The 288,358-nt window shown below is 40.7% G+C and overlaps 3 protein-coding genes across 6 annotated transcripts; 2 read left to right on the top strand and 1 right to left on the bottom strand.

The window, feature by feature from the left end:
• Positions 1-67,668: 67,668 nt before the first annotated feature.
• Positions 67,669-285,457, bottom strand: ptprua (protein tyrosine phosphatase receptor type Ua). The gene is given in 29 exon segments (XM_057354219.1): positions 67,669-68,936; positions 69,020-69,155; positions 69,730-69,887; positions 73,711-73,836; positions 75,818-76,132; positions 78,015-78,164; positions 80,290-80,425; positions 88,302-88,456; positions 88,606-88,722; positions 89,038-89,135; positions 97,550-97,586; positions 101,403-101,479; positions 101,800-101,872; positions 104,144-104,331; positions 109,493-109,653; positions 112,660-112,798; positions 116,415-116,451; positions 120,211-120,502; positions 120,738-120,840; positions 122,465-122,666; positions 125,183-125,292; positions 129,398-129,721; positions 132,630-132,923; positions 138,706-138,883; positions 146,109-146,224; positions 160,696-160,777; positions 173,320-173,591; positions 220,575-220,703; positions 285,311-285,457. Coding segments are annotated over 29 exon segments (4,338 nt in total). The 5' UTR covers positions 285,381-285,457; the 3' UTR covers positions 67,669-68,873.
• On the top strand, positions 93,046-94,964 carry LOC130566626 (zona pellucida sperm-binding protein 4-like). The gene is made up of 8 exons (XM_057354228.1): positions 93,046-93,430; positions 93,515-93,702; positions 93,770-93,867; positions 93,942-94,099; positions 94,204-94,396; positions 94,468-94,615; positions 94,696-94,768; positions 94,840-94,964. Exons 1-8 carry the CDS (start codon positions 93,124-93,126, stop codon positions 94,908-94,910), a joined length of 1,236 nt encoding a protein of 411 aa, XP_057210211.1. The 5' UTR covers positions 93,046-93,123; the 3' UTR covers positions 94,911-94,964.
• Positions 234,546-240,607, top strand: LOC130566627 (uncharacterized). 4 transcript variants are annotated; one of them, XM_057354230.1, is made up of 8 exons: positions 234,546-235,620; positions 235,913-236,622; positions 238,044-238,136; positions 238,325-238,485; positions 238,849-239,096; positions 239,287-239,455; positions 239,554-239,675; positions 240,036-240,606. In XM_057354230.1, the coding sequence occupies exons 4-8, from the start codon at positions 238,437-238,439 to the stop codon at positions 240,165-240,167; spliced, it is 720 nt and encodes a 239-aa protein (XP_057210213.1). In that variant the 5' UTR covers positions 234,546-235,620; positions 235,913-236,622; positions 238,044-238,136; positions 238,325-238,436; the 3' UTR covers positions 240,168-240,606. The 4 variants fall into 4 exon arrangements, with proteins under 4 accessions (XP_057210213.1, XP_057210214.1, XP_057210215.1 ...); XM_057354231.1 differs by having other exon boundaries at positions 234,546-236,490; positions 236,599-236,622; XM_057354232.1 differs by having other exon boundaries at positions 234,546-236,622; positions 238,969-239,096; positions 240,036-240,607.
• Positions 285,458-288,358: the final 2,901 nt, after the last annotated feature.

Below are 288,358 nucleotides of genomic sequence, written 5' to 3'. Positions count from 1 at the left end.
GGTAATCAGAAAGATTTCTTTAATCATAAATGAACACAGGGGATGCACAACACCAAAACATACAATACTGGACCCTGAAACAACCAAAGAAGAGAACTTATATAACACAGATGATGAGACATAAACAGGTGACGTGGATAAACTAATAATGTTCAAAATGATGGGGATCAGGTGAGATGGTGAAAAGGATTATGGGAAGTGTAGTCCAGTTGTAAGTGGGCAGACGGTGGATTGTGACAGAACGCCCCCTCCCGAAAAGGCGCGACCTCGCGCCGTAACAGATCCAACAGAGGATGGCGGGTGGGGGTTCAGGAGGAGGACGGAGCTTGGTGGAAGACAGGTGAGGACAGGCAGACAACCAGAAGAACCAAGGGGGTGTAGATGGGAGAAGAAGCAAGCGCGGAGACAGAAGGGGACCGGAGCAGGATGAACCAGCGGGAATCCAAACCACTACCGTGATGGTGACCGTCGAAGGAGCCGATGAGGACGGCGCCGTGGAGGAGGAGAGGCTGACGACGTCAAGGAGCCGACTGATAGAGGCGACCCAGGTGGAGGTGGAGTCTGAGGCGGAGACAGAGAGCCGATGAGCCAGGGTGACACCGAGGATCCAGCGGTACCAGGCGGAACCGAAGTCGCACTCGACCGAGGCGGATTCGGAGACCTGGGAGTCCGCGGCGAGACCGGAGCGACTGATGACCAAGGAGTAGTCGACGGGAGGGAGAAGGCCAACAGAGCTGATGGGACGGAGTGACGAGGCGTAGCAGGAGGAGCAGAGTCCTTAGGCGAAGGCGGCTCGCCGACCGACCCAGACGGATCCGGAGGGAGGAGGGAGCCAGGCCGAGCCAGTGGACGACCGGACGAAGATGCAGACGAGGGAGGATGAGGCTGAGGGGACGTCACGGGGTCGATGGGCCGAGGTGGAGTCTGGGGTTCAGAGGCTGAGGACGGAGACCGAGGATCTTTCTGCCATGCAGCTGATGCTGACTGGTAGACCCATGGTGATCCCTCACCACCGATGGATGGCTGAGGGTGAGACGAGGGGCTGCCAGGATGTAGCTGCTGCCGTGGTGCTGTTGGCTTGGGACAAGGAGGTTGGAGAGGGAGGGTGGGTGGGAGTTCCGATCTTCTTGGGGTTTCTAGGGACATGTGTGCGGCCCAGACACACCATAACGTGACATACAGAAGCGGAAGCGCCAGGGGTAGAGGAGCTACCTCCGTAGAGGTAGCAGGGCAAACAGGCAGTTCAGAGCCCCCATGCAGTAAGCAAGGTTCTTCCCAATCTACCCACAAGTCCAGTAGATTCTCCTCTTTAGCGGGCTCTGGCGGCTCTTGAAGGCTGGGCGGGACCGGCTCATGGATCTCTGGCAGGCCGGACAGGACCGGCTCGCGGATCTCTGGAAGACCGGACGGGGCTGGTTCGAGGATCTCTGGAAGTCCGGGCGGGACCGGCTCGCGGATCTCTGGCAGTCCCGACGGGTCCAGCTCGGAACGGGCTTGGAAGCTGAGCGGGAACGGCTCGGAACAGGCTTCGAAGTCTGGCTGGATCGGCTCGGAACTGGCTGGAGAGGCGTGGTGGCTTCCTTGCCGTTTTCTACGACGATGAGGTTTTGCGGCGGAGTGCGGAGCGGATTTCGAGCGAGTCGGAGCTGATCCCCCTCTCTCCACTGGTTCTGGATGACTACCGCTCAAGTCCTTCTCGGCATCCCCAACGCGGAAGTTTGAGCCCATCACTTGGAGGACCTGGTTAATGAAGTCCTCCAGCGAGGAATCTTCCGCGAAGGGGATCACGAGAAGGGCGAGCAGATCATCATCCAGACCAGTCAGAAATATATTATTCAAAAAAGGATCGCTCCAACTCACCCGATAGCTCAACTCCACAAATTCCTCTGCGTACCTTTCAAGAGGTCGTCCAGCCTGTTGCATCTCCCGTATTGCCATGTCTGCCTTGAGGACATCGGCTAGTCCTGGTGGAAGTGTTGGCATCTTGAATTTTTTAGGTCCAGTATTCTGTCACGGTCTGCGTAGGGAACAGACCAAACGAGCAGGTAATCAGAAAGATTTCTTTAATCAAAAACGAACACAGGGGAAGCACAACACCAAAACATACAATACTGGACCCTGAAACAACCAAAGAAGAGAACTTATATAACACAGATGATGAGACATAAACAGGTGACGTGGATAAACTAATAATGTTCAAAATGATGGGGATCAGGTGAGATGGTGAAAAGGATTATGGGAAGTGTAGTCCAGTTGTAAGTGAGGGCAGACGGTGGATTGTGACAGTGTCACGTGACATGCATGAAACAAAACATTTAAATAGCATGATACAACAACAATGCCTTTTCCTTTTATAATAACTTTATTAATACCATCAGTAAAGTTGCTTTTACTTGATTGGCTCTTCTCTCAGTCAGAGTCAGACATGACCAAATAACTGATATGACAAATGATTCATTCAGGCCAAGATATTGATCAGACATCCATACAGTCTCTATGTCTAGCACTCACATGCAGTTCTATTCTCATTATTTCCTCACAGGTCATTTATTTCCTGATGTGTGTCCACACCATAAACTTCCCTAACATGACTGAAGGGTCCGCACAAATACGATGGATTTTTTCTGTAGTGTTTGTTCTTTTTCATCATGCTCTCTGACCCTGTGTTCCAGTTAGGTGTTAAGGGGGCACTGAAATCCTGCACACCTGCCGTCAGAGGGGCTCAGCTGGGGGACAAACACTGAGATTATCCTGCCCTTGTAAGTGAAGAGGTTTGTCTTTAAGCATGAACAGCAGGTTTTTGTTTAGGGATTTTATTCTTGACCGAGTCTGTGTGCTGGAGAGGCCGTGTTTTCTACTTCAATGATAAATGGAGAGTGTTTATGTACATGATTTGAAGGGGAGTGTAAGAATTCTCAGGGGTCATAAACATTAAAAGGCCAACTGTCACAAAAAGCTGAATTCCATAATGTGAAGAGGCTATGAGGGTAGAAATGTTTTCTCCTCTCAAAGTGTGGATTATATATACACTGTGAGAGTTCATTTTACACTTTTAACACTGGCAATTTTGCTGTGTACATTTTGTTTTTTTAACTTGCTGGTACAATATTAGACCTTCATCTACGGTATAATCATATCCTTGAAGGTAGCACCCCAGTGACAAGCCCCTTAAACTATTAAAGGTCATCTTCCTATTTAGTAACATGCAAATTCAACAACTGAAACCATTTATTAAAATGGGAAAATATGTATATTTAAAAAAATGAAAGGTGAAAAACATTTCACAACTACTTACTTCTGGTGGCCTCAGGTAGTTTGATCAACCTTCGCAAAACTTGAGCGTTTGTAGACTGATTTTCCCAAAGACTGTATAAACCATGTCCTATCAAAATGTTGCTCTGTTTATTTGAGCATCCCCATCAGTGTGAATAGGAAACATTGGCTCAACCAATTACATTTTGCCTGTTGACTTTTGAGGAGGACTATCAATTTGCGTGACTGCGTCTAGAAAAGTGTTAAAATACATTCATCTCGTTTCTGATTCCATTTGGTGTTGGTAGGGAATTATGTCATTGATTTATTAGAGTAAATTATGTCAACAGATAATCCAATTTATGTCCTAATATGTTGGAAAAAGCAGCTATTGAAAAGCTATAAACTAAAGCGTCCAGCTCTTTGCAAAGAGAGTGTTAATGGCACTTGTCAGGATGCAATAGTTCTAGCACTTCATTCCACATGAGATCATGTGTTAATAGAGACGTAACAGCGGAGCTGCACGGCATCCAGATGAAGGTCTTTTATACGGTTTGTTTTTCGGCGCAGGTGACAAGGTCAGGTGTTAAGACGGCGGAGACTTTAAAGAACTCCCGATACCCGCGGCAGATCAATCACGGCAATTTGAGCACACGGAGGTGTGATAATGTTTGAAGAAACCATTATGAGTGATAGATTAAAGACGTTCCCTATGCACTGCTGTCTCCTGTCTCTAATGCTCCCCGGGATAAACACTCCCTCGAGACAGACCTCAGACACAGAACCATTACCTTACAGAGAAGAAAACAGCCGGGGTTTCAATGATAATAGCCAAGAGATGAATGTCACGACATAAATAAAGGGAAGGTTTAATGCCTGACAACAGAATCAGAGCGGTTCCATTAGAAACTGAAAATTGGATCTTTTATGTTATACCTTTAGAAGCCAATTTAGTGGTTATGCAAGTTAAAGGAATATATGGCTTTGTTAAAGAGTGTTAGAAGATCAGCCAAGATCAAGCCAGATGTATTCCCTCACTTCGGATGAAGCAAGCTTTCATTGTTTTATTCAGATGGCCGACGGTGTGTCTCGGACCTCACAGGTGGCTTATGTTTCAAATGCTTGTGCTATTCGCATACAAAATGTACAGATTGAAGGGGACGAGCAAGTTGTTCTTGAGTTGTGACTGCGAAATTCCTCTTCTGGCACCTAATCTGATGGTTCACATTCAAAACAACTTTCTAACATGTGCACACATTTACACTGATTTATGAACATATTATGCTGAAAGCATCTCATTTGCAAAACCTTGTAGCTGCTGTTGTTTTCTATGTCTCGTTGTCCCACAAATTTATTTATCTGCTGACGCACAGTGCACATTATTCATAATCCAACTGCACCATCAGATGGCTTTTGTCTTAATGAAATGGAAGAATTTATATTTTTGGTGTTAAAATCACCAGTGCGTGAAGTTGAAATAAATATCATCATGATCTTTAATCAAAACATTGTACATTTAATAACAGATTATATCATTTCGGCCATGCAAGTTATTGTAACCTTAACCAAAAGCCAAAAAGCTATTTGATCAATGAAGCCTTTCTAACATGTTACTAATATCAATATGTCATTGACGTTAATTCATTCATTTAATTTGCTTTGTTTTTGATAACATCTGACATACCAAATGTCAAATTACACTTTAAGTTTAACATCTTTAGCATTCTCTTACTTGTACTATTTTTGTAATAATTTAATGCCTGTTGACATTAACATAAAATGATTACAGCGATATAAAAAACAGCAATATAATTTCTGAATGTCTATTATTGGAACACACAGAGTTGCTCTTAAAATTGAACTTGACCTTCGGTGGACAAAGTCCATACAGAAATAGTATAGAGACATAAAGGCCTTTAGACTGACTGTATCCAGACCATTCATGATTACAAACCCAAGAAGAGTGGAAGCTAATATCACAGATAAAGGAGGGATAAAATGCCATGCTTCAAATTAAATAGTCAACAATGACAATGTCATGCATTTGAATCCCAGAGGAAGGGATTCAACATACAGTATGTGTTGTTAAACGTACTGTTGCTTCAGATAAGTCTTTTTCATTTATTTGCCAGATACTTTTACCCAAATCCACTTATGGTGCATTTGTGTATATTTTATCAGTCTGCACTTTAAAAAGAATAAGCGGATTTTCCACGTAAAAATTTTAAATAAACCTTTTTAATGTATTTTTTGAAATACAGTAACACACCGTAAAATTACAGAACAAGACAACAAAATTACAAGAAAAAACAGGGAAATGTAATTTTACAGGGAAAAAACATTATTTTACAGTTTCGTTCCCCAGCTTCGTTTTTTTAACAATATTTCTTTTTTACAGTTTATTTTTAAAATACGGTCAAAAACCGTCTCAGAAAAAGACAACAAATTTACATGAAAAATATGGAAAACAATTTAATATATATCCTTTTACACTATACGGTATATTTCTGTTTTTCCAGTTGACATAACAATTCCGGGTATTTTTACAGCATTTTTTTTACAGTGTGTGCGTTCCCTAGGAATCACAAAATTGCTAAAATAACTACAAGCTGAGCTGCAGGAACACTGCAAATGTTAACATTTTAACAAAGTATTAAATTATTCTCTCTTGAGTCAAGTAATCAAATAGTTTACTCGAGTAATCTTGATGGATGCTGATTTATTTAAAGTAAGATGTGTTTTTGACAGGGTGATTTTAATCAGCTGATGAGTTGATGGGTGTGAGGTGAGCTGCAGTAATAACGTATTCAACTAATCTGCAGCTCAAACGTGACTCAACCTGTCAGATTTATAATGCATTACTGTTTTATGTTTATTGCTTTTAACTCAAGTGTTACGATGTGAAGCATCTGTATTTGATTCATGAATAATCTACTAATTTGCTTTGTGTGCATCAAGTGTCAAGGAAAATGAGATGCTGTGCCTTTTATTTGTTATTAATATAATAAGCATTTATTTTATTATCAGACAATATTCAATTCATTGTTTCAAAACACTGCAACACAATTATCTTCTTATGTCCCTCATCTGGAAATTAAATTTAAAGCTTTAAGAAAATGATTCCATAATGTATTTTTATGTAAACACTAGTTAGGAGTGAGACTCGAAAAGGTGTGAAAAACAAATTTGGGGAATAATCCAGACTCGGCTGGAGGCCAGTTTTCTCCGTCTAAAACATCAACATAATGCCAATGCTACAGATTAAAGTCATATATTAATTTATTATGTATGATAGAATAATGCATAACGCTGAATATTTACATTTTACAGAACAATCTGTAACCTAATAATAAAACAAATTTATATCGGATGTCCATAATATTCTCATTAAGCAGTTGCAGTTGATGTAAAATTAAGAAAATTGTGGAAAGCATCCACAAACTCCATAAGGTGTTGGGAGAATCTACAGAGAAACATGTTTACCTCAACACACCTTTTCTCAACAGTCATTAATCTCCTTATTGACTATAAAATCTGAATAAAGCTTCAAAAAATCTCTGAAAAAAATCTGTTGGATTAAAATGACAAAATGAGGCACATTGGTGGCACATAATAAAGTTATGTTTACTCAGCATAATTTCATTATGTTCAAATTGCCACATTTATGGTTGTTAAACAAACATGATTTTTATGTTAACGTTTCACATTTTCATTTAACGATATGCCAACATGAAGGGATTAAATTACATAACTGAACATGAAAAAATCACGTTGTGACCAAATTTGACAAAAATTGTGTTGATTTAATTTATTTAAATTAATCAAATTGGACAAGCAGCAAAAATCTTTTTTTCAGAATATACATGCTCACCCCCGATTGTGTGTTTTTTTTGGGGGGGGTGAAATACTGTATATACAGTATGTCATGGTTATGTGTGGGTATGTCATGTCTTCTGTCTTCACAGTACAAAAAAAAAACATGACAGACCCACACATAACCATGACAATATACGAACCTTCATGTCCTACATGAATCTGCACCTAAACACATGTGCTGTTATTTTCTGTAGATAGTCACAAATGACAGATAATTATTACAGCTATGAGTCGGTCATGTGGTTTGGGAGCGTTCACAATGACACACACATATTGTACAAGTATACAGAAACAGCGTTTCGGAGAAACCCCCAACAGAGGGATGTGATCCGTAAGGTTTTCTGCACAGCAGTTTCACATTACATGACTCCCTCATGTTTGCCGAAGCGAAGTGAGTTTTTTATAAATTCCCAGAGGTGGGACCAAGTCATTGTATTGCAAGTCACAAGTAAGTCTCAAGTCTTTGCCCTCAAGTCCCGAGTCAAGTCCCAAGTCAAGACCGACAAGTCTCAAGTCAAGTCCCAAGTCCTACAGTTTGAGTTTCGAGTCCTTTCGAGTCCCTTTAAAGCGAACCCGGTGTATAGAGAGATGTATGGCTTAATGCGTTGTAATAGCCTTACACTACTAGCATTTGTCATTAGAAACACATCAAATATTTTCAGTTCTTAAAAAAAACCTAAATGTAATACTCATTTTAACCTAAGGAGGCCGCCATGTTCTTTTTCGATGACGTAAACTGGTTGCAAGCACAGCTAGGCAGCCAAACTAAACACCGACACACTAATCAGTTCTTCAGTAAATATAAGGTTCTGTAGGATAATATATATATATATATATATATATATGTGTGTAACAATGTTCACAGCAAGGACGAAGGAGGAGGGAACCGGCGAACATTGAACAACAAAACTTTAATAAAATAAACAAACAACAAAACGAAAGTAAAATGCCGGCAGTCGACCGTGAATAAAACATAATGTAAAGTCCAGGCCTGGTTCTCTCTCGTCATTTACTGTTGTCGCTCCTGCTTTTATATAATGCTAAAAAAAGAAAGAAAATAAAGACGCTATTTGGTGTATTTTCCTATATTTTAATATTGTTTGTCAGAAACAACACAAACATGCATATTAATAACCAAAATCATTTCGAATTTATCATATACACGATGTTTTAGCCATTATACAATGTATTTTATCCAGATTTTGACTTTTTGATGTTGATTTATCACCATCAGTAGCCTAACGTTATTGTCTTCTCTCCCTCGGTCATTAGCTGACGGGGGCTAATATTCACGTGTGCTCTAATACAGAATAAATAACCAAACCGCAAGCATTATTATTGTGTTTATCAGTATATTCTCATAATGTATAAAGTATACGATTACGGTGGATGCTGATGTCTTAAATAGTCTTAAATGTCTCAAAGGCGGTAGTTTTAAGCTATGATTTAATGCACGCTCACCTTGAACAGACGTCTAATACTGAACGCGTTCTTTTATGGCTGGCAGGCTGGCTTGTCAAGAGGACATAACGCCACCTACTGTCCCTGTGTGTTTGTATATCTGATTTTATGTTTTACGTGTCATATTTTACTGTTATATATGGAAAACGTGTGTGCTTCGCTGTTGCGAAAGAGAACAGGTTTAGGTCGCAACCATTTGACATCACGGATTCTGACGCAAAAAATAGCGGCCTCCTAGTAAAAATATTTTTTCAAAGTTTATGAATACTGTGACAGTTACACTGTTTTTTTTATTTCACAATTATAAAGTCAATGCCATTGTTCATATATTAAGCCATACATTGCTCTATACCCAGGGATCATTTTAACGTGTTTGCAATGTAACGTTAACAGTGAGTTTACAGTCTCATTGATTTAACTATGCAGCTAGCAAAGTTACTTAGCCGATAAGCTAGCGTCATTCAAAACTTACCGTTCTTTGTGCAACTTCAAATGTCGAACGAAGTTAGAAGTTGTTGCGTCTCCATCTGTAATCTTCGACCCGCATGTTTTGCATATTGCAGTTCGTTTTTTGTTGACCACCTCGTAGTTTTTATACCCGAACGAAACTATCTTTGGTATCATTTTTGCCAACTGGCGCGTTGTTTGACAGTTCTTCTTCATTGGTTGTCCTGCAATTTGATTGGATGGATGCTGTCGGATCAAAACAACGTGGATCTAAATTGATTGGATGTTGTGCCGACAGCACACACACACACAGATGCACATAAACACAGAGAGAGATAGAGCGGTCCACGTCAACATACTTTTGAATCTTTGGGTTTTGGGGAAAGTAGCAAGTCTTTTCAAGTCAAAAGGCTCAAGTCCAAGTGAAGTCACGAGTTACTGATGTTAAAGTCCAAGTCGAGTTGCAAGTCTCTTTACATTTTGTCAAGTCGAGTCAAAAGTCATCAAATTCATGACTCGAGTCTGACTCGAGTCCAAGTCATGTGACTCGAGTCCACACCTCTGTAAATTCCTACTGAGAGCTCTCGCTCCTGTACTGTCTGAGATGATGTGAAGACGCTGGTGGACGCAACACAGCAGAAAGCCTCCAGGGCTGCTGGTTTGCTCATCAAAACAGTGTGTACAGGGAGAAAAAAGGTAAATTGTCATCCGTAGAAAATAAACAGTAGATGTGGGTGTGAGGTGGCGAGGAACACTTCACCACAGGCTTATTCACATTGGTCACTGTGAGTGTTCACTTCCATTTAACAAAGTCTCTTGATGGCCTAGCCTCCATTCATTTCCTTGGAGGGGGCGGGGTTTATGATGACTTACTGCAGCCAGGGATTTCCAGGCACAACCATCTCTAGGGCTTTGTCTGTGAGATGCCCAGTTTTGTCATGTTCATTACATGACTCCTAAAGAATATAAACAACAAACATATTATTGCCAAACTTTCCAGGACATCTGTCCAGAAGACAGAGGTCTTTTCCGATCATCTCCTGATTTGAAACATTTGAATTATACTCCCCATTAGAAAGAAAAAGCAAATTTTTGTATTACCTCAATCATTTATTTGATCGCTAATACAAATAGATTGATGTGTAATATTTCATCTCATTGTCATTCATAGAAGAGTACATCATATTATCTAGATGAAGCATCCAGCATAGCAAATGCTTTCTTAATAACTCCAAAGAAATGAAAGTGGGAATTAAATGGGGAAATGCCTGCAGGGCTCAGATGTTAACATGTCTGTAGCGAGGAAGGCGGGACGAGAGCCGTGGGGCAGGAAGGCGGGGCCGGTGGCGTGAGTGATAATGAGTGTCAGCTGTACGCGCACCGGTCCCGCATGCCTCACGGGGAGCTAGGGAGCATAAGAGGACGAGTGACGGGACTGCCGAGGAGAGAGGACCGGGCCGGAAATGTTAAGTTTTATTTATGTTTGTGTGGCCGGCAGTCGACCGTGAGGTGGCTGCCGGCGTTTTACTTCCGTGTTATTGTTTGTTTATTTTTGATTAAAGTTTATTGTTTAAATGTTCGCCGGTTCCCGCCTCCTTCCTTCCCTACATTGAACTTTGTTACAATGTCTTTAATCAATGTGTTTCATCAGCTGAAAGTACATTCTTCATCACAGTACAGACTCTCCTGCCAATGCTGCTAACCAAACTGATCATTACAATGATATCCATCTAAACATCACAGCATTACTGTCATTTCATTACAAATGCTGCTGCATTCTGCAAGTCAGAACTGGCCAGGCAATTGTTATCGCAGAATAAACCCATGACTTGACACGAAGCGGAGTGGTAAACAATTAAACTGCAGAAAGGTCCAATACATTTCTTTCTAGCAAATGTCCAAAAAAATAATATTCTTTATTTTAGAATTTGCAAGCTGTCACACTGCCAGGGGGAAGAATACGATGCACACCACAGCTGACAACTCAAAGGGGTTTTTAATGCCAACAGGTAGGTAAACAGGTGATAATCCACTTTGTAAAGAGATACAGCTACGGCCGGAAGTGATGCAAAATCTCGCCATAAAATTACAATAAATTATATTAGCTAATGCCTACACCTACCCTAAACCTAACCTTACAATAATAAAAAAACATTACTAGTTACTAAAGTAATTTACTGTTGCCAGCATGACAAAAATTATAGCTGTGTCCCTTCTAGCCATAACCAACAAACAGGTAACATCCACAAATAAGCACTAAACAGGTAACATCCACACGTATATCCAAGTAAACAGGTAACATCCACGGGTGAGTATAACAATAACAGGTAACATCCACGAGTGAGTATAACAATAACAGGTAACATCCACGAGTGAGTATAACAATAACAGGTAACATCCACGAGTGAGTATAACAATAACAGGTAACATCCACGAGTGAGTATAACAATAACAGGTAACATCCACGAGTGAGTATAACAATAACAGGTAACATCCACGAGTGAGTATAACAATAACAGGTAACATCCACGAGTGAGTATAACAATAACAGGTAACATCCACGAGTGAGTATAACAATAACAGGTAACATCCACGAGTGAGTATAACAATAACAGGTAACATCCACGAGTGAGTATAACAATAACAGGTAACATCCACGAGTGAGTATAACAATAACAGGTAACATCCACGAGTGAGTATAACAATAACAGGTAACATCCACGAGTGAGTATAACAATAACAGGTAACATCCACGAGTGAGTATAACAATAACAGGTAACATCCACGAGTGAGTATAACAATAACAGGTAACATCCACGAGTGAGTATAACAATAACAGGTAACATCCACGAGTGAGTATAACAATAACAGGTAACATCCACGAGTGAGTATAACAATAACAGGTAACATCCACGAGTGAGTATAACAATAACAGGTAACATCCACGAGTGAGTATAACAATAACAGGTAACATCCACGAGTGAGTATAACAATAACAGGTAACATCCACGAGTGAGTATAACAATAACAGGTAACATCCACGAGTGAGTATAACAATAACAGGTAACATCCACGAGTGAGTATAACAATAACAGGTAACATCCACGAGTGAGTATAACAATAACAGGTAACATCCACGAGTGAGTATAACAATAACAGGTAACATCCACGAGTGAGTATAACAATAACAGGTAACATCCACGAGTGAGTATAACAATAACAGGTAACATCCACGAGTGAGTATAACAATAACAGGTAACATCCACGAGTGAGTATAACAATAACAGGTAACATCCACGAGTGAGTATAACAATAACAGGTAACATCCACGAGTGAGTATAACAATAACAGGTAACATCCACGAGTGAGTATAACAATAACAGGTAACATCCACGAGTGAGTATAACAATAACAGGTAACATCCACGAGTGAGTATAACAATAACAGGTAACATCCACGAGTGAGTATAACAATAACAGGTAACATCCACGAGTGAGTATAACAATAACAGGTAACATCCACGAGTGAGTATAACAATAACAGGTAACATCCACGAGTGAGTATAACAATAACAGGTAACATCCACGAGTGAGTATAACAATAACAGGTAACATCCACGGGTGAGTATAACAATAACAGGTAACATCCACGGGTGAGTATAACAATAACAGGTAACATCCACGGGTGAGTATAACAATAACAGGTAACATCCACGGGTGAGTATAACAATAACAGGTAACATCCACGGGTAGGTAACAAGGAATGGTTTGAACTAGTAACTGAAACAAACAACAACTAGACCTGACAAAGAACATCAAACAAAGGTGAGTATAAATAGAGTCAAGGGGTGATGAGCTACAGGTGGTAGTGTAATTACGGGAATGTCTGGTGAAAGGGATCATGGGGAGTGTAGTCCGGGGAATGAGAGCGGGAGTATCTGGGGGAGAGCGCTGATGCGGGGGGCGTGGCCGGCAGCGGTGCAGCGTTAGTTACACAAGCGTTACCAAGTGTATGCCTATGAAATTATATAACTTTCAGTAAGTTGTCATAATACTTTGTCAAAGAAATAATATGACTGAATAGTCAAAACAATTGAAGAACTACTGATTTGCCGATTGTACTATAGTACCACGAATAACTAATTAAATTCTATTTGACTGTATCTGTTTTGCACTTCCTTTAGCCTTAACATTTTGTGCTGTGAAGCGATCTTCAGTTTGTTTTAACTTTTCATATAAGGTAGCTTTTCGCTAATCTCGCCAAGCATCTTTGTTGTGACATCAAATGACGTTTCTCACTGAGGACAGGGTTGATCAATCTGCCCGGATTTCAGAGGTCACATGTTCGACTATGACCACCGTTCCAAACGTTGTTTTAGTAAGAGGTGGACATAATCTAGAATGTGAGTTGTCAGAAATGCAACATTCGCCCTTGTGTTTTGTGGTGAGCGGGTTTTCCTGTTGCTCCTTGATTCCACTTGGTTCATGTTTTCTTCTTGCTTAACATTAAAATACTGCAATTGGATCCTATCTTACCCCTTTTCCACCAAAATGAACCGGGTGCTCGTTCGGAGCTAGTGCTATTACTGGTTCAAAGCTGGTTCCACTGGTGAACCTGCTAAGAACCGGTTTGCTTTTCCGCGCGTTAGAGAGCCACAAAGGAGCAAGGTCATACGTCACTGACTACGTCTCATCTTTCCCAGCAACGTTAGCGCGGTAGCGCCAAACTTAAACTTAAACACCATCAACAATGGCGGACGTTGCATTGCTTGTGATGTTCATGGCTTTGCGAGCGTACATCTGCAGAGGACCAGAGTACAAGAAAACAGTTTGTTTCTTCCTCAGACCAGTGTTGCTTTTGTTTCGCGTCCATCGTGAATTGAATTGAATTTCAAAAATGGCGGTCAGTGTTCGTCAGTGGTCACGGTAACCCCGCCCCCAGCACCTGACGCAAGCAGTTCTTACTTCTAGCCCAGCAACGTTTCGGTGCTAGATAAGAACCACTTTTTCTGGTTTGGAGCTGGTGCTTTGCATGTGGAAAGACAAAGAACCGATTTGGAATTAGGCTCTGGCTCCGAACCAGCACCGAAACTGCCTTGGTGGAAAAGGGCTATCAGTCACTCGTCATTAGACTCATTGTGTGTGACAGCCTTGACCGTCCATCCTCACTTCAGTCTTTACTCACAGTTCCAGCTGTTCTCTAAAGACATGCAAGGCTTCATGCAGTACTCATTACTGTTGAAAATGTCTGTGTTTGCACATGACTCAACATCGGTGGGTCTACTAACAGATAACAACTCGACCAACAGAAAAGTGCTCATCTCTGTGCTAAGAACCTTGTGCTAAATGATTCTCAAACAGAAAACAAGTGATTTACTTTTGGTGTGGGTTGAATGCTCTTGTGACACTAACCATCGGTGACCAGGAAGTGGAAAGGGTTCATGAGTTCCTCTACACTACAATCCTCTCCCAAATGAGATGACAACTCAACTTACATCAACCAAAAATCTCACAAAGACTTTTTTTCCTGTGATCGAGTTTTGGTATTGAGGAGCGTAAGGCTTCTTTATGGCGGTGATGGAAACCTTGTTTGATCACACTGAGGTCTGACAGCTTCACAACTCAGCAGTGGAAGCTAATAGATAGCATTGTACCCCGTAACCTCCAAAATTACCGACTGTGATCTCAATTGTGATTTAAACACACAACACCCTCCCTCAGTCATATTAGATATTGCACATCAGCTAAACTTTATTAATGCCCTGTTGTACCTTGCAGCCTGATGTGAAGTATGTAAAATATATAATTGGAAACTATTTGAGTGCCACTCTGTGACACGGCAGCACTTCACACATTTCACTCCTGTAGTGCTGAAAATGTCCCACATCATAGCTGAAACTGAAAATACATTGTTGGTTAATTTTCTGCCCCGGCTGAAATGAAGTTTTGCACTTGTCAGTCTTGTTCATGGCAACAGGTCAGTGATCTGAGCCCTCAGAGAGAATATCAATGTATGTTTTACATAAAATTTACACAACTCACTGTAGAAGTTTGGAACACATGCCAGCTCGCCCCCACTAATACTTAGCATAGCATTCACATTATGTAACGTGTGTACAATACACGCAAAGCGCACAACAACAGAGTAGAGTTCCAAAAAAGGGTTTAATAAATCCACAGGAGTACAAACGAGAAAACAGTACAACACGAAACCATAAACCAAAGCAAACCCAGGTCTTAAATACAGGGGAGAACAGAATCAGGTTAGGGCTGTCACGATTATTAAATTTGGTTGACGATTAATTGTCTAATAAATCATCATGATTATGACAATGAATTGTCTGTTTAAGAGCTTTGATATTAAATTATCATACATTTTTATTCAGCTTTGAAACGACCATATTGTTCTTAATATAAGAACAATATATTTTCAATGGTAATACATCGGAAAAAATTGGCTCATCATATATTTAAGGTTTAGGCTTTTACCTGTCAATAATACAACCGCCAAATACTTGTAAATGAAGTAAATTTATCAGGAGTGAATTGAAGCCACCATTAAAACGCTATCAGTCTTAAGCCCATTGCACATTGAGTCCGAAATTTGCGTCTGAAATTTTCGCACGTTAAAAAATAAATACGACCTTACGTTGATTCAATCACATTTACAGACTGCCTCCGATATTTTCATCCGTCATAAATAAATTATGACCGGGTTCGATTTTCTGCATTTTTTGCATCCATCATGCATTTTGAGTGGCCTTTTATAACAATTCAGAGACACCGTACAAACAAGAGCCAAATACGAAAAACACATACGAAAATTTCGGACTGTATGTTCAAAGCCCTTTAGAGATGCTTCTAGTCTGTTTTTTTTTTCTCACTTGCAAGACTACAATAAAAGTTGACTTCTATGTTAAAGAGCAGGTTTAAAGGTTTTAGTAAGTGTCCTAATGTTGTATTAGAGTTCCCAACAACATGTTCAAATGCATCAAAGGTAAAAAAAACGGTGCTATTTTTTTAAAATAAGCATTTAGTATCTATCCATTTCTCAAAGATCCCTAAACGATTCCTCCGAAGCTGTTCAAATGTTCCGCTTCTCTAAGCTCCTCCCTACCGCGAGTCCAGTGTGCTCCGATTGGCCAACTGGCCCAATCAGTTGTGATTGGTCTTTCTTCATACACTGCGTGTCAGAAACGAAACGCCCATTACCACAGTTCTTATCTCAGGAAGGTTTTTGTAAATAAAGACGCTGTGTGTAAAAATGGCATCAGTATTACCATATCACAAGTACTCCATCTATCTTCATAAACCATTCAGACTATTGTTTCCTATTGATGATTAGCGAGAGCTTCCAAAGATAATGCACACACCTTTACATAATAAAATGATATAGTGCTGCAGTCCGTATTTAAAATAATGACAAGCAAAGCGTTTTGTTTGAAGGGGATCGTGACCACAGCTAAACTTTGCACACTTGCTGAAACCATAATGTGAGACACGTTAGCAAAGTGTTACCGTGACTAAACGATAAAGGGATACAGTTTGTACAATACTACGACATGTAGAACGACAACAGTTTACTATAACCGCCATATTATTAGGTAAGAGTTGGATTATTAAAACTGTAACACTGTTATACGTTGTTTACCTGGAAACCTACAGCTGTACTAAATATACAACATGGATTAGCACAATTAATTTAACGTATATTGTAAGCACTTAATTTAACATGTACATATAACGTATTTATCATACTTACAGCTTGTGGTTCTGAGACTCTTGTTTTTCCAAATAAAGTTGGTATTGACTTGTCTTTCAGGGTCAAGCGGCTGGCAAATCCCGCGTTGAACTCGTCAAAATTTGAGAAGCAGTCGTCGGTAAAATGATGAGCACATAACACTTGGTTGGAATTGTACTGCAGTGGTATCATGGAAAATTTTAAATTTAACCAGTGATCCTTCACATCGTCATCCTTTGGCAGCAAAAATAAAGTACATTTGCGTTCACAGCACAAAACACAGCGTCCCCTCGACATGTTGTATATGCAATACTATACTACCTGAAGCGCTTGTGGGCAGGTTAGTGTTCCTGTTTCGCGGGGATTATGCTGATGCGTTACATTGTGAAGTATCGATGTTACATTCAAAAGATTCGAAAGCCTAACGATTTGTTTGGGCTGTTCGGAGTCGACTCCTTACTTTGGAAGCCAATATCTTAATTTATCATGGACTTTTTGAATTAACAACTTTGCAGATCGTCAAAATTGAAGGAAAGCTATGTTACACACTGCAATGCCGGCAATTTTATGAGATTCATGAAACGTGCTGGGTAGACTGGTTTTCACACTGAGATTAGCTTAAATAATATTAAATTGTACTGCAGGTTATTTTTATGGTATATGCTTTAGTTATTTTTAAAGTGATTGTGTTGTGGTGGTACATTTTACAAGTATTACCATGCTTAAGTTACAATATATACTCTAAAATATGTAATATGCAGGCACTACAGCTCCCCATAGTGTCTTCTATAGAGATGTGCGATAATTGAGATGATCTGAAACCATCGTGATGTGCAGTAGCGTTGTTAACCACCACGCAAACCACGCAAATGCTTAGGGCCCTGCAAGCTTGGGGGTCCCTTTGTGGCTACAAGCGGTAAAATCATGTGACCCTTGTTTTAGACACTCAGATATACGCAATGAAGTGCACGTATCAAAGCCGTGCTCAAAAACGAAAGAAAGCAAAAGAAAAGAAATCTAATACTAATTTTACGAATATAGCAAAACAATGCTATGAAAAGAAGCATGAAAAGATTAATATTGCACCTTTTACTTTCTTATACTCTAGCTATAAGCATTCTGTATTATTCTGAATAAAAAAAGCACACTTTTTCATCCCAAAACCAAGAAGAACTAATGTGAATTGCAGGACACATTGATCATTGACACTTCGAACGCACATTGCGGCGCCTGTCTGAGGGTCGCTTTCCCATCGATCGGAGCCTCCGCCACGGGCCCCGAGCGCCTTCGTCCTCCCAAATGCAGACCGCCCCCGGCGACTGCCGTCTCCCCGCCCCGCGAGGGCGCGTCCGAGTCTCCCCGCATGATTTTACATTAGTTCTCTTAACAAACTGTAGAGAATTTTGTGCTGTTATGTGGTTTAACGTAAAATAAATCCAGTTTATATTTGTATGTATATATGTCTCATTAATTCTATGTACTCAATACTGCTTTGCAATTCAAACAAAAATGTTAGGCAATGTGTGGGGGGCCTCAGGTCTTCACTTTGCTTAGGGCCCCCAAAATGGTAAACACACCCGTTTTAATAACAAAGTTCGGGAGAAGCCGGTGCATATAATCAAACTCGGCTGGTTTGCTATCAGCCATAATGACATCTATCATCAGCTCAAGCGAGCCTTCTCATAAATAGACCAGAAATCTTACCTGCGCCATCTCTACAAGTAATTCAACATCCCTCCACCTCCCCGGCTCCTCTCCCCGAACTCGCTTTCTCCAGCAGGACCCCGGGGGGGTGAGCTCTGGGTTCGGGTTGTTTCTGAGCTCGGTGCACTTGCCCCCTATCGAGGGGAGAGTGTTCCGGGTTCAGAAGGAACCGGCGAGCTTGGAGCCCACTCCCCGGTGAGCACACCAAATACGCATACCTTACACACCCCTGCTATCATTATTATCTGCACAGGCGAACTCGTGAAATCAGGTATGGGGCAATTAATGACCAAGGAAATGAATGAATGAACACAGGCAAACTAGAACACAGAACAAAACCATAACACAACCGTGATACATTATTCATGTGCGCCTCTTTTTTAAAGGTAGACACAAGTTATATGCCCTGGTGAAAACGTCTCGGTTACGTTGTAACCTCGGTTCCCTGATGGAGGGAACGAGACGTTGTGTCGAACCGACAGATGGGGTTCGTCCTTGAGAACCAATCACTTCCGACTTCTTAGAAAAGGCCAATGAAAATTGGCAAATGAAATTTGCATGCCGGACTCCGCCCCGGACATCCGGGTATAAAAGGGAGACGGCGTGCATCATTCATTCACCTTAGTTCTGAGGAGCCTGAGACCTCTCACGACTGCTGCAGAGGACAGCACGTGTTGTGGCAAGAGGACACAACGTCTCGTTCCCTCCATCAGGGAACCGAGGTTACAAACGTAACCGAGACGTTCCCTTTCTGTCGGTCTCTCGACGTTGTGTCGAACCGACAGATGGGGTTCCAATGGAAAACGCCATAACACTGTGCCCTGTCACAATCTCAACGAAGCGACGGTGACTGGCCTGGGCGTGTCAGCCGTGAACGCTACCGCGAAATTGTAACCTACCAGTGGGTAGGTAGGGGGTCCCAGAGCTTTCTTGAAAGGTGGGAAGGCCCCTACCTTCGGCCTCACAGGCGGCGGCCTTGTTTCTCTAACAGCGAGAAGCCGCCCGGAACCGTAAGGCACTGGGTAAGCGCTACTTCCTCAAGTGGGGGATGCGCTACAGAGACCACTTCCTACCGCAGGGAGGAGAATAGTGGAGATACCAACATGGTCTCACCGATGGGGAAGAACTCATGGGAAGAAAGTGCGGCTGAAGAGAAAACCGCGAGGTGGAGGTCCACCTGGGGAGGTCATGGGTTACCAAGGTGGGAACCAGCATGAGGATACATCAGACGGAACCGCCCTACTGGGGGGTTGCAACGTCTGGTAGCACTAGGTCCGGTTAGAGCTATGTTGCGAATAACTCCGGAGATACCCGGCCTAAGGGGCAGGGCTGCTCTGCCCAGCCCGCCCCAGGGGGTGCTTGCTTAGTGATGGATGGAGTGCCTGTTCTTCGCCCAGTGGGGAAAGAATGGAGGCTAAATCGGTATACTGACCCACTCGAGAGAGGGGGAAAAGAACCGAACAGGCGTACACCCTACCAGTTGCCGGTCCTACATGTGGCCATGCAGGACGCGGGCTGACACCGGCTCTACGCGGAGGTTGTAAAACCTCGCGAAGGTGTTGGGTGTAGCCCAACCCGCAGCTCTGCAAATGTCTGCGAGAGAGGCCCCCCGTGCCAAGGCCCAAGAGGAGGCAACACCCCGGGTGGAGTGGGCCCTCACTCCTAGGGGGCACGGGCGATTTAGGGATTGGTAAGCTGTCTTGACAGCGTCCACAATCCAGTGGGCCAACCTCTGCTTGGAGACAGCTCTCCCCTGTTGCTGACCTCCGAAACAGACAAAGAGCTGATCCGAGCTCCTGAAACTCTGTGTGCGGTCTAAGTAGAGGCGCAGCGCGCGTACTGGACACAACACGGACGGGGTTGGGTCTTCCTCCCCAGTGGGGAGCGCCTGTAAGTTCACCACCTGGTCCCGAAAGGGAGCGGTGGGAACCTTGGGCACGTAGCCGGGCCGAGGTCTCAGGATAACGTGAGAATCCCTGGGTCCGAATTCTAGGCAGTCAGGGGACACGGAGAAAGCCTGTAGATCCCCTACCCTCTTGATGGAGGCGAGCGCCAAAAGGAGAACCGTCTTCATCGTAAGATGAGGAAGAGAGGCATCCCCTAGGGGCTCGAAGGGGGGCCTGGTGAGACCTGACAGGGCTACATCCAGGTCCCAAGAGGGTATGGAGTGCGGACGAGGCGGGTTACGCCTCCTCGCACCCCTTAGGAATCTAATGACCAGGTCGTGCTGCCCTAGAGACTTTCCAGCAACTGAGTTGTGATGAGCAGCAATGGCGGCTACATACACTTTCAGTGTGGAGGGGGAGAGGTTAGTCTCGAGTCTCTCTTGTAGGAAGGACAGCACGGACCCGATCGCACAACTCCGTGGGTCTTCTCCTCGAGAAGCACACCAGGTCGAGAAGAGGCGCCACTTGTAGGCGTACAGTCGCCTAGTGGCAGGTGCCCTAGCCTGAGAAATGGTAGCTACCACCGCCGGGGGCAGACCACTCAGGATCTCCTCGTCCCGTCCAGGGGCCAGACATGGAGGTTCCAGAGGTCTGGCCTGGGATGCCATAACGTGCCCTTCCCCTGGGAAAGCAGGTCCTTCGTCAGGGGAATCGGCCAGGGGGGAGCTGTCGTCAAGAGCATTAGCTCCGAGAACCAAGTCCGGTTGGGCCAGTGTGGCGCAACGAGTAACACTTGATGCTCCTCTTCCCTGACCTTGCACAGGGTCTGTGCAATGAGGCTCACTGGGGGGAAGGCGTACTTCCGCTTGTCCCGCGGCCAGCTGTGCGCTAGGGCATCCGTGCCGAGGGGTCCCTCGGTCAGAGAGTACCAAAGCGGGCAATGGGTGGTTTCGAGGGAGGCAAACAGGTCCACCTGGGCCTGCCCGAACTGCACCCAAATGAGCTGGACTGCGCGGGGGTGGAGTCGCCACTCTCCGCGAGGCGTAGACTGACGAGAGAGCGTGTCGGCTGTCTGGTTCAGGTCGCCTGGGATATACGTGGCACGCAGGGAGCGGATCACCTGCTGACTCCACCGGAGGAGGCGTCGGGCAAGTCGTGTTAACTGCAGTGAGCGAACGCCACCCTGACGATTGATATACGCTACTGCAGTAGTGCTGTCCGACCGGACCAGCACGTGCTTGCCCTGCACGAGAGGCTGCAGCCTCTTCAGTGCAAGTAGCACAGCCCACAACTCTAGGCAATTGATATGCCAGCGCAGGCGGGGGCCCGTCCAAAGCCCCGACACTGCGTGCCCGTTGCACACTGCACCCCAACCCTGCAGGGAGGCGTCTGTTGTCACCACGACATGCCTCGTAACCTGCCCTAGGGGTACCCCTGCCCGAAGGAAGGCCATGGAAGACCACGGGGTTAGGGTGCGTCGGCAGCGAGGCGTAATCACCATCTGCCTGCTGCCGGTGTGCCACGCTCCCCAAGGAACTCGACTCAGGAGCCAGTGTTGAAGCGGCCTCATGTGCATCAACCCGAGGGGTATCACCGCCGCCGAGGATGCCATGTGTCCCAGGAGCCTCTGAAATAGTTTCAGGGGAACCGCCGACTGCGTGAAATGATCCAGGCAGTTCAACACCGACTGGGCGCGTACTGCGGACAGTCGCGCTGTCATGGTGACAGAGTTGAGTTCCATACCAAGATAGAGGATGCTCTGCACAGGGGAGAGCATGCTCTTCTCTCGGTTGACCTGTAGTCCCAATCGATCTAGGTGCCGGAGCACCAGGTCCCTGTGTGCACACAACAGATCTCGCGAGTGAGCCAAGATAAGCCAGTCGTCGAGATAGTTGAGTACCCGCACACCTCTCCCCCTGAGGGGAGAGAGGGCGGCCTCCACGATCTTCGTAAAGACTCGTGGAGACAGAGACAGACCGAAGGGGAGGACTCTGTACTGATATGCCCGACCCTCGAAAGCGAACCGTAGGAACGGGCGATGACGAGGGAGAATCGAGACATGAAAGTAAGCGTCCTTCAGGTCGATTGCCATGAACCAATCCTGACATCTGACGGATGCCAGGATGCGCTTCTGCGTGAGCATCCTGAACGGCAGCTTGTGCAGGTGTCTGTTCAGGATACGCAGATCTAGGATGGGGCCTAGGATGGGGCCCCCCGCCTTTTTTGGGGACGATGAAGTAAGGGCTGTAAAACCCCTTGGACATCTCGGCTAAGGGGACGGGCTCGATCGCACCCTTTGCCAGAAGGGTGGCGACCTCGCTCCTTAGTACGGGAGCATCCCGGCCTCTGACCGAGGTGACGAGGATGCCCCGAAACTTGGGCGGGTTTCTGGCGAACTGGATCGCGTAGCCGAGACGGATCGTCCTTCTTAGCCACCGTGATGGTGTGGGAAGCTCGAGCCAAGCTCCCAGGGACCGTGACAGGGGGACTAAGGGAACGATCTGCTTCATCGACCCCCCGGGGCGTGGTTCGATGGCTGGCAGTGCGGGTCTCTCGCCGGGGGCGGGCCCCCGTGAAGAAGACTGGCTCTGCTGGCTTGCCTGCCTGGCGATGCAGACCCCAGCACCGTCGATTTGAGAGTACTGAGGACTGCAAAATACATTCGATGTTGCGCCTCGCCAAGACGCAACGTCGAGTGGCCGAACACCGTCTGACAGAGGGTGAGAGCGGCTGTGAAGAACACCCAGGGAGATAGGAAACTCTTTTCGTGAAAAAGTGGGCGCTAGGCCCCCGTTGGGACCTAGCTTATGTAGGAACGGGGCAGGACCGTCCCGGATCGACCGTCCAACGATGTCATGGCTGGATACGGGCCCGATGGTGTTAACCTCCCTGGGGTCTTCCCGTCAGGAACGCTTCTTTCTCGAAGGTTGTTGACGGGGTGGTGGTCTCCCCTTCGACGCCCTCTTCCTGGATGCCGCCTGGGTAGGGAGCGCTGGAACCGGAGCTGGCTTCGAAGGGGGCCGGGGCTGCTGGGAAGCAGAGGCCGCACGGGAACTCGAAGGCCTACGGGCGTCCGAGTCTCGGCGGGGAAGAATATGGCTAATCGCCTCCATCTGCTTCTTCACCGTCGAGAACTGCTGAGCGAAGTCCTCGACAGTGTCACCAAACAGCCCACCCTGCTCAATGGGCGCGTCGAGAAAGCGGACTTTCTCAGCGTCGCTCATTTGCGCAAGGTTGAGCCAGAGATGCCTCTCCTGGACCACCATGGTGGTCATCGCCCGACCCAGGGCCCGCGCGTTCACCTTGGTCACCCTTAGAGCGAGGTCGGTGGCGGTGCGGAGTTCCTGCATTAACCCAGGGTCGGTCTTACCCTCGTAGATCTCTTTCAACGCCTTGGCCTGATGGACCTGCAGGATGGCCATGGCGTGGAGAGAGGAGGCAGCTTGGCCCGCGGCAGTGTAGGCCTTAGACACCAGCGATGCCGAAGTCCTACATGCTTTGGACTGGAGTTTCGGTCGACCTCTCCAGGTGGACGCCGCCTGCGGGCACAGGTGCACCGCGACTGCACGTTCCACCTGGGGCACGTCGACGTAACCCCTAGCCGCCCCACCATCGAGGGAAGAGAGAGCGACGGAACCAGTTTGACGTGTACGCGCCGAAAAGGGGGCGTTCCACGTCTTCGCCAGTTCCTCATGCACTTCCGGGAAAAATGGAACCGGGGTTGGGCGCGGCTTGGAGTCGCGCTCAGAGCCCAAGAACCACGTATCCAACCGTGAGCGCTAGGGGAGAGGCACCGGAGTACACTCTAACCCAATGCACACGGCGGCCCGGGAAAGCATGGCCGACATCTCGACATCCGCCTCCTCCTGAGCTCGTCCCCCCTAGGGGGGAGCTGCAGAGAGTCGTCGGGATCGGATGCCAGCAATTTGCCCTCCGATGCTGCGATGGACATCTCATCCTCATCACGCATCGTGTCCGACTGCGTGAAGGAGGACGCTGACGGTGTGGCACCGCCAGCTAGGGAACAATGAGGCGAGCGAGACGGGGTGCGAGCGGTCCGCGAGCACTTGGCTGACGGATTTGCGCTCGCAGAAATCCCCATATCACCCTCGCCGCTCGCCTTGGCGGACGGAATGGCCTTAGCCATCCTAGTCACAGCCCGGGAAGCATGCGAGGTGGTGGCTAATTTTCCGGAGAAAACAGCCGCCCGTGACCGCAACGTCTCTATGTCCATCTGCCCGCAGTGCGGGCAAGATGAGTCCACGAAGGCTGCCTCAGCGTGTTGGACCCCCAAACACCTGACACAGACATCGTGTTTGTCCCCATCCTCGATGAGGACACTGCACCCAAGAGAACAGCGGGACATGCCACGCTGGAGAATTTAACTCTTTTTGTGAATGCAGACGGTAAGGCACCGTCTGCAGCTCGAACACCTCTGGAACCGCCGAGACGCCCAGGGGAAGTCGCTGCAGGAAGGGACAGTCCGCTGCACCACGTCGTAGAACCGGCAATGTAGAGAGTCTTTGCTAAGCAGCAAGAGAAGATCTTCATAACCGAAGGCTCCGAAGAACAAAAGGTGAATGAATGATGCACGAAATTAATACTATTTCTAATCTAAAACAGTAAGCAGCAAATGAGCAACAGAACCTCTTGTCACAAGCAGAAGCTCTGTACCAACAGTATAACCGACATGTCTGGATAGATATTGAGGGTCCACTGTTTGCAGTCACCCAACAAATGCCCATTTTAAGCTTTTAACAGTTACAGTAATGGGAAAATGAGAAAAGAATAAATTGATGTCCTTTTTATGGATATGAACATTGAGAGCTATAAATGTCAATTGTGACTAGAGATTGATATGAGAGAAGGGACCATTCTATAAATCTTAAAGATCAGTGAAATATGAAGAAATCCCAGGCCCACAAATGTCAACATCAGCTCTCCTCCTGTGGTTTATTTGGAGAGAGAACATTATGACACCAGTCATGAATAATCCATGCATGGATCCTCAACACCATCTTGCTAACACTATAGCAGCCCATTGTTTCTGACAATCCATACAGTGTCATCTTCTCACTCTTCACCACAAACAATTCAACTATCAGACTAAAAACGTTAAAAACACTCTCATTTGCATTTGGCATCTACTGTAATAGCCATCGGAGTCTTCCTCCTGTTGTTTCGATTGAACAACGTTTATCAGCTTTTCTCTTTTTTTTTCGAGACTTGATAACAAGATAAATTCATCCACATGCTGTTTTGAATGACGTTTTCTGCATTTCTTCTTTTGGAGTTTTATGGCGATTGGCGAACCAACTTCTGGTGCTTTTTCCACTTTACGAGACTGTTTGCGCACAACCCCTAGATGGCGGAAAGTTAGCAAAAAACAAAGAGCGCCTGTCTAGAAAGATGATATCATTGGTCAGTTTTACTGTCACTCAAAAGTAATCTTTCTCATTGATTTACTATTGTACTGTCAGCGGTAGCATCATCGAAGGCCCCCCGACGTAAGCACGTATTCGACTTCTTGCAGCATGCGCAGGCTGCGCAGACAGCGCATGACATCGCAGAACTGCGACTGCTCCGTGATCTTGAATTACTCTCGTGAAATCTCATGTGGATAGAGTCCGCATCGATCCGGGAAAACCGACTTTTATTGAAAATAATATTTTAAAGTTTTTAAGATATATTTTTTTACGATAGTTTAGGTCCTCACAGAGGGCCTAGAGGGCCATGAGGTTTCGCTACACATACAGTAGGTACAAGCTGCTTCCGAAGACATTTCAGTGAACAGTATACCTAAATGATTGAAAAGACATCAGGTACCATGGTCTTCTCGAGCTTAACTGCAGAGGAATACAAATAAACATGTAATCACGATTAACTTGGCTTGAGAAAGCCAAATGACTGAAAATGATCGATTCTTACACTTTGAGATGTCAAACTAGAACCACCAAACTCAGACCTTCTGACTTGGTGTGCTATACATTAATGAGACCTAAGCAAATTCCATTTGCTCCCCATTTAATCGCATTGATGAAAAAAGTTGAAGTATTATTATGAGGTATTATTGAGATCTCATCTGTGATTTTTCTTTGTCATGGGTGTGGTGTCTGGTATAAAAACATACTGTATGTGTCATATTTTTCCACAAACACTTACAGTTTCGACTATGATTTCAGGTGAGTGCTGGTCATTTTCTGTAGTTCTGATTGGTTACAGTTATGGTGTTATAACTCATTCTGTGCTGCAATGCTCCCTAGTCTCTTCTACATAAAAATCACATCTCATTACATTTCATGGCCTTTACATGCAATTGTCTTAGATCGTCTTTATCCGGAATACTATATTTGTTTAATAAAAATGTTCTTTGTGACTGATTGTGCTTTCTCTGCCTCACTGAACAAAGTCGACCCACATGCCTGTAATGTGGTGAAGAAAAGCTTTCTCAGTATTGTGTCCCTCCGGCATTTTCAGTGTTACAGTCTTCTGCTTTTATGTGCAAACTGAAGAGGACAAAAAGTGCTCTAAAATGGAGGCATGGAGAAACGGAGTAGCTCTTGAGATCTCACAGAATCACAGTCATAGAGAACAGAGATATACTTATATATATATTTAGAGTATAATATAGCATATTATAATTGAGAGCAGTAAGCAAATTGTGTGTCCACTTTTGTGTTCTTTTTAAGGCTTCACAGACTCACATGCAAGCTGTTATCATGCTCCCTTTACACACACACCAAGTGACAAAATGAACCTATATGGTGGACAAAGCGAGATACAGAAAGTGTTGAATTATAATTCTGAAAAGTATAAAAAGAAAGCTTTCTATAACATTTATGTTTCTAACCAAGACTGCTAAAATGTAATAATTGAAATATTTGCTCTAGTAGAACAGGCAAGTAAAAGTATAATGAATATACACTTCACAATACAGCACATTAAAGAGGGTCAAAACAACATAGTTTGAGTTTTGTGCAGTGGTGTAGTCTACGTGATACGCAGGGATACGCCGTATACCCCCTAGAAAAGATCAAGAATTTTACGTAAAGGATACGTAACAACATAATTTTGAGTCAGAAAAGTGCGACGCACTGACGTTTGGACCATTGGTGCACCCGGGAGTTATGAAACAAAAGATCATGAAAGGCAAGCATTTAAACTACACAAATGATCAGTGTTTATGTAAGCAATCCCCTTATGCTACTGGCGCTTCGTGTGATGCTGCAGCAGGTGTAACAGAAAATGAGCCCGACGAGGCTGATGCTACGCTGAAAGAGGCGCGGGGTCCCCCTCCATCGCGATTTGTTATCATTAACATAACTGTGAGGGGATTGGTGGCATATTAAATTGTATATAACTAGCCAACTTCACAAACATATGCCAAAGGGGGCTAAAGGGGCTAGAGGATAAATGTAACTCTTACCTGGCTGAGTTGGACAGTGATTAACAAAACCAGCAAGTCCCCCCAGCTGTCATTGGCTATTGTCTAAATCTTGCTTGAAATAAATCTTTCAGAATGCTCTTGATGACATATAGAGGCATACTCTATGCATTCATGGGTTGTGGATCTGGGACGGATGAGTAGGCTGGGGGGGAATTTTGTACTCACTACAAAAAACTAGACTACACCACTGGTTTTGTGATAGGATTGAAAAAAAATGGTAGATTTATTTTATCAAGTATAATTTAAACGATGAAAAATCACTCTCTTTTGTGTGATAATATGGATGATGTGAGAATTCAATCAACCGTTCACAACAAATACAGTAAAAAGCTGTCTCTTCACAAAATGAGAATAATACATCGAATTAAAACTGCACATAGACTTTTCTTTTGGTTTTGGACACACTCTTAGTTTAAGCCCCATCAATGTTTAATCTTCAGGTAAATACAGATACAAAAAAAGAAAAGGTTTGGTCTTTGCAGCAGATGCAGATAATGGCTTTGCTGCACACTTTTTCTACTGTACATCACAGGGTACAATACAAACTAAATGAGTTCATTTTCACTGTTCTGTGCTGGAGTTTAGATTGATTTCACTGTTTTAGCTTTTAATAAATAAACACAATTCAACATTTACACTGTTGCTCCCATGAGTCTAATTATTGAAGTATTTAAGACAGTGCTAATTTTGTCCCATTGGTATTTGAGTCATGTTCGATCTGTGAAGTACTTAAACAGGCTGATTTAAAATTAATAGACAATTCCAAACGCTTAAAATGAGATGATAAATGAAAGTCAACAACTATATCGTAACGCTTCTGAAGAAAATGTGACTGACTACTATATACGACTGTTGTGCTTGGCTTGTGCCAGTAGCCTACAGTATGTTGCTATATGATTGTTAGGATGTTGTGGATTGTGTCATACTGTAGGATTATTTCAATGCTGTGTATCATCTCTTTCTCCAGCTCGTTGGCTTTTATTTGACTGTTTCATGCTAATTGGCCTCATTGCTCGAGCAAGTACTTTTTAATGTTATCGCTGTATCTGAACACAGCCACTGGTGCTGATGGTCATAATGGTCTCCGGTTCCATTCGTAATGGTAACTAATGAGGAATAAAGTAAAGAAAGGTTTGCACATCTTGTTGTGTGTAGTTCTGACAGTAAGATGTATGTTTGGTACAGCAACACTACAATGGTGTATTAATGTAAAATGTTTACTTAGCCTGCAAGTTTTGTTTGGTTCCTATATGCTTTTTGTTCTGTTCTATATTTACATTTAGTAATTTGGAAATTGAATATTTAAAAAATGCAATTTTACAATAACACGAGAAAAGCATTGCTGAACAAACTATAAACAAAGTTGCACACAACTTTGCATAAATAAGCAAGCCACCAATAATCAAAATGAAAGTGTAGAGGGAAAGAAGCTCAAAAACATACCCAGGGATCTATTAATATTACCCTGGACAAGCCCCCATTAAATGTTATGACCCCAGGCATTATCTAGGGTTGGGGATTCTGGACAAAATAAAAGTCTGTTTACATAATGTATGTCTGTGTACTGTGCATATTAATTTAGTATTTATAAACACATACATTACATGTATATATTTAGAAAATGTTTACATGTATGTATTTATATTTGCCAATAATTTAAATGATATGTAAATGTTTATTAATATTTTATTTTTTCTTAAGTAAATGTGTATGTTTTTATAAATACAAAACGAAAATGCACAGTACACAGACATACATTATGTTAATTCAAACTTTTATTCTGGATGCGATTAATCGTGATTAATCGTTTGACAGCCCTACTTAAAAGATAATAAGTGTGTGTGTGTGTGCGTGTGTGTGCGTGCGTGCGTCACGAGTCTCGAGGGAAGAACCCAGATGCAGGCAGGCAGTGGTGAAGGGGTTAACAAGCAAGACTTTAATGTAAACACAAAGGGACAGAAACAAAACACCCACGAGGGGGTAAACGATAAGGTAACAAAATAATAATACAAACAACAGGACCAAGGCTAACTAAAGACTAAACTAGACAATACTTTGACAAAAACTAAACTAAACACTTACTAAGACAGGGGGAACAGGGAACACATGGAACGTAAAGCAGACATCAACCACGGGTAAGCTCGACAAACGTAATCCAAGAGCACAAGACAAAGAAACATGAGGGCATTAAATAGGGAAGACAAACGAGGGATAACGACACAGGGCAGGTGAGGGTAATCAAACACGGCCGGGAAACAATACAGGAAACGAGAGGGGCGGGGCCAATGACAAGACACTGGAGAGAATGCATACTATTGTCAAAAGGACAATAATATGTTTCTCTCCACACATAACCAAAGGCTTTGTCATGGCTCTGCCTCAGGACCAAGAAAAACATGACTAATAGAGGCAGAGCCACGACAGCTTGCTTGATTGTGTACATGTGTCACTGATCTATATAAATGACTGAATTGCGCCTAGAACACTAAACCAACGGTAGGAGGTGAAGCCACCGGAAGCAATCGTGCCGCCATCTTGGTATGCCCAACTGACAGAGAGCGCCATTGACTTACAGTCAAAAATGATGAGCTAAAATAACCTGTTTTTCAGCTTATTAGGTGTGCGATACGTTTTTAGTTCACATGTGTGTTTAAATTAATTGTTGTGATAGAGACCTGAAATCTGCTATGGTAACATTTCAGACTGACCCCTACCTGTGTGCCAAATTTCATAATAATTTAATAAGAATAATAATAATAATAATAACAAAACACAAACCAAGGAAATTGGTACCAAAGGAAGTAATAAAACAGAACACAACTAGTATTTTAACCCTAGTCTGTCTAATATAGAGAGAAAAATACACATTACATCTTGTATCATAATTGTGTGCTTTCCAAAAGGAAACAAGTTACATGTTAACATCAACACATAGCCTAACTGAAGAAAATGAATAAAAGAAAATAAGCATATGACGATACTAATGGATGATGACAAAACAAGCAGAACAAAGATGACACAAGTAAACACTTGATATCTAAAGGGTCTGGATTAAATGGCAAAGCTAAAGGCAATAGCCAACATAAGCGACACAAGATGGACACCTCAATGCCAATAACACAGTGGGATGGACCTAAGAAGTGTGACACTATGAATGGGGAGAAAGAACAAAAAAGAAAAACAGACACACCTGTAACAACATTTCCGACCAATCAAAGTTGTCAAGCAACATTTAAAATGCACCTCACCTTCAGTTGGCTGGTTAAAACTGAAAGCTTGAGTTCTATAGGCTAAAACTTTAAAAGTAGCTTCTTGAAACATCTATTGCAAAGCAAAATATTATTAGTATTTCCGCTTTGTGTTGTTATCCATTTGTCTCATTTTTGTTCTGTTGTTCTCGGCCATCAGACCATTAAGTCGTGTACAACAGCATGGCCATTATGTAGCCCTGAGTGGCCTGTGAGCAAAATAACACCCTGAAATACAACAAATGTATGAATCATATACAGCTTCCCCTACTAATGCCCCCCTCCAAATCTGCAAAATAACAGGCCTATGGCAATAATGACCCAAATCCTCCAAATAATGACAACTACTCGCTGGACAAATGTTCCTGTGGTTTGCTCCAGTGGATAACAAGCCAAAACAAGCAAACGGCATTATGTTTTGTTAACAATAAAATGTCCAACCGAGCATGTGCAGTGGACGCTGCCGTTTTGTGTTAAAACGGTTGTTTAACATGATTTGCATGATGCACTTCGTAGTGCTGACATCTTGGAAAAAATCAAATCTATTGATCTTTATTATATTATTCTCGCAGTTTATGTAACGTGCATTTGTGAATTGACTATTGGATTCTGTGAATGTGGTATACTGAAAGGTCTTTACAGGCCAATGCCTAAGGCAGCACTCATCTGTATGAACTCATCACCTGATCAGTGTTGAGCTCTATGACCTGAACCTGAAGGCATAGTCCACACCTCACGGGTATTTTTATAAACAGAGTTTTCCCTCCTTAAATCTCTGTCCACACAAGAATGCTAAAACATTCTATAACGCACTGTTGAGAGAATGCCAAACCAACAGATGGCAATCTGCAAAATATGTTAGCCAATCAATAGCCTGAAAAGCGACTAGGCTAACAACAAAGGAGATAAAGGCGAACACACGCCGATTTCACAACCAAAATCTCTGGTTTCATTGGCGAAACCACAACACTGCAACCGTAGTTTTTTTAAATCTTCACCTTTCACGTAAGTTCATTTTCAGTGCCCAAATACTGCGTTTGTACAATTGTACTATGGCCAAACGCCATAGAAAAAGCTGTGCTTTTTGTGGACGGGCCTAAAAGGGCAGTTTCAAAACACCTGAATTAAAGTACAGGTTGACAAAAAATATACATTTTGATGTTATTCTATACTCTCCCCTACATTGTTCGAACACTGTTTTGTTTCTTTTGAGAAACCCATGTTAAGCAGAGTGTCCAAGCAGAATGCCACAAGTATAGTGAATTGAGATCTTTATTTCCTACCGTAGCTCCTAAAAAGTAATAAATAGGTTGTCATAAATGTCTCTTCATCACATTTAATCTGAGCAGACTGAGCTGGAGAGACAGAGGCTGTGAAATCAGAATAAAACCTGAAAAAATAGAGAATTCATTAGAGCTGACAAAAACTTTGAGGTCCAATAAGTCAATATTGAATCAGTCAGAGAAACAGGAAAACGTGTACTGAATTTCCAAGAGTAAGAATACAATTCTGTCTCTGTCCTCAGCAGGTGTTTTAATGATAGACCAGTCCAGCTAGATTCTGTGGTTACACTTTATTTCTGTGGTCCACTTCAGGCATTCTTCTAACTGTACTACACGTGAACTAACGCTATTGAGAGTATTGGTACACTGTTAAATTAGGATTCTTTTGCAAAACTCAAAAGAAGATATTCTGAGAAATGTCTCAGTGGTTTTGTGCTCACAGTGGAAGTCAATGTAGTGCAATGTTCTTTGGTTACCAACATTCTTCGAAATGTCTTCTGTTGTGTTCTGCAGAAGAATGAAAGTCATTGAGGTTTAGAATGACCTCAGGGTGAATAAATGATGACAGAATATTTTTTGTGAACTATATCCTTTCAAGCCACACCTATCTACAATAAGTTTAGCATCCAAATAAATCCAACATCCATCATCAGTGATTGTATCTCATTGAATGTTCACGACGTTTGAAAGTAAACGAAAGTAAACTCACCAAAGGTCTGCACTGGTTAAAAATTTGTCAAAAAATATTTCCAATCAATATGTAATGTTCAATAACTTATAAGGTATGTAGCCTTGTTATAAGCAAGGTAATCTATTGTCGACCGGCTGCCTGTACATTATCCCATACTAATACAATGTTAAGACAGTTGGTTGGACACTGTGAATATGGTGACCATACGTGCCATTTTTCCCAGACACGTCTTGGCCAGGATTTCGGGTGCGTTGTCCGGAGGTCGCATTTGTCCACCTCATACGTCATCGAGGTTTATTATTACAGGTTTTATTTCAGAAAAGCAAGCGTTATACTTCAAGGTAAGAATGAAACTACAATGCTTACACGTCTTAAGAGAAATACATGTTAATTGTATAATGTTATTTTTTACTGAAATGTGAGAACCTCGATGACGTATGCGGTGGACAAATGCGACCTCTGGAGGACGCATCCGAAATCCTGGCCAGGACGTGTCCTGTAAAAATGGCACGTATTGTCACCCTAACTGTGAACATAAAGAATTTTGCACAGTTTGCATATTCTGAATATTCACACCTTTGATAAAAGCAATTTAACTTGCTCGGCATATCCAAGCCATTTGAGAGAATTACTTTGGGACTTTGTATTAACACTGCTGTATGAATTTCCTTGTCAGTTGGTGCGTAACTTAAAGCTCATAAAATGTTTAAAAAATGCAAGAGTTGTTGTTTCATTGATTTTATTGCAATTACAAACATGATTTTAACATCCTAAATGAATACAATTATCCAGGTACACTCTTAAAATAGATGTGTTCATTTTAACACAATGTTTGTGTTATCATACTTAACAAGTTGAAAGTAGCACAAAACATGTTTCCCAAGAAATAACACAGAGATGTGTTCGATTTAGGACAAAACAGAAATGCGTTGTCTTTAACTGAATACAAAATGTGTTGTTTTTGACACAACTGTTTTTAGTGTGTAGGTTGTCTTTGTGTTTGAGTTTGCATTGCATTTGCTTTGTACTTTAGTGCTGAAAAGGTTTGGAAAATCAGACTTTTGTCCGGCAGCAATGTAAGCACAATTCTATAAAACATTACTTTAAAAGGATCATTGACCCAGGAGAGAAGCATGACTCCATTGACAACTGATAAAAGTGCCCATGAAATGATTTTTTCTCCTTTTGGTAACAATATGTTATGTCAGTAAACTGGTATGCTCAAAAACACTGACAATATACACATTTATATCCAGTATATAACCTTTATTGGTAACACTTTACATTGTGGTTCCCTTCATAAAGCATTTGTAAATGTGTTCATTAATGATTAATAAGTCATTTACAAATGCATTATAAAGCAGTTATAACTGCTTAAATAAAAATGGGGTTTCTAACGAAATACCTGCCAAATAGCGAGCCATTTTTAACTCACATGTTATAAATGCTTAATAAATGTATTTATTCATTAATTATTTTACTAGAAAGCAGATTCATTATTATCTTGAGGTTGGTTACAAAATAGGCTGAGACTGTAGGGTGTTATGTTGGTTTTTCTTGTTGTGAATGATTACTTCGCAGGCATCCACTTTTCTTTAAAGTACACTTTCATGGGATGTCAGTACTTCTAAATATATGATTCACATCAGAGATGTAGCCTTGTGAGCAAGCATTCTGTTTCTACAATAAATAATAAATACATGTTTTCTGGTTTTGATTAACTATTGGAAGTAATTGAATCATTAATAAAACATCATAAACAAACAAGTTTACGACTGCCTTTGTGCATTTAGTGTTAGCTTAGCTTGAGTTCAGATCAAAAGCCAATACAAGAAGTAAGAGTCATGATCCTGTCCCAAAAGACCAGTTAAAATACGCTATGTATGCCAGCACCATGGTACTTTAAGAAAGCTTGAATAGAAGTATGGTAATATATGGCATTGAAACACAATCAAATACAGAATACAAAGCTTCTTGAGACCTCACAGACCTGAAACCCGCCACACAACCCTCAGGTTAACCAAACACAACTCTCTGCATTGCTCTGTGGCTGATTGGTTATCGATTTAACGTCAGTGCATTATATAGGTTAACTTCTGCCCTGCTCGCAACAAAACAGGAAGAGATAGGCGAGAAAATTGCCTCTCGTGTCATTATTTCTCTGAAGGCATTAAAAAGCCAAGGGCTGATTTCCAAAAAGCCGCCTCCATCAATTACATATATATCAGCCCAGTGATTCTGGAGCCGTGGGACACAACACGTCCCATAATTTCACCTGCCATTAGTTCTGAAAATAGCAACATTTCCACTTCAACAAACTAGTATAATCAGATGTGTTGACCAGAATGTTCCTACGAAAACATTCTTTATTTTGTCAAAACTAAGGCATTTTATTATCACTCACTACCACTAAAACGATCCCTTCACAGAGCATCATTTGGGGGAAACTATTTACAAAAGAAATTTGGAATCTTTCAAATAAACACTATTACATTCTCACAGAGGGGTGTCAGGATTTTAAAATGACACCATATTCCTTTGTGATAAGGTTTCATATCAACTCTGTCTGTTTCTGTCAGTTAAACACGCTTATCTCCAAAATCTTTCTCATAAACTATCTTTGACAAATGTTAAATCTTTACCTCTATAAAAGCTTCATTGGACAGCAACAGGCTCACCCGATCACCTAAATTACAGTGACTTAAAATGGAGTCGGTAGAAAAGCGTGGTTATTCCAAAAAACATCATGGGAAAACAACCCACATGGCAACTTCTCAGGAGTGAGGAGTGAGGGCTTCTAGTGGGCAGAGGTCAAAATTCTTCATTATTTCTACAGAGCCACATAGAGATGGGGTCACACGTGTTGTTTGGACCCGATTATCATAGAGGGGCGAGCAATCCCATGCCATTGTCGCTTTCCTTGATTAAAATGTGTGGCTTCACAGCTTGCAGATAGAGAACTGAACAGAGAGTGCTGCTTTCATTAGCATTCTGCCTGAGAGAGGCCACTATAAGTCCTTGGGAGTGCTGTTGGCTCTGATGTGAATGACAAACTACAATCCAAGAGCAGTTTGAAAAACGGTGAAGTCCTTACATCTAGCTAGCATCTGAAGAAAGGATAAGAATGTTCGCGAAAGTTTCTGTTATACTTCATTTAGGGTCAGGCTGGGGTACAGATATTGAAGGACCAAAATCATTCATCCTGTCTTGTCATTTTTCTCTGAAACACAAAAGGTGATTTTTGTTAAAGAATCCTAACGTATCGTTTTTATTATTATAGATCGACAGTTCTTACAGTATTGATCAAGCTCCAAACAAAAATCATATATGCAACATTTCATCGATTTTATGTGTCGACAAAGTCTGAAATGCCTCATAGCACTTTTTTAACCTGCACATAGTATTAAACAGAAACATAATAATAATAGAAACTTAGGACCAAATAGTTATGTATTTATTCATTCTGTTGCAACATTTTATGCAAAATATTACAAAAGAAAGGAAGTAAAAACCGTTTGCTAACTTGAGGTATCCCCAGTTGTGTAGTCCAGGGCATGCGTGGGTATACGGCATATTACCCTCGCTAATTTTTCCATGGTGTGTCATAAAAGTCGTGAATAGCAGGGCAAACTGAATGAACTGCTGCCAATATTGTAGAAAACGCCTATGACTGATTTCAGATCTGATCTACCTCAGGGTTCTAAAAGAAGGCGGAAGTTGCTTTGGACAGAATCCCAGCTCAAGGTCGTGACGTAAGTAGCTAAATGTTTAATGTTTGACAACTGTTTTATCATAGAAATGTTAGGGGCCGTTCACATAAAACGCTGGCTGTGTCGCTTTCTACCTCTCTCCACTGCTCTCGGGAGTTTGCGCGCCCGTGGTGCCTGTGGACACGTGTCAACATGGTAAATGACCGAATGTAATATCTAGTCATGTAAACACCGCAAGAATATAATTTACACGTTACATGTAATGTCAGTGTGAAGAGACAAAACATGACCAGACCTTCACTAGTTCATGCTTAAGCGCGTTAAAACAGCTATTGCAAATGTTTAAAATGCATCACTTTTAGACAAATTCTTGTTTTTTTATCCTGTTTCCATATTACTTTAATTTGAATAAAAAACCCAAGTATCTGCAACTTTTATAATTTGATGTCTATGGCTGTTTTCAAATAAAGTTATAAGAAATTCTGTTATCACTCATTTACCTTTATGTAATTTCAAACCCAAATGCTCTTTTATGAAACATAAATTGCATACTAATCTGATAATATTTGTATAAAAATATTGACCATGTGTTTACTTTTTTTTTTACTGATGCTGACAATGATGAAAAGACAGTTATGGTTGTAGCTATTGTTATCTAATTTGTCTTAAAAAGTCCTAAAATGCACATATGTCGATCAAGGAAGTCAACATTTTTGTTGTTTTTGGACCCCTGTACTTCTAAAATCTTGCGTACTGCCCTGGTTGTCTCTTCATATAGTCTGTAGGTCAGGTTTGATTGCAGAATCTGCACCTCTTCTGTGGCCATAACTCATTTCTGATGCAAAAAAACAGGGTGGTGGAAACCCGGCTACATTATAACACCAGGGCATCCATCCTTTTGGGTCGCTTTAAAAATGGGGCATAAATTAAGAGTATACCCACTTCTTCAGGCACCATTACACCACTGGGTATCATCAAGCGCGGAGTAAACAACGCTTGGTTTTACTGTATGTTTGCTTACAGAGCTTGCAAACAGACTATCTGGAAACCATTCATTTGTCGCTCTGATTCCACTCACAATGGGCAAAACAATGCAGGCTCAATCTTCCTCAAATCCAAGGTAAATTACTAACGCTATCATTTCTTAAATGTGTTTTAATGAAGTAAATGCATTGTAATCGGCTAAAGCGCATGCGCAGGGTTCGGTACCCTGGTGCGCACCTGAGTTTGCGTTAGTGGCTTTTCATGCAAACCGTGCTCCGTTCCGAACTAAACCGCAAGCGTGAAAGGCACCTGAAAGCCACCTAAGGGGGGCCTTACCCAAAGAGCAGCCTAGGGGCCCCTGATCACCTTAATCCACCCCTGGGTATCACCATAGCTTTCCTGCAATGCGATATATTCAATATTTCAAAACTCAAAACAGTATATAGACTGTTTCAAAGCAACAACATAAACAAATTGCCCTTAACTTCCGGTACACATTCACAAACAATAGCGTGCCTGTAGATAATTTCTGATGACAATCAAAAGAAACCGTGAAGAATTGTTACTGGCTAAACTTGCCTCTCCAATATGTTTAATTTATACTGCGATACCAAACTCAACTGCTAGATGTCAGTGTACCTTATGGTTTCTTTAAATGCGACAAAAATACAGGACCCTTTCAACAAATCGTCTTGGTTACGGATGTAACCTCTGTTCCCTGATGGAGGGAACGAGACGTTGTGTCGAACGCGAAAGATTGGGTTTGACTTGAGAACCTATCATCTTCTGACTATTTTGAAAAGGCCACTGAAATTGGCGAATGAAATTTGCATGCCGGACTCCCCCCCGGATTTCCGGGTCTAAAAGGAAGTCGGCGTGCTCATTCATTCACCTTTTGGGCTGAGGAGCCTGAGAGCATCCCTCGACCGCTGCGGTGGGTGGCTAGCGTTGTGGCATGAAGGACACAACGTCTCGTTCCCTCCATCAGGGAACTGAGGTTACATTCATAACCAAGATGTTCCCTTTCTGTCGGTCTTTCGACGTTGTGTCAAATTGACAGATGGGGTTCCTTTGGAAAACATCACGGCGCTGTGCCGCGTTACAATCTCTAGCAAAGCGACGCTGACTGGCCTAGGCGTGTCAGACGTGAGCACCAGTGTGAAATTGTAACCGTTCAGTGGAGAGGTAGGGGGTCCCAGAGCTTTAAAAAGGTGGGAAGCCCCTGCCACCGGCCGTCACGGGCGGAGGCCTTGTTTCTCTAACAGCGAGAAGCCGCCCGGCACCGTAAGGGCCACTGGGTAAGCACTATTTCCTTACTGAGGAAAACGCTCTACAGAGACCACTTCCAACCGTGGGGAGGAGTTTAGTGGACACCAGCATGGTCTCGCCGACAGGGGAGAACTCATGGGAGAAATGTGCGGACTGAAGGGAGTACCGCAAGGTGGAGGTCCACCTAGGGAAGGTCATGGGTTTCCGAGGTGGGAACCAATCATGAGGATACATCAGACAGAACCGCCCGGTGGGGGGGTTACCACATCTGGAGCACTAGGTCCGGTTAGAGCTATGTGGTAGATAACTCAGCTGGTACCCGGCCTAGGGGGGCAGGGCTTCTCTGCCCAGCCCGCCCCCAGGAAGGTGCTTAGTGATGGATGGAATGCCTATTCTTCACCCAGTGGGGGAAGAAGGGAGGTGGAAATAGCACACTGACCCCCCTAGAGTACCTGTTACCATGCAAGACACGGGCTGACACTGGTTCTACGCAGAGGCTGTAGAACCTCGCGAAGGTGTTGGACGTAGCCCAACCCTCAGCTCTGCAAATGTCTGCCAGAGAGGCGCCCTGAGCCAGTGCCCATGAGGAGGCTACACCCCTGGTGGAGTGTGCCCTCACTGCCAATGGTCACTGGCGATCTTGGGATCGGTACGCCGTAGCGACGGCATCCACGATCCAGTGCTCCAGTCTCTGTTTGGAGACAGCCCTCCCCTTCTGCTGACCTCCAAAACAGACAAAGAGCTGCTCAGAGCTTCTGAAGCTCTGCGTGCGGTCCAAGTAGAGGCACAGTGTGCGTACTGGACACAACACGAATGGGGTTGGGTCTTCCTCCCCAGTGGGGAGCGCCTGCTAGTTCACCACCTGGTCCCGAAAGGGAGTGGTGGGAACCTTGGGTACGTAGCCAGGCCGTGGTCTCAGGATCACGTGAGAATCTCCAGGCCCTAATTCTAGGCAATCCGTGGACACAGAGAATGCTTGTAGGTCCCCTACCCTCTTGATGGAGGCGAGCACCACCAGGAGGGCCGTCTTCATCGTAAGGTGAGGAAGCGCGGCCTCTCCCAAGGGCTCGAAGGGGGGCCTCTCAAGAGGGTACGAAGCGCGGACGAGGCAGATTCAGCCTTCTCGCGCCCCTTAGGAACCTAATGACCAGGTCGTGCTGTCCTAGAGACTTGCCAGCAACTGGTTTTTGATATGCGGCGATGGCGGCTTCATACACTTTCAGTGTGGAAGGGGAGAGATTTCTCTTAAGTCTCTCTTGTAGGAAGGACAGCACGTTCCCGATCGAGCATTTCTGCAGGTCTTTTCCTCGAGAAGAACACCAGGATGAGAAGAGGTGCCACTTAAAGGCGTACATCCGTCTAGTGGCAGGGGCACTAGCCTGGGTGATGGTCTCAACCACCGCTGGGGGTACTCAGCGTACCACTCAGGATCTCCTCATCCCATCCAGGAGTCAGACATGGAGTTTCCTGAGGTCTGGTCTCGGGTGCCACAACATGCCCTTCCCCTGCGAAAGAAGGTCCTTCATCAGGGGAATCGGCCAGGGGGGGAGCTGTCGTCAAGTGCATTAGCTCCGAGAACCAAGTTTGTTTGGGCCAGTAGGGCGCAACTAGTAACACTTGATGCACCTCTTGCACAAGGTCACAGGACCTGTGCAATGAGGCTCACTGGGGGGAAGGCGTACTTCCGCTTGTCCAGCATCCGTGCCGAGGGGGGCCTTATACAAGGAGTACCATAGCGGGCAATGGGTGGTGTCCAGAGAGGCAAACAGGTCTACCTGTGCCCACCCGAACTGCACCCAAATGAGCTGGACTGCGCGGGGTGAAGTCGCCACTCTCCACGAGGTGTCGACTGACAAGAGAGCGCGTAGGCTGTCTGGTTCAGGTCAGCCCGGGATGTATGTGGCTCGCAGGGACTGTTGTCATCTGCTGACTCCACAGGAGAAGGAGTCGGGCGAGTTGTGTTAACTGCTGTGAGCGAATGCCACCCTGGCGGTTGATATACGCTACGGAAGTTTTGCTGTCCGACCAGACCAGCACGTGCTTGTCCTGCACGAGAGGTTGTAGTCTCCTCAGTGCAAGTAGCACAGCCAACAACTCTAGGCAGTTGATATGCCAACGCAGGCGGGGGCCCGTCCACCGCCCCGACACTGCGTGCCCTTTGCACACGGCACCCCAACCCTGCAGGGAGGCGTCCGTCGTCACCACAACGTGCCTTGAAACCTGCTCGAGGGGGACCCCTGTCCGCAAGAAGTTCATTGAAGACCAGGGGGTTAGGTTGCATCGGCAGAGAGGCGTGATGACCACACGCCTGTTGCCCGTGTGCCACGCTCTCCAGGGAACCCGACTCTGTAGCCAGTGCTGGAGCGGTCGCATGTGCATCAACCCGAGAGGGACCACCCCCGCTGAGGACGCCATGTGCCCCAAGAGCCTCTGAAATAGTTTCAGGAGAGGTGAAGAGGTTCAGGCAGTTCAGCACTGACTGTGCGTGCTCGGTAGTTAGCCGTGCTGTCATGGAGACAGAGTCGAGTTCCATACCGAGAAAAAAGATGCTCTGCACAGGGGAGAGCTTGCTCTTTTCGCAGTTTACCTGTAGACCCAAACGATTTAGATGCCGGAGCACCAGGTCCCTGTGTGTACACAACAGATCTCGCTAGTGTGCAAGATGAGCCAGTCGTTGAGATAGTTTAGTACCCACACACCTCTCTCCCTGAGGGGAGCGAGGGTGGCTTCCACAACCTTCGTGAAGACTCGTGGAGACAGGGACAGACCGAAGGGGAGGACCCTGTACTGATATGCCCGCCCCTCGAAAGCGAACCGTAGGAACGGCCGATGACGAGGGAGGATCGAGACATGAAAGTACGCGTCCTTCAGGTCGATTGCCATGAACCAATCCTGACATCTGACAGACGTCAGGATGCGCCTCTGCGTGATCATCCTGAACGGCAGCTTGTGTAGGTGCCTGTTCAGGGTATGCAGATCTAGAAAGGGGCGCAACCCCCCGCCTTTCTTTGGGATGATGAAGTCCAGGCTGTAAAACCCGCTGAAGATCTCTGCTAGAGGGACGGGCTCGATCGCTTCCTTTGCCAGAAGGGTGGCGACCTCGGCCCGAATCAAGGGAGCATCCCTGCCTCTGACTAAGGTTGAGAGGATGCCCCAAAACTTGGGTGGGCGTCTGGCAAACTGGATCGCTTAGACGAGACGGATTGTATTTCTTAGCCATCGTGACGGCCTGGGAAGGTGTAGCCAAGCTCCCAGGGACCGCGACAGGGGGACTAAGGGTACGATCTGCTTCATCGTCCCCCCGGGGGGTGCTTCAATGGCTGGCAGTGCAGATCCCTCACCTAGGGGAGGCCCCCGGGGAGGAGATCCGCTCTGCTGACTTACCTGCCGGCGATGACGCAGCTCAACAGATGTTGAGACGGGGCAGGGACCGTCCCTATCCGACCGACCAGCGATGGAATGGCTGGGGTTGGGCCCGATGGTACACTCAATTTCCCTGGGGTCCTCCCGTGAGGGCCGCTTCTGCTTCTGTGGCGGCTGCTGATGGGGCAGTGGTCTCCTCCTCGACGTCTTCTTCTGGGAGGCCGCCTGACTGGGGGGCACTGGAGCCGGAGCCGGCGACGATGAGGGAAGGGGTTGCTGGGAAGCAGACGCCGCACGGGATTTCAAAGGCCGGAAGGCAGCCGAGTTGCGGCAGGGCAGGATGTGCTTAATGGCCTCCGTCTGCTTCTTCACCATCGAGAACTGCTGGGAGAAGTCCTCGACGATATCACCAAACAGCCCACCTTGCGAGATGGGTGCCTCGAGGAAGCAAACTTTCTCAGCGTCACGCATCTGCGCAAGGTTAAGCCAGAGGTGTTTCTCCTGGACCATCAAAGTGGACATCGTCCGACCCAGGGCCTGCGTGGTCACCTTGGTCGCCCATAGGGCGAGGTCGGTGGCTGTGCGGAGTTCCTGCATTAACCCTGGGTTGGTCTTACCCTCGTGGAGCTCCTTCAACGCCTTGGCCTGGTGGACCTGCAGGATGGCCATGGCGTGGAGGGAGGAGGCAGCCTGGCCCGCAGCAGCGTAAGCCTTCGACACCAGAGATGCCGAAAACGTACACGCCTTGGACAGGAGTCTAGGATGACCTCTCCAGGTGTCCGCTGTCTGCGGGCACAGGTGCACCGCGACGGCACGCTCCACCTGGGGTATGTCGACATAGCCCCTGGCTGCCCCACTATCGAGGGAAGTGAGGGCGACAGAGCTAGTTTGATGGAAACGAGCCGAGAAGGGGGAGTTCCACGTTTTACTAAGCTCCTCATGCACCTCCGGGAAAAACGGGACCGGGGCCAGGCACGGCTTGGAGTCGCGCTCGGACCTGAGGTACCACGTATCCAGCCATGAGCGTTGGGGGAGGGCGGCCAGGGAAAGCATGGTTGAAATCTCGATGTCCGCCTCTTCCTGGGCTCGACCCCCCTAGGGAGGGAGCTCCGAGGAATCGTCAGGATCGGATGCCAATAGGTCACCCTCCGATGCTGCAAGTGACATCTCATCATCGTCACGCACTTCCGAGTACATGGCAGAGGAACAAGACTGGGTAGGACCTTCTCCTGGGGGACAGTCATACGAGCGAGACGGGGCGCGAACGGTCCGCGAGCCTGTGGCTGACGGATTGACGTCACTGTAATCCCCATATCACCCCCACCATTCGCCGTAGCGGACGGCAGGGCCGTAGCCACTGCTGTCCAGGAACGGGAAGCTGAAGAGGTGGTGGCTGTGTCCATAAAGAACACAGTTACCCGTGACCGCAACATCTGGATCGCCATCCGCCCGCAGTGCGGGCAGGATGTATCCACAAAGGCTGCCTCAGCGTGCCAGAGACCCAAACACCTGAGGCAGACATCGTGTCCGTCCCCCTCCTCGATGAGTGTGTTGCACAGAACAGCGGGCCATGCCACGCTGGAGAAATTTGCTTTTTTAGAAGGAATGAAAAGCTTTTCTGGAACTGCCGAGACGCCCAGGGGAAGTCCCTGTCAAGAAGGGACAATCCGCTGCACCACGTCGTAAGATTACAGCAATTTTGTTGCTCAGAATAGATCGTCATGAAACGAAGGCTCTGAAGAACAAAAGGTGAATGAATGAGCATGCCGTCTTCCTTTCATACCCGGATATCCGGGGCGGAGTCCGGAATGCAAATTTCATTTGACAATTTCATTGGCCTTTTCAAAATAGTCAGTTTTATAGCTCGCCATGAGCGTATATTAGCATTTTTTGTTATTTGCCTAGCGTTTCAAAATCAAGTGCAGGTGGTAGATCCTTTTCCTATCTAGCGCCTAAACTTTGGAATAGTCTTCCCTGCACTGTCCGGGAGGCAGACACACTCTGTCAGTTTAAATCTAGACTAAAGACACATCTTTTTAATCTTGCATACACTACTCTTCCATAATATAAATCTTCAGAGGGTTTAGGCTGCATTAGTTAGATCAACCGGAACCAAAAACACAACTGATGTACTTGTTGCATCAAAGAGTACAGAACAGTACTCTACTCTCAGCCAGTCTTGTCTCATTGTTCCAAGGTTACCACAGCGAGCAGGATGCAGTTCATGGCCTGACCTGATGGTAGAGCGGAGAATGGGAAGTGGGGACCTGACAAGAGCTGAGATGATAGAGCTGGATAAAGAAGGACGCGGTCTCTTGACATGTCTTCACCACAAAACTTCAAATGCTATTAGATTATTAATGATAATCTTAAACTATAATTTATTTTATTATTAAGTTTATTTATTTTATTTAGCCTTGTTGTGCAAGTTCTCTGGAGCTTGTGCAGAGGCAGCAGCTTTTGCCAGAGGGGAACTGGAATCCCCTGGTTGGGCCTGGGTTCTCCTGAGGTTTTTTTTCTCGATTAGAGTTTTGGGTTCCTCGCCACCGTTTGCATACTGTTTTTGCACTATCTGCCTGACCGGGGGGGCTGCTTTAGAATTTTAAAGTTTTACTTAATTAATATTGCATATAGGAATTTATTATCTGTTATATTTGACCTGTGCTTCTCTCTCCTTTATCCTAAATGTGTGCTCTCACTGAGCGTGTGTGTGTGTGCGTACTTGTCTGTGTACGTACGTGTGTGTGTGTGTGTTGTGTGTGTGTGCGTGCGCATCCGTGTGTGTGTGTGTCTCTGTGTCTGTGTGTGTTGGTGCGTGTGCGTGTTGTGTGTGTGGAGTGTTTTGTGTGTGGGTGTGTCTGTCTTCTGTGTTTCAACCTTTTCTTGTTTTTGCAGGTACAACTTTGATTGTTTTGCTTGTAGTCAATGTGTCTCATGTGCAGCTGCTTTGTAACAATGAAAATTGTAAAAGCGCTATATAAATAAAGTTGAGTTGAGTTGAGTTTGGACCCGGAAACAGTATATGACCGTCCACATGTGGTGGTGCGTGACATCAGGCTTAACAAGCGGATAGGCAGGTGTGGGGTATGAAATTAAACACAGACAGGAAGCAAGGGGGCGGGGCTAAGACACATGACAGTAGAGTACATGGCACACCCAAACAAACAATGGCCATGTGTTTCTACACAAAATACATGGGACTGTCATGATCCTGACACAGGACTAGAAAAGCATGAATGACAGAGGCAGGATTGTGACAATTTGAAAGTATATCAAAGCATCTGACATTGTTTTTACAAGTGGTGTGTCAGAAATTGGTACTTTATAAATAATACACACCAGTGGTGTCGCTAGGCCCTTTTTGTGTGGGCTTTAGCTTTAGCCCCTACAGGTCTAGTTTAGCCCCCCCTAAAAAATTGTGAGTAATTATGTAATCTGTAGAGGAATTCGAGATCGCTTGAGTCCTCTTTAAAACTATATGGAGGCAGGCTGCGTTATTTAGCGCATTCTTTAGTTCACAAGGTGTGTGCATTATCAAGACATATGCATCTTTCCCATTCTTTTTTATAAATGCAGCTTACATAATATGATGCTGGAGCGATACAAGACCCTTTCCCAACCAATGTAAAAAGTTTTGTCTGCGTTCACCCCTTGTCACACTGTTAACTAGTGGTTTACTGTGGAGATGACGGCACGCACAGACGTAGCCGCTTTAAGCTCTCCCATTAGGTGCTTTTCGTTAGTGTTTTTGTTTGTTTGTTTAATTGTTCAAATCAGTCAGGCGAAATACAGTTACAGACGACAATAAATCTTAAACATTGTTTTTTGATGTAATCAAGCAGTTACAAGCAAATTTATGGTGCAACACAACATTCCGGAGGAGATATCCAGGACACTCTCCATGGATTGTTATCGGCTCTACGAAGGTGGAGGAGACACAGGAAGCAAAAGCGTGGATGCCGGTCGGGACTACTAGTTCGGCTAAAGAAACAACCACTTAAACCACCGCTTCCGAGTGTATTTCTCACTAACGCCAGATCACTTGCATGCCAAAAGGGACGTATTACAACTACTGGTCGCCACGAACTATATCATGAAGGACTGCTGCATTCTTGTTATAACAGAGACATGGCTGAACCCGCTCATACCTGATGCAGCTATGGAGCTAGCTGGGCGGACTGCGTTCCGCTTGGACAGAAATAAAGATTCTGGTAAGACCAAGGGTGGTGCGCTTTACATTTACATACATGAGGACTGGTGCACCAACGCAAAAATCATAGACAATCACTGTTCTCCTGACTTGGAATACTTAACTGTTAAATGCAGGCCCTTCTATCTGCCTCGGGAGTTTGCCGCTGTTTTAGTTATGGCTGTTTACATCCCACCTGACGCTAATGCAAATACAGCTCAAAGCTACTTGTTGTACGCTGTAATCTCCAATCAGACTATCCATCCTGACGCCATTCACATCGTAGCAGGGGATTTTAATCATGCAGACTTAAAAAGAGTTCTTCCCAAATTCCACCAGCACATCAAATGTGCAACAAGGGGGGAAAACAATTGGACAAGGTGTACTCAAATGTCAAGAAAGGTTACAGGTCAATTCCACTTCCTCATTTAGGGCAGTCAGACCACCTCTCTGTGTTTTTAATCCCTGCATATACCCCTTTAAGAAGGAAAATGTCCTTCACTACCAAGATTGTGAAAGAATGGCCAGAGGGAGCCTCCTCTCAGCTCCAAGACTGCTTCGAAAGAACAAACTGGGATGTCTTTGATAATCAGGATTTGGAGGAGTTCACATTGACAGTACTCTGCTATATTAAGAACTGTGTCGACAATGTCACTGTTGACAAACGCATCCGGATTTATTCTAACCAGAAGCCATGGATGACCAGAGAGGTCAAGACCCTTTTAAAAGAACGTAATGCTGCCTTCAGGACCAGAGATAAAACCCTCTAGTGCAGCCAGAGCCAACCTTAAGAAAGCCATCAAGGTTTAAAAAGCAGACTACAAAAGAAAGATTGAGGACCACTTCACTCACAACGACCCACAACTACTTTGGCGGGGGATTTCAACACCTTGCAAACTTCAAAACCATTAATCACAAAATCTCTGACGCTAATGTCTCGCTGGCAGAAGAACTCCAACTACTTCTATGCCCGCTTTGAAGTGAGGGCGACAGAAACGGTCACATCACTCACACCTGCCCCCAGTGGACACGCACTCCCATTCACAATACAAGAACACAGGGTAAGGAGTATGCTCAGGGCTGTCAATCCAAGGAAGGCGGCAGCCCAGATGGAGTGACTGGAAGGGTGCTCAAAGACTGCGCTGATCAGCACAGGTGCCCCACAAGGTTGCATGTTGAGTCCACTTCTCTACGTCCTTTATACTCATGACTGTACTCCAATCCATCCTACCAACACTATCATCAAATTCGCAGAGGACACGACCATAGTTGGACATAACTCAGGAGGAGATGAAACAGCTTACAGACATGAAATTCAGAGACTGACAGAATGGTGCACGGCAAATAACCTGGCTCTGAATGCTTCAAAAACTAAGGAGCTCATCATTGACTTCCAAAAGTGCAACACAAACCTTACACCATTGAACATCAGTGGGGTCTGCTTAGAGAGGGTTCTGGCTTTCAGATTCTTGGGCATAAACATCACTGAGGATCTTTCCTGGAACACAAACACTTCTGCAGCGGTCAAAAAAGCACAACAGCGACTCTATTTCTTGAGGACACTGAGGAAGAATCATCTGCAAGAGCAATTGCTAGTGTCCTTCTATCGCTGTGCCAAGAAAGCTCTCCAGCGGGTTATCAATTCAGCACAAAAAATTTTTGGTTGTCCCTTGCCTTCCCTAAAGGAACTTTACACTGAACGCAGCCTTGGAAGGGCATCAAATATTTTAAAGGATCCCTTCCATCCTGGACATCATTTGTTTGAATTGCTGCCCTCTGGTAAACACTTTAGGTCCATTAAATCAAGGACCAATAGATTGAAGAACAGCTTTTAACTGGTTGGTTCAAATCCTACCTCTCCGGCAAATCCTTCAGGGTGTTATGGAGGGGCTCGCTGTCCATTGCTCACCACATGATCAATGGGGTCCCTCAGGGATCGGTGCTTGGACCGCTGCTTTTTTCCATCTACACGACATCCTTGGGACCCATCATACGGGGCACATGGCTTCTACTTTCACTGCTGACGGCACCCAGATTTACATCTCATTTCACCCAGACGATACCACTGTAGCAGCTCGCATTACAGCCTGCCTAGAAGACATCTCAGCTTGGATGAAAGAGCATCACGTTCAGCTGAACGCTACCAAGACAGAACTACTCTATTTCCGGCACACCCCACAGTGCCACACAATCTCACCATCCAACTTGGCAATACCACAATCGCTCCTTCCAAAACAGCCAGGAACCTCAGAGTCATATTTGATGAACAGCTGTCCTTCAATGATCACATTGCAAAGACATTGCGGTCATGCCGATATGCCTTATTCAACATTAGAAAGGTTAGACCCTATCTCACTGAGCATGCGGCACAACTCCTTGTCCAGGCCCTGGTAATCTCAAGGTTGGACTACTGCAATGCTCTCCTTGCTGGTCTTCCTGCAAAGGCTATCAAACCGCTCCAGCTGGTTCAGAACGCAGCAGCACGCCTCGTCTTCCAACAGCCCAAAAGGGCTCATGTGACAGCTCTTTTCATCTCTCTCCACTGGCTACCGGTTGAAGCCCGTATCAGATTCAAGTCACTAATGCTTGCCTACAGGACTATCACTGGATCTGCACCGACATACTTTCACACCCTCCTACACTCCTACACCCCATCAAGATCCCTGCGCTCAGAAAACGAGGGGTGTCTTGTATTGCCTTCTCAAAAGGGCAGTAAATCGCGCTCCCGCTCGTTCTCATTCACAACTCCTTCCTGGTGGAACACTCTTCCTAACTCAGTCCGGTCAACCACATCTCTCACAACATTCAAAAAACTACTTAAAACCCATCTCTTCTGTGAATACTTGACAGACAAATGGAAAAAAAAAACTAACCCTCTCTCTTTCTCTCAACAGGTTTTGGTCTGGATTTTGTTGAAACTTGTAACTTTGTATTAGCACCTATTGTACTGTATTATTGCTCCTGTATGACTTAAGCTTATTGCTCCCTGAACTCTCTGTAAGTCGCTTTGGATAAAAGTGTCTGCTAAATGACTAAATGTAAATGTTTACCTCCAGCAAAATGAAAGCACTTCACACCAATGACGGCATACTTTAGAAAACGATCATGGTGATATTGTAGCGCACAGTAATGTTTCATTCATGATGAAGTGCTGTTTTATTTTTCTGCACGTATAGTTATAGAGAGCTGACGGTTTGAATTGACAGCCCTGGAAAGACGACGGGCAGATAGAGTTAGTTCAGATTGGTGTGGCTGTGTTATTCATGTTGTGAGTTCCGAGTAAACAAAAGTGTACCTAGAAGCTCTTTGTCGTTTTTCAGACGCTTCAGTATTTTTATTATTAATTTAAAACATGTTGTGGACACGATAGATGAACACGCTGATCAGAATGAATGGCAGGGCAACATCATATCAAGTTATTCCTTCTACTAAATAATGACTCAGCAGTTGATTGTGACATTTACTATATGGATTTGTGGCTGTTGTTGTCACTTTGAATTATATATGTTGCTGATCAATCGATTTATGTGATATTAATCTTAATAAAAATAACTTGTATTTATTCTGCATATTATTTCTTAATTATGTATTTTAGTAACCTCCTCATTGGAGGCTGAGCCCCCCATTATTTAAATATAAGTGGGAAATACTATTAAGTGAATCATATTTTTAAGCAATATTTTCTGTGCTGTTTGTCTCAAGCTAGTTTTTGTTCCTTTTGCTAAGATCAGCTACTCTTTCTGCCAGATCATGACCATTGGCCATTACAATGCTAATACTCCATTAAATAAGAGACTTGTGATAAAGGTTGTAAAGAGCTGCGGAAATGGTCAAGTTAGTGCTAATTGCTTTCTAAGAAACTCATTTCTGCGGGTAGTTACACCTGCCCACATCAGAGATCCGGATATTAGCAGTACAATAAGTCAGTCAGTAATCACAGGCTCTCATTCATTACTTTAGATGGGAATTAAGCAGAATGATATGTTATGGCCACATGAATGAATAGAAAGAGGATACAAGTGGGAATCTATCATAGATAAAATGATTGAAAGTGGCTAGGTTTAATCCACACAGAATAAACTAAACACCTTGTTCTATAGCAGTGATGGGGTGTCCAGTTATCCTTTCTGAAATAAATGAACGTTGTCTTTAATGTTTTGCTGTTTTTATTTTCATTCATCAAATGCTTTGAAAGATTCTGGGAATGCTATAATGTCTCATTGCCAGAGCTGATTTATCATGATTTCAACAATGGGTTGTCAGTATGCCTATGTTATTGTTAAAGAGGCTAGTAACAGCATGCTTCATTTTTAGTTGATAGTAGTAGATTGCTGTTGTTGACTGGGTTTGAGTCAGTATTGACTAAATGTCATTCCAGATGAATTCTTTAATTTTTGTGTATGAAGGAACCTTGTCAGAAAAGTCTGCCAGATCTATAACTACATGCCTACAACCATTTCATATGATCCCTGCCAGGGCCGTGCAAAGGGGGGGGTGCCCGGTGGCTAGAGCCACTGCCCCTCTGCCCTCATCCTCTGAGGTGCCCCTCTAAACCCCACCCCCACCGGGCAGGCATCCATTCAAGATCCCCGCTAAAATACGGCTGTTAACACTCCACCAAACATCCTCTGATTCCGCCTATCCGCTCCGTGTTTTACCGCTCGCTCCCCCCAGACTTACCTGTCCGCGCGCTGGAGTAAAGACGACAGTTTCAGAAGTTCATCCTATCACTGTAAGGACATTATACACATTACAGACAGTGCTTGATACGCAGAATTAATCATTTGATCGTTTGTTTTTTGTATTTTTGTTTGTAATGTTTTGCTCCTGGTTTTCTATTATTGGTGCTAACTGCTAACAAGTTGTACAAAATATCCATGTTCTCATAAGAAAATGAGAATTTTTGTCAAATCAAATTGTTGTATCGATCTGATATAAAGAACACCAAATTTGCTGTGATTGGCACACTTTGTAGAAAATGCCTTCACAAAGCTGACAGTTTGTCACACTGTAACTGCTGTGCAGTACATTCCCACTATCTATTTTCTTAGTTGAAACCAGTAATCTATAACATATATCATATAAATACATTTTATTAAGACCATATTAATAGCAGGAGAGCATGTGAAAACCATTGAATCATTTGTTAATGTGCATCAATATTTCCAGCTCAGTGGTTAGAGCATGGCACTATAGCAACGCATTATGGCACTATAGCAAAGGTCATGGCTTCGATCCAAGGGATTGCATTCTCAGAAACAAATGTATAGAATAATGCAATGTAAGTCACGTTGGATAAAAGCGTCTGCCAAACGCATAAATGTAAATATCACTTGAAAAGGAGAAAAGAGTTGTACCTTAACATAGGACAACACAAAATATAGATTTACATATTTACTGAGTGTGATAATTAGAAAGACATTTATAAGACAGCACATTTATATGTGCTGTCTTCTCCTGTCCCAACCCTTAGGTGCCCTTTTTATGTTGTTTCTGTTGTTTCGGCCACTGCCCATCATAATGTCTGTGCACGGCCTTGATCCCTGCCAATGTTTATTTAATACAATACATATCTACAGAGATATGTTTAAATAAAATAGAAAAAAATTACCATTTTGAAATGAATCGCTCATTTGAAGATTTTTTTAACGGAGTGTTTTACACTAAGTAAATCCAGTATCTCAGAGATGAGGTATTTTTGTAGGCTAACCCAGAAGTTAGCCCCTCACTGCTTCCCTCGACCGAAAGCCTATGTTTTTTTGCCATAGATTTTTGGAAGATCACAAAAAATAAGCTCTGTGATTAACAAAGGTTTATGATGTTTACATGTTTTGTCTATCAAGATAATCTTTACAAATTAACACAAAATTTGTTACTTTTGAAGTCGTAATACAATCGGCAGAAGTAAAAAGCTAACACCATGTTATAAACAGACTACACTTAAGGTTGTTCGATATCAACGTCACCACCACAAAGCTTCCGACAACTCCTTCAAACTTTATAAAAATTTGTTCCCTGGTAAGTAATTACTCCGTGAATGCATCCGCATCTACGTTTTAAAAGATCTGTGCCCATGTTGCATCATTTGTGAACTTGCACGATGACGTCTAAACCCCCGCCAAAGGAAGTAGTCACTTTTAGCAACCTGTTAGCAACCTCTGTTTTTAAGACACAATAAAGCTTCAAAAAATCACAAGCGGATTATAATTGGTGTGTTTTATGTCAAAGAATAAAACGTGAAAATATTTAGAAGTTTTGTTAACCACAGACCTTATTTCGGCTGATTTACAAAAAACCCATAGACTTTGGAGCGATGGAATCGGAAGTCCTAAAATGCTAAGTCGCTTCTGGGTTTTGCATACAAAAATACGTCATCTCCTCGGCTCCCTATAGCCCGCCTTGTTGGCAGAGACTATTTGCACAAGCTCCGCCCACCAATATGTGATTGAAATAGAGAAAGTGTAAGAACGACGCCAATTCAACAGAGACTCAATGGGCGTATATTTCGTCATCAGAAGGGTCCGCAGTCGTCCGGAAACCCCATCTGCGTGCAGCCCATTTTTTGAGACCGCGCGGACGTGCCGCGTACAACAGCGCATGCGCAAAAAAGTGCACTAGTCCACTAGGGGTCAATACAAACACAGAAATTGTGCAGTGTGCCGTTGTCGAAGAAGAACGACACAAAATCAACACGCTGAAACCAAGAACAGTAAGCTAAGAAGCATATCCTTATCCTTACTGTTTGGTTGTTGTTCTTGTTGTCTTGCTATTTGCTTGGATTGTTTGCAATGGCAAAACACTTCCTCAATCATTGATTTGCAGTGGGTCTGTGAATGATGCGACTCAGCGCTGCCCTCTTACGGTCTGGTAGAGCACATACTCATTTGTATTGCGCATGTGTTGCAACTTTAGCCTGCTAGCACTGAAATTATAATCCCACCCTCTATGCGATTCGCCATCCAAAACCACGCCTCCTCCAAACACATGAATGTATTTCGTAAATCAACTGGCAAAAGATTGATCTAAGGCACTTAGGTAAACTAGATATTCAAAGTTATTTCTGTAAAATAATCTTGAACTTGTTTACGTTTTAAATTGTCGCTAATTTCGTCTGTTTTCTCCTGTCAGAGACAGACGCTGTTGTGCAATTGTGGGATTTTCAGTATTTCAGTTTATAACGAATTACAAACTAAATCCATTAAATTCTTCTCAAAGCCTGCACATACTTGTTCAAAAGAAAGAGAGCAACCATGGTATCGTCTTTAGGACCCTTTGCCTGCCGGAGCTGTCTCCATCGGGTAAAAGATGAACCAATGTTAATTCGAGTTTTTCCCTCTTTCATGATCCAGACGCACAAACGCGTCCGCACAGCTTCTGGAGCATACTCAAGTGCGGATAAGCGCGGAAAGACGAGTTCGACACATGCGCATTACGTCACCGAGTGGACTGCTGATTGAACATTTTTTTGCGCATGCACTGTTGTACGCATCCCGTCTGCACGGGCTCAAAAAATAGGCTGCACGCGGACGACTGCGGACCCTCCTGATGAAGAAAATTACGTCTTGCGGGCGGCGCTTGGACGCGGACGGCCGGACTTTACTTTTGCCTTAAGGGCCGGGTATACTTGACTTTCCGCGTCCGTCTCGCGCACAAACGCGTCCGCACAGCTTCTGGAGCATACTCAAGTGCGGATAAGCGCGGACTCAAAAAAAGGGCAACACACGGACGACCGCCGACCCTCCTGACGACGAAAATTACGTCATGACTATACGGCTGGACTATAGCCTGCTTTTTAGTTGTCCTCTTGAAGTCGGGAAGTCAGGTTTACTTGTACAGCACTCTCCAACCCAGCATTTTCACACTTAACAATTTTGTTTTTGGGAAATGATTTAAAGTTGACAATGGCATGCTGTGAGATCTTGCCATTGTATCTTAACTTCTTAAAGTGTATCATTACGTGAAAACGGGTACGTGTGTCATTACGAGTATGCAGCAGTGCGGAGACAGCACTCACTCACTCACTCACTCACAACTCTTTCAATCGGAAGACGCCGCCAGCGTCCTGCATCCAGTGAAATTAATCCACCTTTTACACCACGGACAATAAGCAAATTTGTAAACTGTATAGACTGATTTATATACGTGTAATGCAGATACTCAGAAGAGTTTTAAACTGCTGATTATTCATTCAGAGCTTCATATTTTATTTTTAATATGAAAAAATACAGAGGTCCAGACCTCGGTGACCTCATAGCTGACTACAGCCATGAGAACATAATATGAATACATATGATGTCACAGTTTTCACAAATTTACACTTTTTTGGAGTTTACGCAACGGTCACTGCAGTTTGCATTTGCAGGCCCCAATAATGCTCCTGTAGTGAAAATGAACAGCCTAAAACATTATTTGAAAACTTTGTCGCATAAATTGAAATTAGTAAATATACACAGTACTGTGCAAAATTACTGTGCGTTTTTTTAAAAATATCTTCATACCTTTAGTTTTCAAACTCCTCGTTCATACAGAAATCTTTCTTGACTATTAAAGTTAATGGCAATAATGTTTGTACATATATTAATAACTCACTTAAACAAATTATGCTGTATAAATAAACTTGTTTGCAAAGCATCCAGTTGTTATTCATGTTGTGCGTGAAAGGTTTTGATATTGTTTTCACTCCTCAAGTCATTACATAGTTGGTTAAGAGCTATCCTGTGCTGAATAAGCTGGATTTATGGCTAGCTCCTTAAAAAGTGGTGTTTCCAACCGAAGCACATCAAGCACATACTTGTTTGAGAGAAATTGAAAATGTTAACTTTAAATAGCAATGTTTTTATTTCCTGCTTATTTGTACAGTGTGCATATAAGGTGCTGGTTCATCATTTTCATGAACACATCCTTTTTCTTTTTCACATGCTCACAGATCATTTAAATGTTACAGCAGGCAATTTCGCAGCATGTCAGACTGTCCTCACAGATCCTCCCTGATGGAGCTGTACAGAAAAACAACCTCATGTCAAAGCATATGAGAGATATCATCAAAAATCAGAAAAACACGGACAATATTCTATCATGAGTGAGACACAGTCAGCAGGAATGCACAGATTCAGTTTTAGGGCCTTGGTGTCAGTGATTGAGAAAGAATAAATGCATTTGTCTCAATTTACGCTGCATAAACTGAAAAAAATTGTTTTCTGGTTCAGAAAGTTCAGCAGAGCAAACTTCTTTACTCCACTGATTTCATGCAAGTTCAACCGTGAGCTTGAATATATTAAGCAAATGTAAATGTGTACGCAATTCAAGCCTGAAGAAATGAGAGATTTAGCTATATTAAAGTCAGGAGCGGATCCAGACATTTGGAGAACCAAGAGAAAATGTATGTTGGAGGCCCCCACTCTACATTTAAGAATAAATTAAAGCATTTTTTTCTACACAGTGAAAATACATTTGTACATTATGTTTCTCAATACATGATTAAACATTTTCAAGTTTGTGTATTATAATAAAATTAAAACCTCATGAAGCCAGACTGAATTTCACAAGTCAACGATTTTGTGACAGCTGACAAAATGTTAAACCTCTCCGTTTTATTAATGCTCAAAAATAACATATTTACCCCTTATGCATGTTATCACATCTGTCAAAAACGTAGGCGTGCTGTTGGAATATTAGAACTTAAAAACACCAACATTTCACACTCATGAATGAATATTTGCGAGCTAATAAATCAATTCTTATTACTTTTTAATCCATCTGTTGTCATATCTACCTCATTTTAAGCTTATGAAACTAATATCTGTCAATAAAATAACATGCATAAGCATTTCTGAGAAGTTGAGATGCAGGGAGTACACACTTCTCCTGGAAAACTCTCTTCATCTCGATACCTTCTCAGCTGTTCAAAAGATGAAGGTGAATATAAAAGTTTTACAAAATGTTGTTTCATTTGTTACATTTACTCAACCCTTAGCAGATTTGAATACATGTGCATATACAATGTCCTTTTTAGAACCCAGTGTGTCCTCTTTTCTTATGAAAGGAACGAACACATCTATATGAAATTTGTTTCTTTTCAAGCCGATGAACAAAAAACCTTAATTTGGGAAACAACAATAGACGTTATCTTGGCATTAGTGATGTTTTTTCATCATGCAAGCACTGCACAACCAATAAAAAAAGTCCTCTAGAGTACTGTGACACTCCTGTCGGTCCCTAGTCTTGTTTTCCCCGTTTTTGCCCAAGGCTGTCCTTTTCCCACGCTCCATCACGAGTCCCTCATTGACTTTTGCACCTGCACCCCATCATTTAGTTCATCCCCATCACCTGTTTAGCCCTTGTTATCTGTACTTTTTAAGTTCTCCCCTTAGTTCAGTTCTTGGTCAGTTATTATTTGTTACTTTGTTCATGTTTTGCTCATTTGGATTAGCCCTTGTTCCGTGGATGTTTTTGCTCTTCGTGTTTTCTTGTTCCGTGAATGTTTTGTTTATTGGATTACCCTGTTTTGTTCCTGTTCACACCTTTTATTATTAAACCTTTTTTACTCACCATCTGTTCCTTGTTACCATCATCCGTGGACACGTAACAGAATAACTGACCTTTACAATTATGGATTACTTGCGGCTCACCATCTCTTTAGAGGACAATCTCAGATACCATCTCAGCCAGGACGGCTGTCCTCTGGAGAGATATGTGGAGGACTTCGTCGAACTGAGTCATCAGGTGAGTTGGGACAATCGTTCTTTAATCGCATGTTTTTTAATGGGACTGTATGATGACTCCCATTGAAGTCTGGCACCTGAGTTCAGTGACAGACCATTGTTTGAGTTTATCGATCTTATCCGGTGGATAATGGGCTTCTGCCTCTGTGTGAGTGAGGCCGTCCCTGATAGGATCGATCATCATTCGGTCCCATCCACACACGTGTTGAGCGACCCAGCTCACCTCACCCCGAAGTCCTCCACCGGACCGGATGCCCGCAGTAATCCGGGTTTATCTGAGCCCGCTGCCCAGCCACCAGAGTCCGCTGCCCATCCGCCTGAGTCCGCAGCCCAGCTCTTCTTCAAGCCGGTCCCGTCTGGACTTCCAGTGTGTTTCGAGCCGGTCCCGTCTGGCCTTACAGTGTGTTCCCAGCCGGTCCCATCCGGCCTTCCAGAGTGTCCCGTGCCATCCCGTCCGGCTTGCTAGTCCCATCCGGTCTCCCAGTGTGTTTCGAGCCGGTCCCGTCCGGTCTTCTAGAGGTCTTCGAACTGGTCCCGGCTGGCCTTTCAGCGTTCCCCAGGGTTATCTATTTGGCCATCATGGCCGTGGCTCTGGCATGCGTTTGGGCGGTACAGACTAGTCCCCAAGTTTCCCCCATGCTCAGTCCCCAAGTTTCCCCCTTGCTCAGTCCCCAAGTTTCTCCCGTGCTCAGTCCCCAAGTTTCCCCCGTGCTCAGTCCCAAAGTTTCCCTAGTGCCCAGTCCCCAAGTTTCCCCAGTGCCCAGTCCTCAAGGTGCCCAGCCCCAAAGTTTCCCCAGTGCCCAGTCCCGAAGTTTCCCCAGTGCCCAGTCCCCAAGTTTCCCCGGTGCCCAGCCCCGAAGTTTCCCCAGTGCCCAGCCCCCAAGTTTCCCCACTGCCCAGTCCTCAACGTGCCCGGCCCCGAAGTTTCCCCAGTGCCCAGTCCCGAAGTTTCCCCAGTGCCCAGTCCCGAAGTTTTCCCAGTGCCCAACCCCGAAGTTTCCCAAGTGCCCATCCCCGAAGTTTCCCAAGTGCCCATCCCCGAAAGTTGCCCCAGTGCCCATCCCCGAAGTTTCCCCAGTGCCCATCCCCAAAGTTTCCCCAGTGCCCATCCCCGAAGTTTCCCGAGTGCCCAGCCCCGAAGTTTCCCCAGTCCCAAGCCCCGAAGTTTCCCCAGAATCCTGAAAACTGCCCAGAGCCCCGGCCTGGGATAACTGCCCAGAGCTCCTGGACTCACCCCAAATATTTTTTTTGGGGAGGGCGCAGTATAATTCAATTCAATTCAATTTTATTTATTTATATAGAGCTTTTCACAATGTGCATTGTTCCAAAGCAGCTTTACATGAGCAAATAAGAAAAACACAGAAAGGTAAAACACAGCACAGTGCATGGTGTTTATAGACCAAGCAAGATCATTATAATAAATAATATCTAATAAATAAATGAATAAATAAATAAATGCAGTCTCCCGGTGAGCAAGCCAACACTGCACTGCTGTGGCGAGGAACCCAAACTCCAATGATGAATAAATGGAGAAAAAAAAACCTCGGGAGAAACCAGGCTCAGCCGGGAGGGCCAGATCTCCTCTGACGTGTCATAGCTGCACTCAGTGACCCCGACCAAAGCCACCGAGCAACGTCCACGAAGAACAGGGAGAGCCCACGAGCCGCGACCCAGGAAGCCCCACCCGCCGAAACCGTGCAGGTCCAACCCGGTCCCATTCCGCGATCAACAACAGACAACAGAGGAACAACCAGGGAAAAGTAGTAATGGCATAATTAACTTTATTCCTCTGTTGTCCGACATCGACCACAAAACAAGACCAACCAGACCAGACCCACACAGTCCCAACAAATGAAACGCCCCAAACCACAACCAACAAGCCCCCCCCCACTCCCTACAAACACCCACCCAGCAACCTCCAATCAAAGTCACTGAGTGCAGCTATAACTTCAAACTGCTGTCATGTGATGTAAGTTTAGCATTAAATACCAAGTTTTGTAAATTTAGCATTAATGTGACAAGTAGTCCGTCTTTGCTCTTGGGTGGTGATGGAATTGTCTGAGCTGGGCCGGTCAGATGGTCGCTTTTCTCTTGGGTGGTGATGGAATTGCCTTGGATGGAGCTGGGATGGTCAGTCCGTGCGCAGGCTCTTGCAGGAGGATGGCACGGGATTTTCCGATGTAGCTGGAGCAATCTCTAGTTGGGGATGGGCATATGACATTCATCTGGGCCTGGCGGAATCTCTCCCTACCTCGGGATGGGCATCCCGAGGCGAGGGCAGAAAGAGAATAATTAGTGTAGCTGCTGTTCATTAACTATGTATTAAGTGAATGCTTGGCTGAAAAGATGTGTCTTTAATCTAGATTTAAATAGGGAGAGTACCGGGATGGCCGGCACGGACCATCTGGCTTCCGGTGCGGCCGGCGCCCTCCAGGCCTCCCGAGCGGCCGGTGCCCTCCAGGCCTCCCGAGCGGCCTGCGCCCTCCAGGCTTCCCAAGTGGTCGGCCCCCGTCAGGCCTTGCGAGCTACCGGCACCGCGGTGGATTCCCGGTGTCGGTGGCGATGTCCTGGAGACTTCCTGTCTTGTTCCCTGTGTCCTACACAAGTCTCCAGGACGATCACCCCCCCCTGGTCCTTAGTCTTGTTTTCCCCGTTTTTGCCCAAGGCTGTCCTTTTCCCACGCTCCCTCACAAGTCCCTCATTGACTTTTGCACCTGCACCCCATCATTTAGTTCACCCCCATCACCTGTTTAGCCCTTGTTATCTGTACTATTTAAGTGCTCCCTTTAGTTCAGTTCTTGGTCAGTTATTAATTGTTACTTGGTTCATGTTTTGCTCAATTAGATTACCCTTTGTAATGTTTTTGCTCGTCGTGTTTTCTTGTTCCGTGGATGTTTTGTTTATTGGATTACCCTGTTTTGTTCCTGTTCACACCTTTTATTAAACCTTTTTTACTGACCATCCATTCCTTGTCACCATCATCTGTGGACACGTAACAAGTATTTAACAGAAAACTCACAATTTAAACAAGATTAGGGATGAGCTTAGTTTATCGTGACCACTAAAGTAATGATACATTTATGTGGTTATTTGCATTTTTAATGAAAATAACGTCTTGGTTATGGATGTAACCTCAGTTCCCTGATGGAGGGAACGAGACGTTGTGTCGAGCTGACAGATGGGGTTTTACTTGAGAACCTATCATCTTCTGATTATTTAGATATGGCCAATGAAAATTGGCGAATGAAATTTGCGTGCCGGACTCCGCCCCGGATATCCGGGTATAAAAGGAAGACAGCGTGCTGCATTCATTCACCTTTTGGTCTGAGGAGCCTGAGAGCATCCCTCGACCGCTGTGGTGGGCGGCCAGCGTTGTGGCAAGGACACAACGTCTCGTTCCCTCCATCAGGGAACTGAGGTTACATCCGTAACCAAGACGTTCCCTTTCTGTCGGTCTCTCGACGTTGTGTCGAGCTGACAGATGGGGTTCCTATGGAAAATGCCACAGCGCTGTGCCGCTTCACAATCTCCAGCGGAGCGATGTTGACTGGCCTGGGCGAGTCAGACGTGAGCGCTAGTGCGGAATTGTAACCGTCCAGTGGAGAGGTAGGGGGTCCCAGAGCTTTTGAAGAAAAGGTGGGAAGCCCCTGCCACCGGCCGTGACGGGCGGAGGCCTTGATTCTCTTAACAGCGAGAAGCCGCCCGGCACCGTAAGGGCCACTGGGTAATCATTAATCCCCCCGGGGGAAAAACACTACAGAGAGGACTATCCTACCATAGGGAGGAATTAGTGCAGACACCACATGGTCTCACCATCAGGGGAGAACTCATGGGAAAAAGTGCGGGCTAAGGAGTTAACCGCAGGGTGGAGATCCACCTAGGGAGGTCATGGGTTGCCGAGTTGGGAACCAACATGAGGATACATCAGACAGAACTGCCCATGATAGGGGGGTTACACGTCTGGAGCACTAGGTCCGGTTAGAGCTATGTGGTAGATAACTCAACTGATCCCCGACCTAAGGGGGCGGGGCTGTTCTGCCCAGCCTGCCCCCAGGAGGTGCTTAGTGATGGATGGAATTCCTGTTCTTTACCCAGTGGGGAAAGAAGGGAGGCGTAAATAGCCGCTGATCCCCCTAGAGGAAGGGGGAAGGGCTTTCACCACCTGGTCCCGGAAGGGAGTCACTCTGGAGGCCCCCCAGGACCACTTCCAGGTCCCAAGAGGGTACGGAGCGCGGGTGAGGTGGATTCAACCTTCTCGCGCCCCTACGGAACCTAATGACCAGGTCGTGTTGTCCTAGAGACTTGCCAGCAACTGGTTCGTGATGTGCGGCTATCGCGGCAACATACACTTTCAGTGTGGAGGGGGAGAGGTTTCTCTCAAGTCTCTCCTTTAGGAAGGACAGCACGTACCTGATCGAGCATCTCTGTGGGTCTTCTCCGCGAGAAGAACACCAGGACGAGAAGAGTCGCCACTTAAAGGCGTACAGCCGCCTAGTGGCAGGGGCCCTAGCCTAGCTGATGGTCTCCACCACAGCCGGGGGTAGCCCACTCGGGGTCTCCTCGTCCCGTCCAGGGGCCAGACATGGAGGTTCCAGAGGTCTGGCCTGGGATGCCATAACGTGCCCTTCCCCTGCGAAAGAAGGTCCTCTGTCAGGGGAATTGGCCAGGGGGGAGTTGTTGTCAGAAGCACCAGCTCTGAGAACCAAGTCCGGTTGGGCTAGTAAGGTGCAACTAGTACCACTTGATGCTCCTCTTCCCTGACCTTGCACAGGGTCTGTGCAATGAGGCTCACTGGGGGGAAGACATACTTCCGCTTGTCCCGCGGCCAGCTGTGCGCAAGGGCATCTGTGCCGAGGGGTGTCTTGGTCAGGGAGTACCAAAGCGGACAATGGGTGGAGTCCGGGGAGGCAAACAGGTCAACCTGTTCCTGGCCGAACTGCTCCCAAATGAGCCGGACTGCGCGGGGATGGAGTCGCCACTCTCCGCGAGGCGTCGACTGACGAGAGAGCGCATCTGCTGTCTGGTTTAGGACGCCTGGGATGTGTGTGGCTCGTAGGGAGCTGATCACCTGCTGACTCCAGAGGAGGAGGCGCCGGGCGAGTCGTGTTAGCTGCCGTGAGCGAATGCCACCCTGACGATTGATATATACGCCACGGCTGCTGTGCTGTCCGACCGGACCAGCACGTGCTTGTCCTGCACGAGAGGTTGTAGCCTCCTCAGTGCAAGTAGCACAGCCAACAACTCTAGGCAGTTGATATGCCAACAGAGGCGGGGGCCCTTCCACCGCCCCGACACTGCATGCCCGTTGCACACGGCACCCCAACCCTGCAGGGAGGCATCCGTCGTCACCACCACGTGCCTTGACACCTGCCCTAGGAGGACCCCTGTCCGCAAGAAGGTCATGGAAGTCCAGGGGGTTAGGGTGCGTCGGCAGAAAGGCGTGATGACCATACACCTGCTGCCGGTGTGCCACGCTCTCCAAGGAACCTGGCTCTGTAGCCAGTGTTGGAGTGGTCGCATGTGCATCAAACCGAGGGGGCCACCCCCGCTGAGGATGCCATGTATCTTAGGAGCCTCTGAAATTGTTTCAGGGGGGCCGCTGATTGTCTGAAAAGCTTCAGGCAATTCAACACTGACTGGGCGCGCTCTGTAGTCAGTCGCGCTGTCATGGAGACAGAGTCGAGTTCCATACCGAGAAAGAGGATGCTCTGCACGGGGGAGAGCTTGCTCTTTTCCCAGTTGACCTGTAGCCCCAACCAATCTAGGTGCCGGAGCACCAGGTCCCTGTGTGTACAGAAAAGATCTCGCGAGTGTGTCAAGATTAGGCAGTCGTCGAGATAGTTCAGTACCCGCACATCTCTTTCCCTGAGGGGAAGGAGGGCGCCTTCCACGATCTTCGTGAAGACACAGGGACAGACCGAAGGGGAGGGCCCTGTACTGATATGCCCGCCCCTAGAAAGCGGGGCTTCCTGGGCTCGACCCCCCCGAGGGAGGGAGCTCTGAGGAATCGTCGGGGTCGGATGCTAATAGGTCGCCCTCCGATGCTGCAATCGACATCTCATCTTCGTCACACACTCCCGAGTACGTGGCCGAGGAACAAGACGGGGTTGGACCATCTCCTGGGGGACGGTCAGACGAGCGAAATGGGGCGCGAACGGTCCGTGAGCCTGCGGCTGACGGGTTAACGCTCACAGTGATCCCCATATCACCCCCGGTGCTAACCGTAGCGGATGGTCTAGGACGGATGGACGGGCCCGTAGCCCGTGCGGTCTCGGAATGGGTAGCAGACGAGGTGGCGGCTGTGTCCATGAAGAACACAGCTACCTGTGACCACAACGTCTGGATCGCCATCCGCCCGCAGTGCGGGCAGGATGTATCCACAAAGGCTGCCTCAGCGTGCCGGAGACCCAAACACCTGAGGCAGACAACGTGTCCGTCCCCTTCCTCGATGAGCACGTTGCACCCACAAGAACAGTGGGCCATGCCACGCTGGAGAAATTTGCTCTTTTAGAATAGGAAATCTGCTCGAACACTTCCAGAACTGCCGAGACGCCCAGGGGAGAGTAGCTGCAGGAAGGGCTGTCCGCTGCACCACGTCGTAGATTCCAGCAGGAAGTTAGATCGTGAAGATCGGAAGTAGATCAACGAAGATCGTAGGAAGAACATCAGATGCACAGGCTCTGAAGACAAAAAGGTGAATGAATGCAGCACGCCGTCTTCCTTTTATACCCGGATATCCGGGGCGGAGTCCGGCATGCAAATTTTATTTGCCAATTTTCATTGGCCTTTTCTAAATAATCAGAAGATGATAGGTTCTCAAGTCAAACCCCATCTGTCGGCTCGACACAACGTCGAGAGACCAACAGAAAGGGAACTCATTATTAATTAGCCATTTTAATTTAAATCAGCTATTACACCAATTTAGGGCATTATTAATCTGTCTTGTTCTATCATAGTGATGAAAAATTCCTTGCGATCAATGGTGAGTCAGGTTGTCTATGTGCTTTAGATAAGGCTTACTAATTGTTCAGTGTTATAAAGAATCGTTGCATTTAATACAGCATAATTGTATTGTTTAGGGGCAACAGACTCCCTGGTTTCCCGAGGACATCCCCTATTTTTGGTTGCCTGTGTTGAGGCTGGGGCTGGGGAACATTCGTGGAAATGTTCCCTTAGCTATTACCAACACAATGTCACAGGGATATTTAAGGATGTGTCTAATTCGTATGAATTCATATGATCTTATTAGTTGTGTTAATATGATTTGCTTTCACACCAGTGATGTTAGGTTTAGGGGTGGGGTTAGGGGAGGGGCTTCAGTATTGTGCGAATTCAAACAAATTAGACACCTTGTGAAATACGTACAAATTTCTGTGAGATCAGGTTGCTTTATGATTTCTGATTTGTCTCGCCGGTTTCCGGTTATATGTGTACAATGAATGTTCTAAAGATTTTAAAGTCCAGACATTTCTTATTATTTAAATAAATAAATAAATATTTCAACTCAAAAATAAGTTGAAATTGTTTTACAATTGTCTTAAATTAGAACCACTGACCAAAATGTAAAGTGGTAAATTGACTAAACAATGACGAGTAGAGCTAATTTGACTGAACTTAAAAAATGTAAGGCGGCAATAATCTCAATTGCATTACAACCACAAAACATCCACATAGCTCATGTTAAATACGATGGGTGACTTAAAACAATATTTCTGTCACGGTTCTGATAAAAAAAAATGCCCAATGAAGGAGTAGAATAATCCAAGATAGAGTTCTTTAATATAAATCCAAAGTGAAAACTCAAACACAAAACCAAGACATCCAAACAATAGCAGACAAGGAAAGGACTAAAACGGAGGTTTTAAATAGACAGAACATTAACAGAGTGAGAGCAGGTGAGAACCAATCAGGAACTACGGAAACAAATGAGTGGCGGGAAAGTAAGAACAAAGGAAACTTGGCCAATTTAAAAAAAGGAACTAAGAACTAAACCGAAGTGTGACAATTTCTGTTTTCACATTTTTTATTTGATTTAGATTTTCTTATTTGATTAGATATGAAAAATTTCTGTTTTGAGAGAGAATTACTTATTTTATGACTGCAATCATTGTAGTTTACACACTAAGGAGCGCATGTAGCCTGTGCTGGTTGAGTTTAGTTGATGTCAAAGGCAAAGTCACTGAGTGCAAACCTTGTAAAAAATACTGAACGAATGTTAACAAAGACTATGAAACACAATGAAGCAACGTTCATTTTAGTAGCTGCAGAAAGGGATGGAAATTTGGCCTTGTAGATGGAGGTATTGTTCGAGGTGTAATAGAGAACATCCAGGTGGTGTAATCGCTGTTGAACAGACAGTGCTCTGCCGTACTCTTCCAACACAATAGAGCACTGTGGGCTACCCATCATTCCTCTTCCACTTTCCTGAAGGTGATGGGAAATTGTGCTCCAGCTTCCAGGAACATGGATTTTCAAAGAGCTTAGAGGTCAATCTAAATTGGTTGAGTGAATAAAAACACTAGTTTTTGAAAATGGCAGTATGTTTAATTATTATGATTTAGTCTAAAGAGAGGGTGAGGGGCTGTTTAATTGTCATTGAAAATTCAAAATATAATGACTTCATAGTTTGCAGCATGACCTTGACACAATTTGAACGGGTTTTGTGAGAGTCTTCAAAATAGCACAGGATGTTACTGTGAAAACTGAAATTACAGACCAATCGTAAACCAGATCATGTAGAGTTAAGTAGTGTGTAACCCAATGCAGTGGCGGAAGAATAAAGAAAGATAAATGTAGGCCGTTACGTTGAGACAGAGAAAGCAGTCATTCATTTGACCTTATCAGACAATTGTAAACAAACTGCATTGTGGGAAATAAGAATGAGATCAATGGATCAGCAGGAGTCATCCATCGCCGTCGTTGAAAGCCAGTGGCCTGTTTAGGTATTTGATAAAAAGCCCATTAAAGCATGTTTAATTAAATGATAAGCACAAATGAAATCACAGTTTGGGAAGATTCACTTCTTGCTGCAGCCCGAGTAACAACCTCACGGCTGCTATGGGCCCGTATCACAAAGTATCACACACAAACACTAATGTGTCAGTATATAACCAATGCATGACTTATATTAATACTTCAATAAAATGTGCAAAAGTATTATGTTATTAAAGTTGTGTGTGTGTGTGTGTGTGCGTTTGTGCGTGCGTGCGCGCGCGTGCTGTGTGTGTCTATGTGTGTTAGTACGTGTGCATATTGTGTGTGTGGAGTGTTTTGTATGTGGGTATGTCTGTCTTCTGTGTTTTCACCTTTTTCTTGTTTTTACAGGTACAACTTTAATTGTTTTGCTTATAGTCAATATGTCTCATGTACAGCTGCTTTGTAACAATGAAAATTGCAAAAAGCGCTATATAAATAAAGTTGAGTTGAGTTAAAGTGTGTCCACTGAAGCAGGATTACTTTATCTCTGTATAGGACCATCTGATATATTACAAGTGTGAAAAATGTTTATACTGAAAAGCAAACCCACCATGACGATAAGCAATAATTGGTGTAATTTACTTTTCTGTTGTCGATAATAAACCACTTATAAGTGCTAGTAAAATAAATTCTTGCCTGGAGGTTGAAACAATTGAATCGTTATTTATATATTCACTATAGGAAGTTTGGTTCCAAAATGAGGTAACTTGAATATTTTCAAAATTCATGTTTTTCATTATATCATCATGTTTTTATTGTGTTAGATAGCTGTATTTTTTTTGTTATTGTGGCTTAAATCAAAACAAACCAACTGCAGTTTGATTGATATTAATTTGAATGCACAATAAAAAAAAACATGATTTTTGAAAAATGATCTAATTTTGGAACCAAACTCGTCATATATAAGTTTAGATTTTGGAAGATCTGGATGACATGTTATATGCCATATTAAACTTGAATCTTTATTGCACACTTCATTCTTCATTCAAAGATTCCACTTTTCCATTTTGTTAATTCCATTAACAATTTTTTAATGTGACTAAATTAGTGAACTTAAAGTACAAATCAAAACTATTTCACACCATTAATTAATTTGTGAATAAATGTTAATTGAAATGTTCATTTCATGCATTTACTAATACATTTAGTGAAATGTATAAATCTGTTAACATAATTCACTTTTAATGCACTTAGAAGCAACATGAGCGAACAATAAACACTAGGTTTGTTTGTATTTTAAGCTAACATTACCTTTTAAAGCAGTTAAGCATTATAAGCATAACAACACATTAGCTAACATGAACCAGCAATAGGCAAAAAGGAGATTTTTGTCAAATGCACCTGGTATTAGGCATTTGGGCGAGACAAAAGTTATTCGAAAATGATAATCAATAATGACAAAGAGAAAAAAGCAACATCAAAATGTTTTATTTTTTCATGTTACATCTTTATTTAGAAAATAAAACACAACAAATAAATACAAAGATAAAAAGCAATTTCTTGTTGAGTGCCTCACTTTATTCCCACAGTAGCTTTTTTTCTATTTCATTCATATATGTGTGTGTTTTTTAACTGTACACATTGACAGCGGGCACCTGGCATTAGAAACCCAAAGCAGACCGGGTCACAATGGATTGCAATGAAACGTGAAACAGGCATGCATATCCATGAGTGATCCTCCTCTCAAACACACACGCATACAAAAATGAGTTGGCACATAAAGACAACATCTAGAAACATTTTTGTAAAATATATATTAAATATACACACAAAACAAGAAATAAACCCTAAAGCCATCTTTGTATTTTTTCTTGTCACATGCTTGTCAAAATACTAACACCCTCAAGTTTATACATCTTGATTTAAAGGTGCGCGGTGTCATTTTTGTGCCGACTTGAACAAAAACAAGTGCAAAACTGGTTGGTTTGAAAACTATTTTTAATTGGTCAGAAAAACAGATAACGCCTTTGGAAACGTCATTGGTTGCTATGTTGAGCCACAATGTTCTTCCCTAACTCAACAATAGTTGTCTCTTCATATAAAGGTTGGGCTAGGAAGAAAATGGTTACTAAAAACAGGGGAGCGCAATGCTGAAATAAAAACGACACACCACCTTTAAGTCATTCAATGTACAGAAATGCTCCATCAAGAATCACCTCCTCACATTTAAGTAATCCTTTCAGTTAAAAGCAGTAGATTGCACCGTGTACAACAATACACATAATGTACGTACACAATATCACCCATTTTGTCGCTGTTGCACGGTTTTGTGGATTGCAGCGTGTTTTCCTTCTGCTTGGTATAGAAGTCGGGCCAGTAACACGGTCAAAGATGTACATACTAATCTCAAAGTCGGTAAAATCGCATCAATGCCATAAAGGGGTTGGCAGGAATATCTGGCAAAAGGAGCCGCAGAGGAGAAACATGGAAAACAAAAGTGCACAGAAGACAATACAGGTCGAAGGTTAAAGAAATGCTTCTAGTCTGGCATTCCCACTCTTGACATAGATGTGCATTCTCATAAGAGGACAGAAAGGCTCATTCATCGGGTCCGAATCGAGCGCAAAGAAATATATCGGAGGCAAGATGGAGAAGTTGGAACAAATCGTGCTCATGAGCTCTGGTGTTATCTGACCTCCAAACACTCCAGGTACTCCAGAGCCAGTTCATAGCAGAAACGGTACTGCTCCTGTAAACAAATCAAATGACACGTCAGATGCTTCTGCGACATCTGCAAGCGATACAAGCGCTTCAAATAAATCCAACACTAACCATAGACTCCACCATGTTGGGCTTGGAGTTCCGGAGAGTCTTCACCGAGTAGAACACGTCCACCATGTTGTGATGATGCACCATCTCCATTACCATGGTGCAAGCGCAGAAAGTGCCACTACGTCCGCCACCGTTTCTTCAAGAAAACGAGATTTATTAGCATCTTAGATAAAAAAGGGACTACTTGTGACACATTTAGGAGAGGGATCTCTGCAATACACTTTTAAAGCTGGAGGATTATTGTATTGGAGATGTCTTGAGGGGACGCCTATAAAAGAGGAATATTTGTGTCACTAAGGGCCGCGTGCAATACTTTTTGAGAAAGAAGTAATGGAAAGCACCGGCGCTCGGGGGGAAGTCATGCAATAAAAATGTCACATCCTACTGAGCGAAGATCATTTCCCTGGGGCTGCTGATAGAAGAAGGGCACCCTGGCGCATCGCATTAAATGCATCTGCAAGACGCTCTCATTAATACAGGCTCGACGTATTAAACTACACACTCGAGCAGGTGCCAGCTTTGTGTCCTAGGGGACAGAAGTCAAATACTGAGGACAATGAAGACATTAAAAAGCAGCCAGAGATGTAAAGCTTAAAGCAGGTTTTCACTGCTGAGTGTCTTCTGAAGCTGGGGTGACCTGGATCTTAAAATCAACTCAACGATGTGTAACTTCAATTAGCATTCTGGAAACGGAGCTGTTTGAAACTTACAGGCAGTGCACTACAGTGCGACCGTCGCCGCATTCCCTCTGCCACTTCTGCACTTGTGCCAGCAGGTTCAGGAAAGCCTTCTTGGAGTCTGGAATTTCACGATAAGCCGACCAGCGCAGGAACTGAAAGTGTCGCACGACCAGATGACCTTCTTGCAACTGTGTGATAAAGACAGAGGGAAGAAAGAAAAAGATTAAACCGATGCAAAAAAGCTAAACAGCAGCAGGTCTTGGTTTAGATTTGCTGTCCGCTGACCTGTATCTTTTTTTTTATTTCTGCCCAGATTTTCATTTTTGGAATACTCCACTCAAAAACGAAAATTCTGTCATGAATTACTCCCTCTCTAGTTCCAAATCTCTATAAATGTATTTGTCTGGTCGAACACAAATGAAAGATGTTTGGAGAGATGTTTCTGGGACATCATTGACTACCATAGCAGGACAAATTACAATGGTAGTCAAAGGTTCCCTAGAACTTTTCGTTTTCTTCAATTCTTCAAAATATCTCATTTTGTGTTCAACAGAACGCAAAAACAACAACATGCAATTAGTTTTCCTACTAGGGTAGTCGATGTTGTCTCAGAAATGTTGGTTGCTAACATTCTTCCAAATACACTGCAAAAAGTCACCACCTGGGCAACGCTATGATCTGGGGTTGCTGCAGTTGGTCAGGTCTAGGTTCAGCAACGTCGTGTGCCCGAAGACTGAGGTCAGCTGACTACCTGAATATACTGAATGACCAGGTTATTCCATCAATGGGTTTTTTCTTCCCTGATGGCACGGGCATATTCCAAGATGACAATGCCAGGATTCATCGGGCTCAAATTGTGAAAGAGTGGTGACGTTCACATGGTTTTTACATTCAAAAACATCAAAATCAATAAGTAACAGGCTATTTTCTACCCTGGTTTTGAGGCCGGCTCTACAAACGCTCAGTTTGAATGGGCGTTCTGCCATTGAAGACTTGAAGTAAACGCCCACTGCTATGATTGGATAGCAGTTTGCGTAGTAAACTTAGTTGGAGCCTTCTGTGAATTTGGTTAGACACGTAACGTTAGGTTACACATTATCACCATTTGCTTGGGATTAGCATTATCTGGGGACCTCGTGTGATTTTTAAATGACCTCCCCACATCAGTATTTCATGTGACGCATTCGCACGGGATGATTTTACTCAAATTTACTGACTTTTTTCCCGGATGTGATGGCAAGGCTTTGCGTATAGTTTGTATATGGTTACACATTCTCCCTATTCGCACAGGATAAGTATTATCTGGGGACCTCGTGTGATTTATAAATTACCTCCCCGCATCTGTATTTCAGGGCATATCAAGCGATCTCTAACAAAGCAATAGTGACGCATAGTACAAAAATGTTGTACTCACATAAGATTGAATTAGCACTGCTTTTTAATTTTAGTCTCTCCGCAAATCCATCGTTGACCTCTGCCTTGTTCACACGTGAGCTGGAAGGTACTTAAAAATAAACTATATTTTACTCATGTCCAGCAGTAACTGTATGATGTTGAGATTCCTCTTTTTACATTGAGGACTGTGACGAGGGAGGCATGGCGAGAGCCGTGGGAGGAGGAAGCGAGGCGACTGATAATGAGTGTCAGCTGGACGTCATACCGGCCTCTTATCTCTCACTGAGGAGATCAGACACATAAAAGGACGAACGACAGGAGGATACGGCGAGAGAGGACCGGGCCCGGACATACGTTAAATTTTGTTTATGTTTGTGTGCTTTTTACTGCTGGATTTTTGTTTGTTTATTTTTGATTAAAGTATTTGAATGTTCGCCGGTTCCCGCCTCCTTCCTTCTCTTTTATTGAGCTTATTACAAGGACAATCAAGAGACTCATACACAACTATTACAATAGATAGAAACATCCAGTGCTGCCCACAAAGTCAACACGATTCATTTAAAGTCAGGTGGGTGTAAACCTCTGAAAAAGGACGTGTATGAGTCTCTTGATTGTCAATAAACCTTAATTTTCAAAAATCCTCTTATTTTTCCAAAAGTTTCAGCTTTTTCCAGATTCTGCAAGGGTTGTGTAAACTTTTGAGCAGCACTGTACATATACAGTGTATATACATATCTATTTTTTCTATTTAATTTTGTAACATTTAAATATACAATATATATTTATTATTAATATATTTCAACCTATGTAACTTCTGTATGAGCATATGTGCATCACCCGAAGTTAACTTCCAGTCTGTTAAGTTACAATATAACAACTTATTTTACATGTAATTTACAATAATATTTAATTGTATATTAATTGTATTAAATGAAATCAAAACTGCTCAACAGTTGGAGATTCTTTGCAGAGGTCTACCGGAGGTTAAGTTTGGGCAAGTTGTTGTCGCTGAAACTGTCTCAAATCAGCAGCACGATTGTAAGTTGTAACAAATGGTACAAGCATGTTTGTCTTGGGGTTGCATTAACTAAGGGTGCCATGATTAAGGACTGATTTCAGTGTATGCCTTATAGTCTTGTACCTTCTTGGGGAAGTGAGAGTCATCATTCCAGCATGAGCGAGTCTCTCTGGGGTCCAGTGAAGAGGCGGTATGGGACGTTTTCTGACAATGACACGGAGAGTTTACTAGGCTTGCAGAGTCTGGATGAGACAGAGGGGATGCAGAGGCTGACAGGGGCTAGCTAAACTGACACGGGCGCGAATGGGAATGTGGCTAAAGGTTGACAGGCCGGCTGACAGAAGTGCTAAAGGGGGCTAGCAAAGATAGGTGCTACATTTGGGACAAGATTTCAAGACGGAACGTCTACAATGAAGCCATCATGGAGAACTGAGGTCAGCTAAAGGTGTGAGAAAGTGCCTCTTTGTTCAGACAAGTCAAGATCAAAAGTGCCGACAGCGCGCACACACACACACAATATGAGAAACTTTATCACTCACAAATCCGCACAGGGATAAACAAGACTCATTTCTACAATAAAGTGCCTGTGCTAATTTGTTAAATGGATATGACTTAAATATCCCTTGTAATAAATTAATTTCTATTTTGCTAAATAAAGTCTGTAAAAACGTTATTTCCTCTCGAGTTAATTAACCTTTGTGGAGTGACCCTGAACGAACACAAATTCAACTATTTTCTTAAAAAAGATGTAAGCTAGAAGACAGGTCATACATCTGATAAAGTCTGACTTCAATGAGGTGCTGAAATAGATGTCAACACTGGGTGGGAACTGTATATTGGGGGTCCAAGCCTGAAAGCAGTAGTGGAAATGTCTCTGTTTTGCATTTTTCAAACATTTCAAGCATGATATGATCATGAATAACCTAATGAAGTGAAACCAAAGTCCGATTACGGAAGTCGTGTCACTCGGCGGCCATGTTTGTAACGCCTCTGGGCAGCTATTTACGTCATAGCAAGTCCACAGTCCTATCTACTTGAATGGGGGAGGGCAGATATTTCTAAAATCCCTGGCAAAAGTCACAATTAATCAGCATATTTCCATTCAATAATGAAACATGACATGAATTGTATCATAACTTTGGTTTGCTAAGCTTAAATTATGCTAAAAATCACCTTTTTCTAGGTCGCCTCATCTACTGCACCTGCGCACAGGCTGGCAAGCATCTCACGAGAGCCCCGCCCCAGAGAATCCTCAGTATTTACTGATTGACGATATTTTCGTTTTACGAGGCGGGACTTCCTTCACTAGAGCGGCCATATTGAGCGTTGCATTCTTTGCCATTCATTGTAACGGCAGTGGTGCATCTTGTTAATATTAATATCTTTAATGAAACTTGATTACATAAATTAAAGAAATTTAATCAATTCGAAGTATTCATTGTGTAAGTTTTCATTACCATTCACGTGTGCCATGAAATGGCAAATTATTGATAAAATTTAAGATATCAATCAAATCAATCTGATTTTGAAATTACTCTTGATTTTCATTGCAATATCTCATTAACTGTATTTTCAGATTCTTCACCACACAAACTTACCCGTGTGATATTGTTCACCCTGAACAGACGAGTAACTACATTCTCATCGGTGGATCTGGAGAGCAGTTCTACAGTCATGGGTCCATACTGCTGCATACCTGTTTCAGGCCAGTACTGAAGACAAGGCTGTAAGAAAGAAAGAAGAAAACATGAACTGTGAGTTGCCTTATTTACATTTACATTTAGTCATTTAGCAGACGCTTTTGTCCGACTTACAAATGAGGGAAACAATGGAAGCAATTGGAACAACATAAGGACAACAAAAAGCATAAGTGCAATAAAACTGGTCTCACAAAGCCTACCACAGTATACAAAGCTAAGTTAGGGTAGTAGAAAAGTAGAAAAGAGATAGAAGTCAGAACTGATCGGTCAGGTGCTGACGGAAGAGATGTGTTTTCAGCCGATTCTTAAATGCGTTATAAACAAATTAATCAGACGATATCTGTGGTTTCAAAGTTTAGGGAAAGTAAATGACACATTTGCGATAGTAAATCTGATGTGATGGTCTGTGCTGAAAGCCAAGTTGACTGCGTGTCTTGAAGAAGCATCTCAGACGTTTAAATCCCGGCTTGTGGGCTTTTCCCCTTTCTCTCCCCCCATATGATTTCCTACATTTGGGTTGTTTTTCTGAAAGCAATAAGCCCCTCGAAGCAGTGGGTTACAGTGCATTATATAACAGCTAAGGGTGTTGTGGCACGACGCGAAGCGGAGTCCTTAAAACCCTCTTAGCTGTTATAAAATGCACTGTAACCCACTGCTTTGCAGGGCTTATTGCTTTTATAAAACGGTTATTCCATATGCGTAGCAAGGTTTCATAAAACAAAGTAAATAAAATTATGTTTTGGCTAGTAATGCGGTCAGCCGTTATAAATCGGGGTATTTTATAACAGCTTAGAACTCTGCTCATCCATTCGGAATCTAGGACCAGAACCGACTGTTTTATAATTAGATTTTCGGACTCTTTACTGACTGATTTCATTGGACTGTATGGAAAAGAGCAGAGTGAATTTTTCCGCAAGGTCATACAGGTTTAGAAAAACATGAAGTGATTGCACAATGTAAAAAATGTAAGCAGATGATCGAAGATGACACAAATGAGGATGAAGTTGAGGAAGCACCGGTGACAGGCCAGTCAGCTCTGTAAATCCAATCACAACCCATCAGGTTAAACAATCCCTGCTCATTGCTTCATATTAGCCACATTTTCTATTCCAACCTTCCTTCCAGCATCCCAAAAGACAACCATTTACTCAATGTGTCAATTCATTTTCTCTCATGCCAGTTTTCAGACGGATCTCATTCAGCACTGCTTTCTTAAACACCGTGAAACTCTGTATTTCTATGCTGAGATAAAGAGCACGAGATAGAATTTGATAAAGGCTCGTCACGGTGTATTAACATAAGTGACACGCTGCGTAAAAAGATAAACATTCATTCAAATACACTCCGACAGCTCAGAAACGGCTCGCTGCAGCAGAAGGAGAACACTGAGAGATGTTTCTAGAAAGTTAGCTGACTAACTGACTGTGATAATGGCTGGAAATACATTTTAGTTTAGTTTAGTTTAGTTTTTTTATTGGTAAATGCTGAAATTAACATGAACTAACATTAATAAATGCTGTATTAGTATTGGTTATTGTTAGTTAGCACAAATAGCACAAATCACACTGAATCTGGACCTCAATTATTTATTTAAAGACAATTAACTTAACTTAACTAACCTTTTATTTTATTTCATTTTTCATTTTTGTATTATCTTATATCTATCTTAACTTAACTTAACTTAACTTAACTTAGTTTTTTAATTGGCAGATGCTGAAATTAACATGAACTAACATTAATAAATGCTGTATTAGTATTGGTTATTGTTAGTTTATTTTAGCTAATGCATTAACCTCATTGTAAATTGTTACCGATATAGCCTTGTTGTGGATCATAAAATATGGTAATAAAACAGAAAAAATAACTTTGCTCATGTATTGTGTGACTTTTTTTGCCAAAACATGCCATTTTTAAGCTTCAGTTTACACTCAAAATACAACTACAGTATACAACAAGCCTACAAAAGATTGCTCATTTATAGTCAGTGTGAATATTGGGGTCTTACCCAGGCCGAGTTAGACTGGTTGAGTTGGTTGAGCATGATGATGGAGGTACAGCCGTAGTCAAACACAAGTCTCCAGAAGTCTGTGGTGGTGGTGGGCAGAGGGTGGGGGGTCACCACAAACGCAGCCGGCTGCAGAAAACTGTCCATCAGAGCCGCGTTGATGTAGTTACTGCCGTCTACCTCGGTGGAGACCAGAAAGGCGAGCGCGCGGTCGGGCGGCAGCACGTCCATACTGCGGTTCTTCTCACGGTTACGCGGCAGCAGAGACACGCTGCACTCCTCCACGTCCAGGTGAGGGGTGACCGAGTTTAGAGTCTGAAAACATCAGAGACACACAGACTGATCACAGGTGTCTGAATAGAGACATGAAGATGACACAATACAAGTAATAGACAGATAAAATGACATTTGCGAGTCGGAAATCGTACAAATGTCTCAATTATAGTCTCAGAAACGATGTCAACAAAGTGTTCAGATTTGTCAAGTCTGCAATCAAAAGTCAATATTATTGAAGATCTCAATATGAACTCAAACATTTCTCATCAAATTACTCAAATCCAGATTATTTGACCTCTATAATCTACTTTCATTTTACACCTCCAGACTCTTGATGCGTTTCAACAGTTACACTCTCATTTGTTTTATGTTTTTATTTCTCCGATTAAATTATTGGAGAAACGTTTGAGACTACTGTACATTGATATGAAACACAAATGGGAACTCCAACAAATCTCCTCAGGGTGGATGCAGAGAAAAGCCCATTTTGCTGTATAGCAGCTTAATGGCTGCAAACAAATGGAGTCTGGTCTCATACAAACAGTTGTGTTGTGTGTCTTGGGCAGAATAAACTCAAGAATTAACTTGATGCTTTTCATTCCTGATGGGCTCTTACAGCACAAATGGGACATTATAATTATGATGATGAAGATTAGATTCGGATCTGTTATCAGGTGGACATGAGCAGGTTTTCACTCGGGGTTCATTAGGTATGAAGCCATTAATAGTTGATTGTTAAAACACACGTGCAGAACTGAGAGGTGAGAGAACGCCTCATCAAATTCACACCAAACGAACAAAAATAGACGGCACAGCTGGTTGACTTCATCTCCGTCTTGGACTGCGAGTTAGTATGCGGCGCTCATAACCTGCCGGAAATATTGGAGGGGTACGCGGCATGACTGCAGAGCATTTGTTATTTAGATCACAGATTTAGTGACTGTTCAGAAGACTGCAGTTGCTGACTCTGACGTCTTTTCTCACTTTTCAAAGGAAGAAAGTAAGGAACGCCTTGCAGTAAACTTAAGGGTTTGAATTAAATGGTTTTCTTGGTATCCACTAAAATGTGTGCATAATGACGCATGGAGGAGAATAAAGCAGCAGCGTTGTTCAAGATCCCATGAGATTTGTCTTGGAAAATCACAAAATAACATTAAAAGCAACAAACTATAAGAACATGTGCACAGTTAAAGTTGCTTTAAAGGTGCTGTGTGCAATTCGTTGGAGGATCTATTGAGAGAAATGCAATATAATAAACATGTCTTCAGAGGTGTACTGTAGAAAGATCTTACATAATGAAGCGTTATGTTGTTGTAACCTTAGAATGAGCTCTTTCTATCTATATACACCGCGGGTCTCCTTACATGGAATTCGTCATGTTGTTTCTACAGTAGCCCTAAACAGACAAACTGCTCTACAGAACGTGTTTCGTAAATACGTTATCTCCTTCAGGAAAAATAAGAAAACATGATGACATCTTAGTTCTTTGTTAGCCACCGTAGTGCTTCGAAAGGGAGGGGGGGTGTGGAGCGAGCCATTGATTCCAATTCTCAACTTCACCACTAGATGCTGCTAAATATCTTACACTTGTGTGAATATTGCTTGGTACAATTAATACTGAAAAACAGTGATGTAGCGTTTCGGTACTTTAACTTTGTTTCTGAGAGATAAAGCTGCTGTCGCTCATTGGAAAAAAGTAAACCTATTTTGGTTAAAAGGAGAACTGGAGCTTAAGCCGAGACATTTCTCAAAATATCTTCTTTTGTGTTCCACAGAAAAAAAAGAAAGTCACACAGGTTATTAAACATGAGGCTAAATCGAAGATGACAGAGTGGTGACAGAATTTTGATTATTGGGTAATCTCTCCCACCACTTGTAGCCATTGTGGATGATGAACTGTAGATAAGATAAGATAACTCACCTGAAACTCTTCTCTGAGCTGAGACGTGTTGGTCTGAGAGTCCACACTCACCATGTCCTTATACGTGAGAGCGAACTCACTGATGGGGATTGAAGTCTCTCCGCACAGACACGCTTCCAGTATGGCATCATGTATGAACACATACTGCTCCTGAAAACCACAAGAGCCAACGGGTCACATCAGATCAAGCTTGAAAATCAAGTCATGCTTAAGACCATGTCAAAAAATGTTGAATGCAGCATTGAAAGACGTTTATCATTCCCACATTACGATAGACAACACTTTTGAACCAAGTACAGTATACAAAAATAAAATATAACTAATAGATACTACGCTACTGTATTATTGACACATGCAGGATAAACATCTCACAATTCCACCAGCCATTAGCTTTGAAAATAGCAACATGTTCACTTTCAAATGATCATCAGAATGTTCTTAACACAACATTGCTTCTCTCTTCATTTGATCAAAATCATGAGATTATATAATCCATTAAATGGTTTCCATTAAAATAACATTATGAACCATTATCTTTTCCATTAAAACCATTAGAAAATTCCTTTTTGAAGTGTGTTTTGGGCATTATTCCAGTAAAATGAAACATGCCACCAATAGATTCCATCACACACCAGTAGAACCATTATAGTTTCCATTAAAACCAATACAAATCCTTTTAAAACCATTAAAACCATCATAACTTCTTTAATGGTTTCTATTAACGGGCAGTCGTGGCCTAATGGTTAGAGAGTCGGACTCGTGACCAGAAGGTTGCCGGCGGGTAACGACTGAGGTGCCCTTGAGCAAGGCACCTTACCCCTACTTGCTCCCCGGGCGCTGCAGTGATAGCTGCCCACTGCTCCGGGTGTACGTGTGTTCACCACTTGCTGTGCGTGTGTTCACTACTCTCTGGATGGGTTAAAAGCAGAGGTCACATTTTGGGTATGGGTCACCATATCTGACTAATAGGTCACTTTCACTATTTCACTATTCCCTGCTGAAAAAATCAATAGAAACCATTAAAGAAGTTATAATGGTTTTATTGGTTTTAAAGGGATTTGTATTGGTTTAAATGGAAACTGTAATGGTTCTACTGGTATGTGATGGATTCTATTGGTGGGATGTTAAATCCTACTGGAATAATGCCCAAAACACACTACAAAAAGGCATTTTGTAATGGTTTTAATGGAAAAAGCTAATGGTTCATAATGGTATTTTATTGTAAACCATTAGAATTTCTGTAATGGTTTCTGTTGGGGTTCTATTGTTTTTATCAGCAGGGATACCAGTAGGCACCATTACAGTTTCCATTAAAACCAGAACAAATCCCTTTAAAGAAGTGGTAATGGTTATAATGGTTTTAAAGGGATTTGTTCTGGTTTTAATGGAAACTGTAATGGTGTCTACTGGTATCCCTGCTGAAAAAAACCCAATAGAAACTATTAAAGAAATTGTAATGGCGTTAATGGTGAACAAGGTTTTTATTTTGCATAATTTGAAGACATCACATGTTAATCACTTCAATGAGATGTTGTTCTAATGATGTTTTCTTAGAAAAGATGACGCTGATGTGTCTCATTGGCTTTGTTGAGTAAGTCTATTGGACTGACCTTCAGCTTTTTTTTATTTCTTATGAGCATCAACATACAGACACACAAGATATGTCTTGCATTACATTATTCATTTTATAGCAGTCTAGACAGGACACGTTTCATGGCCTTGCGCTAAACGCTCTTTTGATATGAAGTGAACAGTGATTATACATTAATTGATCGTTTCCTCTTTGTTGTCCAGCGCTGGACCCCTGAGAGGTTACTTGAATAGAAACACATTCACAGCCGCTTTGATCCAGCTCTGCGCGCTGACATTATGAGTTATGTAAGTGAAGAAAGTGTTCATTGAAAAGGCGTTTTAAATGTTTCTGAATATCTTTTTACTAAGCAACATCAAGGTGCTTTGTGCTTTGATTCCTGTTTTTTTAATAGAACACATAGATGGTAAAAGCTGGGCACAAAAACAATAATGAGTTAAAATATGAATTATTGAGAATGACGGCCGTTGGTTTAACACATGAATGAATGACAGCTGCATTTGGTCTGGATGAAAACCAACGGCATGATGTTGACTTCTGCAGGCCTTTCTAATATGCCAACTCCAAAAAAAAAACAGGTCTCTTTGTTTCTCTAAATCACTGCTGAACAGCGTGAGCAGCTTTTCATTTTACTTTAGAAACACATTATAACGTGGGCATAAAGTGAATTGAAAAAGTTCTCACCTCAGTCTGGATCATGTTGATCCGTCGTGAGCAGAGCGTCTTCACGCAGTTGTAGATGTCCACCACACCTTCACACTCCGCCATGTCCAACATCACGTCCAGCACTATGTAACAGCCCGTACGGCCTGCACCCATACTACACACACACATGAAGAAGACGAGACATGAAACCTGCCATTTGAAATGGTTTTATATGCAAGGGGTAATGCACAAGGCATTATTGGCTACATCGGAGTCCTGATGTCAATTATCCTTATTATTACACGAGAAAACGTGTTTTATTATGCAAGAAAATATACAAACATATTTGACCACAGACTCTCAAAATTGACCAATTAGTCAATTATTCAGATTAAAAACCAGCGCTTCGCATCGGGTGGTTCTTGGCCTCCACGTCGTGCGTTAAAACCCTTCAACGCACGGCTAGCTGTGGATTATCCCACTTTTATACCACGGGGCTGTTGAATGCTTCATTCTGATTGGCTGACGAACGTTCGACGGGTGTGCATTATTTTTCAGTTAAACGCACACCTATGAAGTAGTTCCAGATTTGTCGACCGAATTACAGTTCCATATCACTGCGCCCAGTTTAACTTAAATGTAGCCTACTGTCCACCAGTGAATACGTATCTAACAACAGACAAAGTGACAGGCAAATTCCATTGTCTGAGAAGAAATACAGTAACTATTAATATTTATGGACAGCATGAACATTTGAACAACAATGGCGAGAGCACTGTACAGGACTGTTCAGACGAAAAACTAAAGCATATATCAAAGGTAACGGCAAACTACATGACACAATCATCGGGTTAAAGATAAAACACGAAGCACAAACATAACAAAAACAACATGTTAAATTCGTCTGTGGAATGGGTAAACGGGACTTAAAAAACACAGCAGGAAGCTTTCTATGCCACTGCGTGCGAGAACCGCAGCTGGCGCAGAAACCTCCGTGTCACTTTTTTTCTCTTAATACTTTTCTTATACGACAGGGGTGTTAAATACGACGAAAACAAATCAAATATAGATATTTGTCTTTTCACTCTCAGTGAAGCAAACGCGTATGCACGTGCACTGTCTGTCTTCCTCTCGCTCTCGGAAAACTGCATATGCAGGCTCAAGCAACGCCTTCAGATGAGATGCGTAAGAAATTAGTTCTACCAGCAAGAGCATTCCGGGACAAATACCATACAAATGTCTTGACATAAAACATCGTAACAACGTCTTGTGGTATCGGAACAACGTCTTGTGGTGTTGTGACCGTGGTATAAGCGGAATAATTGACTCCGGTCCTTTCAATTATCGAAAGTTAATGCACACCCCGAGGTGGTAATGCGGCCATGACGCGAAGCGGAGTGGCCGTTACACCTCGGGTGTGCATTAACTTTCGATAATTGAACGGCCCGTCGTCAATTATTCCTTACATACCATGGTCATTTGCCAAGTTAAAGCTGCTATTGATGTTTACAGTCTAATTTTAGATCAAACAGGTGAAAACGACAGTTATTTTCGTCAGTTAATTTTAAATGTAATCAAGCTGACTGGAGCTACCCGTGCGTTAAAGGGTTTTAATGCACACCTTCCAGCCAATCAGAATTGAGTATTCAAATAGACCATGGTATAAATAAATAAATACATTACAGGTTTTTGTCTTTAACGATCAGGACAGGAGAGAGAAGATAAATGCAAAAAATGGCTAAACCTGGACGTTATTTGGCCAGCACTGGTAATACAGATACATTTTCAAATTCACAAGAGCAGAAGACAAGAGGAAATATAATGTGGGTGGGATTTGCCTTCAGTGACGCATAGGGCCAACAAATAAAGGAGCTTTTCAATACACAAACTTTACAGCAACGTTATGTAAGAGCCATAGTGTACCTTGAAGGACATGTGACATCAAAACAAATGGATCTGTTCAATGTACGGCCAAACTTATGCGAACCATTTAACAATGTCTGAGGTTTTTTTGTCCTGCTGAGCAAGTTGCTTTATATGACAGTCAATCAGTTTGTTTGAACAAGTGCTGTAAGGGGCACAGATGCATCCTTGGACCGGTGAACCACATGTGCGATGTTTCACCCTTTATAATTGACAGCGATTGCACACAAATCATTAAATAGTTGTGTTTCTTCTAAAGGAGAAAACATTCTTTCAAATCTTTCTTAGCTAAGGTCTAAGACACTTACTGCCTTTCAAAGATAGATTTCAAAGAAAGAGACACTAACACTGACAAAGCACTGCTTCAGAGATTCTTCTTATCTAACAGTGTGGACAGTTTTTTCTTGTTAAATAAAAATGTGGCTAAAGAATAGTAGTGTTTTAACTGCACATTATATGTTACATAACTGTTTCTAAAGTGTAAATATTACAATGTCCTTAAAATTACATTTCACTCACAAAAAATATTGCAGAGTGTAATGTTGCTGTGTGTGAATGTAAGCAGTCTGTTGAGTTGTAAAGCCGAAAGTGAACGAATAACAAAGTTATTGGCTTGGGAAAAAAGGTGTCGACTCTGAATCACGCGAACAAGATGGCGGCTAGCTCTTCGCAGGCTTATGTGAACCATAAACAAACTTTAAACGATTTTTACAAGACGTAATATGTATGAACATGAACGTTAATATATACAGAAACTTTTTATGAACAAATGCCTACGTTTCAATAGCTACCATATAACGTTCTCTCGGCGTCTCATAGTGACATCACGTGGTAAACATGCAAATGTGATGCGTGGTTGACTCGGAAGTCGGATTTTTTACGTCATATCTGAACGCAGCATTAAACATTCAACATGGCGGATCGGAGAAAGATTTCTGCTTTGACAGACATGCTTTATTCGTTTTTCCACAACAGCTTCATTGCCTTGTCTTGTCGTTGAACTAGTACATATTTACACACATGAAGAATTATTTGAAGCATTTTGTATGTTTTTAAACACAGCGAAAATAGCTTGTATTTCACCAAAATTTCAGAATAGTCAACAAGCTGACTAGAATACACCAGAAGCTCATACGCAAATATTAAACACACTATTGATATTTCTCGACTTTTAAATACAACTACAGAAAAAAATCTGTGCAGCTCCTGACGATATACAAGTACATGTCAAAAAATTAGAATATTGTGAAGTAGGTCAATATTTTTTGTCACTCATTTCAGAAAGTGAAACCCATATATTATACAGATTCATTACACATAGAGTGAAATTACTGATACAGTAATTCATGCAAAATGATGCAAAAGGAGGCCCAACCAAGTATTGAGTGCATAGAAATGAACATACTTTTCAGAAGCCTGACATTTCTGTTTAAAATATCCTTTTTTTATTGATCTTATGTAATATTCTAATTTTCTGAGACACTGCATTTTGGGTTTTCATTATCTGTAAGCCATAATCATCAAAATTTCAAGAAATAAAGGCTTGAAATATTTCACTCTATGTGTAATGAATCTATATAATATATGGGTTTCACTTTCTGAAATGAGTGACAAAAAATATTGACCTTTTTCATGATATTCTCCTTTTTTGAGATGTACCTGTATTTATGTATTTTAAAGCGAATCGATCGGTCTGTGCAATAATTTTTTAATATTAATAATCGACAGCTTCTGCGTTTGAAACTTCGGACGAATATCAATCGCACCCAAGTGCCCTACTCACTTAGAAGGGCACAGCTCTTGAAGTGGGAATTCTGAATGGAGGTTGGCAATTGATTTATCACATAGCCATTTGGATCACACTTGGCAAACTGAGCAATGAAACAACGCCATTTTCTCTTTATCCGAGATGTCACTTTGCGTTGCGTCTCCTTCAGAAGTGCTTTTCAAGGGCACAAACATGACTTTGAGACCGCGCTCTTCCTGACGCATCCGCGGACCGATTGCCTGACGCTATGATGACGCCTGTTTCTGTGTTTTGATTTTTCTAATTATGGCACCTGAAATCACCCTCACACAGAAAAAAACTCTTCGGATCTTCAACAATCACAAGAATGGCATATTTAGATTCAAAATGGCGAATTTCGCCAAAAAGCGACTAGTTTATAGCACACAGAGAGGAATTTGATGTGCTTGTATGTCTAAAATCTTCTAAAATACCACAGGGCTTGGATGAAGCCTCACTGTCTTCATGAGACAACATTGAAATTTCACATAGTAGTCTTAAATCATTTTTCTTGAGTAACAATTAGATTGCTACAAAAGAAATACAACACATTTAATACATGTAATTTTATTAAAGGTGTCATGAACTGGGCTTGTTTATTGTTTAATACTGTTGTATGAGGTCTACTTATGACGTGCGCGTGTTTTTTTTACATTCGAAAACATATTTTCTTTTTTTCTTTTTCTTTTGCGGCGTCTCGTCAAACGATGAGTTTTAATGGGCGTGCCGCATTGAAGACTTGGAAGTAAACGCCCACTGCTATGATTGGATAGCAGGTTGCGTTGTAAAATTAGTTGGAGCCTTCTGTGAATTTGGTTAGACACGTAACGTTAGGTTACACATTATCAGGACATATCAAGCGATCTCTAATAAAGCAATAGTGACGCATAGTACAAATATGTTTTACTCACATAAGATTGCTGCGCCATTCCTGTCGGATCCAATATTGACTGCACAGCACTGCTTTTTTATTTTAGTCTCTCCGCAAATCCAGCTCCTTGTTCACAAAGGAATCCATGGTGAAACGATGCGAACAAATGCTCAATGTTTCACCCACGTGAGCAGGAACGTACTTAAAAATAAACTTCAACCACGCATTCCTAATATCAGTATCCGAAGGAAGCGACTGTGTTCTTCCACAACCAGGCGCTGCACGATGTTGCATGTTTGTTGCTTGGTCGCTCTAAATAAAAATAACAGTGAAGGATGTCCTCACTTTTGCACATATGACACGGGGCTAGCCGCTCTCGAGAGCCCTTCGCTAAAGTGACAGGGTTGCCAGATCTTTACAGAAAAAATATGCAAATAAAGACAAGACAAAAAATTAATCTTTAAATTTTAATTTTTTTTTTTTTTTTTTATTTCTAAAAATTCTTAAAATCTGCAACAGACCATTTACTACGATCAAAAAGCCTTAGCACTTAGGTCTAAGACCAAACAACAAGCATTAAAGCGCCTATTAATAACAAACATGGCAACACGCAAAAGAGCGCTGTGTAGAGATGGGACGTTTGACATAAGGCTTCGAAGCCTGTTTTACTCTATTGAAGCAGACTGGTTCGAAACTGTGTCCAGGCTTGTATCAAATTTATGTGATCACGTGACCGATGACGTTTGAGGCTTCATACGTCACAATTAAACACCTGAAGCGATGTGACTGATTCAAATCTTTGCCGTGCCTTCATTCATTATAAGGAGACGCAAAATGCTCTTAATGCAAATCAGAAAATCTAAATCCAGGGATGTCCTTATAATCAGTTCCACCATAAGAGGTATCCACTGAATTGCATATTGCAACATATTTTAAACATTTTACTAGTAAAGTGACATTTCAAAACGTTGTAACGCTTTCACGTGTGGACAATGATTCTCAGACTGAAGATACAGCTGGTATTGCTTTTGTGTTAACTGGAATCAACAATATGTGAATCGTCAGAAAGTGGCTTCTATTATTGCAGCTGATCACTAGATGTCACTGGTAGGGTCTGTCTTTGAGGCTTTGAATCATTTTTGGTACAATCAAGAAAGCCTCAAAAGCTTCACAAGGCTTCATCTGCCCATCTCTAGCGCTGTGTGATGGAGCCTTCCGAGCATAAACACAACACAGCGCATATCAGCAGTTTAGTTTAAACTGACGGACAAAGCGAATCTTTAGCCGAAAATTATCTCCCTATGGTTACCAGTTTGTCGATCATCACAAATGCGGGAGTGTGTACTATGTGTGGCTAAAGTCATTTGCGAACCATTGGGCGGGACTCTATAATATGGAGCGAAAATTGTGCCTAAACTTAACAAACAAATCCAGCATTTTGCAAACAAACGCAACCTTTTTTGCAAAAGAAACTAAACTCTGAAACAAACAGAAAGCGTTTTACAAATACATAATTCGAGAGAAAATGCAAAGATGTAACATATAAATGTACTGTGTATAAGTGTCACCTTTTTATGAGATTCTCTCAGCTTGATTTTCTCACAAATGTGACCGTGCAGATTTTCTCACAAATGCATGTGCAACTTCCTCTTACAAAACAGCAGGTGGTGTTATTGGGAATTTGACACTAGTTTCTATAGGAAGAAGCCATGAATACTACCTTGCGTGCCACCCTTGCCAGTGCCAGAAGCTGAATTAATTTCATTCATCAAGTTTCATTCAGTTAGTCTCATGAAATTTATTGAAACTGTTAATAATAATCAGTTGCTGTTCTTAATAATAAATAATGAATTTTGCATTGGTTTTAATATACAAATAACGTACAACAAACTGGATGCATTTGCAATGTTGTCACCCCTTCCACCCCATCTCATTCTCTCGTTCTTGTTTCCCAACTGTTTACGTTTACTGTCACACTACTTTTACAAGGATACTTTCTTATAAGGGAATTTTGACATCATTTTGTGTTTATATCAGGGCCAGCTCTAGGCATGGGTGTGCTGAACCCACTTAAACCTCTGTCTTGCCCACCCAATGAGAATAAAAAAATAACACCAAAAATTGTTGTATTTTCTATTGGCTGAAAGCAACGTCACTCTTCACTTCACTGCTCTGGCTTTAGTTTGAAGCATGCTACATGCTACAGGTGGAAGCAAAATATTGGAAGCAAAAGGAATTTTAGACACACTGCACATATGTAAAATTAATTGTGCAGTAAAATCAGATTAATTTATCCGTTTTTGCGGTCTTATTTTGTGCTGTTAACAAACAGCTATTATTTGCTTGCAATATATAGGCTAGATTTTAACCTATTGACTTTCAGTAATGACTGAAAGCTCCCGCTTCTGAAATAAATCTGTGTCTCTCCGTCTCAAACACCCCAATTCACACTGCAGGTGGTAGCGAAACAATGTGCAAAATAGTTTAGTTTAGGCGCGATGCGCGCTCACGATACCACATAAAAAACAGCAGACACGATGTAAAGTTCATTGTGCAGTGTAATAAGATTAATTCATCTAATTCATTAAACGAAATTAAACAGAAATCAGTGATCGTTCAGTGATGTGGAATGTTCTTAGCCCGCTTTCTTTTGTAGGCTTCTATTTATGTCCAGTTTACATAACCGCTTTATTTAAGGTGTAAAACATCAACGAAATTACTATATAATTTATACACAATTACTACACATTTGTGAGAAAAAACTGCACGGTCACATTTGTGAGAAAATCAAGTTGAGAGAATCTCATAAAAAGGTGAGACTTAAACACAGTACATTTATATGTTACATCTTTGCATTTTCTCTCGAATTGCATTATGTATTTGTAAAACGCTTTCTGTTTGTTTCAGAGTTTAGTTTCTTTTGCAAAAAAGGTTGCATTTGTTTGCAAAACGCTAGATTTGTTTGTTAAGTTTAGGCACAATTTTCACTCCATAAAGAGAAGTAGTCATTGATATTCTTCTGTGGAGGCGGTGTTCAACCTATCTATGACATAGGTAGGTGCATTACAGGACCTGGCGTCAATAACAGTTGTAATCTCAGTAACAAGGATGTTTTCAGTTCTGACACTTACAGGATGTTCGCTTGAATACGATTCCCTCTTATATAACAAAATCTCGGGTTAAAATTGTGGTATTAATTTATGGCTCCTTTAAATTAAGTGACTTAATTGCTTTACCTTTAAAAAATAAGAAAAAAAAACATAAACATCTGGCAAGGATTTTGAAAAAAAAAACATATAAGCTTTCTGTAAAACCTTGTCAATACATTCTAGTACTGTTTTGCTTTTTTGTTGTTGGGAATCGTATAAGTCTCCGTGACAGTATTCGACTCTTCAAACAGCAAAAAACTTGTCAGGCAGCATCCAAGTCTATGTCATGTGTAAATGCATATGGTAGTTGAGGTGTCATTACCTGCAGTGAACCACCACCGGCCCGGCGTCAGGGGGTGTGGAGGCTTTGACCCGTCGCAGGAAGGCCAGCAGTCCTGTGGCGTGATATGGGACGCCGTGCTCCGGCCACGATGTGAAGTGAAACTGGCAGACCTCATGCTTGGCTGGATAACCCCGCTGATGTGGTACAACCATATTTACTGAAGGTTCATTTCATAGGAAATGTTCTTCATTGCTTTTGTCATTTTGTTTCTATTATATCACAACGAAATAGCTCTGTTTTTTTATATTTGATGACAAAATGTATCTTTTTTGAGGGCTCTTACCCGCTCCATGGCGAAGGTGCGCACGGTATATTCTGCCAGTGTTTCTGTTTTCAATAAAGTGATTTTTATGTCTCCGTATAGCTCGCTGTCATCGGGCCAGTATTTACAGCATTTCATCTAAAGAACACACGCACACAATTAATACACAACAACTCAAAATATAATGTCAATAATATTTTGCGACAATATGATTTTGCAGAAACAAATATATCAATAGTCTAGTGTTAGCACAGTCATGGTTTCTGTAAAAGAAAATGCCAGCACAAGATACATTGATCAGAAGTAATGTGCTGTGGTTTAAGGTTTGTCCTGGTCAAGTTTATCTTCAGTAATGGTCAGCTCTGAAGCACACTGATCAGTGATCAGTAACGGATAGTGTCTATTAGTGGGCGGACGGGCGACCTCAGGCAAAAGTAGAGTTATTTTACTCACTCTCCCCACCTCCACCAGTTTGGTGATCATCACGATGCTGTAGCAGTTCTCCTGCCAAACCATCCGCCAGAAGTCATAGATCATGTCCTGTTTGGGCCCTGCGGGGAGACACAGAGAATGATGCTGCGTGTGGGGCGGTGAGTGATCTGAGCGCAGGATAAAGAGAGGAGAGAGGTGCTTATATTGAAATAGAGGGTCGTGACAGAAGAGAGTATTACATAAGAAAAGAAAAAACACAGATGGAAGGATGTTCGTGTTATCGGATTTGAAGAAAAACAACAAGAACAAATGGTAGGCTTTAAGAAAGCTGTGAGTAACAGAAAAAGTTTCCATCCCAGCGCTGGAGTGTTGTGGGTGCTTTCCAGCATGTTACGAAACACTGTCTTACTGTAGCTATTCTTACATATCTTACACAAGGAGTGTGTTGATTTGAGGGTTTTTTTGCGAGTAATGTGGTTAATCGGGTGTGTCTGTTGGTGTATCTTTAAACAATTGACACATTTCTCTTTGTTTTCCGGTGTTATTTTGGGCTGGGCTATTAATTACTGAGCTCATCCCCAAGTTTCTACGATATTCTGATCTCTACATCAGTGGTTCTCAAACTTTTTCGTTGTAAGGCCCCCTTTGTGTAGAGTGCATTGCTTTGTGCCCCCCCAAATAAAGACTCTTAATCTTAAACTTAGAATTGTTATTAAACCAAAAACATATTCAGTTATGCAATGCTGGAACATCAATTCTTTTGGTTGGTGGTTCTTATTTTTCTTATGTTGGATAGCATAAAACATTTTTATATTTCATAAAATAAAATAAGATCTGTGGCCCCCCCTGGATCCATCTTGGGGCCCCCAGTTTGAGAACCACTGCTGTAGATAGAGATCTATGACATTCAACACAGACAAACACAAACAGTGTGAGATATGTTATGGGTTTCTCATAGTTTGTTGAACATACAGAGCAATTGTGTCATGAACGGTGAGGGAACAAGGACAGAGGACCCAGGCACAGACAACGGGTAAGAGGTTAACAAGACATTTATTTAACCAATAAACCAAAACCCACAAGGGGGTAACATAACAGAGATATAAACAAGAACACGGACTCACTAAACTAGACAAGACTAAAGTTAACACTTGACATAATTACAAATGACTAGACTAGACTAGACTAGACTAGACTAGACTACAGCAATACAAAACAAGTCAGGTGACAAGGACCAAACAATTCAAAATAATCCAGCACAAGACAGAAGACACAAGGGCATTAAATAGGGAGCTAAATCAAGAGGGGAACAGGTGTAGGGCATGAAATCATAACGAGCACTAACGAGGAAACAAGAGGGCAGGAACAAAGACGAGACCGGAGAGAGCATGGAAGGCCAACAGGGCCAGAATGCCTCTCTCCACATAAAACAAGAGGTTCTGTCATGATCCCGCCACTAGACCAAGAGAAACAGGACATGATGTGGCAGAATTATGACAAATTGTACCAAAGTGAATATAGTTTTCAATAGACCTGGACCCCCATTCATTTACAATTACATTTACAAGTAGTCAAAGGTTCACGCTCTATATATAACAGCGACGCTTTCTTTCCAAACACCACAAAATGTGTTCTGAGAACCCAGCAGCAGTTCTATTATTGACAAGTGAGAAACATGTGTCCTGATGATATTACAACAAACATTCAGCTCTATTATAAATGACACTACATAACTTTTCTGTTGTACTGTTTATCATGAATGACCTCGGTTTCATCCTGGAAAATCTCACTGGAAAGCACAACGCATGAATTTTAGAGGATGTAGCCACAGGCGAATGCGGAAGAAGCTGAGCACCTGTTGTGTGGATCTGTTGTCTGTGATTGTTTTAACAGGTGGATGTAATAACAGCTTCACAGCCTGAGGTCACTTCACAGAGACATACCTTTAAAGACTGAAAATAAAGCAAAAACAGGAAAGATCTCGTGATGCTGGAGTAGACTCCATCACACTGGTGCTTCAACCCATGTCAATGTACTAAAAGACATCTTATACACTGCATTTACATGTTTATACAGTACATCATAAAAGCTGTCCAATCACGTTGCGACTTTATACTTGTGTTTCAGAGAACCTGGACTAAATGTATTTTTCATTTTTTTTGCTATACCAAAATAACCAAGAGAACCGGACTTCAAATACAGTTAGAACACACGATTAAACATACGTGTTACGGACATTTCACAATACCATCGAGATTTGAGAATGTTTTTCATCCAGTACCCTAGCAACCCCCCGAAGTTCTTAAACACCTTAGCAACCCCCTACTGTAGAACTTCCTTCGTGACTACACAGAACATAATAGGGTGTTTTCACATATAGTTCATTTTAAAAGAAACAAACCCAGTTCACTTAAAGTGAACCAGAAAGGGAACTAGCCGAAAAATGACCTCAGTCCTCTTGGTGTTCACAGTAGAAAGAGAACCCAGTTCTTATTTTGGTCCTCTTACGTGAACTAACAATGTGCAATATTGCAGTTAGTACAGTCATGCTTGTGCATTCATTTTTGAAGATACACTTGATTTCAAAAGTTTGTTGGTAAATGTTGACGTTAACATGAAGAAATGAATGGTGAAGAAATGTTGAAGAAATATTATTCTTTTGACTCATTTCACTGCATTATGGTATTAAACAAAACTTTACATTCATATACAATGTGATAAAAAAAATGCCAGCCTAGTTTCATAAAGTTTATCAAATTTATTATACTGTACTTGTGCATAGCTGTTAAAGGTGTCATGAATTAAGAAATCAATTTTAACCCGAGCTTTTGTTATATAAAAGCTCATCGTATTCGAACGAACATCCTTTTAGTATCATAACCGAAGATGTCCTTGTTACTGAAATGACAACTTTTATTGACACCAGGCCCAGCGAACGCCAGGTCCTGGAATGTAATGACGTCATTGATAGGTTGAACACTGCCTCCACAGAAGAATATCAATGACTACTTCTCTAGCCCCGCCCACTGGTTCGTGAATGACTTAAGCTATGTACACATAGTACACACTCCCGCATCTGTGATGATTGACAAACTGGTAACCATAGGGACATATTTTTCGGCTAAAGATTTGTTTTGTCTGTCAGTTTAAACTAAACCGCTGATAAGCGCTGTGTTGTGTTCACACAGCGCTCATTTGCTGTGTTGTCATGTTCGTTATTAATAAGCGCTTTTATGCTTGTTGTTTGGTCTTAGATCAAAAAGCTTTGGCACTTAGGTCTTAATCAATGGTGTGTTGCATTTAGCAGATTTTGAGATTTTTTGGTCTTATAAAATATACAAACAATTTGCATTTTAAGGTTTATTTTCATCTTGTCTTTATTTGCTTATTTTTTCTGTGAAAAATTGGCAACCCTGTCACTTTAGCGAAGGGCTCTCGAAAGCGTCTAGCCCCGTGTCATATGTGCAAAAGTGAGAACTTCTTTCACTGCTAACCATGTTTACAGAAGGCTCCAACTAAGCATGTACTGTAGCTTGTCAAACAGACACACAGAAATGTCAGGGCACATTGCTGTCTTTTGGAACTGTTATCCAATCATAGCAGTGGGCGTTTACTTCGAAGTCTTCAATGCAGCCCGCCCATAAAAACAGAGCGTTTCTTGAGCCGGCCTCAAAACCAGGGTAGAAAATAGCCTATAACTTATCGATTTTGATGTTTTTGAATGTAAAAACCACGTGAACGTCATAAGGAGACCTCAGACAACAGTATTAAATAATAAAAAAGGCCAGTTCATGACACCTTTAAAAAGTGCATGTTGTAGTTTTAATGTCTAGCTGCTGTGTGAAGTGCTTAAATGAACAGCAAACAGATGCTGACAACTTTCCATTTTTGAAAATATGCTTTACTTTCGTTGGCTTTGTAGAGATTGGTTAAAACATGATCGTATAAAATCTTGAGAGTAAACAGAAATCACCCTGATTGTAGCTTCCAGAAGGTCTGGAGAACAATCATGTTAATTGATCAAGGAGGAGCTACAATTGCTGACTGACGATTTACAGAGTATATAAGACTAAACACACATCTCTTAGTCTGTATGCTTGTGGCAAGATGGCTGGAACTACAGGAATGTTTTGTCTTGTGGCTTTTTGTGCATGGTTCTGTGCGTTGTGTTGTGCCGGTCCACAGTTTAGTAATTTTCCCCAGGAGCCTCAATCTTCATTCTTCCAGCAAACTGAACAACAGTTTTCTCAGAAGTTTCCACTTCAGAAGCCAGTGGTGCAGTCAGAAGCTCTTGACAAGTGTGCTGTAGCTGATTATGAGCAGATCCAGTGTGGACAACCTGGTATCAGTGGTGCCGAGTGTGAATCTATAAACTGCTGCTTTAATGGACAGCAGTGTTATTATGGGATGTCAGGTAAGGGTGTTAGACCAGTGAAATGTTATTTTTTTTTTTTTGCCAAGCTAATTCTCTGATAACTACCTTGGCCTCTCATTACAGTGACTGTCCAGTGTATGAGAGATGGTCAGTTTGTGTTGGTGGTGGCTAGAGATGTTACTCTGCCTCATCTGAGTCTGGACACTGTCCGTCTGCTGGGTGGAAATGAAGCACCTTGTGGTCCTGTTGGGTCCACGCCTTTCTTTGCTATATTCCAGTTTCCAGTCACTGCCTGTGGCACCAGCATGATGGTGAGTTTGCTGTTGATGATTTCGATGTCTAGAACAGATTTGATGTCAATCGTGTTCTTGCTTGCAGGAGGAAAATGGTTATGTGGTGTATGATAACAGAATGTCTTCATCCTATGAAGTGGGCATTGGACCTCTTGGCTCCATCACAAGGGACAGTCAATTTGAGTAGGTCATCTGTGTTTTCTCTCCGGACTGTGAATCCTTGAACTGATGTAAGAAGCTCACTGTTTGTTGTCTAGACTTCTCTTCCAGTGTAGATATTCTGCCACTGCTGTGGAAGCTCTGGTTGTGGAGGTCAACACTGTTCCACCACCTCCACCTGTAGTGGCTCCTGGACCCCTCAGGGTGGAGCTTAGACTGGCAAACGGCCAATGTGTCACTAAAGGCTGTGCAGAAGGTAACGATGTGCTAGTCTTCAAAAAATGCCTCTCAAGAGGAGTGGTACTTGTAGCACTGTTCTCAAACTCTAGATGGGACAGTTACAAGACTGTTCATCCTCAGGAGATGAGGCGTACACGTCCTACTTCGGTGAGGACGAGTATCCAGTCACAAAAGTCCTGCGTGAGCCTGTGTATGTCGAGGTGCGCATTTTGGAGAGGACTGACCCCAATCTTGTCCTGATGTTGGGACGCTGTTGGGCTACATCAACCCCTAGTCCTCTCAGTCTACCCCAGTGGGATCTTCTAGTTGATGGGTGAGTAGAATCCCAAGCATTTGTCCCGATAGTGTGCTGTGAACGAGTCCTGACTGTCAATTCTGTTTTAGATGTCCTTACCAGGATGATCGTTACCTGACCGCACTGGTTCCTGTAGTTGGCTCGTCTGGTGTTCAGTTCCCAACCCACTACAGGCGCTTTGTTGTGAAGATGTTCACGTTTGTGGATCCATCATCACTGGCCCCTCTGCAGGAGACTGTATGATTTCCTTACAGCCTTCCGTATCATCTAAATTGCCTTTTGTATTTGCTGCTAAAGCTGATCTCTTTGTTTGTCAGATCTATATTCACTGTAGTACCGCGGTGTGCCACCCTGCTTCTGGTTCCTGTGAGCAAAACTGTGCCAGGAAAAGTAGGTGGTTCATTTTGGTTTGTGTACATCAAAAGAGAGTCAGAAGATGAAACCGATGTCTTGTGTTCCAGGGAGAGGTGTTGCTGGAAAAAGTAGTGCAGAAACTGTGGTTTCCAGTGGAGGTGTTTTCTTTACAATGTAAATTTCATTGCGGATTTTAATAAAGTTATTTGACTCTACCTGTTGTCAGCATTTGTTTACACTGGCATTTTCAGGATAATGACTATTGAAGTGTCTTGAGACATAGAGCTGGTTTTCAAGGAAATGCCAGAAGGTTGACAATTTAGAGATGTGCTCTTAAACCGCTTGATATCTGGTGGTTTTTGGCTATACAAAGCAAAGCTGTGGCGTAACACAAGCATTCATTAACTGTCTTGATTCCCTGTGACTCTTAAAACTGTTGATGGCTTTGTGGCAAATGTTGGTTTCTACCTTGGTACTCAAAATGTAGGATTTTTTTTTTTTTTTTAAGGGGATGTCTAAACATGGAGTAATTGAACTTGTGCTTGGAACTAGTTTAAGATGTTTGGGTTTCTGTAAAACGAGGCCATAGACTATTTTGTTTTTTTGTCGTGGGGAATACTTGAGTGATGGTTCACCTAAAAGTTCTGTCATTTAGTCACCCTCTAGCCATTACAAACCTTTATGACTTTCTACCACCGAACACGGACTTTTTGAGGAAAGTTGGTAACAGAACAGCGCTGACCCCCCATTCACTTCTATTGTACGGTCACAACCAATGCAAATGAATGGGGGCCAGTTAACAACATTCTAAATCTCTTGTGTTCTGCAAAAGAAAGTCATCAGGTTCAAAATGACAAGCGGGGGAGTAAATGTTTTTGGTGACTCAAGTCTAAACATGAATTTGGATGTCAATGTTCGTATAGCTGTAAGTTCTAATATGGTCTTGTTAATGTTTGCTTAATAGACTACATTCTTTTGGTGTTGAGATGCTGAATGGTAAAATGACTACAATAAAGTCTCGATTATTGTTTAAAGTATCATGAATTGACAGCATTTATATATATATATATATATATATATTGATAATTACTGAAAAACTTGTTCATATTACACAAGCTAATTTTACAATATAATAAAAGAATGGGTTAGTAAATGTTGATACTAATCAAGATTGTGTTAATGTGATGTTCAGGTCATATTGATGAATGTAGCAAACTAATGATAAAAATTAAACTAGTGGGTGATCTTCCCAAAAAAGTACTTGCAACTCAGATAGACTAACAAAAATATATATTTTAACATCACCATTCTTGAAATTAACAGAAAATATAATATACAGAAATAGACTTGATGTGTGATAAAGATGGATTAAAAATAATGTAAAACTAAATATCAAACATCAGTTCATTTTATTTAGAATATAAACCACCATTTGCTTTTATCTTTCAATCTCTTTCCAACTGCTCTAATGATTCTGTTAGTGATAACTCTTCATGTTTTGGCACTTAGTTGGTTAGTTGGTCAGTGCACTGTTTATCTGAGCCTGCAGTGTCCGGTTTTATTTACGGACGGACGGACGAGCCGACTTGAGCCTGAACATGCTTGATTTTCTAATCAAGAACATGCGGAAGAATAAAAACATCACAATTATATGCTGAATATGTATGTTTGGTGCGTTAATAAATGTAGTCTGTTTTTACTTTTGTTTTGCGTGCATTAAGCCGTTTTCACCCTTGACTTCGTTTTTAAAGCTGCTAGCGTCTGTTTTACATTATAATCATAATATAAAACCGTTTTTTTTTTTCTTCAGAAAAACCTTTTCTGAAACAAAACGCCCTTCGTCAAGCACTTTTTTCACAGCTAACCAATGACAGAGACCTTTCGTTTCCATAACAGCATGCGAGGAACGCGATTGGTCGAGAAGGATCAAGCTCGAAAAAGTAAAATGTCGGCCGAAACACCCGTTGGAGCATAGTTTTGTATAATTCACTTTCAATAACTTCTGATTGCATTTCTAGCGAGAAATTAGTATTGTAGTTTTTAAATATGTGGTTGGTTATTGCAAAGACGCTCTCTCTTTATAATTCAAATAGACTTCCGTTACGCTGCCTATGAAGCCTGTCTGCCTTCGTGCACAAATGCTATCTTTGAACATCGCCATACAACCATACAGAACAATTAATTGCTCCAAGCAACTGCATAGCAACACCCTGGTAACCACCCACAGCATCATAATAAAGACATAGCAACATGTTGAAAAGCACCTTAGCAACAGGAACACTTTAAGAGGTTTGGGATGGGATTGCAGCTACAGCTCATTGAGTCCGGAGCACATCTATATGCAGAGCACATCTCATACCCTAAAGCCAGTTTAAACCTCCGGAAACATCACCAACCCAGCAAACCAAATACACACGCGCGCTTGTGTGTGTACACCTGCTCAAACAGAGCACAGCAGCGGCCGGAGGGAGTTTATGTTCAACAGTACCACTATCACGAGGGAGAGAGAGAATGAAATGAGATGAGATGCGTGTGCTGTACAGACAAACAGAGAAAATGAAGACAGCAAACAAACAAATGAATTTCGGTGTATGGATGCAAATGATGGCGATGGGGATGCTGGCATCTGTACAGTGATATACAGGGCTGTTGAACTGAAATGGCAGTATTTCACACTCTGGAAGTGATCAAGACATTCATCTCTAGTTTCTCTATGAGAACCGAACCTGTGAAAAGTTTTGTTTAATGCTGTTCTATGGCAACAATGTGTGAAGGTCTCAGAGGTTGCATTTGTTATAAAACAGCACAAAGACTCACCTTGTGTGGCGATGAAATGGTTGGAGCGCTGGTAACCCTGAAAATCAAAAAGAAGGACATTTTATTTAACTAACAACATGCAGAGTTATTGTGAGAGACTGTTAAAAAAGACATCAATAAAAAATGAATGCTGTATATATTGTTCAGGCATAATTAAATGATGTCTCGCTATCAATCTCAGGAGTAAATACTTTTGCTTTATGCTGGATGTCAACTTTCTTCACAAGAAAGAGAAAAGAAAGAAATCAAGTTTGGCTTTAATATGGATGAGAATATTTGAGCGCCTCCAAGGCAAAGACCCAAACTTATAAAGGCTGAGAGAGAAACACAGACAGAAAGCACAAAATGACATGCAGTAAAACTGTGAAGAATCAGCCTTCATAAAGCCTGATGTTATGAGATGTGAGATAAGTGAAAGATTTCCTACTTGACATTTGATAAAACAAGCAAATAGCATAGTATCTAATATCGTATTTTATCATCTGATATTGCATTTTTTAAGGTTTTTGAATTGAATTTACTGAGGCTAATCTTAGAACGGTTATTTCTCTCTGTTCAAACATAACACAAGACTGCAATCTAAATGCCAAACACAAAATGCAAAGCTTGAAATGTCACATGTGACAGCGTGAGATATTACATGGCCATCTCTTGGGTGATTCTAATCCTGGTTTCCAAGATGTCGACCATGAATTTTTTTAAACTTACATCAACATATTTCTTTTGAACGCAGTAAAAAAAACGCAATTTGAATAAATATTAGAACATCCAATTATTTTTTTCAGAATATTTTCAATTTACTCTGTTACGCTAAAAATTGTTCATAGGTGTCTTAAGGTTATTCTTTGTGCAAGGCAGAGAACTGAATTATCTATATTATGAACATGTTTTGTCTTACTGATGCTGTACTTTAAGTAGGGAGCAAAATGGTCCCTTTAATTCATTTAAGCTAAATCCCAAAATAACCGTGCCTGTTTTGTATGATTTACAGTATGTATGTGGCAATCCCATAATGCAGTGCATAAAAAAGTCACTGGGAAAATGAAAGCAGATCCAAGATTGCTTTCCAAGATATAATTCTATTTAATTCAATGCCAAAAAATCCATTATAAGCTTAGAATAAAGTTCCGCGATGTTTTACATGCTAATTTAGACGAATCAGACCCCAGCACTACAGAGCACATTTTAAGAGAACATGTCTGATCACTGTCTCATAAACGTGATTAAACTACTTACTGTAAAAAAATCCAGAAAAAAATATACTACTAAATATTTTTGCAAAGGACAGTGGGTAAACCATGGAGGAAAATAAAGTTGAAATAAATGATGCAAATTCTTTTATGAACACCAGACATGATTGAAATGTCAAAGCTGATTAGATTCCCACATCAATCTGAACGGCATGAGAGACCCTCAGTCAGATCTGGACCACCACAGTCGGATTCATTTGTTCAATACAGAGAAACTGTGAATTATTGTTGAGACCATCACAGCCTTTTAGAGTCACATGTCTTTGAATGTTGGCACTTAAACCGTTCCTAATAAACAAATTCTTTAACTTTCTCGTGGACAATAAATAGCGTATGATGTTCCTCACATGTAAATCATGTTGGATAAAAGGGCTGACCATCATACATAAGCGATTTATAGGTTTATTTCACTTCACTTCGGCACTTTTCCAATCCAGTTTAGTACCGCTTCAAAGTAGGGTGGGATTATAAATTTATCGTCATAGTTGTGCCGCCTCTACTGCCGTAGCATCATCGTAAATGCGACACAAACAAACGCACAACACTTATGTAATGGAGCATATCGATGGCGGATGGGAGCAAAACAAAACACTGCTAAAAATACCAGAGAGTTTGGGAAATCTTACAGCAATGAGAAGACAACGATCATTCGGTTTGCTAGACGGCTCACGAGGGTCAGCTAATCTTGCATTTAGCATTGCGTTAAGGGTCTCAATCTCTATATTTCAGTCACGAAGCGTATAACGAAATGCCAATAAAAATGTGTATTCTTGTGTTGCAAATCCAGTGAAGCTGGTAATGATTCTCTCGGCCCAATCAGTGATCTGTGTGTAAACACGTCACATTTTGGTATCGGTACAGTACGCTTGGAAGCTCAACCGAGGTGGTAGTAAAAGAAGTATCGGGTACTAGATACTCTACCCAGTGGAAATGCAGTGGAAAAGCGCCATATCTCTCTAAACACATCCCACTTCAGCTTCCTTTTACAACCAGAAATAGCTGAACACAGAAAAGAAGGCATGGCATGAGGTCTTTAAGAAGCGTGCGAGGCCGTTGCTTAAAGGAAGTGATGCAATGAGAGCAAACGAAGCCAGAGTAAAGTCAAGAGCCAGAAAAGTGTTTCCGAAAGACTTCGGAGCCATGATACGCCTGGAGAAATGAGTGCAAAGAGAAAGAAGACAAGAGTACTTACTTCCCTGTTTATCCGAATCTAAGAGATCCCAAACAGTTAAATGGAGGAAGAGAGAGAGAGAGAGAGAGAGAGAGATGGGTGAACAAAGACAGAAAGAGAAACAGAGAGAAAGAAACAGACTAATTAAGATGATTAGAGAAAAACTAGGGAATAGAGGAAATAAAGGCTTAAGGCATCTTGAGAACTAAAAGCTAGCTACAAACAAGACGTCATATGTATCTTGATGCTGTCATCTCACGGCATCTCACTAACAATGCGTGTTCATACGGCTGAACTGGAACAATCCTTTCCATCAATATATATTAGCAGCACAATTCAAACCCTTCAACCATGAAAACATTTGAACATGTTATGTTCAAGTTGAAATATAAAAGCATGAAAGTATTCGTTTTTATAAAACAGAGCTGCCAAAAATGGCAGGCAAAGTGTTGGTTTAGTACATGTGAGTGGTGATTTTAGGGTGAACGTGCCAAAGCTGTTTGCATTCATACCACATCTTTCATTTGACACTTTATGAAAAACGTTAGAAATCAAGGTGAAGTGACAAGGTCTTGTATTCTAGCACATGCACCTGAGTAATAGCAACCTCGTTGCTAAAAGTACAAACCAATTTCCAAGTGCTATTCATGTCTAACTGCGAGAAGTACAGCAAAGCAGCGCATTTCACAAGCTTTGATCATAACAACGGGCCGTAAGTGGCGACAGCCACGCTCTTCCATGGAAATAAATGCTGTTAAAGGAAATTCATCTACATGTTAGTCAAGAGATCTTTGGTCCTGAGAGGTTTTCATTTCTCCAATCCACTGGGTAACCTACCCGCCAAAAGATTTCTGCTGAGATTCGTGTAAATTGAGGCTTCTTACGTGGCACGGGAAGTATTCCAAAGCTTTTATCTATCAAATGGCTTGGATTATCAGCAAACCGCTAACTTTAACAGTAACGCCCTGGGAAGTGAATGTGTTATATAAAGGAGTATCGAAAGCAAATGGTTCTGGGAGAGGAAAAGACACGTCTCTGCTAAAATCAGGCAGGGTGTCAAAGCGGAAGAACAGTAGCCGCTCTTAGCAGCTGTGTCCACCGAGGCGCTTCTGCCGGCGTACGGTGTTTTTTTTCCAATTGTTTCCAACGGAAACGCAGCGTTTTTTGAAACCGCCAGCAGCTGGCGTTCTTTCCGCAGGCTCAGCGCTGGCGCTCGGCGTATCATAGTAACCAACTCGCCTACGCTTGAAAAAAAAACGGCGTTCAAGCGCCCGCAACCGGCGTTCTCATGCGCCTCGGTGGATCTGGAGCCTTACAGGATGCTACGATCTTGTAGGAATGCTAATGACAGTCATACGCGTTCAGTGAAACAACACCTGTAAGATGACAGTGTGCACAGAAGACACGAGGTGTGAATGAGAGGAAAACTTACATCGATGTAGTTTGCATTGACATAGTCCGAGTTGGGATCAGCCAGGAGCGAATGCATTTTCACACAGTGACGGTCTTCTGTGTACGGTTAAACATTAAGGACAAGCAAAGAAAACTGATTATAAGTATTTGTTTAACACCAAAAAATGCTGGAAAATAGTTCCACCTACATAAAAACGGACTATTTTACGCAGTATTTGTGTCTGCTGTGAATTTCTAAAGAGTAAAACAGAACTTCTAGGCGATATGAATCTGATATTTGTGTTGTATTACTGTACAGCCTTTACAACCCACTGAACTCTTTATAAGCATACATAATGACACGATAAAAGATTTGATCAAATATTCAATATCAAATATCACATGTTCAGTGTTGTTACTGTGTGTGTGACACTTACGACCCAGCAGTGTGTCATGTCTGCCCTTGGTTTTGTCCTTCTTGTCAGTTATGTCCCAGCCTTCAAAGAAACTCTACGGGCACACGGGTTACATCGGTTATGTTCAAAATACAACGTGAATGAATATGTTCAGAGGAAATCAATACAATTCTTTTATATTTTTAGCCCAGCTTTGTGTAAAAACAGCTCATATGTCTGACCCAGTTTTGTGATTTACTGTCTACATAAAATACAAATAGCCGCAGAATAAATGAAAAGACCATTTACATGTTCATTTAATCATCATTTCTAGATGTGTTGTGGTCATTTCAGTCCACTGTTTGTTGTATTCAACAAAATCAAACCATCATCCAAGTCATCCAACAGCAACGTGAACGACTGACAAGCATGACAAGACAAAACTGCGATCAAAATCCAGCTTATCACATCATTTTTCAAAATACAGTACATGTAGACATACGACTGTTTTATTGCTTAAAAGTGAATATGAACTTGTTTTCTGTGCAGTATTTGAGGTCTTTTTCACCTGTTTCTCCAGTTTTCATTTTCTGCAAATAAATCCAAATAGAAACAACATTTTTGTTGGAAATTTGTAAGAAATATTGTTAGTAGTTCACAGAATGGTATAAAAGAGTAAATTCAGAAAAATTAAAAAAATGGATTTCACTGACTGGGTCATATGTATTTATAGTTAAGCAGATGTTTTAACGGTGCCCATTTTCTTGGACAGAGCAATGAACTCTAATGGTTGTTTTTCTACAGATGTTTTTCCCTGTCTTCTGCCCTTGGTGGTCACATCTAGTCACGTGACGTTTACAGCTCAGATGATTGGTTCTTGGGAAGTCCCGTGAGCGATGATCCTCCGCCAGCCAAACAACTGCCATTGACATGAACTGGAATACCAACAGAAAGTTTCCAGCAGGTATGATACAGCCTCTCTTGTACTGACATGACATTATCTTTCTTTCGAGTGGTGAAAGTGTTTCCTGTGGCATATTTGCTTGCTGTCATATTTTTTAAAAATCACGTCGCTGCTTGTTTTCAGAAGTATTTTCTGTGTGTACACACAAAAAGGTGTGACGGGAAGATCTGATCTCTGCCAGCGTACACCGGCTGTCTAAGTGCTTTCTAATGCCGTACAGTTTTGGAGTTAATGTTTGACAGCTGTTCAGCACACACACACCCAAAGCAGGTGAACCACAGCACCTGGCAATTACATCTAAATGACTGTAATTTAAAAAAAGACCCCCAAAATAAGTGCAAGTCACGTTTTCCTACTCGTCCATTAAATCCCCTTCCGCTTCTGCATTTTGTCAAGCCAGATGCACTTTACACATCGCAGATGCATTATGGGGATGCGGGTGTTCATTTTCATGTTGGGCACAATACCTGTTTTTATCACGTGTGTGAGTGTGTGTGTGTTGCTAACATTACCATTAAGCTATAAAAACATGATTTATTTATTTTTATAACAACATAAGAATAACATTCCTGAGTTTCACAGCTGCTTTTTAAAGTTGAAATCTGTCAAAAAAAAATGTGTTGCAAACTGTCTCAAGCTTGACATGATTTATAATTTGAGTACGATTTAATGGGAAATTAGTCATTTGCAATTTGACTTCAGCTCATGCAAAGATACTTTATGTATGTAAAGTAACCTGCAATGTTATGCTTTAAACCTATAGATGGCAATAGAGTGGCAACTATTACAGATTGCAGCTTTAAATATCAAACACGTTTTTGACTTCCATGCAAGTTTTTTTCAGTCTGGATTTCTTGAAAAATGTACTTGTCGTATTGGATCCGGTTAGAAAACAGTTCAAATCTTTTTGGCACTTCTGTGTTTGAACCTCACTTTCCATTCAACTTTCTCTCTTTGCGTCTCTCCTGTTTTCAGTCAAGACCACCGCAGGCTCAGCTGCTACCCAGCGTGACATTTTCATCAAGGTCTGTCTTACTTTCATTCATCCTCAACCAAATCACATAATCGATATTTCTCTCTCCATCTCCAATCTTTTCCTCCCACTCGTGGTCTTAAAGATAAGAACTGGAAGAGCAAAACCGATCCAGTGACAATGAAAATAAGTCATCGGAAAGGCTGTTTAGCTGTCACCCAAATGTGAAATAAACTCAAAAAACTGTACAGTTGCTATAAAATGGTATTTAGACACAACCCATGCTTTGGTTGACTCAATGTAGGTTTGACATTTCATATATCAAAACATCAACAAATAGCACAAGCGCACTTTCTTCATGCAAAGCATTTCACAGATTCATTTTAAAAGTTCATTTTGTTAAGTTTCAAATGAATTTGTTAAGTTTGAAAATGTAAATCTGGCATCACCTCATACTCCTGTTTAAAGCCGTAGCCCTCTCCTGTCTTCATCTGGTTGATGTGTTGAAGCAGGTCGGCCACTCTCACAGCCGGATGGAGCAGTCCCGTGTGGTACGGGGAACTTTTCCTCCTGCAGTGTCTTCTGGGAGATCCACCCAACAGACTGCTGGATTCATTTACAGTGCTGCGCTGCTCATCTGCGGGTGGACACAAACACAAACCCACTGTAGTCTAAAGGGAACAGGTCTGAGTGCACTCAACAGTGGACAACCCAAGCCTTGAACTCGCCGTGTCATGCGAGGTGTGACTTGCAGTGGGACTTAATTCGCTGAAGAGGGATCAGACGTGCTTATACTGTGAAACTGTGAGAGTGTGAATTGAAGTTCAACTACAGAGATAGAGATGTCGAAATGATTTTCTAAGAGTCAGATGTGCCGTGGGAACCCCCTTGCAAAAACAAAAGCTTTTGTGTCCAAAAGAAATGCCCTTATATGACACGTACCGGATTACTTTGACATTTGTTTAACTTTTGACATTTCTCTTTGGATTCAATGGCATGTATCCTTCATCTTCAACCATTGGGTTATACAACACCCAATGGAAAGACAATTGTTCCCTCTACATTGTGTTGACTTGTGTCTTTCATGTGTTGATTTGTCTATTTATGAAGACCCATCTAGGGTCTTTTGTTTCCTCTAACTGGCCGGCTGGTACTATACAGGAATATCAAAATATGAGGACAATACACAATTACTGTGTGGCCCAAAGTATTCTTGATAGCAATATTATAAAATAAAAATAATAATAAAAGCTATCAGTAAAATTCATCTTTTTCTTTTTTTATCTCCCTCAAAATGCTAAACGGGAGCAAAACTCCCACCTGCAGTGTCAACCACATATTGACAATGAATTATATACAATATTATCATGTGTAGTATTAACACAATATCAATAATTATGGTTATTAATTAGAGCTGTCAATGTTAACGAGTTAACGCATGTGATTATTTTTATTCAGATTAACGCGTTAAAAATATTTAACGCAATTAACACGGCATCTCCCAGCAAACACAGAACGTTCCCCTAACGTTTTTTTTTGGGAACCAAAAAAAATTCATTCTAAGAATGTTCTTTTCAGGTTTTATTTTTTGCAACCAGAGAATAATGTTCCCAGAACGTTGCAGGCTGATTTTTTTTAAATAACCAGAAAACAACGTTCCCTGATGGTTCTTTTTTGGTTATTATTTTGCAACCAGAAAACAACGTTCCCTGATGGTTCTTTTTTGGTTATTATTTTGCAACCAGAAAACAACGTTCCCTGATGGTTCTTTTTTGTTATTTTTTAATGGTAAAAATAGTCAAAACTGGTAAACGTCAGTGACATGTGCAATACAGAAATTATAAGATCACATTAACACATGTTATACTGACCAAATGAAATTAATAAATGTTCCCTTTAATGGCTGAAAATAATAAACTAGTTAAGCTAAATGAAAGTACAATCATATATATATCCATGTGTATTTCTTTAGTGTGGTTGTCTGTTACTGTATGTGTGTGCGCTCGAGCACGTGCATTCTCCGCTCTGCCGCGCACTCCCGTCATTTAAAAATTAACGGTCATTTCGTTTTACCTCACTCACTAACACATTAGTTTAGCGGTTTATTTTTATTTCATTTTTATTTAAAAACTTACAGATTTGAGAGTAAATTTATAATTTCGTGATGTTCGATTGATTTGACACATCTAAATCAACAGACCATGATGTAAGGACTGAAACTCTAGGCTTTTGATTGTTATATCTAAAGACGGAGCCGCGCTATACTTCTGTGGTGAGACAAGAATATTGTTAGCCTGAAGATAATTAAATGTTTATTCTTCTGTCAATAAAAATCTGCTTTAAATATTGTGTTGAAGTCATTGGTTATTTTATTTCTATATCTATAATGTCTGATGTTTATGTAGGCCTACACACAGTGTGGTTTTATTAGAAATGATATACGGTGCTGTTTAAATAAAAAATTAGGCTACTTCAGTGATGAAAAAGGAATTATTAGGCTAAAATAATAATCTAATGCATTGATTTCATCCTCCATATTGTGTGGGATGATGTATTTACTTATTTTAATTAGATTAGACAAGCTATGGATAAAAACACAGCATGGATGTATTCATTACTGATGTGTAGTGAGTGAGGCCAAGCGGACCCTAGAACAATATTTTAGGCTAACGTTCTGGGAACGTCCCCCTAACATTATTTTCTGGTTCCCAGAAAGTTTTTTAAGGTTTGTTTTTGGCTATCTTTACGGAAATAAAACGTTAGTTTCATGGTTTCTATAACGTTAGGGTAACGTTCCCCTAACGTTAGTTTTAGTTTTTGGTTCCCAGAACGTTATGGGAACCAGAAACTAACGTTCTATTAACGTAAAGAAAACTTTCCTGGAGAACCAAAAACGAACATTAGGGGAACGTTGTGGGAACCAAAGATTGTTAGCTGGGCTGTTTGTTTTGTCATCCTTTGTCTAGCATTACATTATATAATCATGCTCTCATTCATGTAAAGGCCCATTTAAGCTCGATTTGAAACAGTTGCTTTGACGCGTTCAGTATAGACAGACAGCTTCTAGCTGTAGTACGCGGCAAAACGCAACGCAACGTTGTTTCTACATTGATTTGGAGATTAAATGTGAAATTATTAGAACGTAAAAGTATATTTAAAAACATTAATGTTGTGTGTGATTAATCGGGATTAATCACAGAAAAAATGTGTGATTAATCAGATTTTTTTTTTAATCAGTTGACAGCACTATTATTAATATTAATAATCTGTACATGCTTCACGTTGTGCCTGTACAGCTATATCACAGTCACAGAAGGCTAGTTTATTCATCTGTAAGGTTTCACAAGCATATACAACACAAACAGTGTGATGTAGATAGCATAAGCACAGACATCTGGAGGAAGCGGCAGAAAGCCAGCGATATCACTGCACTGGCACATTATAACACTCGTCGTTTCCACGGGACGAATAAGAACGCTTACTCAGAGATGTGTGGGAAGATCACGAATACGTGTAGGTAGATTACACTGATCCATATGCAAACAATGACTAATGCAGATAAACAGTGGCTTAACACGACTACAGTAACACAACAGAACCCTTCATTTATTATCTTCTATTACTATAGAGGCATTACATGTGTGTATCAAGACTTTGGCTCCAGGTGGTCTGGTGTTGGTATGGGAGACTGGTCTGTGTTCTCTTGTGTTTAAAGAGTCTCCTCTACACCTCAGACTTTGTGATTGTGAGGTGTGTCCTCAACAGATGAATGCAGCATCATGTATTAGACAGCAGAAGGATTCAGCACAACCATAGGGTGGGGTGTGGGGGGGTCTGTGAACTCAACCACAGCATTAATTTAGCTAAATAATCAGTCACAGTCACTCAGAGCATATGCGTACACAAGTAAACTGTGACCGCTGGCTGAATCACAAACAATAACAGCTTTAAAGAGTTTTGAATCCCTAAACTTAAGAAGTTGGTTATACAGTTTATACGTTTCTACTGTTGATTTATTTCTCCGATTATCTGTAGGCACGAATGCTTTAGGTTATTTACGGTTATTTAGTTTCACATGCATGTCTACTATGTAAATGAGATCAAATATTTGTGATTTTTTTTAAAGGCACAATATGTAAGATTTTCACACTAGCACACTGTTATATATTTTGTTCATGTGCGTACTTCCCAGATGTTTCCACAATGTCTGAATCCATAAAAAGCCACAGTTTATTCAGTATAACGTCCCTCCTCATTGTCGCACTGGTCATGATCCTGTCCTCCTTGTCAGATGTTTTCTAGTTTTGTGGACAGGGTTGTGACAGTATCATGTCTTTTGTGCTTGTTGTGTTCTGTGTGGAAGCACATGGCCATTGTTTTGTTGCTTAGTGCCATGTGCTCTCCTGTCGCTTCTCTTGGCCCCGCCCCCTCGTTTCCCCGTCTAACTTCCCTTTAGTGTTTCATTCTCCACATCTGCCCGTTGTCATTATCCCTCATTAGTTTTCCCTATTTAATGCCCTTGTGTTCGCTGTCCTGTGCTGGTTGGTTTTAGTTGTTACCTCGCGTCTAGTTTGCCCTGTTCCTGCCTTCAGTGCCTTGCCAGTTGGAAGAAGTGTGCGTGTTATTCTAGTCGTTTTATTTTTTCCCGTGTTTGCCCCATCGTGGGTTTTTTCTTTGTTAATAAAAGTCTTTTGTTTGATCTGCTGTCTGTGTCTGGGTTCTCTGTAAGTACTATGACAGGCACCGGTCAATGGTGTCACGTCTGTGTTATTCTTGCCTTCCGCTTTTACTACAGTTAAAATCAAAGATGTATTCGACTTCACGTGGTGCTGTGCAGACCGATTGTGAAAGCGACTCAACAGTTCTCACAATACTTTAATGTCATACATTAATAGCACATTGTGCCTTTACTATCACAAGCTTTACGAGTTATAATCAAAACACACTGCAAGTTTCAACAGATTACTCGGAAATCCACCCTTCTGAACGTTACAGGGTCATGAACACTCTCGATTAACGTGTGCATGTCTGTCCATCATTTGCAAGAGCAATACAGCCAGCCTGATCTTTACGTGGCTAACTCATTTTTTCGATGTGAATAATACAAAAACATACGGTTAGAAAAAACTGTAGTAAACGTATCCGTCTCTGGTACAAAAGCTGATTGTACCAAAACATGAGAAAAAAATTCATCTGATAAACTAGTGGAGATTGTGTTGCCACATCTGTGAGACGTCACAAATAAAATGTGCAATGTTGGTCTCTGGATGAACACAAACTACTTCACTTATTAGAAGTATTTTTCAACAACCTGCCTGAAAGATTAAACAAAAATGTATTTATTTGTTTGTGTAATTTCACCTTGCGCTGTCTTCTAAATTTAACATGCTGCTGAATTGTATAAATATCTTGAGTTTAAATCTACAGTATTTTGTCTTTGGAGACAACAGCAGTATGTTTATTTATATTAGGTAATCCTCAGTGTGTTTGTAATAAATGTAAATCCAGTGTTTAACACTATTATTAATAAGTGTGTCATTGTCATTAAGAACTGCTATTGAAATCAGTACAAAAAAACAGATGAACAATGTTTCCTTGAGTTATTATGTTGCGTAAAGACAGTGTTGAATAAATGCCAATTATCGTCTATGAAAATGTATGTAGATATGTGTCCAAGTGCTCCAATCACAACCATGGACATTTTCCTGTATCTGGAAGAGGAACGTCCATTGAAACAAAGTGTTGTTGACACATTTTGTAAAAGTGAAGATGGCATGTGTGTGTTGGTGTGTACTCACTGCGAGCAGTGCAGTTATGTGAATCCATGAATGTGTGTGCGGTGCGGTCGTCCTGCTGAAGCGTGCTGTGCTCTGTGGTACTGCAGTCCAGTGATCCCAGCTTCCGGCTCTTCTCCTGACGATACGTCATCACCGCTTTGTTTATGTTCACCTTCTTCCTGCTGCGGAGTATGAGACACATCAAAAGACTGAGAGAGCAAAGGACGAGTGCACATGAGTGGAGAAGAGAGAGCAGATAAAAGACGGTGAAGGGCTAGAGGATTGTGGGATTGATGATTGCATCACACATAACAGCAACTAGATGTTTTACATTTTCTAAAGAAACTAAGATGTGGTTTGTTGTTTAAGTCCACTGTGAGGCTAGGATGGCTAAAGGGGTTGTTGGTGGTTGCCAGGGTGTTTGTATGTGGTCACTAAGGAGTTCTGAGTGATTTTATCCATTTTAAATGTAGCTGCTAGTGTGTTGCAAGTGGTTTTAGCATGTTGATATATGGTTGCTAGGGTGTTCTAGGTTGTTTCTAGGGCACGTCTGCCTGGCTGCTAGCGCTTAGTCAGGGGTGTTTGTTGGCCAACATTGGGTCGCTCCTTCATTTGGAAGTCTATGAAGTTTTCCTGTCTTTAGTTTTTCCCCAGCAAACTAGTTGATGTTTAACATCTCTATCACACCTGCTTTAGCAAACACCACTAACTATTCAAAGGGAATCTGGAGATGGTAGAGAGAGAGAAAAGACAGAATGTGGATGGAAGACAGAACTGAAAATTGGGTATTATGGAAACTGATAAGAAAGTTACTCACGGGTAGTAAGAGTACGAATAGATGTCTCTTCTGATGAACATAGAAAGAGAAATTGACACCCAGTAAGGCGAGTTATAATTGTTCTTAACATTTCTTGAAATAATTACAACCAAATCAGAACCACTGTAGAAGCTCATTTGTGAAAGCTTCAATCTTTTGAGACTAAATCAAACACTGATGAACACATTATTCAAAATCACATGATCTTGACTGATTTTGAATGATGAAACATCAGATCATGTGTGTGGCTCAAATCAGAATCAAACAGATCAGATTCCATGTGGTTTGTGCTGTTCACACCATCATGCAAAAAAAAACCCAGATCTGGGTCAAATATGAGCAGTCGCATTCCAGTAGAGTATGAATGCAGCCTCAAATTCTCACTTGATGCCTATAGAAGGTTGTTTCAGGTTTTCAAAAGCCTTTTGCTTCCACAATGTCTGTCATGATATTTAATTTGAACACTTTCAGTATTGTAAAAAACAAAAACAAATGTCATGTGGCTAAACTTAACACTTTCTTCGCGGATGTCTACAAGAAGCTGAGTAGTTTTTAATTAATTCAACACAATTAACATACAATAAGTAAGGGATAATGTACAGGCAGCCGGTTGTTATCGCAGAAATAATCCCTGACAGTCCTCACACTGAAGGGGCTTATTTCGCGATAACAGACGGCTGCTTGTACATTATGGCGCTTATTACACGGCTACTTGCCACAATGAGAAAAAAAGTGGACATGAAATGTGAATTTGAAATATTTTATTAGCTGTATGCAGACCTTCCGTGAGGAAAAGCCGCTTACTTTCGTTTTTTGTCAGCATCCTTCCTCCTGTAGTTGCTCTCCGTGCCTCTAGAGGCCCCTGTGTTTCCCTCATTAGTGTTATCCAAGCCACATGTGCCTTGTTTCCCCGGCCTAGGGTATTTAAGTTGTGTTTTTTCCCTTTGTTCCATACTCGGTTTTTGAGTCTTGGCTGCTAGTCTCCGGCATCGTTCCCCCCATTCCAAGCTACCTCGAGTAAAGTTAATTTAGTCATTTGTATAGTTTATGCTCTCTGGATTGGTTTTCTCCCCTTGTGGAGTTTTTCTTTGTTGTTGTTTGTTTTTATTTAATTTTCCCATGTGGGTTTTTCCATTGCCTCAACTGGTATTAATGCCTCTGTCCGCGAAGAACTTTTGTTGGATTATTTTTCTTGCGATAAACTTTCTTTTTGAAATAATTCTACTTTGCCTGGAGAACTCTTTGGAGTGTTTCGTTTGGGTCCAACTAAACCACCCCTGTGAAAGAAAAACCCTCTAAATGATTTGCTGCATCCGGGTTTCCATGTGTTATTAGTTTTGAGAGGTTTTTATCTGGGAATAACGAACATGCAAATGTCGCAGCTGGCCAATCAGAATCAAGCATTCCAATAATATAATTATTATTCATAACTGTTTATTACTATGTTATTCATATTCATATAAATTGTTATTATATAACCAAACACAGAGCGGAAGTTACCTTCGGGCCAGGCGTGTGTGTCTGATGCAACCCTCTATAGATCATATTGAGCGTCTCTGTGTTTTTATTTCTAAATCCAAAGATTTTGAGAGAAGTGTGAACAGTTTTGCATTTTAGCATGGGCGTGGTGAGAACAGTGTGAGAATTGTACGCAGTGACAGTTTTAAATTCTAATGCTTTCACATGATATAAAAAGCTGAATTTGTGTGTAAAGTTAATAAAATAAGTAACCGATTTGCATATTGTGAGAACACGAGAAGAGTGTTTATGGATTTGAGAAATGAGTCAAATGGACACAGCACACATTAAAACTGTTAAACAGTTATAAACGTGACAGATTTACTTTTCTAACAAACTCTTATTCACACAAGCAACAGTCGTCTGTATTTTATGACACAACCATTACAATTCTGTTGGCAAAAGTATTTCTCAAAAGAAAAGCACCTTTATAAATCTCCTACAACATCAGTCATGATCTGATCAAAATTATTAAGCTTTTACTAAATAAAGGATAAAGTATACATCATCTGCTCATTATCAATAAATGCGTGTCATCATGATACAAGGAGATTCTGCATCACCTTCAACAGAAGGGCTTCATGATAATCGCTGACTGAACATTATTCTGCTTACTACATGACTACCAAGAAAATGTACAGCTCATGTAATACTTGACTCTCATTGGTCAACTGTGGCATCCGTCAATCATAAAGTCTGTATTTTATGTCCATGCCTGACAAGCATGACTTAATGAGAACTATTTACCTTGTTTTTCATCCGAATACTTCACTTGATCATCAGAATCAGGTATTCAAGAGAAAGTTGTTCTAATAGTCACTTGAATTGAATGTGACCGCGCACACATGCTCACCCTTTCTTCACGATAATCACAATAGCTCCTAGCAGCAGGATGAGAACCACCAGACCCCCGGCACACGCCCCCAGGATCAGACCCATGTCCTCGGCATGCTGGGATACCTCCAGAGCACGCTTGTGGTCCTTGCAGGCCGCTGTGAGTGTAAAGACAATACACTTCAGGGAGAGACAGCAAAGTAGAGATCACCAGAAAATTGTGGTAATAAATGGAAATCTTCTAGAACGTTGGCAATATGTTGAATATTTATTTATTAAAATAATGTGATAAGTGATTAGAATTGTAAATTAAGGCTTTGAAATGATTTGGTTTGAAATGATACTAAATATGATCGGCAATATCTATAATAAATTATACATCTAAAATCTATAACTTTCCTTCATTTTGTTTAGAAAAACATGATTATTGTATACAATATAATTTATACACTGCAAAAAAAACCATATTATTACTAAGTGTTTTCGTCTTGTTTTGTAGTACAAATATCTAAACATTCTAAAAATCACGATCCATTTTCTTGACAAGAAAAGTGACCTAAGATATTAAGTCTCTTTTTAAGGAGAAAAATATAATTAATATGAATTCTTAAATTATTTTCATAAAACAAGACTAAATATCTTAGGTCACTTTTGTTGTCAGGTAATTGTGTATTGTGATTTAAGAAGTTGTAGATTTTTTTTACTAAAAACAAGACACAAATGCTTGGTAAGAATGACATTTTTGCAGTGTAATGACTATTTTTTATATTATACAAATATTTTTTATTATTAAGCTTTTATTATAAGATATCATTGTTCTAGCTGTTTGTGTCTCGTCCAGTCCTAATTTTAGCATGGTATATTATCACAAGCAGCAGATGAGCATTAAGAGATTAGAACAGACGCCAGGTAACGCTGGCTCATGGCTGTATGTTAATCTGGTGAAGGTATCACAGCGGTTGGACGGAGATGAAGGAAAGCTTTATCAGCATCAGGCAGCCCATGAACAAGCCACAGGGGAAAGAGCTCAACCTGGGACGGCCTAAGAGCGAGAGCACACCGGGACTTTAAAAACTGAGGTCAGGTCAGTGACACGTGAGACCCATGTAAGATGGACATCAACGGATGCTGCATTGAGTGCTTCCAACAGCATCGCCATATTGTAGTGTCTTTGTGTATGTCAATGGTTTGAACTCCTACCCAAATTACTGAATGTCTCTTTTCTGTAATGTCTTTAAAGCGCACTGGCTTCCTGCTCATTGAAAACAGCTCAAATTTAGGCATAATGGACATGATTTCAGCTCTTGAACTTTGGATCCAGTCTAGTACACAAAGTCCTGCAGATAAGTGTCCCAAATTGACTAGATTTTAAATCTGTTCCCATCAGAGCAGCCTTCAGTCATTGGTGCACTTCAAAAAACAGACACTGGCAGAAAGAAACATAAGGTTCCGTGCACCAACACTTAAAAAAATATGTTGTTTTTGTTGGTTCAACTTAAAAAAAAAGTTACCTGGTTGCCTTAACATTTTAACTTTTCAGTTGAACCAACAAAACAACAAATCATTTTTTACAGTGAAGGAATGAACACTTGAATTTCTTACATCAACTTAAGGTAACTGTCTCTTTAAGAAAACTTCAACCAGTACACCATTTATGATGCTGAACATCTGCACAGTTTGTTTTTTGTTTGAATTTTTCTCATTAAAAGTTGTCAAGTCACACAGCTATAAAGGTCCAGTGTATGAAATTTCGCGGCATCTAGTGGTGAGGTTGCAAATTGAAACCAACAGCTCATTCCACACCTCCTTTTCGAAGCACTACGGCGGTTCTCACAGAACAAATATGTCGTCACGTTTTCGCTTCTTTGCCGAAGGAGATCACATATTTATGAAACGCATTCTGTAGAGCAGTTTGTCCGTTTAGCGCTACTGTGGAAACAACATGGCGAATTCCATGTAAGGAGACCATGTATGTAGATAGAAAGAGCTCATTCTAAGGTAATAACAACATAACGTCTTTATACACCTCTGACAGTTATGTATATTATATTGTATTTCAATAGATCCTCCAAAAAAGTGACACATTGGACCTTTAAGTATTCTTTGTTTTCTTGATAGTAATATTTCCGCTGCTAGACCTGATATGCAATAGGCGATCATCATAAAGAACTTAATTCTGCCTTTGTCTTTAAAAATAATTGAATATCTTTAAAAGACTAGTTGTAAATTAACACAATGTCTCCTTGTATGTTCACCAAAAACTTTTTCTGCACGCTAGTCTGTTACGACTTCTAAACGTCTTGTACAAACAATCACTGATGGATGGTTTAACAAATCAGACAGATGCACCCTTCATAAGCCAATGAACATTTCTTGGACGGAATATTGTATATGTGGCAGATGTAATGCAAACTTTGGCTTGCGACACTAACAGTCTTTGTTTGGTAAGAGCGACAAGGAGTACAAACGGTTTACGAGGAACAGATTTCGACTATATTTCATTCACATTGGATATTCAGGAAGAGCAAATCATTGTGGTGTGATTAGGCTGCAAATTTGAGGAAGTCGTGAAGTGAAACTGGCGGCCATTTTAAATGTGCCCCTGTGGTCTTGTGGGTCTCTGTCTCCATTTTCTTTCTGTGTGAATGCAGTCAATTTCCAAACGGGTCCAGTGAACAGCATGAAATCTCTCTCTCGATTAGTCTGAGCCCCTGCGGCGTCTCCAACCGCAGAAATTGCCATTTGAAAAATCACAGAAATGGAAGTGCATCATCATTATGCCATCTGCAGCGGGAAAGTTAATTACAACATCCTCTGTTGTCAGGCTAAATAAATACAGAATGAACCCAATATGACAGGTACTGTAAAGCGAGATGCTCAGCAGGTTGGACAGTATAGTAGTATGTGCTCGGTGTGTGGTTTCATGTAAATACTTCATACAGATTCAAGGTTGAACCGAACAAAACGATTAACCAATTAATTAAATATTAGGAACATGATATTGGAAACTTACCGTATAGCAATGTTTTGTAGTGAATTATAATACCTGTAGGACAGTGGTTCTCAAACATTTTCGCTGTAAGGCCCCCTTTGTGTAGAGTGCATCGCTTTGCGCCCCCCCCAAATAAAGACTTAAAATCATAAGGTAAGAATTGTAATTGAACCAAAAACATATTCAGTTATACATTGCTGGAACATCAATTCTTTTGGTTGCTGGTCTTAGTTTTCTGATGTTTGATTGCATAAAATCTATGACAAATTTCTAGATTTCATAAAATGCCACAAAATCTGTGGCCCCCCTGGATCCATCTTGGGTCCCCCCCAGTTTGAGAACCACTGCTGTTGGATACATGCACAGATTTAGAAATAACGATGGCGGGGTATCAAATATTCTTTTCGCATAGCGAAATTTGATGCTTCAAATACTGCCTATGTAGGCAGCACACTATGCTTTGCTCCAATCAGCATTTTTCTTCTTTTATCTCGCTTGTTGCTTTTTCGCGTTTTCGGTCATCTATTTCACGTTTATGGGCACACCGTGTTGGACTCGAATGAGGAATGCTTGGGTAATGTGCATTATAATACCAGGTGAATTGAAAGCATCAGCGATTGCGTTTAGCGAGAGTACCACGTTAAGATAACAAATAGGAATTCATCTCCCGATAAAGTGCGAGTGAGAGAGCAACGGGGACGTTCGGTTAGCGCTGATGTATGTGCTCTGTCAATGAGACATGCCCTGCAGTGTGTAAACAGTGCAGATAAAGAATGAATTACCTTTACGAGCGATCCGAATGCAGTTAATCCGGGTCTCCTGAGGACAAAACACAGAGTGGATGTAAGTTATCAGGGCTATCTGAGGCTAAGAGAGAGAGCACGTGTGTGTGATTTATCTGAATATGTGACTAGCGATCCCACAGGCGGCAAGAAATAAATAGAAATGTTCGCTTTGATGACATTTACTAGCAAATGAATAGGAACGTTAGCTAGACGTGAAGGTCCTGCAGTGCCTGTTAAATGAAAACCCATTTAGAATGCTCTAGGCCGCTGTGGGCTGCGATACTTAAGTCGTCCGCCAAATTGGACGGTAATAACCGAGAGTAATGAGTGATAATAATGAATATCAAATGTGTAGACCTAAACATCATAATTGCTAAACTAACACAAAACAACAAGGCGTTAGCTAACACAACATTAAAAAGTGACCATAGTTTTAAAAACATGCCATATTGAGTAAATGCAGTACATACAAAAACACAAATCAACACATTCTCCCACGTGAAAGGTTTTGGAATTTAAATCCCAGCGATTTTTACAGCCAGAGACTGCACAACTCATTGACTTTTACTGTGAGCCGCTGTAATGATGACCGTTCCAAGATGTCTGAAGAGATCTTCGTATACGTATCCCTAAAACAACATGATGCTCTAATAAACCTAAAATTAAACAACACAGAGAAATATTGGGTACAACAATTACATTTTAGCTTGTTTTCATCATTTTTATTGTTGAATGACAGAGACGCGAGAAAAAAAAACTGGGGGCGTAAACGGTAATGTTCATACACGCAGACTTACTCAGAAGGTGCGCGAGGGACGTGAGCAGTTTGGCACCGTTTTGAACAACTTCAGTGCAGAAATGTGAAGAGAGACACAGTGCATGGTGTGCGCGTCATCTGCGTTGAGAGTGTTGTGATTGGCCCAAAGCAGTCAGCCCTTCATGCGTTGTACGTGCTCTTACCGGTAATCCTCATTCTTCACACAGCGCCTCATACTGGTCATTTGCCGGTAATCTTACAACTCCTATTCCTGGTAAATTGGGAGTACTGATTTACCGCAAAGGTTCTGTTCACACAAAAAGACCGGATTTGTGAAAGGGCCTATTGTTTAAGTCATCATTCCTCTCACTTTGTCTGACATCTGGGATGAATTTGTTTTGTTCTGAGCGGAATGCAGTGCATTCTGGGATTGCCTCCTCTACAAGTGATGCATGTAATGCCATGTTAGAATCTGGCTAAAGGAAGACATCCTAGAAGACAGAAAAAGCAGGTGTACACACTGGGTGACAAATATAAACTTGAATTAGAAAAAGGTCAAACTAAATTCAAGTTTATATTTCTCAGCCCATGGACAGATTTTTTTACTTGTTTTTACCACAAACTTACTTAATTCTTACATTATTTTTCATAAAACAAGACCAAATATCTCGGCTCACTTTTCTTGTCAAGTAATTGTATTTTGATTTAAGACGTTTCGATATTTCCACTAAAAACAAGACAAAAATGCTTAGTAAGAATGTATTTTTTTACAGTGCAATCCCTTCCCATTAAATGTTGGGCCACACACAGAGTGAGCTATAGAGACATATTAGCAAATTAAGATTTGCAGATGCAAATTGTGACTTCACAGAGCAATTACGCAAATGGCTCTACCTAGATTGGAGTTGAGACCTTTCTCGCCCAAAACTGCTGTTAAATTGCCTTTTTAATTGAAAATCTGCTTCATGTTGTTTCCTCGTCTCGTGGCCATCGTTCACCAGGGCAGATGTGACAACATTAACACAGATGTCCAACACGTCCTTTAAGCGTGTCCTGCTGCATTCTGTACAGGTTACGGGGCTCTAGGGTGATGCTGAAGACCAGCTGTAAAAATCAGCGCTTTCAGATGAGATGATATTATGCGGATCACGTTTTATATTGGTTTACCAGGGGCTGTTACACGCGGCACTGCCCAGATATTTTCCACAATTCAATACAGCCAATATTCCGAATAAAAACGTGTTTATCCGTCAGATCCATTAATGGGATTTACTGTTACGGGTTGGTGATGAGGAGGGATGGACGGTCACTGCATTTATCTTTTAGAAGTAGACAACATTTGGCTTCTGGTTGACGTCACTGTAAATGTATACAGGGCTTAATACCTAATGGAGGTTTGTTCAAATTCCCAACCTTAAATATGAGCAAAATATGCTTGCCTTGAATAAAAAAACCACGACAATTAATGTTCCAAAACTAAGCCCCTCCCCCCATCCAACCCCCACCCCCACTCCATATGCCTGTTAGGATTCACTAAGCGGCTTTTGTCAGAGTAATTGCGCTTTAAATTCAGGCCAGTGTGAAAGCGCTTCATGAACCCGCACCTCATTATCAAGAATAAAAGTCCAAATAAAAACCATCAGTGGTGTTCATGTTTAAAAGATTCACTTAGTCTGATTGAAATGGTAGTGCGTGTGGGTCCCATTAACAATAACCTGAATACATTTGACTCGTCTTGTACTTCAATAAATTCACTTTGAATGGCTAGTGTCAGGTGTTGAGTGGTTAATGTTACTGTCTGTCACCTATTACATGTTCATTACTGCCCGTTAGAAGGGGGATTTTAACACAGTCCTTTCAATGAATACAATACTACCTCTGGAAGTAGGTAGTACTTCCAGAGTCACGTGGTTTATATTGACAGCAACACGTTTCTACAAAAGAGTCTATATCAAAAACCAAACGAATTAAAACATTTAAGTTTGGGTAGTTCAACCAAAAATAAAGGTTTATTTTGTCATCATTTATTCATCCTCAGGTCATTTCAACCTTTATAAGAATCTTTCTTCTGTGGAACGCAAAAGAAGATATTTTTGAGAAAAGTGGTTTTGGAAGTCAATGGGGTTCAATGTCGTTTGGTTACCAATGTTCTTCCAAATATCTTCTTCCGTGTTCTGCAGAAGAAAGAAAGTCAAATATATTTGGAATGACATTAAAGGGATACTTCACCCCAAAATGAAAATTCTGTCATCATTTACTCAGCCTTAAGTTGTTCCAAACCTGTATACATTTCTTTGTTCTGTTGAACACAAAGATGGATATTTCGAAAAATGTTAGAAACTGACATTTCTGGGCCACAATTGACTACCATACAAGGACATTTTTTTTGCATTTTTTCTGTTTGTGTTTTTTTTTTAAAGAATTTACCAAAACAAACAGTTCTTGACTGCCATTTTAATGCCATATACCTCATATATCTCAGTCGCTAACATTTTTCAAAATATGTGTTCAACAGAAGAAAGACATTTAAACCGGTCTGGAACTACTTGAGGTTGGATTATTCATGACTGAATTTTCATTTTTGGGTGGGGTATCTCTTTAAGGAATAAATCTGATAAGACAGGAAGAGATTAAGAACAGAGTGAAGTTTAGATCCTTGAAGCATCCCGCTGTAGCGTGTGAAGAATTAATGATGTGTGGCAGCAAATTAAAGTTTCATGTATGAAAACCTCAAATGAATCTTTCGGAACGCTGCAAGTGTATTGCATCCCCTGCCCGAGTATGAAGGACATGAAGATGCGAGAGTTGACTGCTGTAATTCTCTCAACGGGTAGAAGGTTGTCCAATGAACAGAGAGAGACAGCACAGGCATCATACTCATACATCATACTTGGAGATCAGTTATAGAAATGTGTACATTTACACCAGTGTACAACCCATTGACTTTTCTTTTGTATCATTAACCAAATGTGCTAACAGAGACACAAGAAGGCATGTGTCATCACAAGCGTCTGTTGGGTGGATGTTATGACTCACCCCTCTGAAGTTACTGGAGGCCTGGAAGTAGATGAGATAGTTCTTGCTGGGGTCTAGCGGTGTGTTCCAGTAGCCGTTGTAGGTGTGGTTATCGCCGACGGTGAAAGGCGTGGCCTCAGGCAGGCTGCTGGGAGGGAGTTCAGCGGCTTAGTAATGAGTAGGTATGCCACTCGCTCCGCCACCCGGAGACTCGCCGTGAGAGGACGGTGAAGGGTAACACTCCTGGTGACCCAACTCCCGCCTCCTCACCTGCCTGGAGCCGTCCTCCTCTACCACCACCACGTGATATGTGCTGCACAGGAGGACACGGAGCCTTTGACACATCCAACCGCTGGACACTACAGTATATACTATATAATACATTCATAAAAGGATTGCATCCGATTGGAAAGTTTTTTGCTAGCCTTAAGATAGTATGCTCCAAGACCACAACAAAAATGACTTTTAGAAGACATAAACATTCAAAACGTACACTCTCTCACTTCTGCCAATACAGATCATACTATTTGTATGACATCATCTGTTACCTCACAGGAGCTCCTCTTCCCAGGGCTGGACGCAGAAGAACTGTGATGGTGCTCTCAGATTCACTCAGTTGAGAGGGGATGTCCTCGTAGTCAAAGGCAGGAGCTGAGACAAAATTGGAACAGAAGCAAACAGAGAAATGTAATGAGATGCTAGTCTCGCGTAGCCAGAACTTATCGCCGCTTTCTTTGGCCAAGGCCCGCCCAAGAGGCCATTTGACTGACAGGTAAAGCAACCCATCACGTTTGGTTTTGTTCCGCGTCATGTTTAGAGGCGTGGAAATGTCCCAGCAGTAACAGACCGCTGTACATTCATGAACGTGTCAAAAGTTAACAGCAACAAAATGATTATAAGTTTATTAACCTTAAGAATTAAGCATTTAGTCGATGGTGATAAATTCTTATAGAAACCGTTGTAAACACGACAGCTTACTTCTTAGATCAGACGGCTTCGTGTGGTTTCCAGATGGACTGTTAAAGGACGCGATACGCACGTCTGCCGGAAATCCTGTGAAATTCAACCAATCAGATGACGATTTTGAACGTGTGGAAGTGTTTACAGAAAAGTGTGCCTTATGCAACAGATGTTTAGCCGTTAAACATCTGTTGCATAAGGCACACTTTTCTGTAAACACTTCCACACGTTCGAAGTCGTCATCTGATTGTCCGTTGGCGTGACGTCTGAGTCTGAGACTAAAGAGATGCAGACTGGCAAAACAGCATCATACACACTCACCCGCATGAAGCACACAAACACACACATCCTTCAAATTAGTCTTGGTTTTCCACAGAAACGAAACTCTTACTCCACAGAGGCCTTTCCGAACCCGCCCCAGACAGAGCACGCCACACAAGTGCAATGAAAACACTGCACTGGAGGCGGATAAGAGCGATCTACACTCCTTTCTAAAGTCTCCCGGGAACACGAGCTCCGCTCCCGTTTCCCGCTTATTATCGAAAGTCAATTAGCGCGGCGGTACACGGAAACAGGTCAATGTCTCAGCCTTCAGAACAGCAAAACAAGCAGAAAATCTGGAGTAGAGCGATTGTGAGTGCTGACATCACAGCGATACTGCTGGATTTGTTTCGTGCAGGCGTGTGGGATGGCACCATTTGATATACTTATGGGAACAAAGTTCCGCGCCTCAAAAGAAACACACGCATGAATAAACACGAGGAAGAAGAGAAAGTTTCGCACGTCTCTGTGTGCAGCCGTGTCTGACGGTACGCCGGGGAACATTGGTTTTGGTCTTCTGTACTGTACCCTCAGCATCGCTTTAATGTGTGTATTACAACAGAAATTGTTTTAGGTGAAAAATGATAGTGACCGTAATTGTAAATGGGCTATGACGTACACAATACTTGACAATACTGAGGTCTGTTCCTCAAAAACTTCTAGAAATCTATCATTCCCACTTCAGTTTACACTGGTCCCGTTCAGTCTGTCGACCTAAGCTTTAGTGAACCTTAATATCAATAATTAAAGAGCCAATCTCACCCAAAGAGTGGCTTTTGCCCCGCTGAGATTAAGTCTAAATGAAGTCCAAATAAAGTCTGCATAAATCCTAAACCAATTAAAAAGCCCTTTCAGGCATCTAATATTCATTTCACTGATAAAAGCGAAGCCCGTCAAGTGAAGAACTTCAATTAGAAATAAATAGACCAGGTTCAGAAAACGTCAACTTTCGTGGCATTTTAAAGCGTCATGTTGGCCAGCACGATTCTCTCACCTGAGATGTTGGTGGTGATTTCGGTTAGGGCGGTCTGGCCGAAGCCCTTGGCCGTACGGGCGCGAACAGACACCAGGTAGGTGGTCCCGGGGTGAAGTCCAGAGAACATGTGATACGTCTCGTTCTTCAGTTTAGAGACGGTGCGGCGTGGGCCAGGCATATTAATACCAGGGTCTGATGACTCGATGCTTTGGTAGCTGATCTAAAAACACATGACATGATGTCATACTTTACTACGTTTAAGCTGAAGGAGAAAAAATGTTGCCGTGTTGTGAAATAGTACCATGTATTCTATATGATTCATAATTTCTTGTTTTTCTCTCTATTACCGGTACAATCATGTATTCATTGTAAATCTGCTTTACAACAATCCAAAACTGCATTTGAATTGAAAGTTTTGAGTCTGCTCAAATTTGATGTTCTGCATCAATATAAAGTATATACTTTGTACTTTGTATTTGATGCATTCATAAAGAGTCATAATGCATTGTTAGCTCAGATAATACTACCAGTACACATATACTGTGTGTGTAATATGGTTTCCACACAAAGACACTTTCCCTTTGCATGTGTATTTTTATTTTTAGATAAATGTCAACTGAAATCCCTCTGTGTCTGTCTTCACGCCCCACCACAACACCTTGAAAAGGTCACTTTATATTAAACAAACCAAATAACCAGCGTGTGTTACCAGCACTAATAAATCCTCAAACTCTTACAAATAAAGGTGCAAATGAAGCTATGCCACCGAAGAACCCAAAACAACATTGTTTTTTCTCACGAAACACTCTGCCTGGAAATATATTAAGTCAAGGAGTTAAACACCGTTATCTCAGAATAACTATAATAAGTCTAAATGGTATACCAGTAGGTTGTCGATGATCTCATCATCACTAAAATACCCCAATGTTGCCTCAGCAGCGCAGATAAGACTTTGATTTCAATGATCTTTTTATTTGGAATTATTTCAGCCGTCTCTATTTGCTCCCCACAAGACTCATCAGCTTCAACAATTATACACAGAAAATACAGCTTACCACCGAGTAAATCATTACGAAAACTCCAGACTTAACAAGAGAGCGCATGTAAACGCTGTGTGTGTCGCTCCTCAGTGTGACGTGACTATATTCTGACAGCTGAAGTAATTGAAGTGGCGTGAGGCAATGAAATATTACCGGTCTGAGCACAATTGCCCCATTCGACAGTCACTGTGAGGCAAATAAGCAATTATAATGTTTGCGCTTCTGACTAATTGAAGCCTGAAGAACAAACCAGAACATGATTAGCATAAGAACACCTGGAGACTGAAGGGAGATGGGCATGGAAAATTGAGAGCTAGAAATCCCATTTCTACTGAAATCATATTACTACAACACATACGTTTCTGTGGTTTTAATGAACTTCGTCTAATTGTAAATTGGCCATGTTTTTAGCTCATCCAAAAATATAAGGATATTAATAACACAAGTATTTACTACATTTGACCTTATTTTTGGGGTGAACTTTTCCTCTTCAGATTACACAAATTTAACACGATTTTAGCCTGATTTTCATGTTTTACGGCGTCGTAGCAATTCGTAAACAATGTGGGGCATCGGGACGCAAGATTCAGTTGTCTTTTCATATAGTTCATCATAGTATGCGACAACCGAAATTGCGCCATGACGTCCCGACAGAAAGACTAGCATGTTTGATTTTTGTTCTGCTCCGTCACAGCCAATGGGAGCACAGATGCTGTTCTGTGCACAGCTTTCAAACGTGGCAAAAAGTGATATTTGTGCTGCTGTGTGGAATTGAAGTAAAGGTTCGTGGAGCTATGACAACAATACAGCAGCCTTTATGATGTTGTCTCAAGCGAATACCACAACAAAGTGATAAAAGATAAATGCTGGTAAATGATAGCGGATGTGCGTTATAACTAATAATCATTCGTTATGACGATGCGACAGCCAGTACAAAACATTGCGCATCGGTATGACATCACGCACATCGTAAAAGACTCGTCGGAAAGCAACGTACAGTCTGACATGGTTTCTTGTGTACGACTCCAAAAGATATCCCAAGTCAAAATCGCGAAATCTGACGCAGTGACATCATAACAGACACATTTTTTTTGTGTGTAATCTGGAAAGGCCATTAAGCACAGAAGTGTTGTTTTATACTGCACTGGTTTGTGATGTTCTTCATATATGCATCAGGAAATCTGTTATAACAAACGGGATTCCCAAAATAAACCCAGATCATCAGTGTACTGCTATTTAACACAAAGTTCAGAATCAATGAATGTGTTCCTGTTAACATGACTTCCTTGATAAAGTGCAATCCACTAAATGTTTTCGTTAAATATAATTCATCTATTAATAATCTTACAATAGTTGTAGCTCCTCAGCAATGTGTGCCATTTCTTTTCTGGTTTTGGAGGTTTCTGAAAGCACTGACTTTGAAATCATTTCATTGAATCAAGATATGAAGTCATGACTTCAAACATCATGATTAGGATTTACAGAATGTAAATGTGAAAGAAACTTTTTTCAACCTTCAGAACCCGAGAAAATTGGAGAAGTGCGATAGTCAAGTTGCTCTTGATCTACAGTACGTAGTTTTTAATGACCGTTCTTCAGTTTCTCTCTGCTACAGTACTATTGCAATCTAGATGTGTGTAAATGAACCTCTGTGTTATGTTAGCTTTAAGTCATTGTGATGACGACACGCACATACCTCATACTGCGTGATCAGACCGTTGGGCTCCAAAGGCTCCTCCCACTTCAGAAAGATCATATCATCCAATGGCGTGAAGGTTAAAGACTCGGGTGCAATGCCTCCTGGGACTGCAAGAGATGAGACACGTACGGTCAGAGCGATGATACTGCAGTACACGTAGCATCATAGCAGAAATGGCAAAGGAGGCCATAAAGCAACGGGTGGAGGTGAAAGAAGATATAAAGTACGCTGAGGTTAGAATGATGGTTTGATGTCCTGGAAGCCCGCAGACCCATCTCATATCTGAGCACAGCGGTTAGACGCTTGACAGCCTATTTGTCTTCTTTACCAACATACTGAGGAAGAAAATAGGGTGCATTGCGAGACAGAGAGAGATGTATCTTATCCAGGCCAAAGCCATTCAGCGTGACTACAGCAATGTCATCCTATTAACACCTGCTGAGTGTAGGGGTTCAGACTCAAAGTGGTGACAGAGAGGCGTCGCGGGTTCAGATCTAGCTTGCAACACTTCCCAATATTGTAGAAAACCTCACTGCTACAGCCATATGTGCTCCTTGAATATTTCATTTCAAGACCTTCTGGTTTATGTTTTAGCGGCTGATATGACAATAGCATCAAAAGCAACCCCCCCCCAAACTAGAAGATTGCCTATGAGGTTTTTTATTATGGAGTGCACCTTCAACTCTCTCTCTCTCGCGCGCGCTCTTTCCAAGTGTTATTTAACAATATTTGCAGAATGAATTCATTCACCACACTTGCGTCTTTTTTTGGTGTTTTCAATTAACCAAACACATCAGATGCAAACAAGCACTATCGCTGTACGGAAAAAAAAAACTACAAGCGGTAGAACACTGAAAGAAATAAATAAATAAAGCAGCAGAAAGAACCTTTTCAATTTATGAAAATGATAAATGGAAAGCATTCATCTTGAGCGGCGTTTCATTTTCAGATGTGGAGGTTTTCTCTTGACCTCCGAGGGTGTAATCTTAACGTATTTGCATGAGAATGTGCCTTCCGCGAAAACACAGAAATAAGCGAAAATCTTCATTCCATTTCGTTGGTGGCTTCAGTTTATTAATTCATACACTTTCATTTGAAAGTATGATCTTCCATTTAATTACGCCGAGACGCTGTATTCTGAGAGTCAATATTTGTGTTGTTGCTATAATTGGGGTTGGAGCGCTGCGGGCACACTGGGCTCTGGTGCGGTCACCACATCATAATTGCTCAGATAAATGCATGCCTAAGCAAAGATGAATGGGTTATGAGTACTGACCCGTGAACAAAAACACTGCCGGGTAAATGCAAGTTTCAAGAAACTAGGGAAAGTTTACCAACAACATGCAGAAAATCAGTGTAGTGATGTGATTCTTCTACGGAAGTGAAAATGTTGGTGTTTATAATGCTGTCATTATGGGATGTGCATGTGAGCGACTACTGTAAAAAGGGCCCAAATGTCAAAGGTGTGTAGTATAATGGGGGTCTACGGCAGCTCCATTTGGTAAAATGATGTGAAAATTGGCACACGCTTGATTTGGTTCAGTGTAACCTCATAGCGCAAGAGTTTGTAAGCTAAATGAACTAGAAACCAAAATCTTGACCAACGAACACACATCAGGCTGAAAATACAATAACACATCAACAAATGATCATTCCACTACATTCTACTTTCTTACTATCTTAACTACATTTCCCTTACCTATTTCCCTACCTATCAAAAGAAATAACTCCACGGCTATCTCTCTTTTGCAATGTTTGGAGGAGATGAATTTATGGCTCGCCCAGAATTTCCTCTTCCTAATGAAGACAAGACTGAGGTAACTGTTTTCGGTCCGAATGGGAACTCGCAGTATACAAGCCCTGAGCTAGAAAGTTGACCCGTTACAAGATTCTCACGGGTTTGAAACCTGTGTGTTCTTATTGACCAGCATTTAACACATTTCTTCCGTTATCGGATCCAGTTTTCATCAGCTTCGCTTACTTTCTAAAATTAAAAACATCACTCCAAAAACCTTAGAAACGGCTGTTCATGCGTGTGTTACGTCTGGTCTAGACTACTGCAATTCTTTGTATTGCGGTATTTCTAAATCTCAAATTGCACGTCTTCAGATGTCCAAAACGCTGCGACAGACTTCTTGGGAAATGTCGAAAACACGATCATATCACCCCTATTGTAAGATCTCTACACTGGCTGCCGGTTTGTCAGAGAATTGAGTTCAAAATTCTCCTCTTTGTATAGAAATCCTTACATAACCTTGCTCCGGCCTACCTCTCTCAACCTCTCCATCCCTATACTCCGTCTAGAAGCCTACGATCCAGTGAGCTGGCTCTGTTGGTAGTTCCTCACGTGAGGCTGAAGCGTAGACGGGAGCGTGCTTTTGCGGTGGCAGGGCCACGATTGTGGAATGCCCTAGCTTTAGAGATCAGAATGGCACCTTGTTTGTCTGCTTTCAAGTCTTTGCTAAAAAAGGTATCTGTTACCTTTAGCGTATATTGACGATTAAGATGTGGGATGGTAATTTGGGTTGTTTTAGATTTGTCTGGTCTGTATCTGTCACGATCCCAGTCCGTGTTTCCCCTGTGTTAGTGAACGTTTCTGTCACTTCCTGTTCTGTGCCATGTTTTGTAGTCCTTTTTTAGTTTTTAGTGTTAATTAGTTCCTCCAGGTGTGTCTTGTTATCTTGTTAGTTTCTATGTATTTAAGCTCTAGTGTTTCCTTTGTTTGGGGTCGGTCTTTGTTTCATGCTTTGTTTTTGTGCCTCCTTCGTTCTGTGGCTTCCAGCCCTGCCAGCACCTCCCTGGCCGCCAGACCACGGCCCAGGTCCGCCTCTGCTCCGCGGCCCAGGTCCAGTTCCCCTTCACGGGCCTGGCCCTCCATCCTGCCCCGTTCCGCCTCTGCTCCTCCGCCCTCCTGGACTGGTTTGGGGCGTCTGGAATCCGCCCTTAGAGGGGGGGCTCTGTCACGATCCCAGTCCGTGTTTCCCTTGTGTTGGTGAACTTTTCTGTCACTTCCTGTTCTGTGCCATGTTTTGTAGTCCTTTTTAGATTTTAGTGTTAATTAGTTCCTCCAGGTGTGTCTTGTTATCTTGTTAGTTTCTATGTATTTAAGCCCTAGTGTTTCCTTTGTTTGGGGTCGGTCTTTGTTTCATGCTTTGTTTTTGTGCCTCCTTCGTTCTGTGGATTACCTTGGTTTGTTTATTTCATTAAATTCAAAACTGCACTTGGATCCGCTTCTCTGCCTGGATTACTCACCGTTACAGTATCTGTGTATATATTATATATATTTTAATATATATATATATATTATATATATATTTAATTAAAATATATATTTTAATTCTTGCTCTTCTGTAAAGCACTTTGGTCAGCCTGGGGGCTGTGGTAAATGTGCTATACAAATAAAGTGAACTTGAACTAGTCTGTCAACGTGAAATATGTTCTTGACAGTAAAACCACGTAGTAAGAATGGAGCGTTGTAAACAAGCATGTGTTCAGCGTTACTGGGCCTGTGTGACTGTTAACAGTTTAACTCGATTGTCTTTAATAAACGGGCTGTCAGGAGGGTCATAAACACATTTATCTCTGCAGCTCTATGAGGCGTATCCCACAAATCCACTCCAATAGCCACATAATTGCTGCTTGCAGTTATATTTCTGCTTACGTGCTTGTTAAAAGAGAAAAAGCACGTCAGATCAATGCATAAACTGCTTTAACATCAAATCATAAAAAAATTGGAGAAAAAATATAATGGTCTAAATAAGCTAAGATGTTTTGATTTGAATGAAATCTTTGTACAATTACTGTTAAATGTAAAGTTCTAGATGTACATTTAGGAGCATCACATTTGGCCACTCTAGTGTACATAAACAGCTGCCTGACTTCATCCAACACAATTCTTCAGCATCCCTCCGCAACATTCGAATGAACGGTTGTTTTTGATATACTAAATCAAATGAACCTGTTATTCTGTAAATAATAAAACAAGAAGTAAATAAATATTCATGATCAAATGAAAGCATGATGTTAAAAACATATGTTGTACATGCATTCACAGTGGTGAGCACACTTAACTGACGATGAATTTATCTTATTCAGCCGAATTCAAAAAGAATCTTTAAAAGACAACCCATGCTTGAATCTGTCCCACAAGCCCTCACTCCCAAACGTCACTTACCGTCCCATGAAGATAGAAAAAGAAGAGCGTGTACTCACTGTCCTCTTCCGTCTGGAAGGTCACCTCTCGGCTCTCTTTCTTGCCCTCTGGATTGGTGAGCGCCAGCCTGACGTGCACGGCATGGAAAGGCGGCAGATCCCTGAGCGTGAAGCGGGAGGTGTTCCTCTCCACTGACAGACACTCCCTCACGGTGGCGTTATTGCCCCCGGCTCCGCCCCCGGTGGCGGTTGAGTAACGGTAGCACAGCGACAGAGAGTACGTGTGACAGCGCGTCAGGTTGTAGCCCACCGGCTCCCACTGAAGCAGAAGCTGACGGGACTGAATCTCTGTAGCCGTCAAACCTCTGAGAGGACGCATGGGCTCTGAATGAAACACAGACGGATCAGACAGCTCAAGACAAACATCATACACTCGCTGCTATATAGCACTACATGTGGTTCTTGGCTCGTAACCACTTTGAGTGATATAGAACCACATCTTGGTGCTTCAGTGGTTCATCAGAGGTTCTTTTGGGTGAACTAGTGCTCTGAAAGAAATGACAAGTCAGATGTTCTCTACTTTCAAACAGATCATCTGTACTTTTACAGACATTGGAGAAGATTGAAGTCTTTCATCTGAGTTTTTAATGAAATGACTGAATTCATAAAAATGGATTAAACATTGTATAAGGTTTAAATAAGGTTTAAATCATTTAAATCATCCAGAAATGTACATATGAAAAAACATGAGACAGACTGATAAAGTACATTTAACAATAAATTCAGTTCTACAGATCGTGTGCTTCCTCTCTCTCTCTCGCTGTAAGTAGAGCTGCTGTGTGTTCATTACGCATTTACTTTCTGTCACTTTAATTCCTGTCTGTCACTCTCACAAGTATTTATACCACAGACTGTGTGACACACCAAAAGATATGAATGAGAAATTATATTTGTTATGAAGAAAATGAAGCCTATTTTTAGGACATTTGTTTTTTCGTACATATATTCTTACTATTTATATATATACAGTATAATATAGAAACATATATATAAATAGACAAATCAATTCTACAAGGAGTGATGTGTACGAATTCTAAACAAGCTGAAAATAAAGCCGGGCCGTCGAGCCTGCGGTGAGACCCCTCCTGAGTCCTCAAGACAAATCATCCAGATTACATTAATTAATGAGACACATCTACTAAAACTCCCACAGGCCTGATGAGAAATGGCCTAACGGCTGGATATCACAAACACACACACACACTCCTCCTCAGAGCACAGACGTTTGACCTCAGATATAAACGTAAAGAGCTGTGCTCAGACAACAGACAACACTTTTAAAAAACTAAATCTATACAAACTTCTGATGCGTTTAGCATATTATCTTTTTGTTCTATATACTTTTCTTTACTGTGCAATTATGAATATGTACAAATACAGACATGAATGTATTATGTGGCTACACTATTTATAAAATGGTTATATATTATTGTTATTAATCCCTAAAGAAATGTTTCCAGTTCCAGTGAGATATTGTTGCTTGTCATTTGTGACCCTGAACCACAAAACCAGTCATAAGGGTCAATTTTTCGAAATTTAGATTTTTACATCATCTGAAAGCAGAATAAGATTTGCATTGATGTATGGTTTGTTTCAATAGGGCAATATTTGGTCAAGATACAACTATTTAAAACTCTGTAATCTGAGGGTGTAAAAATCTAAATAGTGAGAAAATGGCCTTTGAAGTTGTTAATCAGAGACGCTGTAGCAGGCCGTTGCTAAGAAGAAACGGGTCTGTTTTCACACTCACCGCTGTAATGACGTTGTGGAGTGTAGAACAACCTGAAAGCGGAAATTCTAAACTTTACATCGATACCAAACTTGAGTGGATAATTCCCAAAGAGCGGACAGTAGTGAGTTAAGTTTGTAGGCGTGTTTCCCGCCATTTTTGTTAGCGATTTTGCTGCATCCACTCACATAAATAAAGTTTTTATATATTTACGGTAGATAATTTACAAAATATCTTCAGAGAACATGATCTTTACTTAACATCCTAATCATTTTTGTCATAAAAGAAAAATCAATCATTTTGACCCACAATGTTTTGTTGGCTGTTGCCACAAATATTCCCGTGTGATTTATGGCAGGTTTTGTGGTCCAGGGTCACATTTATCAATTATTTAAAGTCTCCATGAGACGGAAGTTGTTATAGAAATTTGACTTTAAAGGTACAGCGTGTAATTTCTCCACCTGTAGTAACATTGAATATAGTTGGTTTTCTCAACACAGAATAAATGACCCCTTTTTATTCTGTGTTAGTGTTATTTGTATGCACCATGGGTCTGAGAGTAACGCAATTTCAATCCTCTATATGTAAGCAGACTTGAACTTGAACATAATACAACCTGGAACCGGCTCATCTGAGCACAAAACAGTATGATATAAAAACCTGATTCTATTCTATAAATAACACTTGCTTTTACAACTCTAATACAATTTGTGTGTTTTCCGCAGAATGTAACATGCTGTAATGCAAAATGTTTTCAATAAATCCACATCATAACTCTGCACTGAGGAACAGCTAAACATTATATTACAATACAATATGAATATTTAAAGATATAAATATCACATTATGCAGAGTAATAATACAGCAATTCTCTGTCTCACACGCACACACACACACACACCGTGGCCGTATCTCTATATTTGTTCCAAATCATCACCATTGTCAGGCACCAAAAATAAATGTGTGCTTCATAGAAACACGTATGCGGTATAAAGTTTGTTCAGGTAGTGTATTCTCCTGTGACTGTTGACCAAGATGAATAGAGTCTCAGAGCACATCTGACAGTGATATATTACAAAGTCCAAACTGGAGGTTATAACGCAAGTACTTTTATACCATGTTGGTCCAGTTTACCTCACCCAGCCAAACAACAAACACTTCTGTGATGGCCAAAGCCTTCTTATTCTCCTCAGAGAATGTGATTATGTACTGTTACTCACACAACACTGGACTTGAAGGTTCAAATCATATATTTTTGTATTATTTGTTTTCCGTGTGGTCCACTTATAATGATAAAGAGAAAATAGTATGTTTTAACCCAAAAGCATTTTTCACCTATTTGCGACAAGGCGGTTAGGTGTCAGATCACTCAATGTCAGTTGTTTTTCGAGGCAAGTAATAAGTACAGAATGTATGTTTGAGAGGCAAAACTTTACAGATTGCGGCTACAAAGTTAAATGACATTATCTTCAATGCACAGCTTTGGTATAAACCTCTTCTCACCTGCACACTTGGTTCTGCTGACCAGCGGGGGTCCGGGTGGGCCGGTTCCACCCTCTCCGGGCCGGGTAAGTAGAACGCTGATGCGGTATTCTGTATCGGGCTCCAGGTGCCAGACTTTATAGGTCAGTGAGTTGACTCCTTGTGTTTCGGACCAGGGTGAGTGACTGGCCCTGTACACGATCTCTCGGCGGATCACCGGCCCGTCGCCAACTATGGAGTTAGTGTTGAGCTGGATGATCAGGTAGGTGGGGCCTGAGCGCAGCAGCTGAGGCGGAGCTATAGGCGTGGGCGGGACTAAAACAGAGTACAGAAAAAAACTAAATAACACTAATTTTTAAGTGTCAATGCATTCCTTTATTTAGTCTTGTTTAGCATGAGCATTCGTAGTATTATACATCTTATTACATGTGAAATGTCTTCTCAAAATAAATTAAAACTTATTAACATTTAATAAAAAGGGACACCTGGAAAATGTTTACTCAAAACTTTACAGTTAACAACTAGCCCCAATATCATCTTCATTTATTTCACGTTATAAATACTTGTGACAAATTATTAACAATCTAATGTAAAATATTAATATTATTAACAGTATTTCTACGTCTTTTTATCTTTCTATGATGAAAACATGTATGTAATGATGTAATGATGTAAAGCTCAGAAATGTAGAGAAATAAAGTGAAGGTCAGACATGAGTTTTATTAAAAGCTCCATTATATATTCAAATTCAAGGTTATACGATAAAAAACATTGAATTAAAGGACGGGTAACCGATTTCCGAATTACGCTTTAGACAACTGAGTCGGGCCGAGTACCAAAACAACCTTGTAGCCAATCAGCAGTAAGGTGTACAGTGCACAGGACGGACATTAGCCGAGCGCTGACGAAAGCGAAAGATGGGGGTAGGGGTGTGTCTGTTTTGGTGATTTGAACATCAACAAGGGCTAAGAGAAATCGGACACCCCGCCTTTAAGTGTAGAGAGTTTTTATTACTTTGTGGAAATCTCACACAAAGCACTTGAAATCAATCACACCTGTATATTATTGAGTTTAAAACAGTCATCATCTCTGTATGATACACAATCAGTATATTATTATCACAGTAAAAACAGAATTGCTGTTAATCATATCTCGGCAGGACAAGCAAACGTGATTTAAGTGTGTTAGTGAGAGAACAGATGTAGATAAACGTGTCTGAACGCTCATCCGACTGCTCAGGGGACACTATCGGTTCATTCTCAAAAGAGATGCTGCGAGAAATATTATCTGAGAGACAGACTTGAGACAATATCCTCACATTTGAAGAGCCAGCAGGCTCACTTTGCTCTGAGACCTTTAGTACTGAATCAACGTGGATGATATGCACGGTATAACTTTAGACAGACCTAAAAAATAAGAACGAGAAATGTTCTGTGAAAAATCCAACGTCCAACAATGGTAACACAATACTTTTTTTTAGTAGGAATCAATTTATTGTTTTGTGCGTATTTAATTACATTTGTTTAATCAAAATGTGTAATCTGAATTTTACATAAAAGATGACTTATGTTTGCTGGGTCCGTTCATGCTGTGGTTGTTGTCTATATTACTTTTATATATATTTTTATACACACTCGATGGACATTTTGTACATGGTAACTTTTGCAAATTTTTTGAAAATACTTTAAGTTCAATAACTTCTTTTCAGTGGACCGGTCAATTCCTATGTACTGTATATCCAGTTAAAATGACATTGTCATGACCCTGTCCTTCTTGCCTGGAGTTTTCTAGTTCTGTGGACAGGGTCGTGACAGTTCCATGTCTTTTGTGCTTGTTGTGTTATGTGTGGAAACACGTGGCCTTTGTTGTGACTTTGTGCCACGTGTTCTCCTGTCGCGTGCCTTGGCCCCACCCCCTTGTTTCCCTTGTTAATGTTCGATCCCAGTCCCTGTGAGTATTACCTTGTTCCAGTCTCGCATCGCATCGCCTTGCCTTGCCGTGTTTTGGACTTCCTTTGTTTTGCCCCCTCGTGGGAAGTTTTGTTTCCCTTTCTGTCAGTCTCTCTACGTTGTGTCGAACCGACAGATGGGGTTTGACTTGACAGATGAACCTATCATCTTCTGACTAGCTTTGAAAAGGCCAATGAAATTGGCGAATGAAATTTGCATGCCTGACTCCGCCCCGGATATCCGGGTATAAAGGGAGACGGTGTGCTACATTCATTCACCTTTCTGTTCTTCGGAACCTTCGATCTGCGGGCAGATGGCGATCCAGACGTTGCGGTCACGGGTGGCTGTGGTCTTTATGGACCCAGCCACCACCTCGTCTGCTTCCCGTTCCTTGACAGCAGCGGCTATGGCCCTGCCGTCCGCTACGGCGAGCAGCGAGGGTGATATGAGGATTCATTCACCGTTCACGCCCCGTCTCGCTCGTCTAACCATTCCCCAGGAGGCGGTCCCACCCCGTCTTGTTTCTCAGCCACGTATTCGGAAACAGTGCGTGATGATGATGAGATGTCCCTTGCAGCATCGGAGGGTGACTTACTGGCATCCGACCCCGACGATTCCTCAGAGCTCCCTCCCTCAGGAGGTCGAGCCCAGGAAGAAGCGGACGTTGAAATGTCAGCCATGCTTGCCCGGGCCACCGCGAGCATTGGGCTGCAGTGCACCGCCCCTTCCCCAATGCTCGCGGCTGGATACGTGGTACCACCGGTCTGAGCGTGAATCCAAGCCGCACCCAGCCCCGGTGCCGTATTTCCCGGAAGTGCATGAGGAACTCAGTAAGCCCCCTTTTCTGCGCATTCCCGTCAAACTAGTTCCGTCACCCTTACTTCCCTCAATGGTGGGGCAGTTAGACGTTGATGTGCCCCAGGTGGAGCATGCCATCGCGGTACATCTGTGCCCGCAGACGGTGGCCACCTGGAGAGTTCGACCTAGACTCCCGTCCAAAGCGTGAAGTTTTCGGCATCTCTGGTGTTGAAGGCTTACACTGCTGCGGGCCAAGCTGCCTCCTCTCTCCACGCCATGGTCATCCTGCAGGTCCAACAGGCCAAGACGTTGAAAGAGCTCCACGAGGGTAAGACCGACCCACCGCTTATGCAGCAACTCCGCTAAATTTGGCAAGGCCCCCCTTTGAGCCCCTGTAAGATGCCGCTCTATCTCATGTTATGATGAAGACGGTTCTCCTGGTGGGAGAGGGTAGGAGACCTACAAGCATTCTCCGTGTCCACGGATTGCCTAGAATTCGGGCCTGGAGACTCTCACATTATCTTGAGACCCCGACCCGGCTACGTGCCCGAGGTTCCCACCACTCCCTTTCAGGACCAGGTGGTGTACTTGCAGGTGCTCCCCACTGGGGAGGAAGACCCAACCCCATCCGTGTTGTGTCCAGTATGTGCACTGCGCCTCTACTTGGACCGCACGCAGAGCTTCAGGAGATCTGAGCAGCTCTTTGTCTGTTTTGGAGGTCAGCAGAAGGGGAGGGCTGTCTCCAAACAGAGATTGGCGCACTGGATCGTGGACACCAACACCTTCGCGAGGTTCTACAGCCTCCGCGTGGAACCGGTGTCAGCCCGAGTCTTGCATGGTACCAACAGGTAAGACCGGCGACCGGTAAGGCGTATGCCTGCGAAAGCACCTTCCCCCCTCATAGGTGGGTCAGTGTGCTATTTCCGCCTCCCTTCTTCCCCCACCGGGTGAAGAATAGGCATTCCATCCATCACTAAGCACCTCCTGCTGGCGGGCTGGGCGGAGCAGCCATGCCTCGTCATGCCGGGTATCAACTGAGTTATCTAGCGTATAGCTCTAACCGGACCTAGTGCCCCACACGTAGTAACCCCCCCAACAGGGTGGTTCCGTCTGATGTATTTTCGTGGTCTGGTTCCAAGGCTGGTAACCCATGACCTCCCCTAGGTGGGCCTCCACCTCTTGCGGTACTCCCTTCCCTACAGTCTGCACATTCCTCCCATGAGTTCTCCCCTGCCAGCGAGACCATGTTGGTGTCTCTACTGAATTCCTCCCTACGGTAGGAAGTGGCCTCCGTAGCGCGTTTCCTGAGCGAGGAAATAGTGCTTCCCCAGTAGCCCTTACAGTGCCGGGCGGCTTCTCGCCGTTAGAGAAGGAAGGCCTCCGCCCTTGATGGCCGGTGGCAGGGGTTTCCCCCCTTTTTCAAAATCTCTGGGCTCCCCTACCTCTCCACTGGATGGTTACAATTTCGCGCTCACGTCTGACACACCCAGGCCAGTCAGCGTCAGTTCAACACAACGTCTCGTTCCCTCCATCAGGGATCAGAGGTTACATCCGTAACCAAGACATTAATTTTTTTTTTGCTTTAGTGTTTGCCCCTATTGTGGGTTTTTGTTTATTAAAGTCTTTTGAGTGTTACCTTGGCTGTCTGCCTCTACCGTGACAGACATGTTCAGTTAACTGAAATTGGATCCAGAATTCTTCCTAAAACCTTTAAGAATGCGTCATTGAATTGCATGAGTTTTATTACAGCTTCCAGCCAGGATTTTCATGAAATTCCTTAGAAAAAAACTGAACCACAATCAGATTGTACAGCCTGGTCATGGAAATGTGCAACTATTCAATAAGGTGGCAAAGTCATACAAAAAATCTGTACTGAAGCCTCACCCCTAAAACTACTAGTGGAGTAAAAGCAAAACTTATGACTCAAATTGTACAAATTCATAAGAAATTGCTACATTGTACACTGAAAAAAACAACTAGCAGGATTTACTTATTTTGTGTGTTAATTTGCATATTTTACATACTGTGTGTGTGTGTGTGTGCGTGCATGTGTGTGTGTGTGTGTGTGTGTGTGTGTGTGTGCGTGTGTGCGCGTGTGCGTGTGTGTGCGTGTGTGTGTGTGTGTGTGTATATAGACAATGTTTAGCCTAAGCCAGGACTATGCCCAAGTTAATTTTGGCTATTTTAGTCACTTTTAAAAACACTAAAAACAGCTGCTAATGCGGCATCTAGTTATATATATCTATAGTGATGCAGTTGTGTATTGCCATGAGACTGTGTTAGTTTGTAAGAATATATATATACTGTATATATACACACTTTATTTATTTTAAAGTTTTACTTAATTGATATTACATATAGTAATTTATAGTCCGTTTAATATTTGACCTGGGTTTCTCTCTCCCTTATCTTAAATGTGTGCTTTAAATGTTTTGCTTATAGTCGATATGTTTTAAGTACAGCTGCTTTGTAACAATGAAAGTTGTAAAAAGCGCTTTATAAATAAAGTTGACTTGACTTGACTTGAATAGTGCCTGTTTTTCTTCATGCTATGACGCAAGTATGGCACATTTCAACAGTTCCTAACTGACGCAGAAAAAGCCAAAGCCATTGTGAAGTACACAATTCATCCCCGCTGAGCAAAACACAATAACAGTGATTATTTCTATTGTTGTTTTTTGAATTTCTGTGACATTACCTGATATGATTCACGCACTCTTTTCATCACGTCACCATCACAAGAGGCACTTGTAGGGAGCAGAATCCGTACCAGGGCCAAAATGAGGCAGCATGCGATCATCTGCATAACTGATTGCAGCAGTAATTTCGATATTTTTGGCTAAGATATGTCTTTGATTGGTGAATATGACCATAATCAGCCCCCAGGTTCATTCGAGCACACTAGTCTAAGAGGTTACGGCACTCGTGAGGATTTGGCTCGTGCTGAAGAGATCTTTACGTGGGGACGTGATGTGGAGTCAATCAGAGAGACATGCTCAGGTGTCCAGAACATTCTGTGCACTGAGAAGACAAGCTGGCAATGGAGTACAAATGGGACGTAAAAATCAGATTATTTTCTCCATGGAGGAATTGATTTTAGCGATAACGTATTTCAAGAAAGACCTATGGTACTATCTACAATGAGGTCTGAGGATGTTAAAAGATGATGTATGCTTGTGTTGAGGCCCCACGTCAAAAAAAAAAAAAAACATTGACAGATTCCAGGTGTAATACTGCATTACCCACAATCCCTTATTACGATTCATCAATCAGAGAAGATGCTGTTAGCATGGCAACAATCTGTTTCTATACACATTAAAGAGTAAAACCAATGTGTCGGTCTGTCGTACCTCTGACAATCAGTTCAGCGAAGTTGGACACGGCGGCTCCGTATGTGGACTGAGTGATGCATCGGTAAAGGTCCTGTTCTCCACGGTGGACTCCGCCTACCTGGAACCATGCAACCAACCGCCGTTCACCTGCTGATGATGTCACTGAATACGGTGACATGAGAACGCCATTACGCCTCTGGAAGTAAGAAAAGGAATGTTTACTCAATTTTTTAAAGTAGTTTACGTAAATACAAAAATAAACAAAAGAAAACATACACGTGCTTTATTAAACTGATCTTGTGATCGGGATCGTTGCGAAACTGTCGTGAAAACATACACATCAAGCTTTTTTTGTTGTTCAGTAGCAGAATATTTACCATTCGTGAGCAAACACTCAGAGCTTCTTCAAAAAAATATATAGAGTGTGAATGACGTGAGCATCCCTAAGGTTGTCCACCCTTGACTTACATTTCTATAGTGTCCAGAGGAACATAAAACACAAGCAGCCTATATTTACTGAGCTTTTATTACCTCCATTGTTCAAGCTCATTAAGCATCTCTGAATATCGTGTAAATAACAAGAGAGAAATAAAGATGTCAAGTGGAGAAAACTAACGCTGTATAAAGAACAGGAACAGAACACACAGTTCCTTCATTCCATTAACACACACGCGCACGCACGCACACACTTCCACCAGGTGTTTGGACAAAGTCGCATCTTTCACACAGGAACTCAGAAAACAGGAAAGAGAAATCTTGCCAGATGTGTATATGAGTGGGTCTGCTCTGTTGCCAGACTGAATTTCAGCTGCCAATCAACAACAATAAACATGAAACAACAATTCTCCCAAAAAGATATTTTTACAATTCTGAAATCACATACTCACACTTATGTCCTTCCAAACCTTCTTTTATTTCAGTGGAAAACACGCACACACAGTCTAACATAAAACGTCAGTTCACGAGTTGGCCTCGCAGATAATAAGTACGGATGATAAGGGACGGATATTATGCGTATTTGGCGTGCTGTCCCGGGGAGAGGGCTCCGAGCTTGGTAGTTCCTCCGAACTCGGAGCGCCCGCCCCTTGTCCGGGGTGAGGGCCCCGGGCCCAGTCGTGCCCCCCGTTATACTGCGGTAAAAACAGACTGATGGTGAGGAGTAGGGTGGAGGAGGAATGCTGCGAAGTAGATGTAGAGAGAACGAGGGTAAGGCGTCGTGTCTATTTGTAGGGTTTTTTTTCCCCGAGCTAAAAGGATTATTGGCGAGATTGGTTATAGCAAGCCAGCCGGGTTAGTTATCTGCACGTGCTCCTCCCGAACTTTGTTAATAAAACATCATTTTGTGTCAGTGATGCAGTGATGTTCAATGTCATTGCTGGGGTTTTTTTTGTATTATTATGCAAACACGGAATGTGAGTCTATTTACATGTGCTAAACATAAAATGTGTTAATATTTACATGTGCTAAACAACAACAACAATAAGACCAGGACAAACAGACATAACGACAGCCAACATAGGTTAATTCCTTCTGTTTGTGAGAGAGAGAGAGAGAGAGAGAGAGTATGCATAAATGTATGAGGATGATTAATTTTGACAATGATAACTCTGTAATGTCTATAAGTGTATGACACATATAGGAGAGTGTATCTACTGAAATACAAATGATTATTATTATACTAATAATACATCATTATAGTGTTGCCTCTGCCCCCAAGCTGCAGTCCAAGACACGCCACAATGGCGCATCAGGAATAGGTGGAGTGCAGCGTCCAAGGGCAATTCCCCATCCAACCCCAAATCAACCCCCACCCCCCCGTGATACCTCCCACCCCCGGTCACATTCCACACGCCACCGCGTACCCCATTGAAATTTATTTTTAAATCTTATTCGAGTATTTTTCTTCTAACATCAACAAGGAAGAAGAAAATGTCACTGCTGTTACGCTGTGAAAACAAGACTAAAGTAACCACAGCTAAGAGTCCACTGATAAATATCTAAGCAGCCTATTCTATAGCACTTTTCATTTAGAACGAAAGATCACGTTTGGAATATGGAAAATTTCACTTCAGATGAACAAATCCTTTAATCCTCACCTTGTGTAAAACACATAAAGTCCTTTGTGCTGTACGTGTTCAACACACTAAAATACCTGTCTCAGGACTGTTTACTGAACTGCTTTGAAACCTGTCCATGATGCTGGAAAACAGAAAATGTTTGCAATTGACGGCCACAAAGGAGCAGCAGAATCAATAATCCACAGCAGTTAAAGAGGAAAAGAAGCGTTCTCACATCAGCATGTTTTGAACTCTTCCCCTCAGCCTCAGAAGAGCAGGAAGGCTGGGAAACCAGTGACGTGCACAGACAGATTTGATTGTTCTATTTAAATTGCAGCGAGAACACAGCTGAGAGAGAATCTCGGCCCAATGAGGTCTCGCTCAAAGCCTCGAGGATCAAAACACACGCTGCAATTAAAGCCTTCGCACCCGACATGACACCTCAGGTCACATTACTGGACACAGATGATAGCATCTGATCTATACTGGAGGTCTCTTAACTAACTTTAAGGATAGCTTTTTGACAGAGAAAAGGGAATCTCCTTCCCTGCAGATTTAAAATACAGTTGTGATACTGTACATGCAAGAAGAAACGGCCTCTTCTGAGTGTGACGTCAAATGTGATGATTCAAATGAGCTGAATTTCAAGTGATTTTCAACCCTGTATCACGCCATAGTGTGTAATAGACACGCTGGTCCACTCGAAAATGCATGATAGTGTCACGCTGTGCCTCCTCTAGGCGTGAACATGACACGGATGTATGAAGGTGGAGTAACGTTAACGGGCCGATTTTCTAATGTTTTTATAACGTGTTTATATGTTTTCATGACGTGTGGTGGCACCTTCTCTGTCCATCGTAAAACTGGTTCCGGTTGCGCACAATTTCAAATATTGCAGACGGAACGTCAGCTTTGATTGTGAAATGGCATTGGCTCTCGTGTGTCTCGTGACTGGTTGCGTTGTGAAACGCCATTGGCTGTCCTGCTCCGATTGCGTCGCACGCTAAACTTGAGCGTATACGCCACTGTGTGCATTCCTGGAGCGCGGTCGTAGGCGATTGAAACCTACTGTGCTCACACGATCGTACGGCTATAAAAGACTCGGAATGCAACGCGACCTGCTTGTAAGGTTTGTGTACTGTTTTTGGTGTGTGTTTTAATAAATGCCCGTGGCTGACTTCTATTTGCTTGTTACGTGTTTTTAATCGTCGGGAGGGGGGTAGGTTTAAGTGCTGTAAAATATCCATTATTTTATATATAAGTACAAATAATGCCTATTTATAAAGTCGTTTCAGTTTTCTCTCTGACAATCAACAATCTATTTTTATTTTTAATATATTTTATTGTTTTTATTTTAGTTTATCTTACAAGCACAACTGAACATTTGTTACATCTAAAACAATAGCTAAACGCAACTAATATAATTGGGTTTCTTTAGATAATTTTTTGCGTTACGTTACGTTACGTTTTGTTTTATGTTGTTATATGTTATACATCATATGTGACCCTGGATCACAAAACCAGTCTTAAGTAGCACGGGAACATTTTTAGTAAAAGACAAAAATACATTGTGTGGGGCAAAATGATTGATTTTTCTTTTATGCCGAAAATCATTAGGATATTAAGTAAAGATCATGTTCCATGAAGATATTTTGTAAATTTCCTACCTTAAATATATAAAAACTTTATTTTTGTGAGTGGATGGTCTGCCACAATGCCCCTGATTAACAACTTCAAAGGCGATTTTCTCAATATTTTGATTTTTTTGCGCTCTCAGATTCCAGAGTTTTAAACGGTTGTATCTCAGTCAGATATTGTCCTATTCTAACAACTCATATATCTATAGAAAGTTTATTTATTCAGCTTTCAGATTATGTAAAAATCTCAATTTCGAAAAATTGACCCATAAGACTGGTTTTGTTGTCCAGGGTCACATATGTGCAATAATGTAGTATGCTGTATGTGCATGTTGTTACACGTACCATATAAAAACTGTAATAGGTGCCATTTAAATGCATAGACTGGTTGTTAGGGGTAACTGGTATAAGAAAAGATCAATGTTTGCCTGTGGTGAGGATTAGAAAAAGTCATCATGTACATTAATTAAAGGTTCACTGAACTGAAGGTGGCAGAAAATTCAATGATTTTTTTTGTTATTATCATGCGCCGGCTTGTATGTGTGTGTGTGTGTGTGTGTGTGTGTGTGCGCTTTTGTCTTTATACATCAAGACGTTCCTATTTCCTTATTATTACTGTGAATGTAACTATTTAACTAAAATCCTATAGATACATCATTATTTTTACATTTCGTAATGTATAACATTTCAAATTCTAATCTATTGTTCAATCACGTGAATTGTTTATCATGTAACTGATACATCTAGCAGTGATTCTATGATCTGCCAAACTGAGCCTGATTCAATTTAAAAAAACTCATTCAAGAAAAAAAACAATAAACATCTATTTTATTACACACTGAAATGTAACAAGAAAAGTAGTTTCAATCTTATTAAAAATGTCAACATTTGTGAGTGCTTCGAGCATCATGCTGATGCTTTACACTATAAATACTGCTGCTATTTCTGCTTTCTCTAGTTCAAGTGTTTTAAATCAGTCACACACACAGAGCTTGTGTCTTCCTCTGTCTTAGGATATTTTCTGAACTAGGATTTACATACAATAAGAATGAATGCATAAAAGGAAAAGAAAAAGTACTCGTAGCTAATGCCCGAGGACTCGCATCCAATGCTAAGAACGCAAATGCAAAAGGGCCTCTGGCAAACTTTCGTCACCCAGAAAAGTGTTTTCGACGTGTACACTTAGAGAAGTATGAAGAGAGCATCCAGTCAGTGATGCCAGGGCCTGGAGAGAGAGAGATTATACACTGCAAAGAGAAACTCAATGCCGGAAAGAGAACACTGCCACTGAAACAAACAGGAGCAAAAAAAAAAACATGCCAAGTATGAGATTGAATGTCAACAACAGATCATTGTAAAGGACTACTTTTAATTCTGGAGGAGCGTTTCAAGTATTTATAATGTCATACAAATCTTGTTGTTGTTTTATTTTATGTTGTTTTTAACTTAGTATGCAGCACATTAAAATCTGTATTTTTGGAATACAATCAGTGGCGGAACCAGACTGGTGTCCAGGGTGGCACAGGACACCCTTGACATCTAATTGGCCACCCCGGGTGTCACCCCAACATTTTATTTGCTACTGTCAGTTTGATGTTGATTCATAACATTGTGCAATTGTTTTGTATACACTTACATCTAATCGGCAATCTTAATATTTATTTATGATCTTTTAATGCCAGGTAAGGGTTACATACAAATTTTCTGTCATGGTCTGTGGACCCCCTGAAGTTGCCTTGCCCACCCCATATATAAAACTCTAGGTCCGCCACTGAACTCAAGTTGAGTAATGTCTTTATTAACACTGCACATACTAAGAAACAAATGCATAGTGTATAGTATAATGCAATGTAAGTCGCTTTGGATATTGGAAATGTAATGTAAATGTAACATTTATTTTCATCTCTTTTGCTTTAATATATGTTCTGTTACTCTTGCGGCTATAAATCGCTAATTTAAAATGAAAGTTACAGTAATGAAATACTGAATGTCTGGCGTTTCTGGCGCTGATGTGACTGGAATCAATATACATTTTTACTAAGGTGTGAATGTTAGTGTTATTGAAGGTCATGTGATGTGGTCATGACTTATGTATATAATTAAGAGAAGGAATGAATGAAGGTGAACTGACTCTAAGCAGCCTGTTATCAGACTCACTGTATTGATTTACATGTGGTGGATGGGATGCCAGCAGTCCTAGAATTCCCGACATTATTTTACACACATTATTGGCAAGAAGGTATAAACCCATAATAAAAAATGCAGCAGGTAGCACAACAAGAAATGAAGCTTTGGTTATGGAATTTGATGAAAATCCAAATAAATGTGGAAAAGCGTTAACACAATAACAGACATTCATATCCAGAGGAGATTACATCTTTCACATGACCCCTGAGTTAGCTGAAAAACTGTAGGTACCTCAAATGTACTCTTTAATATTTACCACGGTTTGATTCAGATCCAAACCACAACATACTGATTGTCTATAAGCATTACAAAGTTACTCAAGGAAAACCTAAAAAAAAAACAATACTCTTGACTGCTTCATACAACACTACACATAATGAAGCTAAAGCCCTTTTCACAGAGATCCTGGAAAATACACGGAAAATGTGTCCAGGAATTTGTCCCGGGATCGTTACATTTTGTTCATTCACACTGCCAGCGATTTTCTGGAATCTGTGCGTGCGTTCACAAACATCCCGTTAAGATCTCATAAAGAGACATGACGTAATATACTGCAATGTAATGTTATGCGCATTTTTTTGTCATGAAAATAGGGTTGATCAAGGTGAAAGACATTTTCTTGAGGTGTTTTTGGGTGGCTAAATAGCGACCATTTCGGAATAAGATCACGCAGATCGAATGAAAAACTCGTTAATAAAGCATATCGCACATAATGCTATAAAAATGCATAAATAAACACTTGGTATATGATCATCATGTTTATATTGTTGAGAAAAGTCTGAGTTAGTCTGTTAACAGCGTCTGCACAGAAACTGGTGGGCTTCTCCGCAGCGCAGCACGAGCACGAGCACGGCAGGTGCACACAGCCGAGTCTTAAAGCCCATCAAGTTTATTTAAGCGCTGTGTATTTTCGTGTTAATAGTTTTTATTATGCTACTCTCGCATCTGACCTTAAGTTTGGTGATTAGGACTCTTGCATTCAACCATGATTTATCTAAAGACGAATAATAGTTTTGGATTTACTAACGAACAAAATAACTCGCTTAACTATATTTGTTTTCATAGCCAAATTACTTACAATTTATTATAGATGTGTGTCATCACTACACGGCCTTTCATTCACACAGGGCGCTTTCCGGGACTGATCCCGTTAATGTTACTAGGTCCCCGGCCTTTCCGGAATCACTTTTCGGATCAATCCGGGATGCGTTCACGTTCACACAGAAGGCACTCTAGCAATTTTTTGGCAATTTTCTGAGATCAGTGGTCTGTGTGAATGGGGTATAGGATGATTTTGATAACACTTCAAACGAAATATCTTTTACATATGAAATTGGACCAGAAAATGAAATTGCTGCTGTTTAATTAAAACGAAAGTGCATTGTCGACTTTTAATAGGCTTTACCTCAAGGTCACATGTTTCTAAGCTTCATACTGTCCTAAAAATAGTTTCTCTGAGCTTGCTGATTCATTAAGTAATATAAACTTATAAGGATTGAAATTTCTTCTCACACACACACACACACGCACACATACTGACCTCCATCATGAAGGGGTCCGTCTTGGCCGAGCGTCCGGTTGCCACGCACTGAAATGTGGCGTTCTGTCCTGCGTTTACCTCCACGTCCCCCAGCCTGGAGAAATGAGGCACTTTATCTGCACAAAACAGAGCAAACACACATTAAACTAAAATAACAGAAAATAAACTGTATTACAAATATTTTACTCAGAAGACATGCAAAAACCAGTGAAGTTATTGATGTTTTACCAACATTTAGCACGCAGATGGGCTTGTTTTAGCATTAATGTCAGTAAAAAGCTCAAAATAATAATGATTTTCTCTCGCAAACAAATCGCTTCAGAAGTCATTAATGAACCCACTGGAGTCATCTGGATTACTTTAACGACAGACGTTTGGAGCTTTAACATTTTGAGTTCCATGTAAGAATGAAAAATGATCTGCTTAAAGGGACAGTTCACCCCAAAATGAAAATGCTGACATAATTTACTCACCCTCTAGTTGGCTGTATGCATTTCTTTGTTCAGTTGAACACAAAGAAAGATACTTGGATGAATGTTAGCAACAGACAATTCTGGGACATCATTGACTATCATAGTAGAAAGAATTATTGTACAAGAATATATATACATATACTGTATATCATTGTTCTGTTGAACACAAAATGAGATATTTTGAAGAATGTAGCAAAGCAAACCGTTCTGGGTCACCTTTGACTACCATGTTAATTTTTCCTGCTTTGGTAATCCTTATTACCTAGAACCGCAATAAAAACGGTTTGACTTCCTACATTCTTTAAAATATGTCATTTTGGGTTCAAGAGAACAACAATAGAATTCAAAAGAATTGTCTGTTGCAAACATTCTTCCATTTTTTTTCCTTTGTGTTCATCAGAACAAAGAAATGTACACAGGTTTGGAACAACTAGAGGGTGAGTATTTTTGGGTGGAGTATCCCTTTAAGAGTAGATGAAGAAAGGAAGTCATATGCATCTGAGATGGCATGAGGGTGAGTATATAACGTATAAATTACTATATAAATGATCTTTATTTGTGGTAGAACTATTGCTAAATTTATCATTTTGGACGTGTTCCTTAATCCAACAACAACATGTCGTGATTCTGTCCCACTTGTCATGAATTTTCTAGTTCTGTGGAAAGAGTCGTACAGTACCATGTCTTTTGTGCTTGTTGTGTTATGTGTGGAGACACATGGCCTTTGTTGTGACTGCGCCACGTGTCCTCCTGTCGCGTCTCTTAGCCCCGCCCCCTTGTTTCCCGTAATCTCGCCCTTAATGTTTGATTCCTGTCACCTGCCCGACACCTCCCCTATGTAATCATCCCTTCGTTAGTTTCCCATGGTGGGTTTTGTTTTGTTTTTATATTTAAATAAAGTATTTTCGTTAACCCTTTCCTGTCTAAACTTGGGTTCTGTCCTTCAAATCATGACACAACAACACTAATCTGAGATTAAACAGCAGGCTAGAACAACACATTTCCTTTGTACCGTTTGATGTGTTTCCTTTATTAATCTATTTTCTCCTTGCCATCGTGCAATAAAAATGAGAAATAGAAACGGTTTCTGTTGTTATCTCAATTGATATGCACTCCATTTATATCACTTATCTCTAAGCTTCATGTTTCATCTTCACGCTCAACAAAGGCCTCATTTGTTTTGATCTGCCTGTGCTTGTCATCTCAGGATCAAATCATTACACACTGCATATGGAGAGCGTAAATGCCATAACATCACTGTTCTTCATTTATTCTCAACGCTTTCCTCACAACCCAAGTGCTGTCAGTACTTTTTTCTGTCAGTCTGAATTGCAGTGAATTCTGCAGGTTTGCACTCAATGCGAAACAAAAAACCCATCCACAATACAGAGCGCAAGTAGATATTCATTTTCTCAAAGGCTTTTACATTCTTCAGGTCGCGATGATGAAAAGTGGCCAATGACTAAAGCGCTTTCAAACATCTACAGCAAATTCTATAACTTTTACTTAAAGATCTCTTGACAAGCACTTTGTTAGCGTTGACACAATGCATGCGGCGAGTGGCCGGCTCTCATCTGTAATTGCATCGGCCTGCTAACACGCTGCTAATAAGTGATTCACATAAACGGGCTGATGATGGTTTTCTTGCAGCAGGGTTTCCGTCATGTGAATATACTCAAGGAATTCTCTCTGTTTGCTCAACCCGCGTGATGTGGGCGAAGCTGTACACTGTTAATAGTTCAATTACGATGTGAAACAGGATGTAAGTGGTTTGATCTGCCTCCTTTTTGCTTCTATAGAGGTAAATGCAACTAATGCGTTGCTTGTTGTTGAATTTAATAGTTTCACATAGCAAGACCTTCAGACCTTCAAAGAACAGATTGACTTCAGAAATACTGAATGTTTCCAGTTTTGTGAGACATATGCATCAGACCTTTGCATAAGGCTGAGAATGCGAGGTAGGGTAAAGTCTCAAGATAACGCATTGAACTGATAACTGATTTAATGTTGAATCTGTGAGTTGGTTATTTTCAACATTATATTTAAACAATGATGCACTGCACACCATGAATGAGTCACAAAGGTTCCTGAAAAAAGGGCTGTCAATAGATAAAAAATGTATTGCAATTAATCGCACCCTTTTCGTGCAATTTATCTCACACGTATAGTGAAATTAAACATACACTATTTATTTTGGTTAACATGTTTATTTTAGTACTGCCAATAGATAAAAAAATAACTAACTAATCACACACAGCTTTTATGTTTTTAAACATACGTTTACGTTCTAATAATTTCACATTTTATCTCCAAATGAATGAAGAAACAACACATTTCTTTAACAGCATCATTTTCATGAATGAAAGCCAACATTCTAATATTGTTGGCTTTGCAACTGATGTCTTTATTAAATATATTATTTTTTTCTATTAATCAAACCCATTATAATAGGTGTGCCCTTCCTATTTGTCTAACAGGTAGGAAATATACAGAAAATAAATAAAGTTCTCAAACACTTTACAGTCTTTACTACCAAATACATGAAATACAGAAGAATCCTCTTTAAAGCTACAAAACACATTGATTTCTTCTTTTCTTTTGTTCTTTGATTAACATCAGTGACAGGAGTCACAGCAGCACGTTTAAGAACGCGGCCCATTCAGAGCTGCTGCTCTAAGCAGATCTAATGCGCTTTCTATTTTCACTACTCTTTGCATTCATTTAAGACTTTATTTAACTCGTTGAAGACTGTGCTTGCGAAAATACTGGCCAAAATGTGCTTTCTGGCGTAACCTTGTTTGTTTTTGTTCATTCAAGCACAGAAGAGAAGTTAATACTGGTGCTGTGCTGTCTGACAGATTCTGATGCAGCCTTTACACCAGACGGGACTGCTGTTGCGTTGAGCCGTGTTCTACAGCCAGAAGCAGTCTATCTATACTGGACGTGTCAATACATCCATTTCATATAGCGCCTAAATAGTTTAAAGGCCTTTATATGAATAAGAGCGTGATTATATAATGTAACGCTAGACAATGATGACAGAAAAAACGGATGTTGCGTTAATGGCATTAAATATTTGATATGAAACTCATTGAAATATGAAAAAATTATCGCATGCGTTAACGCGTTAATGTTGACAGCCTTAGTTGAAAACTAACCTTAATACAAAATCAACACAAAATGACACATAATGTGTTAAATAACACATACAATGTGTGAAAAATGAAAACATCCTTTTTGAGAATGTAGTTGTCAATTAGCAATTAGTGTTTGTATTATTATTAATTACTGGGCGTGTAACTTCTCAAGCATGTTGAGCATGAAAAGTCTCACGGTGATGTTTACAGTAAATTTAGATGCTTTAAAGCTTCAAAGCAGCGCTTCTGTAACAAATTCAGTGCCTTCAACAATAAACTTCAAACAGGTTTTGGTGTATATAACTATTACGACGCAGAGTTATTACAGTTTAGATTTTCCTTTTATTTATATTTCAAATTAGCTTTTATTTTTAGTTTTTGTGTTAATTTTAGTTAAAGTTTTAGAGATTTTGGTATATGCTTTTTGTCATTTTATAATTTATTGGTTTATTTTTAATGTTGCTATATAAGATTAATTACGTTTTATTTTTGATTATTATATAATTTTACTGATTTAAAACATTTAAATTTTTCCTTGAGTTAAGTTTTTCCAAAAAAAAAATAGGTCAATATTTGATTGAATTTCAATGAACAGGAACATTTTCAAAGTTTTAATTTTAGTAAACTAAAATAACCGATTGCTATACATAATAGCTGTTATATTGCTGTTTTCTACATCTCGTGCCTCAGTATTATGGTTTAAAGACCGCATGTCAAGAAAACAAATAATAACATGCCCCCATTGACTTCCAGCGTATGAACACAAAACCACTGAGACATTTCTCAAAATATCTTCTTTTGTGTTCCAGTCAGACAGATTTTGAATGACCTGAGAGTGAATAAACGATGACAAACTCAATCTTTTTCTCCCTTTAAACTATAGTCATTCAGAAAACCAATGTGGTTTTAGACATCCCTAGTGCACAAACAGAAAATACACAACAGAAAAGCGGCTCGGCTCTGCTCTGCTCGCGGGTCCTCTGGCATGATGTCGCTCCAGTTCTAGCTGAATTGTGTGGCATCTGAGCAAAAACCTCCCAGTGCTGCCTTCGGCAAGAGCACAGGATTCTGGGTAAACACAGTGGCCTGTTTCTCCTCTTTCTGTCCCTATACCTCTGAAATACACTGACACTCAAAGACTGGCCACTGATCTGAGTCGCTGCAGCTCTTCCCATCATCCCCTATTCCTCATTCCTCCTTTCTTTCTTTCTTTCTTTCTTTCTTTCTTTCTTTCTTTCTTTCTTTCTTTCTTTCTTTCTTTCTTTCTTTCTTTCTTTCTTTCTTTCTTTCTCAAAAAGAGAAAAACAGATGAGGAAAATGACAAATCTGTCTAAAATCTAGTTGACAGCTTGGTTTTGGACCAAGTTTCAGGTTATAAACGTGATCCCCATATTTATGTTGGTTTCAAAAAAACCTTTTTATTGCATTCCTTAAATTGCTTTTTTCATTATTTCAGTCTCAGAGTGGTTACACTATGTTGACATAAATAAATTTTTATGACAATTATCATAATTCAATAAAACAAAACATGTCCATCATTCACGAGGTGTATTCATTAGCATTTTAAAATAACGAATCGATCCAGAATGAACTGTCTGAATATCGTCATAGATTGATGGGCTCACATCATCGTAGGAACAAGCGAGTTTGCTCTAAGGTTCCTTTTCCCACCAAGCGTGTTATTTTTTCAGCCTTTCACCCAAGCAAAAGCAAAGGATTTGACAGATTTTGTTTGGTGGGAACGCGTGTCTGGAATAAACACACTCACAACCAGAACCACAGAGCGAAACGTCATGAAAGAGGACGTCTGTGTGCCTGAGGTCAAGCAGTTGCTCTGATAAAACATCAAAATGAGCGCAGATCTCTTTCAATGGAGGTCTCTGGGTGACCATAGTAAAACCACTCTCTTGTTGTGGTGGCTTCGAGAAACTCGTCTCCATGGTAACAGTCTCTCACCCCAACCCCTAGACATCTTCTTTCCTGCATTGCAGTTCGGGACAACAATTGCTCGCTGCTGGAGGAGAGGATTCTCAGGGATGAGCAGCGTGTTGAGGTCAGTGCTGTGTCTCAATGGGTTACGTTTTCTGAAAAACACCCTCAATTATCATTCATTATTATGAAAGTGGCTGATATTTTACGACCCAAACAACCAGCTGAAAGACCACAAATAATTCATGAGCTAGAAGTCTTTAAACTAGCTATGAAAGGAAAAGACCTGGGTGACCTCATAGCCGGCTATGGACAGAATGGTCCTGGTTTCGTGAGGAGAAATATCTGTTGTCCAGATATATTTTATTTTTTCAAGGTAAACATTCTGAATATCCATATAGCAGTCATGTCTGGAATCATGAACAGAAGCAAAACCCTTTTTGCCTTTGCACGATAATTTGCCAAAGAATTAGACTGCAATACATCTGTATCCATTACAATAACTTCACACTCTTCTGCTGCTCTCTGTCAGCTTTTCAAGTTAGAAAAACACAAAGGAGAAAATGAGAGTGAATCGTTCTGTTTCGTACATGGCAGGTCACGTTGAGACGCACTACAGATCTTGTTCTCAGGAAAAGAACAGAATCTTCTGTGTGTGTTCTATTCCATTTAAACTTTAACTTCTCGGATTTGTGAATGCTGACAATTTTGGGTAAAATATGCCGCCAGTGTCCCCAAGACCAAAGTTTAAAACCCTAGTCACCCTATCTATTAATCGAATAAACACCTGATACAGATTCATATGCTGTTAGTTTAAGTACATAATCAATTTCAACCATCACGCTGATTTCACAGAGCTTGTTCCTATGCATTCTGGGATTGTTTTATGCGAATGTAGTTTGGATTATGCAACTATGTGGAGATAATAATAGTTAGAAATGATAATAATGGTCAAGTAATCAATGTAAGAGAGATTGTAGGCAACTCATTTTACAACGACAGCAAAAAGTTGACTAATAACAACTGTGCAAATGTCATGTTTGTAAATGCAAAGAACTAGTTGTTTTAGTACCAGTGAACATTAATATGGGTTGTACACAAAACCAAAATAACATGGTGACAGTGAACACGGATTGTTCAGTAAGCAGTTTATCTGAGGTCTGCAGAGACTGTCAGCTGTTTTGCTTATTTTTGGTCCTCATCAGCAATATGCAAATGGCCAACTAGAGCATCATATTCCTGCCTAAAGTCCACTGTTACTGTACAATGTGCCCCAGCACCGCATGCATTACTGGAATGAATAATATGTCTCATTTAAACAATATAACTGGGTATTTTTATGTTAATTATTGTTTGCAAATAAACATCAAAGTCAGCAGTCCGCTTGTGACAGGATCAAACTGTATCTTAACATCAGCTGTGAATAGAGTCAAAGGTACAGTGGCTCTGAAGGGAGCTGTCCGTGGTGCTGACCGTTTAGTGCCCTCATCTGTGCAACACAACCCTCACCAGTATCCACTTGTATTTGTTTTTAAAATATATTTCTAGCACACACAGTTTTTCTAAAATAAATGTACAGACAGCTACGAATAATATGAAATTATTCAGGCCGATAGGAGGGCAAAGCTAGCTGATTGAAAGCAGAAAAATGTTCAGTTCCATCAGCGTTCTTGGGGAAAAGGCAATGATTTCGAGCAATTACAAGCTTCAGGAGAGTTTTTGAAATGTTTAGGAAAAACGCATACCAAAAAAAATCTATTTTAGGTTCTCAGACAACCCATAGCCTGAGCGATTTTCAAACACTATAATAAAGCTTTTATCAACATTTTGTGTTCGGTGCTTTAAAAAGTGTTGTACAGCAGCCAGAGGCTGAAATGATTGATTTATTCTGCTGAAATACATCTTACCCTGATATATATATACATATAAAAGAAGAGTTTGGTTCCAAAATGAGATAACTCATGTTTTCTTGCGTTAATTAGCTGTATTTTTGAGTTATTATGGCTTAAATTAAAACAAACCGACTACAGTTTGATTGATATTAATTGGAGTTATCTCATGTTGGAACCAGACTCTTCATATATACATACATATATATATATATATATATAAGCTCAACTTGAATGCTAATGACAGAAAAGTGTATTCAATGTAGGTTTCGTGAATATAAATTTATCTAAAGACTGTAGTTGCATTTAAAATGAATTTAAAATTGGTTAAAGTAATGGAAAACGTCTTGGTTACGGATGTAACCTCGGTTCCCTGATGGAGGGAACGAGACGTTGTGTCGAACCGACAGAATGGGGTTTGTCTTGAGAACCTATAATCTTCTTAGTATTTAGAAAAGGCCAATGAAAATTGGCGAATGAAATTTGCATGCCGGGCTCCTCCCCGGATGTCCGGGTATAAGAGGGAAGCCGGCGTCCTCATTCATTCACCTTTGGTCTGAGGAGCCTAAAGCATCCTCCCCCGACCGCTGGGGTGGGCGGCCAGTGTTGTGGCATGAGGGACACAACGTCTTGTTCCCTCCATCAGGGAACTGAGGTTACATCCGTAACCAAGACGTTCCCTTTCTGTCGGTCTCTCGACGTTGTGTCGAACCGACAGAATGGGGTTCCTATGGAAAACGCCACAGCACTGAGCCGCGTCACAATCTCTGCGGAGCGACGTTGACTGGCCTGGGCGAGTCAGACGAACACGCTAACGCGAAATTATGACCCTCCAGTGGAGTGGAAGGGGGTCCCAGAGCTTTACACAAAGTTGGGAAGCCCCTGTCACCGGCTGTCACGGGCGGAGGCCTAGTTCTCTAAATGGCGAGAAGCCGCCCGGCACCGTACGGGCCACTGGGTAAGCATTATTCCCCCTGGGGGGAAAACGCTGCAGAGGCCACTACCTACCGTAGGGAGGAATTAGTGGAGACACCACATGGTCTCACCATCAGGGGAGAACTCATGGGAGAAATGTGCGGACTGCAGGAGTTAACCGCAAGGTGGGAGTCCACCTGGGGAGGTCATGGGTTGCCAAGGTGGGAACCATTCATGAGGATACATCAGACGGAACAGCCCACGGAGGGGGGGTTACCACGTCTGGAGCACTAGGTCCGGTTAGAGCTATGTGGGAGATAACTCAACTGTACCCCGGCCTAAGGGGGCAGGGCTGCTCTGCCCAGCCTGTCCCCTGGAAGGGTGCTTAGTGATGGATGGAATGCCTGTTCTTTACCCGAGGGGAAAGAAGTGAGGCGGGATCGCCACTGCTCCCCCCGGAGGGGGAAGGGCTTCCACAGGCGTACGCCCTACCGGCTGCCGGTCCCACACCTTGCCAGGATGCGGGCTGACACCGGTTCCGCGCGTAGGTATTAGAACCTCACGGAGTTGTTGGGCATAGCCCAACCCGCAGCTCTGCAGATGTCTGCCAGAGAGGCGCCCTGAGCCAGTGCCCATGAGGGGTGAGCCTCACTCCCAACGGGCAGGGGCGAATAGAGATCGGTATGCCCTAACGAGGGCATCCACTATCCAGTGCGCCAGCCTCTGTTTGGAGACAGCCCTCCCTTCTGCTGACCTCCGAAACAGACAAAGAGCTGCTCAGAGCTTCTGGGCTCTGCGTGCGGTCCAAGTAGAGGCGCCGTGCGCGTACTGGACACAACATGGATAGGTTGGGTCTTCCTCCCCGGTGGGGAGCGCGTGCAGGTTCTTCACCTGGTCTCTCGGGAGAGCGGTGGGAACCTTGGGCACGTAGCTGGGGCGGGGTCTCGAGATAACGTGAGAATCCCGGCCCCGAGTTCTAGGCAATCTGTGGACACGGAGGGTGCTTGCCGATCCCCTAACCTCTTGGAGGTGAGCGCCATGCAGAAAGCCATCTTTATCAGGACTGAGAAAGAGCGGCAACCCCGAGAGGCTCGAAGGGGGCGGGGCCTATTAAGGCCCGCCACCTAGGTCGCAAGAGGGTACGGAGCGCGGAAGGTGGTCACCCTCTCGCGCCCCTTAGGAACCTAATGACCAGGCCGTGCTGTCCCAGAGGCTACCCAGCACTTGGGTCATGATGAGCGGCCGAAGCGGCTACATACATTCCCAGTGTGGAGGGGGAGAGGTTACTCGTACCCGACCGAGCAACTCCGCGGGTCTGCTCGCCGTGAAGAGCACCAGGACAAGAAGAGGCGCCACCTATGGGCGTATAGCCACCCAGTGGCCGAAGCCCTAGCCTGAGTGACGTCCCAACCAGACCGGGGGTGGGTCACTCAGGATCTCCTCGTCCCGTCCAGACATGGAAACCAGGTTCTGCCTGGGATGCCGTAACGTGCCCCTTCCCCTGGGGAAGCAGTTCGCCAGGGGGAGCGGCCAGGGGGGAGTCGTTGTCAGAGCCTTAGCTCCGAGAACCAAGTCCTGGTTAGGCCAAGGGGCGTAACTAGTACCACTTGATGCTCCTCTTCCCTGGCCCTGCACAGGACCCTGTGCAATGAGGCTTACTGGGGGGAAGCGTACTTCCGCTTGTCCCGCGGCCAGCTGTGCGCAAGGGCATCCGTGCCAAGGGTTGCCTCGGACAGGGAGTACCAAAGCGGACAATGGGTGGAGTCCGGGGAGGCAACAGGACCACCTGTGCCTGGCCGAACCTCTCCCAAATGAGCCGGCTGCGCGGGGATGGAGTCGCCACTCCCCGCGAGGCGTCGACTGACGAGAGAGTGCATCGGCTGTCTGGTTCAGGACGCCTGGGATGTGTGTGGCTCGCAGGGAACTGATCACCTGCTGACTCCAGAGGAGGAGGCGCCGGGCGAGTCATGTTTAGCTGCCGTGAGCGAATCCAATGATATACACCACAGCAGCTGTGCTGTCCGACCGGACCAGCACGTGCCTGCCCTGCACGAGAGGTAGTAGCCTCCTCAATGCAAGTAGCACAACCAACAACTCTAGGCAGTTGAAATGCCAACGCAGGCAGGGGCCCGTCCACCGCCCCGACACTGCTTGCCCATTTGCACACAGCACCCCAACCCCAAGAAGGTCATGGAGACCAGGGGGTTAGGGTGTGTCGGCAGAAAGCGTGTGACCATATGCCTGCTGCCGGTGTGCCACGCTCTCCAAGGAACTTGACTCTGTAGCCAGTGTTGGAGCGGTCGTATGTGCATCGACCCGAGGGGGACCACCCCCCGCCGAGGATACCATGTATCCCAGGAGCCTCTGAAATTGTTTCAGGGGGACCGCTGACTGTCTGAAAGCTTCAGGCAGTTCAACACTGATCGGGCTCGCTCTGTAGTCAGTCGCACTGCCTCTGGGAGGCCGCGTGGGTGTGGGCTTCCTCGTCGCGGGTCTTGCACCCCCCGCGGGGGGTGAGCAGGGCCACTCATGAAGACAGATTCGAGTTCCCTACCGAGAAAGAGGACGCTCTGCACCGGGGAGAGCTTGCTCTTCTCAGTTGACCTGTAGCCCCACCGATCTAAGTGCCGGAGCACCAGGTCCCTGTGTGTACACAACAGATCTCGAGAGTGCGCCAAACTGAGCCAGTCGTCGAGATAGTTTAGTACCCGCACACCTCCTTCCCTAAGGGGAAGGAGGGCGGCTTCCACGACCTTCGTAAAGACTCGTGGAGACAGGGACAGACCGAAGGGGAGGACCCTGTACTGATATGCCCGTCCCTCGAACGTGAACCGTAGGAACGGCCGATGTCGAGGGAGGATCGAGACATGAAGTACGCATCCTTCAGGTCGATTGCCATGAACCAGTCCTGACACCTGACGGACGTCAGGATGCGTTTCTGCGTGATCAACCTGAAAGGCAGCTACTGTGTAGGTGCCTGTTCAGAACACACCGACCCAAGATAGGGCGCAACCCCCCGCCTTTCTTGGGGACAATGAAGTACAGGCTGTAAAACCCGCTGAACATCTCGGCTGGTGAGACGGGCTCGATCACTCCCTTCACCAGAAGGGTGGCGGCTTCGGCCCGAAGTACAAGGACATCCTAGCCTCTGACTGAGGTATATCGGATGCTGAACTTGGCGGGCGTGAGGCGACTGGATCACGTAGCTGAGACGGATCGTCTTCCCTAGCCAGCCTGACAGTCTGGGAAGCCAGACAGGCTCCCAGAAATGAGACGGGGACTAAAGGTACGATCTTTTTCATCGTCCCCCCGGGGGGTGGTTCGATGGCTAGCAGTACGGATTCCTTGCCGGGGGAGGTCCCCCGGGGAGGAGATCGGCTCTGCTGTTTTTCCTGCCTGGCGACTGCACAGCTCAACGCACTGACTGAGAGTGCTGAGGTCTGGTGTTTATACTCGACATTGCGCTTCGCCATGACGCAACGTCGAGTTTGCCGTTCACCGTCGTGCAGAGGGTGGGAGCGGCTGTGATAACCCAGAGAGAGAGGAAACTCTCCTCAGAGAGTAAGTGGGCGATCCAGCAGATCGGAGGGGGCCAGCAGATGGAGAGACGGGGCAGGATCCGTCCCTATCCGACTTCCCAGCGATGTGGCTGGGGTCGGGCCCAATGGTAGCCTTGATCCCCCTGAGGTCTTCCCATGAGGGCCGCTTCACCGCCGCTACTGATGGGGCGATGGTCTCCTCTTCGCTGTCTCCTCCAGGGGGGGCCGACATCAGAGATGCCGAGACCCCACATGCTTTGGACCGGAGTCTAGGTCGAGCCCCCCCCCAGGTGGCCACCGCCTACGGGCACGAGTGCACCGCGGCGGCATACTCCACCTGGGGGACATCGATGTATCCTCTAGCTGTCTCAACCTCGAGGGAAGAGAGGGTGACGGAACTTTGTTTGACATGAAACGTGCCGGAAAGGGGCGTTCCAGGTCTTACTAAGTTCTTCATGCACTTCCGGTAAACACGGCACTGGGGGCGGGCGCGGCGCCATGTAGCCAGCCGCGAGCGCCGGGAGAGGCAGTGCGGGCACATTCACCCAACACTCACAGCGGCCCGGGAAAGCATGGCTGACATTTCGACGTCCGCTTCTTCCTGGGCTCGACCCCCCGAGGGAGGGAGCCCGAGGAATCGTCGGAGTCGGATTGCAGTACGTCACCACCCGATGCTGCAAGAGACATCTCATCATCACGCATCGTGTCCGAATACGTGATTGAGGAATAAGACGGCGGACCATCTCCTGGGGAACGGTCAGACGAGCGAGACGAGGTGTGAACGGTCCGTGAGCCCGTGGCTGGCGGATTATCGCTCACAGTAATCCTCATATCACCCTCGCTGCTTGCCATAGCGGACGGCAGGGCCGTAGTCCTGCCGCCACGGAACGGGGAGCAAACGAGGTGGTGGCTGAGTCCCGTGGGAACACAGCCACCTGTGACGCAACGTCTGAATCGTCACCGCCCGCAGTGCGGGCAGGACGTATCCACAACGTCTGCCCCAGCGTACTGGAAGCAGGCATTGTGTCCGTCCCCCTCCTCGATGAGTGTGTTGCACCCATGAGAACAGCGGGACAAGCCACGCTGGAGAAATTTGCTCTTTTAGAAAAGGAAATTTGCTCGAACACCTCCGGAACTGCCGAGACGCCCAGGGGAGAGTCACTGCAGGAAGGGACCGTCCGCTGTCCACGTCGTAGATTCCAGCAGAAAGAATGATCACCAAGATCGTAGAGAAGCTCATCAGATGCGTAGGCTCTGAAGAACAAAAGGTGAATGAATGAGCACGCCGGCTTCCCTCTTATACCCGGACATCCGGGGAGGAGCCCGGCATGCAAATTTCATTCGCCAATTTTCATTGGCCTTTTCTAAATACTCAGAAGATGATAGGTTCTTAAGACAAACCCCATTCTGTCGGTTCGACACAACGTCGAGAGACCGACAGAAAGGGAACATCATTTTTCACAGTTAGGGTGTATTTAAACGTCAATAAGAAATTTACATTTATGCATTTGGCAGAAGCATTTAGCCAAAGCGACTTACATTGAATTATACTATACATTTGTTTCTAAGTATGTGCAATCCCCTGGGATCCAACCCATGACCTTGGCATTGTTACTGCCATGCTCTTACCCCTGAGCTATAGGAAAGCTACAGGAATTTCTGATGAGATTAACTATAATATGGATCACTTAGATTATTTGAAAAATACTAATGTCATTTTAATCTCTTTATAGTTTCCTATTATGTAGTGTTTTGCAATAAAACTGCTAGACACTCATTATTTTAGAGATCAAAAGTTGCTGTTAACCTAAATACGGTTAACATACGTCCCTAAATTGAACAGTAACATCACTAAATCACTAAAAGGTTTTGTTAAATACAGTATGTATCATAATGTCTCCACGTTTCATGTTTTTCCTATAGACTGGTGTGAAATAAATGAACCTTCAAATATTTAAAAGCTCACTACTGAGCTTTCAAACTCTGTACATCTTCCTATATCAATTAGATGTCGGTTTCAATAGCATCTACAATTACGCTCTTGCTGTGACTGTGAAATTGAAATGCAAAAATACAGGACTCCTAGTTTCCACTCAGTAACTTGATCAAATTAAAGCAGGAACCAAACTGAGTTCTTGAATTCAAAGGCACCATCCCCATTCACATACAATCGACTTTTTCCCAGCATGACTGCACTACACTTCCCAAAAGCCAGCAGGTATGGAGACCTATGGTGTATCGTGGCTTTGAGCACCTCAGCCGGTGCAGAATTATGAGGCGTTCGCTAACGCAAGTCTCCAGCCGTGCTAATGGAGTGTGTGTGGGGGGGGACACAAGACATTCACATTCACACCTGACTGAAGCAACAGATCAAGCAACGTCACACAGGGCTCAACAACCAAAGAGAATAAAGAAATGCATCCGAGACGTCCGCGGCGGGGGTCTCGAGACGGAGAGATATCAGCACAAAAGGTCACCCGCAGGAAGATGATGTGAAGCACGAAAAATGGAAGAAAAAGTGTCAGTGCATAATTGTCGTCCTTGATGGCTATTCAGATGAAAAGCGAGCACCCCGAAGCTCTGACAGGAGGAAATGGGCGCCTTTGTCTCTTGCTCCAGGTGGTCTGACCTGGTCATACGCCTCCCTCCAGACTGGAAAGGTCAGTGAAAGTGTGTGTGTGTGTGCGCAAAGAGACAGAACTTACAGCAGGGATAGTTTAACAGCACTATATCATCCAGACCGATGTAACCCTTCTGCTCCGATGAGACGGTGGCTTCAAAAACGACCTGGGGAAAGAAAGAAAGAAAGAAAGAAAGAATGAATGAGGCTAAACAGACTACACAGAGCATACAGCAAGCAAGACAGGACTGAAAACCACACCTGAAATATGAAATATTAAAATATGTAAATTGCCCACCAATTCTCGGTCATGACGCATATCCAAAAATGTTGAATTAAAAAAAGAGGTACAGTTCTCACTATTATTACACCATTATAACATATTATAACATATGTATTACATGTAATGATAATAATGTATATTGCAATACATTTTTTTTATTTTAATTCGCCTCGTAAATCTGGCCACTGGGGAAGCTTGTTTTCTATTTTTAAAGACACATTTTCTTGCCGGTCAATTGTGATTAATGACTATCTGAGTTTTGAGCTGCAGCTATTTACATTGGATCTAAACTTCCCATTTTTGGTTGCTCTGATTTATCGCCCCCCAAAACACAACACAAACCTTTTAAATGACTTTGCAGACTTTTTAGGGTTAATTTACAACGAAATATGACAAACTGTTGATTCTTGGTGATTTTAATGTTCATATATGCTGCACATCGGACTAAATGCATTTGATCTAAATCAACCGATCTTGTGCTGACATATGGCTTTTCTCTGTACGATCTTGGGGTTTTGGACAATGGGTTTTCTGACCATAAATCTGTCTTGTTTTCTGTTCCCTGGGTTTGTAAATACACCTAAAGTCACTCAACGTACCCGTCACTGTCGATTAATTACCTCTACCACTAGTGAAGCTTTCTCATTAGCTTTATGTGTTGCTATTAAATCAGTAGATGTAAGTCAATGTGACTTGGATGCAGAGGAGATCCTGTTCAGGCTTAATTCCACATGTGTGGATGGCTTGGATTCAGTTGCTCCTGTAAAATCCTCAAAACTTAAACCTAGATCTGAGCCCAGGATTGATGACAACATACGCTCTCTGAGGCAGATATGTAGGAGAGCGGAGCGTAAGTGGAAAAGGATCGGCTTCAAATTTCCTTTGAAATTTTAAGAGATTCTTTATTGAAATTTCAGAAGAAAGTCAGAGCAGCAAAATCCAAGTACTTCACAGCAATTATTGACAAGAATTGCCACAGATTCAACTCTCATCTCAACTTTATTTATATAGCACTTTTTACAATTTTCATTGTTACAAAGCAGCTGTACATAAGACATATTGACTATAAGCAAAACAATTAAAGTTATACCTGCAAAAACAAGAAAAAAGAAGACCTAAAAAAACAGATCTAAAACTCTTTTTACTATTGTTAATGTTGTTGCAAATCCAACTGTTTGTGAGCACCCAGATGTGTCAAATACTTTGTGGGATAATTTTCTTAGATTTTTTATAAATAAGGTCAGTGATATCAGGCTGGGGATATCTCCACCTGCTTTGGATCCTTCTATTTCTCCAGTCTGTTCTGTTGATTTCAGCCAGTTTGAACTTATTTCTTTTTTACATCTTCAAGAAATAGTATAGTGTGTCAGTTAAAGCCATCTGGCTCCTCCATTGATGCTATTCCACCTTTTTTCCTGAAACAAGTCTTTGATGTAGTGGGTCCCTATCTTGTGACCATGATAAATCAATGTTTTGAGACTAGTACTGTACCCGATGTGTTAATACATGCTATATTCTATCCCGGCTATAGGCCGAACCTAGATCCTTCTGTTTTAGCCAATTAAAGAGCAATTTATAATCTGTCTTTTATTACAATGATATTAGAAAAAGTAGTCCTGCAACAACTACAATTTTTTTTAGATGAAAATAAGATCTTTGAAGTCATTCAATCAGGCTTTAGAAAACACCACTCGGCGGAGACTGCTTGTCATGAAACGTGAGGAGAACCCAATTGCAGGCAGCGGGATTAAGGGGTTAACAATACAGAACTTTATTTGAACAATAAACACAAAACAAATACCCACAATGGGGTAAAAAACGGGAATAAGAAAATAATATGCAAACACAGAACGAAGAACTAAACACTAGACTGACCAACACTTGACATAGTTAACTAAACTGCACACTTACTAAGACTGACGAAACAGCAACAACAGGAACAGGAACAGGTAACAACGGCAAACATAGGAGGCCAACAAGAACAGTGGTACATCGAACGTAATGCACGAGCAACAAGACAATGAAACATGAGGGCATTTTAAAGGGTGACAAACGAAGGAAGATAACGAGGGGCAGGTGAAAAACATAAGACACGGCAGGGAGGCAATACGGGAAACGAGAGGGGTGGGGCCAATGACAGGACACGAGAAAGCACATGGAATGTCAAAAGATAAACACCCCATGGCTTTCTCACGCTAAACCAAAAGCTTTGTCACGACTCTGCCATAGGACCAAGAAAACCATGACAAGATAAGGCAGAGTCGTGACACTGCTCTTCTGAAGGTTTTAAACGATATTCTACTAACTGGTGATGCTGGGGATCATCCTGTGCTTGTGCTCCTAGACTTGAGCTCTGCTTTCGACACTGTGGACCAAGCTGTTCTGCTTGCTCGCTTGGAGCACTGTGTAGGCATAAAAGGTAGTGCTCTTGAATGGTTTAAATCATATTTCTCTAATCGTAGCTTTGGAGTTCATATTGATGAACACTCATCTGAGGTAGCTTCTTTGTCATGTGGTGTTCCCCAGGGATCCATTTTGGCTCCTATTCTTTTTTCATTGTATATGCTCCTATTGGGTTCTATATTTAGGAAGCACGGTCTGTCTTTCCATTGCTATGTAGACGATACTCAAATCTATCTGCACTTAAAACAGAGTTCTAGTGGTCTAGAAGCACTTACTGTATGTCATGCCTGTCTGATGTGAAAGAACGGTTGTCTTTAAATATTCTTAATTTCAATGAGAGTAAAACTGAAATGATTGTGTTTACTCCGTCGGATTCTCGTAGTACACCGAAAGTAAATCTTGGTGATTTAACCTCTTCTGTGAAGCCTTGGGTAAAAAATCTGGGTTTTATTTTTGATGGTGGCTTAAAATTCGACAGACAGATTAATACAGTGGTTAAGTCCTGCTTTTTTCAGCTTCGACTTCTAGCGAAAGTAAAACCTATCCTGTTTAGTTAAAATTTTGAAAAAGTAATTCATGCTTTTATCACTTCTATGTTAGACTACTGCAACTCGCTGTATTTTGGGATTGGTCAGTCAGCCCTATCCCATCTGCAGATAGTTCAAAATGCAGCTGCAAGGCTTTTAACAAGTACCAAAAAACGAGATCATACTACGCCAGTTTTAAGTTCTCTGCACTGGTTGCCTGTGCGCTATCGAGTTAATTTTAAAATTCTTCTATTAGTGTTTAAATAATTCAACGGTTTGGCCCCTGCCTATCTATCAGATCTGTTGATGTCAGGGATGGGGAGGGAAGAACCCAAGCGCAGGCAGCAATAAAGGGGTTAACAAAAACAACAACTTATTTGTAACAACAACAAAAAACCACGAGGGGGTAAAACGACAACGAGGGGAGTATAATACATGGACAAGACAGGAACACTAACTAAAATACACTAGACTAAGACAACATATGACAAGGATAGACACTAACTAGACTGAACAAAACTTACGGGTAGTGAAAACAGGAACTCGACAAGATATAATTTAGGGAGCACAGGACAATAGACACAAGGGCATTAAACAAGGCACTAACAAAGGAGATAACAATGGGCAGTTGTGGGTAATGAGACAACAGGCGGGAAGCTAAACGGCGAACGAGAGGGGCGGGGCCAAAGACGAGACCGGAGAGAACGCATATTATGTCGTGACTGACAATAATATGTTTCTCTCCACACAAAACACGAGGCTCTGCCATGACTCTGCCACAAGACCAAGAAAGACACGACGAGGCAGAATCATGACAATTGAGTGAACATCGGCCCCTCTTGTCTTTTCGGTCGTCCAACCAGAGATTATTATGCATCCCAAAGTCGAAGTTGAAATGCAGGGGTGACCGCGCTTTCATAGTTTCTGCACCTAGACTGTGGAATGCTCTGCCCCTCTGTATTAGATATGCATCTTCAATATCTGTTTTTAAATCCATGTTAAAAACTCGCCTTTTTGATCTGGCGTTTTATCATTGACTACTTTTATTGTATCGTTTTCTTTTAGTAATTATTTTGTATTGTCTTATTTGAACTGTTTTTATTGTGCAGCTCATTGGTCAACCTATGGTTGTGTTTAATAGTGCTATATAAATAAAATGGACAAAAAAACTCTTGTCTTTGATTCTTTTGCCGCTGTAAACAGGTCTTAAATGTATGTGTGCGGTTATACGTGTGAGTAAATCTCTCTGTTGTTTAAGTATTTCCAGCGCTGGCTCTTGAAACAGACTCTTTTATTATTTTCTGCTCTTTCAATTAACAACCCAATCTTGTGCTCAGCCCACAATATATCTCCTAAACTACACACAGGTCTGTCTCAACCACACGAACGCAGCTATCGCCGTGTTCCCAGAGTTAAATGCTGAACTCCTGCTTTTGACCCATCAATGAATCTGACGTGAGATCTCCTCTCTGCTGAGAATACAGATCGTAACTCCCTATCGGCCAATTACGCTGCAAATTCCCCACATCACTCATCCCTTGCCACAACCTTTGGGCCTAACAAAGGCAAGAGTGCCTCTCCAGCCGCTTCATTGTTGGACAAGCTGATAGATGTTGTACTTCTTTAAATCAGACAACAAGTTCACAGCCAGCAAATCAAAGCTGAGCTAAGAGCATCAAATCTCCACAAGTTTTCATGCCAACCTTGTTTCCGGAAACTTCTCTAGGGTTTGTGCTGTACATGTAAACTAATACAAACTGCGTGTCTTGTTGAGAATCGAGGTGTGTTCTTTTATAAACAAGTATAAAAACGTTACAGATGAAAATATCTCACACATTGACAGAAGGACACAAGCAACCTCTGGAGATGAGAAAATCAGCCCAACATTTTGCTCCTGAAAGATGCCCAGTAGAAAAGGTGTTAACATAGAAATGAACCGTCAACGAGCTGATTTGTGGCCTCGCACAAAGACAGCACGCTTATGTAGATAAAAGTCCAAAGAGGAACAGAACAAAGCATGAGAAGACACCGCAGGTCTGGCAGCATTGTTAATATTTGATAAAACAGTTTCCTCATCTCCAACACCTCCACCAGCGACGTCAACACAATACACATCAGTGACACTGGCCTCCATTCACCTCCCCTTCTGCTATAAACCTTGCCAAATGTCTCAAACATCACTGTGATACAGATACAACTACCGTAGACAGCAAACAAATGTTCATTGTGGATGTGACACCAGTAGGATACTGTCACGCAGCACGTATATATCCGTCTTATCAGGGCTTGCTCAGGAAAGCAAAGACAAATAACTAAAAGCTCCTTTACGTGACTGAGAAAAGCCTCTGAAAACCAAAGAATGTTGACAACGTAAGTCACATCTCAAATAAACCCGGCGTGAATCTCTGAGAGACACTTAGAACATGAATTGGAAATGCGCTGTGAGAAGCAGAAGTGGTCACAATAGCCTTCAGTTCAGTCAGTGGTTAATGATACGAGCAGTACACGTGGAGGATGATGTTCATGTACAGTATCTGTGTCAGTAACCTCGCTAAAGCTTTGTGTTGGTGTTTTGATGGCTCCAATCTGCAGTGGGAGGCGGTGATCTGTCTTGATGATTAGCAAGACATGTGCGCTGCGTCGGCTCATTGAGCTCGCTGATGAATCTTAAACTTATTAAAAGAGACATACTAATATACTGTATAGTACATATATTTGAAATCTTACAGATGGTTCAATCCTAAAAATATTTGTTTAACATTTTGATGTATTTTTAAATGTTTGTGTAGTGTTAAAAACTGAAACAGGACGTTCGTCTGGACCAGCGTCTCCTGAAGTGGTTTCAATATCAAAGATAAGTGCCTTTTATGTGTCATAAAAATTACAGGTTATAAAAAAGTGTGGTGATAAAATAATGCAATACATAATCGTAAATCCATATATACATTTGGTGTTATTTTATATATAGTTTAAAGTGGTTTATATGGCTACATTTTTATAATTATATGAATAATTAATGTTTTTTTTGTTCAATTTCATGAAAAGTTGCATTTTTGGAGATACTGTGTTTTTGGTGCACAGCTACATTTCCTATGAAAATATATATCAGGAATACTGTGTGTGTATATACTTGTGTAACAAATGTATAGTATAATGCGATGTACTGTAAGTCGCTTTGGATAAAAGTGTCTGCCACATGCATGAATGTAAATGTAAATATACACAGTATATGTCTTGCAGAGTGCTCTATACAGCTAAAGATATGTACACATGATACAATAGTTGAGCTGACATGGCATGACAAAAAAATGATCTAAGGAGAAATGGTGGATTTCACTGCTACATTCCTTAGGATAAAATGTGTTACATAAGGTAAAATGTGAAATCCGTGGTATCTTGGCAAATCTCAGCATTGTTGGAAAAAAGTCTTCCGACAATCTAGAGAATAAAATATCTTCCGAAGAACACTTGGAGAAGCAAGATACTTGAGCCAAGTTTCATCATTTCTGTATTCTCGTGGCTGTCTGAGAGAAACAATTAAAATATTAAAGATGTGATTTGAGATGTTTTTTTGTTCTGGGGTTGATGGACGGCGATAATGTTTGATTTAAATGATCCGAGCAGCTGTGCTCTGAGTGCACCAGACTATTAAGCAACCCAAATGATGTACCAAATAAAGCATTAGACTCAACTGATCAGGTGTTATTTAGCTAGCGACACACAGTGACAGTTAATGTGATGGAAGACAAAACCACATAGAAAAGTGAGATCCAAGAGAAGACAGGTGGGATCAATGACACATGAGAAGGAAACATTACTGGTGTTCATCCATTAAGATGAAAGATGCATTGAGCAACTGTTTGGATGTGAGTCGAAGTAGAACAGCATGCAACAAACCTATTACACAGTATATTTCCTTTCAAGGTCTTCACATCAGACTTTCCTTCTACTGGTCGTTCTATTGATTTTGAGTGTGAACCTCTTCATAAGCTGTGTATGCGTGTGTGTTGTTTGTTCATCATTCACATCAGTGTTGGACCCATTTACACATGCTTTTCGCTGTCTTTTGGGAATATATTTAGCTGGTGTGAGAAAGTAGGATGGGCAACAGGTCTTTCTGGAGGACTAAAAGGGCTAAAAATCTCTGCTTTTCTATTGCGCTATTAGTCTTAAACAAACATGTGTTGGTAGAGATTTGGCCTCCTGTGGTCTTGGCTGGAACACTATTGTTTTAGCATCCAAACGCAACACACGATGTCTTTGTGATGGCTAGAGCAGAAAAGAAATATTACAAGTAGGTTCAACGGGTGGCCAAAAATGTTAACAAGCACTAGACACACTAATAACACATCTTTCACTTGAAAAGGAGGAAAATGTCAACAGAATGTAAATGAGCAGATGGCCGATTGGTGGAAAGCCCAGTGAAGCAGACGGATGAAGACTTTGCACTCATCTACAGTATGTGATGACGGCAGAATTCACATCAACTTCAACACAACTTCTGTCATCATTTATTCACCCTCATGCCATTCAAAACCTGTATTTGACTCTAAAGAAAGGATTTTAGAAATGCTTTGCAATGTGCTGGTGCCAAAGCTGTTTGGTTGTCAACGTTCTTCAAAATGTCATTTTAAATGGTTTGTGTTTGTTTTTACAGATTTTCCACGTAAAATGTAAAAGAACCACGGAAATTCACGGGGTTTTTTACAGATTTTTAAATACGGCAAGCATTACAGAAAAAGACCGTAAATGTACAAGAAAACAAGGGAATGTAATTTTACAGGGAAAAACACTATTTTACAGTTTATTTCTGGCGCAGTTGGGGCGTTTTCCGTTTTATTTCTTTTTTTACAGTTTATTTTTGAAATGCGGTCAAAAACTATAAAATTACAGAATCAGACAGCACATTTACAAGAAAAATGGGGAAAACTATTTAATATGTATCCTTATATCCTATAATTGTACAGGGAATGAAAATGTATATTTTACGGTATATTTCTGTTTTTCCAGTTTACAGAAAATTCCGGTATTTTTACAGATTTACAGCTTTCATTGCAGTACAATGCATTGGTCTTAGTGAGTAAGTATGTTGATAATAACAGTTGACCTAACTAAAACTATCCATAATGCTAGCCTTATACCTAGTGTATTTGTTTTAGCTTTCTTAAGTTTTAACTTCTGGTCAGATATTCCTCTTGGCCCTTGCTGGATCTTGGATCCATGTGTCAACAATCTTTCAGCTGTGCCTCTGATCTCCAGGTGGGCTTTGAGATGCAGGTGTGGACTACATTCTAGAGATGAACATTTATGTGAATTTGAACCGACAGGTGGGTTTGTCCGTATTTGACCCAACCATAGATTGAACCAAACCCAACATTGTTTAGCGTGTTCTGCAGCTTCAGTTTCTGTAGGATCAGCCAGTGTAAATCCATGTAGCTTGACTGATATGTCAGTATTTGTTTGCGGGATGTTTTAGGGAATAAAGCAGTTTGATGAATCTTCACAGCTAGCGTTTGAAAGCCTGCTGTCTGAAGAGCCCGGCCGACCTGCTCAAACTGGTTTCACAAATGTGTGGTAGCAGTCTTACGGTGTGAACTCCACACCAGAATAACAGGTGACAGAAAGTGCAAGAGCTCAATGATACAGATCCTTTATGTTTTCCCAGAGCACCCTGGGAATGGCAGCCGGGATTAGACGGGGAGGAAAATGATATCCTCAAAACAAGCGGCAGCCCCATGGGTTTGACTCCTGATCTCATCTCCACTGACCCGCTCAGACACTCGCCCGCTCTCGCTCTCTCATTCTATCTTTCATTCGTTTCTCTTTCGCTCTCTGTCACCCGGAGGGAGAATACGTCAGTTGATTTATTCTGTGGGAGTTGGGTGGAGAAGCCTGCGAGGCCTCCGGTGAGCCATGACTGAGAGAGAGAGATGTATTGGGAAGATGAACAAACAAGTCAAATGAGCACAACGAAATCTGGAGGAGAAAGAGATGCAATGAAGGAGTCCAAAATAAAGCAACAGAGCAGCGCGTTCCCTGAGGAACTCCCGCGACACACATTCCGGATGGTTCCTTGTGTTTCCTCACACCTGAATGAACTCATCAGCTTTTTAATACAACTCTCCGAGACCTGAGTGAAATGGGCATGTCAGATAACAGGGGTGTTTCAGGAACACGGTTTGGAGCACATTAATACAGTATAATAGACCTGAAGTGCACACTTGGTCACAGCACGGATGTTACGGATTTAAATGGTTCACACATCACCAAAGTGAAGAATTGTTCTCTCTCATTTTCATGCAGTCATTCACAGCATTCTCTCTTTGTGAAGCGTTAACTGCTTTGCTTGTTTCTCCCTGATTTCTAAGACCGACTACATCCCGTGAGAGAGTGTCTCAAAACATTCAAACATTTATCTTACAGCATGTTGCTTGTGAATCAGTATTTCTCTTAACTATGCAATCCTGGATGATAATCCGTTAAAATGGTTGCGACAGATTTTAGCATCTAGAATGGAAACGTGGTTAATTCAATGTTTTAGCAAGCTAAACAAGGTGTCTCAGAAGACACCGTTTTTGCGTTTGGAAAATGTTTAGGATGTCTTAAACTGATTTGGTAGAAAGGAACCGAGCTTGCGTGTTTCATTATCGAGGATGCTGTCTTCTGCTGGCTTGTTATCGGCGCTTGACAACACAATTTATCTGCATCTCTGTGTGCAAATGCATACAAAGCGTAATGAATTACAACTTCATAAACGACTTCAGGCAATTTCCTACGAAACTCTGCTCTCTAACATTCCTAACCACAGTGTCAGGGAAGTGCAAAACAAAACAACAAATGGCAAAAGAAATTACACATCTAAAACCACGATGCTTGGAAAAGGTAGAGATAATGGAGGAATGTGAGACTTGTTGCTGATTGGTTGAGTCATTTGTCAATAACCTGACAGACTGAATAGAATAAAGTTGAGCTCTCCCTGTGCGGAGATCAATCAAGTCTGTCAGCATCATTTGCTTCGCTTGAACCAACTGCTTTGCTAAATGCTTTCATTGTTTCAAAACATTCACATTTTTGAACTCAGATACTTTATTTTATTCAAGTGGTTTAAAGCAAACAAATGTGCTTGTTGTAGTTTGTTGTAACAGGCACTTGCTGAACCCAATCATTTGGAATACTGGAATCTGTTTTTGAAGCCTAGTACAAAACTTAAGATCAGCTATAGACCATTTTTAAAGACGTAAACAATACTGGTCCACCAGAAGAACATTTTGATTTAGTTTTTTTGGATCACGATGGGCTTCTGGACCAGTGTTGTTTATGCCTTGAAAAATGGTCTATATTCATTTGACAGTAGGTCCATGGTTCGCTTATGGAGGTCAATTGTCAAGCCAAGTGTGTTCCTTTCCCTGTTGAAAAACCAGCACATGCTGGTTAGGTAGGTTTTGAAGCATGGTAGCTGGTTTGGACCAGCTTAAACCAGCACAAACCAGCTACCATGCTTCAAAACACACCTAACCGGCATATGTTGTTTTTTGTCAACATGGTTGGTCCGATGTGAACCTTGTTGCTAAAATCTTGCCGTTTTCCAGATTGTCATGTCCACCAAAGCAAAAATATACCTAAGGATACTACCGTTACCGATCCAAAAATATCAGCATCTCGATTAACAGATGACTCGCCCAATCAGCCATTAACATTTCATTCCCCAATCGTACTGAAACTTTCTGTTTTGACTTACTTGCTAAATAGTTTGCCATTTGTAGTTTTATTTATCGCTTGCTACTGTACCTAACCATATCATATTATTGGGAGGAAAGCAGACTATGCACATAACATTCTTCCAGTTAAATGAGCAAATAGCTTTTTTGATGAGACATCGCGATGCTCAATATGCCAGCAGTAGAGTATTAAAAGAGCCCGTCAGCTGTTGGTTTAGCTCAGAATTAACTGGACCGGCCTGAAAAGTACCTTAACAACAATCTACCTTTTTACTACACTACATACAGCTACACATTGACAACAAATTAACATTTTGGGATATAGTGCTCTGTTCCCTTTCAAAAAGACAGATGACAGCTAAACATGCCTGGAGGCATTAACACGTGCCTTGCTTTGTTGGATATGTCGACATCATTTCGTCATTTTGATATCAGTTTTGGGGGGGGACATTGAGTGGTGCCCCCTTTTTAAATAACAAATAACGTTTTGTTTACCTCACACTCTGGAATCTGATGAGAAGCTAGAATGATTTTGGACATCTTTAAAGCCAACATACTAAACTTTCCATGTTACACTGATTTCATAGGCACTTTACATGACTGAACAGTTCCCCCAAATACCTCAAATTTACAATTTCATGTATATCTCAACCTGGATAATTAACATCCAAGGCATTACTTTGTGAAGAGAAAGTGAGAGTGTGTGATTGTGCGTGTGTGTGTGTGTGTGCACAGGCTGTGGCAGGTCTGTAATCTCATTAAGGCTGCTCTGATTTATGGAGAGAGCAGTGATACAGGTCAGGGTTACAGAAACCACACCGGACCGACTCTTTCAAGCAGAGGTCAATTGACTACACACGCTCACACACATATTCAACTTACTGTTCATTATGGGCTTTCGAGGAGTTATTAATCACGGCCTTTAACAAGGTGACACTGCTGTTCTGTGTGCTAACCATCATGTTTTAAAAGAATGCTATCAAGAAGAAGCTCTAATGCAGTTTTAATGCAGTTCAGAAATGATGGCATTAGAACCAGGGGCCAGCTTCACAAAACATTCTTAAGAAGATCATTCTTCTTAACTGCCATGTTTTTTCTTAAATTCTCAAGATTGATCTTTGGAAAAATTAAGAAGAATCCAAATTCTCGAAAAACAAAAGCTGTCGTAAACATCGTCTTAAAACTAGGACAGCCTCACGGTTGTCTTAAGTCTCAAAAGGTAAGATGTTTAATACGCGTATTTGGTTGTTTCACATGTGACGTGTATTGTATTGAGCCAGAATCATCATTTTGACGTTTACTTGCCATTGAGGAATATTTATATTGATATAATAATGATAAGGTCTAGCTCCCATTGTTTAAAACGGAGTGCTTTTTACATTATTCTGGGACAAAGTGACTTGAAACGGAGATGGTCACAAGTATTATTATTAGGGATAATGTACATGCAGCCGGTTGTTATCGCAGAAAAAAGCCAATCAGAATCAAGCATTCCAATGAGCCGTGTAATAAGAGGTTCTTAAGAAAAAACATTCTTACGCACTTCCTATAATTTATCTACAGAACAAACTTATATTTTGTCAATCCGGCCCAGATCCCACTCAAAGCACAACTGTTTGACGAGGTTGCAATTCCGTATAATGTGGATTGTTCAAAAACGCAAGCAATAAATAAGACAAGCAATTAAGTCCACGTGTCCAAATGAGATTTGGCAATCCATACAAATAAGCCTGGTACAATTTTGCTATAAGAAGATAATGTGTATTTATGTGTCTTACCTGGTACTCGCTGGGCCAGAAGGTACTGACGGCTATCTCCACCTGCTGCCACTGCCGGCCCTGAGAGCCGGACACGTTCCACACGGCATTTCCCCGAGAACCGCCGTTCACCCGCACGTACACGCTCAGACCTCCGGGACTGTGTCCGTCCCGGCTGTAGAGAAAATAACTGAACTGCAAACAGTGCGTGTCATTCTCACTCAGAGGACGCAACATGAGCTGAGCGCGCTGCCCTGGACTGTACTGAGAGGAGTTCACCAACAGGTAAGAACCTGAAAAACACAGAAAAAATGTTTTGAGTAGAAGAAACTTCATCTTGTCCCTGATGGAACCAGTGGCAGGTCATTATAAAAACATGAGGTCAAAACGATCAGCAGTGTCTCAATATCAAACCAGATCAATACAAAGCTGATGTAAATACGTTTCAAAGGGCCACGGAGAAAATGTTTATAGGTGGGCCGCTACTAAAATACAGCCTAATAAGCCCGGTGTATCAAAGGGGATGGTAGTTCCCATCCTCACAGGGCCCAAACATTTTATAAACTTACGCCAGCAAAATCCCTAAACGGTTGTTGCAATTTACAGTTTCGTGTAGTTTGTTCAACCATCTTATTTAATAACCAGCATCATCCCTGCTTAAGCAGATCTTGAGTCATTGTTATTCTTTTCACACTTTCTTTCTATGTAAATGAGACTTATAGCACGTGTCATATTCACAAGAGTCAGCACTATTTGCCTGGCACGGTTAACACTGTGCTGTATTTTAACACCTCATGGTGCTTTTCTTTTTTTATGCCAAAGTCGCTTTTAGCTTCTTCACAAGACATTTAGAGACAATTATAATACATCATAATTCCTTAATGAATAATTCTATTTAGTGAGGCATTACATTGCATTTTCTACTTCAACTGAAACAAAGTACATTGGAAAATGCTTTATATTCATGACATTTTAATTGAATTTTAAACCAGTTCTAAACTCCTCCTCCATTGGTTCCCAATGGGTCTTATTTAATGGATGTGACTAACAACTCTTTGTATGGGATGGAATAAACATCTATACAGTTTCACTGTTGACTCCTTTTCTAGTAAACATGGCATCAGTAGTTCATCAAATAAAGATCAAACCACAGAAAACTGAACATATATCTAGACAAAGTGCAGTATGCCATCTTTGGGCACAATTGAGTCTTCGTGAATTCCCCCAGTGGTGTTGTTTCAAGGCGACTATGTGGAGATAAAGAATCAATTTTATTATAATAGATGGCATGCCTTTAGAAGGACCTCATAGGAGTCACCCTTACATACTGAGTCAAGAGAGGTGCTGGAACTATGCTACACACATTTAGATGCAGTGACTATAAGTGATTGCTGTGATGTTGGGGCAGGGCAGAGTGCACTGTGGGTAATGTAGTTTAAGGCAGGTGTAATGAGTGTGCTGATGATGGCAGTGCTGCTTGGGTACTTCCCCATCATTAATCACGCCGACACCGTTATTAAACCGCTAATGTCTGCCACCAGGGTATGACACACACACACAACACTCAATCACATACAGCAGGGCACATTTAAAAAGCAAATAACTGCCAACAACCGTTACAAATGAAAGAACCCACAAACAAACATTGCTACATCACCATTATCACACACCTACACACATCTTAGCATTGAGTGCAATGTCTTTGTGCCAGGAGAAATCATATTAATTATTCTGTGTCGTGAGAACATTATCTTGTGCTCGTCATTTCTTGTCCAGATTTTCGCAGTTTCTGGGGAGTGATGCTTGTTTGCGTAAATTCCCAACCCTCAACATCAGCCACAGTAAAAGTGCTACACTTAACAAAGCATTTACGTTTCTCAATAGCATTGTAAACATAGTAGATTGTAGAAACCATCATACACATCTATTATTTAATGTCTCATATTTAACATCAAACATGCTGTTGCCTTTTCATAACTAAGAACACTAACGTAAAAGTAACAACTATCTGGCACTGACAGATAGTTGGCAAATCGACTAGATCTTCTTCTGCCTGTGACGCAGTGAAACAACAGATCCTCTCTATGCTCTCTGTTTGAGTCATTCCATACATGCAGCTCCTTTAAGGTCTCCAAGAGAGGAGTGAGAAGTGTCCAAGTCACATCAGCTTACCACTGGGGTGCCTCAGGGCCCAGTACATGGTCCCCTCTATTTCTTTATATACTGTACATAGTGTCATAAATATGACCCCCAGCTCTGCCCACCACAGCAATATAAACTTAAAGCATATCTGATTCTTTATGAGCGAAGAGGGCCCCAAATTCAAAGCTTTGACTGAACCAGCATCCTCCTACTTCACTACTCCAGTTCACTGTCCAGTTCTGGTGTTCCCATCAGATTTATAGTAAATATGTTCAATTTAGATTTCATGTTCACTTTAAAGTAAAAACCCTGCCTGAATCAGACAGTTGTGTTGACCCAACCTCCCCACAAAACGTCTCCACTTCCCGTCACGCATCCCTGCCTCCCGTTCCCCATCCTCGCCCCCGCACTGCATCTTTTCATGCCTACTTTTTGATGTTTTCAAAAATGAGGTGAGAATGGACCTGTGCTGTAATTTTCATGATTAAGCTTTGTACTCTGGGTTGCATTAAAGCAAAATAACGCTTTCCAATATTCATAACAGATGGCGGTCATAATGGTAATTCTGAGTCTCTCGCTTTTTGTATCATTTTTGCAATGCATAAAAATACACCCAAAGCTGTTGTACAGTAACAGCACTGCTTAACTGAACTAATTTATCATTTATTCAACAATTTCCCAAAGAGACACTAGCACAAGAGCACAAGTACAGACACATGGGTTTAAAAAAGGAGGAATCGAGATTTGTTTCACCAGTATACAGAAGAAAATATTTAGAATTAATTTGGCGAAAATATCTGCCTCTTGGCCTTGTAATGTCTGAAACATTTCTGTCACTTTGGTGCTTGCCGGAAAACACTTCTTGGTTAGTTTCGCTTGAGTGTCAAAAGAACAACCTGTTGAAGGAAGTCTGTAGCTCCATCCTCCAGAAGAGAAAACGGTCCCGACTGTCAGGTTAGGATGCGTGAGCGCTCAGACAGTCCGTCAGACAGTCTTTATGCAGATCAGGACTTGAATGCACATCAGCGGCTGCGCTTGAACCGCTATGACAGTCACAAATGAAAGAACTGCAAGAACTGACACTTTGAAATAAACGGCCAATTTCAGCACCTTCGAATGCGGAAGGATAATATTGTGCTTTGTGTTTGTGTTGGGTTATTATTGGTTGGGTGTTGCGAGTTGCTGGGATCAGCAGGTTCAGCGAGCTCTGCTCGGAGCACACAAAAGCGTTTAGAGATCATGTTGTGTGGATGTCTTCAATAAGTTCACACCCAAACATCATCCCACCTCGAGGATAGGTTCAACATACATGAGAATATGGCATTTTCATGTCAAACATTCTATGCCTTTTTACGTCCAAAATTATTTTAACCTATATATACTTACATGCCAATTGAAAAATACCATTGTCTTCATAATTGTTCATCAAAATAAATCGCCTTCTCCAATAATGCGAGTGGCTTTAATAATCTTGGTAAGCCATTAATCAGCTCTTCACTGATCAATAAAACTTGAGATACTTTAAAGCCATCAATAATAATAATGTCTAGACTTGACCTAACAAGCACCTCAACGTCCAATCCCAGCTCTGCTCGCACCCGCCGCTCATGTTCCTGTAATCACATCTGAGCTTCCTGGAGGCTGGGGCTCTATTTCTCAGAACGTATTCATTTTCTTCCCCCGTCGTCCTTTGGGCACATGTACGAGCCTGCCTCCTCTCAGCTGAAGGGTGTGAGCACCAGGGACCATGACCCAAATGAAATGTCCTCACACGCTTGCTTTTTAGAGCCCATTTTCAGGCCCTGACAGGTGGCAGAGGAGAGAAGAGAGGTCAGGCCACTGGAAGACAGCTAGAGATCTCAGAAATCCTTTTGTTCCTTTTTTATCTGCACAACTTACAACCATGTACAATATGACGGGCAGGACAAATTGCATATACACATACTTAAGATTGCTATAAATACAATGCTCCAATTACAGACTTATATACACTTTATGCTCCTTTAACCTTTAGAAATTTAAAATGCAAATGCAAAAATGCACTATAGAATTAAAATTGAATCGAATTAATTGCAAATTGTTAGTGTTTTTATCAGTATAAAGGAATAAAACGAACAATGAAGTAGATCTAGAACATATTTTTGATTACTTTTTTTGAAATCCCTAAAGTGATACTTGCATATCAATGCAACACTAACAATTATTGACATATTAATATGAATTGATATTATTATAAAAATAGAATATAATAATACTATTTTAAGTATTAGCAGATGAAAAATGGCACCATCACCAGTCCTGCTTGTCAATTAAAAACATACAGTGTATTCTAAACGTGTGATTTAGCTTGGCTGTCACCATTAGCTTCTCAACATATGTGACCTAAAAAGAAGCATTAATTCCACAAGACAGCCCTCAAATCAAAGGACACTTCCATTTTGCAACAACCCGTATATTAGTTTGCAAGAGAAAGAGTGAGTGGGCTGGTGGGTGGGTGAGAGAAACGCAAGAAAAAGAGCGAACAGTGAGACAGAATCCAAACTGAGTTGAAAATTGTCGGTGCAGAATATTTTCCATAAATGTATAAACGCTGATAAGACTCCATCTTTCTCCCATGTGCCCCGGCCAAGGACGAGAGAACATACATTAGGAGATTAGGAGCAGTGCTGCATTTCCATCGTCCCGCTGAGAGCGAGACCCACGGCCACAGCGCATGATCTTATCAAAAGTCACAGCACAGACAAGGCCAGTTTTCAACTTCATTTTCCTCCACTGTTTCTCAAAATGTAATAGGGCTCACATCAATAGATGACCAGAAATGCAATCAATAATTTGTATCATCAGTATTTTACAGATAAAGTCGCATCTGCATCATCAACCCGTTCACACATTGACGTTCGGTCAGTACCCCTTTGGCGTCGTTGTTCGACGAGCAGTGAACTCCATTGCTGTTCACTAAATGCTCCGGACCGAAGTGCGTGTAATTCTTTGAATTTCTTAATTAATTATGGTTTTAATATTTTTTAAGAGCACCTAACCCAAACCCCACCCTCACCCTAAACCTAACCACTTCTCAACCATAAAAAACACAACACGCAAATAGAAGTACAGTCACAGGTTTATTGCACAAACTGATTAAAAGCAGTTTAAACGTATTACAAAACAGCTCGTGTCGCAGACCTTTGTGCACCGAAGCCGTACGATAACTTTATATGAAGAGGCCGTATCCGTGAACGCACGCAGTCAGCTCCCATTCAAAAATAAACCGGAAAAAGTTGCCGGCAAAGCGGTGATGGGGACCGGGGGGGTGGCCAAAGATTAATTTATGGTGGCCTTGGCCACCATTGGCCGCCCCCTGGCTCTGCCCCTGGTTGTTCGGCTCACCGGATCTGAGATTTACGGCGAACGGTGATCGCTTTCGCATATCTGTATTTTTAAACGACATTGTGACTGCTTGTATCTTGTATGTTGTATTAAATAAACTGTTACATTACTTGCTCAAACTGCCTGAATAGCGTCATGTAAACGCAATTATCCTGGCTGTTTAACTTAAATCAAACCCTGATAGATCATCATTGCTAATTATACCCAACAATTTTATAATGACAGTAAAATTTGCGTGCCCGGAATATCCAGCACGTCGAAAAATGACGCCAAAGGGTTTACCCTGCGCGCTTAAAAGCGACGCTGAGGGGCGCTGACCGAACGTCAATATGTGACGAGTCTGGAGTGAAAATGTGTTGCCATCATACAGTACAGCCAGGGCCGTAGCTAGAGAATTCTGGGCCCCCTGAAAAAATATTGATGTGGGTCCCCACCACCTCCCAACTAATAGAGGGACATTTTATGTCAAGTTTTATATCATATCACTTTGACGTAGTCTATTTACATCTAACAGAATATAGTATTGATGTTGTAAACCCTATTTTAAAAGTTAAATGTTTAAAAATGTTATAGAAACTTATGAAACATTGTCTTAAATAAATGCATGAAGACTTTTAACAAACTAATAAAAGAATAATACAACACAATGCATTATTAAATCATAATACAGATGTAAAAATGACCAGCAGTACTGTATAATAGTCTTATCAATCAGTTTGTCATCAAATAACTGAAGTTAACATTAAAGAATTGAGAAGAATACAGTCATGTAAATAAATAAATAGACCACTTAAATGTTTATAAAGTCTTAATGTTTGATGAAAATAATATGGTATTGCATAATATATAATTAAATAAAGCCAATAAATGTATCTACATGTACAAAAGCCCCACAAAATGAATCGTGCACAGCCCGGTTTAAATTAAAATAATTTCACTACAAGTCTATTTTTTTATATTTTAATTCTTCTAGATGTTTTCTAGAATACTGTTGTATATAGTATAATGTTGTTCTTACTATACCTTCACTATGACAATAAACTAATAGTAACTTATACAGATTATGCTACAAGTGTACTACTGTGCTTTTTTATGTGTGGGTGATAATTTGTTCAAATGTACCGGGCTTTTATTTTGGCGGGCCGCTGCAAAGACCTTTGAGTTTCAGTGCGAGTAGCTTTTCTCAAAGGAAACAGTGAAATGCGTGTGAAGTAAACTCTGAGAGCAGCTCAGAGATGTTCATGTGTTTACGTCTTTATATAGTTAGAATGTGGATTTCATTAAAATCTCATGTATGCAATTCATGTATTAAAATTATTTACAAAACAGGTGGCTTTATAGTGTAACTGTTGGATTTTATGAGTCCCCTGGGCAGTGGGCGCCCCTAGAATTGTCACCACCTTTCACCCCACTAGCTACGGCCCTGAGTACACCTATGGGAAAATTGCAACTCCATGTCATTTATTTTCTTTAGAATGTGCGACAGATTTCCGGTGAGGTCATGTTTAATATTTAAAAAAAAACGGCAAATTGAAAAATATATTGACTGCTATTGGTTGTGATATAAAATGCTTTGAATCAGAAAAAAATGTCAGATTAATGTGGTATTAAATTTTTAATTAATTTATTATCTATCAATAAAATCAATTAATGAAATTCTATTAAACATTTCTGAGTATAAAGTTATATATCACTGCTGTCCTTCTGAAACCTCGTAATATTTAGTCTCCTCAAATTAAAAATTTTGAAACGTTACTGTTCATTGAAATCAAATCAAACATTGACCTAAAATTATTGAAAAAACAATATATAAACAAAAACCAAAATTAATTCATCTTTTATAGCAACAAAAAATAAACCAATAAATCATAAAATGACAAAAACATACAGTATACCCAAAATGCTAAAACTTTAAGTAAAATGAACACGAAAACTAAAACTAAAAAAAGCTAATTTAAAATATTAATAAAGCTAAATAAAACTAAATTAACAACTGCAATTACTCTAATTGCGGGATTTTAATTTTTGTCATAAATCAATATTATTAGTCACCCTTTATGTTTGTCACTGGGTTTTGCAAATATCTAACCAAACAAAAATGTTGTACTTTTTAAATGATTAAATACTGTTTTGTCAGTGTTTTTTTTTCAGTTTCTTGAAAATCAGCTTATTTGGAGGTTTAGAGGTTTTGGTTGGGCAGCGATGATATACAGTATGTTTACGGTTTGTTTTCCTCTTTAAATATATAAGAACAGAAGCTAGAAATCCTAAGATCATGCTGGTGATGGACAGCACTGAGCAACGGAGGAAACAGCTAGGAAATTCATCTTTATCAATGTTCTGATGAAACTTTTAATTGTAGATCACGCTGGCTTTCATGAGAGTCGTGACAGTTGCGTGTCAAATCGGCTTTGATCTAAATAAGCTCACTCTCTTTTTCTCTCACTCTTCATGTCTGGCTTTGTTGTTTCACTTTATTTCTGTTTTCACACGACAATACCTTGAATATGGTATTTGAAGGGTAGCAGGAGGATTATAAAAACTGTTTCATTTCTTGCTAAAACAAAAAGCAAATATTCAGTGGCTTCTATCTGTATCAGCTTAGCTTTAATTGGTATTTCTCTTTGATCCGTCCTCTTCCGGCTCCGCTCTCCGGGCTTTAAACCCTGCAGGCTCACTGTCTGTCCTCTCTGGAGCTTGGAGGCCATGCAGATTTTGGCATTTACGGAGCTGCGGGCCGCTCAGATGAACGGGAGACGCATGAGAATAGGAGACGGGTGATGGCGGTGACGCCAAACGCTCATAAATATCCCCCCGGACCCCAGCAAACAATCACAGATCTCTTTCTAAACCACTGGATCGTGATGTCTCTGAACATGATTTCCATCAAAGCTGAAAGCACAACGGACAAAATTGTCACATCTGGTCACCGATGCAGCAAGTGTCTCGGAGGAAAATGCTGATCTAGGATCAGCCTTCAGCTGTTCACACAATCCTGTTCTATGGGATAACAAATGCAAACTGTTTTCTGTAGGCACAGTCATTTGAACTGTGTTTTATACGATTCTTTTGACAAGGTCTTATTTATAGACTTTTTCATGAAGTTCAAAAGGAAAGTGTGTATTTTACACTGTCACGAGTCAGAATTGATTTTAATTTTTTTTAACAATTTCACCTTTTAGCTTTTCTGCAGTTTAGTTTCATAGTCTTCATTAACATGAGGTCGTTATTGAAAACATTATTGAAAAAACAAAGTAGCCTGGCATGTCACACTCCAGAACATTAAACTAATTAAGCATTAAACTAGTCTGGAAACAATTGCATGTCCATATGATGTATCCTTTAACTTTCTTTGCTTATTAATACTGAAAATCATTTTGTTTATTATGCGGAGGCGTCACAGCAAAGCAGGACTCAATGAACATGGAAAAGTTCCACAGAAACAACATAAAAGTTTAATTAATAGAAGGCGACTTTTCCTTACAAACGTAAAACATCTTATTTGCTTTTTTAATAATCCCTGTGAGATTGTCCATAATGCATTCATTAATGTTGTGTTGTTTGTAAATTTTGTTGGGTTATTATTTGCTGTGTCGTATGTTTACCATCTGATCTTTGTCTGTATTTATACATTATTTGTCTATTTTGCGTCTTCGTGACTCTGAAAGGTGCTTAAGCGGGATCACTATTAATATTATTAATATTTCTGCATTACTATACACAGTTCATGAGGAAAAACTTGACACATTTAGAATACTTTTTTGTCCAAAGGCAAATATTTAAGGCCCAGTGTATGAAATTTAGCGGCATCTAGTGGTGAGGTTGCGAATGGCAACCAACGGCTCACTCTGCCCCTCCCTTTCGAAGCACTACGGTGGCTGACACAGGACTAAGATGTCGTCACGTTTTCGCTTTTTGCTGAAGGAGATCATGCATTTATGAAATGTGCTCCGTAGAGAGGTTTGTCTGTTTAGGGCTACTGTAGAAACAACATGACGAGTTCCATGCGGTGTATGTAGATAGAAATAGCCCATTCTAATAAAAACATAACACTTCGTTGCGTAAGGTCTTTATACACCTCTGAAGACATAGTTAAGTAAATAATATTGCATTTCTGGCGATAGATCCTCTTTAATATCAAACCACATGAATATTAAATGGCTTCTTGTACTGTATGTGCCCAAACCAAGAGGCTGTTCAAAACTGTGTGCTTTGTTGTACATGTTTGTTTATAAATGAATAATAAGACATTTACAGCACATCAGTGGTTTAAACCATGCTGCACTTTGATCTTCGTGTTAATTAATAATTGAGCAGCTCATATAAGATCCCTGAAGTATTAAAGGGATTTTGTTTAATCTTATCTGATGTAAATGTGTTTAACCATTATTAGCCTGATTCCATGCATAGTTTATTAACGTTTACTTTACAAAGTGAATTTAATATAGTTACTAAAATTATTTACTTGCATCCCCCAAACTTTGAAAGTACTTTTTTTGAAAAAATGTTGAAAAAGTCCTGGAGCAAGTGTCAACGACTCTACAACACCACTGATCTAAGTGAACATATCAATTGAGTGCATCCAAGGACATCAGTGTGTCTCAGTGTGTGGAGGGGTGAGAGTCTTAAGCCTTATGATGCTGGACTGCCACAAATCTATAGAGCATTACCAGCCGAGAACCAACTGTGCTGTCTGTCTTTTTTCTGTGTCTGTCTCTTTCTCTCAGTTTGTCTGTCTGACTATCTCTGAGGAGGGAACTCGAGTAGTGTTTTAGCTGGTGACTGTAACTGTCTCATTTTCTCTGACACTCGCAATACTTATCTTCCGAGAGGTGAGAAAGTGTGGTGAGTGAAAAACTGTAAGAACACATGAAGAAATGGAACGAGTTAAAAAGGCCAAATTCATAAAATCTGTCAAATTGATATGAGCAAAAACTCAGTGGTGCGGAAGATACAGACGCTGAAAGTACGGTCAAGATTTTCTTCTGAAAAACTGTTCAGCTACAAAGAACTTGCAACAAAAAATACATCTAGATAGAAGATTCAATTCAATTCAATTTAATTCAATATAAGTAAATATTTATAGAGATCGTTCAAAAATCTTAATTCTGAAATCATTCACTCACTCTCATGTCATGTCAAACCTGTATGGGTTTCTTTCTTCTTCAGAACACAACAGAAGATATTTTGAAGAATGTTAATAATCAAACAACACTGAACCTCCTTGACTTCCATTGGATGAACACAAAACCACTGAGACATTTCTCAACATATCTTCTTTTGTGTTCCACTGAAGAAAGAGTCACATACAGGTTTACGAACACATAAGGGGGAGAAATTGATGTAAGCATTTTTATTTTGGGGTGAATTATCCCTTTTAACAAATAACATACATTAAAGGGGTCCTATGACACGGCTAAAACGAATATTGTCATTTGTTTTAGATGTAATGCATTGTGTATACACCATTTAAGGTTGAAAAACGCTGTATTTTTAACATACCGTGCATGTTTGTATCTCCTCTTTGCTCCGCCTCTCTGAAACGCGTGGGTGTTTAAAAAAGCCCATGGCTCTGAAAAGCGAGGTGTGCTGTGATTGGCCAGTTAACCAGTGCGTAGTGATTGGTCGAATACTGCAAGCGTGTGAGGGAAATGTAACGCCTCTTACCATATTTGGAACATCAGGTTCCTCTTCAATTGTACTGACAGGTACGTCCACCTTACTTGCGTATACATTTGGGCGGTCTTAGTCAAATCAGACCACCAACTGATGTAGATTTGTGGGGGTGTGGTTACACGAGGCATTTCAGGCAGGTCTGTGTGACCATTCGCTTTTACATAGAATGCATCTTTTCTTCCCACACTTTCATTTGTGCAATTTTATGTGTCTAATACATGCATGAGCGACTTATAACACACCACAGACACAGAAAAACACGTATTCGTGCCATATGACCCCTTTAACCCAAAAAATATCTACAGTGAAAAGTGTAGAAAGTTTTCAAATTGCTTACTCTTTTTTTAAACCTGTATTTAGGATGTGATCACTGCCTCATGGATAATGTGTGCTAAAGCTACTGTACTCCTTGAAAAAAGCTCCACTACTTAAAAAACAGCCACTGTTACACGTCTGAAAATCACCCGACAGTCAAAACAGCATATTAAGGCAATAGAAAAACGAGCGTACAGCCCAGCGTTTGGCATCCGTTCAAAGCTTATTTGTGACCCTGGACAACAAAACCAGTCTTAAATAGCACGGGAACATTATTAGTAATCAGCAAAAATACATGGTATGGGTAAAAATTTAGGATTTTTCTTTTTGCCAAAAATCATTAGGATATTAAGTAAAGATCATGTTCCATGAAGATATTTTATAAATTTCCTATTGTATATGTATAAAAACTTTATTTTTGTGAGTGGATGGCCTGCTACAGTGCCTCAGATTAACAACTTCAAAGGCGATTTTCTCAGTATTTTTATTTTTTTGCACCCGCAGATTCCAGCTTTGTAAATAGTTGTTGTTCCGCCAGATAGTGTCCTATCCTAACAAACCATATATCAATAGAAAGCTTATTTCTTCTGCTTTCAGGTGGTGTAAAAATCTCAATTTCGAAAAATTGACCTTTAAGACTGGTTTTGTCATCCAGGGTCACATTTGAGAGAGGAGGAGAAGACACTGAATACGAACCGAGAGACAGGTGAAAGTGTAGCTGACAGAACCCATCTCGCGCGTCTCTCTGCACATGAGGGTACTGTGCCGCGCTTTTACTCTAACTGCCCCGAGTAAACCCTCGAATACATTAACAGCTGAAAACCTCAAGACTGAGCGATGCATTCAGCATCAACACGAGCAGCGTAATTCTCCAACAACACAACCCTGCAGCACACATACTGTATATAATCACATCTGAGTATTCATGAGAAACATCATTAATAAACCGCATGAAAAGAAACATGCACGTAATGGCCACAAAAGAGAGGTGATGACATCATTCAGCCTTTGGGCAAAAGATGGGATTAGTATACTTCCAAATATAGATCTGTTCATAAGTATGGGTGTGCATATACGTGTAAAAATCTGACCGCATACTTTAGAAATCCCGCTTTCATGAGTCCTACAGCAAGTGTGATTATCCAGCGCAATCGACCTTCTTTACAAACAGACTATTGTGTAAAACAACAGGAGAGCTCACTGAATATTAAAAGAACAATGCGCATGAAAACAAAAGACATGCTGTAGGGAGATCAAATTAAACTAAAACAAAGCCACTTCAGACTGAGTGAAAACACTGTAATTACAGATGACACACACCAGCTCTCGCACATATCACACTATCATAAAATCTCTCTCTCTCTCTCTCTCAGGACGCACATCCAAATTAAACTCAGCCCACAGCCAACTGAACAGATCTTGTCTCTTTTCTCTCTATCTGTTCATTTGGGCTCATTTGATGTCTGAGTTTGACCTCTTCTAAATGCATTATGGGTAAACGACGGCAGAGGAAGCGGCGTTTAGATAAATGCTCGGAGGCTGATGGAATAGAGATGCTATCAGAGGATGAATTGGGACCGAATGCAGCAGTGGATGACCTCTTCCAGTCCGCACCGGACCGGTTGAGTCTCAAACCAGCCCGCGATAACACGCCATCCGTCACCGAAAGACGTGCAACCAAAAAAAGTGCACCAAAGTAATGGATTTCCTTAAAGTCCTGTGACTCTTTCCACAATAGTATTTATTTATAATAAATCATGTGTATTATATAATAATAAATAACATGCATTATGATTTATTTATTTATTATTTTCATTAGACATGTATACAAACAGAAAATGTGTCAACTATTTACACTGTCGATTTGAACACTCTGTCGGTGTAATAATATGAAAACAAATGTGTTTATAGCTTTCGATGAGTGGATAAAAAGTGTAAATCATAAGAGTTAAGCAACAGGAGGAAGACGTTTTCTGTTTTATTAACTCGTTTGTTCTGCAATAATTTACCTTTATAGTTTCAAGTCAGACTGTATTAGTTTTGAGGTGGGGTCAGTAGGGGGCGCTGTAGCTCTTACTCTCACTGCAGTCGTCAGCTGGTGCGACGGTTGGTCGGTGGGTTGAATGAATGACCGAATGCTAATTTAACATTTAAAGCCTCAGGAATAAAAGAGGTTAAACCCCCCGGGACTGCATGGCAGCGGTCCAACGGACCACCGACCGCCTGTGTACTTTTAAAATGAACGACTCTCCACTCCTATTGGCCACTGGAGTAACCTGGCAGCCAATCCGAAAACTTAAATGTTAAAAAAAAACGATTAAACCCAACTGAAGACTGCGCGTCTGGCAGTAAATGCCTCAGACAGCATTAGTGTTGAACAAATGAAGCCGGTAGAAATATGAAATCTATCAGGCGCATACACACGTGTTGTTGAACGCACAAACCTGTAAATCACTTTGACCTGTTGCTTTACCTTCAAGCTATGAGAGACATGATTTGGTGTATAAGTATGAACAGCTTTATTTGATAATAGTCATTGGAATGAAAGAAATGGTGTGCATGATTTGTTTTTAGATGACACGTGCTGTTTATTTTCTAATGCAATGGCATTCATACATCTTTTGTTATGACTCCAAATACACAGTGTTTTTTCCAGTGGAACATAGAAAATGTCCTTCATCAAAATATTGGCTACAATCCACGATTACATTACGGGAATCTCTGTCTGCGGACGTTTTGAATCAAAGTGCTGCTTTGTGAATCTTGAGCAGTTCTTCAGTGTTTGTCCATAACAAAGAGAGATGTGTGTGTGTTGGACCTGAGGTGTGGGCTGTCAGACAGCTGAGGGCCGGACGCCTAACGGTCGCTCTTTACACACACTACAATACATTCACCAGCACGCCTCTCACAGCCTATGTGTGTGCGCGTTGTATGTATTGTGTGCGCGTGTACTTGTCAGCTATTGCTTGACTCTCAGAGGATTTGGGGGCCGTAGGAGTTTGAAACACACATACACACACATTGCTGCTTTTCTCACTATGAGCATTTCACATTGACTTCATGGTTTTTGTACGAAGGTAATAACATTGTCTATCTCGTAATCCTACCACAATTTATACAAAACTGTGAATTTGCTTTTCGTTCAACCCAACTCCATATCAGTTTTGAACAGAACAATCGTCCAGGAGCCATTGAGAGAGAGAGTGAACAGTTCTTCGGAACAGTTTTTTCACAGCAATGGCGGTTCATGGAGGCTCTCGATAGTTCCCGGAAGTTCCTACACTGTAAAAATGATTAGTTGTTTTGTTGGTTCAACTTAAAAAAATAAGTTACCTGGTTTCCTTAAATTTTGAGTTAAGTCAACTTAAAACTATTAGTTAACTCACACGAAATTCTTTTTTTAAGTTGAACCAACAAAAACGTTTTGTTTTTACAGTGACGCATAGAGCTGCGGCTAAACAGACCAACTGAGGTAAACGTTTAACCCATTTAAAGACATAAGTCATTTAATGAATAAAATGAATGAAAGAATGAATGAAAGAAAGAAAGTATTTAAAGGGAAAACATAACTTCCTGGAACTATCTGAAGGCTCCATGAATTACGTGACACGTGAAAATATTGAACTTCCGTTGGCGCAACGCTCTCTCTCAATGGCTCTGAATCGTCGGTGTATCGTATTGCTCGTCTGTTTTATTTTTGGTGTGAAAGGGATTTTTATTACTAGCTTTACAATTAAAAATGTACAACTACAGTTTGAAAATCTCTTTGGGTTGACATGGATAGAATTTCTGCCATGAAAATTCCCATATTCACAATATTCCGTTTATTAATTGTATTACTACTGTAACAGTTTCCCTAGCAACAATTTTTTACAGATATTTTATATATTTAATATTCATTTTTAATCTAAGACATTTTCAGTTTGACATTTTGCAGACGGTCAGAGAGGACAGTTTGAGCACTTTCATCTCAAAGTAAATTCCAGCTGCGCACATGAGCATTTTTTCGTGTGTCAGCCGACTGAAAGACTATTTGAGTCTGTCCAGACTAGAGCAACAATCTTCTGCTATTATTTCAGTCCATTCATTCTACTTTCCGTCCTGTCGCTGTGAGATCTATTTGGGCACGCTCACTCATGTCTCCCTCTGTCTCAATCCAGCTCAATGGGATGTAAATGCTGTATGTCTCTGTGATGTGATGTGATGTGGTTTTAGAAGGTGCTTAAAGGGATGTTCACAGCGATGCCATAGAAGAACCATTTTTGGTTCCACGAGGAAACATTCACTCAAAGGTTCTTCACAGAACATGTCTTTCTTACTTTTTTATGATCTGATTAACCTTTTTTCGCCACAAAGAACCTTTTGTGAAACAGAAAGTGTCTTCAGATGTTAACGGCTCTTTACGGAACCAAAAGGTTCTTCTATGGCATCGAAGAACCTTTTGAAGCACCTTTTTTTAAAGAGTGTATATTGCTAATGACGCTTCTGAAACAGACGACAGAAAACAGCAGGAGTAATCACACAAACACATCCGAAACATCTTCTTTACATACAGCAGCAGTGTTTACGTTACTGTACTCATAAATAAACACATCTACTTAATATGGTATTATTTTGTCAAGCTGTAATTACACATAATGCTTCATTAACACTAATAAATGAAGGAATAATGTCATATACACACTCAGCATTATACACACACATGGGTACAAACACAAACAGAAAACATGATTTGTCAAAACAAATGATTTGTTGGATTTACATTAAAAAGTAGTGTTAAGTGTTTCCACACAAATATGTTGAGTAGTTTCTACAATTAACAATTCAGTAAATTTAAGTAAAGTTGACAAAACTTTTTTGAGTAAATCCAAACCATTCAGATTGTACCAGTATTTTAAGTTAATTGAACTCAATATGTATCCTTCTCAATGGTAGTTTTTGTTGTCGTACATAAATTATATACAGACTTACTTCCTGTAAGTCAAAACACAACGAGCAAATCAGATGAGAGGCATCTCAGTACTGGCATTAGCACAGTTAATGCTCACTGAATGATGCAACAGACATCATGGGCGCGCTTTAAGGCTATCCTGATTTTGCCAAGTGGTTGATGTCCTTAGGGCAACATCATGTTCACCCTGGGACAACATTTAAATCAACCAATCAGGTTTCAGAAATAAGTTTACAGTTTATTTTAAGTTTAATCTTACAACCAGGATTAGGTGCTTCTAGACCATTGTTTTTCACTTATCGTTTCCCTCTGATTTCATGCTGGGAACTGAAAAATCCCCCTCAACCACACTGTAAACCTGAATGTTCAAAGAAATTAAACAGTTTAAGTAGTGTAAACTTAATTTTATATAAAAAATTCCTAACTTAAATGTTTTGAGTTCCTGTAACTAATTCTTACTTTTGAGTTAGTTTAACTTAATTTCAACAAGTTAATTCAAGATGATTGAGAATGAAATTCAGTTCCCAGCATGCTTTGCGTGAGACTGCATTAGGAAAGTAAATTTTGAAATGAAGTGTTATTTTATGAGTTTTTAGAAAGGAAAAAGCCTTGTTAATGATGAATGTTCAATTATCTTGGATATTTAGAAGAGTTTGTTGTGTTTTTGACTTTTGGGGTTACCATCGTTCAGAAGAGTGGTGCTTATGCTTAGGTTGTGGGAGGTGCAATAGCAGTCGTGTGTGTGTGCGTGCGTGCGTGCGTGCGTGCGTGCGTGCGTGCGTGTTGCATCACTCTCTGTGAAGGCTGTTTGTTAATTGTTGATGCAGCTGAACTGTTTAGGTTGTCTTAAGACCTTTCATTTATTTAGCTGTAAATAAAAAAATTTACTTTGCTAAATGTTCAAAATTAGAAGGAGTCAACAACAGTACAACAAACTCAAAACGGACTAGTTTTGCTTACTTAAAATTGTTCAAAATTAAAAGGAGTCAACAACAGTACAACAAACTCAAAACTTACTAGTTTTGCAGTCGTGTTGAATGAACTTGTTTATATTAAGTAAGCTCAACAATAGGTCCAATATTATAGGTTTTTGGATTTTACTCAACAATGTTAAGTTGACCAGTCAAACACTTAAGTTAAGTAAAGCCGACAGCACAATTTTTTTGTATAAATAACATAGTTAACTTACGTTAATGTAGTTACTTGCATTCTTTATGTACTGTGAACAAGGATGAGTTTAGTAAAACTAACAAAAGCGACAGTTCCTTTTTTTGAGTGAGTGTAAGGTTCTGAACATTGATGTTTTTAATGTACTTTTTTGTTCATTCTTAACTGAAGTTGCATGTTTCGGATTTAAGATTCACCAATCAATCTTGCTGTTACCATGGAAGTGGGAATCTTCATACTGTATATGGTCATTTTGCGAGAATCATTTTTATACTTATAACCTGCTTGGTTTGCTTCGTGGATCGTGATAATGGAAAAGTAATAATACCAACAAAAAAAAGCATTTACAGAGCACTCAAAAGTTGATCAATATCCTCTTAAGAGGGGTCACTTCTTGAAGGGTCTTTTGATGAAATGTTCTCAAACGTGTCTGAGAACTCCTGAACATATGAGGTTTTCAGCCTACAGTGATTCACTGTGCCAACGATATCTCCTCCATTTCTGACAGTGATGATTTCTGTTTATTTTTGGTGGGTTCTAATCTGTGATTCATCCTAAAACCTTTGTCTTAATGGTCCCAGTGGAAATCCCGGCTTTGTAAACGTGTTTAACTTTAATAGGAATTTGATGAGCAGTGCGGTTGTGAAACAGTTGGCTGGTGTTTGCCGGTTATTACATTTCAGCACAGGGGTTGAGAGCGAAGCGCTTCTCAGACGGAGATAATGCCGTTATAGTGATGAAATCTACTGTGTGTTTCACACACTTGGTTTAAGACGCTATTTCAAGTAAAGTAACCTCAAAAACTCAACATAAATTAGCCATGGCTCATCTGATTTTCCTGTAGTGTTCACAGTCTGTCATTTACACTTCAGCCTCTCTTTCTGAGACACAATGAAACCGTGTGTGTGTTTAAGATTAAAGCTAATGGCAGTGTGTGTGTGTTGTGTGCAGACAGCGGCGGCTCTCAGATGAATCACATCCTCCCTGAGGATTACAGTCATGAAATAGACGGCCGCTCAAACACCTGCCGCCCGCCGTCAATCCATCTCTCTGACACATCATGAACACGTGAGAACAGAAAATGTCAATGGTGCTTATATGCAAAAGTCCTGACCGTGCGTCAGGGTTCAATCTAGAGTTCACATACGACGTGGTTCTTTCCGTGAACGCCGTTTCATTTTTGTGTGACTTATTCTCTTAATCAACACCACATTGAATGCCTATAAACCAATCAGGACAAATAATTCACCAATACCACGGTATAATTCTCAGACTGAAACTAACAAAGAATAATGCAGCTTTCGAAGAAACCGGTAACAATCTGCGGAAATCAGCCGTCTGTGAAGGAACAATGGCAGGAAAATCAAAGCGTGAAAAGTCATTTGACAAAAGGTTGTAAAAAGTGGGAGGTGAATGGGAGTTTGCCGTACAGTAAGTGCAGCTGAAGGCGTCTGTAACCGCTGGCCTCAAAACACACTCATGTCAATGCTGGATTGACAGTGATATACAACTCCAGTCATTTCTCTTCGAGCTTTTGAAATAAAAGAGTTCAATCTACTGATCACGGAGTAACTTTCTGAACTCAAGACCTATTCACACGCGCAAAGACCTTATTTGCATTTCAATGCGACGTTCCAAAAACTTGAATGTTTTAAAGTCAGCCAAATCTATTAACACATGACTGTCCGCATTTATCACTATACGCTTTTTAAAGGATTTTCAGTTTCTTATAGAGAACCTGTAACACATTACCTGCTCACTGTATGCTTTCATTATGTTAGACGTTTGTTACATTACATTTATTTTTATGTCTTACTGAAGTGCTTTGCTAACAGCTTTGAGGACATACCACTTGTTCATTATCAATTTGAAATACCACTTTAAGAAAATTGATCCTATTAAGAACCCGGGGCCGGATTCACAAAGCATTCTTAAGAAGAAAATTCTTCTTAACTGCCATATTCTTCCTTACATTCTAGTTTATCCAAAAAGGTAGGAATGTTTTGTATTCCCGAAAAAAGTCAGTTCTTCATTTTTTTTCTCAAGATTGATTTACAAAGCATTTGTCATTTTATTCTCATGAAAATGTTTTTGAGAACTTCTTAAGAAGGAACATTCTTACGAACTTCCTATAATTTATCTTAAGAACGATCTTATATTTTGTCTTAAGAACAGTTTCAGTTGTTAGCATTCGTGTAAAATACAATTTCACGAATTTGTAATGAATTGTTTAAAGAGGCTGTGTGTCTTCACAAACTCCAAAGAAACATCCTTAATCACCGCAAGTTTCTTTAGATCAAACCAGCACTTAAAAACAACACCGAAGGAAAACCAAAGAAATGGGAAGAAAGAACAAGATTAAGCAAAGACAACAGGGAGAAAAGGCTAGAAATGACAAGAAACACAGTAAAATTCTGAATGTCGAGCAACTGACGGCTCACAAGATACAAACCTTCTGATTTCAAAGTGAAAGAGCGTGAGATGGTTTTTCAGCTTTGGTGAGAGCTGTGCTCTGCAGTAGTTTTGTCAGTGGGCAGAACCGAGTTTTACCACCGGCTAAAAAAATGAAGTAACAATCGGGAACAGAACATCAATCACCACCTCCTGTGAAACTTCTCTTTGCTGAGCTCAAGCCCCGTCCACACCCATCGCCACGGTGATGAATTAGTGCCGCAGCGCTCGACTCATCAACACCGCTGGCACATCCACAGCCCTCAACACCAAAACTAATCTGTTTAGTTCAGACCTGCAACCAGAGCCCAGAATTAACACCAGTCAAGTGCCAAATGCAGGAGAACATTTGCCTTTGAAGAGCAAATGAAATCAAGTTATGGGCCAGTTGTCCTCTTGCTTGGTTCAGTGATTGAATAATATTCCTCCCCTCTAGCCGTTCAACGCGCACTACCTGACTTGGATTATAAAAGCTGAAAATATGATTTTTTTATACAGCAGACTACAGAGTTCTATTTGTGATGAATGAAGACCGTGTCTTTGGACGCGCGCGAGGCCTGACCCCCAGTTAACTTCCGGTCTGTGTTTGGCTAGTGTCTAATAATATAACTATTTATATGTTATTTAATTTATGTTGATATTCATTTGTATTCTTGTTTTACTGTATAATAGTTGAATTTTGTTGTAAGTTCATTTTATTAAATAAACAATTTGTTGAACGGGTCCTGTAGTTCGGTCGCATTTAAAGAAACCGTATGGTACACTGACATCTAGCGGTTGAGCTTGGTATCGCAGTCTAAATTCAAAAGATTGGAGAGGCAAGTTTAGCCGAGAAACGGTCCTTCTCGGTTTCTTTTGATTGTTATCAGAAATAATCTACAGGCGCTCTGTTGTTTGTCAATGTGTTCCGGAAGTTCAGTTGGGGGGTCACAAAAGTGCGCATGCGCAGTAACGTTTGTTTATGTTGTTAAGATGAAACCGTCTATAACAGCCATTGGCTCAATATTAAATACATGAACGCTCGTACCGTTTAACAATTAATCCGTTCATATTAAGTACACTGTCCTATGATGTATTTATCATGATCTGATTAGGTTCCTATCACATTTGTATTCACAGTTCATTTTGTCTCTCAGTTCATGAATTTTGCTACACTATTTGTAGTAACACTGCGGTAGTGAAGTGGTACAAGTGGTAATCAATCCACCAAAAACGTGATTTATTACTACGGTTAAAAATTTTAATCACGCTTAATTTACCTATGGGATACAATGGCAGTTTATCTCTTCTCAAGCTTCCAAAGAACACAAAATGGTCATGAAATTACTTTTTCGGACTAGTTATGTGCACACGAATGGGTTTGGTGGAAAAAAATTTTTCTCTGCGTATACGTTCAAGAGATCAGGAAAGCCATTTCTAGAGCTCTTCCAATGTCTAAATGAAACATTTACTTCATAAAAACTCCAAAAAATATATATCTAATACTACATGGTGAAACAATTAATGACAGAATCTGGACACAACAAGTTTGTTTCTGTCACGCTGACAGCGACCCGACCTATTTTGCGTAGTTGTGTTTGGACTGCAAACTGATGCTCAGCTTTGAGAAGAATTTAAGAACAATCACATGAGCAAAAGTCTTTTAAACCCGTACACCCTGATATGCTGTAGTTTGCCAAATAAATACCTTAACGGTTTAGTGTGTTGTCTATTTTGCAACACACACACCTCATATTTTGGTGGTTTAATCTAACCTGAGGGGGTGTTAAAAGCAAATATGCAAATATATGCCCTCCAGATATCACTTTTGGCCACTGCTGTATATGTGTTTCTGTCAGGACAAAAACAGAGCGTTAGCAAAAACACGACATTTTCTCCAGCATACGTGGTTTACACATTTATTTAAAAGATCTATAACTCAAAGCCCAGAGCTCGTTTGTTCTCTACATACCCACTGAAACAGCAAATGGCTTATTCCATAAAACACCATTCCTGTGGGGAAGAAAGCTTTAAAACAGCCTCTGCTAGCGCCTCTAATTCAAACACATCTGAGAAAGCTAAGCGACAACTCCTGAGGGAGGTCAGGACCAAACACGAGACATATCTCCAAGTTAACAGCATTTAAAGGCCAGCGGAGTCTGAGAGAGGAGTGTTTAATCCACACCACACCGGCTGAACGCATTCAATTCATCTGTTTCACACACGTACCCTACACGCGTGCCAGAGAAAGAGATACGCCGCCTCGCCAATTGTCTGACAAGTGCTCGCAGTTGTGCTTTGAAGTGTCCGAGCCTTTGAGCCTCTTGTGGGATGATATGTGTGAGCGGTTTAGGCTGGCGAAGAAACTGGATTACATCGCTTCTACTTTTCCAATTAATTATCTGGCTGTTTGGGAAATGAGTGCGAGGGCACGGTGGGGTTCCTGCCGCTCGCTCGAGAGCCCACACGCCCCAAAATAGAGTAATGAAGCCAAAGAAGAGTGAAAGATGGAATTTAGAAATAATCCCTGCACGCTCTATTCAAAACCATTCGTTTCTGTAGTGATGCTTCACCGGTCTCAACGAGTCTGAATGCTTTGGAGAGTTTTGTAAAATGAACTTCACGAGTTCACGTTCTCCAGACATGACGGTGGTGTCGAGACGGCGTTTGGCCACTTAAGTCGCTCTTGAGTGAAATAAACAAGACTATAATTCCTTCTGCAGACTTTATCACAGTGAAGGCAGTAGCCCGGGGTCGGGCATAGTCTCCAGAGACGTCAGTGTGGAAGAAAGCATTAACCTGTGAGAGGGATATCTTCCAAAGGTTAACAAATTACAGGCTTTTGTGTGTAGAGTAGATATTTGCTTCGTGAAGAATTCAGGACCGACTCATTCCATCATTAAGCAGCGTTACAGTTGGTTGTTGTTAGATGAAGAATGTGCATTATGACAAGATGTATAATTCTTTTCACATCATCGTGGTTCCAAAGGAGACCCTTCTTACAAACCAAACAGACTAACAGCAGGTCAAATATTAAACGAACACTTGAATTCTTCTGATGCAACAATTTAGAAAGCAATGCAATGATTGATGGAGTGTGTCCAACTGATTTGCCAAATCTAATAGTCCAGTTGGCTGCTAACAGACTTTCTCCTATAAATAGACAAAGCTGTCATACCTGCATTCTCTCTACAGTTTTCAAGCTTTGGTCCAGCCAATCGCCGCTATGTCTGAGAACGAAGTTGACCAAAACCTTAACCATGCTCTGACCAAACTCCTAACTCCGGCCCACGCGAGGAAGGGCCTCCGGCCGTCAGGCCATGGTAGCAGGCTTCAGCAAGCCCGGGTCGGACTCCATCGCTGCTAGCCCCCGTCCACCTCTCGGCCCAAGCCGTCCCGGCAGCGTGAGACTCCACCAGCGGCTCAGGCCAATCCTCAGCCCTTCACTTCTGCCTCTTTAAATCCCTTTGCTCGTCCATGGCCCCTCCCCTCCGTCAGACTCTAGTGCGAGGCTGCCTCCGCTAGCGGCGCAGGCCCAGACGCCCTTCTCTCCCCCCGCTTTTTCCTTTTCCAGGGGCCGACCCAAGCGAGTGGCTGCCTCCAAGCCGCTCCGGCCCAGTATGTTGCAAAAGTATTATGATGCCTTTCCGTCGTGCCTTTTAAGAACGCAATGCTGTTTAGAATGACAATAGCAAGTGTTTTCTATTATAAGCACAGCTGCAAGAGTGATCAATGTTATACAGTTCAATAAACAATACGTTATTATTAAATGGCATTTAAATCACTGTTCACGCTGCTTCGTCAATTCCAATAGTTCCAAACAGAACGGTTGCATTTCTCTGAAAAACAAACAGCGGTGTTTCTTTTCAAATGAAACCATGTTTTGAACGATATGGATGAATCAGTGATTCGAGTCACCGAATCTGTTTTGAACGAATCTGTCGGATGCTCCACTGCTGTAACCTACTGGCCATTTTGGTTTCACGTTTAAAGTAAGCCTATCTTTAACATTTAATTAATACCCACGGGATCAGTGTCGTAGAAATACTTTGTAATTTGGAAGTAGTAAATATTTTGGTTAATATTTTGGTAAATATTGGTTTATTTTGTAGATGTAAATGATGAATCACTACTACATAGCTTGCATTGTGACACTCCTTGGTATTGTGATGCTCCAGCTGGTATAGTCACCCTGACACTAACTTTCCTGATTTTCCAATGTACCCTCTCAGACACAGCTTTAAACCCAATGCTGAAAGCCTCACATCCTAAAGCATTTCTTCCGACTATGTTCAGGCAAAACCTCGCAACTTGCCCGCGCAACTTCCCATTTCCAAACATTATAGCCTTATCTCACTCTAAGAATTTTCTCTACAACATCACAAGATCGAATAAGCCACCACCTTGACCGAAATACTGGTTGCGGCGCTTGGTTGGCCAAGTCGACATCACTTCTGCTTAGTGATGCCCATTCATCCAGATCGTTGGCATTTATTCGGCATATGCTCCGGCAGAAACGTTCCTTTCTTCCGTCTGCCTAACTTCCGGCCGCAGAAGCAGCCCTAAAATTCCTTGCTCCACGAGCTGGAGGATTGAAGATCACTCACTAGCTCATGCTGCAACGAGTTCAGTTTACGGATAACCTTCCTTAAAGAATGGAACAGCTTCTCCTTCTTTCATAACGGACTTCTTTCCCCATATCACAGCAGCTACCAGTTGCCTCTGCAGAAGCAGACTTGCTCGTCCAGAAGCCCGTATCGCGGCAACGACCGCCCCTGCAGGGACCTGTGCTTCCATATCCTCTTTGCCGCAGCGTTCATCATCCTCCAGAAGCCAGTATCGGAACAGCGACCACAGCCGCAGGGGCCGTGCTTCCATCTTCTCTCTGCCGCAGCAGACACCACTCATCCACAAGCCAGTACCGCCGCAGCAACCCCTTCCCCCCACAGGGGCCTGCACCGCTACTCTCCACTGCCCCAGCAGGAGCCCACATCTCTACTCGCCGTTGCCTCAACAGGAGCCCGCATCTCTACTCCCCGTTGCCTCAGCAAGCACCGCCCCCGCAGGGGCTCTCATCTTCTCCCCGCTACCGCAGCAGCACTTGCACCCTCAGGGCCCAAATCCTCCTTCTCACGCCCTACTCCGAATGCAAGCTACCACCTCCGCAGCCTCAAGCCTTGCGTCTTAGGGGGTATGCGTTGCCCGGTTGCTGTCCCACATTAATTGCTCCTTTTGAGGTGTGCTCTGGGTTCGGACCGGTTCTGAGCTCGGTGCACTTGCCCCGATCGGGGGGGAGTGCTCCTCGTTCGGTAGGAACCGGCGAGCTCGGGGCTCGCTCCCCAGACAGCACGCCAAATACGCATACCTTTTCTACCCCTGCTCCATATATATTATCGGCATAGGCGAACTCGTGAAATTATGTTTAAATAACAAAGTTCGGGCAGGTCGGGGGGAGCCCTCGTAGCCCGCTCCCCGGACAGCATGCCAAATACGCCTACCTTTTCTACCCCTACTCTATTGTTATTATCTGCATAGGCAAACTCGTGAATTGTGTAATGTTTGTTTATGTTAAGATGAAACCCTCAATAAAGAGGGTTGCCAGGAGTTCCTTTGTAGCAGTTTACATGTTTTCACAGGTTGTGAAACAGACGATAAATATAAATGCAGTATGACCAATAATAATAATATAGAGAATGAACAATATATGTAATAACTAAATAATGAAAGTGGTTCGCATTGACTTCCTAGAGAGGAAGCCGTTGGGTTCATAACACTTATGATAGTAAGGGGCTGAAAAACTACATACTGAAGGTCGGGATTTGAGCAAAAAGCATGCAGTTTGTGTGACATCCACCGTAAAAATCCAGTTTCGGGACGTCACATGGATATTGTTAGAATGATTTGATGTGTAGACTCATAATCTTCACTACAGTCCATTATACTTACAGCGTATCAGACGTCCTCAGGGGTGTTTGCTAACTGAACCAGGATATATCACTTACTTTATTTCATCCTTACTGTCTTTCTGTTTCTCACTGTATGAGCATTTAAAGATTGATAGTTCCTGTCTGATTTCATAAGAATTTGTAACTATTTTACAAAATGGCTAATTTGAATGAAATTGTGAATCAAACCAAATTGTACTAAACATACAAATAAGGTTGAACAAATTCATACAAATTAGCCTCCTTGTAAAATAATTGTGTTCCAAATGACGTATTGTACTATACACTTAAACCCTGCACTATGTACTTTACCATCTAGTGTAGTCTATAGTTTAGAAGGGTAGTGTCGTCTCAAATAAAACAGTTACCTGTTTTATACTAAGCTGTATAAGCCGATTCACAGTCAAGGTCAAATGATGACGCATAACACAATGCGTGTCAATAAAATGTATTTGTACGCTGTAATTTTGATGTAATTTTTAGCTGTTTTGTCAGCGTCAGATTGAAGCATAATGGTCTCTGCAGGTGATTTTGCATCATCTGGTTATGTAAAGTGTATGCTCTTGTTGGCATTTTCAATGTGAATACACTATTCATTATATTACACAATGGCGTGCAGTAGAGCATAAGTGCGTGATTTGGGACACAGTTAGTAGTTTGTGTTGATAGTTCTTTCATTAGTGCAGATTGAAATGGTATTAGAGATGTGAGAGAATCTCGTAGCCTGAAAAACTTCCTGAAGTCACGCGCGTGGACAAAGCAGCACGGTGAATATGCGAACTCAGAAACATAAGAGTTTAAATCATAACGCAGAAACAAAGTGCCCTCCAGTGAAGGACCGCTGAACTCGCAGAGAGAGTTTTATTATTCTAGGCTTGAAAGAACTCTGTTCCCCGGTTATTTTGTCCGAAGGGCTTTCATTAAAATAACAAACATTGACTTTGGAAGAGCTATGAAAAGCGTAATGACTTTGAGGAGCGAGTGCGGAGTGCGTGCGTGTCCGGGCCGGGGGTGACGATCAGTCAACACGGAGGGAGACGGGACACATTTGCTCTGGATTTTAATTCTCTCGTCTTCCCTGCAACGTTTCACTGTTTGCAGAGCGAACTACATCCTGCTGCCTGAACTGTATACACACAGAAAAATAAGATCTTTCGTTTACTTTCAGGAAAAGGCCGGGGTGACATTTCCCCCTTAAGTACGCCTACCTGGAAGTGTCTCTTCCAACCTCCTGATATTTATATTCCTGCACCGCTGCCATTACCCAGCATCCTTATCTTCTGGTCCTGTCAGGACTTGGGCTAGCCGGGTCTAGAGAGCTGTCTGCTGGAGACGTTCCCCCACATTCAGCTTGATTTGAGGACAGAATGTGAAATCCTGTCTGAACCAGCACCCTTATTACGACCCTACACGTTTGGACATTGTCTCGATGAAAATACAGTATGTGTGGCCTCACACGTCTTGCTATGTGGCACAGAACAGTTGAACATAGATCATTTTCTTTTCTTTCTACACTAACACAGAGCTAAAAAGCATTAGTGACCTCTTACTCTCGTGAAACGCTGCAGAATTGAGTCGGTCACCCTTTACTGTCAATCTAATACTTATATTACTAATCAGTGATGACTAGTAGTGCTGCATATTGTGATTTTTATTGTTAGATCGTTTAAAGCATCATGGGGTGTGTAGTTGACATTTCCCTGCAGACAGATTCTTTTATAACTGGTTGGCTTGGTTCAAGGCTTTATGTAGTATTTTCTCATTTGTATTTCTCATGTCATTTTGCATCGACCCCCAAAAATTGTAATGCAATAATAATTTACTGTGTTGAACAAGCATCCACAGGGAAAACACTGCAGTGTTTAACAAGAAAATACAGCCGAGAAGAAACATCTGCATATACATATACTATATACAGTATATGTCATGAAAAGATTTGTTTATACTAGTGTTTTTGTAAACATATGCAGGACCCCTCAGATAATTTGTTTACACCTTAGGGCAGGGCTAGTCAACTGGCGGCCCGCCAATCATCTTTACCTGGCCCGCCTTAACATTTCAAATAAGTGGAGAGACTTATTATAAGAACGGTGTGCTTAAAGAAATGCATGTCCTGAGACGCCATGCCTTGGACGTCTTAGAAAGCGATTTGATCGGTCTGTCCAAGAAAACTAAATGTTATTTGCAATGTTATAATAGGCAATCCACAGCCACAGGTAGTCGGTTAGTGCTTGCCATAGGTCGCGTTTCAAAACGCGTCTTGTGCCCTTGAAAGTAACTGCAGGAAGAGTACTACACCACGTGAACTGTTGTCTCAGATAAGGAAAAAACTATGTTGTTTTTATTACTGCATTCACTATGTATGATTTAAACCAGGGGTTCCCAAACTTTTCAGCCCGCGACCCCCAAAATAACAGTGCCAGTGACTCGAGACCCCCACTATCCTCAGAGGTGGTTAAAGCATACAAACGTTGCGCGCAAATGCGCACATGCATCTATTCTATCCAAACGCGCATAGTGACAACACAAAAGAGCACAGTCTAACATAATATTATTTTACAGTTATTTACTCATTACTTTACTGGTTGTTATACATATACTATGAACTATTACTACAGATGGTTGAATTTCATCAAACTGCTTGGAGTGCTGATGGATGTACTCAGCCTCTTTTCGTACCTGAGTACGATGGCCTCTCTGCGTTGTCTTTGGTCGATATTAATCAACGTTTCATTTCGACAAATAAGAATATCCTAAACTCAAAGCCTGAAAAAAAATCTGCGTGCACATGGGACTTTTTAATGTGGTGCTGTAAATGGACTTGCTGCACCTAACCTAATGCGGTTGCTAATGTCGTTAATGTGACATAATCACCTCAGGGGTCATGATCGAGGGGGAGGAAATTCCTAAGGCTGATGACTTTTTATTTGTCTGGTTTTATTTTATTTGAACTTAACTAATACTTTTATATTTTGTTACACTTATTGATTACATACGTTATTTCTAATAATAAAAAAAATTGCGTCTTGCGACCCCCACTTATTTCTAATAATAAAAAAAACATTTTTGCATCTTGCGACCCCCACTTTGAGAACCCCTGATTTAAACAGCTATATTTACGAAAACAGCTGTTCATCTCCCTCCAGAACTTGCACTTCAAAGGATCTGCCCTTATAAGTGCGTGGGGCACATGAATGCGATTGGAATTCACCCAAAAGATGCGACAATAGCGTTCAGTTTCTTGCACAGACCGATTGATTCGCTTTATTAGACGCCAGTTTAACGTAAAGGGCTAGGGATTACTTTTGTGCTGAATGTATTACCGTTTTTGACTTTTTTTATCTGACTTTCATTAATTCAATATCTTCAGAAATATCTTCTTGAAAAAAAAACAATACCACCCACATATTGGAAGTACGGGGGACTGCGGGGTGAGTAAATTAACAACAATTTCATTCACGTATTAGGGAATATAAAATACAATTAAAAGACAATATCCCTTACGGTATATACTGGATGCAATATTTGGTAACACTTTATAATACTGTTTTATACTTAATAGGTAGTTATGCAGAAACTATTGCAGAACAAATGGTTAGTGCTGCATTAACACTGTAGTCATTACTGATAACTTATAAGTGAGTGATAATGTACAGGCAGCCGGTTATCGCAGAAATAAGCCCCGACAGTGTGATCAGGTCATGAAGTGGAGGGTCTTGTATCACACTGAAGGGGCTTATTTCGCGATAACAACCGGCTGCCTGTACATTATCCCGCTTATAACACGGCTACTTGCCACATGAGAAAAAAACTGGACATAAATGTGAATTTGAAATATCTTATTAGCTCATTTTTACCGAATGCAGACCTTTTGCGAGGAAAAGACGTTTACTTTCGGTTTCAAAGTTACACACGACGTTCAAACGTCACGAACAGGCAAATTGGCTTAATAATGTGTAAATATAATGTCATATATGTTATTAAAAGACATATTTATAATTATTTTTCGTGTAATATTAAACTGCTCCTCTCAAAATGATTTGCAGCATCCTGGTTACAGGGTGTTATTAGTTTTGAGCGGTTATTTGAACATAACAACCCTTGGATTGTCGCGACTGGCCAATCAGAATCAAGCATTCAAATGAGCCGTGTAATAAGGAAGAAAGATGAACTAATCATTAGGTAACAGCATCCAGATGTTTAAGGTAAGTAACAATTAGTTACTTGTTACTTATTTAAAAGTCACTGAATGCTGTGTGTCTCCTGCAGAATTGTACAATAACTAAGGCTCATTTAAAATAATTATCGATTAACTACTCATTAACAGCTGCTAAAAATACTTATGTCAATAAACTGGTTATATATGATCTTGATTACTATTAAAAATACAATTTTAACTAATTTTGTTTACTTTCAGTAAACTTAATTATTTTATATCATCAAACTATATTGTCCAATATTGTCCTTCTCAAGATTTTATTTTTCATATCAATCGTATCAGTGAAATAAATCTAATGAATCTTTATCTTATTTTCTATTTTATTTATTTAAAAGGAAAGAAACTTAAGAAATACACCTCCTAATCACTGCATCACTAGTCAATTTACCTCACAAACATATCTGACATATCTCTCCTTGTTGCTTCTTATGAATCTGGTGGACAATAGCTGAAGAGTTGTGTTTTCATTATTAACTATTAAGAAATTCTTGGTAAATCATGATTAATTATAAAAAAAATTACTCTTTTCTTATTACTGAATTATTCTGTGAAAATCATAATAACTTTTTAATAATTACTCAGCTCTTACCATATCAGTATTAAGTAATTACACTGTAATCCCGAACAGTACAATCTACTCATTAAAAATGAGTTAACTGTACTCAAAACTGAAATAGTCCCGTTTACTTAAAACTTTAAAGTGTCCCAGATAGCAAGCAACCATTGAATACATTCTGAAAAAAGGTTAAACTTTTACCAGACTAGCATTATTGTGATCAGTGTTTGATTTAGTTGGGCTCTTGACTCTTGTGTTTCACTACTAGAACATTTGCTTTGGTTCTCTTTAACTGCTGAAACAGTGTGTTAAACCCGTTTGTTTGGGGTAAAAAGCAAAGAAATCTGGTAGCTGATTTCGATTGGTGATCATTATGAATCACTGATAAAGAGTGTGTTGTGATATTACTTTGTGAAGTTCTTTGATGTTACAGATTAGTGTTAAGACCGTCACATCCTCAGAGACAAATTAAATATCCTTAAAAACCTTTTAACTAATAAATAAATTAGACATGAATAATCAGTGTATGAATGTCAACAATGGTGACAATCAACAAAATAAAACTTCATGCTGCAATGCATGCTGGGTAACATCATAGTACAAAACTCATTCATGATTCTCAGCATGCATTGCAGTTGATCTGTTGATCTGAATTTGTTTGATGATTGTCACCATCGTTGAGGTTTGTATGATGAGTGTCACGACTGTCAGGAAGCGAAGAACCCAAATGCAGGCAGACGGTGGTGAAGGGGTTAAACAAGACTTTAATTAAAACCAAACAAAACACCCACAATGGGGGAAAACACAGACAGGACTAATTGTAACAAAATGCAAACCAAAAAACTTCCCACGAGGGGGCAAAAACAAGAACTAAGATAATAAAACACACACTTACAGAACGGGACACACAAAGCAAGACAAGGCAGGAAATCGGGGAACAAAAACAAGAAGCATATAAACCTAAACATGAAACGCGGTACAAGGCACATAGCACAAGGACCATATACAATACACCAGCACGGGACAAAGAAACAAGAGGGCATTAAATAGGAGAGACAAACGAAGGATAACGACACAGGGCAGGTGAGGGTAATCAGACACGGCCGGGAAACAATACAGGAAACGAGAGGGGCGGGGCCAATGACGAGACACTGGAGAGAATGCATATTGTCAAAAGGACAATAATATGTTTCTCTCCACACATAACCAAAGGGCTCTGTCCCGATCCTGCCACATGACTAGAAATTCATAAACAAGAAGGTAGGACCGTGACAGATGAGTGTTGATGTCTAAGTGTGTCAGTAAAACGTTCTTTATTTTGACACAATCCTTGTGCATTTATGAACTGAAACACTCTCATCGGTAAGAAAAGGATCAAGCTCATTACTATTTACAACAGCTTCTGTACTTTATTAATAATTGACACCTATTGTGAAATCTACCCCAAACTGACCTTTTAAAGATCTCTTTTTAGTCAATGCGCAAGTGTTATTTCTGAAACGCACACAAGCACTGACAGAGAAATTAACTTAACAGAAGGCAAGAGTCAAGAGCCCAACTAAAGCAAACACTGATCACCATAATGGCAGTTTAATCACTTGCTAATATTTTTTGAGTAAAGTGAACACTATTATAATAAGTTAACTTGAGTAATGATTTTGAGTCAGCTCATTATATTTGATCAGTAAGTTCAGACAACAATTATTATTGAGTTCAACTAACTTAAAATTAAAACACTACTTTACTTAAAAATATTGATGTAATCGGTTTCCTCATTTTTTTTTAAAGTAAAGTCAATTTATTACATTTCACAGTTCGACGGAGCAGTTGATTTTACTAATTATTTTAAATTCAGTCTACTTGGAATTTAGTGCAATGCCCTTTTAATGTCAGGAGTAGTGGAGGCAGAGATGCGCACGACAACGGGGTAATCCAAAAGGTAATATTTATTAACAAGTCTACGGGGAAAACCAAGGAGCCAGACACACATTAACATCAACCTAACCATAAACAATACCGGACAAAGAACTGAGCTAAGGGGAGAACTTAAATAGGACAGATAACGAGGGGTAGACAGGTGATGGGATTAACTCATAATGTCCAAATGGTGGGGATCAGGTGAAACGGGTGCACATGATTATGGGGAGTGTAGTCCGGTGCAAAACGAAGGCAGACAGTGGATTGTGACATTTATATGTTGGATGAGCTGAACATTTTAAGTTCTCTTTACTCAAATATCAAATATACATTACTTAACTTTTTTGAGGTAACCGATTCCCTTAAAAAAAGTTAAGTACACTCAACTTTTCCGGGTTTGCGGAAAGTATTATGAAGTGAAAATCATGATAACCTGTTAATAAAAAGCAATTCTGGGGTATAGGAAATTAAAAATGAAAATCCCCAGTATTACCAATAAATAAAACATGACTGTAAAAACAAAAGCTTGTAGTAACTTACAATCCACACACACACACCAGAGCTGAATTTTTATGGACGCAAAAGATATAATTTAATAAATACTAACAAAAACTTTACAGTTACACAATAGTAACAGAGGTCAATGCAATATATAAAACTGGGTATGGTTTTATCGCAAAACTTAACATATCTGACACAAAATGTTAACTTTAAATCCAGGTTTCGGTTATTATCTTCCAGTTGTTTCTGTAAATCACAGTGTCTTCTTTGCTTCTCCTTTCTGAAGCTTTTATCTGTCTGTATAACTAATTTATACTATAAAGACAGCAGCGATTTCATGTTGAAAATATCAATAAAGTAAATTGATAGATGTGGCTTAGCATTTTAGCAGCATTCAATCTGAACACTTCTGCTGTGAATTCCGCATACAGGGAGGTCATGTTCATGCCCCGCCCCCTTAAAGTAACAGTGCATTATTTGTGGTTACAATACTATAATGATTGATTGACAGTAGACACTTTCAATTTTACCACAGAAACATTAGGGACAATACAGTGATTAAGATGGGGATTCCTGTTTTATTATTTTTGTTGAAAAGCACAATGGATTGATTTGTTTTGAATCAATATAAATATAAATATCACAGCACGGAGAATTCTACGAAATTCCCAAAATCATTTGTTCAAATTAATTGAAACTATTCATATAATTAATCCTAATACCAAACAGGTTTAATAGGCTGTTTACTGGCAAAATTATTTTTCGCAACTGTTAATGAGTAGTTAATGGATAGTTATTTTAATTGAGTCTTAATTATTGTATAGTTCTGCAGGAGACACACAGCATTTAGTTGTTATTAACATCTATTAAATAAGTAATATGCAACTAATTGTTACTTACTTTAAACATCAGTATGCTGTTACCTACTGATTAGTTCATCTTTCTTCCTTATTAGTTATCAGTAATGACTACAGTGTTAGCGCAGCACTAACCATTTGTTCTGCATTAGTTCCTGCCTAACTACCTATTAAGTATGAAACAGTATTATAAAGTGTTACCCAATATTTGTGTGCATGTCTTATGACCTATAGGTAACAGCAACAAAAACAGTATAAAAGTAACAAAATGCAATAAATAACAGAAATACAAAATAACTGTAGAAATTATGATATGGGAAAAAACCGGCCCGCATTCACTTTGTACTTTTGAAATCTGGCCCTCAAAAGAAAAGTAGTTGAAGACCCCTGCCTTAGGGAATAACAAAGATGATTGACAATGACAAAATTAAAATTAAAGTCACCATGAAATGGAAGTTGCGATTGACTTCTTTTCCGAATCGTGACATCCGAGTGTAACTGCTCGGAAATTATTTTGTCCTTCCCTTTTAGATTGGTTTGTCGCAAGTTGGGCAGTATTTACTAATACATTATTAAAATATAAAAAACTTTTCTTCTATTGATTTTGGGGTAAAATATGGACTAAACATGATAAACATAATAACCTTGAAAGAAACATTTTCATACTTTTCCAAAATATCGTCAGCGTTTGTTGAATAAAATGAAAAGCTCATTTGTAAAATCAATCACAGACGTTCTGTAGGAATGATGTTCTATTTCCAAACCACACCGTGACCTCGAACATCCTTTAGAAACGTAACTCACTCTGCAACGTAATTTAGAAACGTAACTCACTAGACTGCTGTATTCTTCTATTGACATCAATAAACAGCCATGCTAGGAAAATCCTTTTCTCTTTTTCATTGGACACTCCTGTCTCCTTGTATCGCATTGATTTCTGCTGTATCCAACTCTGAAAGCCGTATTTAGTTCACGCAGACGCTCACCAACCATTGATCGCCGGCCGAAGCCATGCGGACTAGTTCATCTATGCCTGAGTGTTCAATAAATGCACAAAAAAGTTTCTTCATCCCGGCACGTTTACTAGCGTCAGGGACACGACGATTTCCACCCGCGCACAAATCAGAACAAATCACCTTGTAGTTGTTAGCAGAAAAACAGCAATCACAGCCGGACAAAGGAGGTGATCATTGCAGGAGAGTCGGTAGAAACACGTGTCAGTGGCTTCTGAATGAGTCTGATCTGCCAAGAGATTTCAATAGATCTGATAATTGCAGAACCAAAGGGATCTTCTGTGTTTTAATGCGGCCGCCGTGCAGGTCTGCAGAGAGAGACATTTAATCGGTTGAGGGACTCGCCGACGTGCCGTCAGTCAAACGTGATAAAACGGCCAGATTAAATTGCCTTCACCGGTGCTACGAATTACGCTGGGCTGAAATTGTATTTTCTTTCTCATATGAAAGGCTACAAAGAGCGAATTGATCTGTGGAGAATTAACTTAGGCAGTGAGAGATGGAATGGCAGGAAACAGAAGTTTATGAAAAATGTCTCTCGCTGCCGGGTGGGTCAACAGACAGAAGCTGTAATGTTTGTCAATATGACTCCGGTCTGAAACATTGAATTGTTTCATGGGAATACCATACAATTTTGCTGACAAAACAGTTTGATTTAATTCACCACAAAACCAAACCGCTCAGTGCTATACTCCGAAGTTGCACATTTTAGTCAAATTTTTATTCAAGCCGCTGAGCCAAATGTTACATTTCCTTTCTTTATTGTACACTGTAAAAATGAAAGGTTCTTTGAGGAACCATTTGGGGTTCTTCACATTGCCACGCGGGAGGAACCCTCAGGGGAAACTCAAGGCACCGCTTCACGAAGGGCGGTTCTCCGAGGAACCCTCAAGGCTTCTTGGGGATCCCTTTTATTAAAATGGTCTGGAACCATCTTGGGTGCTTCAAGGCACCATTTCACAGTTTATATTTGCTATTCACAATATTTTAATAAGCAGAAATACTAAATGCAAATACAAAGCAAACAGTTTATTGATAAACAACAACAATTTACATTGAATAAATATTCACAAAAAAATCAATATTGTACATTACAATTCTACATTCATGAAATCAAATGTATAATTCATATTGTGTTGGTGATATTGTTATAATTTAAAACAACATCTTAACAAAACTAACCAAATAATTTGCCTTAAATATAAATGCAGAAATATTTCAGGTACTTTGTACAAATGTACAACTGTAAAAAAAGTCTCTAATAGCAAGGCCTACACCAATGGTAAAGTTGTAATTTGCCAAAAAGCAAATCCTTGCGAGCAAGAAAAAACAATGCCGTTCTCTCCAAATGGGTTTCCTGCTATTACCCGGTGGTGTGAGGATCCAAAGTCAAAATAATTTCTATTGAGCATTTCACAATTTTGCATTGCTGAAGTAGATATGTATTTATGGCAAAAAGAGAACAGGAGCTGCGCCTGTTGGCCTTAGGTGTCCCAGGCAGTGCAAGGATGAGGCTGGTCTGTTGGCCTTGGGTGTCCCTGTGAATAAGACACGAGGACAAAAAGAGGGATTTATATAAAGTCTCATAAAACATTACATTTAATCATTTAGCACATCACAAATTGGTTTACAAATGTAACAATAAACAAAATATTACAATGCCTGTAAGTCACTGTTTTGGTCTATGGTTAAGGAGTACAATAGGCTATTTATAGCAACAACTGTAATAATCCACTTTATTCAGATTTTTTCATTGTCAGTGAGTGTTTTTACATGTGCAAATATAACAAATAACATAATAATAAATATATCATAATAAATATAATACTTACTTTTTTTGTCTGCTCAACTGGAAAATGCTGAAAATTCTGAGGAAAAGGATAAAAACAGAACTGAATATGATAAAAATATTTAATTACAGACAATTTATGTACCATGGGTGGGAAAACCATTCAACACAAACAACAAGAAGTAAAAAAAAGAGCTATACATTCACCAAAAGTGAACATAATAGCTAAAAGTGGCTAAAAGTCACTGTTTGTCATTTAACATTAACGTTACGCATTTACCGTTAGCCCCACAAGCTTCATCTTAACTTCTATTCGTTAGCATCTCCGCTAAAACAAGCGCTGCCTTCACTGTGTAAATCAACGGTTTAAACAGCCAAAAGCGGCCATACAATTAGACATGTCAGAGTATCAGTATACATTTATATAAATAGTATATAGTTAGTATATTTCAGTTATTTATATATTTTGACTTTACTTACCTCCAATGGGACAGTCGAGAGGTTGTTGCGATCCGTTATTTTGAATTGCCGCCTGTGGCGCGAGGGGACACCGGTGAAAACTCGTACCGCCTCGTGCCAGACAGATGTTTGATCGCAGACGGAACGGCATATGACATCAAAGCACAGTGAGAGCTATTTGTGAACTGACTGCTCTGTGTGCTTTAGAGATGTTATTCTAAGTCCGTATGATTTTTGTCATAAGGTGATCGGACTATAGATGGTTCCACCAATAACCCTATTATGAGAAAAAGAGCTTTGAAGCACTTTAAAATACGGGTTAAGGTTCTTTGAGTCACAACAGGATATTTGAGGCACCTTTTATTTTTACAGTGTAGAAGAACACATAGTGTATGAACAGTAACATACAGACTTAATTACAATAAATTTAGATTTAATAACATATTTCATATTGTTTGCTTGGAAATGACATACAACATGCAAAACAACATACGGCTCTCTTGAATACCTGATTGTAAGGGGTAAATTGTGGCACTCGTTTTTTTTTTCATTTGATACTTCAGTTATATAATGAGATTAGGTGTTTTCAACGATTTATCGCGATTTATCGCATCCAGAATAAACGTTTGTGTTTACGTAATATATGTCTGTGTGCTGTGCATATTAATTTTGTATTTATAAACACATACACATAGATGTTATTATTTCAGAAAAGTATTAAAAATAAATAAATGTTTATATATAATTTAAATGAAATAATTAAATTAATACACATGTATGTGCATGTGTGTGTAAATGACACAATAAATATGCTCAGTGCACAGACACATTATTATGTAAACACGAACTTTTATTCTGGACGCGATTAATCGTGATTGATCATGATTAATCGTTGAACAGCCCTAAATCAAACGTAAAAGAGATTTAAAGGGATAGTTCAAAAAACATTGGACCCCATTGACTTCAATTGCATGAACGCAAAACCACGGGGACATTTCTCACAATATCTTCTTTTGTGTTTCACAGAGGAAAGAGTTCTAAGGGTTTACGGCACATGACAGAATTCTGATTTTTTTATACCGCATGTCAATATCAAAATGGCTAAATTTACCCTATTTACCTTATTTACTTGCTTTGTCCATGTATTGCTGCTCTTGCGCCATTTATCAGCACACATTATTCCAAAGAAAGAATATCTTTCATCAGAATGTAATGAGAAGAATGTCATGGCTGTGGTCATCAAACCATTTACTCACGCACACAGAGCGGATATTCTCTCTCTCTCGCTCCGTCGCTCGCTCGCTCTTTCTCAAACACACACACACACACACTCTCGTGGTCACTGATGGAAATGGCAATGTATTCTAAAGCTTTAATTGGCGACTGCAGCGCAGCACAAAAAGACTAAATACGACACATCAGACGGACGCACAACTCCACGGTCTTGACAGTTTATTGAGAAAATGACAACATTCACTGTAATTTTACAGATTGCTCACAGTGAAACGCTTAAGGTCTTCTCTTGAGCCGTCACAATTTTCCATGATGTTCACAAACCATTGATTAAACATTACTTTTTCCTGCAGCGCTCTTTCTCTGAAGTGACAGTGTTGGCACAAACAAATATTTATACAAAGTGAACCATGAATTTAGCCAAAAAGCACTCAACTGGTGCAGTCAGATTTTAACTACTACCTAGTAGAGAAAAGTGAACTGTTTTGTTGCCCAACCTTTTCATACGTAGACATTCCGCATTTTTAAAGGACACGACAGACTAACATGACGTTATCTCTCAGACCACCAGCAGAAGCTGGGCCTGAGAAATCATCTGGCTGCTCTCGCTGTGAATGTGATAGACTGTGATTTGAAAGCCTGCGTTTGGTTCATTATTCAAATGGCCGTCCATTTTAGTGAAGCTCACACTAATGACAGCAAACAGCCCATCATTATCATTTCACTTATCACCCGCCGAGCCGCACAGACATCCACTACCTGGATATCAATTACTCTGACAATCCCAGTCATCTCTGCTCGAATGTCGGTCAAACCCTCTCTCTCACTTTCTCACTCCATCTTTATTAAAACTAAGATCGTGGCCAACATCGGGACTCCTCAGGCTCATGCCACTCCAATGTATGTGTTTCCAGAATATGGTATGCCTTCTGAGCTTTATAAACAATGACATCATTTTCACCACCCTGGGAAGAGGGTCTCTCCACTGTTGGCACAAGAACATCACATACACTTGTGAATGAACCGGATACACAAATCCATAACTCTAACATTATCTATTCATTACTGCGGTGTTGTTGCTGAGGGCCATGAGTGAGAACTAATGGAGGAACTTATCAAGGTCTCGACATCGAGCTGAAGATAAGTGTTGTGTTCAGAGGCAGAGAAACTTTCTCTAAACTACAGAAACTTGATGAACAAACCTCCCTCTCCCTTCCTTTCTTTCTAGCTCAAATGTACAAATTCTGCCCAACCGAAGTATGTGCTTGGCCCCCAACCCCCAGGTAACGCCAGCCTAGTGCCAGGCCTGGATTCAGTTCGATTTGACGTGAGGACATAATCAAATGTAGTTTCTTAAAAGACAACTGAACCGCCAAAGGAGTGTGCTGTAGCAAAAGATGAAATATTTTGAAGCAAACGGTCGCATGCTGGAACATCACAGCTGATGTAACACATACTGTGGTGTAAGTTCTTGTTTGTAAATGCTGAGCACGTGTGCTATCACTGCATCATATATCTGACAAAAGACAGCTGTTATTTTATGCTGGAACGACACGTTCACAAATGGTTTTTACATTCATGTAGTGTAAACTGCAACTTGATAGCATCACAGTGTAACGTTTGCCTCTCTGACGCCATCTCGGTTTATAACATGAAACTGCAGGTTATTTTATGTCTACACGGGCTGACAGTGACGGCGCTGGGGAGGGGTTAGGGGTATGCAGGGGCTATAGCCCCGTCAGAAATGTGCTTAGCCCTGGCAAAGCACCCCCGAGGTTTAACGAATATGCTTTATTAGAGTGTAGAGAGTATATGTTTATATAGAGTGCTGCAAATAGCCCGTCTTGTAAGCGGAGGCTATACACGCTCTGCTAGCGTCTCCAGTGGCGTAGAGTGTAAAGCCTATGTTGACTACTTCCTATCGTTGCAGGTTCGAATCTGCCTCATGCCTACTTTTTCCCCATCACATATCAGATATGTGCCATTTATTCTTGATAAAATGACAAAATATTGAAAAGTGGCTAACAAGTGTTTAATAATAAAGTTGTAGGGTATGGTTGGGGCGAACGACTGGCAACGTAACTAAACAGACCTGATGGGCATTTGTCCCTCCTACCAATGATGAGTAGTCCCACTGATGATATTCTATATAAAATATTCGTACTTTATTGATTTTTATATCATTACAAACAAGCTAACATCTGAAATGAAAGAAAGAAAGAAAGAAAGAAAGAAAGAAAGAAAGAAAGAAAGAAAGAAAACGTATTTTTGGATAATGTCTGATTGGCGTCTGTTGTCAAGACTCTGAGTTTGTGGTTGGCTGCCCAAAAAAGGTCAGAATGCATGAAACAGCATGTTACCTCCACTTTAAATATTATTATTATAAGCTTAACCTTGTGAATCGGGGTAAGTCCTTATTTATTACCTCAATGTGAAACACCTCATGTTTCCCTTATGTCTAACCTGTATGAGAGAAATTATGGACATTTTGGCTAGATTCATTTGAAGAAAAATGTTGCAAGTCAAAACCGTTTTGCAGCTTGTTGAATCCAGAATGTTGTGAACGGGCCCAACAGTTAAAGTGAAAATGCCAGACTCGCTGTACATCAAGAGCGTAACCTGACTGGAGGAAATTCTAAAGCGTGACCTCCATACGACATGAGTTTTCCACGCTGTCTCGTTCAGACGCCAGAACAAGCGCGGCATTACGCTTATTAACTCATCCTCTTATTCCAATAATGTATTCAATCCATTTCTCTAATCAAAGCGGAGTGCCGGGAAAGAGCAAAGCAACAAGCCAGCAGACAGAAAGCTTGCTTATTACACCTTGACATCAAAGACAGCCGCACTTCTTCATCAACGCAAACGAGCATCTCAATCTCATCAGAAAACAAGGGCAAAATTGGCCCGTGCTAATGTGCCATTTAAATGCAAAGCTCCATTTCAGTGTCGCTCGCTGAGATTTTGCCGTTTTTGCACCTGATCTTCAAAGGCAGCGTGTCAGAGCGCTGGAGCCGGCTCGACATGTTCATGCACTCGGGGGCGACGGAAAGAGCGGCGTACCGCCCGTCTGTTTGAAGTCAAACTTCATGAGCAGAACACTGACACGGATCTCTTACAGCAAAATCTTCAATTACAAGCAATGGGTGGTCTACATAAACAATGTATTACGAAGAGATTTGAAGGAATAATTCACCCAAAAATGCACTTGCGGTGAAGCAACATCATTTTGAGAATGGTGCCGAGTATTGTTGAAATCGCCTAAACATCGAGTCGTTTCGCACCCAAACCAATCACAGTACCTGAAGAAATGTGTGAGCTGCAGTGCGATTTCAAACTGGCAGCGCCTGAATCTCTGGAGGTCAATGTCAGCGCTCATGTAAAGCCAAATTGGATTGAGGGGGTGTATGTTGTACCTCAATCGAAGCAGGTCAGATTCACCAGGTCTTTATTTTCAACGTTTTTCTGGTAGTCCTGCACAACGGCCGCCGTCGTCCCTCTGTCAATCTGTGAGTTCATTGGCATGCTGTACATACCTCAGTATAGATCAATACTATTGAGCAAGTAGCGCCCAATAAACTAAGCTGTTGTCTCAATTGGAGTGTCTTTAGCAGCTCTGATAGAATTTAACCCTCCACATAAGTGCTGCATTGCACGGCCACTCACACACACGTCAAAACAAAGAGCCGCTGATTGTTTTCAAGCCCACTGAAATGGATTTAGGATGGTGGTCCGTGTCGGGGTGGGCAGCGCAACCAGAATTACAGATTGCAGTATGACTCATTTTATACCATTGTAAATATTTGAGTAAATATTTTAACCAAATAACAATGTGGGAGTGCCTTTTATTTTGAAAAGTCGACGGATTCAATATTATGAAAAAAGTTCATTTTAATTTAACTCGACGGACTCAAACCGAAGGATGATTATTCATAGCAAATGGACGATAGGTCCATCATTAGTGCAAAACACTAAAAACAATTCAACTAAACTCTAAATCATGACTGGATAAGCCACATTCAAAGCTAAATAATATGGGACCGTCTATCTAGTACACCGACATGGGATTGTCAGGCTGGAACAGAGAGACTCGGAATTCTCTAGAATGTTTCTGTGTGACATTGAATGAAGATTTGTCTGTTCTGATATTAAAGGGCTTAGCTGAACCCGTAATAAAAAGTTCTGTCCGTAATCCTTTGCCGATGTAGTGCAGCCGACACAAATACATCTGTTCAGTTTACTGATGAGGCAGGTTGGGATGTTGCTAGGCAACCAAAAAAAATGGTAGACTGGTTTGGGACACAATCCACATATTTTCACATGAATCCATTATCCTTTGTTGCTCTCATTTCTAAAAAATCCCATAGTGCAGTCCTGCTCACGGATCGCCACAAAATATATATCTACCAAGTGACCTATATCACGCTCTATACAGACCTATAAGCATATTATTTCATATTCATGTTGGACAATCATATAACTTGACGAAATATCCAGTCACATTATGTTGCTAGTAGTTTTGTGATGTAAAATTGTAGGAGATAGGTATTGGCCGTTGATTGGTAATGTTTGCAGTGTCCAATGGGCACTGAACGTCTGCTGTTCACTGACATCTTCACAAACCTCTTCAAGAAGCTTATTTTACTGGCATGTTGATGAACGGTAAGGAAAGAACTGCTGTGAGCTGCCAGCGTTAATCTTTTATATATCTTTATTCTATATTATTCAATCCACCGGGAATTTGTAATAAATAATATATATTGTATATTATATATATTACAATATATTGTAATAAATTAAATGTCTTACTGTTCCTGTCACATAAGTATGGAATAATGAAAGAAAAAAAACACTTTAATGTGCCAAGCCATCAGAACCGAACCGAAAACCGTGGATAAAACCGAGGTACGTATTGAACCGTGGGTAAGCTGTATTGTTGCGTCCCTAACAGGAGACATCCATATTTTATCTACAAAATATCCACCAAGCACTAGGCAAATTTCATACATAGATATGGAGATATTTTCTGCATGTAGAGATCCCACGGTGACTCTCGATCGGGCATTTTTACCACTGAGGTCACGCTACTAATAATCCATCACCATAACAATTCTGTCATTGTCTATTTTTTATTAAAAAAAATAATTTCCAAGATAATTACGTGTCAGTTAATTAGTTGTGTTATGTATCGTGCTATCATCCTGACATTTAGCAAAAGTTCCATTTTCGATTATTAAAGCTGCAATGTGTTACCGTAAAATAAATTTTGAAACATGAAATTACAGTTTTGTTTACGTACTTAACACACACTGTAAAAAACTGTAATTTTACAGATTTTTTTATGTAATAATGAAATGCAAACGTACAAGAAAAACAGGGGAAATGTACAGGAAAAAAACTTTATTTTACACTTGATTTCCGGTGCCCCAGCTGCCAGAAAATATCAGTTTTTTTGACAAGATCTCTTCTTATTTTACAGTTTACTTTTGAAATACGGTCAAAAACTATAAAATTACAAATTTACAAGAAAAATGGGGAAAACTATTTAATAAATATCCTTATATCCTTTAATTTTACAGGGGAAAAAATACGGAATATTTCTGTTTTTCCAGTTTACAGAAAATATCGTTTTTTTACGGAAATTTCTTTTACAGTGTATGTTAGAGCCAAGTGATGTCAAACTGATATTTCCAACAAAGTTGTACCCAACAGCTCAAACTATATATTGCTATTATAAACTGTTCTTATAACCGAAAAAAGTAACAGATTGCAGCTATTGTCGTCCTCATAATTGAGGCCTGTCTGCTTCGTGATGATATTTTCACAAATGTGTATGTTGATAAAGTTTGTCAGACACATTGGTATTGTGATGGTCAAAGGGTCATGTTTTGTATATACCAGCTAACAGAAACCCTGAAGCGCACATCAGCAGCCACACATATTTATACATCAGGGGGCATATTACAGAAGGTTTCTTATCTTAGGTCTTAACTTAAGTTATGACACGTTAAATTAGGATTTTTCACAAATCTGTATTACAGAAGCAAATCTTAGCTTGATTTGGGATTCCTATCCTATCTTACAAAATCGTATCTTATCTCTAGTTAGGAAATCTTAAATTGTGCCATCAAGCTCGGTGCTGTGTTCCTGTGCTAACTTTAATATCATCTTGCGCGGTATATTCTGTAATTACCTAAAAGTGTTTTGTCAATTGTTACACATCTTCAGGGTCCTCCAGGAGTCTTCCATTAAACTTCCATCATTTTCAAGTATTAATCAATGTAATGCCATTGTTGGACAGCGCAATTGTGAGCGTTTTTTCTATTCGTTTTGAAATCATTTTGAAGTTAGGACAGCTGTGGGGTCGTCCTCAAGTTAAGACCGTTTATTTGTCAAGTTAAGACGCTTCTGTAATACCATTTTCCTATATGTAGTTAAAATAAGATTATGCACTAGGAAGTGCTGTTCTGTAATAGCTTTTGTCCTAAATGAGGTCCTATCTGAAATTACTATGGTTACCAAACAGATTTTCAAGTTATGATCGTTCTGTAATACGCCCCCAGATATAGATTATAAATGCAATGTGATTTTGTTCTTTCTCTTCAAGCAACTTGTGTATTAATGGTGAAACGGTCTAAACTTACAAAACTCAGTGCTCAGAGTCCAAGTAACAGCACTCTAGCACACAGTGGACATTACTGAAGACACTTCAGCTGAAAAGAGTTGCCATGACAATCCATCCGTGGGGGTCAGGATAAAATGAAGACACTTTTACATCCTCTTAAGAACATGCCAATTTCCTATAGACCTCCCGCAGCACGAGGAGTGTGTTATACCAACAGCTCAAACACGAGAGCATGGTGCTCGCGATGGCAAGGTCATGGGTTCCATTTGGATGGAAAGCATGGAAAGTCACTTTGGATAAAAGCATCTGCCAAATGCCTGAGCATTTCTAAAGCCGTCTTGCTGTCTGTTGTCTATATAAACAGAGACCTATGGTAGCATCCAAATGACCTATACAGAATAAGTCGGTTATTTAAATCAGCCATATCACATATGTGACCCTGGATCACAAAACCAGTCTTAAGTAGCTTTGGAACATTTTTAGTAAAAGACAAAAATACATTGTATGGGTCAAAATTATCGATTTTTCTTTTATGCCAAAAATCATTAGGATATTAAGTAAAGATCATGTTCCATGAAGATATTTTGTAAATTTCCTACCTTAAATATATAAAAACTTTATTTTTGTGAGTGGATGGTCTGCCACAGTGCCCCTGATTAACAACTTCAAAGGCAATTTTCTCAATATTTTGATTTTTTTGCGCTCTCAGATTCCAGAGTTTTAAACGGTTGTATCTCAGCCAGATATTGTCATATTCTAACAACTCATATATCTATAGAAAGTTTATTTATTCAGCTTTCAGGTGATGTAAAAATCTCAATTTCGAAAAATTGACCCATAAGACTGGTTTTGTTGTCCAGGGTCACATATGAGATCTCTTTAATAAATGATTTCTCCATATAGACCAGTGCATTATGTTATTTTAAATACACTGATGCGCAAAACCTCTTCAAGAAACTTATTTTGCTGGCATTGATGAGCGGTAAAGAAAGAACTGCTGTGAGCTGCCAGCGTTAATATTTTATATATCTTTATTTTATATTATTCAATCCACCAGGAATTTATAATAAATTGTAATCATTTCAATTGGTAATAATTTCTTACTGTAATAAATAATATATATTGTATATTATATATATTACAATATATTGTAATAAATTAAATGTCTCACTGTTCCTGTCACATAAGCATGGAACAATGAAAAAAAAACACTTTAATGTGCCAAGCCATCAGAATCGAACCGAACCGAAAACCGTGGATAAAACCGAGGTACGTATTGAACCGTGGGTAAGCTGTATTGTTAAATCCCTAATAGGAGACATCCATATTTTATGCACAAAATATCCACCAAGCACTAGGCAAATTTCATACTTTCTGTCTCTTAGACCAGTTGTTCTCAAATGTTTTTGTTGTAAGTCCCCCTTTGTGTAGAGTGCATCGTTTTGCGGCCCCCCCCCCCAAATAAAGACTTACAATTTTCAACTTAGAATTTTAATTAAACCAAAAACATATTCAGTTATACAATGCTGAAACATCAATTCATTTAGTTGGTGGTGTTATTTTTCTTATGTTTGATAGCATAAAATCTATGAAATATTTCATAAAATGCCATAAAATCTGTGGCCCCCCTGGATCCATGTTGGGGCCCCGGCCAGGTTGAGAACCACTGTCCTAGACATCAATGAGATTAAATGCAAAGCAAATGTAAACTTCTGCTGAAGTCTCATCTGTGTCTCAGATATTTCTCCTGAGAAAAAAAATCTCACCAATGTTCCCATTAGAGTTGTTCTGCTGCCAAATAAAAGATATTTCCATTTATAACCAGCACATTCCTTGACTGCCTTCTTTGCAAAGCATTCTGGGATTGCTTTCTCCACAAAGGATACATGCAATCTGGCTTCCTACTGTTTGTAACTGTTTGCCTAGAGCGCGTCTGTGATGTCTTAAAATGCTGCGTTGGCAGCTCAATCCAATCTTCGCTGAGAAGCGCAACTGTCAACAGTTGCATGAAATATGCCAGATGCAGCTATTTCACATACAGATGAATGCAGAACCGTACAACAGTCATCATGTTTGTTTATCACGCTGAAAACTCACCCCGTGTCAGGTCAGAGGTCACGTGCGGCCAGCTGTAGGTCCGCATCAGCTGCCAATCAAAATCATCTTCCTCTGCCTGTCTGTATTCACAGAGACCCGGGTCCGAGTCTTCCTCGAATGTGCAGCCCGCTGCAAAGAGACAAGAGTACGTGAAAAAACACTAAAAGAAATGCAGTGACTCTGCTCTTTTAACACCCAAATTCATCTATTCAATCTACATAGACTTAACATTTACAAGACTCCTTTCCCAGTCCACACAGAAGTTCTCTCAATTTAAATTTAAAGTTACAAAACGTGTCTGTATCAGTGAAGCGCTATTCAGAAACACGTTTTTTCCCTCAAGAATCATTTCCAAAAGGCAACTAGCTATCCAAATGATTTGAGGGGTGTGAAATATTACCAAAAAATGTGAAATATTTATACATATAATACACAACAAGCTCAATACCATTCTGTATGGCCTATACAGAACACATGCAAACAGATGATCCTCAATACAGACAGCATCCAGAAGGCAATCTGCACATAATCATATGGTTTGGTCCCCATGATTTACACATCCATACATACAGTACTTACAGCCCATCAATATTGTATTAAATAAATCACAAATGCACTGCCTCATTCTCCTTCATCCACTGATGTCCGGCAAAACCACTTTAAGAGGAAAACATCTTTCTCTAACTACGGTAAATCAATGTGCTGGATAAATACTTTCATGTGCAAACGCAAATAAATTGTTTAGCAAAAGGTGAATTAGCAGAGCAGGGGCTCATTTTGCTCATCAAATTTCCGCAGTTTAACTACAGCAACACAGTGCAAAATGCTTCACTGTGGAAGTATAAAGGTTTAACATTTATTATAAGCCCAAAAAAACACACAAACAAATAAAACAGAAAACACAACATTCTAGCATTGCACAAATTTAAAAGCCTCACAGCAGAAGGAATAAAAGAGTTTCTATACAGATTGCTTTTAAGTTTAGGCGTACTATCACGTAATTTTATTTGAAATGTTGTGATGTTCACATAATATGACCGTCTCTGGATGAATCATTCCATTGAACAGAAATCGCAGACAAAACAAATACATATCAAATGTAAACTTTCTGAACAAACTCCAGTTTAGCAGTTATTTTAGTTTCAAATTCATTTTTGAACACAATCTGAAAACTTTTTCAAAAGAATAGATGGCAGCTCCAGGCAGATGAGGTATTTCTCTAAAGAACTTTATATGCTTTGAGAAAAAAGGAACCTTGGGGCTGTTTTTGAGTAATTAAATATTCGACACAAAAACACAACAATAATATATGAGACGAGTCGCTCACGAAGAAGAAATCTAAAGCTTTGTGGGTATTTTAGCTAATCGAAGTCAAATCTGTGTAGTTGTTTCGTCTGAACATCAAACAAACCCAATCCACACATTTCACACAGACGCAGAGAAGTGAAGTGATAGTGCTGTTCAGCTGAATGACAGGACTGAAGGTCACATCTACAGCGCTCTCCATAACGATGAGGATTTTCTCCACAGTTTTAGACTTGTAATCAAACAATTCATGAGTGCTTAAAGGGATACTTCACCCAAAAATAATCACCTTCGAGTTGTTCCAAATCTGTATAAAAGTCTTTGTTCTGATGAACACAGAGAAAGATATTTGTAAGAATGCTTGTAACCAGACACATCTTGCCCCCCATTGACTCCCACAGTAGGAAAAATCACTTTATCTTTTTTTGTTTTGTTCTGTTGAACACAAAATCTTGAAGAATGTAGGACAGAAAACAGTTCTGGGGCACTTTTGACTACCGTTGTCTTTTTCCTACTATGGGAGTCAATGGGTCTCAAAATCTGTCTGGTTATAAGCATTCTTCCAAATATCTCTCTCTGTGTTCATCAGAACAAAGACATTTATACAGATTTGGAACAACTCAAAGGTGAGGAAATGATCACAGAATTTTCATTTTTAGGTGAAGTATCCCTTTAAAGTGAAAACCGTTCTCAAGACGCACATGTTACGAAATCTCCAACTGTAAGAGGAAAGTCAAGAAAAGAAACATCATGGCTCTGTATGATACGAGATATTGACTACACAGGTCCATGTCACTGCTTTGAGGAGGATTTCTGTACAGGGTAATGACTAAACCAATTGATCACCAAAAACAATCAAAAGCCACAAAACCTCTCGCATGTGACGCGATATCCTCTCAGGCCAACGCATTATCTAAACAGCTTTCTCCAGCTTTTTGTCCCTCTTAATGACATATAATGATGCCTGTTTGCTCTGTGTGTTCAGCCCACGCTTGATAAAGACGGGTCACTGGACCAACAACACCTCACCAGAGACTCTGAAACCCATCACCTGACACTAATAATACTGGAGGATCATGTAAAAACAGAAGCATCTACATTGTTTCAGGTTACATTAGATGTGCTAAAATAATAACCAGACACATGGAGTGATCTCACTCACCGTAAACAACATCTCAATACACACACTCTCAAAACGTATCAACTCCCAACACTTGATTCTGATGTATAATATAATGACATTAAACTGACATCTAATGCCGGGGCCTCACCAAAAGATTTTTTTAAATCTCTTACTTTTTTTTTTAAAGAGTTTCAAACTGTGAGAGACCACAAACACGAGGAAAAAAAATCCTAGCACACCACACACCAACAGATTTTCAAACGGTCTTGACTGTGAACACAGGAAATCTCGCAAATTCTCGCGAGATTTCAGAATAAGTTTTTTTTATTATTTCACTCTATGTTTATTATATTTGTGTTCAATATAAACAAATGTGTCCATAACCTTTTATATGGTTTTAAAAATAGCATTTGTCGTTGAGAAATTGCTCAAGCAGCGTCGTCTAAAGCATTTAAGGTGGCACAGCACTAGATATAATTTTATTGCAACTCAAGTATTGTTGTATTTATGTCTTCACAGTAATTAAAAAAGAATATTAATACCGTTTTGTAAAAAAATACATGTAGCTGCTGACATTATCACCTGAAAGAGTCTATTGGCTCCACTGGACCTATTTTTTCTGTTCCACCTTAAAGCATCCGCACACTCGGACTCCTACCACTACCGTCACTTGCACACAGCCTGTTTTTTTATTGAAATGATTCGTAATTGTGTTGATAGTGTTTGTAATGCTTTTGACAGAAAATTGACAGAATAAAGAAAAGAGTTTGTTGAAGTGATAACTAAGGTTGTTGTTATACTTCTGTCAGCTGGCTTTCTAATAGGGTATTGTTTTGATCCACTTGACAATCAACAGAGTTCTTGTGCGTTTGTCCTCGGGGTTTCCCCCACACATCAGGATTTCTGATCGTAAATATCCAACATGTTTAATAATCGTGATCGGGGCGGCTCCGATGTTCTTCCGATCAGGTTCATTCACTCTTAACACGCATCACACCACAGGGAAATCTGATAAGATCATCTTTAGAGCCGTTTAAGATCATCGGGACTTTACCTAGGACTGTCGGAAGGGGAGAAATCGGCCCGATTACCTTGTGGTGAGGTCCCGGCATAAGGCAACAGGTTTCCCGAGTAGCTGTGCTAGTTTTCTGTCTCTCCTATCACTCTTCTTGTGTAATAAAATAATGTAGATAATGGCTATATTTACGAGGAACAGCATTCATCTCCCTCCAGAACTTGCACTTCAAAGGATCTGCCCTTCTAAGTGCGTGGGGCACATAAATGCGATTGGAATTCACCTGAAGATGTGATAATAGCGTTTAGTTTCTTGCACAGATCAGTTTATTCGCTTTATAAGACAACAGTTTAACATCACAAGGGGCAGGGATTACTTTTGTGTTGAATATATTTGCATTTTTGACTTTCATTGATTTGTGTCATGGTTCTGCTTCCTTAGTCATGTTTTTCTTGGTCCTGTAGCAGAGCCATGACAAAGTCTTTGGTTATGTGTGGAGAGAAACATATTATTGTCCGTTTGACAGTAATATACGTTCTCTCCAGTGTCTTGTCATTGGCCCCGTTCCTCTCGTTTCCTTGTTATCTTTCCCTAAGTGTTTGATTACCCACACCTGCCCTGTGTCGTTATCCCTCGTTTGTGTTTCCCTATATATACCCTCTTGTTTCTTTGTCCTGTGCTCTTGTATTACGTATGTGTATGTGTTCATGCACATGTTGTTGCCCTGTGTTGTTGCCCTGTGTTGTTGCCCTGTGTTGTTGCCCTGTGTTGTTGCCCTGTGTTGTTGCCCTGTGTTGTTGCCCGTGTTCCTGTCCATGCCTAGTTCGTGATCTGTGAGTTTTGTGTGTTTGCTTTAGTTTTATCCTGCCTTGTTTCTATTAAGACGTTGTGTTGTGTTTTTCAGTTAGGGTTTTGCTGTTCTTGTTTTACCTTTTGCCCCACGTTGGAAGTCTTTGTTTTGTTTATATAGATTCTTAGTTTCGTTTTTCCCCCATCGAGGGTGTTTTGTTTTGTGTTTTTAGAATAGTCTTTTTGTGTTAACCCCTTCACTGCTGCCTGCAATTGGGTTCTTTCCTTCATTGTGATTCGTGACAGAATACAAGAGCCATACTGAACCCAGCAGGCAGCATGGCCGACTCACAGCGATCCCGCCTAACCCACCGCCTTTTCGGGATCCGCCAGGGGAGCCGGGCCACCATGGACTACATGGACGAGTTCCTGGACGCGTCAGCAGATTGGGTGTTCGGTGAGGAGGAGCTTGGCTTCATTTTTAATCGTGGCCTCACCGAACCCCTCTCCCCTAGCGAGATGAGGATGCTGGGTTCCCCCAGCTTTGACAACCTGGTCTGGATTTTGGCTGACCGGGACAACCCTGAGTCCATTGCACCAGCCCGGGCTTCCCGCCCGCTAGCTACTGTGCCAGAGGGTCCTGGCCATCGCCACATTGGGGAACTCAGTCCCTCCTCCGCCCACCAGTCTCCATGGACGGCGCCGACGGAGGGAGTCGTGGGACTCCCCGTCCGACTCCTCTAGCACGGAGCTAGTCGTGCCCCCCACCGCTTCTCAACAACCGGCCACATATCCTGTGGGCCGGTCCAGGAAGAAGAAGCTGAGGAGGGGGAAGTCCAGCCCGGTGCAGCCGGCGTCCAGCCCGGTGCAGCCGGCGTCCAGCCCGGTGCAGCCGGCGTCCAGTCCGGTGCAGCCGGTGTCCAGTCCGGTGCAGCCGGTGTCCAGTGTCGTGTCCAGTGTCGAGTCCAGTCCGGTGCAGCCGGCGATCAAGCCGGCGTCCAGTCCGGTGCAGCCGGCGTCCAGTCCTGTGTCCAGTCTTGTGTCCAGTCCTGTGTCTAGTCTTGTGTCCAGGCCGATGTCCAGGCCGATGTCCAGTCCGGTGATCCAGCCGGCGTCCAGTCCGGTGATCCAGCCGGCGTCCAGTCCGGTGATCCAGCCGGCGTCAAGCCATGTCCAGCCGGCCTTCCAGCCGGTCCCCAGTCCGGCAGCCAAGCCTGCTCCCTGGGAAATCCCAGGGCCAAAGACTGTTCCCCCCAGGACTCCTCCTAAGTCCCCCAGGACTCAGCGCCCTCGAGCGCAGCCGGGGACTGGGACTGTTCCCCCCAACCCTTTTGGTTTCCCCCGTGAACTCTTGTTTTGCCCCACCCCCCCTCCCATGTTTGTTGTTCTTGTTGTCCCACCCAAGTCCCTTTGTTATTTTGTCTTGTCTCCCACTTATTCTGTTCTCCATGTTTTGTCTGGTCTTGTCTTTGTCTCTGTCTCAGTCTTCCTTGTCCTGTCCGTCTACCCCTTGGTGAGCACCTGGAGGTGCTCATTAAAGGGGGGGCTTCTGTCATGGTTCTGCTTCCTTAGTCATGGAACCCACATCTTGGATGTACTGGAGGACAGGGGATGAGTAAATTAACAGCAATTTCATTATGGGTAAACTAATGCATTAAGGAATATAAAATACAACTAAAAAGACATTATCCCTTTTAATTTAATATCATGAAAACGCAAAAATACTGGATGCAATATTTGTGTGCATGTTTTAATATATGACCTATAAGTAACAGCAACAAAAAACAGCATAAAAGTAACAAAATGCAATAAATAACAGAAGTACAAAATAATAGGAGAAATAAGGATATGGGGAAAAAAAAACTGGCCCGCATCCTATTTATACTTTTGGAAGAAAAGTAGTTGAAGACCCCTGCCATATAAACTGCTCTTGAACTGCTTGATTATAGTCTCAAAAGATCAACATTGATATTGCACATTTTACACATTAAAACTCAAAATAACTCATAACTAAAATCAATCAAATAAAAAGTCAAATTTACAGTTGGCAGACAGTCTGCGCGCTTCATTTGTGCTGTTGCAAAAACTGAACACATTATTTCCCCTTATTTCATGTTTGCTATAATAATAAAATGAGAACCGTGTACTTAATTAATATCCACAGTAGCTTATTTATGGGAACATTGTGATTACAAAAATTGAATGTATGTTCTTGCTAAGATTGTTGTATAGCATACTGCAGGTCATGCATATTACATAATATTAAAATAGTTACAGTATATATTTTCTTTTTATTTCCTGACTTCTTTATTCCCCAAACTTTGCATATTGTTCCCTTTATCTTCAGATATGTACTGTAGAGGTACATTATTGTTACAATAGTTATGCTGTAAAATGAGTTGCAAGCCGTAATCTAAAGCGTTACCAAATAATGTTAACTAAACTGAATATTTCATGTTAACAGGCTGACAGTCACAGGTTATAGAAGCTGTTGTATGAGACTCAATAACAGATAGGTGACAGGTGCAGAGCTGAGGACGGCCAGCGGCGGCTAGTGAACCTCAAGATGGTCGTCCCAGAAGATGGTTCATCTTTGGAGTGCACTCTTCAGTCATGCGAGTGCAGCTCCAACTGAATGAAATGAGGAAATGCTCAAATTCTGAAAACAGGGCATAATATTCATTCTAATCTTAGCAAATAATAAATCGTGAACCGGTTTCATATCACCCTGAATGGGTTTATTTGTCAGTGAGTAAACTAAGCAATAACTTCTTCCTAACATTTTTGAAAAATAAAAATAGGACCAATCACTTCTATATAAAATGTATGATTTGTATTTAATGAATCTGTCTGATTACATTCAAGATAAGTAGGAAATAGTACACTGTGCATTTTAGCATAGTCAGTGTGTTTGTATTATTGCCATAGAGAGATTTGTTGATTATAACGGTATCGGTGGAGTCAAAACGAATTCGATCCGACACAATCTCACAATTTATTGTGTTTCATATAAATTCACACAATCTCATTCTAGTGTTTTACTACATTCTGTTTACACGCCAGGGATGGTTAGGTTTAGGGGTGGGGCTTTATCATACGTTTATCCTAATAGTCATATGTTTCGTAAAATTCACATTTTATATACTGTATGTACTGTAAACTCAGCCTCAACATGTAATGTCATGTAAAATGGAAATAAAGGCTTGGGATTGAAAGAGTCAAAGTCTTTAGTTAAGGATGTGCATCAGCTTGGCTGTGAATCGTGTGAAGTCATTGCAGGCAACTTGGCAGATTGTACACAAGAAGGTGGTAACTAACAATAACTTCTCTGGATCTTACAGTACATATGAAATATTAATGCCACATTCAAAACAGATAGAGGGTTGCGGAACACATGAACCGCAGAGCAGTGTTAGTCACGTCTAGATGAAGACACATGAAGAACCACAACAGAAGCTTATGTTCAAAAGTGAGTGAACTATGCATTTGAGTTTGAGAAAAAGCCAGCAGAATTGAAAAAACACAGTTTTCTTCGTTCTTTATTATGTTGCGTACGTGCAAATACACCTCTTGTCTTTGTAAGGAACAGAAAAAAAGCCTTGAATATTAAGGTGCCCGAAATGTCTCTTTATTCCCAACCAACACGAACGCACGTCACATTGTAATTACACCTTCAGACTAAGTAGAATTTCCCAGAAGGACCCGAAGGCAGCGTAAGACAAGCCCAAGCCCTTCATTGTGTTTTTGAAAAGGTTTAGCATGGATCCATCATCAAGACAGAGTCGCTAGCGGATTAAATACGGATTTTTTCGCAAAGCTACAAGAACAGGGCTCTCGGGCGAGACTTTTAGTTTCTTCTGCTTGTCAAAATGAAACAGCACAGACAAGCGTATTTCATCAGTTTATAATCCGCAGCTGCCATCGCCGGTGATTTAAGAGCAGGATTTGCTCATCAATCCTCAGTTTTCTGTAAAGAAACTCAATGTCAGGGTAAACACAGCTTAGAGTCAGAGAAGTGTTATCACCAGACGCTGCTGGCCTGCGAAAAGCAAAGATAATGATTATTACAGAAGATCTCTAGAGCTTTTATCAGAGCAAGCACGAGCGGCGAGAAATTATGATGTCAAAGATTATTATCACTCGCTTTGTCTTTTTCCTTTCTGCTGGTGTGAAGTATCACAGCCGATCGACTTCAAACACACACCCATTCCTCTTCACAAGTCAGAAACAAACACTACACAAATACACAGAGGCGGATGGCAATCAATGCATTGCAAATGCGTTCCGATGTCATTGCTAAAAATAACGGACAATATGTGAGGATTCAGCTAGCGACAGTTGAACTCATTTTTAACTGATTACTGTTGACCAACATTCTCTTTCAGTTTCTTCAAAGATGTAAAAAGTGTTTATGCTAGTACCTGTTATAGCGCCCCTAGTGGTACTGTTGCATAGAACTGCATTCTGACACACAACGACCCACTCGCACAGACGAGGCTTGAGGGTACAGCCTAAAAAGTTTAAATGCGATTTCACGTGAAACAATTTACATTTAAAAAGTACATTTCAAAGCTGTTAAATCAATGAAATATACTGTTTAAGTTGAGTAAATCTGAGTAACTCTATAATATTTCTATTATAATTCACCAAAAATATTAAGTCTATAAACTTGTGAATTTTAGATGAAAATGAACTGTTGGATTTTTAAAATAAATGTTTGAGCTGTCTTACTTAAAATAACCTGACATGCTCTGTAAAAGTTTTTGTTGTTTCCACATATTCACCGTATGTTGCTGTTAATTTATGCTAAGCGGGAAAATCTTAAAATATATCATATGCCATTGTTTTGTCTCAAGATGTTATATATTTCTAAAGCGACTTAAATATCCAAATTAGGGCTGTCAAATGATTAATCGCGATTAATAACATCCAGAATAAAAGTTTGTGTTTACATAATATATTTCTGTGTTCTGTGCATAATAATTTTGTATTTATAAACACATACACATACATACATATATTTAAGAAAAATAAAAAATATAAAAATGCATCTATAATTTTAATTATTGCTAAATATAAATAAATACATGTGTGTGTATGGTTTTATAAATACAAAATGAATATGCACAGAACACAGACTTCTATTATGTAAACACAAACTTTTATTCTGGATACGATTAACCGCGATTAATCATTTGACAGCCCTAATCCTAATTTAACAAAAACATATAGGCCCTGTTTCATAGACAAGGTTTAGCCTAAACCAGGACTATGCCTTAGTTAATTTAGGCTATTTAAGTCGCTTTTATTAAAATCCCGTAGAAAAAAACATTACTGATGTCCATCTTGAAACAAAACAAGGGCACTGACATATTTTAAGATACGTCAGGGCCAGTTATTTTCAGTTAAAACAGCTCAAAATTAATTTTAGTCTGGGACTAGTCTTAAACCTTGTCTGTGAAACCGGTGTCTGGTTTAAGCTAAGACGTGCCTGTGAATCCTTGTGTGTGTTCACCTAAAAACTTGTAAATAGGGTACATTTTTAATTCATGGGGACTTTAAATAAATAAAAGTACATCAAATAACCTGCAGTTATTCTTGTTTTAAACATTATAACAAATGTGACTCAGGCTGAAGTCCCAAAATCTAATGATGAGCTGATGAGCATCAAAGCTTCATTTCAAGCATGTTCTTTACTCAAGTCAAGTTTAAAGATATCAAGGTTATATTTTCACAGAATGTTTCTTACATTATTTTAGAAAATCACACATAGCAAGGTTTTTACAGACATGGTCACAAATGTTGCCATGTCTTTTAAAAACATTTGGATAACCAGTACGCTAACGGTCAGATAAAGGTTTTATTTTGGATCACAAGAAAAACAAGACTTGCCTCCTCCTGCAAGTCATATGGCTGCGTTGGGTTTCAGTTAGTGCATATTCATGTTCAATCCTGTGGTATAACAGCGTGATTTCTGAAGGTGTAAAGAGGCTGAATGAATCTGTGCCAGTCTCTGCTCACGGGTTACACCGAACGAGACTCCAGGGCTCTTTCTCTCTTTCCCGTTCCATCTGTTTCTGTGAATAATGCAGAGGCATGATACCGCACGCGTCACAAGCTTTACTGTTCCTCTAGTTATCTGTGCTTTCTAATGTTTCAGTCCAGGTGTCCAGTCATTTTTTTAGACTCCAAAACAACACTCAGAAATGTCCAATTTGACAACAAGAGAGCATTATTCTTCCACAACTCAGGGTGAAACACAATGAAACATTGGGATATCAGGAACAGAAGAGAAAGCAAAGAGTCGGTCTGTGTGAGAGGTGATGAAAAGTTAAAAGAATTAGTAACCTTGTTTGAATTCAGACGCAGAGAAATATATTGCAAATGACACACAGGATTGCGAATTAATCAACTATAATACATTTTCATTTCATATTGACCTCAACTGTGTTCTACTGAAATAGTATGAAGCTTTGATGGTGTGCTTCTGCAAACACTTCATCACGTTCTCATTATGTAAAACCGTGTGTTTACAGCTCCGGAAAAAATAATTGGATCTTAAAATCTCTTTCAAATGCATGCGAGAATCAGTAGACCTAAGCAAACATCCTCATATCTGTTCCGTTTAATCTCATGTGTGTAGTGAGATGTTCCTAAGATTTCTGCTGCTCAGACTGTACATTAGACAGTTGCGTTTGATCGTCTGGCTCCGTGTGACCATGTGGGATGTTTACGGCACGATCTGCTCCCCCGAGGCAGCGCTAGAACATTTCGCACGGTCCACGAAAACCCCCGAGCAGCGCTCCCCGCTGAAGTGTCAAACACGATAAACGAGGATGAGAGAATTTCTGCCTCTCGCTTCTGATCCGGGAGCTGTGCTAATTAGTAATCGGCTAAACGAAAACCAGCCCGACACAGACACGCGCGCACAGTCAGCTTCAGAAAAACAGGGTCTAACTTCACACGCCGAGTCTCACGTCGGCGCACGCCGGGTGTGGTGAGACACAACAAAGTGTTGTAAATAAACAACACGCTGTGAACGTGTCGGCTGCGACTTGGAAAGTAAGGGAGGTAATTTGCAGAACGACGCAGAGATGCAGGTATACGCGCGGCGTCGCCGCCTTTGATGTCTGAGAGCGCACAGCCTGTTCCCTTCCTTCACGGCTCGCCTCGGTATCTTCTATTTATTTTTACTTTCCAGCTCCTCTTTGATGGCAATAGTCTGTTAACGGAGTTAATATCTTTCCCGCTGTCCCCATTTGTAGCGCTGTCATAAAATTCATGTTCACCTGCAGCAAAATGCGAGAAATTAAACAAGCACAAAAAAGGCACGGAAAGATGGCGCTGCCTATGTAGATGTCCCCTTGAAAGCATGTTTACAGTTCAAAGTTATCTATAGAATGTGAATGAATCCACAAATAAGGGACGTATTTTCAGACTGCCTTCAAAGCATCTAACATCAAACATATCTATGTTTAATATGTGGGTCCCATAGCCTACATGAAAAAATGAAATGATTAACAAATCATGGCAACTATGTTTTTATGTTACTTTAACTTATTAAAAATGAACTTAGTAATTAAATTACAGCACATTTAAATTGCATTTTCTGAATCTTTTGCTTGATGATTTAATGTTTACAGACATGTGTCACAGGGGTATCTTATGGTGAGAAATAATTTTTGATTAATGTGATGCATTAAATATGTGTATGTTTGACGTGTGTTTCATACGCCTTAATTTGGTCCATTGTTAATTGTTCGCTGTCTAGCTAATATTAGACTTCTACAGTATAAACACTGTACAGATTATCTTTAGCGTAGCGCAGGCATTTGACGCAGAGCGAGAACGGTTTTAATATTCATGATCATCTTAACTTTCACTTTCTATAACTGGGAATGCGCAGCTAAGGGAAAGAACAGAAAAATTGTGCGGGGGGGAATTGGAGGGGGCCCTTTGACGTCATAATCCGTCCCTGCCCTCATGCCAGTGAGGAAAAGTCTTGTGTTTTGCGGGCTGTTAAGGAAGTAAATGTTTTCTGATATTGTTTCCTCTCGAGAAACAACAATCCTACACAGCGAGTGTTATTAATGGTTAAGCAGAGAAAACGGTCCATCGACTCGCAATTACTTAAAGTCGAGCGCTTACAAATGTCTCTCCCATCCCAAGAAACAATCGATCTCAGTCCAGAAAAGGAAGTCATTTTCTTTATGGTCGGTGTGCTGGACGTCCATCAATGTACTGTACGCGCGGTACCGTCTGACTGTTGCAGCATACAATCACAAACGCTGATTATCGCTTGTCGAGTTCTTGACGGGAATATCGGACAACATTACGAACCACAGAACAGATGCTAAAAGGATTTTGTGCTCCTTCAGCTAAAAGTCTGGCAAAGCAACAGTTTTAGGAGAATCTTGCTAAGGTACACTTTTAAAAATAAAGGTGCTTAAAAGGATCTTCACAGCGATGCCATAGAAAAACCATTTTTGAATCCACAAAGAATCGGCGAAAAAAGCTTTTTCAGATTATAAAGAATATCTTGTTAAACAGAAACGTTCTTCAGATGTTAAAGGTTCTTTATGGAACCAAAAGGTTCTTCTGTGGCATCGAAGAACCTTTTGAAGCAAATTTGATTTAAGAGTGAAAGTTACAGTCACATGTTTGCTTTAATAATATCGTAAGTAGATTGTAAAATGAGGATAACTTGAAGACCAAACTTGCCATTTGCTGCCACACCTGCTATGCATATCATCAGACCCTGTCCAGACTAATCCGTTTTCGTCTCAGTTTTGGCCTGTTGTCCACACTGACATGGCGTTTTTGTCAACGACAACAGAGCTTTTCGAAAACACACTCAAAAGCGGACACATTTGAAAATTCAGTTTTCACGTTGTAGTGTGGTTGAGGAACACGGAGGGGTTTAAAAACGATGACGCGTTTCTCGTCATGTGACGCAGTTGTTTCGGCTGCTTGCCTGTTTTTTAGAATTAATGTAAGTTCATGCATCCTTAGATTGCATTTTAGGAGACGGAATATTTAATTACTCGCAGTGATTGTTTGGCAGCAGAGCTCGAGTTAAGTTTTACTTTCGCTTTTGCAGCTTTATATTAGCTTCAGCATCTCTAAGTTACCTCATTGTCCGTCTATTTTAAAAACGGTCTTTGCTCCACATTGCCGCGACATAATAAGGCAGAAAATAAATAAACGCCTGACAGAAATGAGACATGCTGACATTTTACTCATGCGCGATACATGGATGTAAGCAAAACGTTTCAGTGTGGATGGGCAGGGTTCGGGAAATGCTGGAAAACGTCTCAGAATTAAGGAACAAAGCTATAACAATAAATATTTTAGTGTCCACAAAAATTGGACTTCAATTGCTGTCAATGTTTTATTTGTCACCATTTGGAAAAAAGTAATTCAACAAAAACTCCGTGAAAAATGGACATTTTCAGTAAACTGGAAAAATAGAATATAAATTAAATTGTTTCCCCCATTTTTCTTGTAAATGTGTTGTCTTTTTGTGTAATTTCATAGTTTTGACCGTATTTCATAAATACACTGTAAAAAAAGAAATTTTCTGGCAGCTGGGGCGGCAGAAATCAACTGTAAAATAACATTTCCCCCCCTTTTTCTTGTAAATTTGCAGTCTTTTCTGTAATTTTACAGGTTTTGACCGTATTTCAGTAAAATTCTGTTTTTTACATGTTACGTGGAAATAACCGAAAAAATTACAGAATTACAGTTTTTTCTAGAGTGAAGGCTTTAATGACAAGTCATGATTTTACCATTAAATATGGTAATTACCATTTTAATTTTCTTTGGTACACTCAAGCACTACACAGTAAGACATTGGGGAGATATAGACAGTAAATAGGACAAAGATTCTTAATATTGACTTAAAATTCAGAAAGTGACGCAGACGATGTCCTGGTGAATGAACTGCAGACCTCAGAAGAGTGTGAGTGGAGTCGTCTATCATTTGAAAGTCTGAAAGGGTGAGCGGCTCGCAGCAGGAGATGTGAAGCATGCATGCTCTCCTGCTGTCAGGTGAGCTTATTCCAGCAGGAGGTCCAGGTGTTTATCAGCAACCACTACAGGAATGTGCAGTTTCTGTCCGCTGTCCGTCGTAGGAGTTATGACGGCACTGAGATGGGAATTACGTGTTTATGATGGATTATGAAATGTGTTCACAGCAGCCGTCGCTTCTGGAATAACTGACCCACATGCGGATAATAAATACAGTCTGACAGACAGACACAAAACACCAGCTACACCTACACCCACATTTACCTGAATGTTGTGTGCAGCCGAAAAACACACGAGCCATGTCTCCATCCCACTATTTTGATGTGCATATCGCATAAACAAACACTGGGTGGAAACTCCAAGATTCGCAGACATTTTAAAAATGTTTCCCCGAAACATTTTTCTCATACGACGTTGCAATTTTGTGCATACATTAAATTTGCAACATGGAAACAGAGCTATAGTCTACTTACACTGTAACCGATTTTTGTAATTTGAACAGTATTTCACTGTAATATGTACAGTAACCTACTGTAAAATATGTCTCCTGTATAATACTGTACATAGCAAAGGATTGTGGGAAAATATATGCGTAGTACAGTAATTCCTTTGTACTGTAATTCAATTTACAGTAGAGAAAATGCCAAAAAATTTTAAAGAAATAGTCTCTGCCATTGGTAAACTGTGAAAAGGGACATTTCTGATAAGGGAAACGCAAGTTTGTTTTAATCGTTGGTGGAAGAGGCGGTTAAAAATACGTCAGGAAAGATTCAAGTTGAAAAAAGGTAAGTGTTCATTATTTTTTTGTATTTTCGTAATTATATGTATTTTTAAGTATTTTTTGTTGCTAAGAGCCTTTTATTTGGGGTGTTGACCAAGAGTGGTTGGCGATTTCTGTCATGTGATAACATTAACGACTGAATAAACTAACCTATATTAGCAGTTAAATAGTTTCTCTCCCTCTTTAAATTAAAATCGCAAGGCAGAAATCAAGAAAATAGAAAGGGAGTTTACATCTTTTGATTAAAAAAAGTTTTCTACAATATTTTGAAGTGAATCTTTTGTTTTTATTTCAAGCTCGCGGTCTGGATTTACTCTTGTTTGTAACGACGTCGGAGTTGTGTTTTGGAGCATTTCTGTGGCAGTTACCTCGAGGAGGGCAAACCAAGGTAACATCAACAGAATTAGCCGAAAACTGGCAATGAAAACAACGGTATATGATGCTAATACCGAAACGTTAATCGCCAGCCTCTCATATCTATCGCATATCGTAGATTAACATTACGTTTTGCGTTGCGTTAGATTCTTCCCTGTCAAAATGGTGGCGCAGTTTGTGTGTAAACAATGCAAGTTATCTCTGTGAACTCTTTGCCGTTTTTACCACCTTTTGAAAATGCATACACAGCAAAATGTCCAGTGTTGTTTTGAGTTGTTTTTTTAGTGTTAAATTACCAGAGTTAAAAAGTGTTGATTCTGGTGTTGATTTGAATGTCATCCGCACTTACAGTGTAAATCAATGGTCAGAGTCAGTGTAATTACAGTGAGTTGATGTTAGATGACACTTGAGCGGAGTATATCCAATTTCCGGTCATTGCGCATTACTTCCTTTTTGACTAATGGCGGACAACCACGAGGAGACGGCAGTGCACAAATAGGTATAATACATTTTTTATAACTTAATTCTTTATATATATTACTTACTGTTCTATACATTTTCAGCTCGCTAACGTTATTTTCTTTCTGATAATAATAACCGACTGGAGCTGGAGCAAAGAGAAGCCTCAAAGGTAAGATTAATAACGTTGTTTTCAAGACTTAAGTTAATCATGATGAACAGTTTCCATATTTAAACTGGGTTTGTAATATTTAAGAATTTATGGTCCGAGAATAACACATTAATTTCTGTGATTATAAACTGTTTAATGCATTAAAAGAGACGCAACCCATTTTCGCCACTTCTCGTTGTTAAAGTTATGTCCGTTGCCAAATAATGGCACAGAAACGCATACGATTCAAATTTTAGTGTCTTGCAGTGTTTTCACGGGTATCTATATTTATATAACCGAACTCCGTAAACACGTGACTCGTGAGTACTAAATCAAACGTGCACAGTGCATGGAACTTTTGTTGGTCGGAGTTAACGTTATTTAAACGAAACTCACCGGGGTTGCCCCTCACCAACAGTGCTAATAATAAAAGCTAAAACGACAAGAAACAGCTCTGAAAAAGCGCACTGTGGAATTTTATATTTCCTGGCCAGGTATGATATTAACTGTTCCATGTTTGCTAGTGATATGCATATGTGCCTGACGAGCGCGCACTGAACATGCCATGGCGCCAAATTCTTCAATTCACTTAAACGGTGAATCTGAGAAATGGCATGGCTTAACAATTATGTGATCGTGCCAGGATGATGACAGTGACCAATATAACTGCTACTTTTAACCCTTTTTACGGTGCTTTAGACAAAACGTGTTGTAAAAAAAATCGATTAGCAGTATACTGTATTTTTTAACGTTAATGCAGGTTTTTGCCTGCATAGAGAATTATTATCTATAAACAAAATTTTGTGAGGTGATTTCATGAAAAACGAACAACATACTTTAATAAATTATAATCTGGAACTGCAGCTGCGCCATTACGCCACTTTGGTACGTGGCGCTCTATCGTCATCAACACAGTGAGGCGCTGACAAAACTTTAAAGAGAGAAAAGGAGAAAGCTTTTTTTGTTCCGTATTGTTCAAGACGATGATGTTTATTCTTGGAAATGCATCTAAAAATCGGTTTATCTTACGTTTGAGTTATTTTAAGTATCAATAATACAGCCGCAATAATAGGTGGCGCCAAATACGTGTAAAACGAGTTTACCCTTATGATTAGGACTGAAGCAACCATTCCGGTTAAAAATGCTAACAGTCATAAAAAACTCGTCTATTTTTTCTCTCTTAGAAGTGGAATTTTATTGTAGTCTTGCAATCTGCTTATGTTAATAAAATGTTGGTAGGCTACATGGGTCCACATTGAGGTTAATAACCTAAATAATATTAAATTGTACAATTGGTTTATGGTATGCTACAAACTTAAGTGTTTTTAAAAGCGATTGTTGTTGCATTTTACCAGTATTTACCATACTTTATTTACAATATATACAACTGTGAGGTAAAAGTTTGTGAAGAAATCTCAACAGATTTGCTTTCTCTTCAACAGCTTTCGTCATGTTGGTTAAAGTTCAGTATCAAGGTGTGAAGAAATGTATAAAATTGCTTAACGATTTTACATTCCAACATTTTCTCAGTGAAGGTAAGTTATTTGTAGCTTGTGCTTATGTTTAGAAATCTGCTTATTATAAACGGTCATATAGCACCTTTATGATGTGATGAGCCGACATCAGAAGTCCAGATTTGGCTCCTGCCATTGATGTTTTACTTATTCAGTAAATATGAAAAATAAATTAAAATGTCTGTTTATTTGATAAAATTATATTTCAGTTAAAAGCAAATTCGGGCTTGCTAGAACTGCAGTTCTTCAAGTCTTTGATGACACGGACACCAGTGTGGAGTACGACATCTTCCAAGAATTGATTGAAGCCAGTCCAAATTTATGCTTAACTATAAGATGTCTGGAAGAAATTTCTGCTGGCCTGCCTGGGGTAAATATAAATCTATAATTGTATAAATATAGTGACAATTCAGACTTTATTTCAAAGACTTCAGTGTAGCAATAGCCAACTTTGAGATAAAAAAATGTATTTGGGAAAGACAAACACATTTACTCTCGTTCAAATCGTAGATACTTGTATTGAAATTATCTTAAATGAGGAACATAACAAACGATTAATCTTGAGGCAACACCACACAAAACAATAGAGACACAATGATACATATGTTGGGCATTCTTAATTTTACCTGTGTTGTCATTGTTGTGCTTGATGGAACATTTTCTAAACTTGTAAAGTTTTGGATCAGAGTGTAAAAGGTTTGTCTGTAGTCCTGTTTAAATAATGCCTTTCCAGAAAACATGATCATCACAATCACAGGATCATCAACCCCCAGCACTTGCACTGATACTCTTTCAGTCTCTTCCACTGACCATGAGGAAAGAGACCCAGCAATTTCCTTCCTTGTCCATACAGCTGATGAAGTTGACGTTATGCAAAAGATGAAGGAAACTTTCAAGCATAGACAAGAACTTGTACACAACTCTGGAAGATCAGCTGACATCCTTAATATCTTTCCAAGATTTTTGGATGCGAAAGGATTGGTAAATATAGCATTACTCCTTTACAAATATTAAAGTTTTAAGTTCGATTTTGATTTGCTGGTTTTATGTAATTTTTACAAAAGTAATGACTACTCATAGATTTATCACTCTTACTTAGACATACACCTCTCAGACGTGGTCACAGAGATTTCAAGTAAATCAAATATCTTGAAATATGCTTCTTCATTAGGTAAATCAGGACTTTGCTCTGCTGTTCAATGCCGAAACATCCAACAAGTTGCTTGAGAGGTGGGAGACGGCATTCAAGCATAAGGTCATCAATGAAGCCAAATCTCTTACTTCTACAGCAGAAATCCTGTGTCTTCTCAGTGCAGCAGAGGGCCAAGGATCGGAAAATGGTTGGCATGATTGTTATTGTTTCTGATTTGATTTGGTTTTTTGAGTACTAATACATATTATCCTATATTTATCCCCTCCCCTACAACCACTAAATCAGACTGGGACAGTGATATGTCATCTATCCTGCTACTGGTGCATCTCTTGCCACCTTCTCCAGGGAGGAAGAAGACTAAGATCAGTCCAACAGAGGCAGTTGATAGACTTGTGCATTTTCATAAGGTAAAACTTAAAATACTGTTGCAGCGTCTTTGTGTGATCTCAATGTGTAAGCTATTATGGTTGTAAATACTGGACACCATTTAAATGTATGTTTTGGACATTCTGTTGGTCTACAGAGCTTGGATTTCCTTAAAAAATTCTTCAGTTGATTTCTGATTATGTAAGTCACATGTATCTTGGGTGGCCTGAGGGTGTGTCAGCACCTTTTTTGGGTGAAATGTTGGGTGATCAAACTGGTTCTTTTCACAATAAATTTAGGAGGTTTGAACTTTTTATATTATGTTTTTTTGTGTGTGAATAAGTGAAGTTTCTTTTTTATATAATTTTTTAATTAAGATTTTTCCCTCTTGTATTTTTCAGTCTTGCACCAGTATTGAAACCCATCTCAGTGAAAGGGAGGGCTGCCAGCTATACCTACTTGGATTAGGAAGGTTCAAGGGCAGAATCGAGAAATTCTATGTGGTTGTGGACACATTAAAGCCAAAACTCTAAGGTTCTACAGGCCTTTTGATTATTAAAGCCAATGCTCTAAGGTTCTACAGGCCTTTTGATCTACAGCTTCCATATGGGTCAGACGGTGAATATGTTGTTTCTTCATTTATGTTGGTTTGACATGTTTATTTGTTCAAAATAAAAGATCAAACTGAGACAGTATGTTGGCTCTTCTTTAATTGATTTATACATGTATTTACTTTATCATTGTTATAGATTAAATTAAATGACCTTAATCAGGACATGTATAACACTAAATTAGTGTCCAGTTAACTCACATAGTGTTAAACTATTGACACATTATTGTGTAGTTTCAACACTTATTTGGTGTAAATGAAGCCTTTAAGGAATTAAAAAGCACACTAGTGGTGTTAAAGCTGAACACTCCAAGTGTTTTTATAACACTGTGCAAGTGTAAAAAATATAACACTTTTAAAAATGTTAATTTAACTCGATTTAGTGTGGACCTATACAGTATAAACCCCGAAAAAGAGTTGATTTTCACACTGCTGGTGTGAATTTAACACTCTGAAATTTACTGTGTAGGAACCTGGTAAATTTCAGGTTCGGCTGTGGTATGCCAACTTGCCCTTGTAGTTTTCACACGCAGTCTGCACTAAAGTCACACATGCGTCGCAAGCACTCAAACTCACAGTGAAAAAACGTCAGCTGTAGACCTGGTCAAATGGATGCTTTGATTTGTCAGGTCGTGGGATCGGGCATACATCTCACAATTTGAACAGTTTGTGTGACCATTTAAAATGTCATGTAAGAGATGGGATAAAGATTACCTGTCCCTTCCCTAACTGTGAAAAACGTTTTCATGTGAAATCATCTTTCACATCTCACATTAGCAGAAAATACAAAGAATCTTTAGAGAACCCTGTACAACTAGATAATGATGCATTATCTGTAGACTGTAGACATGACAGTGACATCCAAGATGACAGTTTTATGCATGTTCAGTATGACGCTTATTGCAATGATGGAGAAGACACATTTTTAACAAATCTGGCACTGTTCTTTTTGAGGATGCAAGCACAAATGTCAAGCACAATGTTTAATAGATGAATTCCAGGTGGTGCATGACAGCAACATGCAACATATATTTTCAAAACTTAGAGATGAATTAACAAAGCTGAATAAAATATACCATTAATTGACATTAATAACATGGTATAAACAAGAACAATCTTCTGAGGTTGTATAATGAGGAAGAGCCCTGCATTTCAGTTTATAAAAAAGTGCCCTTTTACTGTTGTGGTGATAATAAACGTTTAAACTAACATTGTGATATGCTTAAAATGTTGAGTTTTTTCTTTATTTAAAAAAATCTTTGGATTTTATTGCAGGCAAGCCAAGCGTTGATTTGATAGACTAAATTGATCAAACGTAGTCAACTCACCATCGGCCGCTAGCCGCTTGGTCGTCTATTTAAAAAACAAAAAGTTTAATTTACCAAGTGTCTCGGGCCAGGGCCGGGCTAGGGCCTGGATTTAAGGCCTGTACAGGGCTCTATAATTAGGGAGTGCTTAGGTCTGCTGAAACAAGGAAGACATATTTCAAGAAAAAATGTAACTATGTAGCATTATTTACTAGGTCACGTCAACTGCAGAAGATGTACAGGGAAAATATCTCTCTTTGGACTGAACTTTGAGCTTTGTTTCTATGCTAATTTTATATACATTTTTTTTCAAACCTGTAGAAATGTCTCTACTGCTATGGCAGGAAAAGGGGGGTGAGATCAGTTTGGCTACTGCCATTCTTCCAAATATCTTCCTTTGTGTTCAACCAAACAAAGACATTTATACAGGTTTGTAACAATCTGAGGGTGAGTAAATGATGACAGAATTTTCATTTTTGGGTGAATTATCCCTTTAACATTAACAAAGGGTAGTAAATGCTGTGGAAGTGGTGAGCACAGTTAATGCAGTGTTACCAAAATCTGTTGTTGTGGAAGGCTTGTTCCGCTTTTACCAGTGTTTTAAATTTAGCCATGTTACAAACACACTTGAATGTAATTTGTTCTTTTTAAGTAATATTTGACCAATAAAAGAGTACATTTTACAAAGGTATATTAGTTCTTAGGATTTTGGGGGAGTAAAAAAACAAATAAATGAAACAAATTTGTTTTAGAAGAAGATGAGCTCACATGTAACAAAAGTACTAATTATGTACTAGTCATGCAGTACGTACTGAAATTTAAATACAGTAAAACCGCAATTGTGCTGAAAATACAGTAGTAGAACATGTGCTGTAAATAGAAATACAGTAATATGTGTTTACAGTATCTCACTGGCACCCAGCTGCCAGTAAGTTACTGTAAAATTTACAGCAACTTTTTTACAGTGTAGGTTTGGTGGCTTAAACAGAAATCTGAAGCAGAACCGGAATTAAATGATGCGCTTGATGGCTCCATCTGAATGAAAATTCAAACAAGAATGTTACGTCATCATCTCCAATCATTACTCCACACTTTCATCCAGAAAAAGGTTTTGGAGAAACCATGCCTAAGACTAAGTGGACTTATTAAACTGCGAGAAATGTTTAAAATAGGGCCCCTTTAAGCTATGATAATTGTAAGGTGGGTTTGCAAGACCGTTTTGGAAATGTAATTATGATTCTTTCACCTTCTCATGAAATGAGTGATCCACAGAGACAGAACTCTGGTGAATGTTAAATGAGAAATCAGACCGATGATTTCAGAGAGCTTCAGCATCATCTCACCTTATGTCCCATCCTCATATCAATAATTCACTGACTCCAGATTCACATTTTCTTCTGAGCTTCCCTCTGTGTTCTGAAACTCACTGACTGACCGTCAGTCTGGGCCAAACTTTGACAGCTGTAACTTCACATTTCCGACATCCACTGTGACATTAAGAACACTTTCTCAATACTTAATAAGAAAGGCAAGTTAGAAAATGCAGTAAATAACCGGCTACCTATCATTTTCTTTTCTCCTCTTCAACATTTAAACTCCCAGTATGTACTTTTGGCACCATTAGGGCCAACAAACTGAACAGCAGTTTGAAAAATACCTGTAAATGATCGTTTCCAGCACAGATTTCCCTGCCTGACGGCCGTAAACCATTAAGAAACACTTCACCTTTCTCTCTGTTTTTCACCAAGTTCAATAAAGTAAAAACCTGACAGGCAAGGTTGCAAAAGTTAGTACTTTTGATGAAAAAAGTCAAAGATTCAAGAAAATGAACCATGGTTTAAACATGGTCTTTCCCATGGTAATCAACGCACCAAAAACCAAACAAAAGTGTTACTACACTTTTACTACAACAAATGGTTCCCGAATGAGATGCAAGGTTCGCTAATGTAAAGGATCAAACTACTCACAATGAAATAATTAAATAAATTATTAAATAAATCAAATAAAAAATAAATCTCTTTTTATATTTTTTCAAGATAAAAACTCTTATTATAGGCTAAATATCCCAATTGAATGAAACACATTTTCCTAAAGTTTTTTCATAATAAAAAATGGAAATTCAGCCTAGTGTTTTGCAAAAACACTTGGAAAATATACGTATTTTCATGATTTATTAATTACATTATAAATTAAAGGTCATATTTAATTATTGGTTTATTTCCTTATTTATTCATTTGATTATTATTTTTTGATTACTTTGAAATGTATTCAGATTTTATGTTAGTCACATCAAATACTCCTCAGAACGTGTTTATTACGTTCATTTAGCACAATACTTACAGCAGTAAACTCAATCCAGCAGACCTGTAGTTTAGTCGAGTAAAACTGGTTAAAAATACACTGCACTTAATGAGCAACAGCTTCAGTTGAAAGTATCAGACCGGTTCAGATCCGCCCACTTAGACAAGAAGAGCCAATCATACGCTGCATATACTCAATCTGAAGTACTGAAAACAGCAGAACATGAATTGAGGCTTGGACTAACTGTTTGTATTAGAAATAAATAAAACATGTCTTCATACCCTTTGCAGTGAACATTAATTCTTGGAAAGAGCTAAAGCAGTCTGGACACATGCAGTGCACGTGTGCTTATTTAAATGATCAGTTACTCAATCACCAGGATTATTTCCTCTCCTGATTCGCTCACTTCACCGATTAAAGGCTGTTTTACATGTGACTGTGCTTGAGCAACCCTCTGACATTACAACAAAACACACACAGGTACTCGGAGTCCCTCAGCAAACGCCTCGGCGGGCATGTTGAGATAACGTTTTAGACCGAACGTGAAAGAGAGAGGAAGGCCGAGGCTTTATATGTATTACCCTCCGATCTGCCGCAGGGAGAAAAACAGAAGCAAAGAGAGGCAGCGGCTTTGTCATTCTCATCCGCCTTCCCATTTTTCATGTAATCTCTTCCTTTTTTACCTGCAGCATCGTGAGATATCAATTAGAGCAACACGAGACTCTATTGTGCCGTCACGCTCACATCCACACAGACTATCGGAGAACACACGAAGCTAATCAGACTCATTAACCCGCCGTCATTCAGCACCTGCTCGCTTCTGGAGAGGACGACGGCAGCGCCGGGAAGATGAAATTTTCATGCTGCCTTTGGGGCGAAGTGCGTATCTCTTTCTTCTTGGGGAAGGTGGATGGGGTTGAGTTGACGCTTTTAACCGCAGTTATAAAAGTGTCAGCTGCTTGGTCTATTCAGAGCACTTCTGAATGCGTCTCTGCGTGGCTCTTTTGACATTTATAAGTCTACTTTTGCATTTCCTGACACCCTCAAAAGTAGACTCGGGCTAGACCATTAACACTTCTCTCGGGCTCTGCTTGAGTGCCCTAAGACGTGCCTGTAGGAGAAGCGTGTAGGTTAGCCTGAAGTAGATTTGGATGTTTTCTGATGAGAATCCGAGCAATGCAAAACTCACAAATCCACTCCTGGTATATAATTCTGTTCAAAAATACCAGAAGATCTGCAGGACAAAAGTCATGCAGATGAATGAATGACCTAGTTCAGTCATGAAACTGTAAAGACGCACGCTGCTAGTTTCTTGCGATCCACCAGTCAATCAGCATCTGTGTGACTCAAACTGATTGGCTTTTCAGGTCATGTGTGACTAGGGCTGCAACTAAGGTTTATTTTGATAATCGATTAGTTGGACGATTATTTCTTCGATTAATCGGATAAAAGGTTTAATTACATCTTTTGCTTATAATAAGTAAATCAGAGATGGGAAAAGTATACACAACTGAACTCATTTGCCTTCTCTCAAAATGTTGTGAATGTCTCTCTAACTAACACACCAAATGTCATATTAGAAGCAGCCGACAATAGTGTCTCCCAAACGTGGGAGGGCGGGGACGGTTGGCCAAGGAGATCATTTTTTTGTGGCATGAAAAGTGAGATATTTGTTATTGAAATGTAGTGAAGTACAGTAAGTATCCATAATACTTAAATAATGCTTAAAGGGCAAGTTCACCCAAAAATGAAAATTCTGTCATCATTTACTCATTCACTCCCATAGTAGGAAAAAAACAATGAGTTAAAAGTGCCCCAGAACTGTTTATGGTCCTACATTCTTCAAAATGTCTTCTTTTGTGTTCAACAGAATAAAAAATGATAACGTATTTTTTCCTACTATGGGAGTGAATGGGGGGAAAGGTGTGTCTGGTTACAAGCATTCTTCCAAATATCTTTCTCAGTGTTCATCAGAACAAAGACTTTTATACAGATTTGCAACAACTCGAATGTGAGTAAATGATGACAGAAATGATTTCGGGGTGAACTTGCCCTTTAAGTATAGTACAGACATTCGAAAAGTGTAGTTAAGTACAGTACTCAAGTAAATGTACTTTGTTACTTCCCACCTCTGAACTAAATAAACCCCCAAACCAGGGTGTTTAGCCCATTATGTACTTTGCAAAGTGCAAACGCCACCAATTGGGTTTTACTAATACAGTACAATCTTTCATTTTGTCATTTAAAACACCTCTCCCCTTTAAACTTTAAAACTGCGCGGCTTGAAGAGATGCACGCAAAACACGTCTGACTTAATAACTGCGCAACTTTTCCGCACGGAGACACACGTCCGACTTTAAAACTGCGCACGGAGAGACGCGTCTAAAAGGGTCATTTTAAAAGGGAAGAAGACGCGCTTGATTTATAACTGCGCAGTTCGCAAGTGACGTCACATACTAACTAATCGATAATGAAATTCGTTGACAACTATTTTCATTATCGATTATTATCGAGTTTATCGATTAGTTGTTGCAGCCCTATTTGTGACCAACGCATGTTTTGTTAGTATGCTCTAAACAGTATCGGAGCTCTAAAACGCACCCGCCTCCATCCCCAGCTCCAGCGGGAATACAGTAATACACTGTATTCTGTCACCGGGCTGACTTATTGTGGATCACTTAACAACGCCCACAAACGGGACTGCTGGAAGAAATATTCTCATCTGCAGGTTTTCCCCTATGGATCAGGGTTAAGAGTAGCTCTTCTGCAGAGGTTAAATCCATCTCTAATTGAGAGGAATTAAGCATCTCTAGCATCTCTTCTCTCCTGAGATCACATGATTGTAAACAGGACCGATATCCAATATGAAGAGAAAACTTTGGCTTGAATTAATGTTTCATGCCCGTTTATCTATTTGCTAAGCAGTCACACAATAACAAACTCATGTTCACTAACGGTCATTAACACGAAATAAAGCCTTTCAGCATCGCACCGGAGCTCTGATCACTCTGTTGGGCTTTTACAGTAATGACTGTCTGTCAGAATCTCTTACTGAGTCTAACTGTATCAAGATGAAAGATGTGTACTGCTAATCCACATGTCACCCTTATATTTCTGTCTCGTTTTCTCAAGATAGATCCGCTTTAATCGAATGTGTTTTCTTGTAGTTACTTTTGTTATTTTAACACGCTATTAACATCCGTCTTGTGTGATCTGATCACGCTGAAGGCTGATTGGCGTTCACAGCTGGTATTAACATTTGTCACGAATGCGGTTCAAGAGCAGAGTCTCTCATTTCGCAGAACTCATTTGACATTTATGCATTTGGCAGATGCTTTTATCCAAAGCGACTTACAGTGCATTATACTATACATTTGTTTCTAAGTGTGTGCAATCCCCTGGGATCAAACCCACGACCTTGGCGTTGTTAACGCCATGCTCTTACCTACAGTAAATGTACATGTTTGTGTATTTTCCATAGGACAACATTTTCGAACCCTTATTTTACAGCTTGATTTAATCCAAGGTTCTCCTTCACTGTGGTTCGGGTTGCATTAGTACTCTCCCTGACCTTCAATGCAATCCAAAAACCTTTCACTTCAGACAGATGTCAAAAGCAGGTGTAATGCAGATGTATGCAGTCCTGCTGTGTTCTGTATTAATTCTGACTTCATTCATCACAACATTACACACAACGGCTCATCTCTGCTGAAAGTCGCCTCACAAACAAACATTAATGTACTTTTAATGTGCAACAATCTATTAGCATAAACTCTAATTCCTCTCGGACTTTTGTAAAACACGACTTGCTAATTCATTCTTCAACTACTGTTCTGCATTAAACTGAAAAGCAATTTAAGAAATGGTGTTGCTAACTTGGAAACACGAGTTTGGGAGTTATAATGGTGCTTTTAAATGATCCTCTTATAAGTTTATGACATGGAAATAAGAAGTGTTTTAACAGCACTTATGTGGAGCGGGTTTGACAGAATCAGTGACGTCGTAAAACCTGCAGAAACCCCCTGGAGATTCTCCACAGCAAGAGTATTTGCATACTTTAATGGCTCCATTTTGCTAAATGCTTTTATTTCAACCTCTTTTTGTCCCATTATCAAACTCCTCGCAACTTTTAAGAGCAAAACACATTTGTCGCTTTGAATAAAAGCGTCTGCTAAATGAATAAATGCATGACGTATGACAATACAACATACTAATCGTATACAAAGTTACACTGTTTTTGTTTTTCCAGCAGTTCATTGTTAATACAATGTTTTGGAGTTCTACACAGAACTGTGCAAGAATTTGTTTTTGCAAATTGTCAAAATTCTCAAATTAAACTGGAATCGAACCCAGGAAATAAACTAATAAATATATATACGTATATAGGTGAATATGAATGTGTTGTATACATGCATAAACAGATAAGAAATAGTCATTCACGTTATATATAATTGATAAGACTTCTTAATTTAGTCTCTTCCCTAGGTGTGACTGCAAAGAATAAAGAAAATACTGCGATAATTTTACTCGTGATGTACATATGCTTTTAAGATTATGAGATGTTTCTAATGGAATTTTGTAGTTTGATGAAAGAAGATATTCTGTAAACAGTAAGTTTGACAGTGAAGTGAACTTTACTCTTTACTGCACACTCACTCCTGACTCGTTGACAACAGCAATGTGACAAAACCACATATCTGTTCAGTAGAGTTATTTAAAAGACGTAGATGCTTATGTGGATGATATCAGAAACGTATTCCTTAAACACTCTGAAAGAAAACCAGATCTGATTGCATTTACATTTACTGCATTTAATAAGATTTATATTTAGAATTCTGTTTAAGGTTCATTTTGGTGTGTTTGTGTGCAAATAGAAGAAGAGGAGAGAAATTTCAAATGAGCCGAGTCAAGTAAATGTGAAAATAAATGGAGTGATGAAAAACAAATGGAGCAAAGTAGAAACATACACAGAGCAGAGAAGAGAAGAGAGCAGAAGCATCTTCTGATGTGTGTGTGGGACGAAGAGAGAAATAAACATATGTAGCGTGTGTATATATATGAAGGAATGTCTTATGTTGTTCTCATGTTGTATGTTTAAAGTCCTCGCTGTCTCCTGTGTGCTCCACGGAAAAGGGTATAAATAAGGGTTCATAAATGGTGAGGGAGTAAATAACACACTTTAGGGTACTACGAGAACCCATAGGCACTATAGGGATAAGTCATGAGAGAGACAAGAGATCAACATGAGCCACACTCCTGCATCCATCAGTCAAAGCTGTATTAGCACTATAAAGCCACACGTGCCCTCTGTAGTGTGCACCCGCAACAAGGTCAAGAGACCCGGACAACTGCACCTCTCCGAGGGAGGAACAGGTGGATATCAGCACACACACACACACCTGTTCAGACAGACGGACAACTCGTGTCAACTGTACAAGGTCAGCTCAAACCAAGCACAAACTTTCTCTGCAGTAAAATTCTCGACATATTTAGTGTGCGCGTGTGTGTGTGCGCGTGTGTGCGTGTGCGCGTGTGTGTGTGTGCAGAGCCAAAACAAAAACACTGCAGTTAATGCTGAAGGAGTGTGATGTAATATTAGGCAAACAGAGGATCTGCTTACAGATAAGCACCACACATTCAGCGAGTGAAGCTTTCAGTTTCAGGAAAAACTCTCATCATTTATTCATTCTCATGTCATTTCAAACTTGTGTGACTTTTTGCTTCTGCAGAGCACAAAAAAAGATATTTTGAAGAATGTTGATCATCAAACAACACTGAACCTCATTGACTTCCATTGTATGAACACATTTCTCAAAATATCTTCTTTTGTATTCCACTGACGAAAGACTCACAGATAGGTTTACAACCGCATGATGGGAATAAATGATGATTTTTTATATTTTGGGTGAACTATCCTATTAGGCTTGTCGAATGTATTTGGATACTTATTTGGATACATTGAGCAGTCCCATGAACGGATTTCTGCATTTTGAGCCGGAACTGGATGATGTGCAAGAGAAGAGGTTATCTACTGCATTCACTATCTCTGTCCTGAGACGGATACACAGAAAAGTGTGAAAAGCACTCATGTTGACATGGAGAAATCCAATTCCATTCACACTTCTAAACAAAAAGAGTTTTGATAACCTATTTTAATAGGATGCGCTACATAACATACACTATGAGCAGCAAGTCAGTCATTTTGCTAATTGACACAATAAGTATAGAAACTTGCATCCTCAGGGACGGTGGAAGTGTGTTTTGCTTTCGGCTCGCGAAGGGTGTTATGAAATATAAGGGCAAATTGGTAAAATGAGTTTGTGGGTGTAATATGAGCAGGATCTCAGCGGAGAACACAAACACACAGCCCTGGAGGAGAGACACACAGACCGTGAGGAAGATTATTACATTCAGACCCTCCAGAGTCCCAATCAACACAATCATAAACAAAACACACACACAACCTGTGTGCATGTGCGTGTGCAGTATGATTTCCCATCTCTCTTTGCCATTGGTCTTTGTATTTGCTCACATAGGAAACAACTCTTTTTCACTTAAATGAACGATAATAAAGACCACGCAACAGACATGTTGCTCCAGGCACACACAGAAATAGCTTACGCAAATGACTTAATATCTGATTGTGTTTACAATGCTGTTTAGCGTTTGAGATGTTCCCCCTCAGGTCTCGGTTTAATGAAACCTTGAATGTTGGGATGCGTGCGGTCGCGTTTCAAAGTCAACACAGCACGCTCGGATACAACATGATTCAGACGCTACATAACTCACTGACAGACGAAACAAACACGTCAGGTCAACGTAAAGATCACCAGCTGATATTTACATATGACCTGAGCAATCATCTCTGACATGTTGGTACTTGGATGAATTGCGTTTGGATTGGATGAAAGTGTCTTTTACTTCTAAAATCTTTCCTTGGTGAATTCCCGCTTGATATCTTCAGCTTTGACATGTCAACAGGGTCGGAAGTGCTTTGTGATCCCATCACTCGAAACACATCCAGAGCTCGAGTCATAAATGCACGCGGTCACATCACATTTGTGTAATGTAATGTGCTGACAACATCAAACTCACGAAACACTTCACTGAGTGAAGTTTTGCTATGTCTGACACAAAAATCACCTGACGTTGAGTAAAATCTGTAGCATTTGAGTGGATATTCATAGCAGGAATAAACTGGACCTGTCTGAGCTAATAGATTGTCAGTAGCTGCGTTTTACAAACACACTGCAACAAAAATTCACACGATCATTCTGTAAAGATGTCGTGGTATGGTTGGGCTAGATCTCGTTGGGTTAGGTGTCGGCAAACTAACTTATCACAAAAAGGAAACATTTACATTTCAGTTGCGTAACAGTTTACATTTTAAATTTGATTGACATTTAGAAAATATTGCATAAGTTTTGTGCAAACCTGTAATGGAAACTGAGCGGGTTTTGTAAATATGTTATCTCCTTCAGGAAAGAAGCGAAAACGTGACGACATCTTAGCCACCGTAGTGGTTCGAAAGGGAGGGGTGGAGTGAGCCGTTGCTTGCAATTTCGCAACCTCACCTCTAGATGCCACTAAATGTCATATATTGGACCTCTAAAATGTCTCAGGAAGAATAAATAGAGATAAATGAGAGTGTAATTGTTGAAATTCATGAGGTTTATGGAGGTGTTAAATGAATCTAGATTGAAGAGGGAAAATAATCCGGGTGAATTTCATAGTTCAAGTTCATATTGAGATCTTCAATAATATTGATTTAATAAATCTGAGCTCAGTTAGTGACATTGTTGAGATCTCTTCTACAACTTGAATTCTCTAATACTTTAATCAAATTAAAGAAGTGTGAAAATAATAATGTAATAAATCTACAATAACTCAAACTAACTGTGATTTCTTTATCTCAGGAGAAATATCTGAGAAACTGAAACATCTAAGAACATACTTAAGCAAACGTTTCCATCTGCTTACCATCTAATCTTATTGATGTCTGGAAGCAATCTAAGTTATGACTTCTCTTTCTTATGGGATAGTGTGTCTTGCGTGGTTAAATACCTCAAGACAATTTGAATGTGACCTTCATTTCGCAGAACGAAAAATGTGGTAGTGAAGATTTAACCTCACAGCGGGTGTAAACAGGACCCAGAGGACGGTGTTGTACAGTGGAAAAGACAGAACACAGCTTGGTGTGTAACCCGCTATAAATATGGGTCGGAATCTTTCACCTTTTCTTCCCACAGCTGTCACCTGTGCGACACCGGGCTAACACACGCGTCCAGCTCTCAAGCCAAATGACACTAATTAACATATCTGAACCGCCCAATCACACACACACAAACGTACACTGCCCCCGCAGGGAAAATAATACTCTCACTGCTGCCGTGTCTGGACCCCTGAAGCGCACACCACAACCACAAATTAAAGCAATGCAAAATTACAGAGAGAGGAAACGAGCGAGACGTCGATTGGAGAGAGAGAGAGAGAGAGAGAGAGAGATGAAATAAGTGGGTTAGCAGAGTAAAGCGGTGGTCTATCAACTGGCCTGCAAACACTGAAGAAACATGATGTGAGGAATATTATCAGAATGTCACGTTAGTAAATGATTGCCATTCAGTTTTAGTTTAGGTATTATTTTAATTTAGTTTCAGTATGAATAAATAAGTTTAAAAAAAAAAGAGGACCTGTGTCCGCACAGCCCACACGCGTAGTATCAAGAGTCCAAAATGTAGGACTATAGTGATGGCAGACATTTGTAAATAATTACTCCAATACTTTGTAAAAATCACTCATCACAGCTGGTAGATTTTATTTTCACCCTTTGATAATAAACAATATAGGACAAGTTAGCAGAAGATTGGGATCATTGTGCATGGATGTAATTTTACTGCCGATGGATTTAGTGGTTTAAAATGAACGTTGCGTGTTGATATAATACACACAGATGAGAACTGAGAGGTCTTTGTACTCTGTACAGCACTTCATTAAAGATCAATAAAGAAGAGAAGAGCTGGAGAAGAGCTGAAAGGGCAGATTGTGATGAGAGCGGACACACAGAAGCTTTACTCTCTTTTATTCTGCGATTTATCACGTGATTTGGCAAAACCTGAGACATTGAAATGGATGAGCAGAGCAGTTAACCTCTAGTGCACTTCAGTAGATGAGACCGTGGGCAGACCTCCAACATCCCAACACATAAACCCACATACATAAAACCTTCATGTTTTCATCACCTCGCTATCTCAGACAGACATGTTGACTTATGTAAAAGTTGCTGCATCCCAGTTTCCACTCTGTCCTTTCAAAACACTACGTTTTGTTACATTAAAATGAGTGCATCCCAGATCAATACTCATTTAAAACAATTTACCGACGGTGCCCAGACCATATCAGGGCTCTAGAGTGCGACCAATTTGGTCGCACATGCGACCTAATTTCTCAATGGTGCGACTAAAAAAGATCTGAGGTCGCACCGCTGCGACCAGCCGTTCGAGGGAACAAAAGTCTCTGCGAAAGTCTCCCTGTGGTTCAACAGCAGACACATTAGGCCCATATCGTGGTCTAAACCAATCAGAGATAGTGAAGGGCGGACCCCCTCTGATTGGCCGTGGTCCAGATATCCCTGTACGTGTGTGTACGTTTGAAAATGCTGTGCTGCAGTCTGATAGAGAGAGAGGTGAGTAGCCTATAGGCCCGTCAGATAAACAGAGTGGATGTAGCCGCGGATGATGAGAGAAGATGAAAAGAACGATTGACAACTTCTTCGTTAAGAATGTTAAGTTAAGGCCTGATCCGTCTGAAAATCATAACCAATGCTCTGACACGCGAGACTGCGACTAAATGGTCTCATTTTGCGACAAATTTTCCTGCCAGTGCGACAAGTTTTTCTTAATGGTCGCACCGGTGCGACTGTCAAACTGATCAATATATTATTTTTGCGTATTATAAATTTAATGCGCAGAAATGTTATATTGCGCAAGCTGCGCATTCTGTCACTCATTTTCGTCTCCCCTCCTTCAACCATTCTCTTATCTATCAGTGGCCCCGCCCCCAAACACGTAATTCGCGGGAGGCGAAGGACCGAAAGAGCAGACGAGTGAAGCGCTCAATCTTGCAACTTAAATAAATATGCAGAATACAAGAATTTCCCCTGCTAAGGTACAAAACAGCAAAGATAACGAAATGTGTTGCAAGTATTGTATGCATGTGAAGCTAATGCAGGAAACACGTGTTTAAACTTTAAGCACTGAACTATTGTATAAAGATCTCTAACAATACTGCAAAGCATACAAAACGTTATACATCACGCTAAATACTATTTATTTGTGAGTCGCTATTGATAGAAGCCAAACGTGTATCAATGCAGCTTTCATGAAGAATAATCACTAAAAGCCTTCAGGTCTCGCGGGTTGTTTGAGATGCGCGCGCCCAGAGAGTCAGAGCACAAAATACTAAACGGAGTTCTCTTTCACGCCTTCTTACTCTGAAACGGACATATTAACACAAAATAACCTAAAAATTCCCATATTAACAAGAAACCTTGTAAAGGTATTCAGTTTGTTTCGTGACCAAACAGTTGGGAAACAAAACACATGTTCCAGTATATTGCGCGAGCTCTTAAAGGGGCAGCAGCATAATAAAGATCTCTGTTTATAATGTTCATCAAACAACAACGGACGGGCCCAAAAACACTCACTGATATTAAAGGAATTGTGTTCTCTTATAGGAGTCGTTCACAACAAATAAAGGAAGAAAGTAGCTTTAAGAAAGATGTGCTTTAAATATGGTAAAGTGTTGAAAGAGAGTTTACATATACAATAAAATAATTCAATCATAAACAATGATTTGTAATAATTTCTAATTGATTTATTAATGTATTAAACACATTTTAATGAAGTTTTAGTGATTCTTTTTTCTTACCTCACCCCACGACTCTGGTGCTATCAAATTAAGGGCTGGTGCCACCAACTGAATAACTTGGTAGCAGCAGTGCCACCTCTCTCAAGTGTTAGTCTAGAGCCCTGCTTTCTTGTAGAATTGTGCTTCAAATAAAGAACTTTATGTTGACCAGATTGTTCGTTAATCATTTACAAGTCAATATTGCCTATATGGACAGCGATTTAAAAAAAAGTGAACTTGTAAAACTGCGGTGTTAAATGCGATGCGGTCGAAAATTTGGGTGCACCTAACTTTTGTGCTGGTGCACCTAAGAAAAAAAGTTAGGCACCAGTGCAACCAGTGCAAAAAGTTAGTCTAGAGCCCTGCATATCCTTTTTCCAGTGGATCATCCAAGTTTTTGGCTACACATACAGTATTACCCACAACAACTGAATTCAATTCAATTTAATTTATATAGCGCTTTTCACAATGTGCATTGTTCCAAAGCAGCTTTTATCATTTTAATACTTTTTATATGTTTAATATGCATTTCATCGGCAGTGATGAATATCATTTCAATGCACGTTATGATGCTGTCTCCCATTCAATGTGGGAGAGGAATGTGTAAAAAGGAAATATTTTTTCCCAGAATGCAATTCACTTGGATTCCACTGATAAAGCAACAAAATATATAATAATGCTATATACATACCACCACCCTCCCCAATACACACACACACTATGCAGAAAATGCAATTTGCGAGAGGAAATTGCTTTGCGTCAGCGAGAGACTTCCCATCAGCGGCGAAACAAAGATCATCCCGTCTTACAATGTCTCTCGCTTCCGTGCACTGCTGTCAGTGGCCCAGACCTCCCCACACACCCTCTCAGACCAGACTTTGTTTTCTTTTTCATTAGCCGCTTCCATCTGCAGCACGCAAAGTGAATAAATCAGGCGATATGATTGGGCTTGCAGGAGGACACGGCGGGTAACGGACCGATGTTTGGGATGGAGATGTAACGCCGGCCCGTTTCATTGTGAAGATCAGAGGCAATCATCCGTCAGGCAGCACCTGTGAGCTCAGCGGGACCCGGACGCCCTCTGAAACAGACTCCACGCTTTATAAAATATTCACAGATTATTGGAGGGTCAGGAGTGAGGGTTGAACAAAAAGCCCAAAATGAGTGATGCGACACATGAAGAATAAAACAGAGGCAGAACGCAGCGGGACGCTCACGGATCGGATGCTCTCTCTCGAGTCTTGACATTGATTAATTGAAGTTTTAGGATCTGCTGTTCGCCTTCTCTTTTTCTCTGTCATACCAACACCTCTGCAGGTTTCAGGCTGGTTTCTGGAGGTCAGCGAGAGTCCTCTGAACCAGCGGGTCCAGCCAGTCACGGGTGAAGTTTGTGCTCCACCAGAGAGTTGTTATTCATTTTCAGTGGGGCTACAAGCTTTCTGAATTCATTTGAAGAACAGACTCCTTGCAGCATTTACCTTCTTAAAGGAATTGCTCAGTGTTTAGTCTTGGACTTTGGGTGGGACGAAGCGGCGGCTCAGCTTCGACCACAGAGAGAGGGTATGGCGACCATGGCAGTCAAGCCCATCCGAACACATCTGTTTCCGGAAAAACGTTTGCAGGAATCCCGACAATGACACCAGAGAGGACAAATAAGCAAGAGACTGGTGTCGTGAGGAGGACAGCACTGACGCAAGTTGGGAGCCCGGCTGAAGGGTGGCGTTTAAAGAAAAAAGGCCAATAAAAACAAGAACTCTTGTAATATTCATAGGACAGCTCTGTGTGGGGAACAGGCCCGCATTTAACTCAGTCTTTGGCAAAATTCGTCATATTAAATGCACATTTCTGCATATTTAAACATGAATAAATGATGACTAAAGCAACATTTCTGTGTAACAACAAGCTTCACTTTGTCTCGTTGAATTAAATACGGATGTTTTAACTGTGCAACACTCAGCATTCTAGAAACATAAATTCACCAATGAATCAGTAATTGATGGAAACGGTCCAGTGTTGTCTAGAATATATATATATATGAGATCTCTTCAGCATCTCAATTCTTTAAGACATCAATGAGATTCAATGGAAAACAAATGGAAACTTGCTGAAGTCTCGTTTGCGTCTTAGATATTTCTCTTGAGGAAAAAACACGCAAGAGTTTGAGAAGAGATGTCACCAATGTGTCAAACTGAGCTCAGATTTCTCAAGTCTGCAATCAAAAGTCAATTTTATTGAAGATCTCGATGTGAACTCAAACATTTCTCATCACATTTACGCAAAATTTGACCTCTACAATCACCTCCATACTCCTCATGTGTTTCGACAAACAACAGTTTCTGTTTTATTTCTCATGAGCATTTTTGGAAGAAACATCTGAGACTAAGTTGAGAACTCAATCAAATCTCCTGAGCCATAAATGAGCAACATCTGAGCAATGACATTTATCTCGTGTTTTGTGTCAGTATTGATACACCCAAAGATAACATAATGAACAATATTGATAAGAAATAAACCTTTGTTACCACGCTTCAGGGCAGAACTATTCCTCCATCATAATTTAGGGAACAGATGCTTCATCCTTCAGAAATATCAACACAGATATTATTTGTCTATAGTATTTTGATAATGGGTCAAAGACGAAAAAGGGATTGACCATAAAAACAATAAGTGTAATACTGCTTTAAATTGTTGCTGTTAAAATAAAATTAAAAAGTTTTTGGTTTAATTTAACAGCATTTTATTTGCATTTTTGTATAAAATATACATTTTCCCCTGATTTACAGAAGACGCCCAATAAAATGCCCTTCAGTGTAACAAATCTTGTTTGAATTTGTACATAAATATCGTTACACTGAATGACGATCTAACATTATTTCAACCAAATTTTAACATGTTATTCTCCCAAAACTTAGTTGAAACCATAAAGTAGACATTTTACTTACATTTAATGTGCTTTCTATGGACACAAAATCACTTTTGTAAATGTCGTTTGATGCGGACATATTAAGGTCTTTGACCCATGTATATAATTATAACAGAGAAAACTGCAGTTCATGAAGTATCTAAATGACTAGATACAAATGATTAAGAGTGGCTTGCAGTTTGGGTGAGTGTTTGCCACTACTAAAGTAGTGATAAAGTGTCAGCCGAGTCTGCAATCACACCCGCCAAAAACGGACGAATTAATGACAGGTCCAGAGGAGAAGAAAACATCTACCAACCCTGAACATGACAACCAGTTGTCAGCTTCTCTTCGCTTTCACTTGACCTGCCCACTGCAGGAAAAACAACATGTCGTCAAAAACAAACCTGACTTAAAACACACGCTTGACTCGAGGCTCTTAATAAGACACCAGCGCTGTCCTAAACAGACTAACGGCTTGTTTATGGTAATATAGATAGTGATGGCTGTTGCCGCTAATGGCCGAGAAGGTGAATGTGCCAGAGACGGCCGGTAATGATGTCCCAGGGCCAAAACATGCCGCAGACGGAATAATCACGTCCCCATGAGCCCCGCTGGATGAGAGACGCAAACTTCGCCGCACATTACCATCAAACTGAGAGATGTGACTCAACAATGACTCTTGTGTGTAAGTCTTGTGTCAGCATGTGTAACTGCCGTCTGTGTATCTGTTGGCACAGACATAAATCACGCCTAACAGGGCTGTTAAAACGTCTGGTTTTATGTCTAATGGCTAATAACTCAGATTCATCCTCATAAGCCTAAACATCTCCAGTGAGAGCGGAATACAATGAAAACATTGATCAGTTTGTGTTAATTGTCATTCGAGACATGCAACAAAAACCGTTCACACCCGTCGCCATCAGTATTAACATACTAAATCCAGTTTCATCCAGTAAATCAAAGAAAACAAGCGACATGAATGAATGAATCTGAACTGACAAGCATGCCGAAGTCAGAAATGTAATTAATTTTAGGATCAGGTCATATCCTTCAGTACTTTACTGGAAATATTGTCTATTATTATTATCATTGTACATGAACCATTGCTATACCCAAAACAATCTCATGGCAATTTGTAGCTACTTATTAAAGTTGCTAAGTCATAGGAATTAATCAAACGTTATTTGTCAAATTTAGGATGATCTTCTATCTCAGTGGCATTAGCTTTAAGGGATGGGGCTTCATTCTTACTTTTTTAATAATCAATAAGTTTTTGTACAAAATCCCTTTCGTGTACAATCGTTATGTTTTTACTTTTTTTGGCAAGTTAAACATCTTTGGAGGTTGCCATGGGAGTCCCTGAAGTATCTGTGTTAGGGCCGTTGATATTTATTACACGGCTCGTTGGAATGCTTGATTCTGATTCGCCAGTCGTGACATTCCAAGGTTTGTTATTCCCAGATAACAACCTCTCAAACTAATAACACGTGACCGGTACTACTTGTATGTTTAATATCCCTCCGCTCCAACAAAGATTACCATCTGGCGCCATTTTGTTTGTTAGGAACGTTAATAGCCACTTCGGACTATGTCTTTATAGGAAGGTTTACGCTTTCAAAATAAAACATTAATAAGCTAATAAAATGTTTCAAATTCATATTTTTTGTCCAGTTTTTTCTCATGTGGCAAGTAGCCGTGTAATGAGCGGGATAATGTACAAGCAGCCGGTTGTTATCGCGAAATGAGCCCTTTCTGTGGGATCAGGACCCGACACGAAGGGGCTCATTTCTGCGATAACAACCGGCTGCCTGTACATTATCCCTTACTTAGTATATACGTATAGCCTATACAGTATATAAATAGTCTTGATTTTAATTTGATAATGTCAGGTTTTATTTTCATGCAGATGATACAATTATTTATTGTTCAGCAACTACACAGCAGCATTCTGTGGTTTTATTCCAAACTGCTTTTGATATTATTTAAAATAGGTTATGTGCTCACAAACTGGTTTTAAATGTTTAAAAGACAAAATGTCTGTCTATTATTCAGATAACTCAATTACTCTTTGGTCTCCCCAAGGGAGTTTAATTACATCAGTGTCAAAATACAAACACCTTGGTTTTATTATAGATAGGTTTTATCATCACATTACGTTTTGATTCCCATATTAATTATTTATTAATTATAAGAAAAAAATAGGTCTTATCATTTAATGTGAGAAAGAAATTGGTGACTTTTTACAGGTGCTTGACTATGGGGACGTAATGTATCAACATGTGCCCTTGTACCTTCTTGTCTTTTTGGATGCATTGTATTGTGCTTTAAGATTAAGAACTGATATTAAATTTTCCACACATCACTGTGAATTATACAAGTGTTTCTTAGCCTGCGTTTACCTTTTGGGGGAAATCGCATTAGTATTCCTTGATATAAAAAGCCATTCTGGGTTTCTTGCATTCCTACCTTGGTTGCTTTAATCAACAGAAAGTGACTGGCGATTACTGATGATGAAGTTACATAATTAAGTGTCGTATAGTCCTTTCAAATGTTACCATGTAACCTGGAGAGTAAATTACTGATGTTTAAATGCTTTAAATTGGTTTTATATTTTATGATGGATTTAGTACTGAGTGTTAATATGTTGTTGTATTTGTCCTACATGTTAATTCGGCTGCTCATCTTGGCCAGGACAGATATTTTAGATTTCAGTTCATTTCAGTTTTTGTCCTGTTAAAATAATAAAAACATAAACAAGCTGTAACAACCATACTGGATACCATTTGTTTAGTGATATTACATTATTCATTTTAGTTTTCGTTTTAATATTTAGTATTGAATATCAACATTAATAAAAGGTATTCTTTAATATTTACCTTTGCAAATCACTATTATAATCTGATACCATCACTGTACGCTGGCACTGCCACTGTGTTTTCTGAAAGGGGACTCAATGGCAGAATGAATGAATTCATTAGTCTGTAAGTAATTATTTAATAACTTTGCACATTTAACCCAGTATTTCCACAATAAACCATTAATGCTGATGCAAGCTGCTCAAGTGGGCAACCGAAGCCTGCTAGCTTTCCAAAACTGGCACAAATTTTTGGATAGAAAACTTTGTATGTTAATAAATTAAAACTCTAAAAAGTGAGAGGTATCAAGTGCTGACGTTTAAATAGAACCGTGTTAAATGCTCCACCTTTTGCATGGACTCGAGATAAAACAGCTCTCTGTCCTTCTGTGCAAAACCAGTCCCAATCAAATAACAATAAATCAACTATCACAAACTATATTTACTGTATTAGATGCTTTGTAATTCATTGTCTTACTGTGTATCTTTAACTACTGATATCTTTAGAGGCATGTGGTATGAAAATGTCATTCTTATATACTGTCTGTTAACAGTGTCTGGTGTAAAAGCCCGACTGAAGAACTATGTGTTTATCAAAAGCATCATTCATTTGTCTCGTGATATGAATTATTTTAGATTAGGGCTGTCACGATGATGAAAGGCTTTGGTAATTATAACCATCAATTAAAATTCATTTATTCAATGAATAAAATGTAGATACATTAAAAATGACTAGCAACACTCCCTATAATGTGACCTTAACAGAAAAAAATAAGATATGAGGATGATGTCGTCTTGCTGTGTCGATGCAGCAAATCTGGACTCACTTTAATAAAACTCATGAACACAAAAAATACAAATCTGACCCAACTGAAATGATGAAGACATGTCAGTGCAGATCGAGGACGGTGGATGACAAACGCTGCAGATCACCCTTGTTTTCTAATGATTTATAATAATTGCGCTTATCTGAAATAACTGCGATTATGTCAGATATTGAGACGATTATTTGACAATTGTGACGGCCCTATTTAGGATGGAAATTGTAGGCCTGGGAGAAGGTTATAACAATAAAATCGATACATAAGCGCCATCTGAAAATAAAACATGAGGCAAACATAGACTGTTAAAACATATTTTCTATTAAGTAAATATATATATATATATTGTATAGATGGAATGAGGCTCTTAAAAGTTTGTTTTATAATTGTTTGTTTTGGTCTGTAGATGAACTGTATGAATCATTTTGTTTATTTTCGTATGTTAATCACTATTAATTGATTTATGATGTATTATTTATTTTCGTTATTATTATATTGATATAAGGAAGACCAGACCGTATGACACAGGTACAGTAGTGTACACTACCACGGGTGTGTTGCGGGCGCTGCAGACGAGCACGTCTCTATTCTACAGATTGGACGTGACTAAGAAAGAGACTGAAATGCAGAATTAGTTAGAATTAGTAATCGACCATTCTGCTTCTCAGCACAGCAACACTTTCTCTCAGTATTTCTCAGACAGTATTAGCAGTCTGGTAAACAGAGTATTGATGAGTCTCTGGGTAGAGTCGATTACAGACGCTGAAGTGGACTTCTAATGACTATTAGCTCCCAGCTAATCCTCTCCAACCCACGGCAGACCTCTCTGAATGAGCCGTGACTGTGTGTTTGCTGTGCGTTATTCAGTTCATTCGTGTAATTGGTATCAGGGAGCATGTGCAGTACAGATCCCAAATCAGATCAAAAATCTTCACTGGTCCCTGAAATCCATACAAAACCACCACCTTGTTATGTTTTCCTCATGAGATCATGATGGAAATGCATCAGAAATCGTTTCCCTCTCCTGTAAAACGCTTTGCGGAATAACGCCGAAAGTCTTTCACAAGCTGAAAGTGATGTTTACATGCGGTGTTTGTGTTGTTTTCATGCATGAGTCACTAAATAAATTATACAAATCAGGCGAGGGAACAAACACGCCCACAAAATGACTTCAGATCTTAATGCGCATGAGTTATTCTCTATCCTGCAGGCTGCTGGTTTCGTGTGTTAGACCACCATCTGGAATACCGTGACTGAACATCATCTCTCCTGCGCCGTGGGACTCTGGGTAAGTTGTGGGTGGTATGTGAAAATGTTACTAAACTGTTCAGTGACCTAAACCCAGAGCAGAGATAAACTGAACTACATGATGAAATGGATATAAAGAATGACTTTAATTTCCTCCCAGCTCGGCCTTACAGCTGTAACTCTGGGCATATCCCACACTCAAGAGGAGCGAATCGAGAAGCCCGCCGGTGGATCCCTGGAGACATGAGCTCATTACAAAGGGATTATGGGTAAACAGGAAGAAAAGGTCAAAGAGAAAATGATGTTCTTGATGGATTGTCCGTATTATGTGTTGGATCTACATTTATTTAACTGGCAAATGATTTTGTGCAAAGCGTATCTGAACAACACATTACCGTACATCATTTACGGTGTCCTTTGGGAATCGCACCCACAAGTCATGAATTGTCAAAAGATCCACTTGATCTTAAAGGGGTCATATGGCACGAATACGTGTTTTTCTGTGTCTTTGGTGTGTTATAAGTTGCTCATGCATGTATTAGACACATAAAATTGCTAAATTTAAAGTGTGGGAACAAAAGATGCATTCTATCTAAAAGCGAATGCTCACCCAGACCTGCCTGAAACGCCTCGTGTAGCCACACCCCCACAAATCTACGTCAGTTGGTGGTATGAGTTGACTAAGACCGCCCAAATGTATACGCAAGTAAGGTGGGCGTACCTGTCAGTACAATTGAAGAGGAACATGATGTTCCAAATATGGTAAGAGGCGTTACATTTCCCTCACACGCTTGCAGTATTCCACCAATCACTACGCACTGGTGAACTGGCCAATCATAGCACACCTCGCTTTTCAGAGCCATGAGCTTTTTTAAAAACCCGCGCGTTTCAGAGAGCGGAGCAAAGAGGAGATACAAACATGGAAAATACTGCGTTTTTGAACCTTAAATCCGGTATACACATTGCATTACATATAAAACAAACCATAATATTCGTTTTAGCCGTGTCATATGACCCCTTTAAAGTTCATTTCAAAGGGAAGAGAGATTGTATAGGGATCTCACAGACATCCGGCTGACAGCCACGAGATGCCATGCCATTCTGGGTCAGCATTAAGCTTTTGTATCTCCCAGATGTCATTGTGCTCCTCATCCGCGCGTGTGCTGTTCTGCAGCCGTGCACATTTTCCTGTAAGAAGTGAAGGAGAAAGAGCGAAAGAGCGCGGGTGGGGAGGAGAAAGACTTCCATGTGAATATTTGTTCAGCGCGTTGCTGCTGTCAGCATCAGAGAGTTTGAGGGAGCGCTGCCGATGGCTCCTTCAGGACAGCATCTCCGACTGACACTGCGCCGGCTTCTTTGAGCTCGAGAAAGCCTGATATTAAAGTCAACCTCCACAAAAAATCGACATCATTTACTTGACCTCGTGCTGATCCAAATCGTCCCGACTGTGTGAATGCACAAGCTGCTCTTTTCTATGGGACGGATTTTCATGCTGTCCGGATCTGACCCCAAAAGTAGTCCCTAAGACCACAGGGTTTTTCCTGCATAGAAAAAGGGTTTTGTGCCGTCTCAGACTCTCGCCAAAGTTACGTCGGGTGCCTTCACAAAAAAACACTGCGTGTATTCTGTCAACAGAGTAGACTGTCATTTGTAGCTGCAGTTGCGGCATTACGCCACAAGGGAGACGCGGTTTCGTTCTCAGCCCAGTGAGACGCTGAAGAGTTGCAGTACAAGAGCTAATAGGAGCTGTATTAGCTGTGTTTCACAGGTTTTCATGTGAATATTGTTTGTTTTTAGGGATGTAACGATTCACCGTGAGTATGGAGGACTAAACCTGCAAAAATTATAAATAAATGAATGTATAAATAAATAAATATATAAATGTAATAATATGAAAATAAATACAGGAATGAATGGTTTGATAAAACAAAATAATTCGTTTTAGCTATTAATGATCTTAGCTTTAACTTTTCTTTTCATTTTTTAAATTGATTTATTATTTTTTGTGTCCATTTTTAATTATTTTTAATTATTATTATTTTTTATTTTTAGATTATTTTATTTATCATTTCCTTTTATTTTTACATTTATTTATTTATACGTTTATTTATTTTTATATTTATTTATTATCGCATGTATTTATTTCCACTTTTATTTATTTATTCTTGTATTTATTCTTACTTTTCTGTGTCTTGTATGATAATTAGATGGGTTGGTCTTGCCTACTATTGGTTCAGCGTAGATTGAAGCGTTTGATCGATTACTCTTGACTTGTTTTGGACTAACGTCACGTCACTCACTGATCGTTTGCTTCGTGTATAACGTTAAGTAACTATGGCGGGCGCACAATTAGCTAGAGAGTTACAGCATTTAGCCAATGAAGTCGATAACCATGCATCAAATGACTATGTGTCATTCAGATTAGATGCACTTATTGATGATTTATTACAGATTGACGGCGAGATAAATGACAAAGTTCTCCCTCGGTTGTTAGCCTCTTTGCAGCACATTCAAAGTCTGTGCGAGTCAGAGGGTGCTATGCTATGGTGGCGTTACAGTTCAACTGGTGAAAATCATAAAGCACAAAATGTAATAAGGTTTAACTACACAGATGAGCTTGTAAACCGAAGTCGCAAGCTAACGCTTTGTCAAAGTGATAGTTATAAGCAGCCTTTCGGTTAGAAAAAGCGTAAAGATTTAATGTAACATGATGTAACATAATGTAAATGAATTGAGACATAGTGAACTTAAGTCACAAGTTAACACGGTAGTAATGAGCATCGTTCTTTCACTACAGGGGCCATCAAATGGAAACCATTCCTTCTAAAAAGACGTGGTTACTAAACGGTACTCGTAAACTACATTCCATAAGAGATAAATAACACAGAGGTCACAAGTTAAGACGGGCATATTCCCTTGATTCATCCAGCTGCATATTGTTGTGTGACATCTTGATATTATTGCAAAGATCCGCAGCAGCTAGCATTGCGAAATAGCTTAGTGTGATTGTTACCGTAGTGACACGCTGCCTCGCTTTATTGTATGGGTACGAATCCCGTGTCAAATCGCTTTATTTATTTTTTCACCTCGCTTCAGCCGTTACGGGCGATCATACCAATAATTTGCAATCTTAACAAGAATGTCAAAATCATGTAACAAGAAAGTCTGTGTTTATTAGACATCTTAATATCAAGTCGTCTTGTGCTTTCAGAATCGACGAATCTGCTGAGGTCGTTCATGCACCTCTTTGGCAGAGGACCTGTAACCGGAACTTGGTCACCACCTTAGCACCCCCTGACTCGCACAGATTTTGAAGAACTTTGTCATTTATCTCTCCGTCAATCTGTAATAAATCCTCAATAAATGCATCTAATCTGAATGACACACAGTCATTTGATGCATGGTTATCGACTTCATTGGCTAAATGCTGTAACTCTCTAGCTAATTGTGCGCACGCCATAAACGTTATACACGAAGCAAACGATCAGTGAGTGACGTGACGTTAGTCCAAAACAAGTCAAGAGTAATCGATCAAACGCTTCAATCTACGCTGAACCAATAGTAGGCAAGACCAACCCATCTAATTATCATACAAGACACAGAAAAGTAAGAATAAATACAAGAATAAATAAATAAAAGTGGAAATAAATACATGCGATAATAAATAAATATAAAAATAAATAAACGTATAAATAAATAAATGTAAAAATAAAAGGAAAGGATAAATAAAATAATCTAAAAATAAAAAATAATAATAATTAAAAATAATTAAAAATGGACACAAAAAATAATAAATCAATTTAAAAAATGAAAAGAAAAGTTAAAGCTAAGATCAATAATAGCTAAAACGAATCATTTTGTTTTATCAAACCATTCATTCCTGTATTTATTTCATATTATTACATTTATTCGTTTATATATTTATTTATTTATACATTCATTTATTTATAATTTTTGCAGGTTTAGTCCTCCATACGTGAGCCGGTTGAAAATCGATTATAATATGTGACGATTCAAGTCAGTTGAGACGTTATAAAAATCGCAGTACATAGCAGGGGCCGCTGATTTTCTGCAAACTTGGTAAACGTGGATATGCTGATATTTCTTAAAAAAGTAAAAGTTAGCAAAAGCATAGACAAAGTCTTAGTTTGTTTATATTAAAGAGACTTTTGTATTATTCATTTTTTATTTGATTTGGAATTTGTTCTAAAACTGCAATTTAGTTTTGTTATTTGACATAAAATATATTTTTATTTTACAAAGAATTGTGCAGCATTAGAGAAATAATAAAAGGGCAGTTGTTCATTTAAAATTTTCCTCAACTCATTCTGTAAAAAGATCTTGATTAAATCGCATCATGAGTTCAGAATCGTGAATCGAATCGCATCGTGAGCTGAGGGAATTCGTTACGTCCCTATCTATTTGTTTTGCATCCAAGTACGTTCAATTTCTTAAAAGATTTCTTAAATTAAGGTGGCGTACATCATTGTATAATGTTTTAAGCTGTGCAGTTGGCTCGATGAATCAGCGTATACTGTACACAGCGAGTTCGCCAGTATGAACGCACATTGCGATCAGAACGACTCGCAAACAAATGACTCCTTCGAACCGATTTGTTTGAACTGTTGAAACTTTCAGTCACTAGCGAATATAAAAGATCAGTGAATCGTTCAAAGCTCAGTAAACCACAAGTGAATGCAGAATGTGAATGAGCTAAGCTCTTTTAGTAAGACTGGTTGATTTAGTTGGCTGCTGTGGGCTGAAAAGTTAGTTGAAAAGGATAAAAAGCTTTATTTGACTTAAAATCATTTCTGTTTGGTTGAATAAAAGTCATGTTTTATATAACTTAATAATTGTCATTTTCATTAAATTTTTATGTTTAAATATTAAAGGTACAGTAGGCCTACATGTGCGTCTGTGTACAAGATAAAGATGGCACCACCTCTGCCTCATATTGAGCCAGGAAAAACCCTGGACCATAAGACAGCTTTGTCTCAGGAAAAGATTGATTTTACTTATATGTATTTTGTGGAGATTGACAGCTCACAGGTCACCGTGTGCTTTTGCTGTATTTAAAGAGTATTGTTATTATTCTGCTCCTTTTGTGTTCACAGTCATTGAGGATGAGAAAATGATCGACATGCGAGTTAATGATGGCATCCTTTTCATGTTTACTTGAACTTACTACAAATGGTAGCTGCGCAAAACAAAAGAAAGAGATGGACTGAGAGGCAACACACAACACGAACACAAGACTGATGTATGAAGAATCAGACAAACTGAAGGAGAAATGTGGGTGGAAACACACACACACACAGGGGAGCTGAGACGTGGGCAGAGAAAGTGTCTCCATCAATCCCACACTAAGAAAATGTCACTGGTTTAGAAAAAAATATCAGAAGCGTGTGGCATTTATTTAAAAAATAAAAGACAGAACAACCACACTCTTCGAGATAAATGTGTCTTTATAACATGGTGGTTGTCAGACATTAGTGGAACACGTCAGTCTCACTCTGTTAGGACACCTGTGTGAGAGGAAGTGATGTCATGCATACACTAAAATCCCCATGACGGCCGAAGCTTCGAAAGGTTTATTGCAAAAATGGTTAGATTAAGTCATGTTCTACGAAAAGCTATTGCAATTGCTTGCAAGGACAACTTGCTTTGATATTTTAGATGTTTAAAGTCTTCTCTGCATTCAAACGTTACATATTCTTACATACTGTGCCTTTAAAGTATCCAATTATTATATTCAATTTATATGTTTTCTTGTGACCACATTTACATACCACTATTTAACAAACTAGGTATATGGTGCGTGGAGGATGTAGACAGCTATTCCTGCTGAAAAACACAGAAGTTCTACAGAATGTAATGATTATAATGGGAATTTTATTGGTTTTAATGGAGGCTACAATGATCTCTGTGGGTCTCCACTGGTAATGGGTCGGTTCTGTTGGTGGGATGTTATGAACAGATAAGAACCAACAGAAATCCTACTGGAATAAGACCCAAAACACACTACATAAAGGCATTTTGTAATAGTTTTAATGATAAACAGCTGTTCTCTGTCATGAAATTCAGTTTTTCAAACATATCATAAAAATACAGTTTGTCATTGAAATGTATGGTCACGGGTTTCTTGGGAATGTAACTGCGGTCACATATTTATATATTACATAATGATGGACCCCATCAGTAGTTGACTGTAAGTGCTGTTTATGGAGTCTCAGTCAGTCATTACCTGACAAACAGACACACAGTCATATGAGATCTGTGCTCACTGTATGTAACGCTACATCATTAAATAACCTACATCATTCCTTTGTGCTGTGAGATATGAAACATGAATGCTTATGATGTGTTCCATCACTGTTTATATTTTGTGTATTTTGATGATGTGCCATTGCTTTTTTTTAACCCTAACAGCCCCTGGTCACTATAGAGTTTTATTATATGGAACACTGTAAAAAAAATATTTTTTACTGATTTTGCTGTTATTTTTTTGCAGATTTTCCACGTAAAATGTCAAAATCGAATTTCACTGCTTTTTTACAGTCTTTATGTATTTTTTTAAATACGGTCAAAACTGTAAAACTACAATAAAAAGACAGCAAATTTACAAGATAAACAGGGAGAATTGTAATTTTACAGGGGAAACAGTTGTTTTACAGTTTATTTCTGGTGCCCCAGATGCCAAAAAAATTTACAGTTTGTTTTTGAAATACGGTAAAAACTATAAAATTAAAGAAACAGACAACACATTTACAAGACAAAAGGGGAAATCAATTTAACATATATCCTTATATCCTATAATTAAAAAAAGTATTTTACAGTATATTTCTGTTTTTCCAGTTTACAGAAAATATCCGATTTTTACTGATTTTTTTTACAGTGAAAAGAGTGTCAGTAGTTTCTAACCCTGACCACAAACTCTGGCAAACTCATTCCAGCTCTTCAGTTGAAATGACATGAAGGCAAGTAAATAGCATCCTATGTGTTATTTTACATTAACCGTCCCTTTATATGTTTCTTAGTGTTGTCGTGTTGCTGATGTGACAGACTGCAGCGCTTCTGAGCATCTATCTGTTCTCATTTCCTCCATCTTATCTTCACACTTCCTCCTCATGCCTCCCTCTGAGGGATAAAAGATCAATCTGACAGTCCTCTCATTTATCTGTGACACTGACCCACAATGCTTCATGAAAGGTCACCGGGGTGGGGGTAATAAACTCGTCCTCTGCAGGCTTAGACAAGTCGCTCCCTCATTTTCACCCTTTGTTCTACTGTCCCAGAAACTGTAGGAGAGACGAGGCCGGTGGGGCTCTTGACACACGTGTGTAAGGACTCTCTGAAGGTCACGGATACACACTGGGACTTCTGATGGATCTCACACACAAGCTCACTGATGCAACCTTTACAGGAATGATCCAGGTTGTCAAACAGCCCACACCATCATTTACTCATGCCTCCGTCTGGTACCAAACATACTTACATAGAGGTATAAATAGAGTGTAATCAGAGTCAACCATCTTTGGATGAAAGTGTATTTAACATTCAGTCAATGGCCACGATTAAATGCGGGAGTGAATTCCCTAAATGATCGTTCCATGTGTGTACGGAACAGGTCACTGCCGCATTTCTGATGATTGACACACTGGTGGTAGCCAACATGTTGCCATGTTCACATATTTTTAAGAACTTTTATGCTTGTTGTTTTGGTCTTAGCTCATAAGCTCAGCACTTTAAAAGTATGAGATATATGAGATTTTTTGGTCCAATTAACTATAAATCATATTGCTTTTTTTTAAAAGTTTTTCTTTGTTTGCTGTTTTTTCTATGCGTATTTGGCAACACTGTAACTTCACCGCAAGGAGCAGCAAACTCTGTCTATGTCCAAATGTGTGAAAAGCACCTCACATTGAGTTGAAGACACATCTCTGATGCACAATTAAATACGTTTTTAACAACTAGTTGTTGAGTTTGGTTCCATACACGCGGCGTGTAATTTTGGTATATGCGGTTGTCACTACCTGCATTTTTAATTGGGTAGTAGTTCGTGGACGTTGCTCGGTGGCTTTGGTCGGGGTCACTGAGTGCAGCTATGACACGTCAGAGGAGATCTGGCCTTCCCGGCTGAGCCTGGTTTCTCCCGAGGTTTTTTTTTCTCCATTATTCATCATTGGAGTTTGGGTTCCTCGCCACAGCAGAGCAGTGCAGTGTTGGCTTGCTCACCGGGAGACTGCATTTATTTATTCATTTATTTATTAGATATTATTTATTATAATGATCTTGCTTGGTCTATAAACACCACGCACTGTGCTGTGTTTTACCTTTCTGTGTTTTTCTTATTTGCTCCTGTAAAGCTGCTTTGGAACAATGCACATTGTGAAAAGCGCTATATAAATAAAATTGAATTGAATTGAATTGAATTGAATAGTAGAATGCGTAAATGAGTTAAGTGTGTGTGTAGATAACAGAATGAAGCATTACAAGTGAAGTGACAGCCGAATTAAGTGTGCACGTAGCCATGTTTTGTTGTGTCATTTCACTATATTACTGTAAAATTACAGAAAACATGTCAGACTGTAACAGACCAAATTTAGTCATTTTTTTTTTACTTAAAAATGTAAACTCAGTCTCTTTTAACCACAATCCTGAAAACCAGACAGTCAAAAATGGCTGCAATTTCTATGGTCAAACATGACTTTTTGAAAATTAAAACATGAGAACTTGTTCTCCCAAAGTTAATCAACGTAATACAGAAAATTAATTAGATGTTATTGGAACGTGAAAGGGCAAATGTTTGCATAAAATGTTATGATTTGAGATATGAACATTCAAAGGAACATCACTGTGTTTCTGTTTAATGTTAAATGCTCTGGTGAATCATAATTAAAAACATCTTAGCACACACACACACACACACACACACACACACACACACACACACAGGGGAATGACACCGGCATTGATGCTGAACACAAGGGCTGCTGTGAGCTTTGAAGAGAAGGGCTTTACTGTCTCTCACACACACAGATAATCTATCACAGGTCTCATATAAGCATCAATGTCCTGATGAAAAGTATCCTTCAGATGACCTCTCACAACACACACACATTCACATTCATCTCTCTCACTCCTGTGGCTTCTGATAATGAGTGTCATTTTTTTCCTCTGTGGCATTTGGCATTTCTGCATTCAGATCATCTCGCTCAGCTCTGCACGAGTCCTGTGATGTCACCGAGCTGGAATAAACTGGTGCCATCTCAAAACTACAAATGGCTCGTGTGTGCGTGTGTGTGTGTGTGTGTGTGTGTGTGTGTGTGTGTGAGGAGATGAAGCCAGTGAGAAGTAAACCTCACAAAAACCTGTCGAGAACACATCCAAGCCATATCTCATAAAAAACTGTCCAGACTTTTTCATAATAGCAATAACATTTTGATTCCGTGAGAATTACATTTTTGTAATGAGATTTTGTGGGGAGTGCTATCAAAATATCACGATATAAAAAAAATCTCATCTTAATAATACATTTAAATTAATTTGTTTTGCAAACACTTTCATTGAAAGCTAATAACAACACAACTCTTCATATTTTAATGCAAAATATTTAGCCTTAAACACGTTTTCAATCTGGAGTGAAATATGATATTCCCATCCAAACAAACCCCTAAACAGATAAAACCTCAGTCTGAAATATCCTGAGGAGTTTTACCGATAACAAGGATTGGGGTCTTAAAAGGATACTTCACCCAAAAATGAAAATTCTGTCATGAATTTCTCACTCTCTAGTTGTTTCAAATCTGTATAAATGTCTTTGTTTGGCTGAACACAGAGATAGATATTTGGAAGAATGCGTGTAACCAAACAATTCTTGCCCCCCATTGACTACCATAGTAGGAAAATGGCAATGGTAGTCAAAAGTGCCCCAGAAATGTTTGCTGTCCAACATTCTTCTCAAAAAGGCTTCTTTTGTGTTCAACAGAACAAAAAAAATATAAAGTAATTTTTCCAACTATGGTAATCAATGGGGTCCAAGAACAGTTTAGTTATAAGTAGGGATTCACCGGGCCCGATACCAAGCTCATGTACTCATACTCATAATGACACACCGATACCAAAGACCGATACCTCACGTGACATACTATACATAGAGCCCTATGATTTCCGCAATGCGGAAAACGCGGATGGAATCGAGGAATCCAGGCATAAAAACAGAATTTGCTGTATAACACGGAATGGCACGGAATCTGGCAAATGTATTATTTCCTAACAAGAAATTAGCGCTGAACCGCTAACAGCTAACGAAATATTCAGATACTGTTTAAATATGTATTCTGCTTGTTTTGCGTGTCTGTGTGTGAAAGAGTGGCGCGGTTGCGTGTACTGAATGCGTGATGCTTGTGGAGCTTTCAGGACACGAACACAGTAAAAGTCCGGTTAACTTAAACAAACACCCTTGTGGCGTCCCGTCAAAATAAAAGTCCGGTTGACTTGAACAAGCTATAACACACTCACATTTTACCACACCACCCCCCTTAATTTTTTTTATAATTCAACCACAGAGTATATTGTTTACTTAAGTAAACTGAAGTAAATGTGCTAGAAAAATTGTACTACTTATCATTAAAAAATAGAACTTAATTTAAGTAGACTTAAAAACAAAAGAAAAAAAGAAAATTAACATAATTTATTAACATAATTGTACATTATACAGTCATCTGTATAAGTATCGGCGAGTACCAGAAAACATATCGGTACTCGTACTAGGTCTTTAAAAAATGGTATCGGTGCATCCCTAGTTATAAGCATTTTTCCCAAAATATTTCTCTGTGTTCCTCAGATCAAAGAAACTTCGAGGGTGAGTAAATAATGACAAAAAAAATATTTTGGGGTGAATAATCTCTTTAAGGACCATCACCAAATTTATCTCAAATACACTAAAAAGCACTTATCAGGGCTCTAGACTACCTTTTTGCACTGGTTGCACTGGTGCGCCTAAAAGTTAGGTGCACCCAAATTTTCGACCGCATCGCATTTAATACCGCAGTTTTACAAGTTCACTTTTTTTTTAAATCGCTGTCCATATAGGCAATATTGACTTGTAAATGATTAACGAACAATCTGGTCAACATAAAGTTCTTTATTTGAAGCACAATTCTACAAGAAAGCAGGGCTCTAGACTAACACTTGAGAGAGGTGGCACTGGTGCTTCCAAGTTATTCAGTTGGTGGCACCAGCCCTTAATTTGATAGCACCAGAGTCGTGGGGTGAGGTAAGAAAAAAGAATCACTAAAACTTCATTAAAATGTGTTTAATACATTAATAAATCAATTAGAAATTAATACAAATCATTGTTTATGATTGAATTATTTTTATTGTATATGTAAACTCTCTTTCAACACTTTACCATATTTAAAGCACATCTTTCTTAAAGCTACTTTCTTCCTTTATTTGTTGTGAACGACTCCTATAAGAGAACACAATTCCTTTAATATCAGTGAGTGTTTTGGGCCCGTCCGTTGTTGTTTGATGAACATTATAAACAGAGATCTTTATTATGCTGCTGCCCCTTTAAGAGCTCGTGCAATATTCTGGAACACGTGTTTTGTTTCCCAACTGTTTGGTCACGAAACAAACTGAATACCTTTACAAGGTTTCTTGTTAATATGGGAATTTTTAGGTTATTTTGTGTTAATATGTCCGTTTCAGAGTAAGAAGGCGTGAAAGAGAACTTCGTTTAGTATTTTGTGCTCTGACTCTCTGGGCGCGCGCATCTCAAACAACCCGCGAGACCTGAAGGCTTTTAGTGATTATTCATCATGAAAGCTGCATTGATACACGTTTGGCTTCTATCAATAGCGACTCACAAATAAACAGTATTTAGCGTGATGTATAACGTTTTGTATGCTTTGCAGTATTGTTAGAGATCTTTATACAATAGTTTAGTGCATAAAGTTTAAACACGTGTTTCCTGCATTAGCTTCACATGCATACAATACTTGCAACACATTTCGTTATCTTTGCTGTTTTGAAATTCTTGTATTCTGCATATTTATTTAAGTTGCAAGATTGAGCGCTTCACTCGTCTGCTCTTTCGGTCCTTCGCCTCTTACCCGTAACCCGCGAGTTACGGGTTGGGGGCGGGGCACTGATAGATAAGTGAATGGTTGAAGGAGGGGAGACGAAAATGAGTGACTGAATGCGCAGCTTGCGCAATATAACATTTCTGCGCATTAAATTTATAATACGCAAAAATTATATATTGATCAGTTTGAAAGTCGGCAGGAAAATTTGTCGCAAAATGAGACCATTTAGTCGCAGTCTAGCGTGTCAGAGCATTGGTTATGATTTTCGGACGGATCAGGCCTTAACTTAACATTCTTAACGAAAAAGTTGTCAATCGTTCTTTTCATCTTCTCTCATCATCCGCGGCTACATCCACTCTGTTTATCTGACGGGCCTATAGGCTACTCACCTCTCTCTCTATCTGACTGCAGCACAGCATTTTCAAACGTACACACACGTACAGGGATATCTGGACCACGGCCAATCAGAGGGGGTCCGCCCTTCACTATCTCTGATTGGTTTAGACCACGATATGGGCCTAATGTGTCTGTTGTTGAACCACACGGAGACTTCGCAGAGACTTTTGTTCCCTCGAACGGCTGGTCGCACCGGTGCGACCTCAGATTTTTTTTAGTCGCACCATTGAGAAATTTGGTCGCACTCTAGAGCCCTGCTTATGTTTAAATCATCCACTTTTATCCACTATTGAACACACACACACACACACACACACAATGATTTCATGTGAGTGTTGTGTGTGTGGTAAATGGATCAGCCTTGAAGCTCTTCCTCCTGTCAAACAAAAATGACACTTTAAAGCAGTGGTCACCAGCCCTGTTCCTGGAGATCGACCGTCCTGCAGACTGCAGCTCCAACCCTGCTTCAGCACACCTGTCTGTAATTATCAAGCAAACCTGAACACCTTGATTAGATAGTTCAGGTGTGTTTGATTGGAGTTAGAGCTGAAATCTTCAGGACGGTCGATCTCCAGGAGCAGGGTTGGTGACCACTGCTTTAAAGTATTAACAATTCTCAAGCCGGTTGAAATTCAAATATTCTTTCACTGGTGTTTGAGAACAATGGGAAGAAAACCTCTGCTCACTTCATTTCACACACACACACACACACCCTCACACAACTGTTACTTTTTACACCAAGATGTTCATCTTCAAAAAAAGACGGGTGTTGAGATGAAAGCATCTGCTCTGACAGACGATAGCCTTCGCTCATCAGCCCTCGGGATTCAGTCTTATTGTTTGACATTACTCAGTTTGTTCAATGATCTCTGTGTGTTCTTCTCACAGGTCGACACTTGAGATTTCAGTTGCTTGCTGTAGGATCTTCAGTCCGTCAAGAATAACTGTGATTCTTTAATCGATGCGCCTCCAACTCGGAAAAGTCTGAACATGCCGCTGTGTTCTAAACACCATCAATCCAACATGAAAGTGGTGTGAATATCCAGCGTGTTTAAGAGGCCATGAAGAAAATCTATGTAAAATCATGCACTTAAAATGGAGCTTTTTAGAAAGCTTTAAGAAACTTTCGAAACTTTGGTAAAAGCTTTTAACTGGGAGAAAGCTTCTGCGTTTTTGTGTGTATGATACAAATGAAACTTCTGACCAGCTTTCAATCCAGACGTGCATAAACTGTCAACTTCTTCCACTTTAAAATGGCCACCAAGCCTTGTTTGATCACATGAACATCACAGACTCAGTACAGTGTGTGATCAAATCTTCTCTCGTCCCTTAGAGACAGATTATTAATTAAACAGCCAGGACTCGTGTGACAGCTTTGGGTTTAGAGATGAAAAATGAGCAGATCGGTGTCAAAGTAGGTTAAGCTCTATCCTCTACATCTGTCTCTCCCTCTCTGCCCTGTTGAATAGAAGCGAGACAGCTTGAGAACAACAGCGCAAAACTCTATTCTCCTTGATGCTAACTCTAATCTGTGCCCTCAATTAATCTGCGACCGAACGGGACTTTCATTGTCCCTGGATCCAGAGCTAACAATGGAGATTTGTTTGGCGCGATTAGGACGCCATGTGGATCTGTCTCCATACCCAAATGACTGGCAGACTTAATTAACACCCGCTTTTTTCTTTTTCCTTGCTTGGCATGAACGAGAGAGCGACGGACAACAAAGAAAGAAAGAGCGAGGGAATGTAGATTTCACTTCCAAAACATAACCCACTTTCCGGCTCGGTGTGTAATAATGGGTTGTCTTGGGAATGAAAACAATAAACCAAGTGTGGGATGTGGGAGGGAATGGAGACGGGTTATTTCGGTTGGGACGGCTAATGACATATCCGGAGCCAACAGGTCCATTCTTGGTTCGACCCACTGCTTTCACATCAGCATCCAGGCCTGCCAAAACCTCAAGGACGCTGCCGTCACTGCGCGAAACCTTTGTTTTCTTTCTCGTCAGTACTCCGCGGTGTAAAAATAGTGCCGGAAAGCATCGGAAGTGGGAGGATTGCCGAGCGAGATGCTCTGTCCCTTCTTTTTCAAATATTTCCTCTGCCTCCGTTCTTTGAAGGCGTCTCCCCAGTGCCTGTTCCACCTACTCCTTCTGCGATACCTTTTCTCTCTATAACACAGAAATTGTGGTCGCATTAAACCTTCCTGCGCCCCAAAGCACTCAGGTTCAATCATGGCGTGAGGCTGTCGCAGCACTGCCATTCAGGACATCAGACGCTCACACAGACGTCAATCAATCCACACTTCTCTCTAAATAACACAATCCCTTTGGATTCACTGCCAACATTACTCACAGGAGGCTGACTTGAGTACAGGTAAGTATCTCAACAAAGGTCAATCATTCCTCTACAATAACCCCCAAAAAAACTGCCACGCTGTTCTAAACGCTTTTAGGTTCACTCAGGTGGCATTTAAAGAAACCCTTAACCTTAAACATGACCCCAATCCAGCACTGTCTGTGCTACATGACACAATGACACTTTAAGTGAACAGGTGAGATTTTCCCATCGTAGCAATTCAGCTATATAAAAAGATATTTTAATGTTAATTCGTAAGTGCCGATTTGAATGATTGAGGGCACACATCTCGCATTATTATTGCCCTCGTTTCGTCTCCAGTCACAACATCATCTGTGACGCACTGACTCAATCCTCAACAATAGCCCCAGACATGAGGAGGAGGGGCGGGAGGTCACAGGGTCATGACGGGAGGGCTCGAGTCTATGATCTCTTCATTGTCTTCTTGCTTTCTGTAACGGTCCAGGTCCAGCATCCAATGAGCGCTTAATCCCGGGGATGAACAGGTTACGGTCGGCCTCTTACGGAGCACACAGCCAGAGACCACCACAGACACTCAGCGGCCCATCAGGCGTAAAGTACTGCACATCATTCACCCATATCACGCGTCAGGTCAAATGCTTTGAGATATACCTATGCAAACTTGTCTGTATAAATCTGGCAAGAAAGTCTGCTCATGGCCTCCACATGCCCTTGAACAAACCTCTGTTCAGTGGGTGACAGTGTGGGCTGGAGGGGTCACCAGTGGGGAAGGGCGGCAACTGTTCTCCCAGGTGTTACGGTATACTCACACACCTGCCAAAGTCACCTTTCCCATTGACTCCATGCCAAGTGTTTGTTTGTTTGTTTATGTATTCATATTTGTAACTGTACATACAGGGTGCTCACTGTCAAATATTTCAGTATGATGAATTATTACAAAAATAAAAGTAAATAATGAGAGGAACAGTTTAGAATTACATAAAACAGTGCAAGTTTTACACGGTATTGAAGTTTATTGTTTGCGTTTAAACGAGAAAAGCAGTGCTTTCCAAAGCAAGGATCACTGACAGCAGACGTGTAGGACGTGAGAAGGTGAGTTTCGTGCGCAGGGTGACAGTGTCTCCTGCAGTTCAGGACTTTCATACTTTCCATGTTGCCACGGTAGCAGCTGGAGTTTAGCCAATCCGCCGGCGAGATGACAGCACGAGTGTGTGTGTTAGTTCAGAGTTTTAGTTCAGCTCAGCATGTCTGTCACAACTGCAGCAAAACCGCAGTCACAAGCTGATTCAATGATTTTCTGAAGGAAATGTGAGCGGAGCGTTCTGTGATGATGTCACTGGTGTTCAGGTCAACTTCATACAGCCGCTGGCTCTGATAGGTGTTTAGCATGCTCCTATGCAGTTGCTAGGGTGTTGTGGGTGGTTGCCAGGGCAGTTTGTTTAGATGTTATAATCCTGAGAGCACATGTACATCTGGGAGACCTTATTTGGCTCTTCTGCAATACGTTTCCGAGACGTTCCAGTCAGACATCATCTAGAAGATGTCTGTAAGATGTTTATGATTTAGATTGTATATAAAACTGCCCTTTCTAAGACGTTTCTTAGATGTTTTTCCACAGCAGATGTTTTCCAGATATCCTAATCTTTAGCAGACATTTTACAGATGCACCTGTTCAATCTGGGATAGCATGTAGCTGTGTGTTTGCTATGGTGTCCTGGGTGGCTAGAGCATTGCTAGTTGCGACTAACGCCTGTTGCTGTGCAGTTTCTAAAGTGTTGTCGGTGGTTGCCAGGGCATTGCTATGCGGTTGCATTATGAAGCATTTTGGCATGTAGTCGTTAAGGTGTTCTGGATAGTTTCCATGGTCTTGCTTTGCAGTTGCTAGGGTGTTCTATATCATTTTAGCATGTTGGTATGCATTTATGCAGCTAAATGTTTAGGTGGGTTGTTGCGTGGGCATTGCTATGCAGTTGCTAAGGTGTCAATTTAGCACGCCGTTTTGCAAGGGGGTCCTTGGTGGCCATTGCTAGTTGGTGCCGAGATGTTATTAAGTGTTTTTCGGTCTGTTGCTATGCAGTTGCTAGGGTGTTACAAGTGATTATTATAACACCTGGGCGGTTTTGAGTACATTTCTGTGTGGTTTCCAGTTGCCAATCATTATTCCAAACATATTCTGTATAAACAGCCGTTAACCTTCTTTCATTTCTCTTTACTTTCGGCATCCCTCCTCCCCCTGACTCCTCCTTTATTCTTAAATACATAATTTCATCCGAAGAGGGTTAGTTAAGAGCTCAGGAAAAGTCTCTGAACCAAATTTGGTTAAACCATTTTTTCCATTAAGACTGGATGGCAAATTAATTTACATTTACATTTAGTAATTTAGCAGACGCTTTTATCCAAAGCGATGTACAAAGTAGGGGAAAAACAGTAGAAGCAATTTGTGCAACAAAAGAACAACAATGCACAGGTGCAGTACAACTGGTCTCAGTCACCCTATCACAGTATACGAAGCAAAGAATTTTTTTGGGGGGGGATAGAAAAGTAGAAAAGAAGTAGAAGACTGTACTAATGGGTCAGATGTTGACGGAACAGATGTGTTTTTAGCGATTGTTAAACTAGCACAGTTTTAGGAAACTGCTAGTTTGTTACCGTCGTTTGATAGAACAACAAATCAAACTTGCCTTCAGTAATAACACAGAATGTATTAGAATGCCAGCACAGCAGTTTATGAAGTTCACATCAGCATCATCAGTGAATTATGTCACAGTTTATAACAGTTCTGTGTTAACTGTGTTGACTTGAGTCAGTCTTCTCAGTCCATCTGTTGACGTCTAACACTCTTATTATCTGTACGCTAAGTGAGAATAAAATATTAAAGTCACCCGTTGCTAAAACCATATTGCGCTGTTGACAGAATAGCGAGGAGGGATGCAGCGGAGGGCTGTTGTGGGCAAAACACTGGGTGACAGGACCTGACGCCCCACTGGCAGAACACCATCTGTCCCGTAATGGCTTCTGGGAGCAGCAAGAGCAACAAGACAGTGACAGCACCTGGAGGAGAGAGCTGACAGCCCCTGCGCGCTATCCCATGATGCCTTGCGGGTGAGCGCAGCACACGGATTCAGTGGTGCGAGATCTCTGAGGGCTGTCCGCTCAGATATAGGGGACAGGAACATGAACAGTTACCTGCACGAGAGACGATGATCAGCAAGCTTTCTGCGAGATTGGAAAAGAGCGAACGCAACGCCAGATTTTCCCAACCACTCCTGGTGAGACACTAAAATACCCACCGCAGCGAATACAAATGATTCAAGTTGTGCTTTTTTAACAAAGCAACTACAATTAACCACATAGAAGTCAGGTTGGTTTACAAAAAACAACAATTCTGTCATCATGTATTCCCCCTCATGTGGTTGTAAACCTGTATATGACTCAAAGCAGATATTTTGAGAAATGTCTCAGGGGTTTCGCGTTCATACAATGGACGTCAATGGGATTCAATGTCGTTTGGTTATCAACATTCGTATCTTCTTTTGTGTTCTGCAGGAGAACAAAACTTTGAAATTACTTTTTTATTTTGCTCTTTTTTACAATAAACAATAAAGGCAAACACCATCTAGCCGTTTAGTAAGAAAACAACATACAGGCACAGTATAAATCTAAAAAATGTGTTTGGTGTAACTGACGTCAGACCTCATGCAATGCTCACATACACCAAGAAGGTGGGTAGAGTCTTAGTAAATCACTTCTACATAGAAAGCTATCGTATGGTTTTATAAAACAGCACAGAAGTCAGATGGATTACACTGCTGGTGCTTTTGTCCTTTTTTAGAGCGTGACAGGCATGTCTATTCCCTTTCATTCTATGGAAAGAAGCAGCGTGACCATCCTGGAGATAATTGACTCCTTTTGTGTTCACGGAAGTCGTATGGGTTTGAAATGACATAAGGGTGAGAAAACGATGACAGTTTTAATTTCAGAGTGAACTAATCTGTTAAAATGGCAACCACATCAGCCGAAACAGACGACTCAAGCTGTTCGTCTTCACAAAGCATCTATAAGAGCAACACATTAAGACATGAAGCCGTGTGCTGATGAGATGAAAAACAGCCCAACTCTTTGAAATCCTCAGAAGATGGTAAATCCTCTTTCAGAGAATGAATCTCTCAGCACTTGCCCTTCTTCATCATATAAACACCCACCCGTGCCCTTTTCTGCTGACTCTGGTGGGCTGTCGGGGGTTGCAGGACACCGCTCGAACCCATTTCAATCTAATCTCTCAACTACCGCACCCTCTCTCTTTAATGCATTCCGGTGCTCTGTCACTCTTCCAGTCAGTGTCATGCAAGTGACTGGAACAGTAGAACCTAAAGAGACATTAGCAAGTGAAAAACTGCCTCCAATCCCTATAGTATCCACAGTAGAAGCAACATATTGTGTGTTTGACTGGTTAATAGTTCACCTAACCATGTGTATAATAAAACATGAATTCACTGTAAACCCAAACAGTATAACTAACTTATAATGGAAAGTACCTGGTACTCAAAATGTGCCAAAAAGTTGACCTAACTAATATTTTTGAGTTCATTCAACCTCTATCAGAGATTTAAGTTAACAGTAAATATTTTTTTGAGTTTTTACAACTATGCTAAAGTTTAGAGCTTAGGGGACTTGAAAAAATATATGCAACCCTACTCTAATATTTTAATTTCAAACATATGCCCTCTAGTGCCGGTTTTTACCTAAATGTGACGTAATCTCTGAACGTGCACCACTCAGACGCTTTCACTCAGATACCCAGAGTCCCAGACGTTCGCACTCGCAGGGCACGGCAGTAGGAATCGACATCAGTCCAAAATATTCAAGTTGTGGCCTAATGGTTAGAGACTCGGACTTGTAACCCAAACGTCGCCGGTTTGAGCCTCAGTACCAGCAGGGATTGTAGGTGGGGTGGAGTCAAGGATTAGCGCTCTCCTCCACCTTCAATACCACAGCTGAGGTGAGACCCTTGAGCAAGGCACCATCCCCCGAACTGCTCCCCGGGCGCCACAGCAATGGCTGCTCACTGCTCTGGTTGTGTGTTCATGGTGTGTGTGTGCACTTGGATGGGTTAAATGCAGAGCACTAATTCCGAGTATGGAATACCATACTTGGCCACACGTCACGTCACTTCACTTTTTCAGCTGTTTAAAATAATGTTGCAGACTAAGTAAAGTTGTCAGTACTCAAAACTTTGAGTTGCATTAAATTAAGATGAACCAAACACTAAATATATATTTTGATTTAATGAATGTTTATTTAAAATTTACAGTTACTCAAATAACTAGCTATATGCTCACTGATGATATTTAAGTTTGCAAACTTAAAAAAAATAGAGGCAATCAGTTGCCTCAAATTTTTTGAGTTAGTAGAACTTATCCGGGTTTACAGTGCTACATGTATTACTGACTAAGGATGCACCGATACCGATACCAGTATCGGCCCGATACCACGCTCATGTACTCGTACTCGTACTCGTAATGACACACCGATACCAATGACCGATACCTCACGTGACATACATAGAGCCCTATGATTTCCGCAATGCGGAAAACGCAGACAGAAACGAGGAATCCAGGCATAAAATTGTTTTTGAATTTGCTGTACAACACGGAATGGCATGGAATCGGGCAAATGTATTATTTCCTAACAAGAAATTAGCGCTGAACCCGCTATCAGCTAACGTAACACAGCTAACGAAATATTCAGATACTGTTTAAATATGTATTCTACTCATTTTGCATGACTGTGTGTGAAAGAGTGGTGTGGTTGCGTGTACTGAACCTGAACGCATTGTGCTTGTGAAGCTTTCAGAGCCAGCGTTTCACTGCACGAGGACACGAAGACATAAACAAACACCATTTGTGGCGTCCCGTCAAAATAAAAGTCCAGTTGACTTTAACAAGTTATAATACACTCACATTTTACCACACCACCCCCCTTAAATTTTTTATCATTCAACCACAGAGTATATTGTTTACTTTAGCAAACTGAAGTAAATGTGCTAGAAAAATTGTGCTACTTATCATAAAAAAATTGAACTTAATTTAAAAATAGTACTTAAATTTAAGTAGACCTAAAAACAAAAGAAAAACAAATGTACCAGTAAGATACTGGTTTATTAACATTATTGTACATTATACAGTCATCAGTTATAGGTATCGGTATCGGCGAGTACCAGAAAAAAGTATCAGTACTCGTACTCGGTCTTTAAACAATGGTATCGGTGCATCCCTATTACTGACCAATTTTGAGCTCTACTCTGTGACCACATCCATTCAGTCCCAAAACTGACAAAATTTCACTTTCACAAAAAATGCCTTGAATGTGTTTACCCTGAACAACCGATATTGTTGACAAGACATGTCACGTGATGTAATAACCTGAACATAGACAGACAAGAAATATTGTTTCTAAACTCAACAGAAACATACAATTTACTAGCAACACAACTAGCTAAAATAATGAAATACAGCACATTGAAAAAAAAAACATTTTGGTCTGCTATTGTTTAACTTGTTTTATTGTTTTGTTTGTTTTGCATTACTGGATCTTGACAGATAAGGTCACTAAATTGTCGTTTTACATGAAAAAGAAGTTGATTGGGTTTGAAATGATATAACAGTGTGAGTAAATGATGACAGGATTTTGTTTCCTTAAAATCTGGCACTGCCTGTTCAAGCCTTCTGTGCCCTTGAAGGCATTTTTGAAATGCCCACTCACTTTTTGTTCGGATTACTGCAGCAAGAGACACTCTGCAACCTTTCTTACCCTCAACTGCAACCACACGCACACACACACACGCACGCACACACACACTACACAACCTCACTCGCATTTACGCACTACACATACACACACTACATAGACACAGCACACACACTCGCGTACACACACGCACGCACGCAAATACCACACAAACGCACCGTCAGTCGCGCGCACACACACACTACGAGAGTGTCAGTTGAGAAGTTGCGCTCAGGTCTCATTACCTCCCACACACTCCACTGTCAAATGCTGTGATCTGACTGTCAAAAATTACAACACAATTCGACCAATAAACTCCTCAAAATCTGCAGTACCACGAAACCACTTTACAAGCTCTGACTGAATAAAAGAGCAAGTGAACCGACAGAAGAAAATGTCTTTACGCCAAACAGTAAACAAAGACTGTGGTGCATTTGCACTGCATGTTTGTTACAAAACCTTCGAATTCCAAAACCGTCAAACCTCAAAAAGTGTGAATTTCCTGCTTGCAATATTCTGTTAAACAACACGTCTTTGCACAATTGATTGAAGTAATGTTGAAGCTGACACAGGGACTCACAACCATTCGCTAAACACGACAAAATAAATCCTGTCAAACCAGCTTCAGTCGTCCCAAAAAATAACACGTCTCCAGGCAACACTCTTCAACTCATTGAGTCTGAACCATTCTATCATCAAACAATCAATAACTCACACGATTCTTTTTTAAAGACAGACAGGTAGCAAGTAAATGAATGAAACAACAGGGATAAAGCAAATACTTTGAGTGACGAAGTCTTACTTAAATTATAGATGTAACATCTCACAATTTTAAAATGACAACGAAACTAAATACACAGGTTTCTCTTCTATAAGCTCTTTATATCACTTTTATAACTGAATCAAGCTCTTATTATACATTCCTCTGGACTGTTAAAATGTGTGAAACAACTGAAAACGAACGTCTCGCGCTGCTTGTTTGAAGCACGCGGAATTCGTCAGTCCAGATAAAAGTTATGTGAACTTCGTCAGCTCACTGTCACGAGGTGAGAGCGCGTGTAAATCCTCGAGTCTCTGTCCATGGTGCTGTGAAATGAACACGAGTCTCTTACCTGTTGGCCCCTCCAGACTTTCAGCGCAGAGCCTGGCGATGAGGAACAGCAGCAAAGCAAACACGTGCATGTTTAGTCCGCTGGTAAATGCAGGTGAAATACTAGAGTAAATATCCTGCTGCCGGAGACTCGCAGCACAGACCTCATATCTGCCAGCTGACGTCAAGGCAAACTCTTATAGCCCCTCACAACTCTGATTTAACCCCTGCAGTACAGAGTCCGGTGACCAGAGGAAGAGCTGCAGCGCCTCCCTGTGGCCGAACCACAGACAACACCAGCGAGGCCAAACAGTCTACTCATTACACATAAAACTTCGTCAATATACAGCTGTATATACATTCCTGCAGGACTTACTTGATTACGAAACAGTATAGCTTCACATGCAAATATTGCCAAATGTAAACAAATTAGTCAAAAAGTGATTAAGGACCAAATTGTGTTCCGTGTTTGTCATTTCAGTCAGGAGACCATTAAACTACGTTATAACCCAGGCCAGCAAACAGAGTTCATGACAGCGATGTCGCCAATAAGTCGTACGTCTAACGTCACATGACTAAACCACAAAACAGCTCTGCGTTCCATTCCGAAGGCCTCATCCCTATACGCCCTAATCCCTTTGAAGGGTTAATACTCTGGAGTGAGAGCTTCATAGGAATGAAGGGTGTAGGGCACCAAACAACTGTTTCTAGAAGTGATCTTCTGTGTCATCTTTCCAAAGAACCTTAGGGGACCAAAGTATCCATCCGTTGTACCCTTCAAAATCCTTCATTTCGAAGGGCCCTTGAAATGGCCAGTTATGAGCACTACGGTATGAAACGACCCTTCAATGTGGCGGCCATGATTGTTTTTGTCTTCAAAGTGCCCTTCCGGGGGCAATCTATCACGTTTGGAACACACCGCAGATCTAGTTACATCCACTTGTGGAGAAAGTGTTATGAGCTAACAGTGGTATCTGTGGATTTTTGAGGTAATCAGAGTTGTTTTCATTTTGGGGGGGTTATTCTATTTTAACAGTCAAATGTCAGTGAGAAGTAAAAAAAACTGTTATACATCGATCTGTATATCTGATGGGTTGATGGACATTGATGATGTTTTCCTGTTTCTGCATGTGACATTCAGCATATAGTTTATTAGACTTCTTTTGGCCACAGCTAACAGTCAAAATATCAATCCGACTTTTCTTGAATGAAAATATGAAACTTAAGGATTTAAACATCGGCGTGTGTTCGTCTGATATGTGTGCACACTTACTGTAGATTCTTGAAGTTTTAGACAACGTTCAACTGTAATGTCGCCACAAGTTAGGTTGCTGGAAATGAGGTTTTTTTTCAATGCTAGGCATTACATGAATTGATTCAGTGTGTGCTCTGTCAGATGTGTGTTTATGGTCCTTTTCAAAGCAGCTTTCAACATGACTTATCCAATCAGAATTCAGAGTCCCTATGTATGTTCGTAAAACCGTTTACCTCCACTTCTTACCTTTATAAGACTGTCTTGAATCCATCTGGTTTAGTTTCATCTCTTCTCCTTCACTGCTGTAATTGAAGTCTGAATGACAAGCCAGAGAGCTTTATTAACCGCTTCAGGTGTCGTTTATTGGATTGGGAAGAGATTTCTAATGGAAGTGAAATCTCTGGGAGCAGGATTGAGCTCCCATAAACACGGATCATGGATTTATCTTCATGTTGTCTTTGGTCACTCATTACACAGCAGCAAATGATGATGAATGAAAGACTCTAATGACACACGACCACGACAGCACCTGCGTCCAGACATACACACGCTACACTGGTACACACTATGATACATGAAACATAAGTACTGAAGGATGTCCAAATGCTCACTGGTATTGATGAGTAATATTTCATTTGCTGAAATGATAAAGTGGGCAAATATTTAAAACTTGAGGCTATATAAATAAATGAAAGCCAGCTTGCTCATTTCAAATGTGCCAAAAATAGTTTGTAAAATCATTGAAAGCTACAAATCCATGCGAAGTGCCTTATAGTTTGAAATGGCTGCCATAATAATTGATGTGTATTTTCCTTTCCCCCGTGTATTATCTTTGATATACTGATGCAGATTGCAATGAACTAAATTACAGTACAGAATGAGACATTCACTACAACCTGTCCTGAGATATCTTTCATTTCCAAAGTCAGAAACAATGTTATGAAATAGTGTATGGCTTACTGCTTTTGAATGGACATCAATGGAGAATTATTCTTTTCAGATCCAGATGATGCAGTTATGACATCTGTAACAGAAGAATCTAACTGGTCCAGTATGCAGATGGTTGATGGGTCAGGCTGGAAGGTTTAGAGTTTTACTGACTTTTCAGGGTTTCGTTTTAGGAAAGCTGCTGATAAGATCCAGCTATTTGACTTTGCGATTTAAAATGAAAAAAAAAAGAGCTTCTGACATTTTGACAACTTAATTTTGCTTTTAAACGGTACAGAAATGGTGACTCGTTCACAGCTCTGCGAGTATGAGAAATGTCACTGAAAGCATTTTTGTGTTGAATGCCTGCTAAGCACAATATCATTCCAAGTTTGACATTAGCCTGATATTTGGCAGATTAACCCTAAATAAAACTGCATATTTGAAGAGTTTTTGATCCGACAGTTGTGTCTGAAATGCTCTGAGAATCTGAAATGACATGCAAATCCCATTAACATTCTTCTTTAATTAGTTTTAGCAGCAGTAATTCACCCACACAGATGACTATAATCTAATATTTAATGAATTTTGATCCGGTTCGGCTCCCATCTCATAATATATTACACCGGCCAAGCCTTTACTTTTCGGATTCAGTTTGTGTATGTTCTCAATGATTTTAAATAAAAGAGATTTGGATGGGCGGGTGGCAGATGAAAATGCAGTCTTGCTTAAGGCATCTTCTCTGACTGTTATCATTAAATCCAATGCTCCATTGCTTTCACCAAACTATTCTGTATGTGAAGAAACGACAAACATTTGCAGTATAAAATCCTTGTTTTAGCTATGTCAGCGTGTACTGACATCTTGTAACAATTACTATGATTATGA

The sequence above is a fragment of the Triplophysa rosa genome, linkage group LG16 (genome assembly GCF_024868665.1).
Source record: "Triplophysa rosa linkage group LG16, Trosa_1v2, whole genome shotgun sequence".
In the NCBI taxonomy this organism is placed as follows: domain Eukaryota; kingdom Metazoa; phylum Chordata; class Actinopteri; order Cypriniformes; family Nemacheilidae; genus Triplophysa; species Triplophysa rosa.
The sequence above is the reverse complement of the archived record's forward strand: the minus strand, read 5'-3'. Positions and strand labels throughout refer to the sequence as shown.

Excerpts from the sequence above, each read along its gene's own strand:
- LOC130566627 (XM_057354230.1), top strand. The coding sequence starts at position 238,437 with ATGCTTAACTATAAGATGTCTGGAAGAAATTTCTGCTGGCCTGCCTGG. Across the intron at positions 239,097-239,286 it reads TTTTGGATGCGAAAGGATTG|GTAAATCAGGACTTTGCTCT; the intron begins GTAAATATAGCA and ends CTTCTTCATTAG. Across the intron at positions 239,676-240,035 it reads GACTTGTGCATTTTCATAAG|TCTTGCACCAGTATTGAAAC; the intron begins GTAAAACTTAAA and ends TGTATTTTTCAG.
- LOC130566626 (XM_057354228.1), top strand. The coding sequence starts at position 93,124 with ATGGCTGGAACTACAGGAATGTTTTGTCTTGTGGCTTTTTGTGCATGG. Across the intron at positions 93,703-93,769 it reads CCTGTGGCACCAGCATGATG|GAGGAAAATGGTTATGTGGT; the intron begins GTGAGTTTGCTG and ends TCTTGCTTGCAG. Across the intron at positions 93,868-93,941 it reads ACAAGGGACAGTCAATTTGA|ACTTCTCTTCCAGTGTAGAT; the intron begins GTAGGTCATCTG and ends TTTGTTGTCTAG.